This window comes from Drosophila arizonae, chromosome 3, assembly GCF_054131065.1.
Source record: "Drosophila arizonae isolate 15081-1271.41 chromosome 3, UAZ_ARI_1.0, whole genome shotgun sequence".
Taxonomy (NCBI): domain Eukaryota; kingdom Metazoa; phylum Arthropoda; class Insecta; order Diptera; family Drosophilidae; genus Drosophila; species Drosophila arizonae.
This window is the reverse complement of record NC_142923.1, coordinates 32604821-32845573: the sequence shown is the minus strand read 5'-3', so window position 1 is coordinate 32845573 and position 240753 is coordinate 32604821. Positions and strand designations below refer to the sequence as shown.

General features: G+C 41.9%; 3 protein-coding genes and 3 long non-coding RNA genes across 11 annotated transcripts; 2 read left to right on the top strand and 4 right to left on the bottom strand.

Annotated features, from left to right (window-relative positions):
* Positions 1-29641: 29641 nt before the first annotated feature.
* On the bottom strand, positions 29642-30637 carry LOC149270114 (uncharacterized). The gene is made up of 3 exons (XR_016269379.1): positions 30496-30637; positions 30244-30416; positions 29642-29916 (listed from the first exon to the last, which is right to left on the bottom strand). It is a non-coding gene; the product is annotated as an uncharacterized LOC149270114 (long non-coding RNA).
* Positions 29748-63942, top strand: Cdk5alpha (Cdk5 activator-like protein). Of its 3 annotated transcripts, none has more exons than XM_089465325.1 (5): positions 29748-30590; positions 30648-30785; positions 37219-37424; positions 63371-63575; positions 63633-63773. In XM_089465325.1, the coding sequence occupies exons 1-4, from the start codon at positions 29748-29750 to the stop codon at positions 63510-63512; spliced, it is 1329 nt and encodes a 442-aa protein (XP_089321451.1). In that variant the 3' UTR covers positions 63513-63575; positions 63633-63773. The 3 variants fall into 3 exon arrangements, with proteins under 3 accessions (XP_089321451.1, XP_089321452.1, XP_089321450.1); XM_089465326.1 differs by lacking the exon at positions 63371-63575 and adding an exon at positions 62627-62704 and having other exon boundaries at positions 63633-63759; XM_089465324.1 differs by lacking the exon at positions 63371-63575 and having other exon boundaries at positions 63633-63942.
* A 1711-nt stretch (positions 63943-65653) lies between these two features.
* On the bottom strand, positions 65654-69514 carry LOC149270113 (uncharacterized). 3 transcript variants are annotated; one of them, XR_016269376.1, is made up of 5 exons: positions 69048-69514; positions 68932-68985; positions 68594-68715; positions 65968-68508; positions 65654-65903 (listed from the first exon to the last, which is right to left on the bottom strand). It is a non-coding gene; the product is annotated as an uncharacterized LOC149270113 (long non-coding RNA). The 3 variants fall into 3 exon arrangements; XR_016269378.1 differs by lacking the exon at positions 68932-68985 and having other exon boundaries at positions 68594-68747; XR_016269377.1 differs by lacking the exon at positions 68932-68985 and having other exon boundaries at positions 69048-69513.
* Positions 69515-97076: 27562 nt separating this feature from the next.
* Positions 97077-139316, bottom strand: Cth (Cystathionine gamma-lyase). The gene is made up of 6 exons (XM_089465327.1): positions 139077-139316; positions 118694-118890; positions 118547-118637; positions 97873-98140; positions 97480-97807; positions 97077-97339 (listed from the first exon to the last, which is right to left on the bottom strand). Exons 1-6 carry the CDS (start codon positions 139275-139277, stop codon positions 97168-97170), a joined length of 1257 nt encoding a protein of 418 aa, XP_089321453.1. The 5' UTR covers positions 139278-139316; the 3' UTR covers positions 97077-97167.
* Positions 139317-151791: 12475 nt separating this feature from the next.
* Positions 151792-162893, top strand: RnrL (Ribonucleoside diphosphate reductase large subunit). The gene is made up of 4 exons (XM_089463597.1): positions 151792-151952; positions 152020-152108; positions 159723-159900; positions 160614-162893. Exons 1-4 carry the CDS (start codon positions 151901-151903, stop codon positions 162749-162751), a joined length of 2457 nt encoding a protein of 818 aa, XP_089319723.1. The 5' UTR covers positions 151792-151900; the 3' UTR covers positions 162752-162893.
* Positions 162894-170803: 7910 nt separating this feature from the next.
* LOC149270112 (uncharacterized) lies at positions 170804-181384 on the bottom strand. 2 transcript variants are annotated; one of them, XR_016269009.1, is made up of 2 exons: positions 179344-181384; positions 170804-179275 (listed from the first exon to the last, which is right to left on the bottom strand). It is a non-coding gene; the product is annotated as an uncharacterized LOC149270112 (long non-coding RNA). The 2 variants fall into 2 exon arrangements; XR_016269008.1 differs by having other exon boundaries at positions 170804-179257.
* Between the last annotated feature and the right edge of the window lie 59369 nt (positions 181385-240753).

Here is a 240753-nt window from a genome sequence, read left to right as displayed (position 1 = left end):
CACTAGGGATTATTCCTTGCACAGTGCGTTTCATGTTCTTTGTGTTAATTTTAATAAATATTATCACGTTTTTTCCTTAGAGCTCTCTCTTCCTAATATAAAAAGTTTACTTCTAGCTTATCTTAGGGAAATCATTCACAATGCCCAGGCATAAGCATTGGTATACATTTTCGTTGCTAATGTTGTGTAGTGATTTCTCAATTCTATCCTATATTCTATTTTGGTTCTTCCCTTACTCTTTTCTTTTTAGACTCATTCACGAAAGTGAAATGAGTATATTGGTTTTGTGCAATGTCCGTCTTGCTGTCCGTCGGTCTATCCGTATGAACGCAATCTATTTCGGCGCTATTGAAGCTAGAGACTTGAAATTTGGAACACATACTCGTGTATATTTCCGATTTATAAAGTGTTAAAATTTTCCCGATTCGCCCACTAGGGGCGTGGCAAATCGGAAAATGCATTTTCCGATATACCAGAAATCATGTTTGTTGAAGAGCTAGAAAGCTGAAATTTGGTATGTAGGTCCGCGCCGATCACTTAAGATCACAAGCTATGGCGGATATATCTCCGCCCATTAGGCGCGTGGCAAATCGGATAAAACTGTATCTCCTAAAGTTATAAACCTAGAATGCTGAAATTTTGCATGTAAGCTGATGTTTTAATTCTATGAAGATAGGTGAAAAAAATTTATATCTATTATCGGACCTGAAGATATAGTGAATTTTCGAGTTCTGCTATATTTTAGGCACTATTGATGCTAGAGACCTGAAATTTTATATATATACGCGGGTTGACCACCCACGTCCAACGAGCTATGGTAGATATATGTCCGCCTATAGGGGGCGTGGCAAACCGCAAAAGTTTATATCTCCTACAGTTTAAGAGCTAGAAGCTTCAAATTTGGATAGTTAAGTTACTGGTGGCCTCTATCGATGCCCCAAAAATAATTTCTACGCCTCTTTAGGGGCGTGGCATATAGAAAATACCCTGTAATTTTCACATTTTTTGAGCATTTTTGCATTTAGGAAACAGGTTGCTCGTTCTAAAAACTGGGTAAAATTGAGGAGTCTACGGCCACTAGGGGCGTGGCAATCGGCATTTATAGTGCCCGAATTGCGATATTTATATGCGTAAGCCATCTATTTATGTATATGTACACATAAGTAGGTTTAATAGGCATTGATAGCACGGAAGGAAACATTTTTATAAAATTAATAAAATATAAAAAAGCTAAAATAACAAAAATTTGAAATTTACAAAAAAGTGTTTTCAGCGGGATTTGAACTCGCACCCAACCCAAACAGCATGTTTGTCAAAATAGCTAAAATAAAGATCGTCGGCGCTTCAGCCTACAGCACCACCGCGTCGTTTCGATCAAGAGTAGTTAAAACGAAATCACATTATTGTTATGACGCCGCATAGCAAAGAAAAGCCAGTGTAGCGGCTGGAAATTCAAAAACAATGCAAAGACAAATCAATCGCAACGGGATTCTTAGAATATGCTAGAGCACGCATTTATGTGTACATACATACACACATACAAATGAGCGCGTGTATAAGGCTGGAATGCTTGATGCAGGCTTACATATATAATTATATATATGTCGCATCGATATTTTATTTTTCTTTATTAATTTGCATTTCCGATATTTTGTTATTTAATTCATGTGTCATCACTGATCTACATATGTATCATCTCTAATAAGCAAAGTAAAGAGAACGAAAGAGAACCAAATTGTTGTTTTACCGTTATGGGATTCTATCCCTTTTCCTTTATGTGTATCTGTCTCGCAAATCATGTAATTTTCGCGAGCCCAACAGATCAGCTGTTCTGCGTAGTCTCGGTCTGACAATGCGACAGAGTGAGATGACTATAACATCTAGCAAAAACGTATTTGTATTGAGCGTGGTATGTATCCACTTGAGTATATTGAAGAAGAAGAGAAAAGTGACGCGCATTAATGTTGAAAACTTGAAGAAGAAAGGTCGCGTCATGTCAGATCCGAGAAAACGCAAGGCACGCGCTGCTGAAAAAGTAAATGTGGAACCGGAAGATAATGAATCTACGACATCAGAAGTGGGATCTCCTCCACACCAATCAACAGGAGAAGACCGTTTTGGTACACTGCTAGAAATTCAACATCGATATTTCATGGAAGCTATAAATGCGTTCAAAGAAGCGCAATCAACGTCGGGCAAACAAAATACAGTTATATTGCCAAAGTTTAAACCCGATTCCACTGATGCAAATGCCGCCGCTTGGTGTTCTACAGTAGACCTCATCCTAACAGAGAATGCCTTGGATGGAAGCGCTTTACTCATTGCGCTCAGTAAAGCACTCGAAGGTGACGCTTCGAGCTGGCTCGCATGGAATGACATGGGTCGACTTCAAGGGATTGTTCTTACAACAGTTTGAGGGAAACGAAACTCCAGCAGCTACAGTTTTCAATGTTTTAAGTGGCAAACCAAATGAAGGCGAATTCATCTCCCTGTATGCAAGCCGACTAATAACAAAGCTCATGGCAAAATGGAAATCACTAACACATGAACAAATTGCCATGTCGGTCGTGCTGGCGCATGCTGCTCATGTCGATAGCAGACTACAACGCACTGTTTATACGGCCAATATTAACACACGCAACGAATTACAAAACGAGCTAAGATCTTTTGATTTTCTTAAAAAAAGAGATCGTTCAGCTGAGGAAAACTCAACATCTAAGAGACAGCGATTGCACATACCCGTAAAATGTCACTTCTGTGGAAAGGTGGGCCACAAATTTGCGGACTGTCGATCAAGGAAGAGCAACGCCAAACCTCTACAAGGATCCAATTCAAATTATGGCCATTCATCGGATGCGAAGACTAAAGTCGTTATATGCTACAAGTGTGGGACTGTGGGACTGCTGGACATATTGCATCGGCTTGTACTGGACGACCGGAGTCAACTCATTCAAATAAAGCAGGCGAGAAAAGGGTAAACTTGTGTCAACTGGCCGATCCAATTGGTAATCTGGTGTCATCTGGTGAGTCATACCCATTCTTTTTCGATTCCGGATCTGAGTGCTCACTGGTAAAGGAATCTGTGGCTCAGCGTCTTTCTGGCACACGAATCAATAATGTTGTCGCTTTAAAGGGAATCGGAGATAGTGCAATAACCAGCACATTACAAATTTTGTCAAATGTTATTATAAATGAATACTCTCTTGAGGTTCTGTTTCACGTTGTTCTTAATAGCTATATTAATTACGACATAATAATTGGCCGAGAAATTCTAACCCAGAACTTTGGTATTAAGGTAACTACCAATACGTTAGAATTATATAAGACAAAAACTGTATACACTCTATCTGCTTCGAAAAGTCGTGACAGCTGGGCCGATATTGATACAGAGTTGTGTGGTTCAGATAAGGCGCACTTGTTAGAAATTTTAAGCGAGTTCTCAGAAGCATTCATAGATGGCTTCCCCAGAAAACAGGTTAGTACAGGTGAGCTGGAAATTCGTCTGATTGATCCTAATAAGACTGTGCATCGGAGACCATATCGTCTAAGTATTGAGGAGAAAGAAATAGTTAGAGGAAAGATTAATGAACTATTAGAATCAAATATTATCCGTCCTAGCACTTCTCCTTTTGCCAGCCCAATTCTACTCGTTAAAAAAAAGAATGGCTCTGATAGACTTTGTGTGGATTACAGAGAATTAAATGCAAACACTGTTTCCGAAAAATTTCCATTACCACTTATTAGTGACCAGATATCTAGATTGCGTGGCGCAAAGTACTTTTCATGTTTGGATATGGCCAGTGGTTTTCACCAAATCCCTATAAAGCCCGATTCGATTGAACGTACGGCTTCTGTTACTCCAGAGGGCCAATACGAATTTATGACTATGCCCTTTGGATTGAAAAATGCACCGTCTGTGTTCCAGCGTGCGTTAATGAAAGCATTGGGGGATCTCGCCCATTCGTATGTCGTGGTATACATGGACGACATCATGGTTGTATCAGAAACACAAGAGGAGGCAATTGTGAGGCTGAATACAGTATTGCGAATTTTATCTCAAGCTGGTTTTTCTTTTAATGTGACAAAATGTTCCTTTGTAAAGTCAAGTGTTGAGTATCTTGGGTTTTTAGTTAAGGATGGCGAAATCCGACCCAACCCACGGAAGGTGCATGCGTTGAATAGCTTACCTCCTCCACAGTCGGTTACACAAGTGAGGCAATTCATAGGTCTAGCGTCGTATTTTCGACAATTTGTACCTAGGTTCTCTGAAATAATGAAACCCCTATATGGTCTTACCTGTAAAAATAAAACATTCCTATGGAAGTCAGAGCACGAACAACTTCGCCAAAAGGTTTTAAAAATTCTTACAGGCGATCCTATACTTGTCATATTTGATCCTCAATACCCCATAGAACTACATACTGACGCCAGTATGGCTATGGAGCTATCCTCCTCCATAAAATTGACAATAAGCCTCGCGTCATAGAGTATTTTAGTAAGCAAACATCGCCTGCAGAATCTCGCTATCACTCATATGAGCTTGAAACTTTAGCCGTGTTCAACTCAATGAAGCATTTCCGACACTATCTGCACGGCAGACATTTCACTGTTTATACCGACTGTAACTCTCTGAAAACCACAAGAAAAATCGAACTCACTCCTAGAGTCCATAGATGGTGGGCATACATGCAGTCTTTTGATTTCGATATTCAGTATAGACCGGGTGTCAAAATGGCTCATGTTGATTTCCTTTCACGTAATCCGGTTGCAAATGAAGTAATGACTCAATCTCATACAAGTTTAGAAAACAAACATGTTTTGTTAGCTGAAATAACTGACAATTGGCTTATAGCGGAACAACAGAAAGACTCAGAAACGGCATTAATTATTCAAAACATTCAAAATAATGAATTAGAAGAGAGCGTATCAAAAACATATGAAATACGTTCAAAAGTACTTTCCCGTAAAATTCAAAGAAATAGTAAAACTAGGTGTCTTCCAGTCGTTCCTAGTTCCTTTAGGTGGTCCGTAGTAAATCATGTTCACGAAGCAATCGTACACCTTGGTTGGAAAAAACTCTAGATAAGATGTACGAGTTTTACTGGTTCGAGCATATGGCCAAATACGTAAGAAAGTTTGTAGATAATTGTATTACTTGCAAATTGACCAAAGCTCCATCAGGAAAGTTGCCGATTGAACTTCACCCCATACCAAAGATAGATATCCCATGGCATACGGTTCATATTGATATCACTGGTAAATTGAGCGGAAAAAAGGATCAAAAGGAATATATCATAGTACAAATAGATGCGTTCACAAAGTTTGTTTACTTGTACCACACCGTAAATATTAACAGTGAAAGTTGTATAGATGCTGTAAAGTCGGCAATATCAATATTTGGCGTGCCAACACGTATTATTGCTGACCAGAGTAGATCTTTTACTGGGTCAGGTTCGATACAAAAAATAAATTTACACCTGATAGCAACGGGCGCCAGTCGTGCCAATGGTCAGGTAGAACGCGTTATGAGTTTGTTAAAGCAAATGCTTACCGCAATCGAAAGTAGTCAACGATCTTGGCAAGATGCCCTAGGCGAAATACAACTAGCCATAAATTGTACAATAAATCGAATTACCAAATCTAGTCCTTTAGAATTACTTATTGGAAAAGAAGCAAGGCAATATGTTGCCAATAATTGAAGAAAATAATAAAGTTGATGTTAAATCTGTAAGAAAAATGGCCACAGAAAACAGGGCCAAGAATGCGATATATGATAAGAAACGGTTCGACAAGAATAAATCTAAAGTTAACAAATTCAAAATTGGCGATTATGTCTTGCTTAGAAATGAGGAAAGGCATCAAACAAAATTGGATCAAAAGTTTAAAGGCCCATTCCTGGTGACAGAAGTATTAGATGGAGATCGATATACCTTGAAATCCTTAGTAAACAAGCGAATCTATAAATATTCGCATTAAGCCTTGAGACGTATGCCAGAAGAAGAGATTCCTGGAGAGTTGAACGTATATAGTGAAAATGAAAGTGAAGACGTTGAAAGAGACGTCATGTTAAGTTGGTGGATTCCAACTGGGACGTTGAAAGAGACGTCATAAGATAGTTGGTGGATTCCAACTGGGACGTTGAAAGAGGCGTCATAGATGAATTGTAGTAACATTGATGGACTTCACTGTGGTGATCCATACATTCACCTTCGGTAGCGCCGTAGTGTAGGGTTGCCAGTGCTCGCAGGTACACGAGTTAAAGTGTTGACCTGTGAGATGTCTGGTGACTATCACTGTGGTAGAGTCCGTCAGGTTGAATGTACTGGATATAATGCTAGCTTAGGAATCTTCTGTCTGATGGATGCTGAAAGGTTGTTGATTATTTTTTGTCACCAGTGAGATCAGATTAAAAAAAAAAAATAATAATAATAATATATAAAGTTTGTAATTGAATTGGGCTATGAATTTTGATCTACTTATTGACCCTACTCTTTTCAGAATTAAGCTTGACATGATCTGCTGATAAAAAAAAAAAAAAAAAAGATGCAAAATTTTGTAACACACGAGGACGTGTGAGGGTCAGGAAGGCCGTGTCGCATCGATATTTTATTTTTCTTTATTAATTTGCATTTCCGATATTTTGTTATTTAATTCATGTGTCATCACTGATCTACATATGTATCATCTCTAATAAGCAAAGTAAAGAGAACGAAAGAGAACCAAATTGTTGTTTTACCGTTATGGGATTCTATCCCTTTTCCTTTATGTGTATCTGTCTCACAAATCATGTAATTTTCGCGAGCCCAACAGATCAGCTGTTCTGCGTAGTCTCGGTCTGACAATGCGACAGAGTGAGATGACTATAACATCTAGCAAAAACGTATTTGTATTGAGCGTGGTATGTATCCACTTGAGTATATTGAAGAAGAAGAGAAAAGTGACGCGCATTAATGTTGAAAACTTGAAGAAGAAAGGTTGCGTCATGTCAGATCCGAGAAAACGCAAGGCACGCGCTGCTGAAAAAGTAAATGTGGAACCGGAAGATAATGAATCTACGACATATACATATGTATGTATTTGCGTATATGTATTTGAGGGCTATTTAAGAAGAAACAAATTTAAACTTATAAAATTATTCGACTAAGAAAATGAAAAGTATTAAGTGCCATTCAGTCAAGCTCGCACCTTCCCAATAAAATATCTATTTTATAAAAAACGAAATATGTATGAAACAAGTAAGAAAGCTCTAGTCGAGACTGCTCGACTACGAGATCCCCTGAACCCTTGGAGCAATAGATATTTCAATAATTTTTCGCGTCTTTCAGCTTACACAAGAAACACGCACACACACACACACACGCGCACGTACGCACACACAGGCATACATACACGCACACGCATACAAACACAAACGCATACACACACTCACATACACAAACACATACACTTTTGTTACTTTAGGCGTCACACTTGCGCAATAATAAAAATCAGGTGCATTCACTCTAACAGCTGTTAGTAGTGCTGGAAATTGCATCGGGCAATCAGCTGCTCACTAGCGTTGGTGAGTTGCTAAGCCTTAGCAAAGACAGCAACCTAGCTGCTGGAGTGAAGTAGCAGTTATTAAAAGTAGTGCATACTTTCGGGCTCTCGCTGTAGTCAAGTTGAGTTTAAGTTACTGCGGGTTGTAAACTCAGATGATATTAGTAGCCATTGCCCACTACAGGCTTCACGCCGTGGTAGTCGGAGCAGAAATGGATGCCATGATGGAGGACGAGCTGCAAGCTTTTGCGCGTCGTTCCTCGTTGCAGCGATCGCCGCAGCAACAACAGAGGGCGTTGGCGCAGCCGTCGACTTCTAATCAGGCTCCAGTGGCTGAGTTCCAGGCACCCAAGTCACTAAAAGAAGCGTTAGCTCAAATAGAAGCTACACTAGAGGGTTTGTCTGCCTTATTTGGGGGTCAGCGGCATATAAATGCCTTAATGAGAGAGGAGCTGGCTAGGCTGGTTAGCTTTCACAAGACGGCCGAAGCGTTCTGCAACCGTTCGTTTAAAAACTGTGAGGTGCAGACCACGCCACCCAAAAAAGTAGGCGAAAATGTTAAGGCAGCGAGCATTAGTGCTACAGTAGGTAGCAATACTCCCAAGCGGTCGAGGGAAGTTGCCTCCGAACAGAGGAAAACTCCCTCAAAAAAGCCGAGGCCCAATAGAAGTGCAGCGAACCCAAAAGAACCAATGGCTCTACGGGCTACAGCTGAAACTTCAAACCAGGCCGCTCGACAGACAAACCAGAGCAGCTGGACAGTCGTTAAAGGGCGAACGCCTATGCAAAAACGTCCCAGGACTGACGCGATTGCGATTTCAGGCGTAGCGGGTTGCAGCTATGCGGACATGCTTCGTGTAGTTAAAAGCGACCCAAATTTGAAGCATCTGAGCAGCGACGTTCAAGGCATTATGAAGACAGCTAAGGGGGACCTTTTATTGCAACTGAGTAGGAAGCCGGAGCATAGCGCTGAGGCTCTGCACGAAGCTGTAGGCAAGGCCTTGGGAGACCGAGCGGTAGTTAAAACACTTACCGAATCGGCTCAAGTTGAGATTCGCGATCTAGATGAGTTAGCGACCAAAGAGGAGATCTTGGAGGCAATTAGGGTGGAGTTGAAGGATAGCTCACTCCCCATTGAGGCTATCAAATCGCTTCGGCCAGCTTTTGATGGACAGCAAAGAGCTACGGTTGCTCTTCCAATTGGGAAAGCTAAAACTCTGCTCGAGCTGTCCAAAATTAGAATAGGATGGGTAGTTTGCCGTATCCGAGCCGTGGAGCAGCCTAAACGCTGTTTCAAGTGCCTCAATTACGGTCATATGGCAGCCAACTGCGGCAGCGACTGTGACTTAAAGCGCGCCTGTTTCAGGTGTGGAGAGATGGGTCACAGTGCCACAGCATGCACCAAGCCACCAAAATGTAGCCTCTGCATACGAAAAGGTGAAAAGCAGACGGACCATTCAGCAGGCAGCTTCAAGTGCCCATCTTACCGTGAAGCTGCTCGTAAAATGAAATGTTAAGGTTTTTGCAGCTTAACTTGAATCATTGTGTTGCTGCCCAAGATCTTCTAGAGCAGACCATTAGGGAAAAATGTATAGATGTAGCTTTTCTCAGTAAGCCTCACCACTGTATAACCAGCTGCCCTAGTACATGGTCAACAGACGTTAATGGCGTTGTGGGTATGCGGCAACTCAACGAACGTACTTTCGAATGTTAAGTCATTCAATGGGTTCGTACGTGGCTGATATGGTAGCTTATGGCTTTACAGTTGCTATCTGGCCCCCAGCATGCAGCTCAGTGAATTCACGACGGTGCTCGACGAGCTTGCCGAGGATGCTAGGGGTCGGAAGGCCATTATAGCTGGAGATTTTAACTCCTGGGCGCTAGAATGGGGTAGCCTCACAACAAATACCAGAAGCCGTATCTTACTGGAGATTTTCGCGACGATGTTGCACTGCTCAACACTGGCCACGAGTACACCTTCAGTCGGGCGGGATACGGATCTATTATCGACATTACTTTTGTCACTTCATCCCTCTTTCGGGGAGCAACATGGAGCCATTGCGATAGCTATACGGGCAGCGATCATACGGCACTTCTATTCACAATAGGTGCGCCATCTGCCAGGGCGTCATCCTTGTGGAGGGAATCGTATCGGCTGGATACTTTTGATCCCGCGGCTTTTTGAGGCCATTCAGTCTCTGGGCACAATTGGTAATGCTGAGGTCAGAGCATGCCAAATGGTAGCCCAAATACAGAGTGCCGGCTATAGCAGCATGTTACGCCGCAAGCAGTTCACGCGACAACATGAGCCTACGTATTGGCGGAATACGCAAATAGGTGACATTCGTCACAAATGCATCCAGGCGAGAAGAAGCTACCAACGGGCTCGCGGTAGGTCAACGTTTTTTGAGAAACAGTTAGCTTACCAGGCAGCTAGAAGACAACTGAAGAAGGCCATTCGGGCAAGAAAAAGAGAATGTTTTTTACAGTTGTGCGACTCAGCCGAATATGACCCTTGGGGCAGGGCATATAAGATAGTAGTTAAAAGACTATACGCAGGTAGACAGGTGCAGCCTACGGATCGTCTGGAGCTTAAATCGATTGTGGAAACGCTCTTTCCAGAAAGTTTAAGCTCCATTCACGCCCCTGAGTCCGAGTCTGCTGATCAGGGCTCAACGAGCACTGAAGTTGTTTTAGTTACAGAGGAAGAAATATCAGTAGTTCTCCGAGGTCTTAGAACCAACACAGCTCCAGGGCCGGACGGGATCCCAAATCGTGCGCTAAAGCTAGCCCTCGCCTTGCACCCAAGTACGCGCTTAACAAAGTCTGGCCACTTCCGCTATTCAAGGCACCAGATGGAGGCACGGGACGAAGGAATACTGCATCATCGCGACCCTGGATGTAAGGAATGCCTTCAACACAGCTAGTTGGGATATGATACTGAATGCGCTGTCACAATATAATATCCCTAAATATCTAAGAGAGATAATAAAGAGCTACTTCAGAGGAAGAACACTGGTATACAACACGAGTGAGGGTCTCCAAACTCATACAGTGTCAGCTGGAGTACCCCAAGGCTCAGTGCTGGGGCCTCTCCTATGGAACATCATGTACGACGGCGTACTGCGCTTGGAACTACCAGCAGGCGCGCACACCATTGGCTTTGCTGATGATGTAGCTGTCGTAGCCATAGGAAAGGAGCTCAAAGATACAGAGGATATGTGCAGCGAAAGTATCAATCGCATACGAAGCTGGTTGACAGGAGCTGGGCTCGAGCTAGCGGCACACAAGACCGAAGTTGTACTAGTCAGCAGTCGCAAAAGAGTGGAAACTGCCAATATAAAGATCGGCAGCGTCACCATTGCGTCAAAGAGGGCGATAAGATATCTTGGTGTCATGATAGACACAAGATTAACTTTCCGCGAGCACTTAGAATATGTGCATAAAAAGGCAGCTGATTCTTGTAGAGCTCTCTCAAGAATTATGCTTAACACGCGGGGACCTAAACAGCAACGACGTCTCCTCCTAATGAGCGTCATTAGGTCTGTCATCCTCTATGCTGCGCCAATATGGGCAAGAGCGATGGCAACGCCGAACTACAGCCGGGGCATTTGCGCGATCTACAGGCTGAGCGCAATCAGAGTCAGCTGCGCTTTCAGGACTATCTCCGATGACGCGGCGCTCGTCATAGCCGGTATGGTGCCACTGGAGTATTTGGTCGCCGAAGCCGTGGAGCGGAATTCGCACGGGCCTACGCGACTCAACGCTGTCAGGGTGAACAGCATCGCACGATGGCAAAGAAAGTGGAATAGCTCAGCTAAAGGGCGGTGGACGCACAAGCTCATCCCGAAGTTTGAACCATGGGTTAACCGCAAACATGGCGAGGTAAACTTCTACCTTACGCAGATCCTCTCGGGTCATGGATGCTTTCGGAGCTATTTGAAGCGCTTTGGCCACGAGGAATCTGACGAGTGCCCCTGGTGCGAGCGAGGGCATGTGGAAGACGCCAACCACATTCCTTTCGAATGTGGACGGTTCCTGGAGGAGAGGCGTCGTCTGGAAGAGGCAGTGGGCCGCTCCATCAGAGCGGACAACTTAGTCAACGCCATGCTGGAATCGGAGGAAGCTTGGGAACTAACAAGCACCTTCGCGGCCACGGTGATGATGGAGCTCCGCAGAGTCGAGCGACTGAGAAGACGAGCTGTCCCAGGCTAAGGTAGCGCATAGTGCTTGCGAAGCAATGCTTTACGGCCGTCCCGCAAGCACCGCGCGCTATCCTAGCCACCACGCAACTTGCGATTTGTTATATAATTTGGTCAATAAATGAATATAAAACAAGTAAGAAAGCTCTAGTCGAGACTACTCGACTACGAGATCCCCTGAACCCTTGGAGTAATAGCTATTTCAATAATTTTCCGAGTCTTTCAGCTTACACAAGAAACACGCACACACACACACACACACACACACACGCACGCACACACAGGCATACATACACACACATACACACACCCACATACACAAACAATTACATACATATACACACACAAGCATAAACACGCATGGGCTGCAGTGTGCGCTTACTATGAGAACTTAATTGTTTAATAACTTTTGTTGTGGACGTACGATCTTCATGAAACTTTCAGATTATGATTATAACATGGATATGCATGTAATTGCCAAAGCACAAGTCTCTAGTATTTGAAATACGCTTTTTACAAAAGTGAGGGTGAGGGGGTGAATTTAAGGGTGGGGGTAAATTTTAACAAAAACCGAAATTGTATAAATTGCATATAAGCATACATTAAAAATTTGGAGACTCTAGCAATAAAGGTGTAGAAGATATAGTTTTATAACTGGGTTTCGGTATGGTTTTTTATCGATAAAAAAAGATCGGGATGAGTTATCGATTTTTAATGATAAACTTGATATGCGCGCTGTAATTACGGACATTTTTAAAAAAAATTTGAAGTCTCTAGCTCTTATATCTTCTGAAATCGACGCGTTCATACATACAGACAGACGGACAGATGGACAGACGGACGGACGCACAGACGGACAGACGGACAGACAGACGGACAGGGCCAAATCAACTCAGCTCGTCGCACTGATCAAGAATATATATACTTTGTGGGGTCTGCCACGCCTCCTTCTGCCTGTTACATACATTTCAACAAAACCATTATACCCTGATTTCCCATTGAAAATGGGTTCAGGGTATAAAAAAAACATACATACACATGCACAAACACATACACACATATACACAAACACATACACACACAAGCACCCACGCATAAACACGCATGGGCTGCAGTGTGCGCTTACTATGAGAACTTAATTGTTTAATAACTTTTTTTATGGATGTACGATCTTCATGAAACTTTCAGATTATGATTATAACATGAATATGCATGTAATGCATGTCTCTAGTATTTGAAATACGCTTTTTACAAAAGTGATGGTAAGGTGGTGAATTTAGAGCTGGGGGTACATTTTAAATAAAACCGAAATTGTATAAATTGCATATAGGCATACATTAAAAATTTGGAGACTCTAGCAATAAAGGTGTAGAAGATATAATTTTATAACTGGTTTTCGATAAGGTTTTTTATCGATAAAAAAGATCGGGATGAGTTATCGATTTTTAATGATAAACTTGATATGCGCGCTGTAATTACGGACATTTAAAAAAAAATTTTGAAGTCTCTAGCTTTTATATCTTCTGAAATCGACGCGTTCATACATACGGACAGACGGACGGACGTGTTTTTTGCTGCGCCATAGACTTGAAAATTGCACTATATACTCTGGTTGACAGCGTTTGGGCTGTGAATGAGTCTTCTGCTATCGGTATCGCCCGATTGCAACGTTCTTACTTGTTATTATTTCTTATTCTTTGTATTAACTTTTCTTGCAACTTCTTTTAATACCTTCCTGTTTCTTTTTATACCCTGAACCCATTTTCAATGGGAAATCAGGGTATAATGGTTTCTTTAAATGTATGTAACAGGCAGAAGGAGGCGTGGCAAATCCCACAAAGTATATATATTCTTGATCAGGGCGACGAGCTGAATTGATTTGGCCCTGTCCGTCTGTCCGTCCGTTCGTCTGTCCGTATGTTTGAACACGTCGATCTCAGAAGATATAAGAGCTAGAGACTTACATCCGTAATTACAGCGCGCATATCAAGTTTATCATTAAAAATCGATAACTCATCCCGATCTTTTTTATCGATAAAAACTTTTATCGAAAACCAGTAATAAAATTATATCTTCTACACCTTTATTGCTAGAGTCTCCAAATTTTTAATGTATGCTTATATGCAACTTATACAATTTCGGTTTTTGTTAAAATTTACCCCCCACACTTAAATTCACCCCCTCACCATCATTTTTGTAAAAAGCGTATTTCAAATACTAGAGACTTGTGCTTTAGCAATTACATGCATATCCATGTTATAATCATAATCTCACGCTCACTGCCGCCCATGCGTGTTTATGCTTGTGCGTGTATATGTATGTAATTTTTGTGTAATTTTTGTGTATGTATGTGTGTGTATGTATGCCTGTGTGTGCGTGCGTGTGTGTGTGTATGTGTGTGTGTGCGTGTTTCTTGTGTAAGCTGAAAGACGCGAAAAATTATTGAAATAGCTATTACTCCAAGGGTTCAGGGGATCTCGTAGTCGAGTAGTCTCGACTTGAGCTTTCTTACTTGTTATACAATGGGAAATCAGGGTATAATGGTTTTGTTGAAATGTATGTAACAGGCAGAAGGAGGCGTGGCAGACCCCACAAAGTATATATATTCTTGATCAGGGCGACGAGCTGAGTTGATTTGGCCCTGTCCGTCTGTCTGTCCGTCTGTCCGTCCGTCCGTCTGTCCGTATGTATGAACGCGTCGATTTCAGAAGATATAAGAGCTAGAGACTTCAAATTTTTTTAAAAATGTCCGTAATTACAGCGCGCATATCAAGTTTATCATTAAAAATCGATAACTCATCCCGATCTTTTTTTATCGATAAAAAACCTTATCGAAAACCAGTTATAAAATTATATCTTCTACACCTTTATTGCTAGAGTCTCCAAATTTTTAATGTATGCCTATATGCAATTTATACAATTTCGGTTTTATTTAAAATGTACCCCCAGCTCTAAATTCACCACCTTACCATCACTTTTGTAAAAAGCGTATTTCAAATACTAGAGACATGCATTACATGCATATTCATGTTATAATCATAATCTGAAAGTTTCATGAAGATCGTACGTCCATAAAAAAAGTTATTAAACAATTAAGTTCTCATAGCAAGCGCACACTGCAGCCCATGCGAGTTTATGCGTGGGTGCTTATGTGTGTATGTGTTTGTGTATGTGTGTGTATGTGTTTGTGTATGTGTATGTGTGTGTGTATGTGAGTGTGTGTATGCGTTTGTGTCTGTATGCGTGCGTGTGTATGTATGCCTGTGTGTGCGTACGTGCGTGTGTGTGCGTGTTTCTTGTGTAAGCTGAAAGACGCGAAAAATTATTGAAATATCTATTGCTCCAAGGGTTCAGGGGATCTCGTAGTCGAGCAGTCTCGACTAGAGCTTTCTTACTTGTTTTTCTTATATTCGTGCGCAATCCTTGCGGGACGGCCGTAAAGCATTGCTTCGCAAGCACTGTGCGCTACCTTAGCCTGGGACAGCTCGTCTTCTCATTCTCTTGAATCTGCGGAGCTCCATCATCACTGTGACCGCGAAGGTGCTTGTTAGTTCCCAAGCTTCTTCCGATTCCAGCATGGCGTTGACAATGTTGTCCGCTCTGATGGAGCGGCCCACTGCCTTTTCCAGACGACGCCTCTCCTCCAGGAACCGTCCACATTCGAAAAGAATGTGGTTGGCATCTTCCACATGCCCTCGCTCACACCAGGGGCACTCGTCAGATTCCTCGCGGCCAAAGCGCTTCAAGTAGCTCCAAAAGCATCCATGTCCAGAGAGGATCTACGTAAGGTAGAAGTTTACCTCGCCGTGTTTGCGGTTGACCCATGGTTCAAGCTCCGGGATGAGCTTGTGCGTCCACCGCCCTTTATCTGGGCTATTCCACTTTCTTTGCCATCGTGCAATGCTGTTCGCCCTGATAGCGTTGTGTCGCGCAGGCGCGGTCGAATTTCGCTCCACGGCTTCGGTGATTAAGTACTCCAGAGGTACCATACCATCTATGACGAGCGCCGCGTCATCGGAGATAGTCCTGAAAGCGCAGCTGACTCTGATTGCGCTCAGTCTGTAGATCGCGCAAATGCCCCGGCTGTAGTTCGGCGTTGCCATCGCTCTTGCCCATATTGGCGCAGCATAGAGGATGACAGACCTAATGACGCTCATTAGGAGGAGACGTCGTTGCTGTTTAGGTCCCCGCGTGTTAAGCATAATTCTTGAGAGAGCTCTACAAGAATCAGCTGCCTTTTTATGCACATACTCTAATTGCTCGCGGAAAGTTAATCTTATGTCTATCATGACACCAAGATACTTTATTGCCCTCTTTGACGCAATGGTGACGCTGCCGATCTTTATATTGGCAGTTTCCACTCTTTTGCGACTGCTGACTAGGACAACTTCAGTTTTGTGTGCCCCTAGCTCGAGCCCAGCTCCAGTCAACCAGCTTCTTATGCGATTGATACTTTCGCTGCACATATCCTCTGTATCTTTGAGCTCCTTTCCTATGGCTACGACAGCTACATCATCAGCAAAGCTAATGGTGTGCGCACCTGCTGGTAGTTCCAAGCGCAGTACGCCGTCGTACATGATATTCTATAGGAGAGGCCCCAGCACTGAGCCTTGGGGGACTCCAGCTGTATGGCTATGAGTTTGGGGACCCTCACTCGTATTGTATACCAGTGTTCTTCCTCTGAAGTAGCTCTTTATTGTTTCTTTAAGATATTTAGGGATATTATATTGTGACAGCGCATTCAGTATCATATCCCAACTAGCTGTGTTGAAGGCAGTCTTTACGTCCAGGGTCGCAATAATGCAGTATTGCTTCGTCCGATGCTTCCATCTTGTGCCATGGATGGCGGAAGTAGCCAGACCAACAACTTTGTTGACCGGGCCTTCCGGAATCCAAATTGATTTGGTGACAGGCCTCCGGCGCTAGTAATCGCAGTCTCCAGTCTAGAGCAGATCAATTTCTCAAATACCTTTCCCATGGTGTCTAAGAGACAGATCGGTCTGTATGAAGATGGCTCATCTGGTGGTTTGCCAGCCTTGGGTAGCAACACCAGGTTCTGGGCTTTCCATTTTGCCGGGAACGTCTCTGGAATTAGACATTCGTTGACGTACTAGAGTGCAAGGCGAGGGCTAGCTTTAGCGCACGATTTGGGATCCCGTCCGGCCCTGGAGCAGTGTTGGTTATAAGACGCCGGAGAGTTACTATGATTTCTTCCTCTGTGACTATAATAATTTCAGTGCTCATTGAGCCCTGATCAGCAGACTTGGTCCCGGGGGGTGAATGAAGCTTACACTTTCTGGAAAGAGCGTTTCCACAATCGATTTAAGCTCCAGACGATCCGTAGGCTGCACCTGTCGACCTGCGTATAGTCTTTTAACTACTATCTTATATGCCCTGCCCCAAGGGTCATATTCGGCTGAGTCGCACAGCTCTAAAAAGCATTCTCTTTTGCTTGCCCGAATGACCCTCTTCAGCTGTCTTCTAGCTGCCTGGTAAGCTAATTGTTTCTCAAAAAACGTAGACCGCCGCGAGCCCGTTGGTAGCTTCTTCTCGCCTGGATGCATTTGTGACGAATGTCACCTATTTGTGCATTCCACCAATACGTAGGCTCTTGTTGTCGTGTGTGTGTGTCGTGGCCAGTGTTGAACAGTGCAACATCTAGTGTCGCGAAGATCTTCAGTAGGATACGACCTCTGGCATTTGTTGTGAGGCTACCCCATTCTAACGCCCAGGAGTTAAAATCTCCAGCTATAATGGCCTTCCGACCCCTAGCATCCTCGGCAAGCTCGTCGAGCACCGTCGTGAATTCACTGAGCTGCATGCTGGGGGCCAGATAGCAACTGTAAAGCCATAAGCTACCACATCAGCCACGTACGAACCCATTGAATGATTTAACATTCGACAGTACGTTCGTTGAGTTGTCGCATACCCACAACGCAGCTTTGCCATTAACGTAAAAGGCGTATTTCAAGTACTAGAGACGTGTGCTTTGGAATGTACATACATTTTCACCATGTGATTACGCTCGGAAAGTTTCATTAAGATTGTACGTCTAGAAAGTAAATTATTCAACAAATAAATTCTTATAATGTTACCCACACTACAGCGCAGCCCAAGCGCAGTCGCTGCTTACTGCGCAGTTAGCAGAGCGCGTTCTAATACGTGCGTGTGTATGTATGTGTGTTGAAAAGAATTGCAGTCTGATTAGAATATCAGATTAGAGGGTTCAGGGTATCTCCTAGTATTACTCCAAGGGTTCAGGGGATATCGTAGTCGAGCAGTCTCGACTATAGCTTTCTTACTTGTTTTGTTTTTGTTTGCACTGCTTGCAAGTGACACTCATTTGGTAGTTCAGTTGAATTGAAAAATTCAAGGAATAACGACGTGTTTATATTATGTCGGCACAACAATCGAGAGTTGCTGCTGTTATATTAGCAATCTTGATAAAACGTAAAAAAGTGAGATCAAAGTCTGCTAAAACAAGTAAGAAAGCTCTAGTCGAAAGTGCCCGACTACGAGATCCCCTGAACCCTTTGAGCAATAGCTTTTTCAATAATTTTTCGCGTCTTTCTGCTTACACAAGTAACACACACACAAAAACGCATACAAACACAAAAGCATACACACAGGCATATATACACACATCATACATACACACACACACACACACGCACACACACAGAGATACACACGCACGCATAAATACGCATTGGCTTACTAAGGGAAATTAATTGTTCAATAACTTTTCTTGTGGATGTAGTTTCTTCATGAAACTTTCAGATTGTAATTATATCATGGATATGTATGTATTTGCCAAAGCACAAGTCTCTAGTATTTGAAATACGCCTTTTTCAAATGTGTTGGTGAGGGGGTGAATTAGCGGTGGGGGGTAAATTTTGACAAAAACCGAAATTGTATAAAATTCATATAAGTATACATAACAAATTTGGACTCTAGCTTTAAAGATGTATGAGATATAAATTTATTACTGGTTTTCGATAAGGTTTTTAATCGATAACAAAATAACGGGGCAAGTTATCGATAATTAAAACAAAACTCGATATGCGCGTACTATACACGGACCTAGGAAAATTCAAGTCTCTAGCTCTTATATCTTCTGAGATCGACGCTTTTAAGCATACGGACAGACGGACAGACGGACGGACGGACAGACGGACAGGGCTAAATGAACTCAGCTCGTCACCCTGATCAAGAATATATATACTTTGTGGGGTCTGCCACGCCTCCTTCTGCCTGTTACATACATTTCAACAAAACCATTATACCCTGATTTCCCATTGAAAATGGGTTCAGGGTATAAAAACGAAATATGTATGAAAAATTTTTATTTATTTATTTTATTTTATAAAGTTAGATATAATTAAAAATTAAGATCTAACTTAATTTTAACAGCACTGGCTACTATGGCCTTCGGCTCTAACTTATCCTATGCATTTACATTTATATACATATTTACATTGTTTTGTTGGTTGGGAACTAAATGAGGTGGTATAAATCTGTTATTTTTAGAAACTTGATTATTGAGCATATGTTTTCAGGGGTTGGGTTTGAGAGTAAGGATATGGGGCAGCTGTTGTGGAAGATTTGGGTTTTCAGGTGGGAAGTTGCGGGACAGTTAAAGAAAATATGTTGGATGGTGAGGTCTGTTGTGGTGTTGCAGTTGGGGCATGGGATTATGTTGTCAGGGTTGATGTATTGTTGTTTTGTAAATCTTGTGTGTCCTAGTCGGAGTCTTAGTATTTTTACTTGGTCGCTGCGTGTAATAATTTCTTGTTTTATGTTTTTTAAGTAATAGGTTGTGTGTGTTAGGTTGTTGAGTTGCTGATACCAACTGTTGCAGACTTCTATATTTTGATGGAGTTTTTTGGATGATTCGTTGGCAAGGAATTTGTGTATATCTTTGGAATTGAAGTTTGGGGTGTAGTGGAGGGGCATTTTGGCTGTGGATTTGGCTGTGATATCGGCAAGCTCATTCCCATCGATGCCACAGTGGCTGGGTACCCAGAACAGTTTTATTTTGGGGGCAGATTTTGTAAGGAGTGTTCTTATGGTTGCGGGATATAAGTTGTTGTTGTTGGTATTGGAGATGGATTTTAGGGACGAGAGGGAGTCGGAGCAGATGATGTATTTTCCTGTTCTTTTTTTTTGGATCAGTTCTATGGCATGGAGAATAGCTATGGTTTCGGCGGATAGGATGGATGAGTAATGGGGTAGGATACATCTTTTTAGGACTTCATTTTCTGTAGTAATGGCAAAAGTGGCTGTGTCATTTTGCAGTGAGCCGTCGGTGTAAATGAATGTATGATCTTTGTATATGTGTTTGAGATTGGCGAATTGTTGTCTATATGAGCTGGGAGGTGTGTGGGGTTTGCTGAATTGGTGTAGTGTGGTGTTGATGAGGGGAGCGGGAAATAACCATGAGGGGGTGATTGTTTTGTTTGGAGGTGGAAGGTAGGGGATATTGTGTTCTTTGCATGAATTTATTATTTTTTGCACTGTTGATGTTAGTTTGCTGTTTCTATGGTTGCAGTTCCGTTTTATGTATTTATGGAGTGGGGAGTCTGAGCTATTTAGGAGTGTTTTATAGGATTTGGCTGTGATGAGGTCTCTTTTTTGTTCTATTGTGGGTATATTTGCTTCGAAAAGCAAGTTGGGGATAGGGGTCGAGCGTAGTGCTCCAAGGGATATGCGGATTGCGGCGTTAAATAAGGTTTTAAGTCTATTGAGGGTTGATTTGGGGGCATGGCCGTATATGAAAATCCCATATTCTATTTTTGATAGAAGCGTAGCTTTTGTAATGTTTATGAGGGTATGGGTGCTGCAATTTTGTTTGGGATTGGCAAGGAATTTTATTATATTTAGTTTTTTTGTTAGCGCCGGTTGTATTGCTTTTATATGGGAGTCCCATCTATATTTATTATTTAGTGTTAGGCCTAAGATTTTTAGGCTGGAAACGGAGGGAATGGGGGTGTTGTTGGACGATATGGTGCAAATGCAATTATGCCTTCGGCAAATGTGGAGGTGTTTTGATTTGTTTAGTGCGAGTGATGCTCCTGAATATGAGCACCATTCGTGGATTTGGGCAAAGAGGCTGTCAAGGTTATGGGATAGGTTTTTTTCTTTATTGAGGGGTATAAATAGGAAAAAATCATCGGCATAGGCGCAGAATTGCAGCTCCCTATGTAAGCCGATGATGTTGGAGAGGTTGTTGTAGGCAATTAGGAAAAGGATGACGGATATTGGGGATCCCTGGGGGATGCCGTTGAAGAGTGGATAGGGGCGGGTTATTATGTTTTTAATTTTTATTTTTATTTTCCTATTGTTCATGAAGTTTTTTATGTAGTTTATTATTTTTGGGCCGACTTTCCACCTGATGAGTTGGTCCAAAACCGTATGCACCCCAACTCTGTCGAATGCTCTTGAAAAGTCAAGGGCAATGACGGAGGTGTGCTTCTTGGCTTGCAGCGACTTAGTTATCAGGTGGTCTGCGAGGAGCAGACCGTCTGCAACTGACTTGCCGTGCTTAAAACCTGTCTGGTTTGGGTGTATCAGTCTGTTTTGGGTGACAAGCCACCATAGGCGTTTGGCTATTATTTTTTCAAGTGTTTTTGATAGGCAGCAGTTGAGGGAGATTGGTCTATAGTTATTGATTATTGTTTTATTTGAATTGGGTTTAAGGATAGGGATGACTAGGCTGGTTTTAAAGGTTTGAGGGATGTGGTTGTTGAAAATATTATTGAAAAGGTTTTTTATTCTGATCTTTAGGGCGTAGGAGGTGTTTTTTATTATGGGATAGGATATTCTATTTAGGCCGGGAGTTGTTCCTTTGAGGGTCTGTAATGAGGATAGTAATTCAATCATTGTAATTTCAGATTCTATTGTTTGTGCTCTCGAGTTGGGTATGTAGTTAATTGGTTTATTTGAGTATTTGTTCGTAGTAAAGATTTGGTGGAAATTTTCGTCTTTGGATTGGTCAGACCAGTGTTTAGCAAAGAGATGGGCTATATGGGTTGTGTCTGTTGTGAGTAAGTTGTTAGTTGTGTCTGTTATACAGTGTATAATTTTGGTTGGGTTAAGTCCGCAGAGGCGTCGGATGTTAGCCCAAATTTTTTCAGAGGGGGTATTGGGTTGGATTGTCGACGTGAAGGTTGTCATAGCTTTTGTTTTTGTCATTTTAAGTTCTCTTCGAAACATTGCATTAGCTTTCTTATATTTTATAAGATTGTCATTGCTATTATTCCGCTTAAAATTTTGCCACGTTTTAAATTTATTTTTCCTTAGTTGGGTCAGGGTCTTATTCCACCAGGGGGTGTTCTTACTGTAGTGGTGTGGAGTTGTTTGGGGTATGCTGTGATGGGCAGCTTGCAGTATTATCTTGTTTATGGTTGCGGCCTCTTTATTAATGTTAGTAGATGTGGGTATGATTTCATTTATATTTTCTGTTAGTTTCGCGAAGAGTGGCCAGTCGGCTTCTTTTATTTTGAAAAAGGGGCGGGAAAAGTTTGTGGTTTGTGTTTGAGGGAACAATGAGATTAGGATTGGAAAGTGATCGCTTCCGTGTAGGTCGTCGAAAATTTTCCAGGTAGTGAATGGTGTGATTTGGGGGGAGCATAGAGAGAGGTCTAGGTGCGTGAATGTATTATGAGTGGAGAAGTGGGTTGGGGAGCCGTCGTTAAGTATGGTGAGGTTAGCGTTATGGACAAATTTTGCTAAAATTCTGCCTCTCTTGTTGTCCTGAGGTGAGCCCCAGCTATGGTGTCTACAGTTAAAGTCGCCTAGGATAATTTGGTTGGTGTTGCTGTTATTTGTCTCAAAATGGTCGCTTAGGTTTTTAGGTGTGAAGGCTTTGCTGGGTGGGATATATGCTGAAAAAATGTTGATTTTTGTTTTTGACAAGATTTCTATTGCAAGGGTTTCTAATTGTGTAGGTTGGCTTAATTGTTTGTGTTGTATGGACTTGTGGACTAATATCGATACGCCACCAAAACGATTGGAGGCTGTATTTGTGTAAATTTGGAAGTTTATTGGGATGGGGATGGGGGCGTTTTTGTTGTAATAGTGTGTCTCTTGGAGACATATGATTTGTGGTGAGCATTGTTTTATAATAGTTAAGAGTTCGTTATAGTTGTTTGTGTATCCTTTTATGTTCCATTGTATTATTTTTAACATTGCTATAGTTTAAGGTATTAGTTTATGCTATTGGGTATTGGTTTTTTTTTTTTTTTTTTTTTATATGGATTCGCTGTCACTGTTGGTTGTGTATTGGTTTTTGTTTGGGGGTTTAGTTTTTGTTTTTGTTTTGGAGGGCTTAAAGTTAGTAGTTAGAGTGCTAGACTTATCTTTAGTAAATATTCTAAGTTTGAGGTCTTCAGTGGATTGTGTTGTGTAAGATTTGTTTTCCACGTTGGGGAGGTTGGCTTCAGTTTCCATGTCTTCTGTTATGGTTTGATGTTGATGGTGTTGTTGTTGTTGTTGATGTGCTTTTTGATGTGGTTTGGGTGTTGTTTCTGTTGAGCGGGCTGTGGTTGATTGTGTTGTCGCTGCGCTAGGTGGAGAGTTTCCTAGCTGTTGCATCGTGTTGGTTGGTGTGTGCGTGTATCGGGTCTTGGGTAGTGTGGTGGTTGGTGTGTGTGTTGTTGTTGTGTGTGGTGCTGAATGTGACAGTGTTTTGGCGTAGGTAATTTGTTGGTTGTGCCTTTTGTGATATATATCAACTGCAGTTTTATGATCCACTTTTTCCGTTATTTTTATTGCTGTCAACTCCTGTTGTTTTAGAAAAGTAGGGCATTTGCGATCGAGTGTACTGTGTTGATGGTCGACTTCTGCGTTGTTTTTGCAATTCAGGCATCTTTGTGGATTATTACATAGTTCTCCTTCGGTGGTGTGCTTGTTTTCTGAGCACTTTTTGCAGGTCTCAGCACTTTTGCAGGTGGTTGCAGGGTGTCCGAAGCGGAGACAGTTTTTGCATCGCAGTGGGAGGGGGATGTAGGGTCGCACGCGGACAGATTCATAGCCAATTTTAATTGTCTCAGGCAGTTTATGTGTTGCGAAAGTGATCGTGATGAGTCCGGTTTCTATGAGTATGTTGTCTTCTTGGTTTGTGTTGTTTGGTTGTCTTTTTAAAATTTTGCGAACTTCGGTTACTTTTTGTGTTTTTAGTTCTTCTTGTATTATGCTTTCACTTATGTTCCGTAGATCGTTGCAGTATATTACACCTTTGGAAAAATTTAGTGTTTTGTGTTCTGTTGCCGTAATGTCGATGTTTGTCATTTTGGTAAGTCTGAGTAGTTTTGTAGCTTGCAAATTGTTTTTTGTTTTAATAAGTAGGGAGCCGTCTCTTGTTTTTTTGCATGTTTCTACTTCTCCTCCACAGGCATAGTCTATAGTTTTTTTTATTACGAACGGTGACACTTTTTCAAACGATTCATTATCATTTCGTTTTAAGACAACGTATTTGGGTTCGCTTAGATGTGTGTATTTATATTTGCTTATGTCCGGCGGTTCGTGCATGGTTGTTGTTGTTGGGCTAAGCCCGGTGTAACTGTTGTAGCGTGGGTTTGTTTTTGGTTTTTTTGTTTTGATTTTTACTTTTCGGTTTGATATTCGTTTGTCGCGCGTTTGCTGATAAGTTTTTGCTAATGCGTTTGCGAAGCGGGGTTTTAATGCAGCACGTCTTATCTCCTGAGAGGTTGAAGTGATACTGATGTATGAAAAATAAATAAATAAATAACTTAGTAGAGGTTCGAACCTCCCCTACTCTAACATTACTTGCGTCGCCTTTAGCACCCGCACCACTGCTTTGCTTGACCAGCTAGTTGCTAAAATAAAATAGCTTAATAAGAGAGCGTCATCAGACAAAACTACAGTAACGGCTAGAAAGTCCAGAAATCAATCGAAATTCTAAGAATGTGAGAAAAGGCGCGCTTCTGTCTGTACGCACAGAATAGACGATGAGTGTGTGCACATGCATAGGAAGATCGCGCTGATCTGCTGTTAGTTTGAAGCCGGTATCCAATATATGGATATAAATATATATCAAAATTGTATAAATTATATATGTATTTAATTCACTGAGCTGCATGCTGGGGGCCAGATAGCAACTGTAAAGCCATAAGTAACCATATCGACCGCGTACGAACCCATTGAATTAACATTCGAAAGTACGTTCGCTGAGCTGCCGCATACCCACAACGCAGCTTTGCCATTAACATCTGTTGACTATGTCCTAGGGCAGCTGGTTATACAGTGGTGGGGCTCACTGAGAAAAGCTACGTCTATACATTTTTCCCTAATGGTCTGCTCTAGAAGATCTTGGGCAGCAATACAATGATTTAAGTTAAGCTGCAAAAACCTAAACATTTCATTTTACGAGCAGCTTCACGGTAAGATGGGCACTTGAAGCTACCTGCTGAATGGTCCGTCTGCTTTTCATCTTTCCGGATGCAGAGGCTACATTTTGGTGGCTTGGTGCATGCTTTTGCACTGTGACCCATCTCTCCACACCTGAAACAGGCGCCTTTTAGGTCACAGTCGCTGCGACAGTTTGCTGCCATATGACCGTAATCGAGGCACTTGAAACAGCGTTTAGGCTGTTCCACGGCTCGGATACGGCATACTACCCATCCTATTCTAATTTTGGACAGCTCGAGCAGAGTTTTAGCTTTCCCAATTGGAAGAGCAACCGTAGCTCTTTGCTGCCCACCAAAAGCTGGCTGAAGCGATTTAATAGTCTCAATGGGGAGTGAGCTATCCTTCAACTCCACCCTAATTGCCTCCAAGATCTCCTCTTTGGTCGTTAACTCATCTAGGTCGCGAATCTCAATTTGAGCCGATTCGGGAAGTCTCTTAACTACCGGTCGGTCACCCAAGGCTTTGCCTACAGCTTCGTGCAGAGCCTCAGCGCTATGCTCCGGGTTCCTATTCAGTTGCAACAAAAGGTCCCTTTAGCTGTCTTTCTAATACCTTGGACGTCGCCGCTCAGATGCTTTAAATTTGGGTCGCTCTTGACTACGCGAAGCATGTCCGCATAGCTGAAACCGCGATGGCGTCACTTCTGGAAAGTTTTTGCAGCGGCCTGCGTCCCTTAACAACCGTCCAGCTGTTCAAAACTCGTCTGTCGACCTACCTGGTTGGTTTTATCGGCTGCAGCTCTATTGGATTTGCTGCGCTTTTATTGTGCCTCGGCTTTTTCGAGGGAGTTTTTCTCTGCTCAGTGGCAACTTCCCTTGACCGCTTGGGCGTATTACTACCTGCTGTAGCACTAACACTCACTGTTTTGGCCTTCTCAGCTACTTCCTTGAACAGCGTGGTCTGCCCCTCGCAGTCTTTGACCGGTCGGTTGCAGAACGCTTCGGCCGTCTTGTGGAGACTGACCAGCCTAGCCAGCTGGCATTTATATGCCGCTGCCCCCCAAATAGGGCAGACAAACCCTCTAGCGTAACTCCCATTTGAGCTAACGCATCTTTTAAAGACTTAGGTGCCTGGCACTCAGCCACTGGAGACTGATTAGAAGTCGACGGCTGCGGCAACGCCCTTTGTTGTTGCTGCGGCGATTTCTGCAACGAGGAACGGCGCGCGAAAGCTTGAAGCTCCTCCTCCATCATTGCCTCCATATTGCTCCGACTACCAAATCGTGAAGCCTGTAGTGGGCACTGCCTACTAATATAATTTGAGTTTAGAGACCGCAGTAACTTAAACTCAACTTAACTACAGCGAGAGCCCGAAAGTATGCACTACTTTTAATACCTGCTACCTCACACCAGCAGCTAGGTTGCTGTCTTTTCTGAGACTTAGCAACTCACCAAAGTTAGTGAGCAGCTGATTGTCCGCTGTAATTTCCAGCACTACTAACAGCTGTTAGAGTGAATGCACCTGACTTTTTATTATTTGCACAAATGTGACGCCTAATGTGACAAATCTTTTCGCGCTTAAAAAAAATAAAGGGAAAAAGGAAAGCCCTGACGCCAAAAACAGTGACGCTATTGCCCCCTCTCTTGCACCACCGGATTGTACCACTGGGGTACTCCGCGAGACCGCCGAGAAGTAAGTCTTTGATAGTTTTTGCCGTCGCTGGGTGCGTCGCGCCCACAGCAACCACGTTGTCTACAGTTCTTTTCACTTTCACAGGGAAAAACACAGATCAAGCTATTGTCCACGATGGATCACGATGACGTCGACCGTACTCCACGAAAACGTAACTCGAACTGACGCGTCTGTGTGTGTATGCGTGTGTGTGTATTTATGCCTGTGTGTGCGTGCGTGTGTGTGTGTTACTTGTGTAAGCTGAAAGAAATAGCTATTGCTCCAAGGGTTCAGGAAATCTCGTAGTCGAGCAGTCTCGACTATAGCTTTCTTACTTGTTCATTTGTGTAGTTCTTTTTACACACACGACCCCCGCCATAACAAGTCCTTCTTTTATAGAGCGGTCTTCAACTTCTCATTTGTGTAGTTCTTTTTACACACACGATCCCCGCCATAACAAGTCCTTCTGTTATGGTGCGGTCTTCTACCTCTATGTTGACTATCAGACTCAACTTCAATTGAACTGTCTCTTTCTTTACTTAACTCATCAATTTGGTTATTTAGTATTGCCCTTAAATATTTCTGAGAATATTTTTACATTCGATTGCATTTTAAGGATCTTAATAAATATCTATCTCCCGGCAACGCCTCAACTTTATTCTAGTTGTGAGAAATGAACATTTGGTGACATTAAAAGAAGTAGTCTAACTAACGCATCTTCCTTGCTTTCAGCTTTTAGGAGAACATCATCAATATACACAATTGCATAATTATAGGCTAAAGTCCCTAATGCCTTAATTATTGCCCGCTGAAACACAGATGATGCATTTTTCAAGCCAAATGGCATTGTCAAGAACTCGTATTGACCTTCAGAAGTTACGAATGGAATTTGGTAAAGCCCGCTTGCCATATCTAAGAAGGCAACGGGTAATTATTAGCAACTGTATTTTCGATTAACACGTGATAGTCCACACAAAATCGATCAAAATCGATGACAAACATCATGGGGCTAGCAAAGGGTGGACAACTTGCACGAATAATCTTAGCTTTAAGCTATTCTTCAATTTTACAACGCACTCTGCTTTTTTCGTCCTCACTAAGTCGCTGTACTGTCTTTTGCTGATCTATTAGTCTGATTTCCAACTGCCCTGTGGTGACCCTAGTGTTTGGTATTCCATCAATAAACCGATCAGAATAACATTTTAAAATATTTCTCAAGGCTACCTTATCTGAATCATAGAATTTACTATTCAATGCAATAACTTCTTCATAATTGGTTATTATAAGCGAATCTACTCTTTTGGTTTCGTAAATCTTGAATTCGTCAGCGTCCATAGTTACGCCAAAACCTTGGCTAAAAATTTCACGTCCAATTAATACATCATATTTCAACTTCAACTTATCCATAATAACATGAAATAAAATCTCTAAATAATATTGGTTAATATTTATATTACATAATATTTTTGAGTGCTACATATTGAATCATTACTTACGCCGTTTAATTTACCAATATTATGAATTCGTTTACCACTAAAATTATGGGAGCACTCAGCTCCTGAGTCAAAGCAAAATAGAACAGAATCACCGGTTGCACTAGTTATGGTTCCTGATGGTGCATCTACAGAACATATGTCTACACGTTTGTCGATTACACGGTCGTTCCCTCGGGATCGTCCTTTGGGCAAGCAGATGGGTATAATTGTTTTGTTAAAATTAGGTAACAGGCAGAAGGAGGCGTGGCAGACCCCACAAAGTATATATTTATATTCTTGATCAGGGCGACGAGCTGAACCCGTTGTCCGACTGTCCGTCCGTATGTATAAACGCGTCGATCTCAGAAGATATAAGAGATAGAGACTTAAATTTTTTCCCTAGGTCCGTGTATATCACGCACATATCGAGTTTTTTTCTATATATCGATAACTATTCCCGATATTTTTATCGATAAAAACCTTATCGAAAGCTAGTTATTTAATTATATCTCCTACACCTTTAAAGCTAGAGCTTGAAAATTTTAAATGTAGACTTCTATGTAATTACTAAAATTTTCGCTTTTGAGTGTACATACATTTGATCATTCCGATTATGTTCTGAAAATTTCATTTTGATTGTACGTCTAGAAATTAAATTATTCAACAGATAAATTCGTATAATATTGCCCACACTGCAGCGCAGCCCAAGCGCAGTCGCTGCTTACTGCGCAGTTAGCAGAGCGCGCTCTAATACGTGCGTGTGTATGTACATATATGTGCCGAAAATAAGTGCAGAGTGATTAGAATATCAGATTAGAGTGTTCAGGGTATCTCCTAGTCGAGCAGTATAACTAGAGTCTTCTTACTTGTTTGAAATCTATTTATATTAAAGATCACCTCAGCTACTTCCAATTTATTAATTTGTTGTAGTTATATTATTTTCATAAGATAAATATAACTATACATAATATAATATATGAGATAATAATAATATTGTATAAAAAAAAAATTTTTTTTTGGTTGGTTTGTAACTGTAACAAAAATAAGGGTGATAAAAATTTTCCGAGCATGCTCAGTTGTTTTAACTAAGGGGGTTGATTGTATGTAATACGCGTATAAATCGATTTAGGAAATATTTCGGACTATTTTCAGTCAAAAGTTTTTCCATAGACATATAAAAAACGATTTTGTATTATATATTGAGTGCAAAGACAAAATATTATTAAATTATCAACGATTTCGCTTTACTTTTTTAATTACAATCTTTATAAGTTTAATTATTTTATTGCTTTTCACTTAAGAGATAATCAATAAACTGAGTGTATTTTAACTAAAATTCAGGTAAGATTTACTTTTTTTTCATAGTCATAAAAAATTAATTACTTGTTTTTATACGCCATGTTAAGCATTTTCAACTTAATATATTTTCGAGAACTCTAAGATAATTTTCTAGCAATTCTTATAGAGAAGTACTTATATTTTAGCTATAATGGGCACCGTTTTAAGTTTCAATCCACGTGATAGGCATCCAGTATACTCATCACAGCCAAATTTTCCATATAACCAATCTACGGACATTCCAAATCAAAAATCGAACGAAAATTCTGGATCAGTGGACTCTCAACTGAATAATTTTTCCTATGAGCAGTTAAATAACGCTAAAAATAGAGAAAATAGAAAAGTTCATTCACATCAAATATCAAGGAATGGCTCTGGACATCAAAATACTTGTGGGAGCCTACAATTTAATATGCACACACAGATGAACTCGCACAATTTTAACAACTTGGCATATTCATCAAAGGATACAATTAACAATGATTTGGATGCTCATAACGAGAATTCAACTATTATATTAGAAAAAAGTTCTATTGAAAAAAACTTGAAAAAACATTCACTCTTTATAAATGCTCTATCTTGGAAAAAACTATCTACATCTCACAATAAAAAAAAAGTAGAAAATAAGAATAAGTGTGCGAACTTACCCTCTACATGCTTTAAGGCTCAGCTTTTGGAAACTTCTTATTCGTCTTCATCGGATAAAAACAAAAACATTCAGCTACATTGTAATCATATTGAAGAGCATCAACAAACCCACTGTAATCAAAGTCAGATCATTCAGGAGCTTCCATTTTTTCCATCTACTAAAACGCAAAAACTAACGGCAGCAAAAGATCAGGGAAGCGTTAATAATACAAACTCAATAACAAATCATAATAAATTAATTCAAAAGCAACCTCTAGCTTTGACTCGGCCTCAGCAGTTGCAAATATCATCAATTCAAATTAAAAACACCAATCAGAATTATATTCCACGTAAAACTGTTATTCAGGTGATTAGTAAATATAGATTTTACTTTCCATTTTTTATATTGAGATTAAATTTTTAGGCATCGACTTCAGAGCTGTTAAAATGTCTAGGTCTTTTTCTACATTACCGGTGCCATAGATTAAACAATTTTGATCCTGGGGATGCTGTTATGTGGCTAAGAGCGGTAGACCGAAGTTTATTGCTGCAAGGCTGGCAGGTAAATAAATGCTCTCTTTACAACTGTTAATAATTTTTTAGTTGAGAAGTATAATAATTTGTAAGAGGAAGTATAACACTAGTGTGACTATATATAATATTTTCTTGTACAATATATGTATGTATGTACTCAATTTTAATGCAAAGTTCAAAGTTCTGTATTATTTGTTGACAAACAATTATTTACATGGAAAGTGTCACATTTGATTAAAAAATAGGATTCCGGCAACAACAACTTGGAAAGTACCAACCTACACTTTAGTATTAATGATCAAACTCCGCGTTTAGTTTCTGATAGAAATCAAAGTTGCTCTATTGGTATTATTAGGATTATTATTTCCTGAACCCATTTTCAATGGGAAATCAGGGTATAATTGTTTTGTTGAAATGTATGTAACAGGCAGAAGGAGGCGTGGCAGATCCCACAAAGTATATATATTCTTGATCAGGGTGACGAGCTGAGTCACTTTGGCCCTGTACATCTGTCTGTCCGCCCGTCTGTCCGTCCGTCCGTCTGTCCACCTGTCCGTATGTATGAGCGCGTCGATTTCAGAAGATTTTTTTTTTAAATGTCCGTAATTACAGCGCGGATATCGAGTTTATCATTATCGTTTATCATCGATAGCTCATTCCGATCTTTTTGTTATGGATAAAAAACCTTATCGAAAACCAGTTATAAAATTATATCTTCTTCACCTTTATTGCAGAGTCTCCAAACTTTATATGTATGCTTATATGTAATTTATACAATTTCGGTTTTTGTTAAAATTTACCCCACCCCTATATTCACCCCATCACCTTCATGTTTGTTAAAAGCGTATTTCAAATAATAGAAACTTGTGTTTGGGAAATACATGCATATCCATGTTATAATCATAATGTGAAAATTTCATGAAGATCGTATGTCCACAAAAAAGTTATTAAACAATTGAGTTCTCATAGTAAGCGCACACTACCGCCCATGCGTCTTTATGCCTGTGTATATATGTGTGTGTAAATGTTTGTGTATGTGTGTGTGTGTGCGTGCGTGTGTGTGCGTGTGTTTGTATTTCTTGTGTAAGCTTAAAGACGCGAAAAGTTATTGAAATAGCTATTGCTCCAAGGGCTCATGGGATTTCGTAGTCGAGCAGTCTCGACTAAGCTTTCTTGCCAAAGCACAAGTCTCTAGTATTTGAAATACGCTTTTTACAAAAGTGAGGGTGAGGGGGTGAATTTAAGGGTGGGGGGTAAATTTTAACAAAAAACCGAAATTGTATAAATTGCATATAAGCATACATTAAAAATTTGGAGACTCTAGCAATAAAGGTGTAGGAGATATAATTTTATAACTGGTTTTCGATAAGGTTGTTTATCGATAAAAAAAGATCGGGATGAGCTATCGATTTTTAATGATGAACTTGATATGCGCGCTGTAATTACGGACATTTTAAAAAAAGTTTGAAGTCTCTCTATCTTCTGAAATCGACGCGTTCATACATACGGACAGACGGACAGTCGGACAGACAGACGGACAGGGCCAAATCAACTCAGCTCGTCGCCCTGATCAAGAATATATATACTTTGTGGGGTCTGCCACGCCTCCTTCTGCCTGTTACATACATTTCAACAAAACCATTATACCCTGATTTCCCATTGAAAATGGGTTCAGGGTATAAAAAAAAAGTGTTGGGTGAAAGAGTGGGTTTCTAAAAGAGATGAAAAAGGAGTGCATCAGAACCTTTTAAAAGAGCTACAATATGACGATGTACCTTGGCCACTCTTCTTTTGCTTCACTCTACGCACTTCTTGCAAAAATTGAGTGCGCAAATGATGAATTTTTGTTTTTATTTCATCATTACTTTTGCCTAATTTTTCTGCAATTTGGTGATAAGCATTTTGCTTTTCGTACGTCCACAAAAAAGTTATTAAGCAATTAAGTTCTCATAGTAAGCGCTCACTGCCGCCCATGCGTGTTTATGCTTGTGTGTGTATATGTATGTAAATGTTTGTGTATGTGTGTGTATGGGTTTGTGTATGTGTGTGTGTATGTATGTGTGTATGCGTTTGTGTGTGTATGCGTGTGTGTATGTGTGTCTGTATGCGTGTGTGTGTATGTATGCCTGTGTGTGAGTACGTGCGTGTGTGTGTGCGTGTTTCTTGTGTAAGCTGAAAGACGCGAAAAATTATTGAAATATCTATTACTCCAAGGGTTCAGGGGATCTCGTAGTCGAGCAGTCTCGACTAGAGCTTTCTGACTTGTTTTTAAATGTATGTAACAGGCAGAAGGAGGCGTGGCAGACCTCACAAAGTATATATATTCTTGATCAGGACGACGAGCTGAGTTTATTTAGTCCTTTCCGTCTGTCTTTCTGCACGCATAAACACGCATTGGCTGCAGTGTTGGCTAACTATGGGAACTTAATTGTTTAATAACTTTTCTTCTGGATGAATCTGAAACTTTCAGATTATGAATATAACATAGATATGCATGTATTTTCCAAAGCACAAGTCGCTAGTTTTTGACACAAATCGAAATTATATAAAATGCATATAAGTATATATATAAATTTGGAGACTCTAGCTTTAAAGATGTAGGAGATATACATTTATTACTGGTTTTCGATAATGTTTTTAATCCATAACAAAATACCGGGGCAAGTTATCGTGCTATACACGAAAAAAGTTGTTGGCCTGGCAACTTCCGCCATCCAAGGCACCAGATGGAGGCACGGGACGAAGCAATACTGCATCATCGCGACCCTGGGCGTTAAGAACGCCTTCAACACTGCTAGTTGGGATATGATACTGAATGCGCTGTCACAATGTAATATCCCTAAATATCTAAAAGAGATAATAAAGAGCTACTTCAGAGGAAGAACACTGGTATACAACACGAGTGGGGTCCCCAAACTCATACAGTGTCAGCTGGAGTACCCCAAGGCTCAGTGCTGGGGCCTATGGAATATCAGGAAAGTATCAATCGCATACGAAGCTGGTTGACAGGAGCTGGGCTCGGCGCACAAGACGGAAGTCGTCCATGTAAGCAGTCGCAAAAAAGTGGAGACTGCCAATATAAGGATAGGCAGCGTCAGCATCGCGTCAAAGAGGGCGATTAAGTATCTTGGCGTCATGTTAGACATAAGATTAACTTTCCGCGAGCACTTAGAATATGTGCATAAAAAGGCAGCTGATTCTTGTAGAGCTCTCTCAAGAATTATGCTTAACACGAGGGGACCTAAACAGCAACGACGTCTCCTCCTAATGAGCGTCATTAGGTCTGTCATCCTCTATGCTGCGCCAATATGGGCAAGAGCGATGGCAACGCCGAGCTACAGCCGAGGCATTTGCGCGATCTACAGGCTGAGCGCAATCAGAGTCAGCTGCGCTTTCAGGACTATCTCCGATGACGCGGCGCTTGTCATAGCCGGCATGGTGCTACTGGAGTACCTGGTCTCCGAAGCCGTGGAGCGGAATTCGCACGCGCCTGTGCGACACAACGCTGTCAGGGCGAACAGCATCGCACGATGGCAAAGGAAGTGGAATAGCTCAGCTAAAGGGCGGGGGACGCACAAGCTCATCCCGGAGCTCGAACCATGGGTTAACCGCAAACACGGCGAGGTTAACTTCTATCTTACGCAGATCGTCTCGGGCCATGGATGCTTTCGGAGCTATTTGAAGCGCTTTGGTCACGAGGAAACTGACGAGTGCCCCTGGTGCGGGCGAGGGCATGTGGAAGATGCCAATCACATCCTTTTCGTATGTGCACGGTTCCTGGAGGAGAGGCGTCGTCTAGAAGAGGCAGTGGGCCGCTCCATCAGAGCGGACAACATAGTCAACGCCATTCTGGAATCGGAGGAAGCTTGGGAACTAACAAGCACCTTCGCGGCCAGTGATAATGGAGCTCCGCAGAGTCGAGCGAATAAGAAGACGAGCTGTACCAGGCTTGCGAAGCAATGCTTTACGGCCGTCCCGCAAGCATCGCGCGCTATCCGAGCCACCACTCAACATGCACCTTGTAGTATAATAAGATTGTCAATAAATGAATATAAAAAAAAAAAAATAAAAAAACCGATCACACAAGGAGCCCCAAGCTGATGCAAAGCCGTCGTTTGTGAGAGGATACTCTGCGACTAAGGCATTTGCATCGTCTGCTGATTTGAATCGAGGTGGAATAACTTTTCCACCGGAGTCAAGCGCGAATTCTGAATATAAATCGCAGTAAAAAGGTCGCGGAATGCTGGCCAGCGCAAGTAGTCGCCGTGGAACACTTCCGTATCAAAGGGTGGAAGGCGACAGCCTCCAGACGAAGCGAAAGTAGCGGACAGAGGAGCGGGCGGTGTACTCGATGCGAAAAGTGCGTCGATTTGCACCCCCAGGTGCGTCGTACACCGCTCATACACAGTTTAGCAGTTGTCGAATTTGGCGTCTATGGCTTCAACTTCGCCACTGCTCGCCGCTTGGTTCAACGCTCTGTCACAGACCTTATATTGCTGCTGACCCGATGGTTGTCTGCGGTTTCCCGGACGGAACGGGTGAGGCAGAGACGCTGCGTTTAATCAAACGCGAGGTTGGTACGCTAAGACATGAACGATCAGACATGATAGCTGACTAGAAGTAAGCTGGCGGAAATTTCTGATACAGAGGCAGAAAATCACTCAAAGAACAAAGTAATGCAGCTGACAAGAACAAGGAACTTGTCAACTGAACGTAGAACAAATTGAAAAAGAAATTGTCTTGTTAAGCAAATAAACGAAAAATTGAAAAAATTTAATAAATTTAATAAGGATAATTTAAACAATTAAATTAATTAAGTTCGGGAGATTTACTTTCAAAAATATAAGAAAAAAAACAAGACTAAAAATCTAGTTTCTATTTATTTAAACTACGATGAATTCTGAACAAAGCTATCGTCACGAAATTGTGGCGGCCGGTGATAATTATCGAAAAAGTTATTGATACTAGCACTAACCAGAGAACACATAGACCCGACACGTAGTGTAAAGCGTTTTGCACACTTTTTTTTCGAGCGTTAACACCCCAGACAACTTCGTATTCGCTCGGCTCCTCACTTTTAGCTTCGCTTCATGCGCTCGACTGAGATGGTCAAATGTTGAACAAAAGATCGCTCTAAATGTTTCCTTTGCTCTTGCATTTGGTCGATCTTGTGAAGTCCCCACATACATATGTACATAGTTCTCATAGCATCGAGGGAGAGAGAGAGAGAGAGCAAGGGAAACATTCAGCGAAGAGGGATCTTTTGTTTAAAAGTCGATTATTTCGGTCGAGCGCATGAAGCAAAATGATTGTGCTTTCGTATATTTTAGTAACCCAAACCTAAAAAGTGAAGAGCCGAGCAAATACGAAATTGATAACCCCTAGGAGACAGATTTTTCGGTGTTGAAAAACTTTGTACTACATGTCTAGTCTATGTGTTCTCTGGTCAGTGGTTTAAACAAGTAAGAAAGCTCTAGTCGATACTGCTCGACTACGAGATCCCCTGAACTCTTGGAGTAATAGCTATTTCAATAATTTTTCGCGTCTTTCAGCTTACACAAGAAACACGCACACACGCACACACCTACACATACACACACACACACACACGCACACACAGGCATACATACACACACACACATATACACACACACATACACAAACATTCACACACATACACACACAAGCATTAACACGCATGGGCGCAGTGTGCGCTTACTATGAGAACTTAATTGTTTAATAACTTTTCTTGTGGACATACAATCTTCATTAAACTTTCAGATTATGATTATAGCATGGATATACATATATTTGCCAAAGCACAAGTCTTTAGTATTTGAAATACGCCTATTACAAAAGTGATGGTGAGGGGGTGAATTTAAGGGTGGGGGGTAAATTTTAACAAAAACCGAAATTGTATAAATTGCAATAGCAATAAAGGTAAAGTAGATATAATTTTATAACTTGTTTTCGATAAGGTTTTTTATCGATAAAAAATCGGGATGAGTTATCGATTTTTAATGATAACCTCGATATCCGCGCTGTAATTACGGACATTTATAAACAAATTTCTAAAATCGACGCATTCATACATACGGACAGATGGACAGACGGACGGACAGACAGACGGGCAGGGCCAAATCAACTCAGCTCGTCGCCCTGATCAAGAATATATATACTTTGTGGGGTCTGCCACGCCTCCTTCTGCCTGTTACATACGTTCAACAAAACCATTATAACCTGATTTCCCGTTGAAAATGGGTTCAGGTTATGAAAATACCGATCCGACTGAATTCAACGTTGGTTGGGACCAACAAGACACATTTTCGGCGTGGAAAAATTTGTTCTACATGGGTATGTGTTGACTGGTTAGTGGTAATATTAAATACACCAACTTGTTCTCTAGAAATACTAACGCTTATTTCATAATACGTACACTAACAAAATATATTTTTTTCAAGGACGTGGCATTTATCAATCCAGCAAATGTTGTATTTGTTTACATGTTAGTACGTGAACTTGTAAATGGAGAAGAAACGAAGGAATCTGATCTTCAAGCTTCTGTGCTTACCTGTTTGTATTTATCCTATTCATACATGGGTAACGAAATAAGCTATCCCCTTAAACCATTTCTCGTTGAGGATTCAAAAGAAACTTTTTGGGACAGGTAAGTTTAATAATACTTGAAATACGCTTAATTCTGTCAAATATTATACCACTAACCAGAGAACACATAGACCGGACAAGTAGTGTAAAGCGTTTTGCACACTTTTTTTCGGGAGTTATCTCCCAGACACTTCGTATTTGCTCGGCTCCTCACTTTTTGGGTTCGGGCTACGAAAAAATACGAAATCACAATCATTTCGCTTAATGCGCTCGACCGGGATGGTCTACTGTTGAAGAAAAGATCTATCTACGCTGAATGTTTCCCTTGCTCTCTCTCTCTCTCATGATGCTCTCTTCTCTCTCAAATATGTATATGTATGTATGCATGTGAGCATAAGCAGCAGCTCACAAAAATTGAAATTTCTTCGCAGCGAGAACCCATGCCTTCCCTTCTGTGTGAATAATATACCGAACTTTTCAAACCGATTGCCATGCGTTTTCGTTATCATTTGTGGGAAGAGTATGAAAGCGTTGGTGCGCATAATGAAAATGTTTTCGTGTCGAGCATGCACACACACTGTCCCTTGCTACATGAACTATGAGAATTTGTATGTCTGTTAGTGAAGCTCTGGCTGCCTGAAGCAATTTTGAAGCTCAGCATTTGCATTTGGTCGATCTTGTGAAGTCCCCACATACATATGCGCATCCCATGCGTACACACAATCAAATGTATATACATACATACATACATATGTATGTGAGCACTTCACAAGATCGACAAAGGCAAATGCTGGGATTTTAAATTGCTATAGGCAAAAAGAGCTTCGCACACAGCCATATAAATGCTCATAGTACATGTAGCATACTCTAAGTGTGTGTGTGCATGCTCGACACGAAAACATTTTCATTATGCGCACCAACGCTTTCATACCCTTCCCACAAATAATAACGAAAACGCATGGCAAACGGTTTGAAAAGTTCGGTATACTATTCACACAGAAGGGAAGGCATGGGTTCTCGCTGCGAAGAAATTTCAATTTTCGTGAGCTGCTGCTTGTGCTCACATGCATACATACATATACATATTTGAGAGAGAAGAGAGCATCATGAGAGAGAGAGAGCAAGGGAAACATTCAGCGCAGATAGATTTTTTGTTCAACAGTCGACCATCTCGGTCGAGCACATGAAGCGAAATGATTGTGTTTTCGTATTTTTTCGTAGCCCGAGCCCAAAAAGTGAGGCGCCGAGCAAATACGAAGTGTCTGGGAGATAACTCCCGAAAAAAAGTGTGCAAAACGCTTTACACTACTTGTCCGGTCTATGTGTTCTCTGGTTAGTGCCTGAACCCATTGAAAATGGGAAATCAGGGTATAATGGTTTTGTTCAACTGTATGTAACAGGCAGAAGGAGGAAGTATATATATTCTTGATCAGGGCGACGAGCCCTGTTCGTCTGTCTGTCTGTCCGTCCGTCAGTATGTTTGAACGCGTCCATTTCAGAAGATACAAGAGCTAGATACCTCAATTTTTTTGTATAATGTCCGTGTATACCACGCGGATATCGAGTTTTGCTTTAAAAACCGATAACTGCTCCCGATATTTTTGATCGATAAAAACCTTATCGAAAATCAGTTATAAAATTATATTTCCTACAACTTTAAATTTAAAGTCTCCAGAAGGAGGAAGTATATATATTCTTGATCAGGGCGACGAGCCCTGTTCGTCTGTCTGTCTGTCCGTCCGTCAGTATGTTTGAACGCGTCCATTTCAGAAGATACAAGAGCTAGATACCTCAATTTTTTTGTATAATGTCCGTGTATACCACGCGGATATCGAGTTTTGCTTTAAAAACCGATAACTGCTCCCGATATTTTTGATCGATAAAAACCTTATCGAAAATCAGTTATAAAATTATATTTCCTACAACTTTAAATTTAAAGTCTCCAAATTTTTAATGTATACTCATATGCAATTTATAAAAATTCGGTTTTTGTTAAAATTTATATTTGAACAAGTAAGAAAGCTCTAGTCGAGACTGCTCGACTACGAGATCCCCTGAACCCTTGGAGCAATAGATATTTTAATAATTTTTCGCGTCTTTCAGCTTACACAAGAGTCACGCACACACACACGCACGTACGCACAGACACACACACATGCATACCCACACACACATACACACACACAAACACATACACACACATACACCAATATTTACATACATATACACACACAAGCATAAACACGCATGGGCTGCAGTGTGCGCTTACTATGAGAACTTAATTGTTTAATAACTTTTGTTGTGGATCTTCATGGAACTTTCAGATTATGATTATAACATGGATATGCATGTAATTGCCAAAGCACAAGTCTTTAGTATTTGAAATACGCTTTTTAAAAAAGTGATGGTGAGGGGGTGAATTTAAGTGTGGGGGGTAAATTTTAACAAAAACCGAAATTGTATAAATTGCATATAAGCATACATTAAAAATTTGGAGACTCTAGCAATAAAGGTGTAGAAGATATAATTTTATAACTGGTTTCCGCTAAGGTTTTTTATCGATAAAAAAAGATCGAGATGAGTTATCGATTTTTAATGATAAACTTGATATGCGCGCTGTAATTACGAACATTTTAAAAAAAATTTGAAGTCTCTAGCTCTTATATCTTCTGAAATCGACGCGTTCATACATGCGGACAGACGGACCGACAGACGGACAGGGCCAAATCAACTCAGCTCGTCGCCCTGATCAAGAATATATATACTTTCTGGGGTCTGCCACGCCTCCTTCTGCCTGTTACATACATTTCAACAAAACCATTATACCCTGATTTCCCATTGAAAATGGCAATTACACTCACCAAATTTTTTGTGAAGCTCAAAGTATTCAATATATTTATAGTATGGGTAAAGAAACAGTTTCATCTTTGGTTGAAAATCAAAGATTGAGGCATACTTTGAATCTAGACTATGCAACCATAAAATTGCTGAAAAAACAGGAAAAAACAGAAAACTAAGTGGCAATTTTCTTACAAATGGGGAAAACTATGAACAAAACTATATAAGCGGCAATAATCAAGCGATTTCAGAAGGAAATAGAAGAGCATTAGTTCGGGAAGCTTCGAATTCCCATGAATCGACCACCAAGATTAGGGATAAAATCGGTGTTAAGATGAGCTTATCAACGGTCCAAAGAGCAATAAGGAAAGTTAATTACCTAAAGAAACAGAATGTAAAAAAAAAGACACCAGTCGATATGCTGAGAAAAGAAATACACATTAATTTTGGCCGGGCGAACATGAAGTGGTCTATCCAATGGCAGCATGTTGTCTTTTCTGATGAGAAAAATTGAATTTGGAAGGAACTGATGGCTAAATTTATTGTATCCATGACCTACGCATAGAAGAACATAATTTGGAATTTCCAAGCATTGATGTAGTGTGCAATATCTTACTACAGCGCTTGTAAGCTTCAATTTTTGACATCGCGCATGAACGCATAGGACTATAACACCGTGTTTAAAACTGCTGTTCCGCATTTCTATAACCTGTCTGAAAACCGGCATTAGATTTCCCAGCATGATAATGCTCCAAATCCAAATACCCGAAGTCCTGGATTCAGGGCCAAAAAATTGATCTCATGGAGTGGCCACCATACTCACTAGACCTTAATATCATTGGAAACGTCTGGGGATGGTTGGTCAGGAAGTATATGAGTCCAAAAAGCATTATAGTGCAAAGACAGAGTTAATCGAAGGTACTGAACACGCTTGGCCAACCATATCCTTGAATAATATTGAACAACTTTATAATTCCACTCCTAATCGAATTTTTGAAGTAATTTCAAACAAAAAACGGCAATACGCACTACTAATATTACTTAAAAATAATAATAGCTTAAAATACAGGTGTTATTTTTGGTCATTAACTTAAATAAATTGAATTTAGCGCAGGGGGCGCTAATCTGATGACCAAATTTTTGTTACATGTTTTTTGTACATTTTACAAAAAAAATTTTTAAAAATAATCCTTACGTTACAGTAGCCATTCTTTTTGTATTTTAAGGAGAAATAAATGGAGTATAATGTAAAAAAATTTCAAAGATGGAGCTCTGATGGTTTAGATTTTATTTAGCTTTGAGGTTGAGTGTAAAGGGGGGCGCTAACCTGATGACGCACAGTGTATATCAAATATATCCGTGTTATGATCATAATCTGAAAGTCAAATTATGATCATACGTGGACATACGACTTTCATGAAACTTTCAGATTATGATTATAACATGTATTGGGTAGTCTAAAAAGTTTATTCGTATTTGTAATGAAACTTCAAATCATATTTTTTAATATTTATAATAAACTTTATTAAATCAAATATGCACCATTTTGGTCGACCACCTTTTGCCATTTTTCCACTAGAGACATAATTCCATTCGTGTAAAACATTCGTGGTTTCTCTTTGAAAAACTGCTCCAAGTAATTTTCACCATGATCTTTTTCGCACATTATTGTCGTATTTGATCCATTTTTCGTCGTCCTGTTACCATTCTCTTCAGAAATGGTTCGATTTCATTTCGTTTCAGCAAAGAATCGCAAATGTTAATTCTGTCCAATAAATTTTTCACAGAAAATTCATGTGGTATCCATACATCGAGCTAATTTTTGTAGCCAGCCTTTTCTAAATGGTTCAGAACCGTTTGATGATGAATGTTTAGTTCCTTTGCGATGTCATGGCTGCTTATGTGAGGGTCCTGGTCAATCCTTTCCATAATTTCATCGACTTTTTCAAAGATTGGTCGACCAGAGCGAGGTGCATCTTTCACATCGAAATTTCCAGAACGGAAGCGAGCGAACCATTGTTGTGCTACACGAACTGATAGAGCATCGTCACCGTAAACATCACAAATTTCAATAGTGGCTTGCGTGGCATTCTTTCCTTTTTATACCCTGAACCCATTTTCAATGGGAAATCAGGGTATAATGGTTTTGTTAAAAGTATGTAACAGGCAGAAGGAGGCGTGGCAGACCACACAAAGTATATATATTCTTGATCAGGGCGACGAGCTGAGTCGATTTGGCCCTGTCAGTCTGTCTGTCCGTCCGTCCGTCCGTATGTATGAACGCGTCGATTTCAGAAGATATAAGAGCTAGAGACTTCAAATTTTTATTAAAATGTCCGTAATTACAGCGCGCATATCAAGTTTATCATTAAAAATCGATAACTCATCCCGATCTTTTTTTCTCGATAAAAAACCTTATCGAAAACCAGTTATAAAATTATATCTTCTACACCTTTATTGCTAGAGTCTCCAAATTTTTAATGTATGCTTACATGCAATTTATACAATTTCGGTTTTTGTTAAAATTAACCCCCCACCCTTAAATTCACCCCCTCACCCTCACTTTTGTAAAAAGCGTATTTCAAATACTAGAGACTTGTGCTTTGGCAATTACATGCATATCTGCATATGCATGCATATGCATATATGTTATAATCATAATCTGAAAGTTTCATGAAGATCGTACGTCCGGCTCACTGCCGCCCATGCGTGCTTATGCTTGTGTGTATATGTATGTAATTGTTTGTTTTTTTTTTTTTTTTATATTCATGTATTGACAAAATTATATAACAAATTACAAGTTGCGTGGTGGCTAGGATAGCGCGCGGTGCTTGCGGGACGGCCGTAAAGCATTGCTTCGCAAGCACTATGCGCTACCTTAGCCTGGGACAGCTCGTCTTCTCGATCGCTCGACTCTGCGGAGCTCCATCATCACCGTGGCCGCGAAGGTGCTTGTTAGTTCCCAAGCTTCCTCCGATTCCAGCATGGCGTTGACTAAGTTGTCCGCTCTGATGGAGCGGCCCCCTGCCTCTTCCAGACGACGCCTCTCCTCCAGGAACCGTCCACATTCGAAAAGAATGTGGTTGGCGTCTTCCACATGTCCTCGCTCGCACCAGGGGCACTCGTCAGATTCCTCGTGGCCAAATAGCTCCGAAAGCATCCATGACCCGAGAGGATCTGCGTAAGGTAGAAGTGAACCTCGCCATGTTTGCAGTTAACCCATGGTTCAAGCTCCGGGATGAGCTTGTGCGTCCACCGCCCTTTAGCTGAGCTATTCCACCTTCTTTGCCATCGTGCGATGCTGTTCGCCCTGACAGCGTTGAGTCGCGTAGGCCCGTGCGAATTCCGCTCCACGGCTTCAGCGACCAAATACTCCAGTGGCACCATACCGGCTATGACGAGCGCCCATATCGCTCTTGCCCATATTGGCGCAGCATAGAGGATGACAGACCTAATGACGCTCATTAGGAGGAGACGTCGTTGCTGTTTAGGTCCCCGCGTGTTAAGCATGATTCTCGAGAGAGCTCTACAAGAATCAGCTGCCTTTTTATGCACATATTCTAAGTGCTCGCGGAAAGTTAATCTTGTGTCTATCATGACACCAAGATATCTTATCGCCCTCTTTGACGCAATGGTGACGCTGCCGATCTTTATATTGGCAGTTTCCACTCTTTTGCGACTGCTGACTAGTACAACTTCGGTCTTGTGTGCCACAAGCTCGAGCCCAACTCCTGTCAACCAGCTTCGTATGCGATTGATACTTTCGCTGCACATATCCTCTGTATCTTTGAGCTCCTTTCCTATGGCTACGACAGCTACATCATCAGCAAAGCCAATGGTGTGCGCGCCTGCTGGTAGTTCCAAGCGCAGTATGCCGTCATACATGATGTTCCATAGGAGAGGCCCCAGCACTGAGCCTTGGGGTACTCCAGCTGACACTGTATGAGTTTGGAGACCCTCACTCGTGTTGTATACCAGTGTTCTTCCTCTGAAGTAGCTCTTTATTATCTCTTTTAGATATTTAGGGATATTATATTGTGACAGCGCATTCAGTATCATATCCCAACTAGCTGTGTTGAAGGCATTACTTACATCCAGGGTCGCGATGATGCAGTATTCCTTCGTCCCGTGCCTCCATCTGGTGCCTTGAATAGCGGAAGTGGCCAGGCCGACAACTTTGTTAAGCGCGTCCGTTGTTGACCGGGCCTTCCAGAATCCAAATTGGTTTGGTGACAGGCCTCCGGCGCTTGCAATCGCAGTCTCCAGCCTAGAGCAGATCAGTTTCTCAAACACCTTTCCCATGGTGTCTAAGAGACAGATCGGTCTGTACGAAGATGGCTCATCTAGTGGTTTGCCAGCCTTGTGTAGCAATATCAGATTTTGGGCTTTCCATTTTGCCGGGAACGTCTCTTGGATCAGGCATTCATTAAATAATTCGGCGAACGTACTTGGGTGCAAGGCGAGGGCTAGCTTTAGCGCACGATTTGGGATCCCGTCCGGCCCTGGTGCTGTGTTGGTTCTAAGACCTCGGAGAACTACTGATATTTCTTCCTCTGTAACTAAAACAATTTCAGTGCTCGTTGAGCCCTGATCAGAGGACTGATCGGACTCAGGGGCGTGAATGGAGCTTAAACTTTCTGGAAAGAGTGTTTCCACAATCGATTTAAGCTCCAGACGATCCGTAGGCTGCACCTGTCTACCTGCGTATAGTCTTTTAACTATTATCTTATATGCCCTGCCCCAAGGGTCATATTCGGCTGAGTCGCACAACTGTAAAAAACATTCTCTTTTTCTTGCCCGAATGGCCTTCTTCAGCTGTCTTTTAGCTGCCTGGTAAGCTAACTGTTTCTCAAAAAACGTTGACCTACCGCGAGCCCGTTGGTAGCTTCTTCTCGCCTGGATGCATTTGTGGCGAATGTCACCTATTTGCGTATTCCGCCAATACGTAGGCTCATGTTGTCGCGTGAACTGCTTGCGGCGTAACATGCTGCTATAGCCGGCACACTATATTTGGGCTACCATTTGGCATGCTCTGGTCTCAGCATTACCAATTGTCCCCAGAGACTGAATGGCCTCTGAAAAGACCGCGGGATCAAAAGTATCTAGCCGATACGACTCCCTCCACAATGTTGACGCCCTGGCAGGTGGCTCACCTATTGTGAACAGAAGTGGCGTATGATCGCTGCCTGCATAGCTATCGCAATGGCTCCATGTTGCTCCCCGAAAGAGGGATGAAGTGACAAAAGTAATGTCGATAACAGACCCGTATCCCGCCCGACTGAAGGTGTACTCATGGCCAGTGTTGAGCAGTGCAACATCTAGTGTCGCGAAGATCTCCAGTAGGATACGACCTCTGGCATTTGTTGTGGGGCTACCCCATTCTAGCGCCCAGGAGTTAAAATCTCCAGCTATAATGGCCTTCCGACCCCTAGCATCCTCGGCAAGCTCGTCGAGCACCGTCGTGAATTCACTGAGCTGCATGCTGGGGGCCAGATAGCAACTGTAAAGCCATAAGCTACCATATCGGCCACGTACGAACCCATTGAATGACTTAACATTCGAAAGTACGTTCGTTGAGTTGCCGCATACCCACAACGCAGCTTTGCCATTAACGTCTGTTGACCATGTCCTAGGGCAGCTGGTTCTACAGTGGTGAGGCTCACTGAGAAAAGCTACATCTATACATTTTTCCCTAATGGTCTGCTCTAGAAGATCTTGGGCAGCAACACAATAAGTTAAGCTGCAAAAACGTTAACATTTCATTTTACGAGCAGCTTCACGGTAAGATGGGCACTTGAAGCTGCCTGCTGAATGGTCCGTCTGCTTTTCACCTTTCCGTATGCAGAGGCTACATTTTGGTGGCTTGGTGCATGCTGTGGCACTGTGACCCATCTCTCCACACCTGAAACAGGCGCTCTTTAAGTCACAGTCGCTGCCGCAGTTTGCTGCCATATGACCGTAATCGAGGCACTTGACACAGCGTTTAGGCTGCTCCACTGCTCGGATACGGCAAACTACACATCTTATTCTAATTTTGGACAGCTCGAGCAGAGTTTTAGCTTTCCCAATTGGAAGAGCAACCGTAGCTCTTTGCTGTCCACCAAAAGCTGGCCGAAGCGATTTGATAGCCTCAATGGGGAGTGAGCTATCCTTCAACTCCACCCTAATTGCCTCCAAGATCTCCTCTTTGGTCGCTAACTCATCTAGATCGCGAATCTCAACTTGAGCCGATTCGGTAAGTGTTTTAACTACCGCTCGGTCTCCCAAGGCCTTGCCTACAGCTTCGTGCAGAGCCTCAGCGCTATGCTCCGGCTTCCTACTCAGTTGCAATAAAAGGTCCCCCTAAGCTGTTTTCCTAATGCCTTGAACGTCGCTGCTCAGATGCTTCAAATTTGGGTCGCTTTTAACTACACGAAGCATGTCCACATAGCTGCAACCCCCTACGCCTGAAACCGCAATCGCGTTAGTCCTGGGACGTTTTTGCATAGGCTTTCGCCCTTTGACGACTGTCCAGCTGCTCTGGTTTGTCTGTCGAGCGGCCTGGTTTGAAGTTTCAGCTGTAGCCCGTAGAGCCATTGGTTCTTTTGGGTTCGCTGCACTTCTATTGGGCCTCGGCTTTTTTGAGGGAGTTTTCCTCTGTTCGGAGGCAACTTCCCTCGACCGCTTGGGAGTATTGCTACCTACTGTAGCACTAATGCTCGCTGCCTTAACATTTTCGCCTACTTTTTTGGGTGGCGTGGTCTGCACCTCACAGTTTTTAAACGAACGGTTGCAGAACGCTTCGGCCGTCTTGTGAAAGCTAACCAGCCTAGCCAGCTCCTCTCTCATTAAGGCATTTATATGCCGCTGACCCCCAAAAAGGGCAGACAAACCCTCTAGTGTAGCTCCTATTTGAGCTAACGCTTCTTTTAGTGACTTGGGTGCCTGGCACTCAGCCACTGGAGCCTGGTTAGAAGTCGACGGCTGCGCCAACGCCAATCGCTGCAACGAGCAACGACGCGCAAAAGCTTGCAGCTCGTCCTCCATCATGGCATCCATTTCTGCTCCGACTACCACGGCGTGAAGCCTGTAGTGGGCAATGGCTACTAATATAATCTGAGTTTACAACCCGCAGTAACTTTTTTTTTTTTTTTTTTTTTTAATTCATTTATTGCAGCTCATTGTCTGAGACTATTTAGCGCATTATTGACTTAAACCTTAACTTAGATTATGGGCTAGAAGCCAGTATTTACATATTTACAAATTTTAACAACATTTAAGGTCTGTGGTCTAAGGGATGAGATCTTTTAAGCCTTCGCCTTCTGTTGTTTACTGCCAGGTCAGTAGCCAGAGGATTTGGGTGTGCTAAGAGCCTGTCCGCATACCTGGAGGAGTGACGTCCAATCAGTTCAGCGATTGTTGGTACGCTTAGTTCGCAGTGCAGCACAGAGTTGCGGACGTACCAGCTAGCGCCTGTGAGTCGCCGAAGCGCCTTGTTTTGCAGGGTTTGCACTTTATTTATGTTAGTCCTCGCTGCGGTACCCCAAATGGGGATAGCGTATGTTAGAGTTGGAACAACGATGGCATTATAGATTTTTATTTTGCTCTGTAGCGACAGCTTGCTAGAGGGCCTCAGCATCCAATCCAGTTTTTTTATTCTCATCTTGGCTGTGTTAACTGCCTGCGTGATGTGCGCACTATAGGTCAGCTTTTTATCTAGTGTTACACCGAGATATTTAACTTTGTTGACCTTCGGTATTTGCACTCCCAGAGTTACGCCAGGGCAGTCTCCTCTTCGCGTTGTGAAGCTTACGTGGGCTGACTTCTGTGCATTGATGGTTATGCACCACTGTTTTGCCCAGCACCCAAATGCGTCCAGGTACCTCTGGAGGCTTTCGCTAGCTCCTTGCGCAGAGTGAGATCTCGACAGGATGGCAGTGTCATCTGCATACGTTGCTATCAGCACTTCCGAGTCTGCAGCGCCGTCGTTGTCCAGTGGAAGTGGCATATCAGCTGTGAATAGTGTGTACAGTGTTGGCAGTACACTGCCCTGAGGGACTCCAGCCTTGATAGGTCTTTCTGTTGATATAGCCTGATCCTTAGCCACTTGGAAGCTTCTGTTAGTGATGTATGATGACAGCAGCATGAAGATAGATACCGGGAGGGCTGCCCTTGCTTTTTGCAACAGACCTAAGTGCCATACACGATCGAAGGCTTGCTTGACATCTAGGAATGCTGCAGAGCAATACATCTTCTGCTCGAAGGCGCCAAGGATATGGTGTACAACTCTGTGTACCTGTTCCGGTGTTCCGTGCTGCCTCCGGAAGCCAAATTGATGATTTGGTACAATCCCCCTGCATTCCAGATGCGGCTGTACTCTAGCTAAGAATATTCTTTCGAATATTTTAGCAAGTACAGGCAACAGACTAATTGGCCTGTACGAGCCAATTTCGCCTACTGGTTTGCCTGGTTTCGCAGTAACTTAAACTCAACTTGACTGCAGCGAGAGCCCGAAAGTATGCACTACTTTTAATAACTGCTACTTCACTCCAGCAGCTAGGTTGCAGTCTTTGCTAAGGCTTAGCAACTCACCAACGTTAGTGAGCAGCTGATTGCCCGATGCAATTTCCAGCACTACTAACAGCTGTTAGAGTGAATGCACCTGATTTTTATTATTGCGCAAGTGTGACGCCTAAAGTAACAAAATTTACGCGCCCACAAAAGACAAGGAAAGGAAAGAAGCCCTGACGCCAAAACACTGACGCTATCGCCCCCCCCCTCTCTTGCACCACCGAATTATACCGCTTGGGAATTCCACGAACCGCCGCGCAGTAAGTCTCTGGTAGTTTTTTTGAGGTCGCTGGGTACGCCGCGCCCACAGCAAACACGTTGACTTCAGTTCTTTCCACTTTCACAGGGGAAAACACAGTTCAAGCTATTGTCTACGATGGATCACGATGACATCGACCGCACTCCGTGAAATGTGCGTGTGTGTGTGTGTGTGTGTGTGTGTGTGTGTGTGTGTGTGTGTGTGTGTGTGTGTTTCTTGTGTAAGCTGAAAGACTCAAAAATTATTGAAATAGCTATTACTCCAAGTGTTCAGGGGATCTCGTAGTCGAGTAGTCTCGGCTAGAGCTTTCTTACTTGTTTATACAAAAATTTCAAAATATAGCGTATTTCTTCTTTATTTTCACTCATTTTTGAACAGCTGTAACTTTTTCAAATTCTTTGAATTACATTTTTTTTTTTTGGCAATCGAAGCTTAAAGTGCTACCAATTGAACACCACAATGTGTACACAATGTGATTCGTAGCACTGGAGATATACGACGCCAACGACAAATATTGGCAAAATACGAAAAAACTTTTTAGACTACCCAATATTTGCCAAAGCACAAGTCTCCAGTATTTGAAATACGCCATTTGGTTTTGTTAAATGTATGTAACAGGCAGAAGGAGGCGTGGCAGACCCCACAAAGTATATATATTCTTGATCAGGGCGACGAGCTGAGTCGATTTAGCTCTGTCCGTCTGTCCGTATGCTTGAACGCGTCGATCTCAGAAGATATAAGAGCTAGAGACTTGAAATTTGTTTCCTAGGTTCGTGTGCACGCATATCAAGTTTTGCTGTAAATATCGGTAACTTGCCCCGTTATTTTGTTATCGATTAAAAACATTATCGAAAACCAGTATTAAATTTATATCCCCTACATCTTTAAAGCTAGAGTCTCCAAATTTTATATGTATACTTATATGCATTTTATACAATTTCGGTTTTTGTTAAAATGTAGCCCCACCCCTAATTCACCCACTCATTTGTAAAAGGTGTATTTCAAATACTGGAGATTCGTGCTTTGAAAAATGCATGCTTATTTCTGTTATAATCATAATCTAAAAGTTTCATGAAGAACGTACATCTACAAGAAAAATTATTGAACAATTAAGATCCCATAGTAATCCCCACTGCAGCCAATGCGTGTTTATGCGTGCGTGCGTGTGTGTGTGTATGTGTATGATGTGTGTCTATATGTGTGTGCGTGTGTGTGGATGAATGTGTGTTTGTGCGTGTATGGGTGTGTGTCTTGTGTAAGCAGAGAGACGGGAAAAATGATTGAAACAGCTATTGCTCGCAGGGTTCAGGGGATCTCGTAGTCGAGCAGTCTCGACTAGAACTTTCTTCTTACTTGTTTTTACACACAGAACCCATTTTCAATGGGAAATCAGGGTATAATGGTTTTGTTGAAATGTATGAACCAGGCAGAAGGAGGTGTGGCAGACCTCACAAAGTATATATATTCTTGATCAGGGTGACGAGCTGAGTCGATTTGGCCCTGTCCGTCCGTCTGTCCGTATGCATGAATGCGTCGATTTCAGAACATATAAGAGACTTCAATTTTTTTAAATGTCCGTATTCACTGCGCGGATGTCAGGTTTAAAAATCGATAACTCATCCCGATATTTTTTTATTGATGAAAAAACATTATCGAAAATCAGTTATAAAATTATATCTCCTACATCATAGGAGCTACAGTCTCCAATCTATAGTGATTTGCATTTTATACAATTTCGGGTTTTGTCAAAATTTACCCCCACCCCTAATTCATCCCCTCACCCACTCATTTGTAAAAGGCGTATTTCAAATACCAGGGACTTGTGCGTTGGCAAATACACGCATATCTGTCTATGTTTATGTTATATAAATAATCTGAAAGTTTCATGTTACATGAAGAAATTACATCCACAATAAAAGTTATTGAACAATTAAGTTCCCATTGTAAGCAACCACTGCACCCAATGCGTGTTTATGCGTGCGTACGTATATCTGTGTATGTGCGTGTATATGTGCATATGCGAATAATTATTAAAATATCAGTTGCTCGACTAGAGCTTTCTTACTTGTTATACCCTGAACCCATTTTCAATGGGAAATCAGGGTATAATGGTTTTGTTAAATGTATGTAACAGGCAGAAGGATCTACCACGCCTCCTCATAAAGTATATATATTCTTGATCAGGGCGACGAGCTGAGTTGATTTAGCCCTGTCTGTCTGTCCGTATGTTTGAACGCGTCGATCTCAGTCCGTGTATAGCACGCGCATATCGAGTTTTGCTTTAAATATCGATAAATTGCCCCGTTATTTTGTTATCGATTAAAACAATATCGAAAGCCAGTCATAAATTTATATCTCATACATCTTTAAAGCTACATCATACATCTAAAGCTGTCAAAATTCACCCCCACCCCTAATTCACCCCCTCACCAACACATTTATAAAAGGCGTATTTCAAATACGAGAGACTTGTGCTTTGGCAAATACATACATATCCATGATATAATCACAATCTGAAATTTTCATGAAGAAACTACGTCCACAAGAAAAGTTATTGAACAATTAAGATCTCTTAGTAAGCCACCACTGCAGCCAATGCGTATTTATGCGTGCGTGTGTGTGTGTGTATGTATATGCCTGTGTGTGTATGCGTTTATTTTTATACCCTGAACCCATTGAAAATGGGAAATCAGGGTATAATGGTTTTGTTAAAAGTATGTAACAGGCAGAAGGAGGCGTGGCAGACCCCACAAAGTATATATATTCATGATCAGGGCGACGAGCTGAGTCGATTTGGCCCTGTCCGTCTGTCTGTCCGTCCGTCCGTCCGTCCGTATGTATGAACGCGTCGATTTCAGAAGATATGTCCGTAATTACAGCGCGCATATCAAGTTTATCATTAAAAATCGATAACTCATCCCGATCTTTTTTTATCGATAAAAAACCTTATCGAAAACCAGTTATAAAATTATATCTTCTACACCCTTATTGCTAGAGTCTCCAAATTTTTAATGTATGCTTATATGCAATTTATACAATTTCGGTTTTTGTTAAAATTTACCCCCCACCCTTAAATTCACCCCCTCACCATCACTTTTGTAAAAAGCGTATTTCAAATACTAGAGACTTTAGCTTTGGAATATACACACATATTCACCATATGATTACGCTCTAAAAGTTTCATTAAGATCGTATGTCTACAAAAGAAATTATTTAACAAATAAATTCTCATAATATTGCCCACACTGCAGCGCAGCACAAGCGCAGTCGCTGCTTACTGCGCAGTTAGCAGAGCGCAGGCTTATGCGTGCGTGTGGATGCATCTGTATGTATGTGTGCATAAAAGAAGTGCAGAATGATTAGAATATCAGATTAGAGGGTTCAGGGTATCTCCTAGTCGAGCAGTCTCGACTAGAGCTTTCTTACTTGTTTTTTTTTATATTCATTTATTGACAAAATTATATAACAAATTGAAAGTTGCGTGGTGGCTAGGATATCGCGCGGAGCTTGCGGGACGGCCGTAAAGCATTGCTTCGCAAGCAGTATTCAGGAAGAGAATAAGGATATGAGTTGCTGTAGAGATCAGCGGAAGAATAAGTGGATTGAAAAAAATCAGCAAATAGATCAGAGGAATCCTTATCATTGCATGTTTTTTCACCTCCAAGGACAAATGAGGACGGCAAACCAGAGGATTTACGCTTCGAGTTTACAAATGAGAAAAATTGTTTGGGATCTCGAGTACAGCTGTTCGTGATTGGGTATGTGTTGATTGTTGATAGCACGGCAGTTTGGAGGTTGGCTTTTTAATAGTGGCAGAGTACAAGTATCATTTCTTAAGTCGACTAACTTATTTTTATTAGAAATTGTTTTTTCATTATGCGACTCACATGAGTCTCTTATAGCATAGATTGAATTTTCGCATTTTACAATATTTTCAAATTTTATTTCATTGATACAATTTTTATACCCTGAACCCATTGAAAATGGGAAATCAGGGTATAATGGTTTTGTTAAAAGTATGTAACAGGCAGAAGGAGGCGTGGCAGACCCCACAAAGTATATATATTCATGATCAGGGCGACGAGCTGAGTCGATTTGGCCCTGTCCGTCTGTCTGTCCGTCCGTCCGTCCGTCCGTCCGCCCGTCCGTCCGTCCGTCCGTCCGTATGTATGAACGCGTCGATTTCAGAAGATATAAGAGCTAGAGACTTCAAATTTTTTTTTAAAATGTCCGTAATTACAGCGCGCATATCAAGTTTATCATTAAAAATCGATAACTCATCCCGATCTTTTTTTATCGATAAAAAACCTTATCGAAAACCAGTTATAAAATTATATCTTCTACACCTTTATTGCTAGAGTCTCCAAATTTGTAATGTATGCTTATATGCAATTTATACAATTTCGGTTTTTGTTAAAATTTACCCCCCACCCTTAAATTCACCCCCTCCCCCTCACTTTTGTAAAAAGCGTATTTCAAATACTAGAGACTTGGGCTTTGGAATATACACACATATTCACCATATGATTACGCTCTTAAAGTTTCATTAAGATCGTATGTCTACAAAAGAAATTATTTAACAAATAAATTCTCATAATATTGCCCACACTGCAGCGCAGCCCAAGCGCAGTCGCTGCTTACTGCGCAGTTAGCAGAGCGCAGGCTTATGCGTGCGTGTGGATGCATGTGTATGTATGTGTGCATAAAAGAAGTGCAGAATGATTAGAATATCAGCTTTGAGGGTTCAGGGTATCTCCTAGTCGAGCAGTCTCGACTGGAGCTTTCTTACTTGTTTCTTTTAATTGGCTTAATTAACATTGTTGTACAAACTTCATTTGAGATTAAAGGTATGTTGATTATATAGAGTATATTTTTTCCATTACTTGCGATTTTTATTTGCCTAAATTCTAACAATTCTTCTGCATTTAAGAACATGATTTTTTCTCTTTCTAGTATCTGCTCTATTATTTTGACTTCGGATTCTGACAATATTATTGAGTTTATTATATTTGTTTTTGCCCAGTCTATGGCATGAATTAAATTAAATCGTCTTTAAAGATTTGGAGCTTGTATTTAAAAAACGTGATTTTTTCTTCTTGAATATTAGAATTTTCTTTTACCATTTTCATTATGTTATTTGAGGTTTGTGTGAGTTCATTGATTCTATCTTGCAATGACTACTTGTTTATTATTATTTTCTAATTGCTCATTTATTTTTGTAATTAAAACCTCATGGTCAATGTGGTCCGGTGTACCGGCCAGCCATTTCCATGCTGTTCCCAATGCATTAATTGCTCTTGCCACTCTTATGGAGGGTTTGAGTCTACGCAAGTCATTTCTGACGGTATTTAGTTCATAATTTAGCAGTGGGTACATCTGGTGTGAGGTGCTTATATTGTTAAGGGTTTCTTCGAAAGTTCCGAAGATTTTTTCATATTCTGAAATGTCAAATACGTGAATAATTTTGAAAGTTCCGTTCTGCATTGCCGAAGTTCCTGTCTTTATCGGAATTAACTGAGAGTGTTAGTAGTCGAGGATTGTGGTTATACCCAGACATAGCGGTGCGAATATCCTGTAAGTTACGTTCGAATGTTATTTTTATGGATAATTTTCCCTGAAGCTGTTCTAATGGTTGAATTTCTGTTTTCTGCGTCAGTTTCTTTTTTGTATTTGGGTGTGAGTTTTGAAACTAGGCGCTTGTTTATTTTTACATAGACTATCTCCCCTGGTTCGTAAGTTTTGGTTTCCTGTCTCTCTTTATTGTGGTAATTTAAGTCATATTTTTGTTTGTCTAGTAGTTTGTTGGATATTATTTTCCTATTCTCTTCTGTTTTTTCGGGGTTATCCTGAACTGTTGTGCAGAAAAATATCTCTATTGGTTTTCTTTTAGTAACTGGTAGGAGGCGGTATATTCTTGTACTGCTTTAAAGAGTGTATCTGTAAAACTCATATCTTTATTGTCTTTTCTTAGGCAAGTCATTATTTCTGACAGGGTGGAGTGAAATCTCTCTATTTGTCCGTTACTTGTTGAGTTATAGGGAGGGGTAGCATAAACTTCGATACCTAGTTGGTCTTGTAGCAAAAACTTAATAGAGGCTGAATTTAAAGCTCGCTCATTGTCGATTACTACAGTTCGGGGCATACCGAATGCAATTAGGATTTCTCTTAATGGGATTTTTATATCCTCTGAAGCTCTTAAAATCTTAACTTGAACGTATTTCGAGAATTAATCGATGCTAGTTAAAATGGTCTTATTTTCTGTTATATAAATATCTATATGAATGATTTCGCCTGGAAATTTTGGAATTGGTGTTGCTTGAATTGCAGGATGTGGAGGGTGTCTATCATATTTTGACTCTCTGCATTTTAAGCATGATTTTGTAATTTCTTTAACTTTTTTGTGTAGTTGTGGGAAAAAAAATTTCTCTAGAATTTGGGCTTTATTTTCTGATGCATTTCTATGTGCTGGTCTATGCTCTTGTGTTATAATTTTATACTGTTCATCGACGCTCGTAATGTCTTCTACCTTTCTTTGAGTGTATCGTATTTTATGATTGGAAAAGTGAAGTGGGTAGAATTCCTGTATTTTGCCCATTATATGTTCTGGGGTAAATAAGCCGTTAATAAGTCTTGGGTCAAGTCGTTTCTTAAAAATGTCAATTAATTCGTCTTCGGTAAAGTGGGGCTGTGTTACTGTATGTCTATGGTATGTAGGGAAGGGAATTTCGAATTTATAATCGTGCTTTTCGCCGATTACTATGAATAGCTGATTCTTGAAAACATTAATAGGTGTTTCTATTGTGGGGATGAGATTGTGTGACGAACTTTCATCACTCATAACTGTGGTTTCTGTACTATTGACTTCGTTTATTGGGTTCCTTGATAAAGCGACTGCTACTACGTTAGTGGTTCCTGGCTTATACTTTAACTCGTAATTGAACTCTTCTAAGTAACTCTTCCAACGTTTTAATTTCCCGTTGTGATTTTTATTACTTAGAGCGAAGGTTATTGGTTGGTGGTCTGTGAATATAATAACTTTGTCAGTTCCATACAAGTAAATTCGAAGGTTTTGCAATGCCCAAACTATGGCATTTCCTTTTCGTCTGTTGCATACTTCTCCTCTGTTTTTGGCAATGTTCGTGATATAAAAGTAATGGGTCTGCCTTCTTGTTCAAGGACTGCACCGATTGCGTAATTCGAAGCATCGGTTGTTACGTGGAATTTTTTAGAGAAGTTTGGGTATTTTAAAATTACGTCATTAGAAAAAAGAGTTTGCTTTATTTTGTTGAATGCTTCTATTGCCTTGTTATCTAACTTGATCTGTACTTTATCTGATGCTTTTGCTGATATACGACCATCTTCACCTCTGAGATGAGTGGTAAGGGGTTTAGCTAGTTTTGCATAATCTTTTATGAATCTACGGTAGTAGCCGAAGAGGCCTAAGAACGATCGTAGTTCTTTAAGAGTTTTGGGTATGGGGAATCTGGAAATCGCTTCAACCATTTCTGGATTTGTCTTAACGCCACTGTCTGAAATGGTGAATCCTAGGAAATTTACTTCTTTTTTGAAAAATTCACACTTGTCCATTTGGATTTTCATATTAGCGTTAAGTAAAGTCTTGAAGACTTTTTTTAGGTGATGAGCATGTTCGCTTTCAGTTTTGCTGAAAACAATGATGTCATCAATGTAGACATAGCAGATTTTTCCAACATGATCCCTTAGAATATCATCTAAGGATCTTTGGAATATTGAAGGGGAATTCTTGAGAACAAAAGCTAGTCTTGTAAATTCGTACTTCCCTTCGTTAACAAAAAATGCTGTCTTTTCTATGTCTGTCTCCTTCAAAGGAATTTGGTGGAAACCACTTTTGAGGTCGAGGACCGTGAAGAATTTAATGTCCCCTAAGTGGGCTATAATGTCCCCTATTTCTGGCATTAGGTATCGGTCGGAGATTGTGACCAAATTTAGCTTGCGATAATCAATTACTAGTCGGGATTTCTTTTTTCCTGAGGCATCAGATTTCTTTGGAGGGTCTAATGCCTCCGTCGTCAAGCATTTCTGATATCTGCTTTTCGACTTCTTGCTTTAGAGCAATAGGATATGGGTAATGCCTGCTGTAAACCGGAGTGCCGGTATTGGTTCGGATCTCTCCTACTACTTTAGTCGTGTAAGTTAATTTTTGCTCTGAGTCTGGAAATAACGGTTAAGTTTCTTGAATTAGTCGATCTATTATTTTTTCCTGGCTATCGGACATATGATTTGTTCGGACCTTTATATTGTTAACTGCTTGTGCAGGTAATTGCTTAATACGGAATTTATTACTGCCATTTACTATTAGGATATCATTCCTGACATCAATAACAACATTGAGTTGTTTCATTGCCTAGAAAAAAAAGTTTTTAGAGTGGACAATACGAAAAATCTGATTGGAGTGTTGAGGTTAAAAAGATTCAGAAATATATCATCTACGTTCTGCACTTGGGTTTCCCCAGTATTTATGTGAAATTGTCGCTGTTGTTTGGATGGGTTTTCTGCCCTAGAAGATAAGGGTCTTTTCCCAGCGAATTGGTTATAATTTGGCCTCTTCATATAATTCACATTCCTGGTTCTGATGGACGAGTCGACTTCCATTGGTTGTGGAGCCGGTTGTGGCTTTGGAGCTATTGGTCTTGGTGGTGCGTTAAAGAACTGTAGTGGTTGTTGGTGTATGGGTCTTGGTATGAATCCTGAATTCTGGGGGTTAAACTTAGGCTTTGGTCGATAGTACAAGTCCGGTTTGAAGTTGGTTTGATTTAGGACATGTGGGTTATTATATCGAAATGAAGATTGAGTAATTTTATTTTGATGATTGTTCTTCGGAGGAAGCGAAGGGGCTCTTATGGGATTAACGGAATTTCTAATCGACTAGTTTTCAATCAGTCGGCACAAGTGAAGGGCATGTTTAAGGTCGGTTGGCTCTTTGATGGCTAATAACCTTGGTAAGTCTCCATTGAGACCTCTGATAAACATATCTAACGCTTTGTCCCATTAACCTTGGTAATAGCTCTTACTGTTTCTGCAGATTAATAGAGACAGATGATAATAAACGGCCTGGTAAAATTCGTCTATTGATCGCCCATTCTGCCTAAGAGTATAGAGTTGGTATTCCAGTGTCTTAAGATCTCTGCGATCTGCAAAATGAGCAGTGAGACATTGGGATATGGCTTTCCAATTTAGTGGGGTATTATACGCTTCTAATACAGCATCGGCTTCGCCAACTACTTTACTTCTTACTACCATTAAGATACCATAGTGCTTTGGTGTTCCCTGTACAGTAGAGTATGCCTCAAATATCCTGTCTATACTTTTGCGCCATGAAGTGAATTCTGCTCCCGGAAAAGACTTTTAAAAATCTTACAACGTCTGGTAACTTGTCTAACTCGTTGATTCGTCCCATATGTTCTGGGAGAATCGTCTGATCTTGCTCGACTGAAACGGTTGTACCTGGGTTAAGTAACTCGTCACCTTTCTCAGACAATATCTTCCTAAGGTATCTCTCTATCGTACTCTCAATTGGTTCGGTCAAGTAAGTTGGTTTTGTGGCACCTGTACTGGTGGATAGGAGTGTATTTTCTGGTGGTGGCATGTTTATTTTAGAGAATGCGGTCGTTAGTTCGTCAATGGTCACGGAAAGATTTAAAGAATTTTTATCGAATCGGAAAATGATGGTAGTTTGTTTTCAGAAAATGTTCTTGAAATCTTGATTTATGTTAGTAAATTCCTACGCGATCAACGCAGGGATCTTCCTGACTATTATTGTATGGCTTCACGGGCCATACGCTATACCGGGCAACTAGACGTCGCTCAGTAACACAATTTTAGCGTTTTCTTAAATACTAAGTGTTAAAGCTCAACATTTATTGTTTATTTCTTGTTTTTCTTAATTGTTCGATATTTCTTGTTTTTTTTTTTCTCTGTTTTAAATCTTATTCACTATGCTTACAATATAATTTTTAGCATCGTTGACTCCCGTGATGATGATCCGGATTGCTCTCTTTCGTCAGATTCCAGTATTAGTGGTGTATCTGTTACTAAAGATCCTGCGACGCACACTGATTACGCGGTACCCTACGGGCGGACACTTATAGGGTGGCAACAATGTTTTTGACCCACGACCGTACCTCGTTTACGTAATTAAAGTCACTCTTTCACGAACGCGGTGTAGCTGCGGACTAGGCACTATCACGGATCGTTCGAATGCTCCCGTTAGCTACGGTACTAGGTACTAACGTTTCGATAGCTGCGGATTAGGCACTAAGGATTTTCGTCGCGTTCACTAGCATCTATATTTCGTTATAGGTGCTCTCGCGAACAATAGTTGGTACTATGTTATTCGACGCGTAAACTTTCTAAGATAACGATCGCGGGTCCCTGCTCGGGCGCCAATTAAATATTCGAAAGCGGTTTTTGAATTAAAAAAACATTTATTCACTTTCGGAGTTGGATTAGAACTAACTTAAGAATAATTATACAAGTACTATTTATATGAAAGCTGCTGCTGCTGCTATTGGCGTCGCTGCCGCCGTGGTCACTGCTGTTGCTGCTGATAGGTGTCTTGTGACACGATGGCTCTCACGGTGGTGCTGATCGGTGCGCTGACTCGGCGTTCGTGGCGGAAATGCACACGTTAACCAGAATGTGTTTTGGCCAAGTGCATTGATCTTATTATTATTGCTGACGATAGGCTCCCACGGTTGCGGTTGCAATGCTGTTGTATTTTGCTGACAAAGCGCACGTGTCAAAAGTGCATGCACTGGAGCCGTGATATAATTGGGCCGGTGCAATGCCCTTTTGTAGGGTCTGTCGTAACTTATACATATACATATTTGAGAGAGCAGAGAGCATCGAGAGAGAGAGAGAGAGAAAACATTCAGTGTTCTTTTGTTTAATAGTCGATTATCTCGGTCGAGCGCATGAAGCGAAATGATTGTGCTTTCGTATATTTTCGTATTGCTGTTACACACTAAAAACGATCATGTGCTCTGATATAACTTCCAATACCAACATGCGTTAAATAGAACAAGTAAGAAAGCTCCAGTCGAGACTGCTCGACTAGGAGATACCCTGAACCCTCCAAGCTGATATTCTTATCATTCTGCACTTCTTTTATGCACACATACGTACACATGCATCCACACGCACGCATAAGCCTGCGCTCTGCTAACTGCGCAGTAAGCAGCGACTGCGCTTGGACTGCGCTGCAGTGTGGGCAATATTATGAGAATTTATTTGTTGAATAACTTCTTTTGTAGACATACGATCTTAATGAAACTTTAAGAGCGTAATCATATGGTGAATATGTACATTCCAAAGCCCAAGTCTCTAGTACTTGAAATGAGTCTTTTACAAATTGGGGGAGAAGGGGGCGTGGTATCCAAAATCTGTAAATTACAAAATCGTTTTATCGATTAACTTTATATACAACGCAAATTTGACGACCCCAGGTCTAAAAATGTTCAAATTGGGCTAAAAAAAAAAAAAAAAAAAAAAAAAAAAAACAGTTTTTAGATTTCTCGATAAAAACGTTATCGGACGATTTATCGAAAAAATAAAACAAACTCGTACTTCGTATGGTACCACTGACCAAAGAACACATAGATGAGACATGTAGAGCAAACTTTTTCACCACCGAAAAAATGTGCATTAGGGACTACTCACCTTCGTAGTTGCTCGGCTCCGTCTCTTACGGCTCGAGCAGTGAAAATACCACACTACAAAGTCAGTTCGTTGCGAGCGCTGAAACGAAATGGTCCCATTCTTATATGAAGCAAGGCTATGCGCTATTTGTCCTACTCTCTCTCTCTCACTCTATCTCTCTCTTTGTTCTCTTAAATCACCGAACTCAGCAGCGCACAAAAATTGAATATTGTTCGCGACGATCCCAGCTCTTTCCTCTTGAGTGAAGGGTATACCGAAATCATAAAAGCATTTGTCACGCTCATGCAAACAAAATGTAAGCGTTTCGATGGTTATTCGTGGGAAGGGTATGAAAGCGTTAATACGCATAAACAATATTATTTCGCGACGGGCAAGTACACGCACACTTGTAGTCCCTTGCTACATATATGAGCATTTGTGACCTGCGTGCGTTACTCTTACTGCTTATAGCAATTTTAAAGCCCAGCATTTGCATTTGGTCGGTCTTACGGACTGTCATAACCACTTTACACAGATGTACTATGTATGAACATACATAGTTATGTACATAAGTACATTTATATATTATTATTGCTAATCATGTTTATAAATGTGTTTATATCCGTAAATAATTATATATAATTAAAATTATTTTATACACATTTTTAACCAAAAAAATTATCGTAAAACACTACTAACATTATTAAACGCTTTGCAATATATGAAATACACATGTCATATTATACTCAAGCTTTACTCATTATTGTCAAAAATTTCTAATTAAGTCATAATGGCCCATTTGATAGTCACCCTACGATTCAAATCATACAAAATTTACAAACTACTAAATCCAGAGACAATTAGCTTGTCATCCCATACAAGCATACACATACACAAATGTATGTATGCCTTCACAAGGCAGACCAACGGCAAATTTTGGGCTTTACAATTTTCACAGCCTGTTCTGCACAGAAAGAATACATATTCGCGACGAGCATGCACACACACATTTACATCCTTGCTACGTGTATGTGCTTTTGTGTGCGTGCGTCGCGAAACTCAATTCTTTCTCAGTATTTTCGTCAATTATCAGCCCTAAATTTGCCGTTGGTCTGCCTTGTGAAGTGAGCACATGCATACATACATTTGTGTATGTGTATGCTTGTATGGGATGGCAAGCTAATTGTCTCTGGATTTAGTAGTTTGTAAATTTTGTATGATTTGAATCGTAGGGTGACTATCAAATGGGCTATTATGACTTAATTAGAAATTTTTGACAATAATGAGTAAAGCTTGAGTATAATAAGACATGTGTATTTCATATATTGCAAAGCATTTAATAAAGTTAGTAGTGTTTTACGATAATTTTTTGGGTTGAAAATGTGTATAAAATAATTTTATTTATATATAATTATTTACGGATATAAACACATTTATAAAAATGATTAGCAATAATAAAATATAAATGTACTTATGTACATATGTATGTTCATACATAGTACATCTGTGTAAAGTGGTTATGACAGTCCGTAAGACCGACCAAATGCAAATGCTGGGCTTTAAAATTGCTATAAGCAGTAAGAGTAACGCACGCAGGTCACAAATGCTCATATATGTAGCAAGGGACTACAAGTGTGCGTGTACTTGCCCGTCGCGAAATAATATTGTTTATGCGTATTAACGCACTTATACCCTTCCCACGAATAACCATCGAAACGCTTACATTTTGTTTGCATGAGCGTGACAAATGCTTTTATGATTTCGGTATACCCTTCACTCAAGAGGAAAGAGCTGGGATCGTCGCGAACAATATTCAATTTTTGTGCGCTGCTGAGTTCGGTGATTTAAGAGAACAAAGAGAGAGATAGAGTGAGAGAGAGAGAGTAGGACAAATAGCGCATAGCCTTGCTTCATATAAGAATGGGACCATTTCGTTTCAGCGCTCGCAACGAACTGACTTTGTAGTGTGGTATTTTCACTGCTCGAGCCGTAAGAGACGGAGCCGAGCAACTACGAAGGTGAGTAGTCCCTAATGCACATTTTTTCGGTGGTGAAAAAGTTTGTTCTACATGTCTCATCTATGTGTTCTTTGGTCAGTGATGGTACTCACGAGTATGCATGACAAATTTCAGCTCTCTAGCTCTTATAACTTCTGAGATCGACGCACTCATACGGACGGACGGACGGACAGACGGACAGGGCTATATCGACTCAGCTCGTTGCGCTGATCAAGAATATATATACTTTGTGGGGTCTGCCACGCCTCCTTCTGCCCGTTACACACTTTTTCACAAAACCATTATACCCTGATTTCCCATTGAAAATGGGTTCAGGGTATAAAAATGCAGTATCATAATACGTATAATAGGGTGACCATCCGTCCAGGAATTCCGGGACATGTCCCGATTTTGGAGGTAATGTCTCGGTGTCCCGACCTGACACGAAATTGTCCTGGTTTTCTGTTGTTTTGATAAAAAAAAATTAGTAAGAAAGTTCTATTCGAGACTGCTCGACTACGAGATCCCTTGAACCCTTCGAGCAACTGATATTTCAATAATTATTCGCACATGCAACCACACACGCACACGAACACACACAGAAATACGCACGCACGAAATAAACACGCATTGACTGCAGTGGTGGCATACTATACGAATTTAATTGTTTAATAACTTTTCTTGTAGATGGACTATCTTCATTAAACGTCCAGATTATGATCAACATGAATATGCATGCATTTGTCAAAGCACAAGTCTAGTATTTGAAATACGCCTTTTGCAAAAGTGTGGGTCGGGGGGTGAATATAGGAGTGGGGGTAAATTTTAACAATTTTGTGTTGGTGTTGGTAGTTGTTGACGGTGCAGATGGTCACCCTGCGTATAAGAAACGGTATAATAAAATGAATATATATGTATTTAATTTATAAATCTGTGTATGGTTTTTCAGATGTTTATTCATAGTAAACAGGCTAAGTAATAAGATGCTAAAAATAAATGCAGAGCCAGCATTCTTCACGGAAGTATTTACTGAGCTGAAGTCTTGTGGACAATTTCAATCTAATTCGATACAAAGTTTACCTTGCGGAGGAACCTGACGGAATCATGAGCAATACAATTTAAACCAACTTTCATTATCTACTTACTAGCTTAATTTTCGAGGAAAGCAGTGGTAAAAAAAAAAAAAAATCATTACCAAATTTCTTTGTCACACCATCACACTTGTTCAAATAAAAAATGTAATAATATTGCTTGCAAAACTTAGTTTCAATCGTTTCTGATCCAGGTTGATTTGGTAAGTCATAATTATGGTTATTGTAGTAGTGATGGCGCCGCCCTGCTTGTAAGTTCCTCATCTTTACTAGGAAGATGGCTGCGTCTTTCGTATTAATTGTATGATATAGAGTGTCAATACCAGTAAAGACAAGTGACAATTGACCAAAGAATTGACCAAGGAAAAGACGAAGTACTCAGCTGGATTCTAGGTACCAATAACCAGTAGGAGAACTGGCTGGAATCATGCTATAATTTATATAATTTTATAATTTTATTAATATTATTTTATTAATAGCGTTAATAGTTGTACTACCACTAAACAGGTAACACATAGACTGGACATATAGAACAAATTTTTTTTACGAAGAAAATGTTAAATTGGTGGACCACTAAACTTCGTATATGCTCGGTCGCTGGAGGCTCGGGAAGTGAAAATACTGCACGACAAAGTCAGAACGCTGCAAGTGCTCAAACGAAATGGTTTCATTCTTATATGAAGCACAGCTATGCGCTATTTGTCCTACTCTCTCACTCTATCTCTCTCTATGGTCTCTCAAATCACCGAACTCAGCAGCGCACAAAAATTGAAAATCGCTCGCGACGATCCTAGCTCTTTCCTTTTGAGTGAAGTGCATATCTAAATCTTAAAATCGTTTGCAATGCTCATGCAAACAAGCATATCGATGGATATTCGTGGGAAGGGAATGAAAACTTTGATGAGCATAAACAATATGATTTCGCGACGGGCAAGCACACACACACTAACAATCTATGAAAACATATGTATGTACATATGTGACCATTTGTGGCCTATGTTAATTAGAATGCAAAAAATGTAATGCTGATCGGCCTTGTGATGTGTCTGTACATGTACATATGTACATAGTTTATTTCCAATTTGTTCCCGTGAAAAATGATATTTAATATCAATGTGTTTCGTGCGTTTGTGGCATGTTGGGTTATTCGCAATGTTAATGCAACCTTGGTTGTCTTCATAGATTTGAATTGGCTTGTATATTTTAAACTTTATTCCTTACATTAATTGCAAACCAAAAAGCTTCCCTGACTGCTTCAAATAAAGCCTTGTATCACTGACCAGAGAACACATAGACTAGACATGTAGTACAAAGTTTTTCAACCCCGAAAAATCTGACTCCTAGGGCCTATCAATTTCGTATTTGCTCGGCTCTTCACTTTTTAGGTTCGGGCTACGAAAATATGCGAAAGTACTATCATTCCGCTTCATGCGCTCGACCGAGATGGTCAAATGTTGAATAAAAGATGCCTCTACCCAGTGGCGGAAATGCCCATTATTTTGTCCATTACTCATGGATTACTTGTCGCCTATGTGCATGAAATGATCGATTACAAGCTGCCTTACTTTTTTCCCGGGTGCATGAAATAATTGAATTTTGTAATGCAGAAAGTAATGAGGTGACGAAGTTTCCTTCGGCTCTCCATTACCCATGCGTATACTTTTTAAATATTGTAATGTAGAAATTCCGCAACCTGAAGAAAACGCCCTATATACATATTTTCAAAATCGCTTATGGGTTAGTAATGTGCGTACATTAAAACACAATATACCTGCAACCCATTTTCCCACTATATAAAATGGCTTACTTCTTAATGCAATGTAATTAGAGAAATAATTGATTACTAATTGAAAGATAGAAACGCTTGAGTACTGTAGTATTTTTTGTTTTAATTTTTAAAAATTATTATTTATTATTTCTTAATATCTATAAATAAATGTATAGTCTATGTCTTATTACTATTTTATTATATCTATCTACATCTAAATCTTAAGCTATGTCTTATTATCTAGTTTGTCCTTATTATCGAACTTCTGCTTTGCCAGTCGACCATTCTGGACCCGAAAGCAGTTTCTTATTGTACTTATATATGTAGGTCTTCTTAGTGGACCCTTTGGTTTTTATAGCATCTGTAAATTAAACATTATTAATTTTTTTGTCATTAAAAATACATGTAAGATGATTTATACATACCAGATACTTCCCTTTAAATTTACGTCCGCACGGCTCAACAATATCAGAAAAGTGAGGCGCCGCGGCGGGTAAAACGAAAACAGAAATTATCACACATATGCATTTTTGCACTTGTATTTACACTCATTAACACTATACACACAAAAGGAATAGGCATAGACAAAGAAACCAAATATAAGAAGGCACTCCTTTCATACAAAAAACGGTAAAGTCCAAAACGAAATTCGGCGATTTCGTCACGACGCGTCGCGACGCAACGAAAGACGAAAATCGTTTGTTGGTTAGCGGGGAAGGGGCATACAAAAACGAAGTTGACAAGAGCTCGATTCTGTCGTATGAGTAGCACTTTTTATTTTGTACATTACAAATGCGCTGAAAAAAATGTTCTCGTATGTAATGCATTATATCAACAGACCTCATTCAGGTCGTCGCCACTGGGTATGCTCAATTTTTGTTCTTGCTCTCTCGCTCTCTCTGCTCTCTGCTCTCTCAATATGTATATGTTTGTATGCATGTGAGCACAAGCAGCCACTGCTGCCAATTTAGCTTTTTTCCCGTCAAATCTGGCTGTTTCCGAAGACCAATTGCGGGATATATATGGAAATTGCGGGAAGCGGGAATTCTTGCTTTTTTAAAAAATGAATTAGGCTTTTTTTCGCTTTTTTTTTAATACTGCCACAAAAAAAAAAATGTAGCAGCGCGGTTGCCACTTGTAAAAAAAAGTTTGGTATTAAAATCTTCCATTTTCGATAAACCTATGAAGAAGTTTGGTAAAAATATACCAAATGTGTCAAAGAGTAGCAGCTTTATCATACGTTTATATCGATATTCGCCAATATCACCACCACTACTTTACACAAACTGTGATCACAATAAGTGGGATTTTTTCGGCATGTAGAATCCGATATGTACAAAGGGTATGATTTTGAAAAGAAATTCAAATCTTTGAATATCGATGCAAGCCTCGAACAAGAAATTCGTGCTCGCTGCTTGAACTCGCTTGAACTTATCAAGCAGCTAAAGCAGAGGTAACCAATTTGTCTGATTCTTCTACCGACCATTAAATAATTTTGATTTTATCTGCAGGCTCCCCGACAATTTAAAAATTTTAAAAAACATTGACGCTTTTTCCGTTGACAAAATTCTGTCAACTAAAAAAAAGGAATCACAGAATTGTTAGAACACCTCCAAGTAGACAGAATAGCCGACATTGAGCGACAGTACTATGATATTAATCTAGTTAAGTGGGAGAACGTCAATGACAGCTCCAAATTTTGGAATGAAGTCTCTAATTACAAGGATTCTGGCGGCAACCTCAGATTCCTTGACTTGGCAGCTGTTGCCCTGTTTTCATTACCATGGTCCAACGCGGAGGTAGAACGCGTATTTAGCCAGCTTAACTCGGTAAAGTCCAAGTTAAGGAACTCAATGAGCCTAAACACAATAAACAATATTTTTTAGCATAAGGTAATATTTTATTAAGAGTGAAAAGATGATACCGATTTATATATTACTTTTTTATTTAATATAACACACAGATATGGTTTGCGAAGACTGGGCAAATGCTGCTATGAATACAAATACATTTGGAGGAACCAAATTATCTTCGCATGATAGGTAGTAATAGGTCGTACGATTCTGAAAGCGATGCTAGTCGCAACGAATTAGATAGCATGCTGAAAATCTTGTAAATTAAAAAAAAAAAAAAAAACATGAAAATGATCAAACCATAAAAACCGCTTTTTTAAAGGCTTTTTTGTAAAAATTTTCAGCTTTTTTTCCGTTTCTTCCATCTAAAAAAAGCTTTTTTTTCTGGTAAAAAGTTGGCAGATTGAAATTTCTTCGCGTTAGACTGACGTTTCTTCCCTTACGTGAAGTGTATTCCGAACTCTTCAAGCCGTTCGCCATGCGTTTTCGTTATTATTTGTGGGAAGGGAATGACAGCGTTGGTGCGCATAATGAAAATGTTTTCTTGACGAGCATGCACACACACATTTACAGTATGCTACATGTACTATGAGCATTTGTATGCCTGTGTGCGAAGCTCTTTCTGCCTACAGCAATTTTAAATCCCAGCATTTGCATTTGGTCGATCTTGTGAAGTCCTCATATACATATGTATGTATATACATTTGATTGTGTGTGGGACATGAACATTGGCGTGTGCCTACCTCAACTTGGAATTGGTTGAACGATTTAGGGTTTTAATTGAAGATGCGCGCTTGTATTTATTTTCTATTAACAATTCATAAAAACCATTGTTTCAAATGGGGATCTGTTTAATATTATTTCATTAATTAATTAAATATAAAAATAGAAAACATTAAATTTAATATAAAAAATCAATAAAAACATGGATAATTTAATAAAATTAAAAAGATAATTCAATAAATTTATAATTCAATAACATTAACAAGATAAATTAATAACAAATTTAGAAATATAAATCTCTATGTGTGTTTGCACGCACAAGCCAGTTGCGTTCAAAAATTATGACTTCTTGGCGACGATGCGTTCGTCGTCATTTCCTTCATTGCCAGACTGTTGAGAGTTTACAATGATAATGTCAGATTTTAAGATTATTGTTATTATTTGTACTGTGCATAATGAGTATGTTTTTACTTACATGCATACACATCCAATTACATATGTATGTACATATGTGCGAATCTCTAGTCATACCTCCTGCGAAAATTTTAAGTACGTATGTATGTATCAGTGGTGCCAGATTTTCAGAGTCACCATAAGCTAGATTGAAGAAAAAAATAAGCTAGAATAAGCTAAAATTAAAAAAATAAATCTTTAAAATAAGCTAACTAAAAAAAAAAAAAACAATTGATGTATACTTTTTAATAGATATTTGAATTTTATTAATATATTTAAATTTATATTAACGAAATTATATCATCAATTTCATTATTTGCTTCTTCATATTTCTCAGATGTTTTAATTAATGATAAGTACCTTGCAGGTACTTTATAATTAAAGCAACATTTGCCATGACGGCGTAATTCATATCTGTAAGGTTAAAAAGAATATACTAAGTATACACTAAATTACTAATCATTTCATAAACAAACCTTATACGTAATATTGCGTTTAAACCTTTAACACTCAATTGATTTCGCAATTTAGTGTTAACTATATACATATATAACTATATAAAAGGTATTTTGTTGGTTTGTGCCATGCCTTCACTGCTGCCGTAATTTGCACAACTTGGCCCCAATAGTCGCTTTACAAAACCAGCAGTACGCTTTTGTAGGGTCAGTTGGCACTTTGCGTAGCCACTCCTTAAAGTCAGGGCACTTTGTCCACGAATCGCGAAAATTTTGTTTGTAGGTAACTTTCGGCATTTTTTCAAATGTGAGCAAACGTTTGAGAATTTGCAACAAGTGTGACCGAAAGTTATCAGCGAAAATTACCATACATGTATACTCAAAATGGCACTATCAAAAAAGTTATCGATTTCTCGATCAAAATGACCGAAAGCTACAAAACAATCAAAAAACAAAAATTGTTTTGTACTACATTTTTGCAAGCCAAACTAAGCCAAATTAAATATAAAATAAGCTAGATCTCAAGCTATAAGCTTTTCATTAATTTTCCAAGCTTTTTGATTTCAAAAGCTTAAAATAAGCTAAAATGGCAACACTGGTATGTATGCTCATAATACGTGAACATTGGCGAATGCCTGCCAAGGGCTTTTAATTGTGCGAGCGATTTCGAATTAAATCTGCAAAGGGGAGTGCTAACCGACCTTTTATTATCACTTCACTGTTTTCTACTGTTGAGAATTGTGCCAAAATTAATATAAAGTCAAATTCCCTATTGATGTATTATTTTTAATTTTCTTTTACTTATGCTGGTTTTACCAACAATTTCCTCAGTTTGCCATTTACAATTCTTTCTAATTAGAATTAAGACAAACTGATTAAGAATACATTTTCAATGCTCAAAAGAAGGGTGGGTGGGAGAAAACCATTCATTATCTAAAGATGATTTTGCTGTAGCGTGCATGCAGTACAGAACAATTTTCTCTTTAATGCGTGCGATGTGTGGTTTCTTTTCGAAAATTTTTCTAAATGATTCGAAATGCAGCTTTATCAAATTGTAACAAGTAAGAAGGCTCTAGTCGAGACTGCTCGACTAGGAGATAACCTGAACCCTCTAAGCTGATACTCTAATCATTCTGCATTTTTATGCACACATACATACACATGCATCCACACGCACGCATAAGCCTGCGCTCTGCTAACTGCGCAGTAAGCAGCGACTGCGCTTGGGCTGCGCTGTAGTGTGGGCAATATTATGAGAATTTATTTGTTGAATAATTTCTTTTGTAGACATACGATCTTAATGAAACTTCAGAGCGTAATCATATATATATTCCAAAGCCCAAGTCTCTAGTACTTGAAATTAAATGAAATTTTTTTACAAATTGGGGGAAAAGGGGGCGTGGTATCCAAAATCTGTAAATTACAAAATCTTTGTATCGATTAACATTATATACAACACAAATTTGACGACCCCAGGTCTAAAAATGTTCAAATTAGGCTAAAAAAAAACAAAATCAATTTTTCTATTATTTTCGATAAAAAAAAGTTATCGAACGATTTATCGAAAAAATAAAGCAAACTCGTACTGCGTATGGTACTCACGAGTATGCATGCCAAATTTCAGCTCTCTAGCTCTTATAACTTCTGAGATCGACGCACTCATACGGACGGACGGACGGAAAATTTTTATTGAGTATCAAATACTCAGAAGAACACTGCATTTCTTCTGATGATTTTAGAAGATTTGTACATACTTCACAATCTGTTTTTTGCAACAGCTTGTGTATAAGCACTAACCAGAGAACACATAGACTAGACATCTAGAACAAATTTTTTCACCGACGAAAAAATGCGCTGAGGAGACTACACAACTTCGTATTTGCTCGGCTCAGTCTCTTGAGGCTCAAGCAGTGAAAATATTGCACGACAAAATCAGTTTGCTGCAACCGCTCAAACGAAATGGTGCCATTCTTATATGAAGCACGGCTATGCGCTATTTGTCCTACTCTCTCTCTCTCTCCCTCCATGGCCTCTCAAATAGCAGCAGCGCACAGAAATTGAAAATTGTTCGCGACGATCCCAGCTCTTTCCTTTTGAGTGAAGGCTATACCGAAATCATAAAAGCGTTTGTCACGCTCATGCAAGCAACATGTAAGCGTTTCGATGGTTATTCGTGGGAAGGGTATGAAAGCGTTGATACGCATAAAGAATATGATTTCGCGACGGGCATGCACACACACACTTGTAGTCCCTTGCCACATGTATGAGCATTTGTGACCTGCGTTCGTTACTCTTGCTGCTTGTAGCCATTTTAAAGCCCAGCATTTGCATTTGGTCGGTCTTACGGACTGTCATAACCACTTTACACAGATGTACTATGTATGAACATACACATGTATGTACATAAGTACATTTATATATTATTATTGCTAATCATGTTTATAAATGTGTTTATATCCGTAAATAATTATATATAAATAAAATTATTTTATACACATTTTCAACCGAAAAAATTATCGTAAAACACTACTAACTTTATTAAATGCTTTGCAATATATGAAATACATACATATGTCATATTGCACTCAAGCTTTACTCATTATTGTCAAAAATTTCGAATTAAGTCATAATAGCCCATTTGATAGTCACCCTACGATTCAAATCATACAAAATTTACAAACTACTAAATCCAGAGACAATTAGCTTGCCATCCCAAACAAGCATACACATACACAAATGTATGTATGCATGTGCTCACTTCACAAGGCAGTCCAACGGCAAATTTTGGGCTGATGATAGACGAAAATACTGAGAAAGAATTGAGTTTCGCGACGCACGCACACAAAAGCACATACACGTAGCAAGGATGTAAGTGTGTGTGTGCATGCTCGTCGCGAAAATGTATTCTTTCTGTGCACAACAGCCTGTGCAAATTGTAAAGCCCAAAATTTACCATTGGATGTGGCAACAAAGAAAAGATCATTGTTCTCACTCCAAATATTTTCTGCAAAAGCAATTACCGATGAGATTGTAATTATCATCCCATCAATGCAATACACTTTGTGTGGATAGTGCAGATTTTGGAAATAATCACGCATTTCCAGAAGGTATTCGTGAATATTATTTTTTTCCTTAAGAGCACATCTATAAGGATTGCTATTGTGAGGAGCAATATAGGTATGCACGTATTTGGCGGGAAAGTGGCGTCACCCAGATCACGCCACTTTACCGTTTTTATGGGCACGAGCAGCAGAAAGGCCCCGCTCCAGAGCCGAACAGGCCCCGTTACCACACGAAGCAGGGCCTGTAGCTCGCGTATAAAAGGCCACCAGCAGCTCCATACGAGGCGGTCGAAACTGTAGTGAAGTGCGTGAAGAAAGTGACAAAGTCAAGTGAAAGTCAACGCGAGTGGTAAATCAGGACTCCCAGGACATCGTGGGAACAGCAAGGACATCGTGGGAACAGCAAGGACATCGTGGGAACAGCAAGGACATCCAGAGGGAATCCTTGCGGATCATCAGCGGCACCGATCAGGTGTAAGGATCCAATTTTCCAGCTGGGGCAGCGTCAGTTTACCCAGGGTGGATACCACAAGAAAATTTGTGATTCGCTGTGACCGGAATTCGGAGAGGGGGGGACATAGGGAACAACGGGGGCAATGCTGAGGGTCTGGCCTCTCAGCGAACGGGCATAGCCGCGTTCTCTACTTTAACTACTCAATGCCGGGATGCGCCTCGGCCAAATGACGAAATATGCAACGAGGAGGGAAGGGGGGAAATGGGATCTACTAGCACCATTAGTTAGTTATTAGTTGCCTGATAGAAATAAAACACACACAGATTCACTTCTTCACAATCTCTTTATTTCACAACTCTCTTAATTTCTTAATCTCGCTATTAACTATGGTCGCGCTCACCCACTAGCCTTCAGTCTCGCTGTCGCTCACTAACTTTCAGTCTCGCTGTCACTCACTCATTAAAACTTCTATCGCTCTCCAGCCACCTCCACACCTCGGCCGCGCGCTCCGCTTCGGCGTCGGCAATGCAACTCACCACAGCTTCGGGCCCTTTGAACTTTTCGCCGCGAAAGTCGAAACCATGGTTGCATTGCGGATCGCTGCGACTTGCGCGGGCATTTGAAAACGACTTATGTGAGGTGGCTCATCGAGCAGCCTTGGTCGGTGTTGGCTTGAAAGGGATGGAGCCCTCCCCCATGAGGATTTCGAACAAGTTCGTCTCCCACCCACCCAGAATGTCGGCCATGTCGGCCAGCAGTCTGGCCTTATCCTCCTCCAGCTCTGGCACCACGCACGGCTCTTCTTGTGGCTCGTGTCTGCCTTGTTCCGGGCCCCGGGCTCGTTCTCCTTCTTCAGGGATACCCTGATCTGGCTCAAAGGGGGTTGTTTGGTGATTCCCTCCCGTTTGGCGCAACTTCGCCGCCACACCCGCCAAATCGACCCTCGGGATCTTTCTGGCCGGGCTCTTCGACGGACTCCGCCAGTAACGGCGTCGGAGTGGGGGGCTCGATTCGCTCTCCTCGTCGCTGGATTCCGATTCGAGAGATGCGGCTCGCGCCTTCCTCCTCTCGCCTCGCCGCGTCCACCATGATGGGGACCGTCGCCCTTCGTCCCGCGCCGCGGTCTCCGGGTCAAGTGGTGCGGCGAAAGGACTGCGCTCCCGGCCGTCACCCTGTCCCCGCGACGGGGATTGGTCTTCAGAGGACTCCGCTCCCCACTGTCTCCTTTCTCCCTCCGGCGACTGGACCTCTCGCGTCTCCTTTTCTTCGTCCGGTGACTGGACCTCTCGCGTCTCCTCTTCTTCGTCCGGCGACTGGACCTCTCGCGTCTCCTCTTCCTCGTCCGGCGTCTGGAGGGCGGCGCATTCCTTCGGCACTGGCATCGCTGGCGGCGTCGAGGGGGTTTGTGGCTCCTCCACGTATGGCTGCGCCCCTCGAGACTGGGGTATCTGCACGTAGATGGTGGTGAACTCTACCTTCATTAACATCACGCACTCATCGAGCCTCTCGGCGATGTTGATTGAGGATCGATGGACCGTGTGTTTAAATTTTGGTGGTGGTCGCTCCTCACGAGGCCTGTAATAATCCCGGCCCATCCTCGGGTCGCCTCGTCTTTGGTACCCCGTGCCCGGGAATGGCTCGGTGTCAGCGTCGCTGACATCTTCCACGCGAGCCGCCTCTTCTTCCTCCCTCTCGTCCTCACTGCTGATTATGATAGTCTCGTTCTGCATCGTCGTTATATCTGAAAACTCAAGCATAAATGATCCACTTCTAGGATACTGCCCCCCAAACTACTAGTTAGTAAATCAACTTTCACGAGATACTATGGAGGGGGTTGGGTAACAGGTTTGAGGTGGGGAAGGGTGTGACTGAGGTGTGTTGCCGCCAGTGTTCAGGGATGGTCCCTCGGCCTTCGTCTCGCTCCTCCTTGCTCTCGTCGCCGTCGTGATGGAAAGACTTGAGCTGGGAGATGTTAGCTACCCTTCTTTTGCGTTCGCCGCCCCTGGCGAGGCGCACGATGTTGGGAGAGACAAAGCTAACGATCCGGAACGGGCCGTCATACTTCGGTGCCAGTTTCGCTGCGAAGCCATCTGCCGCGTTGGACAACTGGTGCTGCCTTAACAGGACTGACGAACCTAGCTTCGGTCTCCATTCGCATCTACGCAGGTTATAGTAGCGGCTTTGATCGCTCGAGGCACTCTGCAGGTTATTGCGGGCGATCGCGAACACTTCCCTCATCCTGTCTCTTTTGGCGTCTGGGTGAAGCCCCTCCGTCGCCGATCCGGGTGTAACTTCGTCGTACAGGGCAGCCGGCAGGCGTGGCTCTCGCCCTAACATCAGAAACGCCGGGCTGAACCCCGTAGAGTCCGACACGCTGGTATTGACAGCCAGCGTTATTTCCGGCAGTAACTCATCCCATGAGCTCTGATGACCCTGGACGTATTGTGCTATCATCGTTTTTATCGTACGATTAGCCCTCTCCGTCGGATTCTCCTGTGGCGAGTACGGCGCTGTATGTTGGAGTGTCACCCCCAGGGACTCCATGAACGCCTTGAAGCTCCTGCTCGTAAATTGAACGCCGTTATCGCAGACGAATGTCCTGGGTACTCCAAATCTGCTGAGTATCCGTTCCCGGAATGCCAACTGCAGATGCGCGGTAGTAGCCTTCCTCAACGGCACCAGCTCCACCCACTTAGCGAAAGGGCTCTCTATCGAGTTCAGCCATTTCAACGCCAGGTGGTCTGTTACCACGTCGAACCTGTAACCTTCCAGATAGCAACGCATCTTCCTGATTGCCCAAACGATCGCGAGGCACTCTTTCTCCGTGGCCGAATAGTTCGCCTCCGTTTTCGTCAGTCTTCGGCTGGCGTAGGCTATGACTCGTTCTCGACCCTCGATTTCCTGAGTTAGCACCGCGCCCAGCCCACAGTCGCTGGCGTCGGTTTGCAGCACAAATTTTTCTGAGAAGTCGGGGAATGCCAAGACTGGTGCTGTCGTCAGGCTCTCTTTCAACTTCTGCAGCGCATCTTCTTGCTCCTCGGTCCAGATCCATTTCTGCCCTTTCTTGAGCAGCTTGGTCATTGGTTGGACCAATGAAGCGAAGCTCGGCACAAATCGCCTGTACCAAGAGGCCATTCCCAGGCATTGTCGTAGCTTTTTCAGGTTCTTCGGCGTTGGGAATTCTCGAATTGCTTCGACTTTCGCGGGGTCGGTACAGATTCCTTCCCCACTAATGACGTGGCCTATTTACGCCAACTTTTCTCGGAAAAAGCTGCATTTTTTCCTATTAACCTTGAGGTTAGCCGCTCTTAGTCGCCGGAAGACCTCCCTCAAATTGGCCGTATGTTCTTCCTTCGAGGCTCCGATCACCACTATATCGTCCAGGTACGCGAACGCGTGGGGCTCCATCTCGGGTCCGATCACCGTATCCAGTGCTCTCTGGAATGTTGCCCCAGCCGAATGCAGTCCGAAGGGCATTACCCGCCACTGGAACAAACCTCTCCCCGGGACGGTGAAAGCCGTGTACTCCCTGCTCTCCGCAGCCATCGGGATCTGCCAATACCCGCTCTTGAGGTCCAGCGTAGATATGAACCGGGCTTGCCGCAGTCTTTCCAGGATGTGGTTAATCCTGGGAACAGGATAAGCGTCCGGAATCGAGTGGGCGTTGAGCTGCCGGTAATCCACGCACATGCGCCATTCTCCGGTCTTCTTCTTCACCAGGACTATGGGCGCGCTGTGCGGGCTCCTCGACGGCTCGATAGCTCCAACCCTGAGCAGTTCGTCAACCTGCTCGTTGATTATCTTCTGCATCGCTGGGTTCTTCGGGTAGTATCTCTGTTTGAGGGGTTTATCGTCCCGCATCCTGATGCTGTGATCCGCTATGTGGGACACTCCTTCGAGCTTCTCGAAGAGTGCTAGCTCGGTCTCCAGGAACTCCTTTAGGCTAGGATCCAGATCTTCCGGCCACGCCACGGCTCCGAGGGCCGACTTGCGTCGCGTTCTTCTTCCGGATCTGTTGCGTCTCGCATCGTGGGGTGCTCTCCCAGCTTCCGTTCGAGCTGCTCGTCTCCCTTCCTGTCGGCCCTTGCGCAAATGTCCGGTGCCCTCTGCGATGCTGCATCCGCCCGAGCTCTCCGTTTCTTCGACGGTGGAGTCCGCTTGGCGCCTCGGGGTTCAAACACCTCACATTAGCGTAGCTCGAGCGTCGAGCGAGTGACCCCTCGTTTTCAACGCGACTGCTCTCTTTTGACGTTTCTTCCATTCTCAACGTCAGTTCCGTGTCGCCACAGCGCAGCGTCGCCCCCACCGCGCACAGGAAATCCATCCCTAAAATAACGTGATCCAACATAGTCGGCATGATGAGCACCGTCATCTGCACTACCTTCTCCGCGAGGGCCACGACTACCTTCATTGTTCGGTTTCGCCTGCGCCTTGCTGTTCGTTTCGCGGCTCCGACGTTTGCGCGCGGAACGGATTTCCAGGCCGACGGACAGTCGGCATCGCCCAAGGCGCCATCGAATGGCTCGCCACGGATTTCCTCTACCAAATCCTTTTTTGGCCCTGGACATTTTCGTACTCCGTCGCCATCTGGGTTAGTTGCGTCAACGTTGTGAAGTCGTGGCGTCTTACGTACAACCGATACTCAGGCGCGGCATTCTCGTACACCCTGTGTAGTTCTTGGGCCGCGCTGTATCTGGCCTGACGTATCAGCAACCTGAGCTCGAGGAAGCTTTCTCCCTGTTGCTGATGACGCGGCCGGATCTGGTCCTCCAGGCGCTCGAAGTATTGCGGCAGCAGGAAGAAGTCCAGAAACTCTCTTTTAAACTCGGTCCAGGTCGCGTCTCTCAGCCCGCTGGTTAAAAGCCACTTCGCCGCCTTGTCGCTGAATATCTCGCTCATCGCTCTCGGCATCCGGCTCTATGCCATACGTTATGGCCCGCTCTTCTACCACCTCTACGAATCCTAACGGGTCCGCCTGGCCGTCATACCTCATGCCCCACTTCCTCACCTGTTCATCCACGCACCAAGGTGTGTGTCTCTCCGGTGGTGATGAGGGCATGGGGTTGCGTAAAGGGGTTCTTGGCGTAGGTGGCGCCGCTCTCGCCTCGTCGACGCCAGGCACTTTTAGCCTCAAGTTTGCCATCGGGGCCGATTCTGGCTCTTGCAATTTACGGAGGTCAGGTTCCGACTTCTGATAGGCGCGCCCCCCCATACTTTCCGCTGCCGGTCCTGGAAGTGTATCTGTCCCTTTAGAGAAACGGGCCTCTATCTCGCCCAGGCGCATCCTCATCCCCGCAGAGTGTTTACCATTTTGTATGTATGCCGACAACCTCTTTCATAGGTCGTCCACCCGACCGTCGCATTCCAGTCCGAGCTCTCGGGTTATTGCCACCAACTCTTCTTTATTGCGGTAGTACACCCAACGCACGCTGAGCCCCGAGGTTTGGCCGTCGCCTCCTTCCATCTTTATCTGAGTTGTACTTTTTTCTTTTCTTTTCTCTGCTTTTCTCTTCTCTTCTCTTCTTATATCGTTTTTATTTTATTTTATTTTATTTTAATTTAATTTAATTTACTTTAGTTTACTTTGATTTAATTTTAATTCAATTTAGTTTAATTTGATTTAATTTTTTTTTTTAATTTAATTCAATTTGGTTTTATTTTATTTTAATTTAATTTAATTTAATTTTAATTTTATTTCTCTTCTCTTCTCTTCTAATATCGTTTTTATTTTATTTTAATTTAATTTAATTTAATTTAGTTTAATTTGATTTAATTTTAATTCAATTTAGTTTAATTTGATTCAAAAAATTTTTTTTAATTTAATTCAATTTGGTTTTATTTTATCTTATTTAAGTTAAATTTTATTGTATTTTAATTTAATTTTATTTTATTTTATCTTATTTTATTTTCTTTTATTTCATTTTGTTTTATTTTATTCTATTTTATCTCCCCTTCGGCCCACTGTGCGCTCCACTTTTATGACCCAGTGACCGTTAATCTATTCCGTCGTGTTGAACCGTGGGGTATATCCGCTCACGAGTCCGCGCGCACCAAGAATAAAATAAACCAAATTCCCCCAATGTATATATATATATATATATATATATATTTTTTTTTTATTATAATTATTATTTTATTTTATTTTATTTTTATTATATTTTATTTTATTGTATTTTAATTTATTTTATTTTATTTATTTAATTTTTTTTCCTTTTTTTTTTTTTTTTAATTTTTATTTCATTCTATTTTATTTCGCCCTTGGCCCACTGTGCGCTCAGTTTTTATGGCCCAGTGACCGCTAATCTATCCTGTCGTGTTGAGCCGTGGGGTATATCCGCTCACGAGGCCGCACACTTAATTAACATTTGTAAATTTTTTTTTTCCCTTTTACATTAATTGTCATATCTGTATATATATACATATATATGCGTATGCGTACATGTATATATATACACCTACGCGTATATATATGCGCATATCCGCTTATATGCACACATACACACAAACCTCCGCTTTCTTGCTCCACTTCCTTGCTCTCTTTTTATACACTAATTGTTATATATATACATATATATGTATATGTACTTATATGTGCATGTATATACATATATACACTCACGCGTATATATATATGCTCCTATCCGCTTATATGCATACATATGCACAAACCTTCACTTTCTTGCTCTCACTTTCGCACAACGTTTTCGGCGCGCTGCACTGCAACGCCGTTACGCTTACACCGTTGTTCGCCACCACTACTGCTATGTTCTTTGCTCTCTCGTTGCGTCGATCGGGTACCCGTTGGTATGCTCGACTACGCGCTTCCACGCACTTTTTCCTATGCGAACGCTTCTGCCGTCCAGCTCCCTATATTCGGGCAAGTTTGCGGGTCTTTACGCCGCTAGCTTGCCACACTCTCCTCAGTCAGGTCCCTGCTCGGGCGCCACTTGTAAGGATCCAATTTTCCAGCTGGGGCAGCGTCAGTTTACCCAGGGTGGATACCACAAGAAAATTTGTGATTCGCTGTGACCGGAATTCGGAGAGGGGGGGACATAGGGAACAACGGGGGCAATGCTGAGGGTTTGGCCTCTCAGCGAACGGGCATAGCCGCGTTCTCTACTTTAACTACTCAATGCCGGGATGCGCCTCGGCCAAATGACGAAATATGCAACGAGGAGGGAAGGGGGGAAATGGGATCTACTAGCACCATTAGTTAGTTATTAGTTGCCTGATAGAAATAAAACACACACAGATTCACTTCTTCACAATCTCTTTATTTCACAACTCTCTTAATTTCTTAATCTCGCTATTAACTATGGTCGCGCTCACCCACTAGCCTTCAGTCTCGCTGTCGCTCACTAACTTTCAGTCTCGCTGTCACTCACTCATTAAAACTTCTATCGCTCTCCAGCCACCTCCACACCTCGGCCGCGCGCTCCGCTTCGGCGTCGGCAATGCAACTCACCACAGCTTCGGGCCCTTTGAACTTTTCGCCGCGAATGTCGAAACCATGGTTGCATTGCCGATCGCTGCGACTTGCGCGGGCATTTGAAAACGACTTATGTGAGGTGGCTCATCGAGCCGCCTTACACAGGACATCGGTGCATATCAGCGGCTTAAGCGACTCCTGCACATCTGAGTAAGTTCACGTAGCCGTGCGCAACGCTGTGAACGAGTCGGATAGTAGGAGAGGCCTGTATATCTGAGCGAACCGCCTAGTTTACAGAGCGAGGTCCTGGCGTTTCCCGAATCGTCCCGGTGAACTAGCGTGTTTTAGCACAAAACTCACCCAGCCGGAGTGCGTTAAACCAGCGCTCAGTAGGTTTGCTTCGCTAAAGCCAACCAGCGAACCAGCATAAATTTAAGTGACGTGTACATTTCAAACTTATTAAGAGAATATACATTTGCGCTATAAAACCTAAATTCACAAGTGACTAATTAATATCGCAGGGGCTTCAACAAATAAATTTGTTGGCACGAATCCACAGTCAGCTGAAACTAGCCCAGCTTAGACTCGGGATAAACCAAAGGTTCGTTACACTATCAAATAGCACATGACTATTTAAGCAATCAAAGAGGTTATTCATTTTTTCAATATTGCCGTTGCAACTGCACTGTCTTTGCAATCAGCAAACCCACCTGAATCGATAACAGTGCGTATCATAGAAGCTACACTGTGGCTACAGATTTGTGTGGCAAATTTAACCTTCATTTTTTCAAAACAATTCGGACTGACATGTTTTAAGGTTAATTTCGGACATAAACGAGTTAAATTTGTGGTTTCAGTTTCATATAATTTTGCAAAAAAGTGTCTTTCACTGACACAGTCAAAAAAACTCAGACAGAAACTGTTTTTATCGCGTCTGGCTTAGCTCGCTCGCGCTCTGAGGGAGACAGTTATTTCTGTTTTCGTTTCCTCAAGTCAAACACTGATCATTTGCTTGAGTTAAATGAAGCAATCGGTAAGTTGCGTTTGTATGGGTAATCACGCGCGATTGTTGCGTTCTTTTTGTATGTATGTATGCGTGTATTTACATGCACACGAAGGCAAAAACAATTTCTGCTGAGTTTTTTAGTCAAGAGGGAAAATCGTGTAAGTTTTACGCGACACTCATGTGAGAGCGTCACACGTCTGAGCGAAACAGATGCTAAAGAAAACAGAGAGTGACGCTCAGAGCGAGACGTGTCTGCACAATTTTTTTGGTTATGATGCGAAGAAGAGCATAAACGAAAAAACGATCAACTCTCAATTGCAAGCTCTGATTTTATTATAATTGCTTTTGCCTTACTGTCCTTTCTTTAAAATCTTTCGCTATCCTCTTGAGGAGCATCACTATCCACGACACTAAGTAAACCTTGTTCCGATAACCAAAAACGTATTCTAAATTTCCAAATAGAATATTTTTCGCCGTCAAACGGCTTGATATTACTGCGGCGCCACTGATCTAGCTATGTATATGTGTAAACTACGCTTCTAATATACAACATGCACTCACATATACACAAATGTATACATATGTATATACATATATATGTATTGTCTAAACACACACAACTTTCGACTGCTCGCCGCTGAATTGCGACGCAATTTCTTTTGCGTATATGTAGTACCACTAACCAGAGAACACATAGACTAGACAACTAGTGGAAAGCTTTTTGCACGCTTTTTTTGAGGCTTTAGCACCCCAGACAGCTTTGGACTCGCTCGGCTCCTTACTTTTAGGTTCGAGCTACGAAAAAATACGAACGCACAATCATTTCGCTTCATGCGCTCGACCGAGATAGTCAACTTTTGAACAAAAGATCCCTCTATGCTCAATGTTTCCCTTGCTCTCTCTCTCTCTCTCTCTCTCGATGCTCTCTGCTCTCTCGAATGTGTATATGTATGTATACATGTGAGGCTCACATTGTGAGCACAAGTAGCGCTCACAAGAATTGAAATTTCTTCGCAACAAGAACCCATGTCTTCCCTTCTGAGTGAAGAGTATACCGAACTTTTCAAACCGTTTGCCATGTGTTTTCGTTATTATTTGTGGGAAGGGTATAAAAGGGTTGGTGCGCATAATGAAAATGTTTTCGCGACGAGCATGCACACATACACTGTCCCTTGCTACATGTACTATGAGCATTTGTATGCCTGTGTGCAAAGCCCTTGCTGGCTATAGCAATTTGAAATCCTAGCATTTGCATTTGGTTGATCTTGTGAAGTGCTCACACTTACATAAATATGTTTGATTGTGTGTACGCAGGGGCCTCGATGCTCACAAATGATGGGGTAATCATTGTAGAAGCAATTCAGTGCCTTTATATGTATGTGCGTGTGTGTATGTTTATAAGTGTATGCATGCGACATGAGCATTGACGTGTGCCTACGACAACTTAGAACACCGACGAGCATGCACACACACACTGTCCCTTGCTACATGTACTATGTACTGCATGTGAGCACAAGTAGCGCTCACAAGAATTGAAATTTCTTGTCGGTCGTCGGTTTTGGTCGGTGTTGGCTTGAAAGGGATGGAGCCCTCCCCCATGAGGATTTCGAACAAGTTCGTCTCCCACCCACCCAGAATGTCGGCCATGTCGGCCAGCAGTCTGGCCTTATCCTCCTCCAGCTCTGGCACCACGCACGGCTCTTCTTGTGGCTCGTGTCTGCCTTGTTCCGGGCCCCGGGCTCGTTCTCCTTCTTCAGGGATACCCTGATCTGGCTCAAAGGGGGTTGTTTGGTGATTCCCTCCCGTTTGGCGCAACTTCGCCGCCACACCCGCCAAATCGACCCTCGGGATCTTTCTGGCCGGGCTCTTCGACGGACTCCGCCAGTAACGGCGTCGGAGTGGGGGGCTCGATTCGCTCTCCTCGTCGCTGGATTCCGATTCGAGAGATGCGGCTCGCGCCTTCCTCCTCTCGCCTCGCCGCGTCCACCATGATGGGGACCGTCGCCCTTCGTCCCGCGCCGCGGTCTCCGGGTCAAGTGGTGCGGCGAAAGGACTGCGCTCCCGGCCGTCACCCTGTCCCCGCGACGGGGATTGGTCTTCAGAGGACTCCGCTCCCCACTGTCTCCTTTCTCCCTCCGGCGACTGGACCTCTCGCGTCTCCTTTTCTTCGTCCGGTGACTGGACCTCTCGCGTCTCCTCTTCTTCGTCCGGCGACTGGACCTCTCGCGTCTCCTCTTCCTCGTCCGGCGTCTGGAGGGCGGCGCATTCCTTCGGCACTGGCATCGCTGGCGGCGTCGAGGGGGTTTGTGGCTCCTCCACGTATGGCTGCGCCCCTCGAGACTGGGGTATCTGCACGTAGATGGTGGTGAACTCTACCTTCATTAACATCACGCACTCATCGAGCCTCTCGGCGATGTTGATTGAGGATCGATGGACCGTGTGTTTAAATTTTGGTGGTGGTCGCTCCTCACGAGGCCTGTAATAATCCCGGCCCATCCTCGGGTCGCCTCGTCTTTGGTACCCCGTGCCCGGGAATGGCTCGGTGTCAGCGTCGCTGACATCTTCCACGCGAGCCGCCTCTTCTTCCTCCCTCTCGTCCTCACTGCTGATTATGATAGTCTCGTTCTGCATCGTCGTTATATCTGAAAACTCAAGCATAAATGATCCACTTCTAGGATACTGCCCCCCAAACTACTAGTTAGTAAATCAACTTTCACGAGATACTATGGAGGGGGTTGGGTAACAGGTTTGAGGTGGGGAAGGGTGTGACTGAGGTGTGTTGCCGCCAGTGTTCAGGGATGGTCCCTCGGCCTTCGTCTCGCTCCTCCTTGCTCTCGTCGCCGTCGTGATGGAAAGACTTGAGCTGGGAGATGTTAGCTACCCTTCTTTTGCGTTCGCCGCCCCTGGCGAGGCGCACGATGTTGGGAGAGACAAAGCTAACGATCCGGAACGGGCCGTCATACTTCGGTGCCAGTTTCGCTGCGAAGCCATCTGCCGCGTTGGACAACTGGTGCTGCCTTAACAGGACTGACGAACCTAGCTTCGGTCTCCATTCGCATCTACGCAGGTTATAGTAGCGGCTTTGATCGCTCGAGGCACTCTGCAGGTTATTGCGGGCGATCGCGAACACTTCCCTCATCCTGTCTCTTTTGGCGTCTGGGTGAAGCCCCTCCGTCGCCGATCCGGGTGTAACTTCGTCGTACAGGGCAGCCGGCAGGCGTGGCTCTCGCCCTAACATCAGAAACGCCGGGCTGAACCCCGTAGAGTCCGACACGCTGGTATTGACAGCCAGCGTTATTTCCGGCAGTAACTCATCCCATGAGCTCTGATGACCCTGGACGTATTGTGCTATCATCGTTTTTATCGTACGATTAGCCCTCTCCGTCGGATTCTCCTGTGGCGAGTACGGCGCTGTATGTTGGAGTGTCACCCCCAGGGACTCCATGAACGCCTTGAAGCTCCTGCTCGTAAATTGAACGCCGTTATCGCAGACGAATGTCCTGGGTACTCCAAATCTGCTGAGTATCCGTTCCCGGAATGCCAACTGCAGATGCGCGGTAGTAGCCTTCCTCAACGGCACCAGCTCCACCCACTTAGCGAAAGGGCTCTCTATCGAGTTCAGCCATTTCAACGCCAGGTGGTCTGTTACCACGTCGAACCTGTAACCTTCCAGATAGCAACGCATCTTCCTGATTGCCCAAACGATCGCGAGGCACTCTTTCTCCGTGGCCGAATAGTTCGCCTCCGTTTTCGTCAGTCTTCGGCTGGCGTAGGCTATGACTCGTTCTCGACCCTCGATTTCCTGAGTTAGCACCGCGCCCAGCCCACAGTCGCTGGCGTCGGTTTGCAGCACAAATTTTTCTGAGAAGTCGGGGAATGCCAAGACTGGTGCTGTCGTCAGGCTCTCTTTCAACTTCTGCAGCGCATCTTCTTGCTCCTCGGTCCAGATCCATTTCTGCCCTTTCTTGAGCAGCTTGGTCATTGGTTGGACCAATGAAGCGAAGCTCGGCACAAATCGCCTGTACCAAGAGGCCATTCCCAGGCATTGTCGTAGCTTTTTCAGGTTCTTCGGCGTTGGGAATTCTCGAATTGCTTCGACTTTCGCGGGGTCGGTACAGATTCCTTCCCCACTAATGACGTGGCCTATTTACGCCAACTTTTCTCGGAAAAAGCTGCATTTTTTCCTATTAACCTTGAGGTTAGCCGCTCTTAGTCGCCGGAAGACCTCCCTCAAATTGGCCGTATGTTCTTCCTTCGAGGCTCCGATCACCACTATATCGTCCAGGTACGCGAACGCGTGGGGCTCCATCTCGGGTCCGATCACCGTATCCAGTGCTCTCTGGAATGTTGCCCCAGCCGAATGCAGTCCGAAGGGCATTACCCGCCACTGGAACAAACCTCTCCCCGGGACGGTGAAAGCCGTGTACTCCCTGCTCTCCGCAGCCATCGGGATCTGCCAATACCCGCTCTTGAGGTCCAGCGTAGATATGAACCGGGCTTGCCGCAGTCTTTCCAGGATGTGGTTAATCCTGGGAACAGGATAAGCGTCCGGAATCGAGTGGGCGTTGAGCTGCCGGTAATCCACGCACATGCGCCATTCTCCGGTCTTCTTCTTCACCAGGACTATGGGCGCGCTGTGCGGGCTCCTCGACGGCTCGATAGCTCCAACCCTGAGCAGTTCGTCAACCTGCTCGTTGATTATCTTCTGCATCGCTGGGTTCTTCGGGTAGTATCTCTGTTTGAGGGGTTTATCGTCCCGCATCCTGATGCTGTGATCCGCTATGTGGGACACTCCTTCGAGCTTCTCGAAGAGTGCTAGCTCGGTCTCCAGGAACTCCTTTAGGCTAGGATCCAGATCTTCCGGCCACGCCACGGCTCCGAGGGCCGACTTGCGTCGCGTTCTTCTTCCGGATCTGTTGCGTCTCGCATCGTGGGGTGCTCTCCCAGCTTCCGTTCGAGCTGCTCGTCTCCCTTCCTGTCGGCCCTTGCGCAAATGTCCGGTGCCCTCTGCGATGCTGCATCCGCCCGAGCTCTCCGTTTCTTCGACGGTGGAGTCCGCTTGGCGCCTCGGGGTTCAAACACCTCACATTAGCGTAGCTCGAGCGTCGAGCGAGTGACCCCTCGTTTTCAACGCGACTGCTCTCTTTTGACGTTTCTTCCATTCTCATCGTCAGTTCCGTGTCGCCACAGCGCAGCGTCGCCCCCACCGCGCACAGGAAATCCATCCCTAAAATAACGTGATCCAACATAGTCGGCATGATGAGCACCGTCATCTGCACTACCTTCTCCGCGAGGGCCACGACTACCTTCATTGTTCGGTTTCGCCTGCGCCTTGCTGTTCGTTTCGCGGCTCCGACGTTTGCGCGCGGAACGGATTTCCAGGCCGACGGACAGTCGGCATCGCCCAAGGCGCCATCGAATGGCTCGCCACGGATTTCCTCTACCAAATCCTTTTTTGGCCCTGGACATTTTCGTACTCCGTCGCCATCTGGGTTAGTTGCGTCAACGTTGTGAAGTCGTGGCGTCTTACGTACAACCGATACTCAGGCGCGGCATTCTCGTACACCCTGTGTAGTTCTTGGGCCGCGCTGTATCTGGCCTGACGTATCAGCAACCTGAGCTCGAGGAAGCTTTCTCCCTGTTGCTGATGACGCGGCCGGATCTGGTCCTCCAGGCGCTCGAAGTATTGCGGCAGCAGGAAGAAGTCCAGAAACTCTCTTTTAAACTCGGTCCAGGTCGCGTCTCTCAGCCCGCTGGTTAAAAGCCACTTCGCCGCCTTGTCGCTGAATATCTCGCTCATCGCTCTCGGCATCCGGCTCTATGCCATACGTTATGGCCCGCTCTTCTACCACCTCTACGAATCCTAACGGGTCCGCCTGGCCGTCATACCTCATGCCCCACTTCCTCACCTGTTCATCCACGCACCAAGGTGTGTGTCTCTCCGGTGGTGATGAGGGCATGGGGTTGCGTAAAGGGGTTCTTGGCGTAGGTGGCGCCGCTCTCGCCTCGTCGACGCCAGGCACTTTTAGCCTCAAGTTTGCCATCGGGGCCGATTCTGGCTCTTGCAATTTACGGAGGTCAGGTTCCGACTTCTGATAGGCGCGCCCCCCCATACTTTCCGCTGCCGGTCCTGGAAGTGTATCTGTCCCTTTAGGGAAACGGGCCTCTATCTCGCCCAGGCGCATCCTCATCCCCGCAGAGTGTTTACCATTTTGTATGTATGCCGACAACCTCTTTCATAGGTCGTCCACCCGACCGTCGCATTCCAGTCCGAGCTCTCGGGTTATTGCCACCAACTCTTCTTTATTGCGGTAGTACACCCAACGCACGCTGAGCCCCGAGGTTTGGCCGTCGCCTCCTTCCATCTTTATCTGAGTTGTACTTTTTTCTTTTCTTTTCTCTGCTTTTCTCTTCTCTTCTCTTCTTATATCGTTTTTATTTTATTTTATTTTATTTTAATTTAATTTAATTTACTTTAGTTTACTTTGATTTAATTTTAATTCAATTTAGTTTAATTTGATTTAATTTTTTTTTTTAATTTAATTCAATTTGGTTTTATTTTATTTTAATTTAATTTAATTTAATTTTAATTTTATTTCTCTTCTCTTCTCTTCTAATATCGTTTTTATTTTATTTTAATTTAATTTAATTTAATTTAGTTTAATTTGATTTAATTTTAATTCAATTTAGTTTAATTTGATTCAAAAAATTTTTTTTAATTTAATTCAATTTGGTTTTATTTTATCTTATTTAAGTTAAATTTTATTGTATTTTAATTTAATTTAATTTTATTTTATCTTATTTTATTTTCTTTTATTTCATTTTGTTTTATTTTATTCTATTTTATCTCCCCTTCGGCCCACTGTGCGCTCCACTTTTATGACCCAGTGACCGTTAATCTATTCCGTCGTGTTGAACCGTGGGGTATATCCGCTCACGAGTCCGCGCGCACCAAGAATAAAATAAACCAAATTCCCCCAATGTATATATATATATATATATATATATTTTTTTTTTTATTATAATTATTATTTTATTTTATTTTATTTTTATTATATTTTATTTTATTGTATTTTAATTTATTTTATTTTATTTATTTAATTTTTTTTCCTTTTTTTTTTTTTTTTAATTTTTATTTCATTCTATTTTATTTCGCCCTTGGCCCACTGTGCGCTCAGTTTTTATGGCCCAGTGACCGCTAATCTATCCTGTCGTGTTGAGCCGTGGGGTATATCCGCTCACGAGGCCGCACACTTAATTAACATTTGTAAATTTTTTTTTTCCCTTTTACATTAATTGTCATATCTGTATATATATACATATATATGCGTATGCGTACATGTATATATATATACACCTACGCGTATATATATATGCGCATATCCGCTTATATGCACACATACACACAAACCTCCGCTTTCTTGCTCCACTTCCTTGCTCTCTTTTTATACACTAATTGTTATATATATACATATATATGTATATGTACTTATATGTGCATGTATATACATATATACACTCACGCGTATATATATATGCTCCTATCCGCTTATATGCATACATATGCACAAACCTTCACTTTCTTGCTCTCACTTTCGCACAACGTTTTCGGCGCGCTGCACTGCAACGCCGTTACGCTTACACCGTTGTTCGCCACCACTACTGCTATGTTCTTTGCTCTCTCGTTGCGTCGATCGGGTACCCGTTGGTATGCTCGACTACGCGCTTCCACGCACTTTTTCCTATGCGAACGCTTCTGCCGTCCAGCTCCCTATATTCGGGCAAGTTTGCGGGTCTTTACGCCGCTAGCTTGCCACACTCTCCTCAGTCAGGTCCCTGCTCGGGCGCCACTTGTAAGGATCCAATTTTCCAGCTGGGGCAGCGTCAGTTTACCCAGGGTGGATACCACAAGAAAATTTGTGATTCGCTGTGACCGGAATTCGGAGAGGGGGGGACATAGGGAACAACGGGGGCAATGCTGAGGGTTTGGCCTCTCAGCGAACGGGCATAGCCGCGTTCTCTACTTTAACTACTCAATGCCGGGATGCGCCTCGGCCAAATGACGAAATATGCAACGAGGAGGGAAGGGGGGAAATGGGATCTACTAGCACCATTAGTTAGTTATTAGTTGCCTGATAGAAATAAAACACACACAGATTCACTTCTTCACAATCTCTTTATTTCACAACTCTCTTAATTTCTTAATCTCGCTATTAACTATGGTCGCGCTCACCCACTAGCCTTCAGTCTCGCTGTCGCTCACTAACTTTCAGTCTCGCTGTCACTCACTCATTAAAACTTCTATCGCTCTCCAGCCACCTCCACACCTCGGCCGCGCGCTCCGCTTCGGCGTCGGCAATGCAACTCACCACAGCTTCGGGCCCTTTGAACTTTTCGCCGCGAATGTCGAAACCATGGTTGCATTGCCGATCGCTGCGACTTGCGCGGGCATTTGAAAACGACTTATGTGAGGTGGCTCATCGAGCCGCCTTACACAGGACATCGGTGCATATCAGCGGCTTAAGCGACTCCTGCACATCTGAGTAAGTTCACGTAGCCGTGCGCAACGCTGTGAACGAGTCGGATAGTAGGAGAGGCCTGTATATCTGAGCGAACCGCCTAGTTTACAGAGCGAGGTCCTGGCGTTTCCCGAATCGTCCCGGTGAACTAGCGTGTTTTAGCACAAAACTCACCCAGCCGGAGTGCGTTAAACCAGCGCTCAGTAGGTTTGCTTCGCTAAAGCCAACCAGCGAACCAGCATAAATTTAAGTGACGTGTACATTTCAAACTTATTAAGAGAATATACATTTGCGCTATAAAACCTAAATTCACAAGTGACTAATTAATATCGCAGGGGCTTCAACAAATAAATTTGTTGGCACGAATCCACAGTCAGCTGAAACTAGCCCAGCTTAGACTCGGGATAAACCAAAGGTTCGTTACACTATCAAATAGCACATGACTATTTAAGCAATCAAAGAGGTTATTCATTTTTTCAATATTGCCGTTGCAACTGCACTGTCTTTGCAATCAGCAAACCCACCTGAATCGATAACAGTGCGTATCATAGAAGCTACACTGTGGCTACAGATTTGTGTGGCAAATTTAACCTTCATTTTTTCAAAACAATTCGGACTGACATGTTTTAAGGTTAATTTCGGACATAAACGAGTTAAATTTGTGGTTTCAGTTTCATATAATTTTGCAAAAAAGTGTCTTTCACTGACACAGTCAAAAAAACTCAGACAGAAACTGTTTTTATCGCGTCTGGCTTAGCTCGCTCGCGCTCTGAGGGAGACAGTTATTTCTGTTTTCGTTTCCTCAAGTCAAACACTGATCATTTGCTTGAGTTAAATGAAGCAATCGGTAAGTTGCGTTTGTATGGGTAATCACGCGCGATTGTTGCGTTCTTTTTGTATGTATGTATGCGTGTATTTACATGCACACGAAGGCAAAAACAATTTCTGCTGAGTTTTTTAGTCAAGAGGGAAAATCGTGTAAGTTTTACGCGACACTCATGTGAGAGCGTCACACGTCTGAGCGAAACAGATGCTAAAGAAAACAGAGAGTGACGCTCAGAGCGAGACGTGTCTGCACAATTTTTTTGGTTATGATGCGAAGAAGAGCATAAACGAAAAAACGATCAACTCTCAATTGCAAGCTCTGATTTTATTATAATTGCTTTTGCCTTACTGTCCTTTCTTTAAAATCTTTCGCTATCCTCTTGAGGAGCATCACTATCCACGACACTAAGTAAACCTTGTTCCGATAACCAAAAACGTATTCTAAATTTCCAAATAGAATATTTTTCGCCGTCAAACGGCTTGATATTACTGCGGCGCCACTGATCTAGCTATGTATATGTGTAAACTACGCTTCTAATATACAACATGCACTCACATATACACAAATGTATACATATGTATATACATATATATGTATTGTCTAAACACACACAACTTTCGACTGCTCGCCGCTGAATTGCGACGCAATTTCTTTTGCGTATATGTAGTACCACTAACCAGAGAACACATAGACTAGACAACTAGTGGAAAGCTTTTTGCACGCTTTTTTTGAGGCTTTAGCACCCCAGACAGCTTTGGACTCGCTCGGCTCCTTACTTTTAGGTTCGAGCTACGAAAAAATACGAACGCACAATCATTTCGCTTCATGCGCTCGACCGAGATAGTCAACTTTTGAACAAAAGATCCCTCTATGCTCAATGTTTCCCTTGCTCTCTCTCTCTCTCTCTCTCTCGATGCTCTCTGCTCTCTCGAATGTGTATATGTATGTATACATGTGAGGCTCACATTGTGAGCACAAGTAGCGCTCACAAGAATTGAAATTTCTTCGCAACAAGAACCCATGTCTTCCCTTCTGAGTGAAGAGTATACCGAACTTTTCAAACCGTTTGCCATGTGTTTTCGTTATTATTTGTGGGAAGGGTATAAAAGGGTTGGTGCGCATAATGAGAATGTTTTCGCGACGAGCATGCACACATACACTGTCCCTTGCTACATGTACTATGAGCATTTGTATGCCTGTGTGCAAAGCCCTTGCTGGCTATAGCAATTTGAAATCCTAGCATTTGCATTTGGTTGATCTTGTGAAGTGCTCACACTTACATAAATATGTTTGATTGTGTGTACGCAGGGGCCTCGATGCTCACAAATGATGGGGTAATCATTGTAGAAGCAATTCAGTGCCTTTATATGTATGTGCGTGTGTGTATGTTTATAAGTGTATGCATGCGACATGAGCATTGACGTGTGCCTACGACAACTTAGAATTGTGTGACCGATTTTGGGTTTTAATTGAAGAGGCGCGCTTACATTTAAGTAGATGATTAACTAAAGTAACAAGTGCACTTCCTATTACTTTTAAAGGTATTTTTTAATTGCATGATTTTTATGACATCTAACAGATGCACTCTTTAAAATGGGTCCGTTTAGCCAGTATATGTATGTATGTACATACATATACTTTTTATTAAAAAGGTAAATTTCACCTGTATATGTGCAGGTACAAAGGGATCGAAAATCGCATTCCAATTTGGCCACTGGGATTGATCAGGTACTACATTTCTAGCAAAAATCATTCTGATAGGCAAACCCACGATCATTGAAATAAAATCATCTACTTAAATATAAGCGCGCCTCTTCCGGTCAAACCCAAAATCGTTCACACAATTCTAAGTTGTCGTAGGCACACGTCAATGCTCATGTCGCATGCATACACTTATAAACATACACACACGCACATACATATAAAGGCACTGAATTGCTTCTACAATGATTACCCCATCATTTGTGAGCATCGCGGCCCCTGCGTACACACAATCAAACATATTTATGTAAGTGTGAGCACTTCACAAGATCGAGCAAATGCAAATGCTAGGATTTCAAATTGCTATAGCCAGCAAGGGCATTGCACACAGGCATACAAATGCTCATAGTACATGTAGCAAGGGACAGTGTATGTGTGCATGCTCGTCGCGAAAACATTTTCATTATGCGCACCAACCCTTTTATACCCTTCCCACAAATAATAACGAAAACACATGGCAAACGGTTTGAAAAGTTCGGTATACTCTTCACTCAGAAGGGAAGACATGGGTTCTTGTTGCGAAGAAATTTCAATTCTTGTGAGCGCTACTTGTGCTCACATGCAGTACATAGTACATGTAGCAAGGGACAGTGTGTGTGTGCATGCTCGTCGCGAAAACATTTTCATTATGCGCACCAACCCTTTTATACCCTTCCCACAAATAATAACGAAAACACATGGCAAACGGTTTGAAAAGTTCGGTATACTCTCCACACATAAGGGAAGGCATGGGTTATTGCTGCGAAGAAATTTCAATTTTCGTGAGCTGCTGCTTGTGCTCACAATGTGAGCCTCACATGTATACATACATATACACATTCGAGAGAGCAGTGAGCATCGAGAGAGAGAGAGAGAGAGCAAGGGAAACATTGAGCATAGAGGGATCTTTTGTTCAAAAGTTGACCATCTCAGTCGAGCGCATGAAGCGAAATGATTGTGCGTTCGTATTTTTTCGTAGCTCGAACCTAAAAGTAAGGAGCCGAGCGAGTCCAAAGCTGTCTGGGGTGCTAAAGCCTCAAAAAAAGCGTGCAAAAAGCTTTCCACTAGTTGTCTAGTCTATGTGTTCTCTGGTTAGTGATACTATTGATGCTAGAGACCTGAAATTTTGTATATATACGCGGGTTGATCACCCACGTCTAACGAGCTATGGTAGATATATGTCAGCCCACAGGGGGCGTGGCAAACCTCAAAAGTTTATATCTCCTACAGTTTAAGAGCTAGAAGCTTCAAATTTGGATAATTTAGTTACTGGTAGCCTCCTCTATCGATGCCCCAAAAATAATTTTTAAGCCTCTTTAGGGGCGTGGCATATCGAAAAATACCCTGTAATTTTCTCATTTTTTGGGCGTAAGAATTCAAATTTTGCATATAGGTAACCAGTTGCTTGTTCTAAGAATTGGCTAAAAATGAGGAGTCTGCGGCCACTAGGGACGTGGCAATCGGCATTTATAGTGCCCGACTTGCGACATTTATATGCGTCAGCCATATATTTATGCATTTGTACATATAAATAAGCTTAATAGATATTCATAATACAAAAAGAAATATTTTTATGAATTAAAAAAATATATATAAAAGAAGCTAAAATAACAAAAATTTTCAATTTACAAAAAGTGTTTTTCGCGGGATTTGAACTCGCACCCAAGCCGAATAGCATGTTCATTTCAAAATATCTAAAATAAAGATCGTCGGCGCTTCAGCCTACAGCACCACCGCGTCGTTTCGATTAACAGTAGTTGGTATGACGTCACATAGCAAAGAAAAGCCAGTGTAGCGGCAGGAAATTAAAAAACAATGCAAAGACAAATCAATCGCAGCGCGATTCTTAGAATATGCTAGAGTACGCAATTATGTGTACATACATACACACATACAAATGAGCGCGTGTATAAGGCTGGAATGCTTGATGCTATGCGTGCAGACTTATAAATATACATATATAAATATGTATGCATTTGCGTATATGTATTTGAGGGCTATTAAAGAAGAAACAAATTTAAACTTATAAAATTATTTGACTAAGAAAAGTATTAAGTGCCATTCAGTCAAGCTCGCACCTTCCCAATAAAATATCTATTTTATAAAAAACGAAATATGTATGAAACAAGTAAGAAAGCTCTAGTCGAGACTGCTCGACTACGGGATCCCCTGAACCCTTGGAGCAATAGATATTTCAATAATTTTTCGCGTCTTTCAGTTTACACAAGAAACACGCACACACACACACACACGTACGCATACACAGGCATACATACACACACACGCATACAGACACAAACGCATACACACACTCACATACACACACAAGTATAAACACGCATGGGCGGCAGTGTGCACTTATTATGGGAACTTAATTGTTTAATAACTTTTTTTATGGAAACTTTTAGATTATGATTATAACATGAATATGCATGTAATTGCCAAAGCACAAGTCTCTAGTATTTGAAATACGCTTTTTACAAAAGTGAGGGTGAGGGGGTGAATTTAAGGGGGGGGGGTAAATTTTAACAAAAACCCATTTTCAATGGGAAATCAGGGTATAATGGTTTTGTTGAAATGTATGTAACAGGGAGAAGGAGGCGTGGCAGACCCCTCAAAGTATATATATTCTTGATCAGGGCGACGAGCTGAGTTGATTTGGCCCTGTCCGTCTGTCCGTCTGTCTGTCTGTTCGTCTGTCCGTATGTATGAACGCGTCGATTTCCGAAGATATAAGAGCTAGAGACTTCAAATTTTTTTTTTTAAATGTCCGTGATTACAGCGCGGATATCAAGTTTATCATTAAAAATCGATAGGTCATCCCGATCTTTTTATCGATAAAAAACCCTTATCGAAAACCAGTTATAAAATTATATCTCCTACACCTTTATTGCTAGTCTCCAAATTTTTAATGTATGCTTATATGCAATTTATACAATTTCGGTTTTTGATAAAATTTACCCCCACCCCCATATCCACTCCTCACCCTCATGTTTGTAAAAAACGTATTTCAAATACTAGAGACGTGCTTTGGCAAGTACATGCATAGCCATGTTATAATCATAATCTGAAAGTTTCATGAAGATCGTATGTCCATAAAAAAAGTTATTAGACAATTAAATTCTCATATTAAGCGCACACTGCAGCCCATGCATGTTTATGCGTGGGTGATTGTGTGTGTATGTGTTTGTGTATGTGTGTATGTATGCGTGTGTGTGTATGTATGCCTGTGTGTGCGTGTGTGTGTGTGTGTGTGTGCGTGTTTCTTGTGTAAGCTGAAAGACGCGAAAATTTATCGAAATATCTATTGCTCGAAGGGTTCAGGGGATCTAGTAGTCGAGCAGTCTCGACTATAACTTTCTTACTTGTTTTGAAATTAAATTCAATTCTTTCTCAGTATTTTCGTCTATCATCAGCCCAAAATTTGCCGTTGGTCTGCCTTGTGAAGTGAGCACATGCATACATACATTTGTGTATGTGTATGCTTGTATGGGATGGCAAGCTAATTGTCTCTGGATTTAGTAGTTTGTAAATTTTGTGTGATTTGAATCGTAGGGTGACTATCAAATGGGCCATTATGACTTAATTAGAAATTTTTGAAAATAATGAGTAAAGCTTGAGTGCAATATGACATATGTATGTATTTCATATATTGCATAGCATTTAATAAAGTTAGTAGTGAAAATGTGTATAAAATAATTTTAATGATATATAATTATTTACGGATATAAACACATTTATAAACATGATTAGCAATAATAATATATAAATGTACTTATGTACATAACTATGTATGTTCATACATAGTACATCTGTGTAAAGTGGTTATGACAGTCCGTAAGACCGACCAAATGCAAATGCTCTTACTCAAAAGGAAAGAGCTGGGACCGTCGCGAAGAAATTTAAATTTTTGTGCGCTGCTGAGCTTCATGATTTGAGAGCCCACAGAGAGAGAGAGAGAGAGAGAGAGAGAGAGAGAGAGAGAGAGAGAGAGAGAGAGAGAGAGAGAGAGAGAGAGAGAGAGAGAGGAGAGAGAGAGAGAGAGAGAGAGAGAGAGAGAGAGAGAGAGAGCGCGAGAGAGAGAGAGAGAGAGACAGAGGGAGAGTAAGACAAAAAACGCAAAGCGCATGCATGACCATCTCGTTTGCGTGCTTAGAGCGCACTGATTTCGTCGTGCTATCTTTCATTACCCGAGCCAGCCAATACCAAGCCGAGCGAATACGAAGTTGGCCGGGACCTGCTACACAGATTTTGCGGCGTGGAAAAACGTTGCTCTACATGTCTAGTCTATGTGTTGTTTGGTCAGTGGTTGTAGTTAGTGTGTTCACTTTTATAGATTAATTTGTTATTTCGGAACGTTTTTGTTCGATATCGGATGCGCCAATTAGGGATTTAAAATACCAGATTTTTATATTTTAAACACTTTATTTTAATTCGAATTTATTTGGAGAACTGTAGTTCTCTTACAGTTGAATCTTAAGACGACCCATAAAAAATTGTCCCAGTGCATATAAATGACTGGTATGGTTTTATTATTTTGTTAATTTTTTATTTGAAGCGGAAGCGGTAGTGACACAAATGCCACTTTTGCTATGGCAAGCAGTTCTTTTGAAAGTGCTTTGGCACGATTATACTGATCTCATACTTTTTTTCTAATACTGTGTTTTTGACCCAAGTACTTACGTTCGATCATGCTGACTTCTTCTTTATCAGCATTATCGTATAAAAGTGTTTTGTTTCAGAACAATCGTTGGTTTTATAGCTCGTGCGTATGCCTGTGTATATCCGTGTGTGGCATGTGTGAATAAATATTGGAATATCAGTTGCTCGAAAGGTTCAGCGGATCCCGCAGTTGAACAGACTCGACTAGAGCATCTGACTTGTTTATGTAACAGTCAAGCGTGACTGATCCCATAAAGTATGAATCGATATAGCCATGTCCGTGTGTCCGTCCGTCCATCCAATCAGTAATAAAATAAATGTTTACTTTAATATCATGGAAAAATGCCCCGAATGTTAAAAAAAAAGGTTTAATTACATCATATACTACAAATTTATATATATCAATTTTTTTCACATTTTACCATTTTACACAAAATTTTAGCCTAATTTGATTTATCTTGAGTTTCAACTTGGGCTGCAATATCCAAAGCACAACCTAGATCGTTTATTAAATCATCAGAGTCCTCTAGCCCGACTGACAAACGAATAAGAGCATCAGTAATACCCAACGCTTTTCGGTCTTCAAAAGGAACAGAGGCGTGTGTCATGATTGATCTAAAAAATAAGTTGAAAAAGTCTCAGTGCATTATGTAGAATATAGCATATAATATTATAAATTAAGTGCGTTGTCTCAATTTGAGTCAACAATTAAATGATGTGTTCTTCTACATTATCTAATATTTACGAATACTTACGGTAACTCAGCCAAACTTTCGTATCCTCCAAGACTCTCGGCTAATGTAAACACCTTTAGGGCTTTTAAAAATGCTGTAGAATGCTTTAGGGATCCTTTGATATAAAAGGAAAATACTCCACTATAGCCATATGTTTGTTTAAGAGCAATAGAATGATGTGGATGGGATTCCAGCGCTGGATGGAGAACTTTTTCAACAAAATTATGCGATTCAAGAAATTTTGCAATCTCGAGTGCATTTTGCTGATGTTTTTGCATGCGCAATGATAATGTTTTCAGACTGCGGTTAACTTGATAACAATCAAACGGAGATGGAACAATACCAACCGCTGAAATAATAAATAATATAAAATAATAAATAAATACTAATTTTGAATAATAGGTTTAGTTTTACCGTTTTGTAAAAATTTTAATCTAGTATATAGATCGCCACAGTTCATTGTTATTCCTCCCATAACAACATCCGTATGCCCATTCATATATTTTGATAATGAATAGCAAACTAGATCTGCCCCCAAATCGAGAGGTCTTTGAAAGTATGAGGTAAGAAATGTATTGTCTACTGCTACTATTATATCTCCAACCTGATGGCATATTTTTGCAATCGCTTCGATGTCCGCTACTTTTATAAGTGGATTTGTAGGTGATTCAATCCAAACCAGCTAAAAAAGAAATTGAATACAAATATAGTTTTAAATATATAGATTTTTTTTAATTTTATTTAAGGATATTGACAATACTAGAGTCAACTAAAACTGTTGAAAAACCAGGCCCGAAATAAGATTACACAGTAGTTGTTATACTTTGTATTACGACTTATATTTTGATTTAAGCACGGCACAGCACATCGATCTACACAGCTCAAGAATCGCAACAAGACAAATCGCGACGCAGCAACATTCAATGCGTGCTAGTCAAATTCGTCAGACAAATTCTAGACTAGCGTCGCGACTCGCGACATTCAACATTACGATCGATGTTGCTTTTGCATGAAAATGAATTTCACAATGTTGCAAACTATTGTTATATGCTGCAACATGAGTGTTTCAAAACATAGTGATGAAATTTAATATTCAACACACCTCCTCAAAAGAAACATCGATATAACAAAAATTTAATTTAAAAAAAAATTATGATACATTAATTTAATTGTACATGATTTCTTAACTCACTGTGCTGTACCTTTCTGGGGAGTAATTACAATAACATGGTCCAACATTCGTTGCGACGGATTGGGGAAACCCAGACAAAACCCAACCAGACCATTTTAAATAATACTAATATTATTTAAATTTCAATTGAAAATTAAAGAAAAATTAAACTAAGATAAGAATTTAACATTCAATATGAATTCAAGAAACAAAAATAGATTCCATACAAAAAGCTTCATAGAGCATTTTGTTAGTTAATCTTCAGTCAGACAAATCTGATCACGCAGACTTAGGAATCTCATTGCTGGTAGAGGCTTTGTCATCATATACGCCAGCTGAACATTTGTAGAAATAAACTCAACAATAATTAGTTTATTTGCAATTTGTTCCCGTGAAAAATGATATTTAATATCAATGTGTTTCGTGCGTTTGTGGCATGTTGGGTTATTCGCAATGTTAATGCAACCTTGGTTGTCTTCATAGATTTTAATTGGCTTGTATATTTTAAACTTTATTCCTTGCATTAATGACTTAAGCCATAAAGCTTCCCTGACTGCTTCAAATAAAGCCATGTATTCTGCTTCTGCAGAAGAAGCCGCTACTGAATTTTGTTTCCCACAATTCCAGCAAATCAGATTTAAGTCAAACATTTTAAATATGTACCCAGTCGTACTTTTCCTGTCACTTTCAAAACCTGCCCAATCCGAGTCAGCATATCCAACAATAACATTCTCAAAGTTTGAACTGTTAACATACGTTAATTTCAAATCAATTGTACCTTTCAGGTATCTAAGAACTCTTTTCAGGCATTGCCATAGTTCTTTGTTATTTTTGCTGGCATATCTGCTCAAAATGCTTACTGATGTACATAAATCAGGGCGCGTACATTATCATTATGTACATAAGGCAACCAATAAAGTTTCGACAAGGAGCATCGCATTCCTCCTCTGAGTTTAATGCTTCATAATTAAGTTTATTTGCAAGTGGGGTACTAACTGGCTTAGACTCATGCATATTAAATCTTTCTAAAGCGTTTTTAATATAAGTTGACTGACAAAGACTTAACCTATCTCCACTCCTGCCTATTTTAGTTCCAATAAAAATTTATTTTCCATTAAATCAATCATCCTAAATTTGCCCTTTAAAAATGATTTAAAATTAGACATAGTTTCGAGGTTTTCGTTGCTATAATTATGTCGTCTACATATAAAAGTACATAAATATTTTTTAAAATGTCTCCATTATCAATTATATAACTGTCAACTTCAGAGCTTACAAATCCAATTTCTTTCAGTGCTTTTTCAAACACCTATAACAAACATGAGAGAGTTCTCAGTGAGAGTTAACAGACGTGTTTACTATTGTGCTCTTCAATTATTCTTGTTTTCTTAGTTAATTATTCTTATTAAATTTCACATAATTGCGGTTCGGTTGTATATAGCAAATATCTATATTTTCCTGTGCAAGGTTTGATCCGTTGTTCACTGTGTTTTTAATAATTTGCTTTTTATACCCTGAACCCATTGAAAATGGGAAATCAGGGTATAATGGTTTTGTGAAAAAGTATGTAACGGGCAGAAGGAGGCGTGGCAGACCCCACAAAGTATATATATTCTTGATCAGCGTGACGAGCTGAGTCGATATAGCCCTGTCCGTCTGTCCGTCCGTCCGTCCGTCCGTATGAGTGCGTCGATCTCAGAAGTTATAAGAGCTAGAGAGCTGAAATTTGGCATGCATACTCGTGTGTACCATACGCAGTACGAGTTTGCTTTATTTTTTCGATAATTCGTCCGATAACTTTTTTATCGAGAATAATCGAAAAATTGATTTTGTTTTTTCAGTCTAATTTGAACATTTTTAGACCTGGAGTCTTTAAATTTGTGTTGTATATAAAGTTAATCGATACAAAGATTTTGTGATTTACAGATTTTGGATACCACGCCCCCTTCTCCCCCAATTTTTAAAAAACGCATTTCAAGTACTAGAGACTTGTGCTTTGGAATGTACACACATTTTAACCATATGATTACACTCTGAAAGTTTCATTAAGATCATATGTTTACAAAAGAAATTATTCGACAAATAAATTCTCATAATATTGCCCACACTGCAGCGCAGCCCAAGCGCAGTCGCTGCTTACTACGCAGTTAGCAGAGCGCAGGCTTATGCGTGCGTGTGGATGCATCTGTATGTATGTGTGCATAAAAGAAGTGCAGAATGATTAGAATATCAGATTAGAGGGTTCAGGGTATCTCCTAGTCGAGCAGTCTCGACTAGAGCTTTCTTACTTGTTTAATTTGTGAAGCTTTGTGTGCAGTGTCGGTTCATTAGTTTCATTATTTGCATTTCTGCTTTAGTGTTTCTATTTGTTGGCGCTCTCCCCAGTTCACTCTTTCTAAGTTTGTGTGAGTGTGTGCATAAGTTGCTCTCACTATCTACGGTTGTTGTATTTGCCTCTCTTGAATCTTTGATTTTTGTGGTGTGCAAGTATACTCTCTCGCTGAGGACTTTTGATCTGCTCTGTTGTTGACTCGCTCTCTCAACATATATTTTCGTTGCGCTCTGTAACGGCTGTTTGTTGTTGGACTCGCTCTCAACACATTTATACCTCTCTTGGTGCTTACATTTCTGTTTACATTCAGTAATTTTGTGATCTATCCCAATTGCCAATATGAGTTGCTGCAAAAAAGCTTGCACTTTCAGGCAAACAGTTGATTCTGCACAAGCGCAATTTATAAGTTGCTGGCTGTGTGATAACATGATGCATACTAAGTGTGCAGGTCTTACTGGGCGTGAATATGACAAGATTATGTCTACTTCTAAAGCTGGTAGTGGAGGCATACGCTGGTCTTGTCCGATTTGCTTGGAAAAACAAATAAACTTTTCTAAAATGTATAGTGCTGTGAGGGCTCAATTTTTAAAACTGAGGAAGATTTCTATGCAGTTGACCAGTGACATGGCTGCTGCTGAGGAAATCTTAAATCAGTACGGCTTTGAAAGTCCTCTCTCTCAATTGGATACTCCTTTGTCGTCGGTAACTCCTTCTGTAATAGTACCGTCACCTAATTCGCTTGCTCCTCCCTCACCTTGCGCTTCTGTTTTGTCGTCGGCTCCCAATTCTCTAGATCCTCCTTCACCTTGTCCCATATCTGTTTCTCCTATTGAGGCTTCTATTGAAACTCAAGCCCCTGTCCCAAATTTGGATGTTACTTCTATTGTTGCTCAAACAAAGAGTGACAATAAGTCAGCCTCTCAGAGCATTACCTTATCTGTTGTCTCTCCTAGAAAGCAAGTTTTCTTATCTAGGCTTTCATCTGACACTACCATTGAGGCAGTATCGGCTTTTATCTCAAATAAGATTCCGGCTAATGTTTTTATATCGAAGTTTAGTTTTGCGACACCGCGTGAAATTGCTTCGTTCAAAATCAATGTGCCTGTAGAATACTTTAAAACCCTTTGTGATCCTAATTTCTGGCCACCTCATGTAGTTGTTCATGAATTTAAACCCAAAAATCGTAACAGATCGATGCCCATTTCAGTAAATTTACCTTCGGTGCAGTCTTCATCAAACGTTGTACCAAAAAACTAAATTACTTACAAACCTCTTCTCAGCTGTCCCTGATTTATCAAAATGTACGTGGCTTAAACTCAAAACTTAAAAGTCTTTTCTTGCATAGTTTCAGTGTACAATATGATATTATCGCTTTCACTGAAAAATGGCTAAGTAGTAATATTCATAATAGTGAAATTCTTTCAAGTAATTTCACTATTTATCGACTCGACCGTTCGTCGCGCAGAGGTGGTGGGGTGTTAATTGCGGGTAAGTCCATTATCCACTCTGAATTGTTTACCTTTTCGTCCCTTCATGATGTGGAGATTATAGCGGTTAAATTAACTCTCCCATCGTGCTCATTATACATCACATGTTCTTATATCCCTCCCTCTTCTGATGTACAAGTTTATGCTCACCACATAAATTGTATTAAACAAGTTAATGAACATGTAAATGATAGAGATTGTCTTCTTGTGTTGGGTGATTTTAATATTCCGAACACTTTTTGGTCTTCAACTTGTAATGCAAATTACTTTATTCCGACAATTGATCACTATCTTTTTGATGAATTGTTTAACCTGTCTATGTTTCAGATGAACTCTATTTCAAACCATCTTAATCGCACTCTTGATCTTGTGTTTGTTAATCATGATTCGCTCATTAATGTCGCGAGATCAACTCCTTTCTCCTTACCTGAGGATATATATCACCCCACTTTAGAGGTTTTATTAACTATCGATAATCCTCCCTCTACTACACCAATGCCTTCTAAACTTAGTCGCTGTTATTAGATATTATTTTATATGAATCGGTTGATATTAATTTAGCAGCATCGTTTTTTTATTCTACCTTAAACTCTATTCTGGATGTTTGTGTATTTATGTGTATCTCCGCCGTATTTCGCCAGTTTCAAATAAGCCACCTTGGTTCACCAAAACTCTGTCGAACTTGAGAAACATTAAAACTAAATGTTTTAAAAATTACAAAAAGTCTGGTTCAAGTATTGACTGGTCCAAATATTCCATTGCCAAGTCAAACTTCAATCTTTTAAATTCTAGCTGTTATGAGAATTATCTTACACGTTGCAAACGTCAGTTTACTCGAGATCCCAAACAATTTTTCTCATTTGTAAACTCGAAGCGTAAATCCTCTGGTTTGCCGTCCTCATTTGTCCTTGGAGGTGAAAAAACATGCAATGATCAGGATTCCTCTGATCTATTTGCTGATTTTTTTCAATCCACTTATTCTTCTCCTGATCTCTACAGCAACTCATATCCTTATTCTCTTCCTGAATATGGATCTATAAATACTCCCAAAGTTACTGCATCCTCTCTGGCTGCAGCCATTAGGACATTGAAATCATCTTTCTCTCCTGGTGCTGATAATATTCCTAGTTGTGTGATTAAAGAGTGCAGTGTTTCTCTTCAGTCACAATTACTAAAATTGTTTAACTTGTCCTTGGATACTTCTGTGTTCCCTTCAATTTGGAAAGAATCTTTTATCATTCCCTTATATAAAAAAGGTGGAAGATCTGATATTTCCAATTATAGAGGCATCGCGAAATTATCTGCTATTCCGAAGTTATTTGAGAAAATCATAACATCGGCCTTGCAGCATTTTTGCAAATCGATTATTCAACCATCTCAACATGGTTTTGTTCAAAATCGATCTACGTCCTCTAATTTACTTGAGTTCACTTCGCTTTTCCAAAAAAATGCAAACCGATGTTATTTATACGGACTTCAGTAAAGCATTTGACTCAGTACATCATCACATACTAATTCTTAAGCTTGAACGCTTAGGATTTTCACCCAGTCTTGTCTCTTGGATTTCATCCTATTTAACGGGTAGAACCCAAAGAGTCTTGCTGAGAACAGCTATGTCTAAACTTATCTTTGTTTCGTCTGGTGTACCTCAGGGTAGCCATTTGGGCCCATTGCTCTTTTCCCTTTTTATAAACGACCTTCCTAGTTGTATCTCGTACTCCACTATATTTATGTATGCTGATGATGTAAAACTTTGCCTTCCATACTCCAGGGCAAATGGACATCTTCACCTTCAAGATGACCTAAATGCATTTCAACTTTGGTGTGTGGCAAACCAGCTTGACCTAAATTGCTCAAAGTGTATGACAATGACCTTCAGTCGTACCGTTCTTCTAATTGTTGATTATAAAATTAGCAATATTTCCTTACGACGCATCTTTACAGTCAAAGATCTTGGTGTGTTCTTTGACTGTAAACTTAACTTTAATCTTCATATTTTTACCATCATTAATGAAGCCAAAAGTGTGCTTGGCTTTATTAAACGTTGGTCTAAGGAATTTAAAGATCCTTTTATTACCAAGCGCTTATTTACTTCGCTTGTGCGTCCTATTCTAGAGTATTGCTCTGTCGTATGGTCTCCGCAACATAAACTGTATCAGGATCGTATCGAATCGGTCCAAAAACAGTTTCTTCTCTTTGCCTTAAGAGAGCTTAGATGGGACAGTAATTTACGATTACCGTCTTATCATAGTAGGCTCCAGCTAATTGATCTTCCATCGCTAACCAATCGCAGAACAATTTTAGGAATTGTTTTTCTGCATAAATTGATTAGTGGTGATATTGATTCGTCCTCTTTGTTGGGTCGTCTAAATTTTTTGGTTCCGTCCCGAGCAACTAGACACTATCGTCCGCTTCATTTACCTGTGTGCACTAGGGATTATTCTTTGCACAGTGCGTTTCATGTTCTTTGTGTTAATTTTAATAAATATTATCACGTTTTTTCCTTAGAGCTCTCTCCTAAAATAAAAAGTGTACTATCAGCTTATCTTAGGGAAATCACTCACAATGCCCAGGCATAAGCATTGGCATACGTTTTTGCTGCTAATGTTGTGTTAGTGATTTCTCAATTCTATTCTTATACTCTATTTTTGGCTCTTCCCTTTCTCTTTTCTTTTTATTATTTCTTATTCTTTTTATTAACTTTTCTTGCAACTTCTTTTATTACCGTCCTTTTTCTTTTTCTATACTTTATCTCTTCTTATTTTCTTTTTTTTATTATTGTTTTTTTAACTTTTATTTATTTATTTTTTTTTTTTTTTATATTATTATTATTATTTTTATTATTATTTTAAGAATTATTTTAATTGTGCTAGATATTGTTAATAACCAACATTTTAATATTTTATTTTTTTAAGTTTCTTACTAACACTTTCTTTTCATAGCTTCAATAGTATCACTGACCATATTTGGCTGTGAGACGTGGGCATAGCCGGCCGGACTGGCAAATAAAATACCCCCATCGGGTTGGTGTTACTATTTGAAATTATATCGTGTACTTTGTATAGGCTTTTTTAAATTAAAATTGACTCTCGTTTTTGTCAATAGCTTTAAGAAATAAATAAATAAATAAATCTAGCTGCTTGCTTTAGTCCATAAAGAGCTTTATTTAATTTACAAACTTTATCATTTCCATATGATAGGCCTTGAGGAACAAGCATATAAATTTCCTCTTTAAGTTCTCCATTTAAAAATGCGGTCTTAAGGTCCATGTGGTGACCTTTCAAATCAAATTGATTTGACAGAGATAGTATAAGACGCAAGCTAGAGCTAGTATAAGACGCAAGCTAGATGCTAGAGCAAATGTTTCCTCATAATCAAGCATGTATTCCTGTGTAAAACCTCGAGCTACAAGTCTCGCCTTATATTTGGTTGGACTTCCAAATTTATCATGCTTTATCGAGAAAACCCACTTACTATCGACTAAATTCTTATTTTCTGGTCTATCTACAATAGTCCATGTTTCAATTTGATAATGAGACTCCAGCTCTTCTTTTATAGCTTTCCTCTAGTTTGCCTTATCAGCCCTATTCGTGATTTCATCAAATGACTTGGGAACATTATTGGGTAAATTCTGTGCATTCATTAAACAGCTGTTTAAAAGTTTGTAAGACGTCGCTGGTTTGTTCATTAACCTTTCACTTCGTCTAACATCACATTGCTTACCAATGGATTCCACACCAACACATGGTGTTTCAAGAGAATTAGACTGATCATCTGATACACATATATCAGCATTTTTTCCGTACTCTCATTACGGATGCCCTTCTGGCCTTTATGCTCCTTATTAGGAATGGCAATGAGGTCCACATTCAGCAAATCTGAATTTTTGCAATCCTTACTCTCATTAAGGATATTATCTTAAGGATATTATGCTCCTTATCTTCATTAAGGACGTTAATGAGGTCTGCATTCAGCAAATCTGAAATTTCACAATCCTTACTCTTATTAAGGATATCATCATGACCATTAGGGCTTCATGTTTCTTATTCTCATTCAGGAACCCAAAATCTGCAACAGAATCTTCATCAGCTCTAGAATTCATTGTAGCTTCATCTACAATAACATCTCTTGCAACCACAAACTTTCTTGCGCTCAAATCCCAAAGTCGAAAACCATTTGGCTCAAAACCAACAAGAATGGCTTTAGATGATTTATCATCGAACTTTCTTTTTCTCACCTTTTGATGAACATACACAATAGAGCCAAACACCTTTAAATATTTTAAATTTGGATTCTTGTTGTGCTACATTTCATATGGAGTTTTATTGTGGCCCCTTAGTGCACTACTTGGGAGTCTATTTATTAAATAAGTAGCTGTTAAAATACCTTCACCCCAGAACATTTTATTCATTTGTGCGCCATTTACCATGGTGCGAGCCTTTTCAGTTAATGTTCTTATCATGCGTTCTGCAACACCATTTTGCTGAGGGGTATGAGGTACTGTTAAATGGTAGCTTATTCCCTTATCTACACAAAATTGTCGCATTTCGTTGGATAAATACTCCCTTCCATTATCTATATATAGCTTGGCAACTTTCAAACTGAAATGAGCCTCGCTTTCTGCTATAAAGTCTTTAAACATTGCAAAAATATCTGATTTATGGGTCAAAAGATATGTTACGCAATAGTGTGTATATTGATCAATAAATACAGCGTAATAACTTTTGCCATCTACAGTAGAAGGTGTTATCGGACCACATACATCGGAATGGATAATAAACAAAAGTCTTCTAATATATTCCCTATTTTTATACCCTGAACCCATTGAAAATGGGAAATCAGGGTATAATGGTTGAAAAAGTATGTAACGGGCAGAAGGAGGCGTGGCAGACCCCACAATATATATATATATTCTTGATCAGCGCGACGATCTGAGTCGATATAGCCCTGTCCGTCTGTCCGTCCGTCCGTCCGTCCGTCCGTATGAGTGCGTCGATCTCAGAAGTTATAAGAGCTAGAGAGCTGAAATTTGGCATGCATACTCTTGAGTACCATACGCAGTACGAGTTTGCTTTATTTTTTCGATAAATCGTTCGATAACTTTTTATCGAGAATAATCGAAAAATTGATTTTGTTTTTTTAGCCTAATTTGAACATATTTAGACCTGGAGTCTTCAAATTTGCGTTGTATATAAAATTAATCGATACAAAGATTCTGTAATTTACAGATTTTGGATACCACGCCCCCTTCTCCCCCAATTTGTAAAAAAACATTTGAACTACTACACACATATTCACCATATGATTACGCTCTGAAAGTTTCATTAAGATCGTTATTATTCAACAAATAAACTCTCATAATATTGCCCACACTGCAGCGCAGCCCAAGCGCAGTCGCTGCTTACTGCGCAGTTAGTGTGCATGTATGTGTGCATAAAATAAGTGCAGAATGATTAGAATATCAGCTTGGAGGGTTCAGGGTATCTCCTACTCGAGCAGTCTCGACTGGAGCTTTCTTACTTGTTAGATTATTAATTTGTACATTTTTCAAGAGATGAGTATCTTCAAACATATTATGTCTCTTGATTTCTAAAAATTTACCTTTACTTAAATGCCCCAACCTTTCATGCCACAAACGATATTCTTTATTTGTATTATTTTTATGCATTACATATGCTCTATGGCATAGCTCAAAGTCTATAATGGGAACGTTATCTTCCAGAATCACTTGCCCATCTTTTCTGGCCTTCACACCTCCTGGATGAAACTCGATTGTTACTCCAAAATCTTGCATTCTTTTCTTTCTTTACAAAACAAAACATCCTCCAGAGTGACATCGACTTGGCTACTGCTGCGTAGCTTAACTATGCCTTTTGATGTGGCATATATGTACATATTCGCCACACTTTGCCACTGCAATACCAATAGGGAGTTCCACATCAATATGATCAGCATACAGACTTTTGCTGTTGCTCTTGCTGTCGCTCCTGAGTCCAAAATAAATGACACACCGCCTCATGAAGGCGATTGCTTGCTGTGGTACAACCGATGCTGCTTGTATCTGCTTTTCGTTTTCTTTATTATTACTTGGCTTTAGCTTTTTAAATTTAAAGCAATCTTTCTGGAAGTGTCCCTTCTTTCCACAAAAATAGCAATTCATATTTGATTTTGATTTAGGTTTGTTTGAACAAAATGTTTTTCGGTTTTTATTTGAACTTATATTTCTTTTATTTTTAGGAGAAACTTTACTACTTATAGCCTGTAAAACTTTGGTACTTGTGTCTTTCGCATCATCTCTCAATTTAACTTCATGGTCAAGCAACCGATTTTTCGCAAAAGACAAAGTTATATTTTCTTCAGACAACGTTTCAATAGCAGTTATGACTCCATTATAGCAAGGCGACAATGCCAACAATAAATGGCTCACTTTGTCCACCTCCTCAACCTTTGCACCCGATGCAATTAATTCGGTGATTAAATCGTCAAAAATATTGAAATCCCTAATCAGAGATGTGCCACTTTTTAACTTTAAAGACAATAATTGCTTTCGGACAGACAATTGCGACGCTATGCTTTTACGCTCATAAAGAGTGTCGAGATCAGAAAAAATTTTCTTCGCAGAATTTTCATTTGCCGCAAAGCCTAAAAATGCATCAGTTAGATATTCTATTATAATTGCTCTGGCCTTACTGTTCTATCTTAAAAATCTTTCTCTGTCCTCTAGAGGAGCATCACTATCCACGACACTAAGTAAACCTTGTTCCAATAACAAAGAACGTATTCTAAATTTCCAAATAGAATATTTTTCGCCGTCAAACGGCTTGATATTGCGCTTCACTTTTTCCATGCTGTTTCTTTTCCAAGAACTGCGGCGTCACTGATCTAGCTATGTTTTGTCTGTACACACAAAACTGTCTACTGCTCGCCGCGGAATTGCGACTCAATTTCTCTTGCGTAAATGTATGTATATTTGTATGTGTATACCTATATGCACTGCCACTAAATTTTATACATATGTATATTTATTTCGAACAACTAACAAAACTAATTATCTATTTATTTAACTTTTAACATCCGCCATCCATGGCACAAGATAGAAGCATGGGACGAAGCAATACTGCATTATTGCGACCCTGGACGTAAAGAATGCCTTCATTACAGCTAGTTGGGATATGATACTGAATGCGCTGTCACAACATAATATCCCAAAATATCTTAAAGAAACAATAAAGAGTTACTTCAGAGGAAGGACACTGGTATACAATACGTGTGGTGGTCCCCAAACTCATACAGTGTCAGCTGGAGTACCCCAAGGCTCAGTGCTGGGGCCTCTCCTATGGAATATCATGTACGACGGCGTACTGCGCTTGGAACTACCAGCAGGTGCGCACACCATTGGCTTTGCTGATGATGTAGCTGTCGTAGCCATAGGAAAGGAGCTCAAAGATACAGAGGATATGTGCAGCGAAAGTATCAATCAAGCGACATTGTGGACGAGAACGTAACAATGCTTACAGATGGTTGCAGATCCCACGCTGCAGGCCAGTCTATACATAAGTGACAGATCATATTACGGCACTTATGTATAGCTGTTGTAATATAAAAGAAGCAACAAAGTGTTACTATGTTGTGAGCGTGATACTCTTACTTATGTTGGGCATATGTCTACATTGATATATTGTATACACTACAATATTGTGAGCATATGCTTATACGACATGCAACATACGACAATTAAAATAACCCAACACAAGAAGCAAGTCTCTATCATTTATATTTTCATAAATTTCTTTAATACAATCAATATGTTTAGCATAAACTTATACACCAGATGATGGAGGGACATAAGAGCATGTAATAAATAATAAGCACGATGAAAGAGTTTATTTAACCCCTATAGCCTCTGCATCATGACGAAGAGGTAAACAATTCGGAGAGGACAGCAACTAACACCCCACCCCTCCCTCAACACATCGAACGTCTATAACAAGTCTATAAATAGTGAAATTACTTGAAAGGATCTCATTATGAATATTATATCTTAACTATGTTTCAGTGAAAATGAAGAAGGTAAGTTCACTGAAATAGGAGTCGATCTACTATGATTTTTATACACTGAACCCATTGAAAATAGGAAATCAGGGTATAATGGTTTTGTTGGGCTCAGCAATCATCGCTTCATTGTAATTAAGAGTAGTGACACTGACCAAACAACACATAGACTAGACAACGTTTTTCCACGCCACAAAATCTGTCTAGCAGGTCCCGGCCAACTTCGTATTCAGTCGGCTTGGTATTGGATAGCTCGGGTAATGAAAGATAGCATGACGAAATCAGTGCGCTTTAAGCACGCAAACGAAATGGTCATGTGTTCGCTTTGCGTTTTTTGTCTTACTCTCCCTCTCTCTCTCTCTCTCTCTCTCTCTCTCGCTCTCTCTCTCTCTCTCTCTCTCTCGCTCTCTCTCTCTCTTACTCTCTCTCTCTCTTTCTCTCTCTCTCTTTCTCTCTCTCCCTTTTTCTTTCTCTCTCTCTTGCTCTCTCTCTTTCTCTCTCTCTCTCTTTCTCTCTCTCTCTCTCTCTCTCTCGCTCTCTCTCTTTCTCTATCTCTCGCTTTCGCTCTCGCTCTCTCTCTCTCTTTCTCTCTCTCTCTGTCTCTCTCTCTCTGTGGGCTCTCAAATCATGAAGCTCAGCAGCGCACAAAAATTTAAATTTCTTCGCGACGGTCCCAGCTCTTTCCTTTTGAGTAAAGAGTATACCGAAATCTTAAAATCGTTTGCGACATTCATGCAAACAAAATGTTAGCGTTTTGATATATATTTATGGGAAGGGTATGAATGCGTTGAGGCGCATAAAGAATATGATCTCGCGACGGGCATGCACACCCACAATTGTAGTCCCTTGCTACATGTATGAGCATTTGTGACCTGCGTGCGTTACTCTAGCTGCTTGTAGCAATTTTAAGGCCCAGCATTTGCATACTTACAATATTCCATGCATGTCAAACGGGACTGTAACTGATGATTGACGAAAATACTGAGAAAGAATTGAGTTTCGCGACGCACGCGCACTAAAGCACATACACGACTGCGGAATACTCATTCAAACATAATTTAGTAGGTTAGTTTAGCTCTAATACTGAAGAAAATGGTTCCTAAAATGAGCTAACGGTACCCTAACTGCAAAACTTGAATTGTTATGCTCAAAAAATGTTAAAATTACAGGGTATTATTCGATATGCACCGTCCATAAAGAGACGTAAAAATTATTTTAGGGCCATCGATAGAGGTACTTATTAGTAACTTAACTATCCAAGTTTGAAGCTTCTATCTATTATACTTTCTTTTTCTATACTAAATCTTTTTTATTCTATTTTTTTCTTTTTTATATTCATTCACGAAAGTGAATTAGTATATTGATTTTGTACAATGTCCGTCTTGCTGTCCGTCCGCCCGTCTGTCCGTATGAACGCAATCTATATCGGCGCTATTGAAGTATAATAAATCACTTTCGTGATCACTTTCGTGAATGAGTATAATAATTATATAATATTTTGGTCAGTTCGAGCACCTGAATCCATTAAATTTTGCAAAAAATAGGACATATCCCTTATCAAGGGAAAGTGTACTCAGAAATTGCCTCTTCTTTGATTTTCTTTAACTAAATTGTTATTTTGCGTTTCAATAGAGTCTAGAAGTGGTCTTTGGTATCTAATCTTTGGATATCATGGATGTATAGGGAGCCAGTTTAAAGAAGGAATACTAATATCCTTAACAAAGCTAAATATCACCCGAGCTATCATGGTAAATAGCATTATCCTGCTACTAAAACAAGTAAGAAAGCTCTAGTCGAGACTACTCGACTACGAGATCCCCTGAACCCTTGGACTAATAGCTATTTCAATCATTTTTCGCGTCTTTCAGCTTACACAAGAAACAGGCACACACACACACACACACACACACACACACACACACACGCACGCACGCACGCACGCACGCACGCACACAAAGGCATACATACACACACATACACACACACACACACACACACACACACATACAAGCATAAACACGCATGGGCGGCAGTGAGCGCTTACTATGAGAACTTAATTGCTTAATAACTTTTTTTGTGGACGTACGATCTTCATGAAACTTTCAGATTATGATTATAACATGGATAAGCATGTAATTGCTAAAGCACAAGTCTTTAATATTTGAAATACGCTTTTTACAAAAGTGTGGGTGAGGGGGTGAATTTAGAGGTGGCGGGTAAATTTTAACAAAAACCGAAATTGCATATAAGCATATATTAAAAATTTGGAGACTAATTTTTAACTGGTTTTCGATAAGGTTTTTATCGATAAAAAATGATCGGGATGAGTTATCGATTTTTAATGATAAACTTGATATCCGCGCTGTAATTACGGACATTTAAAAAAAAATTGGAAGCTGTTATATCTTCTGAAATCGACGCGTTCATACATACGGACAGACGGACAGGGTCAAATAAACTCATCGAAATTGTATAAAATGCATATAAGTATACATAAAACATTTGGAGATTATAGCTTTAAAGATGTAGGAGATATAAATTTATTACTGGTTTTCAATAATGTTTTTAAATGATAACAAAATAACGGGGCACGTTGTCGATAATTAAAAGAGAGATCGACGCTGATCAAGAATATATATACTTTATGGGGTCTGCCACGCCTCCTTCTGCCTGTTACATACATTTCAACAAAACCATTATACCCTGATTTCCCATTGAAAATGGGTTCAGGGTATAAAAAGCTTCGCCCATCTGCAATAAACAAACTCTTAGACCTCTATAATGTACTACCTGACACTAGCAATATCCCCAACAATGTATATAAATTTTTACAAATATGAATACGTAAACAGGTCTAATTGACCCTTTTTACAAAAATTGCATACCAAAATTACCCGAATTGGCCCTTCTTAAAAGGAGGCATCCATTAGATGTCATAAAGCTTCAAAATTGCTATAAAAAGTAGTGTATAGTGTAAAAGTAAAAGGAAGTGCACTTGTCACTATAGTTGACACTCAACTTCCAAAACGAACGGTGCTATCGAAACGAGCCAAAATTTATAAGACTGTGGCTGAAACAAGTGCTACAATGAATGTATCTTCTGAGATCGATGCATTTAAACATAAGGACAGACGAACGGACAGGGTCAAATCGACTCAGCTCGTCGCCCTGATCAAGAATATATATACTTTATGGGGTATGCCACGCCTCCTTCTGCCTGTTACATACATTTAACAAAACCATTATACCCTGATTTCCCATTGAAAATGGGTTCAGGGTATAAAAACATAGATAACAAGTAAAAAAGCTCTAGTCGAGAGCTCCCGGCTACGAGATCCCCTGAACCCTTCGAGCAATAGCTGTTTCAATCATTTTTCGCGTCTTTCTGCTTATACAAGACACACACACACACACACACACACACACACACACACACACACACACACACACACACACACACACACACACACACACACACACACACACACACACACACACACACACACACACACACACACAACACACACACACACACATCATGGATATGTATGTATTTGCCAAAGCACAAGTCTCTAGTATTTGAAATACACCTTTTACAAATGTGATGGTGAGGGGGTGAATTAGGGGTGGGGAGTAAATTTTGACAAAAACCGAAATTGTATAAAATGCATATAAGCATACATTAAAAACTTGGAGACTCTAGCGTTAAAGGTGTAGAAGATATATATTTATTACCAGTTTTCGATGCTTTCAATCGATAATAAAATAAAGGGACAAGTTATCGATATTTAAAGCAAAACTCGATATGCGCGAGCTATACACGGACCTAGGAAAAAAATTCGAGTCTCTAGCACTTATATCTTCTGAGATCGACGCGTTCAAGCATACGGACAGACGGACAGAGCTAAATCGAATCAGCTCGTCACCCTGATCAAGAATATATATACTGTTACATACAATGGGTTCAGGGTATAAAAATTAAAATATAGTGATACACAGAATTTTTTAAAAAGTTCCATACCAAATATCCTATTGATATTTTTTTCAAAACTTAAAATATGTATCATCGATACGATATTTTAGCAATATTCGACAACCCGATTTCATAGTCTGACAAGTAAGAAAGCTCGACTACGAGATCCCCTGAACCCTTCGAGAAATAGCTGTTTCAATCATTTTTCGCGTCTTTCTGCTTACACAAGACAAACACACACACAAAAACACAAACAAACACACACACACAAACACACACACACGCATACACACATAGGTACGCATATACATACACTCACACAAGCACCCACGCCTAAACACGCATGGGCTGCAGTGTGCGCTCACTATGAGAACTTAATTGTTTAATAACTTTTCTTGTGGATGTACTTTCTTCATAAAACTTTGAGATTATGACTATAAAATGGATATGCATGCATTTGTCTCTAGTAGAGGCCTGCATGGGTATGCTTGCTTGTGGTCGTCTTACAAATATACTGATACTTGCAAGTGTTTGAGCATACCAAGCATTGCTTCAAAACGAAACGAATGGTACTCGAAGTCGCCAAGTATTCTGTTTTACTTTACTTCTTACGCTTTAAGCATAGTAAAACAAAAACCTTGACAAACGAAATGAATCAAAACGAAAAGCGAGTAACGTCAAAAAAAAATCGTACGGTACTTTTACTGCACTTTGAGCGCCGTTGCTGAGCAAAAATCAGGCTAGAATTGGCTAAAAATTGAAAATAAATGCTAGGATAGCAACCTAGATTATAAAAACTACCTGATATGTTTAGAAACTAACATTTTTTTCTTTTTTGCTGAAATGCAAAATGTTTTTTAGTTTACTCAGTAATATGCTGCAATATTAAGTATTATACGAACTTGAAAAGATTTATGATTGCTAGATTTATGGCTATAGGCTATAACGAATTTTTTAGTAAATAGCATAAACTGGCATCACTAGCTGATAGCTAAAACGAAAACAATACTTGAATTATGCTTTATCGTTTCTATCGTTCGTTGCTTCCTTTCTGTACAAGCATCTTCATTCCGAACTGTTCGGTATGTGAGCAATGCTCGTTTTGTTTCGTTCGTCCACGATGCTTGGGCTTACACTATTTGAACAAAACGAAACAGTGTGAAACCAAGCACTACCAAGACCCGGGTGTCTCGCTTAGCGTTTGAGACGTATTTATGCAGGCCTCTAGTCTCTACTATTTGAAATACGACTTTTACAAAGGTGATGGTGATGGGTTGAACAAAGGGATGGGGGGTAAATTTTAACAAAAATCTAAATTGTATAAAGTACATATTAGTCTACATTTAAAATTTTGAAGCTCTAGCTCTAAAGGTGTAGGAGATATAATCACTAACCAGAGAACACATAGACTAGACATGTAGAACAAACTTTTTCAACACCGAAAAAATGCGCTGAAGAGACCGGACAACTTCGTATTTGGTCGGCTCGGTCTTCTGAGGCTCAAGCAGTGAAAATAAGGCAGGACAAAATCAATGTGCTGCGACTGCTGCCACGAAATGCACGCATTACCAAATGAAGCACGGCTATGCGCTCTTTTTCCCTTACTCACTCTCTCCCTCTCTTTATGCTCTCCCTCTCTATGATCTCTCAAATAGCAGCAGCGCACAAAAATTGAAAATTGAAAATTGTTCGCGACGATCCCAGCTATTTCCTCTTGAGTGAAGGGTATACCGAATCATAAAAGCATTTGTCACGCTCATGCAAACAAAATGTTAGCGTTTCGATGGTTATTCGTGGGAAGGGTAGGAAAGCGTTGATACGCATAAAGAATATGATTTCGCGACGGGCAAGTACACACACACTTGTAGTCCCTTGCTACATGTATGAGCATTTGTGACCTGCGTGCGTTACTCTTGCTGCTTGTAGCAATTTTAAAGCCCAGCATTTGCATTTGGTCGGTCTTACGGACTATCATAATCACTTTACACAGATATACTATGTATGAACATACATATGTACATAAGTACATTTATATATTATTATTGCTAATCATGTTTATAAATGTTTTTATATCCGTAAATAATTATATATAATTAAAATTATTTTATACACAATTTCAACCGAAAAAATTATTGTAAAACACTACTAACTTTATTAAATGCTTTGCAATATATGAAATACACATGTCATATTATACTCAAGCTTTACTCATTATTGTCAAACATTTCTAATTAAGTCATAATGGCCTATTTGATAGTCACCCTACGATTCAAATCATACAAAATTTGCAAACTACTAAATCCAGAGACAATTAGCTTGCCATCCCATACAAGCATACACATACACAAATGTATGTATGCATGTGCTCACTTCACAAGGCAGACCAACGGCAAATTTTGGGCTGATGATAGACGAGAAAGAATTGAGAATTGAGAAAGAATTGAGTTTCGCGACGCACGCACACAAAAGCACATACACGTAGCAAGGATGTAAATGTGTGTGTGCATGCTCGTCGCGAAAATGTATTCTTTCTGTGCACAACAGCCTGTGCAATTGTAAAGCCAAAAATTTGTTTTTGGCGCTTTTATTTAAATAGCTGACTATCTAAAGCTGACTAAGTTATTTTACTTGCATATACCTTTATATGTATGTACATATACATATGAATGGGTGCTAGGGATCGAAAATCGCATCCCATTTTGCCCACATAGGCAAACCCACAATCATTGAAATGAAATCAGGTGCTTAAAGATAAGCGTGAGTTACCCGCCAGTCCCTATACCACACACATACATATGTGTATGTGGATGAGTTACTCGCCGGCCACAGTGCCACAGAGTTTTGGGAAGTGCACTTGTCATTTTAGATAGTCAGCTATGTATTTAAATAAAAGCGCCTCTTCCATTAAAACCCAAATTCGTTCACACCATTAAAAGTTGAGATAGGTCCACGCCAATGTTCATCTCCGAAACATACAAACAAAGACATACACACACGCACATAGGCATACAAATGCTTCTACAAGTGATATCCCATAATTGTGAGCAGCACATCCCATGCGTACACACAATCAAATATATACATACATATGTATGTGAGCACTTCACAAGATCGACCAAATGCAAATGCTGAACTGTAAAATTGCTACAGGCGTCAAGAGCTTCGCACACAGGCATACAAATGCTCCTAGTACATTTAGCAAGGGAGAGTGTGTGTGTGCATGCCCGTCGCAAAATCATATTTGTATGGTCACCAACGATTTCATACCCTTCTTAGAAATAATCATGAAAACGCTAACATTTTGTATGAACGTGGCGAACGCTTTACAAAATTCGGTATACCCTTCACTCATAAGGAACGAGCTGAGATCGTCGCGAGCAATTTTCAATTTTTGTGCGCTGCTGCTATTCAAAAGACCATAGAGAGAGACCATAAAGAGAGGGAGAGAGTGAGTAAGGGAAAAAGAGCGCATAGCCGTGCTTCATTTAGTAATGCGTGCATTTCGTGGCAGCAGTCGCAGCACACTGATTTCGTCTTGCCTTATTTTCACTGCTTGACCCTCAGAAGACCGAGCAGACCAAATACGAAGTTGTCCGGTGTTGAAAAAGTTTGTTCTACATGTCTAGTCTATGTGTTCTCTGGTTAGTGATATAATTCAATAACTAGCTTTCGATAAGGTTTTTCATCGATAATAAAATAACGGGAGTAATTATCGATATTTAGAGAAAAACTCGAAATGCGCTTGATATACCCGGACCTAGGAAAAAAATTTCAAGTCTCTCGCTCTTATATCATACACACGGACGGACGAACGGAGGGACGGACAGGGCCAAATCGACTCAGCTTGTCGCCCTGATCAAGAATATATATACTTTGTGGGGTCTGCCATGTCTCCTTCTGCCTGTTACATACTTTTAACAAAACCATTATACCCTTATTTTCCATTTTCAATGGGTTCAGGGTATAAAAATGATATGTGAATTTTTATATGGAGTAATTAATTTTGGCAGCGGCTTACTTAGAAATAGTTAATTATTATGCTAATAAAAATATAATATTTAAGTGTAACATACCTTAGTTTCAGGCTTAATGGCAGACTTAAGTACATTTAAATTAGTAGCATCGACAAAAGTTGCCGAAATTCCTAGCCTGGATGCCACTTGTCTAAAATTTTTACAAAAAACTTTTAGATAAATATTTTGATACAAAATATAACTCACCTTATCAGTCGATTTGTTCCCCCATACACATCATCTCCTATTACAATGTGATCACCACTGTTGAGCATAGTAAGGACAGCAGTAGTAGCACCAAGACCAGATGAAAAAGTTAAGCCATACTTTGCATTGTCCAGAGCTGCTAAGCAATTTTCTAATACATTTCTTGTGGGATTCCCACTTCTCGAATATTCATACCCCTATAAAAAAAAAAAAAACAATTTTTATAAATATGAGCGTTTTAGATGTGTATTAAGTAAGCACTAGTCGAGACTCTTCGACTAGGAGATACCCCGAACCCTTCGAGCAACTGATAGTTATTCGCTTCTTTTCTGCTTATACAAGAAACAGCATAAGCACATGCATACGCACACACAGGCATACGCACGCATAAACACGCCAGTGTGGGCTTACTACACGTTCTTAATTGTTGAACAACTAACTTGATGGACTATCTTCATGAAAATTTCAGATCGTAATAATAAACAGTGTTGCCAAATCAGCTTTTTTCCCGTTAAATCTCGCTTTTTTGAAAAGCCGATTGCGGGAAAAATTCCAAAACAGCGGGCAGCGGAGATTCTGGATTTTTTATAGAATAATTTGCTTTATTTCCGTTTTTTTATTCGAACAAATTTTCATATTTTGTGTGGATAATTCGTATCAAGAATGAAGTTTTCTTTATTGTAGTTAAATTAAAACCAAATAGTTCAGTAATTCAATTTTCAATGAAGGAACTATGCAGTAATAATATGATAGCGTGTAGTGCAAGAATTTATGGGTTTAAGGTTGCCGACCACACTAGAGAAAAATGTTGATTCCTTTTCATGCATATATATTTTTGGAGAACATTGATAGTATTGAACCCCAATATAAGAACATCTACCCAATTCAGTAGGAAGCTACTCAAGACGTTACAAACTTTTGAGTTGAGAAGCGTGTTCTAACGGTTTGATAGGATATAAGAAATTTAGGAACTTGGACACTTTTGCATTGCTTTTTTTGCCAATGCCCAAGTAGGTAACATTTTTCGTCAGATCAATACTGTGATGCTTAACTCAATTTCAAGCATCAGGTAAAACATATATATTATAAAACTTCACAGATACGGCTTGCGGTGGTTGAAGAAATGATGCCATAATTATAAGCTGCTAAAAATATATTAAAATATCAATCAAATCAAAGCAAAAAACATCAGCTTTTTTCCGATTTTTTTTGACAAAATTTCGGCTTTTTTTAAGTATCTTCCAGAGAACTGCAAGTGTGTAAATTTTTGCCACCTTACACTCAATAAAATGTGTGTGCCGGTGCCACTCAATACTGGTTCAGCAATTCATAAACACACACTTATAAATAATTGTATGAGTGCCGCTCATGTAGGCAATATCTTGCTGTCACTCACAACAATGTGTCGTTTTCTTTTTGCTTGTCACCCAAGTATTTTTCGTCAACGCTTGCCGGTCCCACTTACACTTACAGCGAACGTAGAAAAAAAGCGAGGGTGTGAAAAGAGCAATGAGTAACAAACAGAAGTAGACAAAACACATGTATGACACCCAAGTGTTTTACAGGCACCATGGTGTGTGTGTCAAAGTAACGGTTGTTTTGATTTTGCACTAGCTCCTTTCTTAGCTTCCTAGTTTACTCCGTGTTTCATTTTGTTAATTAAATGAATGCACTGCAGCATTATAATGTTTATTTAATATATTAAATGAATGTAAAAAAGTTATTTTTGATTACAATATTGTTTTTATACCCTGAACCCATTTTCAATGAGAAATCAGGGTAAAATGGTTTTGTTGAAATGTATGTAACAGGCAGAAGAAGGCGTGGCAGACCCCACAAACTATATATATTCTTGATCAGGGCGACGAGCTGAGTGGATTTGGCCCATGCGTGTTTATGCGTGGGTGCTTGTGTGTGTATGTGTTTATGTATATGTGTGAGCATGTGTGTGTGTGTGTATGCGTTTGTGTGTGTGTTTTTATTTTATTATTTTTTTTATATTCATTTATTGACAAAATTATATAACAAATTGCAAGTTGCGTGGTGGCTAGGATAGCGCGCGGTGCTTGCGGGACGGCCGTAAAGCATTGCTTCGCAAGCACTATGCGCCTTAGCCTGGGACAGCTCGTCTTCTCAGTCGCTCGACTCTGCGGAGCTCCATCATCACCGTGGCCGCGAAGGTGCTTGTTAGTTCCTCCGATTCCAGCATGGCGTTGACTAAGTTATCCGCTCTGATGGAGCGGCCCACTGCCTCTTCCAGACGACGCCTCTCCTCCAGGAACCGTCCACATTCGAAAAGAATGTGGTTGGCGTCTTCCACATGCCCTCGCTCGCACCAGGGGCACTCGTCAGATTCCTCGTGGCCAAAACGCTTCAAATAGCTCAGAAAGCATCCATGACCCGAGAGGATCTGCGTAAGGTAGAAGTTAACCTCACCATGTTTGCGGTTAACCCATGGTTCAAGCTCCGGGATGAGCTTGTGCGTCCACCGCCCTTTAGCTGAGCTATTCCACCTTCTTTGCCATCGTGCGATGCTGTTCGCCCTGACAGCGTTGAGTCGCGTAGGCCCGTGCGAATTCCGCTCCACGGCTTCGGCGACCAAATACTCCAGTGGCACCATACCGGCTATGACGAGCGCCGCGTCATCGGATATAGTCCTGAAAGCGCAGCTGACTCTGATTGCGCTCAGCCTGTAGATCGCGCAAATGCCTCGGCTGTAGCTCGGCGTTGCCATCGCTCTTGCCCATATTGGCGCAGCATAGAGGATGACAGACCTAATGACGCTCATTGGGAGGAGTCGTCGTTGCTGTTTAGGTCCCCGCGTGTTAAGCATGATTCTCGAGAGAGCTCTACAAGAATCAGCTGCCTTTTTATGCACATATTCTAAGTGCTCGCGGAAAGTTAATCTTGTGTCTATCATGACACCAAGATATCTTATCGCCCTCTTTGACGCAATGGTGACGCTGCCGATCTTTATATTGGCAGTTTCCACTCTTTTACGACTGCTGACTAGTACAACTTCGGTCTTGTGTGCCGCTAGCTCGAGCCCAGCTCCTGTCAACCAGCTTCGTATGCGATTGATACTTTCGCTGCACATATCCTCTGTATCTTTGAGCTCCTTTTCTATGGCTACAACAGCTACATCATCAGCAAAGCCAATGGTGTGCGCGCCAGCTGGTAGTTCCAAGCGCAGTACGCCGTCGTACATGATATTCCATAGGAGAGGCCCCAGCACTGAGCCTTGGGGTACTCCAGCTGACACTGTATGAGTTTGGGGACCCTCACTCGTGTTATATACCAGTGTTCTTCCTCTGAAGTAGCTCTTTATTATCTCTCTTAGATATTTAGGGATATTATATTGTGACAGCGCATTCAGTATCATATCCCAACTAGCTGTGTTGAAGGCATTCCTTACATCCAGGTTCGCGATGATGCAGTATTCCTTCGTCCCGTGCCTCCATCTGGTGCCTTGAATAGCGGAAGTGGCCAGACCGACAACTTTGTTAAGCGCGTCCGTTGTTGACCGGGCCTTCCGGAATCCAAATTGGTTTGGTGACAGGCCTCCGGCGCTTGCAATCGCAGTCTCCAGAGCAGATGAATTTCTCAAACACCTTTCCCATGGTGTCTAAGAGACAGATCGGTCTGTACGAAGATGGCTCATCTGGTGGTTTGCCAGCCTTGGGTAGCAATACCAGATTCTGGGCTTTCCATTTTGCCGGGAACGTCTCTTGGATCAGGCATTCGTTAAATAATTCGGCGAACGTACTTGGGTGCAGGGCGAGGGCTAGCTTTAGCGCACGATTTGGGATCCCGTCCGGACCTGGAGCTGTGTTGGTTCTAAAACCTCGGAGAACTACTGATATTTCTTCCTCTGTAACTAAAACAATTTCAGTGCTCGTTGAGCCCTGATCAGCAGACTCGGACTCAGGGGCGTGAATGGAGCTTAAACTTTCTGGAAAGAGTGTTTCCACAATCGATTTAAGCTCCAGACTATCCGTAGGCTGCACCTGTCTACCTGCGTATAGTCTTTTAACTACTATCTTATACGCCCTGCCCCAAGGTTCATATTCGGCTGAGTCGCACAACTGTAAAACACATTCTCTTTTGCTTGCCCGAATGGCCTTCTTCAGCTGTCTTTTAGCTGCCTGGTAAGCTAACTGTTTCTCAACAAACGTTGACCTACCGCGAGCCCGTTGGTAGCTTCTTCTCGCCTGGATGCGTTTGCGATGAATGTCACCTATTTGCGTATTCCACCAATACGTAGGCTCATGTTGTCGCGTGAACTGCTTGCGGCGTAACATGCTGCTATTGCAGGCACTCTGTATTTGGGCTACCATTTGGCATGCTCTGGCCTCAGCATTACCAATTGTACCCAGAGACTGAATGGCCTCTGAAAAGACCGCGGGATCAAAAGTATCTAGCCGATACGACTCCCTCCACAATGTTGACGCCCTGGCAGGTGGCTCACCTATTGTGAATAGCTATCGCATGTGTATAGCTATCGCTATGTGTATAGCTATCGCAATGGCTCCATGTTGCTCCCCGAATTTGTGTGTGTGTGTGTGCGTACGTGCCTGTGTGTGTGTGCGTGTTTCTTGTATAAGCTGAAAGACGCGAAAAATTATTGAAATATATATTGCTCCAAAGGTTCAGGGGATCTCGTAGTCGAGCAGTCTCGACTAGAGCTTTCTTACTTGTTTGTTTTCTATTTGTTTCTATTGTGCACGCATTTCCATCAGCACGTACGTAAACAAGTACGTGAAAAACAACTCAACCGAAGCTGTGCATAAAAAAAACCTCAACATCGGCCACACACACACACATTGTATGCCTCAATTTTTGTGTATCTCTTTTCACCCAACTTTCTTGCGACGCTCAAGCGTCGGCATATGTCACACACACATATGCAAAAGAAATACCAACTCACTTTTGCAGCTAGTGTGCACAAACACTCAAATATTTTTGTGAGGCGATTTTTTTTTGCGGTGTTTGAAATCACCCGGGTGTCAAAATCACCCAACATTTACCCGGTGCACCTTCAGTACCGGTGGCTTGTTGCAGTTCTCTGGTATCTTCCCACTAAAAACAGTTTTTTTTTGCTCAACCAAAATTGGCAACACTGATAATAAATTTAAATGAATGCATTTGCCAAAGCACAAGCACTAACCAGAGAACACATAGACTAGTCATGTAGAACAAACTTTTTCAACACCGAAAAAATGCGCTGAAGAGACCGGACAACTTCGTATTTGGTCGGCTCGGTCGCTTGAGGCTCAAGCAGTGAAAATAAGGCAAGTCAAAATCATTGCGCTGCGACACACTTGTAGTCCCTTGCTACATGTATGAGCATTTTTGACCTGCGTGCCTTACTCTTGCTGCTTGTAGCAATTTTAAAGCCCAGCATTTGCATTTGGTCGGTCTTACGGTCTGTCATAACCACTTTACACAGATGTACTATGTATGAACATACATACATACTAAATCCAGAGACAATTAGCTTACCATCCCATACAAGCATACACATACACAAATGTATGTATGCATGTGCTCACTTCACAAGGCAGACCAACGGCAAATTTCGGGCTGATCAATTTGCACAGGCTGTTGTGCACAGAAAGAATAGATTTTCGCGACGAGCATGCACACACACACTTACATCCTTGCTACGTGTATGTGCTTTTGTGTGCATGTGTCGCGAAACTCAATTCTTTCTCAGTATTTTCGTCTATTATCAGCCCAAAATTTGCAGTTGGCACAATATGGCATGTGTATTTACGTTTTACGATAATTTTTTCGGTTAAAAATGTGTATAAAATAATTTTAATTATATATAATTATTTACGGATATAAACACATTTATAAACATGATTAGCAATAATAATAAATGTACTTATGTACATATGTACACAAGTGTGTGTGTACTTGCCCGTCGCGAAATCATATTCTTTATGCGTATCAACGCTTTCCTACCCTTCCCACGAATAACCATCGAAACGCTAATATTTTGTTTGCATGAGCGTGACAAATGCTTTTATGATTCGGTATACCCTTCACTCAAGAGGAAATAGCTGGGATCGTCGCGAACAATTTTCAATTTTCAATTTTTGTGCGCTGCTGCTATTTGAGAGACCATAGAGAGAGAGAGAGAGCATAAAGAGAGGGAGAGAGTGAGTAAGGGAAAAAGAGCGCATAGCCGTGCTTCATTTGGTAATGCGTGCATTTCGTGGCAGCAGTCGCAGCACATTGATTTTGACTTGCCTTATTTTCACTGCTTGAACCTCAAGCGACCGAGCCGACCAAATACGAAGTTGTCCGGTCTCTTCAGCGCATTTTTTCGGTGTTGAAAAAGTTTGTTCTACATGTCTAGTCTATGTGTTCTCTGGTTAGTGGCACAAGTCTCCAACACCGTTTACAACCTTATGTTGATGAGGTGGATATAGGGGTGGAGGACAAATTACAAGAATTAATTAATCGATGAGTTATCGATGAAGAAGAACTCGATATTCGCATCATATAGAAAATTTATCTACTGAGATTGACGCGTTCATACATACGGACGGACTCAGCTCGTCGCCCTGATCATGAATATACATATGTATATACTTAGAGGAGTCTGCCACGCCTCCTTCTGCCTGTTTTACATGCTTTTAAGAAAACCATTATATCCTGCTTTCTCACTGAAACTGGGTTCAGGGTATCAGAATAAACTATAGAATCGGATTGAGAAGGCATAGCACTACATTAGTAATAAAATATATACCAGTGCTTATGCCTGGGCACTGCAAGTGATTTCTCTAAGATAAGTTCATAGAAACGATTTTATCATATAGAGAGAGAGGTAACTCATCTAGGTCACGAATCTCAACTTGAGCCGATTCGGTAAGTGTTTTAACTACCGCTCGGTCACTCAAGGCCTTGCCTACAGCTTCGTGAAGGGCCTCAGCGCTATGCTCCGGCTTTCTGCTCAGTTGCAACAAAAGGTCCCCCTTAGCTGTCTTTCTAATGCCTTGAACGTCGCCGCTCAGATGCTTTAAATTTGGGTCGGTCTTGACTACACGAAGCATGTCCTCATAGCTGCAACCACCCACGCCTGAAATCGCGATTGCGTCGCTTCTGGGTCGTTTTTGCATGGGCTTGCGTCTTTTTACGACTTTCCAACTGTTCGGGTTTGTCTGTTGACCTGCCTGATTTGAATTTTCAGTTGTAGCCCGTAGAGCCATTGGTTCTTTTGGGTTCGCTGCGCTTTTATTGGGCCTCGGTTTTTTTGAGGGTATTTTTCTCTGTGTGTGTGTATGTGTGTGTGATGCGTGTGTGTGTGCGTGTTTCTTGTGTAAGCAGAAAGACGCGAAAAATTACTGAAATAGCTATTGCTCGAAGGGTTCAGGGGATCTCGTAGTCGAGCAGTCTCGACTAGAGCTTTCTTACTTGTTTAAAGAATAATTTGCTTTATTTCCGCTTTTTTTATTTATTGAGCGAATTTTCGTATTTTTCGTATTTTAAGGATAATTCGTATGAAGAATAAAGTTTTCTTCATTGTAGATGAATTAAAACCAAATAGTTCAGTAATTTAATTTTCAATGAAGAAACCAAGCGGTAATAATATGGAACTAACTAAACTAGGATATGACTTTTATTTAATTCAGAACAACTGATTGTGAAAAACAATATTGAACTTTTTCATTCTATGTAAATGAAAGGAAAAGATTTTTTAACAGAGCTTATAAAGCAATTAAAAAATGTATGCAACTCTTTTGATAGCGTGTAGTACAAGAAGGTTGCCGACAAATTTTCAATTAGTGCAAAATGTTGATTCAATATAAGAACATTCACCAAATTCAGTAGAAAACTACGCTACAAAGTTTTGGGTTGAGAGGCGTGTTTCTAAGAATTCGATAGGAAATAAGAAATTTAGAAACTTGGCCCCTTTTGCATTGCTTTCTTTGCCAATGCATCATCAGATCAATACTGTGATGCTTAACTCAATTTCAAGCGTCAGGTAAAACATATATAATATTATAAAACCTCACAGATAGGGCTTGCGGTGGTTGAAGAAATGATGCCATGATTCTAAGTTATTAAAAATATATTTAGATATCAATCAAATGAAAGCAAAAAACATCAGCTTTTTCCGATTTTTTTTGTTTTTAAGTATCTTTGCTCAACAAAATTTGGCAACACTGAATCGAACACACACACGCACAAGTACAATTACGGCATGCAAAATGGGAAATAGGCAAGTAGGTAGAAAGCACAATTACAGTGCGCGCCAATATATTGATTCTACTTGCACTTCGATAAATGCGCTTCCTAATCAATGTCTTTTATTGTTATTCTGAACTGATCAGCCATGTAAATTAATAAAAATCAAAAAATGATAATTAACAAAACTGAGTGAGTGATAAGCAAAAAACGTCTGGAGTGAGTTAAATTGGATTGCGCCCAAGGCTTATTAGCCTTTAGTAAAATGAGCGAAAATAAATGATGCCTCAAAGCGGGGTAGAAAAGATGCCAACGAGTAAATGCACCGATTTACTCGAGTTCTTAAATGCATTTTCTAACACACCACAAAATCAGTGCGCTGTTTCTCTCTCTCCCTCTCTCTTTTACGTTACTCTCATACTCTTTATGTCTCCCTATTCTCTCTCTCAACGTCCATATAAAAGTCGAAATCTTTTCGCGACAAGCATGCATCCACACTTAAAGTCCTGTGCTACATGCATGATAATTTTTTATCGTAATCGCACTCTCACTTCTTCAATACTTTCTGCTCGGCTAAATATTCTAACCTTGACTCATACACCTTTCATTCAAACCGTCGAACTAATGCTCGAAAAATAAGTGTGCAAAACGCTTTACACTACTTGTCCGGTCTATGTGTTTTGTGGTTAGTGTCAATATCGGGCGATATCGATTCCAGAATACTCATTCACAGGCCGAACGCTGTCAGTCTGATTATATGTACATATAGTGCAATTTTAAAGTCCCTAGTGCGCAACATAAAGCACGGCCTGATTCCCTTTTATATATATCTAGAACATGATACATATCTAATACATGATTCCAGCTAGGATCTTAAAATTACATGTCTAATTTATACAATTTCGATTTTTGTTATATTTTGGTTAGCGCCTCTAAGTTAGCAGCAGATTAGCGCGATTTTCCTATACATGTGCACACACTTATCGTGTATTCTATGCGTACAGACAAAGTCGCATCATTTAGCATATATTAAGAATTTCGATTGATTTCTGGACTTTCTAGCCGTTATTTTAGTTTTTCAGATCATGCATGCTCTGTTAAGTTATTCTATTTTAGCTACCAGCTGATAAAGCAAGCAGTGTTTTTTTTTTATACCCTGAACCCATTTTCAATAGGAAATCAGGGTATAATGGTTTTGTTAAATTTATGTAACAGGCAGAAGGAGGCTTGGCAGACCCCACAAAGTATATATATTCTTGGTCAGGGCGACGAGCTGAGTCGATTTAGCTCTGTCCGTCTGTCCGTATGTTTGAACGTGTCGATCTCAGAAGATATAAAAGCTAGAGACTTGAAATTTTTTCCTAGGTCCGTGTATGGCACACGCATGTCGAGGGTTGCTTTAAATATCGATAAATTATCCCGTTATTTTCTTATCGATTAAAACATTATCGAAAGCCAGTAATAAATTTATATATCCTACATCTTTAAAGCTAGAGTCTCCAAATTTGTTATGTATACTTACACTTGCTCGCAGAACTCTGCGTACACTGGCAAACAATCCCCTATTTCTAAGTTTACATGTATATAGTATTTAATATAGAAGACTTACGGCAATACTTCTTTTTGTATAACAATTTTCATGTATTTATTAACATAATTATTTTTTCATTTTATTAATAAAACTAAACCTAATATTAAAGAAAATTATAAACAAAACACATTACCAAAAAATGACACCTCAAAAGTCTGCGTACATTTTAAGTTTGCTGCGAACAGCGCTGGAATTTGTTAGTTGTTAGTATCTTGTAGGATACCCTTTTTGTATATATATTCTTGATCAGGGCGACGAGCTGAGTTGATTTGGCCCTGTCCGTCTGTCTGTCCGTCTGTCCGTATGTATGAACGCGTCGATTTCAGAAGATATGAGAGCTGGAGACTTCAAATTTTTGTAATGTCCGTAATTACAGCGCGCATATCAAGTTTATCATTAAAAATCGATAACTCATCCCGATCTTTTTTTATCGATAAAAAACTTTATCGAAAACCAGTTATAAAATTATATCTTCTACACCTTTATTGCTAGAGTCTCCAAATTTTTAATGTATGCTTATATGCATTTTATACAATTTCGGTTTTTGTCAAAATTCCCCCACCTCGATATCCACCCCCTCACCATCACATTTGTAAAAGGCGTATTTCAAATACTAGAGACTTGTGCTCTGACAAATACATACATATCCATGATATAATCATAATCTGAAAGTTTCGTGAAGAAACTACATCCACAAGAAAAGTTATTGCGTGCGTATCTCTGTGTGCGTGTGTGTATGCCTGTGTGTATATGCCTGTGTGTATATGCCTGTGTGTATATGCCTGTGTGTGTATGCGTGTGTGTGTCTTGTGTAAGCAGAAAGACGCGAAAAATGATTGAAACAGCTATTGCTCGAAGTCAATATCAAGTTTATCATTAAAAATCGATAACTCATCCCGATCTTTTTTTATCGATAAAAAAACCTTATCGAAAACCAGTTATAAAATTATATCTTCTACACCTTTATTGCTAGAGTCTACAAATTTGTAATGTATGCTTATATGCAATTTATACAATTTCGGTTTTTGTTAAAATTTACCCCCCACCTCTAAATTCACCCCCTCACCCTCACTTTTGTAAAAAGCCTATTTCAAATACTAGAGACTTGTGCTTTGGCAATTACATGCACATTTATGTTATAATCATAATCTAAAAGTTTCATGAAGATCGTACGTCCATAAACAAAGTTATTAAACAATTAAGTTCTCATAGTAAGCGCACGCTGCAGCCCATGCGTGTTTATGCTTGGGTGCTTGTGTGTGTATGTGTGTATGTGTATGTGTATGTGTATGTGTGTGTGTATGTGTGTGTGTGTGTATGCGTTTGTGTGTGTGTGTGTGTATGTGTGTCGGTATGCGTGTGTGTGTATGTGTGCCTGTGTGTGCGTTTGTGTGTGTATGCATGTGTGAGTGTATGTGTGTCGCAGTTCGCAGTTCGTGTCGTGTTTCTTATGTAAGCTGAAAGACGCGAAAAATTATTGAAATATCTATTGCTCCAAGGGTTCAGGGGATCTCGTAGCGAGCAGTCTCGACTAGAGCTTTTTTACTTGTTTATTCTTTTTTTTTTTTTTTTAAACAGCTATAAATAAATGAACAACTGTTTTTATTAAAGCCATATACATATGTACATACATATTCTAAAAATATTTAACGAAAAAAAAATTAATAATTTCTGCTTTCGCTCTTTTGCATAGAACTAAAATATAAACATTGGCACAAATTGTCGTCAGGAAAGTATTGGCACAAAAAGCGTTGTCAGTCATTTCCATCGGTAGTCAATCACCCCAACACTTTGTAGGTCCTCCTTTAATCTGAATAACCGCCTGCAAACGTCTCTTCATGCTAATTATTAGTCTTGACGTTTCATAAGTAGTGATTTTGGCCCATACAAAGCGTAGGGCCTCTTTTAGAGAATCCTTTGAGGTTTTTCGATGATATCGGATCTTTCTTTCTAATAGGTGCCATACATGCCCGATGCGATTCAAATCCGGTGATTGGGGCGGTGTTTAGAACTGCTTGCAATGGTATATAAGCCACTCCTGCACAAGATAAGACGAATGTTTTGGGCTATTATCTTGCTGAAACTGCTAATGAGTGCCACTGAGACGCAGTTTTTGAATATCTGAACTAGAGGCCTGCATGGGTATGCTCTCTTGTGGTCGTCTTCCAAATATACTGATACTTGCAAGTGTTTGAGCATACCAAGCATTGCTGCAAAACGAAACGAATGGTACTCGAAGTCGCCAAGCATTCTGTTTTACTTTACTTTTTACGCTTTAAGCAGAGTAAAATAGAAACCTTGACATACGAAACGAAACAAAACGAAAAGCGAGTAACGTCAAAAAAAATCGTACGGTACTTTTACTGCGCTTTGAGCGCCGTTGCTGAGCAAAAATCAGGCTAGAATTGGCTAAAAATTGAAAATATATGCTAGAATAGCAACCTAGATTATAACAAGTAAGAAAGCTCTAGTCGAGACTGCTCGACTACGAGATCCCCTGAACCCTTGCAGCAATAGATATTTCAATAATTTTTCGCGTCTTTCAGCTTACACATGAAACACGCACACACACACGCACGTACGCACACACAGGCATACATACACACACACGTATACAGACACAAACGCATACACACACTCACATACAAAAACACATACATACACATACACAAACACATACACACACAAGCACCCACGCATAAACACGCATGGGCTGCAGTGTGCGCTTACTATGAGAACTTAATTATTTAATAACTTTTTTTATGGACGTACAATCTACATGAAACTTTCAGATTATGATAATAACATGGATATGCATGTAATTGCCAAAGCACAAGTCCCTAGTATTTGAAATACGCTTTTTACAAAAGTGAGGGTGAGGGGGTGAATTTAGAGGTGGGGTTACATTTTAACAAAAACCGAAACTGTATAAATTGCATATGAGCATACATTAAAAATTTGGAGACTCTAGCAATAAAGGTGTAGAAGATATAATTTTATAACTGGTTTTCGATAAGGTTTTTTATCGATAAAAAAGATCGGAATGAGTTATCGATTTTTAATGATAAACTTGATATGCGCGCTGTAATTACGGACATTAAAAAAAATTTAAGTCTCTAGCTCTTATATCTTCTGTTGGGCCAAATTCACTTATCTTATTGTTAACTTGAATTTTATAGAGAATTTAGAGTTATAATTTGGCTTATGTACAGACATATTCTGCATACATACTTCTGTGCATAAGTGGGATATATCAGCATACAAGCTATTAGTTGTGCATACACTCGCTTGCCTTGCTATTCGTACCGGTCATTCACTTTGGTTGACTTCGCTGTCTTATATACATACGCATCAATTGCACTGAAAGTCGTCGCTGGAATTACTCTTCTTCTTGCTTAATATTGTATGCGCTCAGTTGAGTGAAATAAAATCCTAAAGTTGTTGATCAAATCATGTCTCTAGAAAGCCTTAAAACACAGCGCGCGAATACTCGCCGGAATATTAGCCGACTTCATCACAGCTTACTACATCGAGAGGCAGCTGTGAGTAGATCGACAACTATGTTGCCCAGCGGCTCGAATTCAAATGATGTGGTGACACATACACACACCAATCGAACAGACCAAGTCATTCTAGCAACGGCCATCGTTGAGGTCATGGATGCATCTGGAAACTACAGGATCGGTCGTGCTCTATTGGATTCTTGCTCACAGGTGAACTTCATCTCAGAACAGTTCGCACAAGCACTACGCTTGCCAAAGGTCAAACGGCACATGCGAATCTGTAGCGTTGGTGAGTCACACACATACATCAAGTTTGGCACTTCGGCCACAATCAAATCACGCTTGGAGGATTTTAAGATGCCCATTGATTTCTGCGTAACGTCACACATTGCCTATCAGCCGGAATCGGACATCGACACTTCATCATGGAACATACCGAAGAACACACCTTTAGCTGATGAGAAGTTTCACAAAACTCGTCATATCGATTTACTTATTGGCACTGAAACATTTTTTGAAATTCTTGCAGTGGGACAAATCAAATTGGGTCCCAACCTTCCTATGCTTCAGAAAACGTTACTTGGATGGATTGTGTCTGGACGCTATAAGGGAGGACAGCAACAGACGCACTGCTACTCGCTCTCACAGGAGGAGTCAATAAACAACAATTTGGAACGACTCTGGCGTATCGAAGATTTGAGTAAACCAATCGACAAGTTCATACCTGAGCAACTGCAGTGCGAACAAATGTTTACTCGCTCTGTACGCCAACAAGCAGATGGAAGAATTATTGTTCGGCTACCATTCAAGGATGACCCACGACATCTAGGATCTTCATACGAGTCTGCTAAGCTGAGATTCGAGTCACTGGAACGGCGCTTAAATGGCAATCCCGAGTTAAAGGCAGCATACATAGCATTTCTGCGCGAATATGAAGATTTAAATCATATGAGTTTGGTACACTCACCAAGGCTTGACGAGCCACATAATTACATACCACATCACTGCGTCTTCGAGCCAAATAGCACTTCAACGAAGCTCAGAGTTGTCTTCGATGCCTCAAATCGAACTTCATCGCAACAATCACTCAATGATTTGCTAATGGTTGGACCGACTATTCAGACTGATCTATATACGCTTCTGCTACGCTATCGAACGTATAAATATGCACTGACTGCAGATGTTGTGAAAATGTTCAGGCAAGTATTGGTGGACTATCGTGACCGCAAGTTCCAATACATTCTTTGGAGAGATTCAACAGACAAACCACTACGGACATATTCACTAAACACAGTCACATATGGTACGGCCTCAGCACCATATCTCGCCATACGCAGTATGAAATATTTGGCTGATCTACATATGCAAACTCACAAATTGGGATCACAAGCTATAAATTCATCATTCTACGTGGATGACTTTCTTTGTGGGCATGACACAGCAGAAGGCCTGCAACAACTCAAGACAGAGGTCATCGAAGTACTTGGCAAGGGCAAATTTGAATTAGCAAAATGGCATTCGAATCATCCGGACTTTGTCGACGACAGCACCATCAAAGATTTGAATCTAGAAGATGGCTCAGTTACTAGCACATTGGGCTTAGCATGGAACCAACGTCTGGATGTGTTGCTATTTGCCTTTCGACCCAAATGCTCCGTTGATGCAATCACCAAGCGGACAATTTTATCTGTGGCATCTTCACTTTTTGATCCATTGGGATTGGTAGCGCCAATCATTGTGACAGCAAAGATCATTCTACAGGAACTGTGGATAGTCAAATTACAATGGGATGAGTCTGTGCCGCAAAACCTTTTTAGCTTGGAAATACCTCGATTCTGTATGCAGCCGAACACCAAGGAGTTGCAGTTGCATGGATTCTGTGACGCTTCCATACGTGCATATGGATGCTGCACGCACAGTTGCAGCGGACGGCGAGGTTCAAGTTCACCTGATCACGTCAAAGTGCAGAGTGGCACCAACTCGTAAGTTATCGCTACCAAAACTGGAACTCGCTGCTTCTCACCTACTGGCCCAACTCTACGTGAAAATCAAGGGGATTTTCACATCGAAACAAACCTATCTGTGGAGCGACTCGTCGATAGTTCTTCATTGGATACAGCAACATTCGTCGACACTATCAACCTTTGTTGGAAACCGCGTTTCTGACATACAAGAAGCTACACCGGATTGTCATTGGAGACATGTCCCAACTAAATTGAACCCCGCCGTACACCCATCGAATTGAACGAATCAATCTGGTTTATGGGGCCGGCGTATCTAAAGCAGAGCTCAAACACTTGGCTAAGAGACAAACATCATGAACCAGATCCTGAGATTGTAGCACTTGAGATGCGCAAGTCAGCTTTCAAGGCTACGACGGATATCAACTATCTACTCGACACACTCAGAAACATAAGTTCGCATCGTCGTTGTTTGCGAATTGTTGCTTGGATGCTGCGCTTTATACACGCGCTTCGGAAACCCGTTGAGCTGTCTACGCCCTCGCCATCACCTCAAGAGCTACAGCGTGCATTTAATTGCATTATTTGGAATCTGCAGCAGCAACACTTACAAATTACAGACGGATATCAACTATTGAAGGTTGGCGGCCGTCTCGAATTGGCAAATGCACCGGAGGTTCAGAAACATCCAATCATACTTCCCAGCAAAGATGATTTTGTTCGTCACTACGTGCAGTTTCTTCATGTGCAACACTATCATACTGGCTCAAAGGCACTTGTCGCACTAATTCGTCTGCAATTCTGGATCGTAAATGCTCGAGACCTGGCTCGCTCTATTGTCAGAAGGTGCGTGCACTGTGTGCGCTACAAGCCAAAGTTGCAACAGCAACTCATGGGAAATCTGCCTGTAGAGCGATTGACGCCATCGCTCACTGTGGAGTTGACTTTTGTGGACCAGTCAACGTCTATCTCCGCATTCAGGGCAAGGCTCCTCGCAAGGCCTACATTGCCATATTTGTATGCTTCGCCACCAAGGCTGTGCATATCGAAGTGGTATCTGACCTTTCAACGGATGCTTTCTTAGCCGCGTTGAGGCGCATGATTGCACGACGAGGATTGCCTGTGGATATATTTTGCGACAATGCCACGAATTTCACTGGAGCAAGCAATCAATTAAAGGAACTGCGAACCTACTTCTTCAAGCAAGAAAATCAACAGTCAATTATTAGTTTTTGCACAAATGAATTCATAAACTTTCGTTTCATCCCACCCAGAGCACCACACTTTGGCGGCCTCTGGGAAGCCGCAGTTAAAAGCGCCAAGGAGCTTATGACGCGCAGCCTTATGAACGCCCGCTGCACGTTTGAGGAATTGGCCACAATCACAGCAGAAGTAGAAGCCATCCTCAACTCACGCCCACTCACACCACTATCATCAGATCCAAGCGACTTGGGTGCTCTGACACCTGGTCACTTTCTAGTTGGAGACTCCCTGCGAGCATTGCCTGAACACAATATAGAAGATGAACAGTTGAAATCTTTGGATCGCTGGCGTTTGATAACTGGTATCAAACAATATTTTTGACGACGCTGGTTGACAGACTACTTCAATGAGCTGAACGTGCGCCACAAGTGGACCAAACCATCACCCAGTATCTCTATCGGGGACATGGTTCTCATACATGAAGACAACGTACCTTCTCAGAAGTGGATAATGGGTCGCATTACAGCTACAATTCCTGGACGAGATCAACGAGTACGAGTGGTAGATGTCCGCACTACCAAAGGCATAATCCGGAGACCAGTTCACAAAATAGCGATTCTTCCTGTTTCTTGAAAGACTGCGTCATTCAATGGGGCCGGGATGTTGGGCCAAATTCACTTATCTTATTGTTAACTTGAATTTTATACCTATATTTTTACATTTGGGTTCACCCTAATTACTCTATCTCTCTTGCGTGGTGAACATTAATTCGCCTAGCTCTAAGCAAGCTGCGCTTGCTCATACGTTTGTACTTTTAGTGTATATCAAGAACTCTACGAATAAACGTTGCACCTACGATGCGCTGAATTTCATATACGGCTCATTTGTTTAGTTAGAACAGCATCCCCATACTCTGAACTCATGCTAGACAGAAAAACGCTTCTGATCTTACATCTTCTGAAATCGACGCGTTCATACAGACGGACAGACGGACGGACAGACGGACAGGGCAAAATCAACTCAGTCGTCGCCCTGATCAAGAATATATATACTTTGTGGGGTCTGCCACGCCTCCTTCTGCCTGTTACATACATTTAGAAAAAAAAAAAAAAAACAATAATACCCTGATTTCCCATTGAAAATGGGTTCCGGGTATAAAAAATACGTATAAAAGCAATGGGAAGTGCACTTGTTACTTTAGTTAGTCAGCTACTTAAATGTAAGCGCCCACTGGGATTAATCAAGTACTTCATTTAAAAAAAAAAATCATTCTGATAGGCAAGCCCACGATCATTGAAATAAAATCAGCTACTTAAATGTAAGCGCGCCTCTTCAAATAAAACCCAAAATCGTTCACACCATTCTAAGTTGAGGGAGGCACACGCCAATATTCATCTCCCATGCATACACACACGCACATGTAAAGGCACACAGGCATACAAGTGCTTCTACAAGTTATATCCCATAATTGTGAGCAGCGCCTCCCATGCGTACACACAATCAAATGTATATACATACATACATACATATGTATTTGAGCACTTCACAAGATCGACAAATGCAAATGCTGGGCTTCAAAATTGCTACAGGCAGCCAGAGCTTCACACACAGGCATACAAATGCTCATAGTACATGTAGCAAGGGACAGTGTATGTGTGCATGCTCGTCGCGAAAACATTTTCATTATGCGCACCAACGCTTTCATACTCTTCCGACAAATAATAACGAAAACGCATGGCAAACGGCTTAAAGAGTTCGGAATACCCTTCACACAGAAGGGAAGGCATGGGTTCTTGCTGCGAAGAAATTTCAATTTTCGTGAGCTGCTGCTTGTGCTCACAATGTGAGCCTCACATGTATACATACATATACACATTCGAGAGAGCAGAGAGCATCGAAAAAGAGAGAGAGAGAGAGAGAGAGAGAGCAAGGGAAACATTGAGCACAGAGGGATCTTTTGTTCAAAAGTTGACCATCTCGGTCGAGCGCATAAAGCGAAATGATTGTGCGTTCGTATTTTTTCGTAGCTCGAACCTAAAAGCGAGCGAGTCCCAAGCTGTCTGGGGTGTTAAAGCCTCAAAAAAAGCGTGCAAAAAGCTTTCCACTAGTTGTCCAGTCTATGTGTTCTCTGGTTAGTGCTAAAACGAAGACAATACTTGAATTATGCTTTATCGTTTCTTTCGTTCGTTGCTTCCTTTCTGTACAAGCGTCTGCATACCGAACTGTCCGGTATGTGAGCAATGCTCGTTTTGTTTCGTTCGTCCACGATGCTTGGGCTTCCACTATTTGAACAAAACGAAACAGTGTGAAACCAAGCACCACCAAGACTCGTTTAGCGTTTGAGGCGTATTCGTGCAGGCCTCTAATCTGGACTTCAATTCTCTTTGAAAATGTCTCCCTAAACATGCTTGAAGAAGCAGCAAAAAAAACCCCAAATCATTACATTAATTCCACCGTGCTTAATCGTTTTGAGCAAGTTATTTTTCTGAAGCTCCTTCTTAGGTTTCCGCCAAAGTATTGGGGTGATTGACTATCGATGGAAATGACTGATTACGCTTTTTGTGCAAATACTTTCTTGACTTTCTTGAATTTGTGCTAATACTTATATTTTAGTTCTATGCAAGTGAACCAAAGCAGAAATTTATTTTCTTTTTTCGTTAAATATTAGTAGAATATATGGTTTTAATAAATACAATTGTTTATTTCTTTATAGCTGGGTTTAAAAAAAAGTTACAGCTCTTAGAAGTTTGATATTTTAAGTGTGCCTATACTTTTTTGGTTCACTGTACATACATACAGTCTGTCAAGAATGAGTTGGCACACTGAAAAAAAATTGAATTTTTTGACTTTGGATGCAAATATCTAAGTCAATAATGCATAAAAATTATTTTTTTCAAATAGGAATATGTTTAATATTATTTCATTAATTTAAATATAAAAATAGAAAGCATAACATTCAATATGTAAAAAAAAAAACAACAAAAACAAAGAATACTCATAAATAACAGTGTCAATAATGTGTTGGCACTGAGCGCTTTGCACATCTGCTTTGCTCTAATTCTTAGAAGTAACGGTATTTTACTGTTATCTGTTGATATTTTATGCATCTATGAACGTTTTCTTTTACATTTCTTGCCATTTGATTGTCAATTTTCGCTAGTTACGCATTTAAGCACAAATTTAATATTTTTTTAAAATGCCTGGAAAGCGATTAAGCTTTGAGATGGTGCAGCTCATCTATTACAACCACGAGATGGGCAAATCCGTTCCAGAATTGATGGACATGTTTTCTGTGCCCAGGAGAACGGTTTATAACGTTATAAACCGGGCCGAAAAAGAAAATAGGCTGCTTTTAAAGACGGGAGGAGGGCCGAAAAAAAAGATCACTGGACGAGTAGAGCGTCTTCAACATGTTTTAAATGCCCAGGGAGGCCACACAAAATATTAAAATTATGTTAATTAATCATATTTTAGCTTTAATTTTAAGTTAAGATTCATAGATTGTAAGTGTGCCAACACATTATTGACACTGTTATTTATGAGTATTCTTTGTTTTTGTTGATTTTTTTTTTACATATTGAATGTTATGCTTTCTATTTTTATATTTAAATTAATGAAATAATATTAAACATATTCCTATTTGAAAAAAATAATTTTTATGCATTATTGACTTAGATATTTGCATCCAAAGTCAAAAAATTCAATTTTTTTTCAGTGTGCCAACTCATTCTTGACAGACTGTATCAGCAGCTGGCGAAATAATCTAAATATTCATAGATGTATATACATATGTATATATACAAATGAATGTACATACATATGTACATATATACATACATAAGTACCTATTACTATAATTTGCGTAAATATTTAGATTGTGCCGAAAGATGCCGATTAGCCTTTGCAGTTTTGTAAATGTAACTTACACGATGCTCTCCCGGGGCATCTTGTTTAAAAGTTGTGCTCAATGATATAGGTGGTATAACACAAGCACTCTTCCATTGTTCCGGATCCTGACCAGCGTGAATGGACTTGGTGGCAAAGCCCTTTGGCTGAACTTTAAAACTCATTATTAATAATTTCTCTGCACGCGACAAACACTTGATGGTTACTGCTTCAAAGCACATGGTTTCTCTGTTTTTATTAGTAATGATTATACACCATTTACACTTTAATTTTTATAGGGGACGAACGAAATACGGTATGAACTGAATTTTGTATGTACAAACTTTTCATCTATTTGCAAACTTGAAGAAGTTTTTTGCGAGTCAAAAAAAAACTTTTTTCTTTTTTTTATGAAAAGCTGAGCAGATTAGGCTGCCAACATAGTGCGCGCTGACGCGATAACCATGACGAGAATGAAACTGTTTTGTCGCGTATGGTTATCCTTTTTATACTCATCCAGGAATGTGAATTATTATACACATTCACGAAAGTGAATTAGTATATTGGTTGTGTGCAATGTCCGCCTTGCTGTCCGTATGTCCGCTTTTGAAGCTAGAGACTTGAAATTTGGAACACAAACTCGTGTATATCTCCCATTTATAAAGTGTTAACCTTTTCCCGGTCCGCCTACTAGGGGCGTGGCAAATTGGACAATGAATTTTCCGATACGCCAGAAATCATTAGTTGAAGAGCTGCAAAGTGAAATGTCGGATCTACATACATATCTACATACCGTCGTTAACCCAAGAGCTATGGTGGATATATCTACGCCAGTTGGGGGCGTGGCAAATCGGATTTAACTGTATCTCAAAGAGTTTTACAGCTAGAACGCTGAAATTTTGCACGTAGGCTAATGGTATGATTGACAAAATTGTATCTCTACGTCCATTAGGGGCGTGGCAAATCGGACCTGAAGATAGAGTGATTTTTTCAATTCTGCTATATTTCGGAAATTATTGATGCTAGAGACCTCAAATTTTGTATATACACTCGGGCTGACCACCCAAGACCAAAAGCTTCGTCGAATATGTATCCGCCCACAGGAGGATAGTTAAGTTTCTAGTAACCTCCTCTATCGATGACCCCATAATAATTTTTATGCCTCTTTAGGGGCGTGGCATATCGAAAAATACCCTGTAATTTTCTAATTTTTTGACCGTAAGCATTCGAATTTTGCAATTAGGGTACCGTTAGCTTGCTCTAAGAACTGACCTAAAATAAGGTGTCTAGTGGGGGCCAATCTAGAAAAACTGAATTTTCTACATTAGAGCGAAACTTAGCTACTAAATTGCTGTGAATAAGTATTCTGTAGCCGGTAACGCCCGACTGCAAGTTCTAACTTGTTTTGTTGCGAACCGCTTGACAGAAACCGATTTAAAACAAAACAAAGAGAGTCGCTCACAGCGAGATCGTGTCGGCATAATCTTTTCGGTTTTGTTACGAAGCAGAGCATATAAGAAACAAGTAAGAAACCTGTAGTCGAGACGGCTCGACTACGAGATCCCCTGAACCCTTGGAGTAATAGCTATTTCAATAATTTTTCGCATCTTTCAGCTTACACAAGAAACACACACACACACACACACACACACACACACACACACACGCACGCACACACGCACACACAGGCATACATACACACACACATACACAAACATTTACGCACACATACACAAACAGATACACACACAAGCATAAACACGCATGGGCGCAATGTGCGCTTACTATGAGAACTTAATTGCTTAATAACTTTTTTATGGACATACGATCTTCATGAAACTCAGATTATGATTATAACATAGATATGCATGTTTTTGCCAAAGCACAAGTCTCTAGTATTTGAAATAGGCTTTTTACAAAAGTGAGGGTGAGGGGGTGAATATAGAGGTGGGTTGTGTAAATTGCATATAAGCATACATTAAAAATTTGGAGACTCTAGCAATAAAGATGTAGAAGATATAATTTTATAACTGGAAGTTATATAGCTCTTGTATCTTCCGAAATCGACGCGTTCATACATTCGGACAGACGGACAGACAGACGGACAGGGCTAAATCGACTCTGCTCGTCACCCTGATCAAGAATATATATACATTGTGGGGTCTGCCACGCCTCCTTCTGCCTGTTACATACATTTCAACAAAACCATTATACCCTGATTTCCCATTGAAAATGAGTTCAGGGTATAAAAACGATAATCACTCATTTGCGAGCTATGGTATCAGTGCTTAGCACGGTTCAGGGTATCTCTTAGTGACTCTGCTCGACAATACAACTGTACATGTGAGTGTCAGAGGTGAACATATTACTTATTTAAAGATTACATTTTGCATATGTATACATATGTACATGTATTTATTTCATTTGTAATCATCTTTCTTGGTATTAGAAGCACCGTATTTGTAGACAAAAATGTCTAATTACAGTGGAATCCGTTTATAACGGCGTTCAAGAGACCGACGTTTATATTGTACGTCACTCCTCGAAGGTAGCTTAAGCCAGAAAGAGCGAAAAAATACATTTCTTATTTTTTTTACGGTTGCCATGTTTGCCATGAATAGTTTCTCATGTAGATGATCATATGGTTAAAATGTGTGTACATTCCAAACTACAACTCCCTAGTACTAGAAATGCGTTTTTTACAAATTGTGGGCGAAGGGAGCATGATATCCAAAATCTTCGTATCGACACTAACCAAACACACATAGACTAGACATGTAGAACAATCTTTTTTACATAGCTCGAAAATAACTGTTGACATTTTTTCGTTGTCTGCAAAAAAGTGTCTTTCACTGACACAGTCAAAAAAAACTCAGACAGAAACTGTTTTTGTCGCGTCTGGCTTAGCTCGCTCGCGCTCTGAGGGAGACAGTTATTTCTGTTTTCGTTTCCTCAAGTCAAACACTGATCATTTGCTTGAGTTAAATGAAGCAATCGGTAAGTTGCGTTTGTATGGGTAATCACGCGCGATTGTTGCGTTCTTTTTGTATGTATGTATCCGTGTATTTACATGCACACGAAGGCAAAAACAATTTCTGCTGAGTTTTTTAGTCAAAGTGTTTTTTGCTGAGAGGCTTTGTGTGAGGGAAAATCGTGTAAGTTTTACGCGACACTCATGTGAGAGCGTCACACGAATGAGTCATTACATTGCGTCTGAGCGAAACAGATTCTAAAGAAAACAAGTAAGAAAGCTCTAGTCGAGACTGCTCGACTACGAGATCCCCTGAACCCTTGGAGCAATAGATATTTCAATAATTTTTCGCGTCTTTCAGCTTACAGAAGAAACACGCACACACACACACACACACACAGGCACGTACGCACACACAAGCATACATACACACACACGCATACAGACACACATACACACACACGCATACACACACAAACGCATACACACACACACATACACACACACATACACACACACATACACAAACACATACACACACAAGCACCCACGCATAAACACGCATGGGCTGCAGTGTGCGCTTACTATGAGAACTTAATTGCTTAATAACTTTTTTGTGGACGTACGATCTTCATGAAACTTTCAGATTATGATTATAACATTTATTTGAAATAGGCTTTTTACAAAAGTGAGGGTGAGGAGGTGAATTTAAAGGTGGGGGGTAAATTTTAACAAAAACCGAAATTGTATAAATTGCATATAAGCATACATTAAAAATTTTGAGACTCTAGCAATAAAGGTGTAGAAGATATAATTTTATAACTGGTTTTCGATAAGGTTTTTTATTGATAAAAAAATATTGGGATGAGTTATCGATTTTTAATGATCAACTTGATATGCGCGCTGTAATTACGGACATTTAAAAAAAAAAGTGAAGTCTCTAGCTCTTATATCTTCTGAAATCGACGCGTTCATACAGACGGACAGACAGACGGACAGGGCCAAATCAACTCAGTTCGTCGCCCTGATCAAGAATATATATACTTTGTGGGGGTCTGCCACGCCTCCTTCTGCCTGTTACATACATTTCAACAAAACCATTATACCCTGATTTCCCATTGAAAATGGGTTCAGGGTATAACAAAGAGAGACGCTCAGAGCGAGTCGTGTCTGCACAATTTTTTTGGTTATGATGCGAAGCAGAGCATAAACGAAAAAACGATCAACTCCATCTGCTTTTTTAACTCCGAAAAATCTGTCTAGTATGTACCAATCAACTTTGTATTCGCTGGGCTCGGTAACCCATAGCACGACGAAATCAATGCGCTGCATGCAAGCATGCAAACGAAATGGTCCCGTTGTATGCGCTCAGCGTTTATTGTCCTACTGTCTTTTACACTCTATCTCTCTCTCTCTTTCTCTCTCTCTCTCTCTCTATGGGCTCTTAAATATTAAGCTCAGCAACTCACAAAAACTGAAATGTGTTCGCGACGATCCCAGCTTTTTCCTTTTGAGCGAAGAGTATACCGAAATCTTAAAAGCGTTTGCCACCCTCATGCAAATAAACTGTAAGCGTTTCGATGATTATTTGCAGGAAGGGTATGAAAGTGTTGATGCGCATAAATACGATTTCACGACGGTTTTGCGCACACACACTTGCACACTTAGTACATGAGCATTTGTATAACAGTGTGCGAAGCTCTTGCTGCCTGTAGACATTTGAATGCAGCCCAGCATTTGCATTTGGTCGGTCTTACGGAGTATCATAACCACTTCACACAGATGTACAATGTATGAACATATCCATAAAATATTACTAATTATATATGATTATAATTTATACACATTTTCAACCGAAACAAGTAAGAAAGCTCTAGTCGAGACTGCTCGACTACGAGATCCCCAGAACCCTTCGAGCAATAGCTATATCAATTATTTTTCGCGTCTTTCAGCTTACACAAGAAACAAGTACTACATTAAAAGAAAAAATCATTTTGATAGGCAAGCCCACGATCATTGAAATAAAATCAGCTACTTAAATTTAAGCAATTTACAAGTTATATCCCATAATTGTGAGCAGCGCCTCCCATGCGTACACACAATCAAATGTATATACATACATACATACATATGTATTTGAGCACTTCACAAGATCGACAAATGCAAATGCTGGGCTTCAAAATTGCTACAGGCAGCCAGAGCTTCACACACAGGCATACAAATGCTCATAGTACATGTAGCATACTGTAAGTGTGTGTGTGCATGCTCGTCGCGAAAACATTTTCATTATGCGCACCAACGCTTTCATACCCTTCCCACAAATAATAAGGAAAATGCATGACAAACGGTTTGAAAAGTTCGGTATACTCTTCACACAGAAGGGAAGGCATGGGTTCTCGCAGCGAAGAAATTTCAATTTTCGTGAGCTGCTGCTTGTGCTCACAATGTGAGGCTCACATGCATACATACATATACATATTTGAGAGAGCAGAGAGCATCGTGAGAGAGAGAGAGAGCAAGGGAAACATTCAGCGCATAGAGATCTTTTGTTCAATATTTGACCATCTCGGTCGAGCCACTAACCAGAGAGCACATAGATGAGACAACTAGTGTAAAGCGTTTTACACACTTATTTTCGAGCGTAATCTCCCAGACACTTCGTATTTGCTCGGCTCTTCGCTTTTAGGGTTCAGGCTACGAAAATATGGGAGGTCAAAATCATTCGTCTTCATGCGCTCGACCGAGATGGTCGACTATTGAACAAAAGATCTCTATGCGCTGAATGTTTCCCTTGCTCTCTCTCTCTCACGATGCTCTCTGCTCTCTCAAATATGTATATGTATGTATGCATGTGAGCCTCACATTGTGAGCACAAGCAGCAGCTCACGAAAATTGAAATTTCTTCGCTGCGAGAACCCATGCCTTCCCTTCTGTGTGAAGAGTATACCGAACTTTTCAAACCGTTTGTCATGCGTTTTCCTTATTATTTGTGGGAAGGGTATGAAAGCGTTGGTGCGCATAATGAAAATGTTTTCGCGACGAGCATGCACACACACACTTACAGTATGCTACATGTACTATGAGCATTTGTATGCCTGTGTGTGAAGCTCTGGCTGCCTGTAGCAATTTTGAAGCCCAGCATTTGCATTTGTCGATCTTGTGAAGTGCTCACATACATATGTATGTATGTATATACATTTGATTGTGTGTACGCATGGGAGGTGCTGCTCACAATTATGGGATATAACTTGTAGAAGCACTTGTATGCCTGTGTGCCTTTACATGTGCGTGTGTGTATGCATGGGAGATGAATATTGGCGTGTGCCTCCCTCAACTTAGAATGGTGTGAACGATTTTGGGTTTCATTTGAAGAGGCGCGCTTACATTTAAGTAGCTGATTTTATTTCAATGATCGTGGGCTTGCCTATCAGAATTATTTTTTCTTTTAATGTAGTACTTGATTAATCCCAGTGGGCTAATTGGAATGCGATTTTCGATCCCTTGCACCTGACCATATACAGGTGAAATTTATCTTTTTAATAAGAAGCATATGTATGTACATACATACATATAGTGGCCAAATGGACACATTTTAAAGGGTGCATCTGTTGGATGTCATAAAAATCATGCAATTAAAAAATACGTATAAAAGCAATGGGAAGTGCACTTGTTACTTTAGTTAGTCAGCTACTTAAATGTAAGCACCCACTGGGATTAATCAAGTACTACATTAAAAGAAAAAATAATTCTGATAGGCAAGCCCACGATCATTGAAATAAAATCAGCTACTTAAATGTAAGCGCGCCTCTTCAAATGAAACCCAAAATCGTTCACACCATTCTAAGTTGAGGGAGGCACACGCCAATATTCATCTCCCATGCATACACACACGCACATGTAAAGGCACACAGGCATACAAGTGCTTCTACAAGTTATATCCCATAATTGTGAGCAGCACCTCCCATGCGTACACACAATCAAATGTATATACATACATACATATGTATGTGAGCACTTCACAAGATCGACAAATGCAAATGCTGGGCTTCAAAATTGCTACAGGCAGCCAGAGCTTCACACACAGGCATACAAATGCTCATAGTACATGTAGCATACTGTAAGTGTGTGTGTGCATGCTCGTCGCGAAAACATTTTCATTATGCGCACCAACGCTTTCATACCCTTCCCACAAATAATAAGGAAAACGCATGACAAACGGTTTGAAAAGTTCGGTATACTCTTCACACAGAAGGGAAGGCATGGGTTCTCGCAGCGAAGAAATTTCAATTTTCGTGAGCTGCTGCTTGTGCTCACAATGTGAGGCTCACATGCATACATACATATACATATTTGAGAGAGCAGAGAGCATCGTGAGAGAGAGAGAGCAAGGGAAACATTCAGCGCATAGAGATCTTTTGTTCAATAGTCGACCATCTCGGTCGAGCGCATGAAGACGAATGATTTTGACCTCCCATATTTTCGTAGCCTGAACCCTAAAAGCGAAGAGCCGAGCAAATACGAAGTGTCTGGGAGATTACGCTCGAAAATAAGTGTGCAAAACGCTTTACACTAGTTGTCTCATCTATGTGCTCTCTGGTTAGTGGTCGAGCGCATGAAGACGAATGATTTTGACCTCCTATATTTTCGTAGCCTGAACCCTAAAAGCGAAGAGCCGAGCAAATACGAAGTGTTTGGGAGATTACGCTCGAAAATAAGTGTGCAAAACGCTTTACACTAGTTGTCTCATCTATGTGCTCTCTGGTTAGTGTTAGTGCTCTAGCGTTAAGTGTGTAGTAGATATAAATTTATTACTGGTTTTCGATAATAATAATAACAAAAGAACGGGACAAGTAATCGATACTTAAAGCAAAACTCGATATGCGCGTGCTATACACGGACCTAGCAAAATTTCAAGTCTCTAGCTCTTATATCTTCTGATCTCGACGCGTTCAAACATACGAACACACGGACGGACAGACGGGCGGGTAGACGGACAGAACTAAATCGACTCAGCTCGTCACCCTGTTCAAGAATAATTGCTTTGTCGGAAGATATTTGGAATAACAACCCTGATATATTTTTTTTTTTTTGCTTTATTCAAATTAAATCAGGACCCGTTGGAGAATTTATTTTATTTGATTAGATGTCGGGGAGGAACAAATAGTAATCCAACAGTATTCGAATTCGATACAATAATATCTAAAATGCTTTCCATGAAAATGTTGACATCAACTTCGGTATCTGGAAATTTTATTTCAGAGGAAGATTTGACGTTGGCCAATATCATAAAAGAAAGCGGGTCCCAATTATCTGTTTTTCATGAACAATGTAATTCATGTCACACTCCAACAGATATTGAACCTTTAGATGATGATTAGGAATATTCAAAATGATTTTAATGAAAATGCATTGCGATATTTTGCTGGGTATCTTCTACACAAACTGTTGCAAAACACTGTTTGCAAAATTTGTTCAAATCTTTTAAAGTCATCGGATAAAATGCAGTGTTCATTTTTACAATTTGATAAAGCTGCAATTCGAAATATTTACATTTTCGAAAAGAAACCATACATCGCTCTCTTTAAAGACAAAATTATTCTGTACTGCATGCGAGCTACAGCAAAATCATCTTTAGTTAAGGAATGGAACCCATCCTTGCTGCCAGCATCGAAAATTTATTATTAATCGGTTTGTTTTAATTTTAATTAGAAAAACTCTAAGTGGCAAACTGAAAACATTGTTGGTACAAATCAACATTTTAAATAAACGTAAATTGAAAATAATTAAAGAATAGGTAGTTGAACTATGTATGTATAGATATTGGCATGATTAATGATAGCAATAATAAATCATTGAAGAGATAATACAAGATTACATACATACATATGTATGCATATGTACATGCCTTCATATATGCAATTTAATAAATAATCTTTGTTTTTTTTTTTTTGATTTGTTGTTACATATTGAATTTTATGTTTTTTATTATACCCTGAACCCATTGAAAATGGGAAATCAGGGTATAATGGTTTTGTGAAAAAGTATGTAACGGGCAGAAGGAGGCGTGGCAGACCCCACAAAGTATATATATTCTTGATCAGCGTGACGAGCTGAGTCGATATAGCCCTGTCCGTCCGTCCGTCCGTCCGTCCGTATGAGTGCGTCGATCTCAGAAGTTATAAGAGCTAGAGAGCTGAAATTTGACATGCATACTCGTGTGTACCATACGCAGTACGAGTTTGCTTTATTTTTTCGATAAATCGTCCGATAACTTTTTTATCGAGAATAATCGAAAAATTGATTTTGTTTTTTTAGCCTAACTTGAACATTTTTAGACCTGGAGTCTTCAAATTTGTGTTGTATATAAAGTTAATCGATACAAAGATTTTGTAATTTACAGATTTTGGATACCACGCCCCCTTCTCCCCCAATTTGTAAAAAACGCATTTCAAGTACTAGAGACTTGTGCTTTACCATATGATTACACTCTGAAAGTTTCATTAAGATCATATGTTTACAAAAGAAATTATTCGACAAATAAATTAGCGCAGCCCAAGCGCAGTCGCTGCTTACTGCGCAGTTAGCAGAGCGCAGGCTTATGCGTGCGTGTGGATGCATCTGTATGTATGTGTGCATAAAAGAAGTGCAGAATGATTAGAATATCAGATTAGAGGGTTCAGGGTATCTCCTAGTCGAGCAGTCTCGACTAGAGCTTTCTTACTTGTTATACCCTGAACCCATTTTCAATGGGAAATCAGGGTATAATGGTTTTGTTGAAATGTATGTAACAGGCAGAAGGAGGCGTGGCAGACCCCACAAAGTATATATATTCTTGATCAGGGCGACGAACTGAGTTGATTTGGCCCTGTCCGTCTGTCTGTCCGTCTGTCCGTATGTATGAACGCGTCGATTTCCGAAGATATAAGAGCTAGAGACTTCCAATTTTTTTAAAATGTCCGTAATTACAGCGCGCATGTCAAGTTTATCATTAAAAATCGATAACTCAACCCGATCTTTTTTTATCGATAAAAAACCTTATCGAAACCCAGTTATAAAATTATATCTTCTACACCTTTATTGCTAGAGTCTCCAAATTTTTAATGTATGCTTATATGCAATTTATACAATTTCGGTTTTTGTTAAAATTTACCCCCACCCTTAAATTCACCCCCTCACCCTCACTTGTGTAAAAAGCGTATTTCAAATACTTGTGCTTTGGCAATTACATGCATATCCATGTTATAATCATAATCTAAAAGTTTCATGAAGATCGTACGTCTACAACAAAAGTTATTAAACAATTAAGTTCTCATAGTAAGCGCACACTCAGCCCATGCGTGTTTATGCTTGTGTGTGTATATGTATGTAATTGTTTGTGTATGTGTGTGTATGTATGCCTGTGTGTGCGTGCGTGCGTGCGTGTGTGTGTGTGGGTGTGTGTGTGTGCGTGTTTCTTGTGTAAGCTGAAAGACTCGGAAAATTATTGAAATAGCTATTACTCCAAGGGTTCAGGGGATCTCGTAGTCGAGTAGTCTCGACTAGAGCTTTCTTACTTGTTATACCCTGAACCCATTTTCAATGGGAAATCAGGGTATAATGGTTTTGTTGAAATGTATGTAACAGGCAGAAGGAGGCGTGGCAGACCCCACAAAGTATATATATTCTTGATCAGGGTGACGAGCTGAGTTGATTTGGCCCTGTCCGTCTGTCTGTCTGTCCGTCTGTCCGTCTGTCCGTATATATATAAGAGCTAGAGACTTCAAATTTTTTGTAAAATGTTCGTAATTACAGCGCGGATATCGAGTTTATCATTAAAAATCGATAACTCATCCCGATCTTTTTTTTTATCGATAAAACCCCTTATCGAAAACCAGTTATAAAATTATATCTTCTACACCTTTACAGCTAGAGTCTTCAAATTTTTTATATATGCTTATATGCAGTTTATACAATTTCAGATCGTACGTCTACAACAAAAGTTATTAAACAATTAAGTTCTCATAGTAAGCGCACACTGCAGCCCATGCGTGTTTATGCGTGTGTGTATGTATGTTATGCTTGTGGGTGTATGTGTTTGTGTATGTGTGTGTATGTGTTTGTGTATGTGTTTGTGTATGTGAGTGTGTGTATGCGTTTGTGTCTGTATGCGTGTGTGTGTATGTATGCCTGTGTGTGAGTACGTGCGTGTGTGTGTGTGTGCGTGTTTCTTGTGTAAGCTGAAAGACGCGAAAAATGATTGAAATAGCTAACACTCCAAGGGTTCAGGGGATCTCGTAGTCGAGCAGTCTCGACTAGAGCTTTCTTACTTGTTTTTAAATTAATTTTTTTTTAATTATATTAAATTTACGAAATAATATTAAACAGGTTCCTATCTAAAAACAAGTAAGAACGTTGCAGTCGGGCGTTACCGACTGCGGAATACTCATTCACATCCCATCAACAATTTAGTAGTTAAGTTTTGCTCTAATACTGTAGAATATACAGGGTTTTCCGATTTTCCACGCCTCTACTGGGCGTAGACACCACATTTTTGGTCAGTTCTTAGAAAGTGATAACGGTACCCTAACTGCAAAGTTTCAATGGTTACACTCAAAAAATGTGAAAATTACAGGTTATTTTTCGATATGCCACGTCTCTAAAGAGGCTAAAAATTATTTTTGAGTCATCGATTGAAGCTGCCGAGCTTTTTGGACAACTCTGGCTCCAAACATTTACAAAGGCAAAAAATAAAAACCAAAACGATATAATTTAGCTTATTATTTATTAATTTAATGCCGAGTCTGTGGTAGCTGTTTAGGTAAAGTTATTTCGATGCGAGAGTGACAAATTTGTAGGTGTTGCGCGAATGAAGACTATTTTTGTACAGAGTTTAATAGAAGTAAGTAGGAGTGTGCAATTAACAGAGCAGTCGAAATTTACATATGTATGTGTGTTATGCTTTGTTATGTGCATGAGTGCACTAACAGAGAATGAGAATGACAAAGGCAGGAGATTAACTTAAGAGAAACTTATTAACTATTAAGAGCAATTATTAGCTGCTGCGCCGAACACCTTCACTCAAAAGGAAACAACAAATTTCAATTTTTGTGCGCTGCTGAGTTCGGTGATTTGAGCGACCATAGAGAGAGATAGAGAGAGAGTAGGACAAAAAGCTCATAGTGTTTCATGTGTTTCATATAAGAATGGGACCATTTCGTTTGAGCGCTTCCAGCGCACTGACTTCGTCGTGCAATATTTTCACTGCTCGAACCTCCAGTAACCGATCCGAGAAAATACGAAGTAATACGACCAACTTAACATTTTCTGCTGTAGAAAAATTTGTTCTACATGTCTAGTCTATGTGTTCTCTGGTCAGTGGTATGCCTCAATCTTTGATTTTCAGCCAAAGATAGAACTGTTCCTTTGCACTGACTATAAATATATTGAATACTTTGAGCTTCACAAAAAATCTGGTAAGTGTAATTGTCAAAATAAGCAAGATAATTACAATTGCAGTTGGGGGCGCTAGTCTGACGCAAAATAAGTGCACGCATTCTTTGCGAAAATAAAGAAGAATCGAAAATAAAACATAGCGGGTTTTCACTCGCCCTTTTTTTTTTTTTTTTGATATGTGAGACATCTCATATGATGATAATGAAATCAATGCAACAGGCAAAGAGAAAAACGTAAAAGAAAATGAGTGTAAGTGGGCGCTAATCTAATGACGCGCAGTGTATTCTTTTCGTCTGAAATCGTGTATTTTCAACTGCTATCTTGACGTTAATTTCTAAAATTCCAAAATAGTTGCAGAAGTGCATTTCCTTTTTTATTAGACTGGTATTTATCGAAAACTGTCCATTTATAAGCATTTTGGCGCCTTTTTTTTTGCGTATTTTTACGGTGTCCACAGCTACGATGATCAAGACCAACTCTTTAAAATCGGCGAAATTATATGTTATAAAGAGAGGTACATTAACTGCATATGTGTATAATTATAAATATACAAGAAGAGCCTGTTATCAAACTTTTTGTAGATGGCCGAAAGGAAGAAATCCATTTTGACAAAATTACCTCAAGAATCCAAAAGTTATGTTATAATTTGAATATGGACTTCGTTGATCCTGTAAGTATAATGTGTCTTATATGAATATTGTAGTAATTACTATGACGGATAAAAACACTTCAACGTAGTAAATTAACCAATGAAATGTATTCAAGGAAATTCAAGGGACTCTTAAAATATTTCGAATTGTCGAGTGTTTAACCATATGAGTACGAATTACCGCGTCTTAGCAATAATTTTTAGTTCGAATTACTGAGTGATAACTTTGAATTAATGAGTGGTTCGAAATAACGCAGGTTTGAAATAACAAGAGTAGACTGTATGTACATTCATTTCATTGGATCAACAGGTGGGCAAACATTCCAATCTGTTTCTTATAATTTAGTGAAATGCCTTAACATACAGTTACAGCAAAATACTAATACAACAAATGTTTTTTTTTTTTTTTTTACATAGGGGAAAAAATTATATACAGTGTGCCACTAAAGTCACCGTACTCTTATTCTACTTGCGCGAATCACCCTGAAACTTGGCCAACTTTTTGTTAAATTAAAAAATTTTAATGCAGGATTATAAACTAATATATTTTCTTCTAAACTAAAAGAGAAAAACTGTGAAATTTCAAGCTTAACATAATAATATTAATTAAAAAGAAAAGAAACTCCAATGTCTTCGTCAACAAAAGTCTACGTACTCTTACAAACTAATATAAACTTACTAACTATAAGGAAAAATCTTTTTAACTAAACTTCAAATTTAATATCTTGCGGAATAACCCTTCATCTTAATCACCTCTCTGAGGCGATTTGGCATTGAAAGCACCAGTTTTTCTATATATTTGGGATCCAGCGCGCACCACTCTTGGTTTAATGCCTCTCGCAGGAGGTTTTTGTTGCTAATTTGGTGCTTCCTTATTTTTTTCGAGCATATTCCAAACATTGTCGATTGGATTGATATCCGGGTTCTGTGGTGGCGTCTCTAAAAGGTGTGGAGTGTTGTACGCGAGATACAACCTATTATTCATTGCTTTCTGTTTTGGGTCATTGTCCTGTTGAAACCAGAAATCAGATCCAATTCAAAGTTTCTCGGCGCTGCTCTTTAAATTTTTTTAAAAAATATCAATGTACACATATTGGTCCATCACTCCGTCGATGAATTCCAAACTTCCGACTCCTGCTGCAGCTATGCAACTCCAAACCATAATACCTCCGCCGCAGTGTTTTACGATTTTTATTGTATTTTTGGGGTTCATTGTATTTTGGGGCTTCTCCTGGTCTCCTCCAGACGCGGAGACGCCCATCTGAGCCAAAAATATTATATTTGGACTCATGTGAGAAGATGACCTTCCGCCAGAAGTCCATTGGCTTGTCCACGTAGGCTTTGGCAAACTCTAAGTGCTTTCTCCTGTTTGTTAAATTTACAAGAGGCTTCATGCGAGGCGTGTTGGACCTAAAGGGTGAATTTCCTTGTAAATTGTTCGACCCAGCTCTGACGCAATCAGCACTGCGCTACACAAAGGATCCTTGTCCACCAGATGCTTTATTGTGCGCTTGTCACGATCGGATAGTACAGGTGGCCGACCAGATCTCTTGTTGTTTTTGACGCGCCTTTCATATTTGAATCTACCAATGACAGTCTGTATATTGCTTCTGGACATGATTTCTGCTATCTCTGCATACGACTTTTGCTCCTTTGTGTAGAGATGCAAAATCTTTCCACGATCTTCAAGCGATAACTCTTTTCGTGGCATTTTTACTCAAATATTACTCAAATATTTTGTCCAGCTCAAGCAAAACACGCCAACTATTAAGAATTTACTCATTATTGCATACATTTTTCGAAAAACTCCCGTTATTTCTAAGAAGAACCCTGACGCCAGACAGCGTAAGAAAATAAGAGTACATAGAGTTTTGTTGACGCAAATATTTGGGTATGTTTACATTCGCTGTAATATTATGGAACTAAAATTAAAAGTAAATGTTTTTCTTTTATAATTTAGAAGAAAATATATTAGCTTACAATAATGCATTAAAATTTATTTAATTTGACAAAAATTTTGCCAAGTTTCAGGATGATTCGCGCAAATATAACAAGAGTACGGTGACTTTAGTGGCACACTGTATATACTTTATGGGGTTTGCGAAAAGAGCAATGGGCAATAAATACAAGTAGACAAATCACATTTATGTCACCCAAGTGTTCTACAGGCACCATGGTGTGTGTCTTAAAGTAACGGTTGTTTTGATTTTGCACTAGCTCCTTTTTCAGCTTCCTAGTTTATTTCGTATTTCAATTTGTTAAATAAATGAATGCACTGAAGCATTATAATGTTTATTTAATATATTAAATGAATGTTAAAAACGTTATTTTTGATTTCAATATTGTTTTTGTTTTCTATTTGTTCCGTTGTTGTACACAACATTTCCATCAGCAAGTACGTAAACAAGTACGTAAATAACAACTCAACCGAAGCCGTGCATAAAAGAAACCTCAACATAGGCGACACACTCACACATTGTATTTTTCAATTTTTGCGTATCTCTTTTCACACAACCTTCTTTCGACGCTTAACACATATGCAAAAAAAAAAAACAAACTCACTTTTACAGCTTGTGTGCACAAACGCTTAAATATATTTTGTGAGGCGAGTGATTGTACGCATTTGTGCGGTGGTAAAAAAAAAACACCCGGGTGTCAAAATCACCCAACATTTACCCGGTGCACCTTAAGTGCCGGTGGCTTGTTGCAGTTCTCTGGCTCAGGGTATAACAAGAACATTGCAGTCGGGCGTTACCGACTGCGGAATACTCATTCACATCCCATCAGCAATTTAGTAGCTAATACTGTAGAAAATTCAGTTTTTCCCGAATGGCCACGTCCCTACTGGGCGTAGACACCTAATTTTTCGTCAGTTCTTAGAACGAAAATTTGAACGCTTAATGCGCTCAAAAAATGTGTAAAGAGGCGTAAAAATTATTTTTAAATCATCGATAGAAGAGGTAACTAGTAACTTAACTACAGTCGACTCTAGTTATTTCGAAATTCAAGGGACTCCTAAAATATTTCGAATTGTCGAGTGTTTAACCATATGAGTACGAATTCCTTTCGAATTCGAAGACTAGAAATTTCTATGCAATCACATGGCTTTTTGGTTGGCCAATGAATTACGCCCACATTCACTTTCTTAGTTTTGTGTGAAAAACGGCAGCGTTTTTGGTTGGGTAAAAGCTAAAAATTAACAAATCAATCATTTTGAAGTGATATTAAAAGAAAAAATGGGAAAAGCTACTATATTAAGCCTATTGGAACGTCAAAAAGTAGACTTCTTCCACTCACAAGGACTGTCTAACAGAAAAAACGCAGCTCCAGAACTGTTGACAGATACTTTAAAGATCCAGAGGCATATGGAACACACTTTAAAGGGCGAAAACGAGCACTTACTTCCGGAGATGAGCGTAAAATTGTTCAACTTGCTTCAAATTCGACTAAGTCTGCAGCTAAAATTAAGGAATCAGCCGGTGTAAACGCCAGCCTTTCAACTGTTCAGCGTACAATTAGAAATGCAAAACATCTAAAGCGTCTGGAAACTAACAAAAACCACTTCTAAATGCTATACATAAAGAAAAGCGGCTCTAGTATGCGAGAGAATACATGTCATGGACAGTTCAATCCGACATTCGACTTAATGATTGGCGTTCAGTTTTTTTTTTACTGATGAAAAACGTTTTAATTTGGATGGCCCTGATGATTTTCAATATTACTACCATGATTTACGAAAATATGACATGTATTTAAGTTGCCATCACAGCCGTGAAGGTGGAGTCTTGGTGTGGGGTTACATTTATGGAACAATAGATATAATTTTCATAGATCAGAAGATGATCGGTGAGCGCTTCAAAACTTTTTTGCAGTCCGTATTTCCTAAGATTAGGGATCTTTTCGGACCATTGCTATGGGTTTTCCAACAAGATAATGCTCCGATCCATAACGCTGGTGTTGTGAAGTCATTTATTACGAGTGAAAATGTTCAAGTCATGACATGGCCTCCGTATTCCCCAGATCTTAACATAATTGAAAATGTTTGGTGATGGCTTTCAAGGAAAGTATTTGAAGGGGGTAAACAATACGAAAACAAAGAAACACCAACCGCTGCAATTAAATTCGCTTGGAGCGAGATTTCACTTATATTAATACTTAAAATAAAGTTCCTTTCTTTGAAAAATGAAATGAAATGAATTTGTTTAAGTGCGTCTATTTCAGTGACCAAGAGAAAAGGGACTTTTTTTTTAACAATTTTCATAAAATGAATAAAAAACTGCTATTTTGTCAAATTAAAATTTTTATGTTTTTTATACTTGAAGACTCATCGAATATCGAACATTTTTGTATATCCACTTTTTTAGAGTTGCTTTCCAAATAAAAGTTAAAAAGCATATATTAACGAAAATACGAGTGCGTCTAACCCAAGACCAGCAGTGTATATCCGCCATAGCTCGTGATCTTGGCTGATCGACGCAGATCTACATTCCAAATTTCAGCTCTCTAGCTCTTGATTTCTGGCATATTGGTAAATGCACTTTCCGATTTGCCACGCCCCTTGTGTGCGGATCGAGAAATTTTAACACTTAATAAATGGGAGATAAGCACGAGTATGTGTTCCAAATTTCATGTCTGTAGCTTCAATACCGCCGAAATAAACTGCGTTAATACGGACAGCAAGACGGACATTGAACAAAACCAATATACTAATTCACTTTCGTGAGTGAGTATAAAAACTTGATGACAATCGCAATATTAGTAATTCAGAAAAACTCTATTAAATTTTAATATGTGTATTGCAAGACAAGTGGAGTAGTGTCACCAACCAAAAATCGAAAAAAAACTCACATTTCTGCTTAAAAAAAAAATATTCCCATTCCTTATGCCCATTGCGAAATAACTCCATTTAAACGGTTTGTTGAAGATACAATGGAGGACAAAAGTATTTTGACAACGCATTGCAAACACTCTAACCGCTTATTTATGCGTGCTGAGAGAGGTAACGGTACCCATTATATTTTTCAGAGAGAGCAAACATAAAAAGCTATAAATGACCAAAATATTGCAGTGATAACATAACTCATTATTTTTCTATAATTATATGCATGGCAGATTGTCATTATTTGGGTGGACAAAATTATTTTGACATTAATATTTATTAAATAAAGTGAGACAGAAACTTAACAATGGTAATAGTAACTAAAATATTAATTAGAATTAAACCCTCCTTTACTATCTGCAAGCATCTAGGGATCGATCTAACCAAATTTTGTAATGTTTCTATTGAAAAATCCTGCTAAGGTCCTCAAACCTCAGCAATCCGTCTCCTTGGGCGTTCTTGATAAGTCTAAGCTACGTTTTACTTTTGCGTAAGCCTACACATTCTCTATAATATTGAGATCAGAGCGCTGAGGTGGCCAATCATATGTATTGACTTCAATATTCCCAGAAAATTCAGTTAAAATATGGACCTTGTGGCATGGAGCATTGTCCTGCTGCAGTATACATGATTTTCCAATGAGCCGGTAACCGGAATTCTATTGAAGCTAGAGACTTGAAATTTGGAACACATACTCGTGTATATCTCCGATTTATAAAGTGTTAAAATTTTCCCGATCCGCCCACTAGGGGCGTGGCTAATCGGAATATGCATTTTCCGATATACCAGAAATCATGTTTGTTGAAGAGCTAGAAAGCTGAAATTTGGTATGTAGGTCCGCGCCGATCACCCAAGATCACAAGCTATGGCGGATAAATCTCCGCCCATTAGGGGCGTGGCAAATCGGATAAAACTGTATCTCCTAAAGTTATAAACCTAGAATGCTGAAATTTTGCATGTAAGCTGATATTTTAATTCTATGAAGATTGGTGAAAAAATTATATATCTACGCCCACTAGGGGCGTGGCAAACCGGACCTGAAGCTATAGTGATTTTTCGAATTCTGCTATATTTTAAGCACTATTGATGCTAGAGACCTGAAATTTAGAATATATACGCGGGTTGACCACCCACGTCCAACGAGCTATGGTAGATATATGTCCGCCTATAGGGGGCGTGGCAAACCGCAAAAGTTTATATCTCCTACATTTTAAATTAAATTTGGATAGTTAAGTTACTGGTGGCCTCCTCTATCGATGCCCCAAAAATAATTTTTAAGCCTCTTTAGGGGCGTGGCATATCGAAAAATACCCTGTAATTTTCACATTTTTTGAGCGTAAGAATTCAAATTTTGCATTTAGGTAACCGGTTGCTCGTTCTAAAAACTGGCTAAAATTGAGGAGTCTACGGCGTGGCAATCGGCATTTACAGTGCCCGAGTTGCGACATTTATATGCGTCAGCCATCTATTTATGTATATGTACACATAAGTAGGTTTAATAGGCATTGATAGCACGGAAGCAAACATTTTTATAAAATTAATAAAATATAAAAAAGCTAAAATAACAAAAATGTGCAATTTACAATAAAGTGTTTTCAACGGGATTTGAACTCGCACCCAACCCAAACAGCATTTTTGTCAAAATGGCTAAAATAAAGATCGTCGGCGCTTCAGCCTACAGCACCACCGCGTCGTTTCGATCAAGAGTAGTTAAAACGAAATCAATTTATTGTTATGACGCCGCATAGCAAAGAAAAGCCAGTGTAGCGGCTGGAAATTAAAAAACAATGCAAAGGCAAATCAATCGCAACGGGATTCTTAGAATATGCTAGAGCACGCATTTATGTGTACATACATACACACATACAAATGAGCGCGTGTATAAGGCTGGAATGCTTGATGCTATGCGTGCAGGCTTACATACATATATAATTATATATACATATGTATGTATTTGCGTATATGTATTTGAGGGCTATTTAAGAAAAAACAAATTTAAACTTATAAAATTATTCGACTAAGAAAATAAAAAGTATTAAGTGCCATTCAGTCAAAAATATCTATTTTATAAAAAACGAAATATATATGAAAAAATAAAAAAAATAACACTTTACTGTGGTTTGAGCCTCCGCTACTCTAACATTACTTGCGTCGCCCTTAGCACCCGCGCCACTGCTTTGCTCGAGCAATCAGTTGCTAAAATAGAATAGGTTAATAAGAGAGCGTCATCAGACAAAACTACAGTAACGGCTAGAAAGTCCAGAAATCAATCGAAATTCTAAGAATGTGAGAAAAAGCGCGCTTCTGTTTGTACGCATAGAATAGACTATGAGTGTGTGCACAAGCATAGGAAAATCGCGCTGATCTGCTGTTAGCTTGAACCTGATCCAATGTATGGATATAAATATATAATAAAAATCAGAGTTGTATAAATTATATATGTATGTAATTTGAATGCAATAGCTATCGATGATTTTCCAATTTTAATGGCATCATGCCGTGTCTTTTGCTGCGCTCTAGACTTGAAAATTGCACTATATACTCTGGTTGACAGCGTTTGGGCTGTGAATGAGTCTTCTGCTTTCGGTATCGCCCGATTGCAACGTTCTTACTTGTTTTGTATTATATATTTAATAAAATTAATACACGTGAAAATAAAAGTAAATAAAAATCTATGAATATTTCTTTAATTATAATAATCTACATAATTTAGGTCAGTTTGTATTAAGTGTAATTAAAAAATGTAAATTTTTAAGGTTTCAATAACCCTGAAAGTTATTAATGGACTCTACTGCGGTGTGTCTACACAAGAATTGGATAACTTGGCCGCGGAAATTGCAGCCAGTTTAACAACCCATCATGCGGACTATGCTCTTCTGGCGGCAAGAATCGCAGTTTCCAATCTTCATAAAGAAACTAAAAAAGTATTTTCAGGTAATTATATATATATATATATATATATCACATTACCGATTACAGCTGAGAACGGAACAAATTACCATTTTAGACAACCAAAGTATTTTATATAATATTTTGGCAAATAAATACAAGAGGTTAACAGTAAAGTAGTTTTAATATTTCTAACTATAAATCTCTAGACGATAAAGTTATTCGAGTTGTCTCCTGTCTCCAGATTAAAAACCTATAAATGCATATACCAAGCCAATTCAATAAGGGCCTCCAAATCAGGTAGCCGTAGTTTCTTAGATAGCAATTTATGGACGCATCCGGATTCCGATTCCGTTGCCCATTTCAATTCGCGAATGAGCATAAACACGAGCATAACTGAAGATTGTTTTTTGTTAAAAGTATGTAATAGACAGAAAGAGGCGTGGCAGAGCCCATAAAGTATATATTCTTGATCAGGTCTTTATAGCCATGTCCGTCCGGAATACCATCAATATCTCGATAACGTGACATAATCGATATTGTGACTTTGTTTTTACGCGTAATTTGAATATACACAAATGATTCATGTAATGAAATCAAAGATAATTTATTTTATATACATTTGTAAGTATTCGCTCTTGTATGTATAGATATTATTCAACTGAAAGTGATGTCAGACCCTTTAATTTAATTTTAAAGAATCCAAAAAATTTAATTAAAACTCATACAAATATTCCACATTTTTATCTTTATTTCAGATGTTTTTGAAGATCTTTTTAAGCACGTGAATAAAGAAACAAATTTGCCTTCCCCTTTGGTTTCTGAATATCACTACAATATTGTTAAAAATAATTCAGATCGCTTAAACTCTGCTATTATATATGATCGCGATTTCGGATATAACTACTTTGGATTCAAGACACTTGAGCGGTCGTATTTGCTAAAAATAAATGGAAAAATAGCAGAAAGACCACAGCATTTGCTAATGCGTGTCGCCATAGGTATACATGGCGAAGATATTGATTCTGCAGTTGAAACCTACAATTTGCTATCTGAGCGTTTTTTTACTCATGCATCACCAACTCTTTTTGCTGCAGCCACAAATCGTCCACAATTGTCTTCATGTTTTCTTTTAACTATAGTGTCTGATTCAATTGAAGGGATTTTTAAATCAGTTGAACAATGCGCAATGATATCAAAGTCGGCAGGTGGCATTGGACTTAATGTTCACTGTATTCGAGCTAAAGGCACCTCAATTTGTGGAACGAACGGCACTTCAAATGGATTAGTACCAATGTTAAGAGTATTTAATAATGTCGCGCGTTATGTTGATCAGGGCGGTGGTAAAAGACCTGGAGCATTTGCTATATATTTGGAGCCTTGGCACTCAGATGTCTTCGAATTTTTGGACCTTAAAAAAAATACTGGAAAGGAGGAGCATCGTGCACGCGATCTTTTTTTTGCATTGTGGATACCTGATCTTTTTATGAAACGTGTTGAAGCTAATGAAGACTGGTCATTAATGTGTCCACATAAATGCCCTGGCCTCCCAGATGTTTGGGGTGAAGATTTTGAAAACCTCTATATCAAATATGAACGAGAGGGACGAGCGAATCGAGTTATTAAGGCTCAATCTCTTTGGTTTGCCATCATTGAATCTCAAGTAGAGACTGGTACTCCTTACATGTTATTTAAGGACTCTTGTAACAGAAAAAGCAACCAACAAAATGTTGGAACTATAAAATGCAGTAATCTGTGCACAGAAATAGTTGAATATTCGGCACCAGATGAAATAGCTGTGTGTAATTTGGCGTCTATCGCACTTAATATGTTTGTGACGCAGGAGAAATCTTATGACTTTAAAAAGCTTAAAGAAGTAACTAAAATCGTTACGAAAAACTTAAATAAAATAATTGATATAAATTACTACCCTTTGCCAGAAGCTAAAAAATCAAATTTACGTCACCGTCCTATTGGTATTGGAGTCCAAGGGTTTGCGGACGCATTAATATTAATGCGGTATTCCTACGAAAGTCGTGAAGCATTTTTATTAAATCAGCAGATTTTCGAAACTATATACTATGGAGCTTTGGAAGCCAGCTGTGAATTAGCTCAGAGAGATGGACCATATGAGACTTATGTTGGCAGTCCAGTAAGCAAAGGAATTTTGCAGTATGATATGTGGAAAAAATCACCAACAGATCTTTGGGATTGGAATGCTCTTAAAAAATCTATAGCGCAACACGGTGTCAGAAATTCTTTACTCATCGCTCCCATGCCTACAGCATCCACTGCGCAAATATTGGGCAATAATGAGTCGTTCGAGCCTTATACTTCAAACATTTACACAAGACGAGTTTTGTCTGGCGAATTTCAGGTAGTGAACCACCACTTACTACGTGATTTAACTGAACTTGATTTGTGGGATGACGAGATGAAAAATCAAATAATATCAAGTCGTGGTTCAATACAAAATATTGAATCTATTCCTAAAGAAATTCGTGATTTGTATAAAACTGTGTGGGAAATTTCAGTCAAATCAACTATAAAAATGGCGGCTGATAGAGGAGCGTTTATTGATCAAAGTCAGTCTTTCAATATTCATGTAGCTGAACCCAATTATGGAAAATTAACGTCAATCCATTTTTATTCATGGAAAGCGGGTCTTAAGACCGGCATGTATTATCTTCGCACAAAACCAGCGGCTAATGCTATACAATTCACTGTAAATAAAAATATATCTGTCCTGGAATCTAATGGTCATAGCTCATTTGAAAAAAATACTTTATTAAAAGTAGATAATCCAAGCGAGTCTGATATAGAAAGAGAACGTAGAATGGCAGATATGATTTGTTCCCTTGAAAACAAAGATGCCTGTTTATCTTGCGGATCATGAATTCTTTTATAAGTAAAACATCTATTAATAATAAATATATCGTATCACTTAACTATACGGTTTCTTTTTGTATATTGAAATAGAAAAACTTTATAGTTTATAGTTTTTGAAAATAAAATTATGTCAGTGCGCATTAACTTAATTTTATGAATCCTCTATAAATGGGGTGATATACAAATTAGCCAAATTATTATATAGGGCTTTTCATTAAGGGCGGGTAGATGTTGAAATGGAATAAAACAAGCTATGCGTGAGGTATTGACAAACTTATTTATTAATTTGAAAGGCGCATATATGTCATTAACTGTGGAATATGACATCATTCAAATGCCCACTTCGGCTTTTTACCACCAATGTTGTTTTAAAAAAATTACAGACCAATGAAGGCGCCGATTCAAAATCCACACCAACCAGTAACTTTTTGAGGATGCATTATCACCTGGTAAACGTCGAACAGTAGAGCCTCTGCCTCTACCTGGCAAAAATAAGTAAAGTCATGACACCGATTTCGGATTTTTTGAAGCAATTCGATTGGAAATTAACCATAGGGATAGATTCTAAAATTTTTTGAAATTAGACGAATTTTAAGGGTGGTTATGATCCCTCAAAGTTGGGTAAATTTGCAAACTGAAAGATTGGTTTATTCCAAACCAAACAAGTAAGAACGTTGCAGTCGGGCGTTACCGACTGCGGAATACTCATCAACAATTTAGTAGTTAAGTTTCGCTCTCATACTGTAGAAAATGCAGTTTTTCCCGATTTGCCAAGCCTCTGTTGGGCGTAGATTTTTGGTCTCATATAGACACACACGTACACAAACATTAACACACACACAAACACATACACACACAAGCATAAACACGCATGGGCTGCATTGTGCGATTACTATGAGAACTTAATTGTTTAATAACTTTTTTTGTGGACGTGGATTATAGCATGGATATGCATGAATTTGCCAAAGCACAAGTCTAGTATTTGAAATACGCTTTTTACAAAAGTGTGGGTGAGGGGGTGAATTTGGAGGTGGGGGTAAATTTTAACAAAAACCGAAATTGTATAAATTGCATATAAGCAAACATTAAAAATATGGAGACTCTAGCAATAAAGGTGTAGAAGATATAATTTTATTACTGGTTTTCGATAAGGGGTTTATCGATAAAAAAGATCGGGATGAGTTATCGATTTTTAATGATAAACTCGATATCAGCGAACTCGACTTTATAGAATCATAAGCTGTAAAACTCTTTGAGATACAGTTTTATCCGATTTGCCACGCCCCCAATGGGCGGAGATATATCCGCCATATCTCGTGATCTAGGGTGGTCGACGCGGACCTACATACCAAATTTCAGCTCTTGAACTAACATGATTTCTGGCATATCGGAAAATGCATTTTCCGATTTGCCACGCCCCTAGTGGGCGGATCAGGAAAATTTTGACACTTTATAAATCGGAGACATACACAAGGATGTGCGCAGCAAATCCAATAGAGCCAATGGGTCTACGGGCTGCAGCCGATAAAAGCAACCAGGCAGGTCGACAGTTCGAACAGCTGGACGGTTGTTAAGCGACGCAAGCCGCTGCAAAAACGTTCCAGAAGTGACGCCATCGCGGTTTCAGGTGTAGGTGGTTGCAGCTATGAGGACATGCTTCGTGTAGTCAAGACCGACCCAAATTTAAAGCATCTGAGCGGCGACGTTCAAGGCATTAGGAAGACAGCTAAGGGGGACCTTGTGTTGCAACTGAGCAGAAAGCCGGAGCATAGCGCTGAGGCCCTTCACGAAGCTGTAGGCAAGGTCTTGGGTGACCGAGCGGTAGTTAAAACACTTAACGAATCGGCTTAAATTGAGATTCGTGACCTAGATGAGTTAGCGAGCAAAGAGGAGATCTTGGAGTCAATTAGGGCGGAGTTGAAGGATAGCTCACTCCCCATTAAGGCTATCAAGTCGCTTCGACCGGATTTGGTGGACAGCAAAGAGCTACGGTTGCTCTTCCAATTGGAAAAGCTAAAACTCTGCTCGAGCTGTCCAAAATTAGAATAGGATGGGTAGTATGCCGTATCCGAGCCGTGGAACAGCCTAAACGCTGTTTCAAGTGCCTCGATTACGGTCATATGCCAGCAAACTGTCGCAGCGACTGTGAACTAAAGGGCGCCTGTTTCAGGTGTGGAGAGATGGGTCACAGTGCAAAAGCATGCACTAAGCCACCAAAATGTAGCCTCTGCATCCGGAAAGGTGAAAAGCAGACGGACCATTCAGCAAGCAGCTTCAAGTGCCCATCCTACCGTGAAGTAGCTCGTAAAATGAAATGTTAAGGTTCTTGCAACTTAACTTAAATCATTGTATTGCTGCCCAAGATCTTCTAGAGCAGACCATTAGGGAAAAATGTATAGACGTAGCTTTTCTCAGTGAGCCCCACCACTGTATAACCAGCTGCCCTAGGACATGGTCAACAGACGCTAATGACAAAGCTGCGTTGTGGGTATGCGGCAACTCAACGAACGTACTTTCGAATGTTAAGTCATTCAATGGGTTCGTCCTTTTTCAAGTTATATACCCACGCTCGCACAAAAGTCACAATTTCTAATTAAACTCTTATTGCAGGGCCCCACGTTGGCCTCCAGTTGTAACGAACCTTCGGTTTATCCTGAGTCTAAGCTGGGCTAGTTTCAGCTGACTGTGGATTCATGCCAACAGATTTATTTGTTGAAGCCCCTGCGATATTAATTAGTCAGTTGTGATTTAGTTTATAGCGTAAAGTATATTTTCTTGAATATAAGTTGTTAAATTTACACGTCACTTATTTTATGCTGGTTCGCTTTAGCAAGGCACAACGGCTGAGTGCTGATTCAACGCACTCCGGCCGGGAGAGTGTTGTGCTAAAACACGCTAGTTTCAGTGGAACGATTCGGAAAACACCAGGATTTGGGTCTGTGAACTCCGGCGGTTCGCTCGACTATACAGATCGCTCCTACTATTCCACTCGCTCACAGCACAACACTAGCTTCGTTTCACTCACAACACTTCTCTTTTTACGCATTTCTACGTGAACTTACTCGGATATGCTGGTCTTGCTTAACCCTCTAAGACTACTTTCTAAAATAAAGGCAGAAATTAATTCGAATAATTTTTTTTTTAAGTAAATAGGGGCTCACCTGGAAGGTGAGAAAATATAAATAAGTGCCTCAAGGCACTCTTGGGGCTTAGAGGGTAAAAAAATAGTTTACAAATTATTTTTTTTTTTATTTATTTTGTTTATTCCTTTTTATTTGTACCGATGATGCTCTGCAAAACAATTTTTGCTCTCCGAGCAGCATAAATGCAGTTTACATTTTGTAATGAACTGTGTTTGTGAAGTTTTGCAGTCCTTGCACCATCTTTTTTCCGTATTGCGATCCAACCACTCTGGAAAATGATTCAGAGGGTCACACCTCAAGTCCATTATTGGGTGATTTGATTTTTGACCTTGTTTGAGCTGTGGCTGCAAGAATCGCTGAGAAATTGGCGACTGCATAGTATGTGATGGCGACCGCAGACAAAGCTGAAGATTGTGAAGCTAAATTGTTGTTCTTGAGTGGACGACCTGGCAAGTCTTTTGACTGATATCCCACTAGACCCGCTGCAATAGACTCAAAAATACGGAAGCTCGATCAATTTCTCGCTGCTCATGGTTTCCTTTTGTATATGTCTGTATAGGATGTAGGCGTTTGTTAAGGCCATACCTACCAAATGGTAGAAAATTCGGGTTACAGCATCTTGAGTTTTACTTCGTATATGGTATCAGCCCATAAGCCCATCCATCAGATCCACACCCCCCATAAGAGCAATATGCTCTCTAATAACTTGTGGACAGTCAACTTCTACATGGCACTTCGACTTTCTATCGTAACGAGCTGTCTTTGCTGTTCCTTCTTGTGCATGTGACCTCTTAAACGGCTTAACGCCCACATAGGTCGACAACATCCGAACGGCCTTGTTGTCTTTCCACAGTACGTTACTAATTTCTACTCCATATGAGGAACTCACGTACAAACTGAAAAACGAACAACTCCAGCAGTTGTTCATCCGTCAAATCAGACCATTTATAGCGAACTCCCAAAGCCATTATACAATTTTTATTAACAAAAATCAACAATAAATAAAAATCACACACAAATCACACAAGAAATGCAAGCAGTTGTGAAAGAGCTACTGACAACATATTTTGCCATGAAGCCCCAAGTGTGCCTCAAGGCTCTTATCACTTTTATGATACTACAAAGCACAATTTCAAAATATTCGCACATTTTAAACTTCATTTATATAGTAAATTACCTTACCTATCACGAAAAAAATATTGAGTTTAATAGGTTTTATAAGTTCGCTTTTATCAACCCCTCAAAAGACAATATGCAGCAGCTGAAATTTTTGGCGCCAAATAACATATGATTCGATCAAACGTTTATTAAAAGTACCGATTATTGTGTCCGAAAGCTTTGAAACTTTTTCAGGCTATTTTGGCAAGTATTTTTAACAGTCCTACCATTTTTAAATTAACTAAAAGCTCTTAGTTATTTTTTTAAAATTAAAAATAAAATAAGTGCCTAGAGGCACTCTTGGGTCTTAGAGGGTTAAGCTGCTAGGTTGCACCAATGTCCTTGTTGGTGCCGCTCACGATCCTTTTTGCCTCTTTAATCGTCGCAAGGATTCCCACTGGATGTCCTTGCTGTCCCACGACGTCGTTTCTGTTCCCACGATATCCTGGGAGTCCTGATCTGCCACTCGCCTTGACTCTCACTTTACTGTTTTACTTCGGCACTTTAGTCACTATGACTTTCACTCTTCTTTTCACCTTTTAACTCTCTCTGACTCACTGACCGACCACGTATGGAGCTGCCGGTGGCCTTTTATACCCCAGCCACAGGGCCTGCTTCGTATGGTAACGGGGCCTGCTCGGCTCTGGAGCGGGGACTTTCTGCCGTTTGTGCCCATTGTGTAATCCCATTGTGCGTGATCTGGGTGACGCCACTTTCCCGCCAAATTGCGTGTCAGCCTCCCATTGGCCTCCCATTACGCACTTAACAGCTAGCATACATAAAATAGATAATATATGTGGAAGTGTGAGCTGTCTAGACTAGAATAAATATGACTCTGACCCTTAGCGACAAGAATATGTAAGAGAAGAACGCTGAGCCTTACAACCTCAGCGATAGGATAAGAATAGCTAATAGACCTGCGATAAGATAAGAATATGTAATAGACCAATGCTGAGCCTTACACACTCAGCAATAGACGCACTAGATTTAAGGGTTGAAATTATGTACGAGTCTGGGTATATAAACCCAGGCTCAGAAGAATAAAGATCAATACGCAACTAAACACCATCATAATCAAGTGTATTCGTTCAAAATAGTTAACTTCTTTTAATATCTAATTTTCAGTTTTTCATTTTAACACTGTCTTTTCATAGTTTCAATAATATCACTGACCACATTTGGCTGTGAAGTGGGCATAGATGGCCGGACTGGCAAATAAAATACCCCCATCGGGTTGGCGATACTATTGTTATAATGTATTGTACTTTTTATAGGCTATTTTAATTTTAGTTAACTCTAGTTTTGTCAATATCTTTAAATAAACAAGTAAGAAAGCTCTAGTCGAGACTATTCGACTACGAGATCCCCTGAACCCTTGGAGTAATAGCTGTTTCAATAATTTTTCGCGTCTTTCAGCTTACACAAGAAACACGCACACACACACACACACACACACACACACACACACACATGCATGGAGTTCGAGTTGCGTTTTCACGGAGTGCGGTCGATGTCATCGTGATCCATCGTAGACAATAGCTTGAACTGTGTTTTCCCCTGCGAAAGTGGAAAGAACTGAAGTCAACGTGTTTGCTGTGGGCGCGGCGTACCCAGCGACCTCAAAAAAACTACCAGAGACTTACTGCGCGGCGGTTCGTGGAATTCCCAAGCGGTATAATTCGGTGGTGCAAGAGAGGGGGGGCGATAGCGTCATTGTTTTGGCGTCAGGGCTTCTTTCCTTTCCTTGTCTTTTGTGGGCGCGTAAATTTTGTCACTTTAGGCGTCACACTTGCGCAATAATAAAAAGCAGGTGCATTCACTCTAACAGCTGTTAGTAGTGCTGGAAATTGCATCGGGCAATCAGCTGCTCACTAACGTTGGTGAGTTGCTAAGCCTTAGCAAAGACAGCAACCTAGCTGCTGGAGTGAAGTAGTAGTTATTAAAAGTAGTGCATACTTTCGGGCTCTCGCTGTAGTCAAGTTGAGTTTAAGTTACTGCGGGTTGTAAACTCAGATTACATTAGTAGCCATTGCCCACTACAGGCTTCACGCCGTGGTAGTCGGAGCAGAAATGGATGCCATGATGGAGGACGAGCTGCAAGCGTTTGCGCGTCGTTCCTCGTTGCAGCGATCGCCGCAGCAACCAGGCTCCAGTGGCTGAGTGCCAGGCACCCAAGTCACTAAAAGAAGCGTTAGCTCAAATAGGAGCTACACTAGAGGGTTTGTCTGCCTTATTTGGGGGTCAGCGGCATATAAATGCCTTAATGAGAGAGGAGCTGGCTAGGCTGGTCAGCCTTCACAAGACGGCCGAAGCGTTCTGCAACCGTTCGGTTAAAAACTGTGAGATGCAGACCACGTCACTCAAAAAAGTAGGCGAAAACGTTAAGGCAGCGAGCATTAGTGCTACAGTAGGTAGCAATACTCCTAAGCGGTCGAGGGAAGTTGCCTCCGAACAGAGGAAAACTCCCTCAAAAAAGCCGAGGCCCAATAGAAGTACAGCGAACCCAAAAGAACCAATGGCTCTACGGGCTACAGCTGAAACTGAAACTTCAAACCAGGCCGCTCGACAGACAAACCAGAGCAGCTGGACAGTCGTCAAAGGGCGAAAGCCTATGCAAAAACGTCCCAGGACTGACACGATTGCGATTTCAGGCGTAGGGGGTTGCAGCTATGCGGACATGCTTCGTGTAGTTAAAAGCGACCCAAATTTGAAGCATCTGAGCAGCGACGTTCAAGGCATTAGGAAGACAGCTAAGGGGGACCTTCTATTGCAACTGAGTAGGAAGCCGGAGCATAGCGCTGAGGCTCTGCAAGGCCTTGGGAGACCGAGCGGTAGTTAAAACACTTACCGAATCGGCTCAAGTTGAGATTCGCGATCTAGATGAGTTAGCGACCAAAGAGGAGATCTTGGAGGCAATTAGGGTGGAGTTAAAGGATAGCTCACTCCCCATTGAGGCTATCAAATCGCTTCGGCCAGCTTTTGGTGGACAGCAAAGAGCTACGGTTGCTCTTCCAATTGGGAAAGCTATATTTCTGCTCGAGCTGTCCAAAATTAGAATAGGATGGGTAGTTTGCCGTATCCGAGCCGTGGAGCAGCCTAAACGCTGTTTCAAGTGCCTCGATTACGGTCATATGGCAGCAAACTGCGGCAGCGACTGTGACTTAAAGGGCGCCTGTTTCAGGTGTGGAGGGATGGGTCACAGTGCCAAAGCATGCACCAAGCCACCAAAATGTAGCCTCTGCATCCGGAAAGGTGAAAAGCAGACGGACCATTCAGCAGGCAGCTTCAAGTGCCCATCCTACCGTGAAGTAGCTCGTAAAATGAAATGTTAAGGTTCTTGCAGCTTAACTTAAATCATTGTATTGCTGCCCAAGATCTTCTAGAGCAGACCATTAGGGAAAAATGTATAGACGTAGCTTTTCTCAGTGAGCCCCACCACTGTATAACCAGCTGCCCTAGGACATGGTCAACAGACGCTAATGACAAAGCTGCGTTGTGGGTATGCGGCAACTCAACGAACGTACTTTCGAATGTTAAGTCATTCAATGGGTTCGTCCTTTTTCAAGTTATATACCCACGCTCGCACAAAAGTCACAATTTCTAATTAAACTCTTATTGCAGGGCCCCACGTTGGCCTCCAGTTGTAACGAACCTTCGGTTTATCCTGAGTCTAAGCTGGGCTAGTTTCAGCTGACTGTGGATTCATGCCAACAGATTTATTTGTTGAAGCCCCTGCGATATTAATTAGTCAGTTGTGATTTAGTTTATAGCGTAAAGTATATTTTCTTGAATATAAGTTGTTAAATTTACACGTCACTTATTTTATGCTGGTTCGCTTTAGCAAGGCACAACGGCTGAGTGCTGATTCAACGCACTCCGGCCGGGAGAGTGTTGTGCTAAAACACGCTAGTTTCAGTGGAACGATTCGGAAAACACCAGGATTTGGGTCTGTGAACTCCGGCGGTTCGCTCGACTATACAGATCGCTCCTACTATTCCACTCGCTCACAGCACAACACTAGCTTCGTTTCACTCACAACACTTCTCTTTTTACGCACTTCTACGTGAACTTACTCGGATATGCTGGTCTTGCTTAACCCTCTAAGACTACTTTCTAAAATAAAGGCAGAAATTAATTCGAATAATTTTTTTTTAAGTAAATAGGGGCTCACCTGGAAGGTGAGAAAATATAAATAAGTGCCTCAAGGCACTCTTGGGGCTTAGAGGGTAAAAAAATAGTTTACAAATTATTTTTTTTTTTTTTATTTATTTTTTTTATTCCTTTTTATTTGTACCGATGATGCTCTGCAAAACAATTTTTGCTCTCCGAGCAGCATAAATGCAGTTTACATTTTGTAATAAACTGTGTTTGTGAAGTTTTGCAGTCCTTGCACCATCTTTTTTCCGTATTGCGATCCAACCACTCTGGAAAATGATTCAGAGGGTCACACCTCAAGTCCATTATTGGGTGATTTGATTTTTGACCTTGTTTGAGCTGTGGCTGCAAGAATCGCTGAGAAATTGGCGACTGCATAGTATGTGATGGCGACCGCAGACAAAGCTGAAGATTGTAAAGCTAAATTGTTGTTCTTGAGTGGACGACCTGGCAAGTCTTTTGACTGATATCCCACTAGACCCGCTGCAATAGACTCAAAAATACGGAAGCTCGATCAATTTCTCGCTGCTCATGGTTTCCTTTTGTATATGTCTGTATAGGATGTAGGCGTTTGTTAAGGCCATACCTACCAAATGGTAGAAAATTCGGGTTACAGCATCTTGAGTTTTACTTCGTATATGGTATCAGCCCATAAGCCCATCCATCAGATCCACACCCCCCATAAGAGCAATATGCTCTCTAATAACTTGTGGACAGTCAACTTCTACATGGCACTTCGACTTTCTATCGTAACGAGCTGTCTTTGCTGTTCCCTCTTGTGCATGTGACCTCTTAAACGGCTTAACGCCCACATAGGTCGACAACATCCGAACGGCCTTGTTGTCTTTCCACAGTACGTTACTAATTTCTACTCCATATGAGGAACTCACGTACAAACTGAAAAACGAACAACTCCAGCAGTTGTTCATCCGTCAAATCAGACCATTTATAGCGAACTCCCAAAGCCATTATACAATTTTTATTAACAAAAATCAACAATAAATAAAAATCACACACAAATCACACAAGAAATGCAAGCAGTTGTGAAAGAGCTACTGACAACATATTTTGCCATGAAGCCCCAAGTGTGCCTCAAGGCTCTTATCACTTTTATGATACTACAAAGCACAATTTCAAAATATTCGCACATTTTAAACTTTATTTATATAGTAAATTACCTTACCTATCACGAAAAAAATATTGAGTTTAATAGGTTTTATAAGTTCGCTTTTATCAACCTCTCAAAAGACAATATGCAGCAGCTGAAATTTTTGGCGCCAAATAACATATGATTCGATCAAACGTTTATTAAAAGTACCGATTATTGTGTCCGAAAGCTTTGAAACTTTTTCAGGCTATTTTGGCAAGTATTTTTAACAGTCCTACCATTTTTAAATTAACTAAAAGCTCTTAGTTATTTTTTTAAAATTAAAAATAAAATAAGTGCCTAGAGGCACTCTTGGGTCTTAGAGGGTTAAGCTGCTAGGTTGCACCAATGTCCTTGTTGGTGCCGCTCACGATCCTTTTTGCCTCTTTAATCGTCGCAAGGATTCCCACTGGATGTCCTTGCTGTCCCACGACGTCGTTTCTGTTCCCACGATATCCTGGGAGTCCTGATCTGCCACTCGCCTTGACTCTCACTTTACTGTTTTACTTCGGCACTTTAGTCACTATGACTTTCACTCTTCTTTTCACCTTTTAACTCTCTCTGACTCACTGACCGACCACGTATGGAGCTGCCGGTGGCCTTTTATACCCCAGCCACAGGGCCTGCTTCGTATGGTAACGGGGCCTGCTCGGCTCTGGAGCGGGGACTTTCTGCCGTTTGTGCCCATTGTGTAATCCCATTGTGCGTGATCTGGGTGACGCCACTTTCCCGCCAAATTGCGTGTCAGCCTCCCATTGGCCTCCCATTACGCACTTAACAGCTAGCATACATAAAATAGATAATATATGTGGAAGTGTGAGCTGTCTAGACTAGAATAAATATGACTCTGACCCTTAGCGACAAGAATATGTAAGAGAAGAACGCTGAGCCTTACAACCTCAGCGATAGGATAAGAATAGCTAATAGACCTGCGATAAGATAAGAATATGTAATAGACCAATGCTGAGCCTTACACACTCAGCAATAGACGCACTAGATTTAAGGGTTGAGATTATGTACGAGTCTGGGTATATAAACCCAGGCTCAGAAGAATAAAGATCAATACGCAACTAAACACCATCATAATCAAGTGTATTCGTTCAAAATAGTTAACTTCTTTTAATATCTAATTTTCAGTTTTTCATTTTAACACTGTCTTTTCATAGTTTCAATAATATCACTGACCACATTTGGCTGTGAAGTGGGCATAGATGGCCGGACTGGCAAATAAAATACCCCCATCGGGTTGGCGATACTATTGTTATAATGTATTGTACTTTTTATAGGCTATTTTAATTTTAGTTAACTCTAGTTTTGTCAATATCTTTAAATAAACAAGTAAGAAAGCTCTAGTCGAGACTATTCGACTACGAGATCCCCTGAACCCTTGGAGTAATAGCTGTTTCAATAATTTTTCGCGTCTTTCAGCTTACACAAGAAACACGCACACACACACACACACACACACACACACACACATGCATGGAGTTCGAGTTGCGTTTTCACGGAGTGCGGTCGATGTCATCGTGATCCATCGTAGACAATAGCTTGAACTGTGTTTTCCCCTGCGAAAGTGGAAAGAACTGAAGTCAACGTGTTTGCTGTGGGCGCGGCGTACCCAGCGACCTCAAAAAAACTACCAGAGACTTACTGCGCGGCGGTTCGTGGAATTCCCAAGCGGTATAATTCGGTGGTGCAAGAGAGGGGGGGCGATAGCGTCATTGTTTTGGCGTCAGGGCTTCTTTCCTTTCCTTGTCTTTTGTGGGCGCGTAAATTTTGTCACTTTAGGCGTCACACTTGCGCAATAATAAAAAGCAGGTGCATTCACTCTAACAGCTGTTAGTAGTGCTGGAAATTGCATCGGGCAATCAGCTGCTCACTAACGTTGGTGAGTTGCTAAGCCTTAGCAAAGACAGCAACCTAGCTGCTGGAGTGAAGTAGTAGTTATTAAAAGTAGTGCATACTTTCGGGCTCTCGCTGTAGTCAAGTTGAGTTTAAGTTACTGCGGGTTGTAAACTCAGATTACATTAGTAGCCATTGCCTACTACAGGCTTCACGCCGTGGTAGTCGGAGCAGAAATGGATGCCATGATGGAGGACGAGCTGCAAGCGTTTGCGCGTCGTTCCTCGTTGCAGCGATCGCCGCAGCAACAACAGAGGGCGTTGGCGCAGCCGTCGACTTCTAACCAGGCTCCAGTGGCTGAGTGCCAGGCACCCAAGTCACTAAAAGAAGCGTTAGCTCAAATAGGAGCTACACTAGAGGGTTTGTCTGCCTTATTTGGGGGTCAGCGGCATATAAATGCCTTAATGAGAGAGGAGCTGGCTAGGCTGGTCAGCCTTCACAAGACGGCCGAAGCGTTCTGCAACCGTTCGGTTAAAAACTGTGAGGTGCAGACCACGTCACTCAAAAAAGTAGGCGAAAACGTTAAGGCAGCGAGCATTAGTGCTACAGTAGGTAGCAATACTCCTAAGCGGTCGAGGGAAGTTGCCTCCGAACAGAGGAAAACTCCCTCAAAAAAGCCGAGGCCCAATAGAAGTACAGCGAACCCAAAAGAACCAATGGCTCTACGGGCTACAGCTGAAACTGAAACTTCAAACCAGGCCGCTCGACAGACAAACCAGAGCAGCTGGACAGTCGTCAAAGGGCGAAAGCCTATGCAAAAACGTCCCAGGACTGACGCGATTGCGATTTCAGGCGTAGGGGGTTGCAGCTATGCGGACATGCTTCGTGTAGTTAAAAGCGACCCAAATTTGAAGCATCTGAGCAGCGACGTTCAAGGCATTAGGAAGACAGCTAAGGGGGACCTTCTATTGCAACTGAGTAGGAAGCCGGAGCATAGCGCTGAGGCTCTGCAAGGCCTTGGGAGACCGAGCGGTAGTTAAAACACTTACCGAATCGGCTCAAGTTGAGATTCGCGATCTAGATGAGTTAGCGACCAAAGAGGAGATCTTGGAGGCAATTAGGGTGGAGTTGAAGGATAGCTCACTCCCCATTGAGGCTATCAAATCGCTTCGGCCAGCTTTTGGTGGACAGCAAAGAGCTACGGTTGCTCTTCCAATTGGGAAAGCTAAAACTCTGCTCGAGCTGTCCAAAATTAGAATAGGATGGGTAGTTTGCCGTATCCGAGCCGTGGAGCAGCCTAAACGCTGTTTCAAGTGCCTCGATTACGGTCATATGGCAGCAAACTGCGGCAGCGACTGTGACTTAAAGGGCGCCTGTTTCAGGTGTGGAGAGATGGGTCACAGTGCCAAAGCATGCACCAAGCCACCAAAATGTAGCCTCTGCATCCGGAAAGGTGAAAAGCAGACGGACCATTCAGCAGGCAGCTTCAAGTGCCCATCCTACCGTGAAGTAGCTCGTAAAATGAAATGTTAAGGTTCTTGCAGCTTAACTTAAATCATTGTATTGCTGCCCAAGATCTTCTAGAGCAGACCATTAGGGAAAAATGTATAGACGTAGCTTTTCTCAGTGAGCCCCACCACTGTATAACCAGCTGCCCTAGGACATGGTCAACAGACGCTAATGACAAAGCTGCGTTGTGGGTATGCGGCAACTCAACGAACGTACTTTCGAATGTTAAGTCATTCAATGGGTTCGTCCTTTTTCAAGTTATATACCCACGCTCGCACAAAAGTCACAATTTCTAATTAAACTCTTATTGCAGGGCCCCACGTTGGCCTCCAGTTGTAACGAACCTTCGGTTTATCCTGAGTCTAAGCTGGGCTAGTTTCAGCTGACTGTGGATTCATGCCAACAGATTTATTTGTTGAAGCCCCTGCGATATTAATTAGTCAGTTGTGATTTAGTTTATAGCGTAAAGTATATTTTCTTGAATATAAGTTGTTAAATTTACACGTCACTTATTTTATGCTGGTTCGCTTTAGCAAGGCACAACGGCTGAGTGCTGATTCAACGCACTCCGGCCGGGAGAGTGTTGTGCTAAAACACGCTAGTTTCAGTGGAACGATTCGGAAAACACCAGGATTTGGGTCTGTGAACTCCGGCGGTTCGCTCGACTATACAGATCGCTCCTACTATTCCACTCGCTCACAGCACAACACTAGCTTCGTTTCACTCACAACACTTCTCTTTTTACGCACTTCTACGTGAACTTACTCGGATATGCTGGTCTTGCTTAACCCTCTAAGACTACTTTCTAAAATAAAGGCAGAAATTAATTCGAATAATTTTTTTTTAAGTAAATAGGGGCTCACCTGGAAGGTGAGAAAATATAAATAAGTGCCTCAAGGCACTCTTGGGGCTTAGAGGGTAAAAAAATAGTTTACAAATTATTTTTTTTTTTTTTATTTATTTTTTTTATTCCTTTTTATTTGTACCGATGATGCTCTGCAAAACAATTTTTGCTCTCCGAGCAGCATAAATGCAGTTTACATTTTGTAATAAACTGTGTTTGTGAAGTTTTGCAGTCCTTGCACCATCTTTTTTCCGTATTGCGATCCAACCACTCTGGAAAATGATTCAGAGGGTCACACCTCAAGTCCATTATTGGGTGATTTGATTTTTGACCTTGTTTGAGCTGTGGCTGCAAGAATCGCTGAGAAATTGGCGACTGCATAGTATGTGATGGCGACCGCAGACAAAGCTGAAGATTGTAAAGCTAAATTGTTGTTCTTGAGTGGACGACCTGGCAAGTCTTTTGACTGATATCCCACTAGACCCGCTGCAATAGACTCAAAAATACGGAAGCTCGATCAATTTCTCGCTGCTCATGGTTTCCTTTTGTATATGTCTGTATAGGATGTAGGCGTTTGTTAAGGCCATACCTACCAAATGGTAGAAAATTCGGGTTACAGCATCTTGAGTTTTACTTCGTATATGGTATCAGCCCATAAGCCCATCCATCAGATCCACACCCCCCATAAGAGCAATATGCTCTCTAATAACTTGTGGACAGTCAACTTCTACATGGCACTTCGACTTTCTATCGTAACGAGCTGTCTTTGCTGTTCCCTCTTGTGCATGTGACCTCTTAAACGGCTTAACGCCCACATAGGTCGACAACATCCGAACGGCCTTGTTGTCTTTCCACAGTACGTTACTAATTTCTACTCCATATGAGGAACTCACGTACAAACTGAAAAACGAACAACTCCAGCAGTTGTTCATCCGTCAAATCAGACCATTTATAGCGAACTCCCAAAGCCATTATACAATTTTTATTAACAAAAATCAACAATAAATAAAAATCACACACAAATCACACAAGAAATGCAAGCAGTTGTGAAAGAGCTACTGACAACATATTTTGCCATGAAGCCCCAAGTGTGCCTCAAGGCTCTTATCACTTTTATGATACTACAAAGCACAATTTCAAAATATTCGCACATTTTAAACTTTATTTATATAGTAAATTACCTTACCTATCACGAAAAAAATATTGAGTTTAATAGGTTTTATAAGTTCGCTTTTATCAACCTCTCAAAAGACAATATGCAGCAGCTGAAATTTTTGGCGCCAAATAACATATGATTCGATCAAACGTTTATTAAAAGTACCGATTATTGTGTCCGAAAGCTTTGAAACTTTTTCAGGCTATTTTGGCAAGTATTTTTAACAGTCCTACCATTTTTAAATTAACTAAAAGCTCTTAGTTATTTTTTTAAAATTAAAAATAAAATAAGTGCCTAGAGGCACTCTTGGGTCTTAGAGGGTTAAGCTGCTAGGTTGCACCAATGTCCTTGTTGGTGCCGCTCACGATCCTTTTTGCCTCTTTAATCGTCGCAAGGATTCCCACTGGATGTCCTTGCTGTCCCACGACGTCGTTTCTGTTCCCACGATATCCTGGGAGTCCTGATCTGCCACTCGCCTTGACTCTCACTTTACTGTTTTACTTCGGCACTTTAGTCACTATGACTTTCACTCTTCTTTTCACCTTTTAACTCTCTCTGACTCACTGACCGACCACGTATGGAGCTGCCGGTGGCCTTTTATACCCCAGCCACAGGGCCTGCTTCGTATGGTAACGGGGCCTGCTCGGCTCTGGAGCGGGGACTTTCTGCCGTTTGTGCCCATTGTGTAATCCCATTGTGCGTGATCTGGGTGACGCCACTTTCCCGCCAAATTGCGTGTCAGCCTCCCATTGGCCTCCCATTACGCACTTAACAGCTAGCATACATAAAATAGATAATATATGTGGAAGTGTGAGCTGTCTAGACTAGAATAAATATGACTCTGACCCTTAGCGACAAGAATATGTAAGAGAAGAACGCTGAGCCTTACAACCTCAGCGATAGGATAAGAATAGCTAATAGACCTGCGATAAGATAAGAATATGTAATAGACCAATGCTGAGCCTTACACACTCAGCAATAGACGCACTAGATTTAAGGGTTGAGATTATGTACGAGTCTGGGTATATAAACCCAGGCTCAGAAGAATAAAGATCAATACGCAACTAAACACCATCATAATCAAGTGTATTCGTTCAAAATAGTTAACTTCTTTTAATATCTAATTTTCAGTTTTTCATTTTAACACTGTCTTTTCATAGTTTCAATAATATCACTGACCACATTTGGCTGTGAAGTGGGCATAGATGGCCGGACTGGCAAATAAAATACCCCCATCGGGTTGGCGATACTATTGTTATAATGTATTGTACTTTTTATAGGCTATTTTAATTTTAGTTAACTCTAGTTTTGTCAATATCTTTAAATAAACAAGTAAGAAAGCTCTAGTCGAGACTATTCGACTACGAGATCCCCTGAACCCTTGGAGTAATAGCTGTTTCAATAATTTTTCGCGTCTTTCAGCTTACACAAGAAACACGCACACACACACACACACACACACACACACACACATGCATGGAGTTCGAGTTGCGTTTTCACGGAGTGCGGTCGATGTCATCGTGATCCATCGTAGACAATAGCTTGAACTGTGTTTTCCCCTGCGAAAGTGGAAAGAACTGAAGTCAACGTGTTTGCTGTGGGCGCGGCGTACCCAGCGACCTCAAAAAAACTACCAGAGACTTACTGCGCGGCGGTTCGTGGAATTCCCAAGCGGTATAATTCGGTGGTGCAAGAGAGGGGGGGCGATAGCGTCATTGTTTTGGCGTCAGGGCTTCTTTCCTTTCCTTGTCTTTTGTGGGCGCGTAAATTTTGTCACTTTAGGCGTCACACTTGCGCAATAATAAAAAGCAGGTGCATTCACTCTAACAGCTGTTAGTAGTGCTGGAAATTGCATCGGGCAATCAGCTGCTCACTAACGTTGGTGAGTTGCTAAGCCTTAGCAAAGACAGCAACCTAGCTGCTGGAGTGAAGTAGTAGTTATTAAAAGTAGTGCATACTTTCGGGCTCTCGCTGTAGTCAAGTTGAGTTTAAGTTACTGCGGGTTGTAAACTCAGATTACATTAGTAGCCATTGCCTACTACAGGCTTCACGCCGTGGTAGTCGGAGCAGAAATGGATGCCATGATGGAGGACGAGCTGCAAGCGTTTGCGCGTCGTTCCTCGTTGCAGCGATCGCCGCAGCAACAACAGAGGGCGTTGGCGCAGCCGTCGACTTCTAACCAGGCTCCAGTGGCTGAGTGCCAGGCACCCAAGTCACTAAAAGAAGCGTTAGCTCAAATAGGAGCTACACTAGAGGGTTTGTCTGCCTTATTTGGGGGTCAGCGGCATATAAATGCCTTAATGAGAGAGGAGCTGGCTAGGCTGGTCAGCCTTCACAAGACGGCCGAAGCGTTCTGCAACCGTTCGGTTAAAAACTGTGAGGTGCAGACCACGTCACTCAAAAAAGTAGGCGAAAACGTTAAGGCAGCGAGCATTAGTGCTACAGTAGGTAGCAATACTCCTAAGCGGTCGAGGGAAGTTGCCTCCGAACAGAGGAAAACTCCCTCAAAAAAGCCGAGGCCCAATAGAAGTACAGCGAACCCAAAAGAACCAATGGCTCTACGGGCTACAGCTGAAACTGAAACTTCAAACCAGGCCGCTCGACAGACAAACCAGAGCAGCTGGACAGTCGTCAAAGGGCGAAAGCCTATGCAAAAACGTCCCAGGACTGACGCGATTGCGATTTCAGGCGTAGGGGGTTGCAGCTATGCGGACATGCTTCGTGTAGTTAAAAGCGACCCAAATTTGAAGCATCTGAGCAGCGACGTTCAAGGCATTAGGAAGACAGCTAAGGGGGACCTTCTATTGCAACTGAGTAGGAAGCCGGAGCATAGCGCTGAGGCTCTGCAAGGCCTTGGGAGACCGAGCGGTAGTTAAAACACTTACCGAATCGGCTCAAGTTGAGATTCGCGATCTAGATGAGTTAGCGACCAAAGAGGAGATCTTGGAGGCAATTAGGGTGGAGTTGAAGGATAGCTCACTCCCCATTGAGGCTATCAAATCGCTTCGGCCAGCTTTTGGTGGACAGCAAAGAGCTACGGTTGCTCTTCCAATTGGGAAAGCTAAAACTCTGCTCGAGCTGTCCAAAATTAGAATAGGATGGGTAGTTTGCCGTATCCGAGCCGTGGAGCAGCCTAAACGCTGTTTCAAGTGCCTCGATTACGGTCATATGGCAGCAAACTGCGGCAGCGACTGTGACTTAAAGGGCGCCTGTTTCAGGTGTGGAGAGATGGGTCACAGTGCCAAAGCATGCACCAAGCCACCAAAATGTAGCCTCTGCATCCGGAAAGGTGAAAAGCAGACGGACCATTCAGCAGGCAGCTTCAAGTGCCCATCTTACCGTGAAGCTGCTCGTAAAATGAAATGTTAAGGTTCTTGCAGCTTAACTTAAATCATTGTGTTGCTGCCCAAGATCTTCTAGAGCAGACCATTAGGGAAAAATGTATAGATGTAGCTTTTCTCAGTGAGCCTCACCACTGTAGAACCAGCTGCCCTAGGACATGGTCAACAGACGTTAATGGCAAAGCTGCGTTGTGGGTATGCGGCAACTCAACGAACGTACTTTCGAATGTTAAGTCATTCAATGGGTTCGTACGTGGCCGATATGGTAGCTTATGGCTTTACAGTTGCTATCTGGCCCCCAGCATGCAGCTCAGTGAATTCACGACGGTGCTCGACGAGCTTGCCGAGGATGCTAGGGGTCGGAAGGCCATTATAGCTGGAGATTTTAACTCCTGGGCGCTAGAATGGGGTAGCCCAACAACAAATGCCAGAGGTCGTATCCTACTGGAGATCTTCGCGACACTAGATGTTGCACTGCTCAACACTGGCCATGAGTACACCTTCAGTCGGGCGGGATACGGGTCTGTTATCGACATTACTTTTGTCACTTCATCCCTCTTTCGGGGAGCAACATGGAGCCATTGCGATAGCTATACAGGCAGCGATCATACGGCACTTCTGTTCACAATAGGTGAGCCACCTGCCAGGGTCTCAACATTGTGGAGGGAGTCGTATCGGCTAGATACTTTTGATCCCGCGGTCTTTTCAGAGGCCATTCAGTCTCTGGGTACAATTGGTAATGCTGAGGCCTGAGCATGCCAAATGGTAGCCCAAATACAGTGTGCCTGCAATAGCAGCATGTTACGTCGCAAGCAGTTCACGCGACAACATGAGCCTACGTATTGGTGGAATACGCAAATAGGTGACATTCGTCGCAAATGCATCCAGGCGAGAAGAAGATACCAACGGGCTCGCGGTAGGTCAACGTTTTTTGAGATACAGTTAGCTTACCAGGCAGCTAGAAGACAGCTGAAGAAGGCCATTCGGGCAAGCAAAAGAGAATGTTTTTTACAGTTGTGCGACTCAGCCGAATATGACCCTTGGGGCAGGGCATATAAGATAGTAGTTAAAAGACTATACGCAGGTAGACAGGTGCAGCCTACGGATCGTCTGGAGCTTAAATCGATTGTGGAAACACTCTTTCCAGAAAGTCTAAGCTCCATTCACGCCCCTGAGTCCGAGTCTGCTGATCAGGGCTCAACGAGCACTGAAATTGTTTTAGTTACAGAGGAAGAAATATCAGTAGTTCTCCGAGGTCTTAGAACCAACACAGCTCCAGGGCCGGACGGGATCCCAAATCGTGCGCTAAAGCTAGCCCTCGCCTTGCACCCAAGTACGTTCGCCGAATTATTTAACGAATGCCTGATCCAAGAGACGTTCCCGGCAAAATGGAAAGCCCAGAATCTGGTATTGCTACCCAAGGCTGGCAAACCACCAGATGAGCCATCTTCGTACAGACCGATCTGTCTCTTAGACACCATGGGAAAGGTGTTTGAGAAACTGATCTGCTCTAGGCTGGAGACTGCGATTGCAGGCGCCGGAGGCCTGTCACCAAACCAATTTGGATTCCGGAAGGCCCGGTCAACAACGGACGCGCTTAACAAAGTTGTCGGTCTGGCCACTTCCGCTATTCAAGGCACCAGATGGAGGCACGGGACGAAGGAATACTGTATCATCGCGACCCTGGATGTAAGGAATGCCTTCAACACAGCTAGTTGGGATATGATACTGAATGCGCTGTCACAATATAATATCCCTAAATATCTAAGAGAGATAATAAAGAGCTACTTCAGAGGAAGAACACTGGTATACAACACGAGTGAGGGTCCCCAAACTCATACAGTGTCAGCTGGAGTACGCCAAGGCTCAGTGCTGGGGCCTCTCCTATGGAACATCATGTACGACGGCGTACTGCGCTTGGAACTACCAGCAGGCGCGCACACCATTGGCTTTGCTGATGATGTAGCTGTCGTAGCCATAGGAAAGGAGCTCAAAGATACAGAGGATATGTGCAGCGAAAGTATCAATCGCATACGAAGCTGGTTGACAGGAGCTGGGCTCGAGCTAGCGGCACACAAGACCGAAGTTGTACTAGTCAGCAGTCGCAAAAGAGTGGAAACTGCCAATATAAAGATCGGCAGCGTCACCATTGCGTCAAAGAGGGCGATAAGATATCTTGGTGTCATGATAGACACAAGATTAACTTTCCGCGAGCACTTAGAATATGTGCATAAAAAGGCAGCTGATTCTTGTAGAGCTCTCTCGAGAATCATGCTTAACACGCGGGGACCTAAACAGCAACGACGTCTCCTCCTAACGAGCGTCATTAGGTCTGTCATCCTCTATGCTGCGCCAATATGGGCAAGAGCGATGGCAACGCCGAGCTACAGCCGAGGCATTTGCGCGATCTACAGGCTGAGCGCAATCAGAGTCAGCTGCGCTTTCAGGACTATCTCCGATGACGCGGCGCTCGTCATAGCCGGTATGGTGCCACTGGAGTATTTGGTCGCCGAAGCCGTGGAGCGGAATTCGCACGGGCCTACGCGACTCAACGCTGTCAGGGCGAACAGCATCGCACGATGGCAAAGAAGGTGGAATAGCTCAGCTAAAGGGCGGTGGACGCACAAGCTCATCCCGGAGCTTGAACCATGGGTTAACCGCAAACATGGTGAGGTTAACTTCTACCTTACGCAGATCCTCTCGGGTCATGGATGCTTTCGGAGCTATTTGAAGCGCTTTGGCCACGAGGAATCTGACGAGTGCCCCTGGTGCGAGCGAGGGCATGTGGAAGACGCCAACCACATTCTTTTCGAATGTGGACGGTTCCTGGAGGAGAGGCGTCGTCTGGAAGAGGCAGTGGGCCGCTCCATCAGAGCGGACAACTTAGTCAACGCCATGCTGGAATCGGAGGAAGCTTGGGAACTAACAAGCACCTTCGCGGCCACGGTGATGATGGAGCTCCGCAGAGTCGAGCGATCGAGAAGACGAGCTGTCCCAGGCTAAGGTAGCGCATAGTGCTTGCGAAGCAATGCTTTACGGCCGTCCCGCAAGCACCGCGCGCTATCCTAGCCACCACGCAACTTGTAATTTGCTATATAATTTTGTCAATAAATGAATATAAAAAAAAACAAGTAAGAAAACTCTAGTCGAGAGTGCTTGACTAGATACTACCCTGAACCCAACAATTAAAAATGCCCATTTAGTATGGCTGAAATTTCAATTTCGATGTATTTAAAAATATAAATAAAATACCAAACTCATTTAATAAAATATAAAAATATTTTGAAACAATTAAAAAAGTTATCATCAGTTGCACCCCGATCGGGATTCGAACCGCGACTTCTCGATCGAGCGTCATGCAGCTAACACACTAGGCCATCTCACTCCTGCTAGTGGCGCTGGCAAAACTCAAATAGATTCACTGCTGCAGCGCCATCTACCAAAACTAAACGAAACTAACTGCTGGTGTGATTCTAAGAATCTGCTAGAATAACCAAACTATTAAAAACGCACATAAAGTATAGTTAAAATTTCAATTTCGGTGTATTTAAAAATATAAATTAAATAGAAAACTCATTTATGAAAATATAAAAACATTTTGAAACAATTAAAAAAAAATTAACATCAGCTGCATCGACCGGGATTCGAACCGCGACTTCTCGATCGGGCGTCGTGCAGCTAACACACTAGGCCACCCCAATCCCGCTAGTGGCGCTGGCAAAACTCAAATAGATTCACTGCTGTTGCGCCATCTACCAAAACTAAACGAAACTAACAGCTGATGTGATTCAACGAATGTTTCTGTTGTAGCTGCTGCACGTGCGTTTGTTAATTGGCCAAATATTTGATTATTTTTTATTAATTTTTTTTTTATAGTGACATCTGATTTGAGCTTGAATGTTTTTACTCGATAAAAACATAACGGGATGATTTATCGAATTTTAAAAGCAAACTCGACGTCCGCGCTGTATATACGGTCATTTAAAAAAAAAATTCAAGTCTCTAGCTCTTATATCTTCGGAAATCGACGCGTTCAAACATACGGACAGACGGACAGACGGACGGACGGACAGACGGACAGACAGACAGACGGACAGGGCCAAATCGACTCAGCTCGTCGCCCTGATCAAGAATATATATACTTTGTGGGGTCTGCCACGCCTCCTTCTGCCTGTTACATACATTTCAACAAAACCATTATACCCTGATTTCCCATTTTCAATGGGTTCAGGGCATAAAAACACACACACATGCACAAACAATTACATACATATACACACACAAGCACAAACACGCATGGGCGGCAGTGAGCGCTTACTATGAGAACTTAATTGCTTAATAACTTTTTTTGTGGACGTACGATCTTTTTCAGATTATGATTATAACATGGATATGCATGTAATTGCTAAAGCACAAGTCTCTAGTATTTGAAATACGCTTTTTACAAAAGTGAGGGTGAAAGGTGAATTTAGAGGTGGGGGTATATTTTAACAAAAACCGAAATTGTATAAATTGCATATAAGCATATATTAAAAATTTGGAGACTCTAGCAATAAAGGTGTAGAAGATATAATTTTATAACTGGTTTTCGATTAGGTTTTTTATCGATAAAAAAAGATCGGGATGAGTTATCGATTTTTAATGATAAACTTGATATGCGCGCTGTAATTACGGACATTTAAAAAAAATTTGAAGTCTCTAGCTCTTATATCTTCTGAAATCGACGCGTTCATACATACGGACAGACGGACAGACAGACGGACAGGGCCAAATCAACTCAGCTCGTCACCCTGATCAAGAATATATATACTTTGTGGGGTCTGCCACGTCTCCTTCTGCCTGTTACATACATTTCAACAAAACCATTATACCCTGATTTCCATAGCTCGCAAATAACTGTTAACACTTTTTCGTTGTCTGCAAAAAAGTGTCTTTCAGTGACACAGTCAAAAAAACTCAGACAGAAACTGTTTTTGTCGCGTCTGGCTTAGCTCTCTCGCGCTCTGAGGGAGATAGTTGTTTCTGTTTTCGTTTCCTCAAGTCAAACACTGATCGTTTGCTTGAGTTAAATGAAGTAACGGTAAGTTGCGTTTGTATGGGTAATCACGCGCGATTGCTGCGTTCTTTTTGTATGTATGTATGCGTGTATTTACATGCACACGAAGGCAAAAACATTTTCTGCTGAGTTTGTTAGTCAAAGTGTTTTTTGCTGAGAGGCTTTGTGTGAGGGAAAATCGTGTTAGTTTTACGCGACACTCATGTGAGAGCGTCACACGAATGAGTCATCGCATTGCGTCTGAGCGAAACAGATGCTAAAGAAAACAGAGAGTGACGCTCAGAGAGAGACGTGTCTGCACAATTTTTTTTTGGTTATGATGCGAGAAAGAGAATAAACGAAAAAACGCTCAACTCTCATTTGCAAGCTCTGCTGATTTCCCATTGAAAATGGGTTCAGGGTATATCCGTGTGTCTGTCCGTCTGTCCGTCCGTCCGTCTGTCCGTCTGTATGTATGAACGCGTCGATTTCAGAAGATATAAGAGCTAGAGACTTCACTTTTTTTTTTAAATGTCCGTAATTACAGCGCGCATATCAATTTTATGATTAAAAATCGATAACTCATCCCGATCTTTTTTTATCGATAAAAACCTAATCGAAAACCAGTTATAAAATTATATCTTCTACACCTTTATTGCTAGAGTCTCCAAATTTTTAATGTATGCTTATATGCAATTTATACAATTTCGGTTTTTGTTAAAATTTACCCCCCACCCTTAAATTCACCTCCTCACCCTCACTTTTGTAAAAAGCGTATTTCAAATACTAGAGACTTGTGCTTTGGCAATTATATGCATATTCATGATATAATCATAATCTGAAAGTTTCATGAAGATCGTACGTCCACAAAAAAATTATTAAACAATTGAGTTCTCATAGTAAGCGCTCACTGCCGCCCATGCGTGTTTATGCTTGTGTGTGTATATGTATGTAATTGTTTGTGTATGTGTGTGTGTGTGTGTCTGTGTGTGTATGTGTGTGTGTATGTATACTTTTTACAAAAGTGTGGGTTCAGGGCATAAAAACACACACACATGCACAAACAATTACATACATATACACACACAAGCACAAACACGCATGGGCGGCAGTGAGCGCTTACTATGAGAACTTAATTGCTTAATAACTTTTTTTGTGGACGTACGATCTTTTTCAGATTATGATTATAACATGGATATGCATGTAATTGCTAAAGCACAAGTCTCTAGTATTTGAAATACGCTTTTTACAAAAGTGAGGGTGAAAGGTGAATTTAGAGGTGGGGGTATATTTTAACAAAAACCGAAATTGTATAAATTGCATATAAGCATATATTAAAAATTTGGAGACTCTAGCAATAAAGGTGTAGAAGATATAATTTTATAACTGGTTTTCGATTAGGTTTTTTATCGATAAAAAAAGATCGGGATGAGTTATCGATTTTTAATGATAAACTTGATATGCGCGCTGTAATTACGGACATTTAAAAAAAATTTGAAGTCTCTAGCTCTTATATCTTCTGAAATCGACGCGTTCATACATACGGACAGACGGACAGACAGACGGACAGGGCCAAATCAACTCAGCTCGTCACCCTGATCAAGAATATATATACTTTGTGGGGTCTGCCACGTCTCCTTCTGCCTGTTACATACATTTCAACAAAACCATTATACCCTGATTTCCATAGCTCGCAAATAACTGTTAACACTTTTTCGTTGTCTGCAAAAAAGTGTCTTTCAGTGACACAGTCAAAAAAACTCAGACAGAAACTGTTTTTGTCGCATCTGGCTTAGCTCTCTCGCGCTCTGAGGGAGATAGTTGTTTCTGTTTTCGTTTCCTCAAGTCAAACACTGATCGTTTGCTTGAGTTAAATGAAGTAACGGTAAGTTGCGTTTGTATGGGTAATCACGCGCGATTGCTGCGTTCTTTTTGTATGTATGTATGCGTGTATTTACATGCACACGAAGGCAAAAACATTTTCTGCTGAGTTTGTTAGTCAAAGTGTTTTTTGCTGAGAGGCTTTGTGTGAGGGAAAATCGTGTTAGTTTTACGCGACACTCATGTGAGAGCGTCACACGAATGAGTCATCGCATTGCGTCTGAGCGAAACAGATGCTAAAGAAAACAGAGAGTGACGCTCAGAGAGAGACGTGTCTGCACAATTTTTTTTTGGTTATGATGCGAGAAAGAGAATAAACGAAAAAACGCTCAACTCTCATTTGCAAGCTCTGCTGATTTCCCATTGAAAATGGGTTCAGGGTATATCCGTGTGTCTGTCCGTCTGTCCGTCCGTCCGTCTGTCCGTCTGTATGTATGAACGCGTCGATTTCAGAAGATATAAGAGCTAGAGACTTCACTTTTTTTTTTTAATGTCCGTAATTACAGCGCGCATATCAATTTTATGATTAAAAATCGATAACTCATCCCGATCTTTTTTTATCGATAAAAACCTAATCGAAAACCAGTTATAAAATTATATCTTCTACACCTTTATTGCTAGAGTCTCCAAATTTTTAATGTATGCTTATATGCAATTTATACAATTTCGGTTTTTGTTAAAATTTACCCCCCACCCTTAAATTCACCCCCTCACCCTCACTTTTGTAAAAAGCGTATTTCAAATACTAGAGACTTGTGCTTTGGCAATTATATGCATATTCATGATATAATCATAATCTGAAAGTTTCATGAAGATCGTACGTCCACAAAAAAAATTATTAAACAATTGAGTTCTCATAGTAAGCGCTCACTGCCGCCCATGCGTGTTTATGCTTGTGTGTGTATATGTATGTAATTGTTTGTGTATGTGTGTGTGTGTGTGTCTGTGTGTGTATGTGTGTGTGTATGTATACTTTTTACAAAAGTGTGGGTGAGGGGGTGAATTTAAGGGTGGGGGGTAAATTTTAACGAAAATCGAAATTGTATAAATTGCATATAAGCATACATAACAAATTTGGAGACTCTAGCAATAAAGGTGTAGAAGATATAATTTTATAACTGTAAGGTAGTAAATTTACATGCTGGGGTAGACTCAGTCTACCCAGGGTGTACTCACAAGAAATTTATTTGTATGAAATAGTGAGACACCAGGGGGGGGGGGGGGGGGGAATATCTAACGTTATTGGCCGGGAAATGGGGGAGGGGGGGGGAAATCTAATATGGGGACCGCCACTCACGTGTACCCTTTTCTTCTCCAGCGTCTTCTCACCCAAATTCTTGACTCCTCGTCGCCGTCGAATTTTGCTCCAGTCGCCGTTTATGCCAATGAAAGTCGTCGATCTCTTTCCGTGTTTCTTTCTTCTTTTATTCAAAATGTCGCTTAACCTAGCCGCGTTTCGCAAGATTCCACTACGCGCTTAAATTTAAAAAGAACTCTATCACTTTTCTTCGCTCCTCCTCGCTATTCAATCTCCACTCTACTCTTCTCGATTCGACTCCCAAAACTCGACTAAACTCGATTCGACTCCCAAAACTCGACTCCTCTCGATTCGACTCCCAAAACTCGACTAAACTCGATTCGACTCCCAAAACTCGACTCCTCTCGATTCGACTCCCAAAACTCGACTCCCGACTGTCTCTTTTCTTGCGCTCGCCCAAAGCGCTCGGCGTCGGCGACGCAACTCTCCGCTCACAACTCTCCACGCAGGGTTGCGCCGCCGATCACCGCTAAATCGTCAGCGCTTTGGGCGGCATTTTCAAATATCAATTCAAATGACAAATTTATATCAAATACTAATTTTTACTTAATTATCACTAACTTAATTCCTAACCGCTACAGCTAAATCTTACCGACTACAAAACTAACCCTAATTAAACCTACTTAATTTACTAACTTAACTCTAAATCTTAATGACTACAAAATAAACTAACTATTTCATAAATTCCGATAACAATTCAATAACAACAAACGTTTCTTCGATTCCAATAAAAATAAACATTTCTTCATTTCAAATAATCGTGAGGCGGTAACTGGGGCGCCGCCTCACACCCCCCCCTTACTTAATCAAGGAGACGACCACGGCTCCTGTGGCCGCCACCGTGACGTTGTAGACTCCGGCGTCCGACGTCACTTTGAAGCGCGTGCGGCGATGTCGGCGACTGGAAAACTCCGCTTCCCTCCTCACCAGCTCCCGAGGAGGGAAGCGGCGTGCCAATGCTCGATATAGGCCGATCGAATCTTCCTTCCTCTCCCGTTTCCTCTCTCAGCATCGTCTCGCCGGTCTCCTCCTCCTCAGTGTAGAAAGGCTTAAGCTGGGAAAGGTTGGCCACCCTCTTCCTTCGTTCGCCCGCTCGAGCGAGCCGCACCACGTTGGGGGAGATAAAGTGGACGACCCTGTAGGGGCCCTCGAACTTGGGCGCCAATTTCGCCGCGAAGCCCTCCGCTGCGCTGGACAGCTGGTGCTGCCGCAGTAGAACCATCGACCCTAGCGCGGGTCTCCACTCTCGTCGGCGCAGGTTGTAATACCTGCCTTGGTCCTTCGACGCCTTTTGCAAATTATTACGGGCCACTTCGAAGATTTCTTTCATCGTCTCTTTCCTTGTCTCTAAGTCGACTTCCCTCGTTGCCGACCCGGGAGTGACCTCGTCGTAAAGGGTAGACGGGAGGCGAGGCTCTCTACCCATCATCAGGAACGCAGGCGTGAATCCAGTAGAATCCGCGACACTAGAGTTGATCGCTAACGATATCTCTGGTAGCAGCACATCCCACGAACTCTGATGTCCCTCGATGTACTGGGCTATCATCGTTTTTACGGTGCGATTGGTCCTCTCGGTCGGATTTTCTTGCGGTGAGTACGGGGCAGTGAACTGTATCCGCACCCCTAAGGACTCCATGTATGACCGAAATCCCTTACTCGCAAACTGCGCGCCGTTGTCACAGACGAACATCTTGGGGACTCCAAAACGAGCCAAAATACGCTCCCTGAAAGCCGCTTGCAGCAACGCCGCGGTTGCCCTCTTCAATGGCACCAGCTCCACCCATTTGGCGAACGCATCATGGAACACAAGCAACATTGTGTTCCCGCGCTTCGATCGAGGCATGGGACCTACGAAATCCGCGCACAGAATCGACATGGGCTCCGCTACTTGCCTGGTCAGCATCTGACCCGCTGGTTTGCGTTGCTCGCTCTTAAACTTTTGGCACTCCTCGCATCGCTTCACATATAGAGCCGCTTCCCGGAACATCCCCGGCCAGTAGTACCTTTGCGCCAGCCTCATAACCGTCTTCCTCACGCCTTGATGCCCCGCTGTGGGAGCGTCATGGCATTCTTGCAGCACTCTTTTCCGCTGGTGGGTTGGGACGCACAATTTCCAGGGAATGTAGTCTTCGTCGTCCACCCGGTGGCCAAGATTACGGTACAGCTGCCCGTTCTCCTCAACGTAATCTTTGAACTTCTCTGGATCCTCCTTGATCCTCCCACGCATCCTCGCTGTCCACTTGCAAGGGGGATGGGTCTCCATCATTCGCTGGCAGCTTTCCACAGGTTGGCGAGAGAGTGCGTCGGCCACCACATTTAGTTTCCCTCGTCGATAGCGGATGTCGAATTGGTACTGCTGCAGCTCCAATGCCCACCTCGCGATTCTCCCTGTGGGGCTCTCTATTGAATTAAGCCACTTCAATGCCAAGTGATCTGTAACTACCTCAAATCGATAGCCTTCGAGGTAGCAACGCATTTTCCTGATAGCCCAGACAATTGCTAGGCACTCCTTTTCTGTAGCTGAATAATTGAGCTCCGCTTTCAACATCTTCCGACTAGCGTACGCAATCACCCTTTCCTCGCCTTCGACCTCTTGTGTGAGCACTGCGCCCAAGCCGTAGTCGCTGGCATCCGTCTGTAGTACGAACCTCGCTGAAAAATCGGGACACGCCAGCACTGGCGCGGTCGTGAGGCTCTCTTTGAGTTGCTTCAAGGACTCCTCTTGCTCGTCGCCCCATTCCCATTTGTGGCCTTTCTTAAGGAGTCTCGTCATTGGTTCCACCATTGACGCAAAGTTTGGCACGAATCGCCTGTACCATGATGCCATTCCCAAACACCGCCGCAGTTCTTTGAGAGTCGATGGTGTCGGGAAGCGGCGGATCGCCTCGACCTTTGCGGGGTCTGTGCGTATCCCTTCTTCGCTGATGACATGCCCGAGATAGACCAACCTTTTCCTGAAGAAGCTGCATTTCTTCCGGTTCACTCGAAGGTTGGCTTTCCTCAATCGGCGGAAAACTTCCCTCAAGTTCTCCACATGCTGCGCTTTCGTGGCGCCGATCACCACAATGTCGTCTAAGTATGCAAAAGCATGCGGCTCCATGTCCGGTCCTATTATTGTGTCCAACGCCCTTTGGAACGTAGCGCCTGCTGAATGTAAACCAAATGGCATCACCCGCCATTGGAATAACCCTCTCCCCGGGACCGTGAACGCCGTGCATTCTCTACTATCTGCTGCCATGGGGATTTGCCAATATCCACTCTTCAAATCCAGGGTGGATATGTATCGTGCGTGTCTCAGCCTCTCGAGAATGTGATTGATACGTGGAACGGGATAGGCGTCTGGGATTGAGTGTGCATTCAGCTGCCTGTAGTCCACACACATGCGCCAATCTCCGGTCTTCTTCTTTACCAGAACAATAGGTGCGCTATGCGGACTCCGCGACGGCTCGATGGCTCCAGCTCTAATCAATTCGTCTACCTGTTCGTCAATTACCTTCCTCATAGCCGGATTCTTGGGATAATATCTTTGCTTAAGAGGCTTATCATCCCGCATCCTTATGCTATGCTCGGCGATATTTGAAACTCCGTCGAGCCCCTCGAAAAGCGCCAGCTCCGCTTCCAGGAACTCCTTCAGCTCGTCCTCCAGGTCCTCTGGCCACCCCGCGTCGTCGGGGGAAGGCTCTGTATTCTCCTCATCCTCTTCTTGGTATATTGGACGCTGCGGTGACTGACTACTCCGAATTTCGTCGACATCCTCCGCCTCCAATCCCACCAACCTAACTTCTGGGGGACGCTCCTCTAGTCCTTCCTCCAGATCCTTTGCCCTCGCTAGCTGGGGACACCTCCCGAGCTCCCTTTCCGGGATCTCGCGCCATCTCTTGATCGGCCGGGCCGGTGGTCCGCCGCCCTGCGACGTGCCCTGCCCATCGATCGGCAATCCTCCGCCCGTTGACGCCGCGCCCCCTTTCTGCGTCGGGGACCAACACGGTGCTTCGGGGCCTCTCTTCCGTTCCTTTTCGCGAATCCTTGATCGAGCAAGCGACTGTGGCCCTCCAGACTGGTCGCTCTCTTTCGATTCATGCGGTCCGCTTCTCAGGGACGTCTCTTCGTTCGGCTCCTCCTTCATCCTCATGGTAAGCGCTGCGTTGCCACAACACAATGTGGTGTCCATAGCGCACAAGAAATCCATCCCCAGGATAAGGTGGTCCAGCATCGCCGGCATGACGAGCAATGTCATCTTTGCAACCTTTCCTGCGAGACTCACCTCCACACTTATCCTCTTCGTTATCTCCAGCGTGGATCCATCAGCCAATCTAATCCGGGACTGCATCTCCTGGATCTCGCCTCGGATCGCCTGCCTGCGCACACAGTCTTCGCTTATGCAACTGCGTGTGGCCCCGGTGTCGATTGTGGCCGTCATCGCTCGACCCCCAATCACCACCGCCGCGACGATCCTCCCCTCCTCCACCGAAAGTGGATTCTTCACCTCCTCTTTGCTATCTAAGCGGCGCCGCCCCGCTCCAGCGGGGGGCGCCCCATTCCGTTTCCCGCGTCGTCGCGCTCGCAGCATTCCCGCGTGCTTTTACCTTTCTTTCCACATCGCTGGCAGGATGGTGCTTGCCCGCTTTGGCATTCGCGTGCGAAATGACCTACTTGCCCGCAGCGATAGCAAGTTCGTCGCGTCGCCGTTCCCGACTCGCCCTCCTGCACCATCATCCGGTGGACAGCCTTTTGGGATACCGCCGTGGGCGCCATCGCTGCTCCTGCTGCTTGACCTCTGACTTGGGATCCCGGCGTCTGTGTGCGGAAAGGGTTGTTTGGTCGATTTTCCGCCGGCTTCGACCATGCTGTCTTCGTCCTATCTGCCACAGCCTCTCTGCCTTGTTCCCTCCTTTGACCTTGGACATTCTCAAACTCGGCTGCCATCTGCGTGAGTTGTGTCAGCGTGACAAAGTCATGACGCCTCACGTACAACCGATAGTCCGGGGCCGCGTTCTCATAGGCTCGATACAGTTCCTGCGCCGCACTATATCGTGCCTGCCGCATCAACAACCTAAGCTCGATTAGGTAGTCCTTGAAACTTTCTCCTTCTCTCTGATGACGCGACCTTATTTGGTCCTCCAGGCGTTCGAAGTACTGCGGGGGGAGGAAGAAATCCAAGAATTCCCTCCTGAAATCGGCCCACGAAGCATCCCTCAACCCGCTGGTCAAGAACCACTTCGCCGCCTTATCCGCGAATACCTCGCTCATCGCTCGTGGCATCTGATCTAACTCGATGCCGTAGGTGATCGCCCTCTCTTCCACGATTTCCACGAAGCCCAGCGGGTCCGTTCGGCCATCATAGCGCATGCCCCACTTACGAACCTGTTCGGCGACCCCCCAGGGTGGGGACCTCTCTGACGGGATCGTAGACGCGGGGGCTTGTCGGCCAGCCTTCGGAATTGTCGCTACCGCCTCGTCTTCTCCAGTGTTGCCAAACTCCTTCCGCTCTTCACGACGTCGCACCGCCGCGCTGTTCGCCATGGGCACTCTCAGTCTCAAGGACTCTGCTTGAACGGGACCTTGGTCTTGAACCTTTCGCAAATCCGGCTCCGATTTTTGATAAGCCCGGCTGCCCATGCTTGGCGCATTGCCTCCCAGAGTGAACTCGGACCCTTTCGCGAAACGCTTCTCGATCTCGGCCAATCTCGCTTTGGCCTCCGCCGAATAGTTGTTGCTCTGTATGAACGTAGAGAGCCTTTTCCTTAGATCCTCTACTCGGCCCTCAGCATCCAGGCCGAACTCTCGCGCTATCGTGATCAGCTCCTCCTTGCACCGCTGGTAGATCCACCCGACGCTCAATCCTGGGTTATGATATTCGGCGTCCTCCATCTCGAATGCTTATTTATTCCTCTCGGTTTGTTCAGCTCTTACCACTCTACTGTTGGGTTTTTTTTTTTTTTTTTTTTTTTTTTTTTTTTCTTACAATTTCGCTTGCGTTTATCGCCTTATTATTATCTTGTTTCCTCTTAACCTACCCTTTGATCACTTATTCTAATTTTACTGTATTCTATTTATTTCCTCTTATTTCATTTCGCTTTTTTTTTTTTTTTTTTTTTTTTTTTTTTTTTTTTTACTTTATTGTTATTTACTTTATTATTATTACCATTCTCTTTATTATTATAATTTCTATTTCCCTTTTTTTTTTTTTTTTTTTTTTTTTTTTTTTTTTAATTTTCAAATGCCTTTACTCCATCTCCTCTTCTCATCCCCGTATTTACTTTCAGTTAGATCTTCCTCGTTCATTCGTTGCGTTCCTTTTCGCTTCCTTTTATACGCCTTTAGTCTCTTTTCCTTTCGTTTACCTTGCTGTATTTCATCTTCATTCCCACACTTTCATTTTCCTTGATCGTTTTCTTTCGATACCTCTGTTTAATTTCTTCGTTGCTTCCCTCCATCTCCATTATCGAATCTTACCCCCTTTCATTTTCTCCTCGTTTCTTCTTCACGTTCACCTGCACATCTGCTTTATCGATCGCCGCCTGCTACATTTGTTTTATTATATTTATTCATTATCGCTTTTTTTATTTTTTTATTTTATTTTATTTATTTTATTTATTTTTTATTGATTTTATTTTATTTATTTTATTGTATTTTAGTATTTTTATTTATTTTATTTGATTTATTTTTATTTTATTTTATTTTATTTTATTTTATTTATTTTATTTTATTTTATTTTATTTATTTATTTTATTTTATTTATTTTATTTTATTTATTATTTTATTTTATTTGTATTTTAATTTTATTTTATTTCTTTTCTTTTCTTTTCTTTTCTTTTACTTTTCTTTTCTTTTCTTTTCTTTTCTTTTCTTTTCTTTTCTTTTCTTTTCTTTTCTTTTCTTTTCTTTTCTTTTCTTTTATTTTCTTTTCTTTTCTTTTCTTTTCTTTCTTTTCATTTTCTTTTCTTTTCTTTGCTTTTCTTTCTTTTCTTTCTTCTCTTTTCTTTTCTTTTCTTTTCTTTCTTTTCTTTTCTTTTCTTTTCTTTTCTTTCTTTTCTTTTCCTTTCTTTCTTCGGCTATGCCCTGGGTAAGGTATCACGAAATAACGCACGGGTAAGCGAACTATAATAGACGAGCTGCATAGTGGGCCCCAGGCCACCACAAACCGGACGAATCTCGACGCAACGCGTTTTCATAACCACATGTCGCATATGCCCTACGTAGGGTACAGCGGACCCACGTAACGGACAAACGGCCAAAAGTTGACCCTCACCTCTTTCTCTTTCCCTCGCCTATGCGCTCACATATGCATATGTGTATGCATACAGCGAATAGTGAGAGTAAAAAAAAACGGACAAAGCGCGCATATATGTATGTACGCTATAACCTGCATACATACATATGTAACTGACAAGTGGCCAAAATTTACCCTCGCTCTTTCTCTTTCTCTCGCCTATGCGCTCTCACCTACATACATATATAGCGAGTAGCGGGAGTAACAAACGGACAAAATGCGTATATATGTATATGCACTCTAGTCTGCATGCATATATATATGTTTGCATAGAACTACAGGCATGCACACAAACATACATACATATATGCAAACGCGTATACTCATATATTGGCGAATAAATATGCACAAAATCGGCGCGCCGAAATTCGAATTAGACGCGCAATTCGTCTCTTTACCGTTACCAGTATACCCTACTTTTTCTTTTCTCACTCGCAAGATCCACTCGACTTGCCACTCAGAGAAGATATTCACATGTCAAAATCAACCACTACTTGCACATATAACAATATTCTCGGGTATTTACTCGCACATACATACCCATGTACCATTATACTCCTTCATGCATATACGCTTATATGCACCACATATATATATTTACTTCAATATACCATATATATTAATTCCGACTTATAATATATTTAATCAACTACCACCAAAACCAGACATATAAGCAATGAGTAAATACGTGATGAAATGTAAGCAGCCGAACGGATATCCCTCACAGCGATCGCGCTGTCCAGGGTATAAAGATTCAAAAGCGACGAGAGAAGAAAACCAACGGTAAAACGATTATGGTGCCGAAAAGTACAGCTTGCGCCAAAATCGTTAAACACCCACGCACATATATATATATACGCATAAATTTTCTACTCTTCTCGATCAAGATTTTTAAGGTTTTATATATCACAATATAGCGCTTTTATATATTTGTTATAATTTCCGCCGTTTCCCCTCGGCCATGCGATACACCGCGCACCTCCCTGTGTCCCTGCTCGGGCGCCACTTGTAAGGTAGTAAATTTACATGCTGGGGTAGACTCAGTCTACCCAGGGTGTACTCACAAGAAATTTATTTGTATGAAATAGTGAGACACCAGGGGGGGGAATATCTAACGTTATTGGCCGGGAAATGGGGGAGGGGGGGGAAATCTAATATGGGGACCGCCACTCACGTGTACCCTTTTCTTCTCCAGCGTCTTCTCACCCAAATTCTTGACTCCTCGTCGCCGTCGAATTTTGCTCCAGTCGCCGTTTATGCCAATGAAAGTCGTCGATCTCTTTCCGTGTTTCTTTCTTCTTTTATTCAAAATGTCGCTTAACCTAGCCGCGTTTCGCAAGATTCCACTACGCGCTTAAATTTAAAAAGAACTCTATCACTTTTCTTCGCTCCTCCTCGCTATTCAATCTCCACTCTACTCTTCTCGATTCGACTCCCAAAACTCGACTAAACTCGATTCGACTCCCAAAACTCGACTCCTCTCGATTCGACTCCCAAAACTCGACTAAACTCGATTCGACTCCCAAAACTCGACTCCCGACTGTCTCTTTTCTTGCGCTCGCCCAAAGCGCTCGGCGTCGGCGACGCAACTCTCCGCTCACAACTCTCCACGCAGGGTTGCGCCGCCGATCACCGCTAAATCGTCAGCGCTTTGGGCGGCATTTTCAAATATCAATTCAAATGACAAATTTATATCAAATACTAATTTTTACTTAATTATCACTAACTTAATTCCTAACCGCTACAGCTAAATCTTACCGACTACAAAACTAACCCTAATTAAACCTACTTAATTTACTAACTTAACTCTAAATCTTAATGACTACAAAATAAACTAACTATTTCATAAATTCCGATAACAATTCAATAACAACAAACGTTTCTTCGATTCCAATAAAAAATAAACATTTCTTCATTTCAAATAATCGTGAGGCGGTAACTGGGGCGCCGCCTCACATAACTGGTTTTCGATAAGGTTTCTTATCGATAAAAAAGATCGGGATGAGTTATCGATTTTTAATGATAAACTTGATATGCGCGCTGTAATTACAGACATTTTAAAAAAAAATTTGAAGTCTCTAGCTCTTATATCTTCTGAAATCGACGCGTTCATACATACGGACAGACGGACGGACATACATTTCAACAAAACCATTATACCCTGATTTCCTATTGAAAATGGGTTCAGGGTATAAAAAACTAATTTTTTATGTTATTTTATATTACCGAATTTTAAAGTTTTAACATGAACATGGAGTAGGAAAAGTTTTTAAATACTTAACAACAGTTGTTTCATATTGGGGGCTATCGGGGTACTATCGACAACTGTCGATGGATCCGAACTTACAGTCTCCCACTATCGATAGTTTGGCAGCTCTACTCCTTAGCACTGTCACTGACCAGAGAACACGTAGACTAGACATGCAGAACAAATTTTTCTATAGCAGAAAATTCTAAGTTGGTCGACCACTATGCTTCATATTTGCTCGGCTCGGCCGCTGGAGGTTCAAGAGGTGAAAAATATTGCACGACAAAGTCAGTGCGCTGCAAGCGCTTTATCGAAATGGTCCCATTCTTATATGAAGCATAGCTATTCGCTATTTGTCCTACTCTCTTTCTCTCTCTCTATCTCTCTCTATGGTCGCTCAAATCACCGAACTCAGCAGCGGACAAAATTTGAAATTTGTTGGCGACGATCTCAGCTCTTTCCTTTTGAGTGAAGGGTATACCTAAATCATAAAAGCGTTTGTCAGGATCATGCAAGCAAAATGTAGGGTTTCGATGGATATTCGTGGGAAGGGTATGAAAACGTTGATACGCATAAGGAATATGACTTCGCGACGGGCAAGCACACACACACTTGCAGTCTCTGGAAACATGTGTGAGTATTTGTGGCCTGTGTGCGTAACTTAACCAACTTAACATTTTCTGCTGTAGAATAATTTGTTTTACATGTCTAGTCTATGTGTTCTCTAGTCAATGGGCATACTTTGAATCTGGACTATGCTACCATAAAATTGCTGAAAAAGCAGGAAAACTAATTGGCAGTTTTCTTACAAATAGGGAAACCCTAAAAAAAATATATATATACGCGGCAATAATCAACTGATTTCACAAGCAAATAGAAGAGCATTAGTTCGGGAAGCTTCGATTTCCCACGAATCGACCCCCAAGATTAGGGGTAAAATCGGTGTTAAGAGAAATTAAGAAACTTAATTACCTAAAGACAGAATTAAGAAAAAAACAAAATAAATCAGACGATCTGCGTCAAGGATTTTTTCTATTATGTCGTCTTGTTCAAAGAGCTCAGTTGCAACCGAATGGAAAGAATATACACTCGTCAAGCGCCATTCTTTCGCTTTTTCCGTTTATGGATGATTTCAGATTACTAAGAGTTGGTGGTCGTTTAGGACACTCTACTCTCGGCTTCGATGCGCGCCACCCAATCATGTTACCCAAAAGCCATCCCCTAACTTTCGCTAAAATCTTCCATCTTCATCAAAGGCATCATCCTGCTGGACCGCAGGCTTTGCTTGGAGCAATTCGACTGCAGTTTTGGCCCATAGGCGGCATGAAAACTGTTGCTCGAGCATTGCGAAAATGTATAATTTGTTGCAAATCCCGACCTCGCCTAGTTGAGCATATAATGGCGGATTTGCCTAAGGAGCGTGCACAGTGCTCACCAGCATTTACAATCACTGGAGTGGATTATTGTGGTCCTCTTTACTACAAGCCCGATGGACGAAATAGAGCATCATTCAAATGCTACATCTGCGTGTTAATTTGCTTCTCAACCAAAGCCGTAGGGCTGGAGCTCGCTAAGGATCTGTCGACAGCTGCTTTCTTAGGCACCCTCAAGCGTTTCATTAGTACGCGTGGGATTCCAAAATGCATTTGGTCAGACAACGCAACCAACTTTGTGGGTGCACGGAACGAGCGGATCTGAGGCGTTTATTGTTGAGTCAGGAACATCGCAATGAAGTTCACAAGTACTGCACCAACAACAGCTTCGATTGGAAGTTCATACCTCCTCGTCCGCCACATTTTGGCGGCCTTTGGAAGGCAGCTGTTAAGACCGCTAAAAAGCACTTATATCGCTCTATGGATCGGCACTTCTTGGCGTGACGAACTGCGCACATTGGTGTGCCAAATTCAGGCTATAATAAATTCTCGTCCTCTTGCTCCAATTTCAGAAAGTCCTGATGATCTTGGCGTTCTCACTACAGGATATTTCATGATTGGCCGACCACTCATCGGCTTCCCCGAACCTAACATATCTTGCATCGACTGCAGTCGTCTTGATGGGTGGCAACGCATGACATACATACAGCAGTTTTGTTGAAAGCGCTGGAGTGAGGAATACCTCACCATTCTACAGCAGCGTGGAAAATGGCGCACCCCACTGCCTTCTGTCAACGATGTGGTCTGCGTGAAAGACGAAAACCTGCCACCTTTGAAGTGGCCACTAGCCCGGATTGTTGAAGTTATTGCTGGAGCTGATGGAGCCGTGAGAGTTGCTGTTCTGCGTACATCCACTGGAACTAAACGTCGAGCTGTCAATAAGCTGTGCGTCCTTCCGGTTGATGATCCTGTTAAAAGTCACGGTCTTTTAACGGGGGGGAGGATGTTCGGCGCAGCAGCTAATAATTGCTCTTAATAGTTAATAAGTTTCTCTTAAGTTAATCTCTTGCCTTTGTCATTCTCATTCTCTGTTAGTGCACTCATGCACATAACAAAGTATAACACACATACATATGTGCAAGATAGTTCATATAACAATTTCATTGTGACACGTCTAGTAAAACATTTAACATTTCGTTCGGACTGCATATAGCAGTGTATGCAATTGTGCGTGCCTCAAGATAATGAGTTTTTTGCATCCTCTTTTAATTGCCGTTTCGTTCGTCGCGGTTGGCGCCTTCTTAGCTGCATCTGCATAGAAAGCGCGCAAACCTAAAAAGCTGTGTCAATCGTAGATGACACACATACACACACATCATCGCGTTTGGCGACTTTTGTGTAGCGTCTGCACAGCTATTCCGAAAATAGTTGTCTCGATCACACAGGTACATACATATGTATATACGTACAGTGGGCTTGCATATAAGATGTTGTGAGGCGGCTCGCCGATCACCGCCTCACAATGATTAACAAGTTGGAGTTGTAGTTGTTAATGCCAGATCCCATTAACAGGATTGCTCCTCCCCCACATAGCCCGGCTGTGTTATTAACAGCACTCTGTTGATGTAAATTAACAGCGTTCTGTTAATGGTACAACCGTTGGCTCTCGTCACTTGCCTCTCCTGGCTTTTATCTCTGACTTTTCAACGCCCTTTTGACATGTGTACAAGTACAAATTACATCGCCATCTTTCAAGGCACAAAATAAATAATTTTTAAAATCAAACCCACGTGTCCTCACTTATCACGACTCCACATTACAACATTTGGTCCTTCGAGCCGGATTATTCATCCACATCCATCAAATCAGCATTCCAACGGCCGTCGAGATAAGTATCCCATACTTCCGTAAAATAGTACATTAATATCTCACTGGCACTTCTGATCCGCCATATTCCCTTGTATATACATACATATATATGTATGTACTAATTTTGCGACTTATTCACCGATTACATGCCTATACATATATATATATATCCTTATATATTTAGACACTTAATAAGCTGTTCAATTACTTTCCTTGCACGAGCAACTCTTTTACGTTTTACTAAAATATAATACACAATATCCTTTGTGTTTTGTAGTAAACTCCGCTTTTATTGTAATCCGATTATGCAAATTTAATTGCTATTCCACTGCAATTTCTACTCACATACATACAGACCACCTTCACATAAAGTCAACACTTGGTATATTTAAATAAAGAACAATAAAATAACCAACAATATCCTTTAGAGTTTTTTATTATATATATTTACACTATCACCTTCGTGTTTAAATCCATATGTACGCACATTCATACATACATACATATAGTCCACTATTGGTCCCACATGTACCATTACTTAAAGCTTATTAAATTTCAAGTTCCCTGTGGCGACACATTTCCTTCATTCATTTGCAAGTCACTAAAATATAACACAATATTCTTTGTGTTCTTAACTACATATGTACATAACATCCGTACAATATCCTTTGTATTCATAATTACATATGTACGTTACTTCCCCGGTGATTTACTTGCATTTGCATGTATGTATGTACATAAAAAAGATCTTCGTTCGTCCGACTTCACCTTCACATAAAGACAACACTTGGCAGATTTCAATAAAGAACAATAAAATAACCAACAATATCCTTTGGGTTTTTTATTATGCACATTTATTGCTATAATTTTTTTTGTATGTACATCTACATTTACGCACATACATACATAAAAATATCTGTGACATACATACATATGTGCACATATGCAATATGATAAAATTTATAAAATAAAATAAAAAAAAAAATAATATAAAAAAAAACACTTGTTGTTTTTCTTGTTCACAAATTTATTGTTTTCATTCCGCAATCACAAAAATTTTATATTTTATAAACAAAATATGTGCACTTCTTCCGCGTGGAATTCAAACAGCTGTGGTTGTCACCGATAACAATCACAGCCTCCCCGATCACTATCGCCGACCGCCACACTTTCGAGCCGATAGTTCTTGATCAATATATTGCACGAATATTCGGTGACCTACTTTGTGACGTCATTATTACTACTGTTTTCGTTTGCTTTCCTTTCTTTGGGTATTTATTTAAAATAAACAAATTTAATTTAAACTTAATTTATCCTAATTAAGTTAATTAAATTATTCCTTTACTGTGTCTGCTTATCCAAGCAAATTTAATTCAAACTTAATTTATCCTAATTAAGTTAATTAAATTATTCCTTTACTGTGTCTGCTTATCCAAGCAAATTTAATTCAAACTTAATTTATCCTAATTAAGTTAATTAAATTATTCCTTTACTGTGTCTGCTTATCCAAGCAAATTTAATTCAAACTTAATTTATCCTAATTAGGTTAATTAAATTTTTGTTTAGTTTGTTCATTCATTCACCGCCCTGCACATCTCTCTTTTCCAGCCACCGACGCTGTCCGCTCAATCTGTGAAACCAGCCGGCACCAATTCTTTCGGGTGCCGCGCGTGCAGAATAATCCACGCTTCATTGGCAAGGACCATGGGTCTATCCGTCACCAGCGTGGGTCCGGGAAAAGTGTGCACGGCAATCTTCCGCTCCAAAACATCGGAGCTCTCTCACGATGCCCTCCTCCAGATGGACCCTCAGGTCAATTGCCGGACCCCAATTCAGCCGATCGAGCACGCAGCCAATCCGGCTGGGATCACGTTCGCCGACAGCAATTGGGCTCGACCCAGTCTGGTGTTCGTTGTGTTGGGGGCTGACGTGTATCCTCACGTCATCTTTCCGGGAGTCGTCCTCAGCACTGACGGTCATCCAATGGCCAAGAATACTGGCGGGTCCTTTCGGGTTCCTACTCGTGAGGTCCACCAGCCATGTAGAGTTTTGAGCGGAGAGTTGCGTCGCCGATGCCGAGCGCTTTGGGCAAGGCAGAAAGAAAAGCGAGAGTTAGTCGGGATCGGGCAGTGGAAGCCGTCGGATGGAGGAAAAGCTAAGACTAAATTGTGAAAGTTACATTTTCTTTAAGTGCGGTTAAGTTAGGCAAAAAGTGAAAAATAAAGTGACTTAGTGGAAAACGAATAAAACAAAGAAGAGTTTTCATTAAGAGAAGCGACGGCGGAGCTAGCAGAGGATCGGACGGCGGTAAGGCGTCGGCGAGTGTAAGGCTGGACTACAAAGCAATCGGTGCACGTAAGTGGCGGTTCCCATATTGAATTTTCCCCCCCTCTTTCCCTGTTCACGGTCATATTACTAAACATCCCCCCCCCCCCCCCCACCTGGTGTCACACGATTCAAATAAATTTCTTGTGAGTACACCCTGGGCAGACTGAGTCTGTCCCCGGCTAAAATTTACTACCTTACAATGTGCAGCTAAATTATATGTGCATAAGTGGAACTATTAGCTTGTACATTAGCATTACAATTGCAAGTGCTTTTGCAAAAGTGAACATAATTGACTACATTTCTGACTAAAATAAATAAAACAAGTAAGAAAGCTCTAGTCGAGACTGCTCGACTACGAGATCCCCTGAACCCTTGGAGCAATAGATATTTCAACAAGTAAGAAAGCTCTAGTCGAGACTGCTCGACTACGAGATCCCATGAACCCTTGGAGCAATAGATATTTCAATCGTTTTTCGCGTCTTTCAGCTTACACAAGAAACACGCACACACACACGCACGTACGCACACACAGGCATACATACACACACACGCATACAGACACACATACACACACTCGCATACACACACAAACGCATACACACACAAACGCATACAGAGAGTTCGAGTTGCGTTTTCACGGCGTGCGGTCGATGTCATCGTGATCCATCGTAGACAATAGCTTGAACTGTGTTTTCCCCTGTGAAAGTGGAAAGAACTGAAGAACTGCTGTGGGCGCGGCGTACCCAGCGACCTCAAAAAAAAAACTACCAGAGACTTACTGCGCGGCGGTTCGTGGAATTCCCAAGCGGTATAATTCGGTGGTGCTAGAGAGGGGGGGCGATAGCGTCAGTGTTTTGGCGTCAGGGCTTCTTTCCTTTCCTTGTCTTTTGTGGGCGCGTACATTTTGTTACTTTAGGCGTCACACTCTAACAGCTGTTAGTAGTGCTGGAAATTGCATCGGGCAATCAGCTGCTCACTAACGTTAGTGAGTTGCTAAGCCTTAGCAAAGACAACAACCTAGCTGCTGGAGTGAAGTAGCAGTTATTAAAAGTAGTGCATACTTTCGGGCTCTCGCTGTAGTCAAGTTGAGTTTAAGTTACTGCGGGTTGTAAACTCAGATTATATTAGTAGCCATTGCCCACTACAGGCTTCACGCCGTGGTAGTCGGAGTAGAAATGGATGCCATGATGGAGGACGAGCTGCAAGCTTTTGCGCGTCGTTCCTCGTTGCAGCGATCGCCGCAGCAACAACAGAGGGCGTTGGCCCAGCCGTCGACCTCTAATCAGGCTCCAGTGGCTGAGTGCCAGGCACCCAAGTCACTAAAAGAAGCGTTAGCTCAAATAGGAGCTACACTAGAGGGTTTGTCTGCCTTATTTCTGCAACCGTTCGGTTAAAAACTGTGAGGTGCAGACCACGTCACTCAAAAAAGTAGGCGAAAACGTTAAGGCAGCGAGCATTAGTGCTACAGTAGGTAGCAATACTCCTAAGCGGTCGAGGGAAGTTGCCTCCGAACAGAGGAAAACTCCCTCAAAAAAGCCGAGGCCCAATAGAAGTACAGCGAACCCAAAAGAACCAATGGCTCTACGGGCTACAGCTGAAACTGAAACTTCAAACCAGGCCGCTCGACAGACAAACCAGAGCAGCTGGACAGTCGTTAAAGGGCGAAAGCCTATGCAAAAACGTCCCAGGACTGACGCGATTGCGATTTCAGGCTTAGGGGGTTGCAGCTATGCGGACATGCTTCGTGTAGTTAAAAGCGACCCAAATTTGAAGCATCTGAGCAGCGACGTTCAAGGCATTAGGAAGACAGCTAAGGGGGACCTTTTATTGCAACTGAGTAGAAAGCCGGAGCATAGCGCTGAGGCTCTGCACGAAGCTGTAGGCAAGGCCTTGGGAGACCGAGCGGTAGTTGAAACACTTACCGAATCGGCTCAAGTCGAGATTCGCGATCTAGATGAGTTAGCGACCAAAGAGAATAGGATGGGTAGTTTGCCGTATCCGAGCCGTGGAGCAGCCTAAACGCTGTTTCAAGTGCCTCGATTACGGTCATATGGCAGCAAACTGCGGCAGCGACTGTGACTTAAAGGGCGCCTGTTTCAGGTGTGGAGGGATGGGTCACAGTGCCAAAGCATGCACCAAGCCACCAAAATGTAGCCTCTGCATCCGGAAAGGTGAAAAGCAGACGGACCATTCAGCAAGCAGCTTCAAGTGCCCATCTTACCGTGAAGCTGCTCGTAAAATGAAATGTTAAGGTTTTTGCAGCTTAACTTAAATCATTGTGTTGCTGCCCAAGATCTTCTAGAGCAGACCATTAGGGAAAAATGTATAGATGTAGCTTTTCTCAGTGAGCCTCATGGTCAACAGACGTTAATGGCAAAGCTGCGTTGTGGGTATGCGGCAACTCAACGAACGTACTTTCGAATGTTAAGTCATTCAATGGGTTCGTACGTGGCCGATATGGTAGCTTATGGCTTTACAGTTGCTATCTGGCCCCCAGCATGCAGCTCAGTGAATTCACGACGGTGCTCGACGAGCTTGCCGAGGATGCTAGGGGTCGGAAGGCCATTATAGCTGGAGATTTTAACTCCTGGGCGCTAGAATGGGGTAGCCCCACAACAAATGCCAGAGGTCGTATCCTACTGGAGATCTTCGCGACACTAGATGTTGCACTGCTCAACACTGGCCATGAGTACACCTTCAGTCGGGCGGGATACGGGTCTGTTATCGACATTACTTTTGTCACTTCTTCCATCTTTCGGGGAGCAACATGGAGCCATTGCGGTAGCTATACAGGCAGAGAGGGTCCCCAAACTCATACAGTGTCAGCTGGAGTACCCCAAGGCTCAGTGCTGGGGCCTCTCCTATGGAACATCATGTACGACGGCGTACTGCGCTTGGAATTACCAGCAGGCGCGCACACCATTGGCTTTGCTGATGATGTAGCTGTCGTAGCCATAGGAAAGGAGCTCAAAGATACAGAGGATATGTGCAGCGAAAGTATCAATCGCATACGAAGCTGGTTGACAGGAGCTGGGCTCGAGCTAGCGGCACACAAGACCGAAGTTGTACTAGTCAAAAGAGTGGAAACTGCCAATATAAAGATCGGCAGCGTCACCATTGCGTCAAAGAGGGCGATAAGATATCTTGGTGTCATGATAGACACAAGATTAACTTTCCGCGAGCACTTAGAATATGTGCATAAAAAGGCAGCTGATTCTTGTAGAGCTCTCTCGAGAATCATGCTTAACACGCGGGGACCTAAACAGCAACGACGTCTCCTCCTAATGAGCGTCATTAGGTCTGTCATCCTCTATGCTGCGCCAATATGGGCAAGAGCGATGGCAACGCCGAGCTACAGCCGAGGCATTTGCGCGATCTACAGGCTGAGCGCAATCAGAGTCAGCTGCGCTTTCATGACTATCTCCGATGACGCGGCGCTCGTCATAGCCGGTATGGTGCCACTAGAGTATTTGGTCGCCGAAGCCGTGGAGCGGAATTCGCACGGGCCTACGCGACTCAACGCTGTCAGGGCGAACAGCATCGCACGATGGCAAAGAAGGTGGAATAGCTCAGCTAAAGGGCGGTGGACACACAAGCTCATCCCGGAGCTTGAACCATGGGTTAACCGCAAACATGGCGAGGTTAACTTCTACCTTACGCAGATCCTCTCGGGTCATGGATGCTTTCGGAGCTATTTGAAGCGCTTTGGCCACGAGGAATCTGACGAGTGCCCCTGGTGCGAGCGAGGGCATGTGGAAGACGCCAACCACATTCTTTTCGAATGTGGACGGTTCCTGGAGGAGAGGCGTCGTCTGGGAGAGGCAGTGGGCCGCTCCATCAGAGCGGACAACTTAGTCAACGCCATGCTGGAATCGGAGGAAGCTTGGGAACTAACAAGCACCTTCGCGGCCACGGTGATGATGGAGCTCCGCAGAGTCGAGCGACTGAAAAGACGAGCTGTCCCAGGCTAAGGTAGCGCATAGTGCTTGCGAAGCAATGCTTTACGGCTGTCCCGCAAGCACCGCGCGCTATCCTAGCCACCACGCAACTTGCAATTTGTTATAGAATTTTGTCAATAAATGAATATAAAAAAAAAAAACATACACAAACACATACACAAACATTTACATACATATACACACACAAGCATAAAAACGCATGGGCGGCAGTGAGCGCTTACTATGAGAACTAAATTGCTTAATAACTTTCAGATTATGATTATAACATGGATATGCATGTAATTGACAAAGCACAAGTCTCTAGTATTTGAAATACGCTTTTTACCAAAGTGAAAGTGAGGGAGTGAATTTAAGGGTGGAGGGGGGGGGGTAAATTTTAACAAAAACCGAAATTGTATAAATTGCATATAAGCATACATTAAAAATTTGGAGACTCTAGCAATAAAGGTGTAGAAGATATAATTTTATAACTGGTTTTCGATAAAGTTTTTTATCGATAAAAAATATCGGGATGAGTTATCGATTTTTAATGATAAACTTGATATGCGCGCTGTAATTACGGACATTTTACAAAAATTTGAAGTCTCTAGCTCTCATATCTTTTGAAATCGACGCGTTCATACATACGGACAGACGGACAGGGCCAAATCCACTCAGCTCGTCGCCCTGATCAAAAATATATATAGTTTGTGGGGTCTGCCACGCCTTCTTCTGCCTGTTACATACATTTCAACAAAACCATTATACCCTGATTTCCCATTGAAAATGGGTTCAGGGTATAAAAATCGATAACTCATCCCGATCTTTTCTTATCGATAAAAAACCTAATCGAAAACCAGTTATAAAATTATATCTTCTACACCTTTATTGCTAGAGTCTCCAAATTTTTAATGTATGCTTATATGCAATTTATACAATTTCGGGTTTTGTTAAAATTTACCCCCACCCTTAAATTCACTCCCTCACCCTCACTTTTGTAAAGAGCGTATTTCATATACTAGAGACTTTTGCTTTGGCAATTACATGCATATCCATGTTATAATCATAATCTGAAAGTTTCATGAAGATCGTACGTCCATAAACAAAGTTATTAAACAATTAAGTTCTCATAGTAAGCGCACACTGCAGCCCATGTGTGTTTATGCGTGGGTGCTTGTGTCTGTATGTGTTTGTGTATGTGTGTGTGTATGTGTGTGTGTATGTGTGTGTGTGTATGCGTTTGTGTGTGTATGCGTGTGTGTGTGTGTATGTGTGTCTGTATGCGTGTGTGTGTATGTGTGCCTGTGTGTGCGTACGTGCCTGTGTGTGTGTGTGTGCGTGTTTCTTGTGTAAGCTGAAATACGCGAAAAATTATTGAAATATCTATTGCTCCAAGGGTTCAGGGGATCTCGTAGTCGAGCAGTCTCGACTAGAGCTTTCTTGCTTGTTTTATAACTGGTTTTCGATAAGGTTTTTTATCGATAAAAAAAGATCGGGATGAGTTATCGATTTTTAATGTTAAACTCGATATCCGCGCTGTAATTACGGACATTTTACAAAAATTTGAAGTCTCTAGCTCTCATATCTTCTGAAATCGACGCGTTCATACATACGGACAGACGGACAGACAGACGGACAGGGCCAAATCAACTCAGCTCGTCGCCCTGATCAAGAATATATATACTTTGTGGGGTCTGCCATGCCTCCTTCTCCCTGTTACATACATTTCAACAAAACCATTATACCCTGATTTCCCATTGAAAATGGGTTCAGGGTATAAAAATGAATAGCTTAGAATCGATTGCTAATCAAGTGCCTGCATCTCAGGCCACTTATTTAAAGCTTAAAACGAAAGCGCTTTTTCATAGACTTGAAAATCTATATGCCGAATTGGACGTGGATAAATTAAGTCATAAGGATTCGTGTGAATTACGCGTGCTCTTGAACTCCATCACCAAACTAGAGTCGAATTTCTATGCGGCTCACACTAACTTAGAGGAATCGGATTTTGAGTCCATATCTAGTGATTTGCCTGCTAGATTTGAGGCAGTTTTGCTAAAATTTAAGGCTTTGCTTCAGCGCGAACTGGGAAGTCGGCCAAATCAATACCTTTCTTCGACGCTTAATACAAGTATTACAAATGCTCATCCAGCGCTCATTATGGCAAATCGATCCCGTTTGCCGCATTTGGAACTGCCAAAATTTAGTGGAACATATACTGAGTGGGAAAACTTTTTCTCTATGTTCAAAAAAAAAAAAAAAATCATAGATGCAGACTCTGATCTCAGCTCTATTGAGAAGTTCCAGCATCTTCGATCCTGCTTAAGTAGTGCTGCTTTGGATACCCTCAGCCCATTGGAAATAAATAAGGCTAACTATATCGTCGCTCTGGATATTCTTCAACGTCGATTTGATAATAAACGTTTTATTTTACACACATCAGAGCGATATTTGGGCTTGAGAAGGCAGATGCATCTGTGGGCAGGCTGAGGCAGCTGGCGGATAAAGCCACATCTCACATTCGTGCTATGGATTCTCTTGCATCGCGGGAAGAAGTTGCTGATTGTATGTTCGTGCAAACAGTGTTGCAGAAATTGGATACATACACTCAGGCCAAATGAGAGGAACGCTTATCGGTTAATGAGTTACCATCGTGGGCCAAGTTGTCATCGTTCTTGCAAGAGCGGTATCGAATGCCTGAAAATGTGGATCAAGTTTGGCAGGATGGTCAGATTGGCAAGTCAGGGATGATAGTGAGTACGCATTTAAGAAAATCATTTGTTGCTACCAAGACTCCCATTCGTTGTGTCTTTTGTGAAGACACGAGCCACATGATATTTCAATGTAAGCGCGTTATGCAATTGTCACCCATTGCACGACATAAGGAGGCCAAGAGACGCGCTTTGTACCTAAATTGCTTAAGAAAAGGACATCAGGTGAAAGATTGCAAATCTAGTACCTGTCGCACTTGTCAATCGAAGCATCATACCTTATTGCATTACAATCAGTCTTCAGTAGTTACATCCAACACTGTCCAACAAACTAATGCTGTACATCCTTCTGCCATGGTTGCAATGTCACCTTCTTTGCCTAAAGCTCATACATCTCATTATTCATCTGATGTTGTGCTTCTAGCCATTGCTATAATCCTTGTTAAGAACCGAGTTTTAACATTCGTTCCGTGTCGTGTACTCTTAGAGGATCTCAACTTCACTTTGTAACCACTCACTTCGCAAATCAGCTTCAGCTTCAAAAATCAAAATAACTTACTGCAGTTTCTGGCATTGGAGATGCCAGTTTCTCAACTGAAGGATACTCTGTCGATCTCGTTCTGAAATCGTGGATTTCAGACTATTCAACTGTCATCACCGCAATCATCGCTCAGACGATTACTGACAATCAGCCTGGAATTTCAATTTCTACGAATAGTTGGAACATACCGTCAAATATACATCCATTATTCTATAAGTCACAACGGATTGATCTTCTCATCGGAGCTGGTCTCTTCTTTTAGCTGTTGTGTATTGGGCAAATTATGTTGGCACCTGGGTTGCCAGTTTTGCAGAAAACTCAACTCGGCTGGATCATATCAGGTGGCGGGTTGATGATTTGGTTCGTCAATTTTGGGAAGTGGAGCACGTTTTCGAGCCTATAGCCAAGGTAACAACAGAGGAGCTCCATTGTCAGCAGCATTTCATCACAACTCATCGTCGAATGTCTTCTGGCGAATATTTAGTCTGCTTACCAAAAAAGCAAGGCATCGAATCTTTGGGTGACTCTTATTTGCAGGCCAAACGTCGGCTCTTTAATTTGGAGCGCAAGTTTGCTCGAAATCATGTTCTAAAGGAGAAATATTCTGCATTTATGAAAGATTATTGATCTCAAACATATGACACTGGTGCCTAGCGCAGAGATCTCCAAATGCAAATACTTCATGCCTCATCATTGTGTATACAAAGAAGAAAGTTCGACAACAAAGCTGAGAGTTGTATTCGACGGCTCGGCTGTTACCACATCTGGACTTTCATTAAATGATCTTCTTATGTCAGGACCGACTATTCAAGCGACATTGTTTCACACACTCGTTCGTTTTCGCACATTTGCCATTGCACTTACAGGTGACATTGGTAAAATGTACAGGTGTGTGAAGGTTTCAGAGTCTGATTCCATGCTTCAGTGCATCTTATGGCGAAACTCATCAGACGACGATATTCAAGTCTTCAAATTAAATACCGTCACTTATGGGACCAAGGCCGCTTCTTTTTTGGCTATTCGTGCAATACACCAACTAGCAATGGATGAGTCGTCAGCATACCCACTAGGATCTAAAACTGTTTTGCGAGATTTTGATGTTGATGATCTGATCTCAGGAGATAATTTAGTTGAAGAGGTTCGCGACATAATGGAACAAACCACAAATCTTCTTGAGCGAGGCAACTTCAAATTGAGAAAATGGTGCTCAAACTCAATCAACGTTCTTCGCGGAGTTCCAGAAACTGAGCAAGAGAGTTTTCTCAAACTCGGCGATTGCACCGATGTGACAAAAGCTCTCAGACTCATCTGGGAGCCTCGAAAGGATAGCTTTATATTCACTTTTAAGCCCAATATTAGTATTGGCAAACACACAAAACGATCTGTTCTATCAACCATTGCGCGATGCTACGATCCCTTAGGTTTGATCGGACCAACATTAACTAGGGCGAAAATCATCTTGCAACGCATGTGGAGAGACAAGCTGCAATGGGTTGAGAGTCTACCACAATCATTGGAAACGATTTGGAGTGAATTTTGTAAGGACTTTCATCAAGTGAGAAATGCTACATTTCCTCTTTATGTACTCCAACTTGAAGCAAGAGCCTTCTGCGATGCTAGCCTTCAGGCCTATGGCTCTTGTGTTTATGTGCGGTCATCGAAGAATAATGCTGTTAAAGTGCAGCTACTCTGTTCTAAGGCTAGAGTCGCCCCACTAAAGACCCTCACTGTGCCTAAGCTTGAGTTAAGCGCTGCATTTCTACTTGCGAACTTGATAAACGAAATAAAAAAACAACCTGCTCGAATGTGAGATGCATTGTTGGTCAGACTCAGCGGTGGTCTTGTCTTGGCTAAAGGAAGAGCCATCCAAATTCAATGTTTTTGTTGCTAACAAGGTTTGTGCCATATAGCAGCTCACGATCGGTATGGAGTGGCATTACGTGCCAACTGAAATGAATCCTGCGGATATGTTATCGAAAGGAGCGGCACCGTTAGAGATCTTGCACTCAAAATTATGGATGCATGGACCTTCTTTCTTGCAAAAGGAAAAACGTTATTGGTCCAGGCACTGCTTGTCTGAAGCATGCCTGCCTGAAATTTGTCAAAGAGTTTTGTTGTCGGCAGAGCATGTAGATATCTCGTTGTCTTTTAAATAAATAAATTCATTCGTAATAATGAAGCGCTTTTTTGGCTATGTTCATAAATTCATCCGGAAAATAAAACAACCTGAGTTATCATCAGACGATCTGCGTCTATTATGTCGTCGAAAGAATATACACTCGTCAAGCGCCATTCTTTCGCTTTTTCCGTTTATGGATGATTTCAGATTACTAAGAGTTGGTGGTCGTTTAGGACACTCTACTCTCGGCTTCGATGCGCGCCACCCAATCATGTTACCCAAAAGCCATCCCCTAACCTTCGCTAAAATCTCCCATCTTCATCAAAGGCATCATCCTGCTGGACCGCAGGCTTTGCTTGGAGCAATTCGACTGCAGTTTTGGCCCATAGGCGGCATGAAAACTGTTGCTCGAGCATTGCGAAAATGTATAATTTGTTGCAAATCCCGACCTCGCCTAGTTGAGCATATAATGGCGGATTTGCCTAAGGAGCGTGCACAGTGCTCACCAGCATTCACAATCACTGGAGTGGACTATTGTGGTCCTCTTTACTACAAGCCCGATGGACGAAATAGAGCATTATTCAAATGCTACATCTGCGTGTTAATTTGCTTCACAACCAAGGCCGTAGGGCTGGAGAACGCAACCAACTTTGTGGGTGCACGGAACGAGCGGATCTGAGGCGTTTATTGTTGGGTCAGGAACATCGCAATGAAGTTCACAAGTACTGCATCAATAACAGCTTCGATTGGAAGTTTATACCTCCTCGTCCGCCACATTTAGCCGGCCTTTGGGAGGCAGCTGTTAAGACCGTTAACAAGCACTTACATCGCTCTATGAGATCGGCACTTCTTGGCTTCGACGAAATGCGCACATTGGTGTGTCAAATTCAGGCTATAATCAATTCTCGTCCTCTTGCTCCAATTTCAGAAAGTCCTGATGATCTTGGCGTTCTCACTACAGGATATTTCATGATTGGCCGACCACTCATCGGCTTCCCCGAACCTAACATATCTTGCATCGACTGCAGTCGTCTTGATGGGTGGCAACGCATGACATACATACAGCAGTTTTGTTGGAAGCGCTGGAGTGAGGAATACCTCACCATTCTACAGCAGCGTGGAAAATGGCGCACCCCACTGCCTTCTGTCAACGATGTGGTCTGCGTGAAAGACGAAAACCTGCCACCTTTGAAGTGGCCACTAGCCCGGATTGTTGAAGTTATTGCTGGAGCTGATGGAGCCGTGAGAGTTGCTGTTCTGCGTACACCCACTGGAACTACACATCGAGCTGTCAATAAGCTGTGCGTCGATCCGGTTGATGATCATGTTAAAAGTCATGGTTTTTTAACGGGTGGGGGATGGGGGGAGGATTTTCGGCGCAGCAGCTAATAATTGCTCTTAATAGTTAATAAGTTTCTCTTAAGTTAATCTCTTGCCTTTGTCATTCTCATTCTCTGTTAGTGCACTCACGTACATAACAAAGCATAACACACATTCATATGTATGTAAATTTCGGCTGCTCTTTTAATTGCATACTCCTACTTATTTCTATTCTTTAAACTCTGTACAAAAATAGGCTTCATTGGCACAACACCGACAAATTTGTCACCCTCGCATCGAAATAACTTTACCTAAACAGCTACCACGGAAATATTCATCGAAACGCTACATTTAATTTGCATAAGTCTGACAAACGCTTTTATGATTTATACCCTTCACTCAAAAGGAAAGAGCTGAGATCGTCGCCAACAAATTTCAATTTTTGTGCGCTGCTGAGTTCGGTGATTTGAGCGACCATAAAGAGAGAGAGAAACAGAGTAGGACAAATAGCAAATAGCTATGCTTCATATAAGAATGGGACCATTTCGTTTGAGCGCTTGCAGCGCACTGACTTTGTCGTGCAATATTTTCACTGCTCGAACCTCCAGCGACCTAGCCGAGCGAAGTATAGTGGTCGACCAACTTAACATTTTCATCTGTAGAAAAATTTGTTCTACTTGTCTAGTCTATGTGTTCTCTGGTCAGTGTCCTTAGGTAGCCGTGCGCAAGAGAAGTGTTTGTGAGTGAAACGAAGCTAGTGTTGTGATGTGAACGAGTGGAATAGTAGGAGAGGACTGTATATCTGAGCGAACCGCCAGAGTTTACAGTGCGAGGTCCTGGCGTTTCCCGAATCGTCCCGGTGAACTAGCGTGTTTTAACACAACACTCTGTGTGCCCTCCACAAGTGCAGCAGCGCGACTGCAGGACACGCGACAGGGTGAGATGAGAGCCACATCCACCCCGCAACCTGATTTAAAAGCCACGAGGACTCGGCAGCACAGCCCAAGAATATCCAAAGATGGCCAAACAAGTGCGAGAGTGGACCTTCCGCTTTGATGGAACCACAAAGCCTTTGGAGTTCTTGGAGCAGATGGAGTGGTCGGCGGACACATATGGCCTGGATCTGGATATGATCCCGCGGGCGATGCCAGAGCTACTGAAGGGCATGGCATTAAAATGGTATGTGGCCAACAACCGGCACTGGACGGCATGGGCGAGATTCGTGCGCAGCTTCCAGGAGTTTTTCCTGCGCAGAGGCTATCTGGAGAAGCAGGAGGATGACGTCAAACGCCGGAGGCAGATGGTAGATGAGTGCTTCAAGGTCTACATGGTGGTGAAGCTCATCTACAACAACAGCCTGTCCAATCTGCGTGCCAACGCCCGCCCATATCAATTCCATAGTCTAGTGGAATTGATGCACCTAGCAGATGATTTCGAGGAGCTGGAGAGGGACCGCGAGAGGTTGCGGCAACAGCCACGGCCTGGCCGGTCACGACTGATGGCCATGGACGACGCTGGAGACGACGTGGAGTATCGTCGCATGGATGATGAGGCAAAGCCTTCTCCTGCGCCAAGGACAGGCGCAACCGGAACAAGGACACACATCCCGAATCCAGTCAGGGCTTGCTGAATGTGTGGCCGAGAAGGGCACCGCGCTTTTACGTGCCGCAACAAGGCACTGGATTTCTGCTGGCAGTGCGGGCGCATTGGAGTGAGAACGTTTGCCTGTTTCCAGTCGGGAAACGAACAGCAGCACCCGCCAGCCAGGGGCAAGCGGGAGCAGCAGCCAGGAGTCCCCAATAGAACTGTTTCGTTTCGTTTTTTTTTTTTCGAAAAAAAAGGGAGTGAATACACAGCGAAGTGTATTGCTTCTCATCTAAGCGAAGAAAAAGAAAAAAAAAAAAAAACAGCAAAAATTTTGCTCAAAATGCATAATTTTGTCGTCGAACGCATCTGTGGCTGGAAAACCACAGTTACCACCGGGAAATTAACTGTATAATTGCGCAACAACAAATGTTCAAATTGCGCACGCATGGCAACAGGCAGTGTACAGTTCGGTACCTAAAACTTAACTGCCAGTGCATGCGCAATGCAATACAATAACAAGCAGTGCAGGTGCAAGCAGCATCCGTGAGAAAAACGGTATCTGGGCGATACCGTAGCCTGCCTGGAATTCAGCCATAAGGCAGGGAAAGCTAGAGTAGGCTGAACAGAGGACACAAGACCCGTTATATGCTGCCGCCTACGCAGCCGGCGACGCGGCAGCAGAGGGTATAAATGGGCATGTTGGCATCGAGCCGGTCTTCCTATGGATGAGTTACCAGAGTGGACCGACGGCGCTCGAGTGCAGTGAGTCGAGTGAAGTGTTCCAAGTGAAGACGAGGAGCATGCAGGCATATTTTTGGGTTGCGCATTGGGAGATTGGTTCACCATCGATGCCTGCCACGCGACTGTTCTTCCGGTTGCCGTACTGAGGCGTAGACGCGTTTTGCTGGCCGAATCCTCGCGCACTGGCCAGCGATTTTGCTGTGAGCTGTGCGCGAATGAGGAGTGTGCCGCAAAATGCCAGTCGGCGTCAAAGTTCGGCACCGGTGGCAGTTGCGAACGACATCGATGTGGCCGGCTCTCAACAAACAATCCATAACTTGAATGCGTCCACCACGGAGACATAGCAGCAACGAAGAGGATAACTGCTATCACATGTAGAACGGATTCATCGGCAACGGAGACATAGCAGCATCCAGGAGGGCAGCTGCTAACATGGACGACGAAGGAGATGGTGGCCGCCGCACGGGTGCCAAAGCCACCGGGGACTGCAGAACCAACAGGTGAGTTTTGCAGGAGCGTCCGGCGTGGGCTGAGGCAGCGGCGGCCCATCGTGTACGCGGGGCATGCAGCCGGACATGTGGCTGTTTGCTGTAAGAGTGTGGCTACAGACGCCTGCCACGCGAATGGCTCCACCGGCTATGGATTTTCAGGTGTCGGAAAAGGTTGGCAACCGAATCCTCGCGCACTGGCCAGCGATTTCGCTGTGAGCTGTGCGCGAATGAGGAGTGGCCTACAAGCGTACCGACACCAAAGATCTGACACCGGTGGCTGTTGAAGGTTTTTCTTAAATGAAACACGGTATATGTAGGCGCAACGCAAAAAGTTTATTTAACACAATATTCAGTAACAAGTACACTTCTTCACGTACCGCGACGATTTGAACTTAACTAACCGAGCCGACACACTGACATTGATCTTACACAATGAACTTACTGAATGAACTTTGGCTCGACTTACAGCACACTTATATACCTACTTCTACTGCATATCGAATGTTCTGGATGTCTCCTTATGCTTCTATGTTTGCGTCTATTTCATAATCCAGAACATTCGGTTTCTTATTCTAGAGACAAATGTGCGATCAGCCGACGACTGTGTTTACCGTTAGCTCAAATGCCCACTTGATGATGAGTTTTTCGAGATCTATCCTCAACACCCTCCCTAAAACTCAACATCTCTATAACAAATTTGTCCCTTATTCCTCATTCCCAATTTCTCTCTTAGATACAAAAATCTGGGCTTTGGCAAAGCTTTAGTAAAAATGTCAGCGATCTGCTCTTCACTCTTTACATACCTTACATCTATCTCACCTTTCTCAAATAAATCGCGTACAAAATGATATTTAACATCTATATGTTTGCTTCGTTGATGAAATTCAGGATTTTTGATTAGCTTAATCGCACTTATATTATCTATAAACAAGATGTAGTTACTTAAATTAATGTTACAATCAAAAACAATTTCTTTAGCCATATCATTTCCTTACTTGCTAGAGCTGCACTTACATATTCGGCTTCTGTTGTTGATAAAGATACACATTGTTGTTTTTTACTTTGCCACGTTATTGCAGCATTCGCATATTTACACAAAATTCCAGATGTAGATTTCCGAGTTTTCTTATCACCTGCATAATCAGCATCACTATATGTCTCAAAAATATTATTATTTTTACTGCATAAAATTCCCAAATCCATCGTTCCTTTCAAATAACGAAATATTCTCTTAACTAACGTCCAGTGATACTGCTTCGGGTTTTCTAGCTCTTGGGAAACTACATTAACAGAAAAACTTATATCTGGCCTTGAAACAACTTGTAAAAACATTAAATTTCCTATTGCTTCGCGGTAAGGTGCATTACAATTATTTTGTTTAGATACATTTTCATCATAATTACATTCAACTGGCGTGGAGACAATGTTCGCATTTATCATATTAAATTTTTCTAAAATTTTCTTTATATAATTTTCTTGATATATGAAGATAGAACCATTTGGCTGCTTCAGTATTTCTATTCCTAAGAAGCATGTTACATTTTTTGTACTTGTTATTTTAAATTCCTTGCTCAAATTCTCAAATAGATTATCAATTAAAAATTCATTGGATGCAGCAATTAACCCGTCATCTACATAAATCGTTAACAAAATTCTGTCATTATTTTTAGAGTATATATAAAAACATGGATCTGCAATACTTTGTGTAAATCCCAGATTTTTAATAACATTTGCAAAATGCTCTGTCCAGCACCTCGGAGCTTGTTTTAACCCATACAAACTCTTCAACAATTTGCAAACAGAAGAGGTACCATCTTCGAAACCTTCTGGCTGATGCATATAAATATTTTCCTTAAGAGTACCATATAAAAAGGCTGTTTTTACATCAAACTGACCAAGAAATAGATTTTATTGAGCAGCTACACTTAACAGGAATCTCACGGTATCAAATCTAACTACAGGGCTAAAAGTCTCTTTATAATCGATCCCTTCCTTTTGTGAATAACCCTTAATAACTAAACGCGCTTTATACCTTTCCGAGCCGTCTGGATTGAGCTTCTTTGTATAAACCCATCTACTATTGATAACCTTTTTATTTTCAGGTTTTGGAACAAGAACCCAAGTTCTATTTTCATGTAAAGAATTAATTTCTTCTTGCATCGCAGTTTGCCAGTACTCTTTATCATCAGACTTCAACGCTTCATTATAATTTAAAGGCAAGCTTTGTGTAATAAATGTAACAGGGCAACCATAAAAATCTGGCATACGAATCTGTGATCTATCTCGCAATCGCCGACCCATTTCACTATTATTATGTTCAGTTGATTCATCTTCAATTTTATTATTTTCGTATTCACTTTCATTAGTCTCACTTTCAGAATTGTCAACTAAAATTTCAGGTTTTTTAAACTGAGCTGTAAAGTTTTCTGGTTTAAAACATACATCTCTACTTATAATTACATCTCTCATATTTGGAACATATACACGATATCCTTTGCAATTTTCAACGTATCCTACTATAAATCCTTTAATAGACTTTTTATCTAATTTTCTCCTTTTTTCTTTTGGTACATGTACAAAACATTCAGTCCCGAAAATTTTAAGATTTCCGATATCTGGCTCTTTCTTGAACCACAACTCATATGGAGTTTTATTCCCATGTTTTGTTGGACCTGTGCGGTTAATTACATAAACTGCAGTGTTTACTGCTTCTGCCCATAGAAATAATGGTAACTCAGAATTAGAATGCAACATTGATCGTGCAGCTTCAATAATAGTTCTATTCTCACGTTCCGCAACTCCATTCTGTTCAGGTGTATAAGGAGCATTAACAATATGTTTTATTCCCTTCTTATTAAAGAACAATTTAACTTCTTTATTAATATATTCTCTACCCCCATCGCTGTGAATTTCTTTAATGTTTTCATGAAATTGATTCTGAATTGCCTGAATAAAAATTTGGAGTTTTTCAAATACTTCCGACTTATGACGTATAAAATAAACTTCCCGATAACTTGAATAATCATCTTTAAAGCTAACAAAATACAACTTTTTACCAATAGACTCTACCTCTATCGGACCGCAAACATCAGTATGAATTATCTCTCGTGTCTTTGTTGCACGGTCAATATTTTTGTGAAATGTTAGCCGATGCTGCTTCCCATAAGCACATCCTTCACAAAAGAAATCATTTTCTAGAAAAACAATATTCTTATTTTTCAAATAATCGCGAACATGTCGAACGTTTTGATGACAAAACCTCTCGTGCCATACTTGTAAAGAATCACTTTCTTTCGATTCTATTTTTCTTGTTAAATTACACAATTTTGGCATCAAAACATTCGCATCTAATTTTAATAAGTTTCCGAACCTAGAACCCGTTGCAATTATTTTATTATCACGTCTCAACAAACACTGTGTTCCTTTATTTTTAATAAGACAATCAACACCCCTTTTTGCAGCTGACATAATAGAAAATAAATTGTAAACTATTTCCGGAACATACAAAACATCAAACATTGTCGTCGCCCTTTTATTATTATTGACATAAGTTTCAATATAAATATTACCTTTTCCGTGCGCCGTGATATATTTACCGTTACCTACGCCTATCCTCAGGGGCTCCAAAAATTCTTCATAAGTAGAATACCAATCTCGACGCCTTGACATGTGATCAGAAGCTCCTGAGTCGATCACCCACACGTCATCTTCTCTGCCGTCCCTGCTCGCAATCAATCCTTTCCTCGATGATTCACCCGATTCTCCTTGATTATTTTCCGCTTGACTTCCTGCATTTCTCCTTTGATGACAGGTGTTGCTCTTGTGGCCTTTCTTCTTGCATATATAACACCTGTAGCAGTCCTTCTTCAGATGTCCCATCACGCCGCAGTTATAGCACTTCATAATTTTCTTCTTATTTTCATGTTCTCTTTTATTTTTTCCGTTGTCGGCAACTAACGCTGTTGACTCTTCAGGTACCACTTCTTGTTCTTTTGACCGCATTTCTTCTGTCATTAAACGAGTCGTCAAATTGTTCAATGTTCTTTTGCTGTCTTCGACCGAATCCCACGCACTATGAAAATAGTTAAACTTTTGAGGCAAAGATGACAGGATTCGCGACATTAACATTGTTTCAGGCACAGCACTTCCAAGATTTTTCATCTTGCTCCACAAAACTTCCAACTTTGAAATATTGTAGTCCACACTCTCACTTTCAATCCATTTGAAATCAAAAAATTGTTTCTGAATAGCCGATAAATTTTCTTCTGATTTCATATCATACACTGAGTTCAATTTTATCCACATTTCTCTTGCTGTTTTGCAGCTCACAATCAATTCCATCGGTCTTCTCTCGATAGAATGAATAATTATTTTCCTTGCAGTCTTATCAGCTTTCAAGAACCTTTTCGAGTCTCTCTCGTATGTTGCAGACTCCTGTGTCGGACACGTCAAACTACCTTCACAAACGGCAAGAACATCGTCGTCTTCTTCCAATAGCGTACGAATCATAAAACACCACAAATGCCAATTGTCTTTGTCGCGTAATCGTTCAATTCTCATATTTAATGGCTCCATTTTCATTGTCTTTATTTAGTTACAAATTTGCCACTAATTCACTTTTGTACTTGCACTCGATTTCACACTACATTACACGTTTAGCACTGTCTGGGCCCATAACCTGTTGAAGGTTTTTCTTAAATGAAACACGGTATATGTAGGCGCAACGCAAAAAGTTTATTTAACACAATATTCAGTAACAAGTACACTTCTTCACGTACCACGACGATTTGAACTTAACTAACCGAGCCGACACACTGACATTGATCTTACACAATGAACTTACTGAATGAACTTTGGCTCGACTTACAGCACGCTTATATACCTACTTCTACTGCATATCGAATGTTCTGGATGTCTCCTTATGCTTCTATGTTTGCGTCTATTTCATAATCCAGAACATTCGGTTTCTTATTCTAGAGACAAATGTGCGATCAGCCGACGACTGTGTTTACCGTTAGCTCAAATGCCCACTTGATGATGAGTTTTTCGAGATCAATCCTCAACAGTGGCCATTTGCGAACGACGTCTGTGGGCCGATCTCATCGCAGCAGTACATGGAATGACTGCAGAGCCCCATCGGAGCATCCCCAGGGGTCCAAAGAGCAGAAGAAACCAGCAGAGAGACGTCTCCAGCGGCGAGGGACAACATGCGCCAAATGCCTGAAATGGCCATTGCCGTGCGCGCGTGCGCCAATGACACCGGGGGTTGCAAAACCGAAAGGCGAGTTTTGCAGCAGCGCCCGGTGTGGGCATTGGCAGCGGCAGGCCATCAGGTCAAGGGGCATGGTGGAAAAGATGCCCAGCCTGGAAAACAATATTTTTATTAAAATTTTATTGAGACGGATAAAAATATTAACCCCATTCACTTACCGGCAGAATATAGCATTGCCAGCGGTAAGCGAAAAATGCAGCTGATAACATTAACAGAGCGTTAACAGCGATCAGCGCAGAATGGAGCATCGAAGATGGAGCGACGCAAAACGGAGCAGCGCAGCGGAGACGGGCGCCAAATTCAAACACGATGGTCTCGTGTTTTCCCGAAGGAAGAGGGGAGTGTGAGGAGCAATATAGGTATTCACGTATTTATGTATATGAACGTACGTATTTGCTGTGCGTTTATATGCATATACGTGCATATACATGTTGCTCCACACAGCGACGCTAATACTGTAGGAGCGACCCTCGCACTGGAAAGGGGGTCAAAGTCTCTTTCGCTCCTACAGATTCAGCAATGGGTTCGCGTCGCACGCACGACGATTATCGGTGACCGTTAGCCGAGGTGCCGTTCGGGCCGGGTGATAGCAGTGGACGTTTTCACTCGCATGGCAACAACGGTACTTCGGCAAATGGGAGGCTGCCACGAGCACGAGCAGCAGAAAGGCCCCGCTCCAGAGCCGAACAGGCTCCGTTACCACACGAAGCAGGGCCTGTGGCTGGGGTATAAAAGGCCACCAGCAGCTCCATACAGGGGTGGAAAATATACCGGTGAGAAGATATATAGTGAAAGTCAAGTGAAAGTCAACGCGAGTGGTAAATCAGGACTCCCAGGACATCGTGGGAACAGCAAGGACATCCAGAGGGAATTCTTGCGAATCATCAGCGGCACCGATCAGGACATCGGTGCATATCAGCGGCTTAAGCGAGGCCTGCACTTCTGAGTGAGTTCACGTAGCCGTGCGCAAGAGAAGTGGTTGTGAGTGAACGAAGCTAGTGTTGTGCTGTGAGCGAGTGAGATAGTGGGAGAGGCCTGTATATCTGAGCGAACCGCCAGAGTTTACAGATCCAGATCCTGGCGTTTCTCGTATCCTTACGGTGAACTAGCGTGTTTAGCACAACACTCTCCCAGCCGTAGTGCGTTGAGCAAGCGTTCAGTAGGTGTACTTCGCTAAAGCAAACCAGCAAACCAGTGTAAATTTAAGTGACGTGTACATTTCAAACTTACTTAAGAGAATATACATTTACGCTATAGAACCGAAGTCACAAGTGACTAATTATTATCGCAGGGGCTTCAACAAATAAATTTGTTGGCACGAATCCACAGTCCGCTGAAACTAGCCCAGCTTAGACTCGGGATAAACCGAAGGTTCGTTACAGTGCATACCTATATTGCTCCTCACACTCCCCTCTTCCTTCGGGAAAACACGAGACCATCGTGTTTGAATTTGGCGCCCGTCGCCGCTGCGCTGTTCCGTTTAGCGTCGCTCCATCCTTCGATGCTCCATTATGCGCTCATCGCTGCTGTTAACGCTCTGTTAATGTTATCAGCTGCATTTACCCTTACCGCTGGCAGTGCTGTATTCTGCCGGTAAGTGAATGGGGTTAATATTTTTATAAGTCTCAATAAAATTTTAATAAAAATATTGTTTTCCAGGCTGGGCATCTTTTCCTCCATGCCCCTTGACCTGATGGCCTGCCGCTGCCAATGCCCACGCCGGGCGCTGCTGCAAAACTCGCCTTTCGGTTTTGCAACCCCCGGTGTCATTGACGCACGCGCGCACGGCAATGGCCATTTCATGCATTTGGCGCATGTTGTCCCTCGCCGCTGGAGACGTCTCTCTGCTGGCTTCTTCTGCTCTTTGGACCCCTGGGGATGCTCCGATGGGGCTCTGCAGTCATTCCATGTACTGCTGCGATGAGATCGGGCCACAGACGTCGTTCGCAAATGGCCACCGGTGTCAGATCTTTGGTGTCGGTACGCTTGTAGGCCACTCCTCATCCGCGCACAGCTCACAGCGAAATCGCTGGCCAGTGCGCGAGGATTCGGTTGCCAACCTTTTCCGACACCTGAAAATCCATAGTCGGTGGAGCCATTCGCGTGGCAGGCGTCTGTAGCCACACTCTTACAGCAAACAGCCACATGTCCGGCTGCATGCCCCGCGTACACGATGGGCCGCCGCTGCCTCAGCCCACGCCGGACGCTCCTGCAAAACTCACCTGTTGGTTCTGCAGTCCCCGGTGGATTTGGCACCCGTGCGGCGGCCACCATCTCCTTCGTCGTCCATGTTAGCAGCTGCCCTCCTGGATGCTGCTATGTCTCCGTTGCCGATGAATCCGTTCTACATGTGATAGCAGTTATCCTCTTCGTTGCTGCTATGTCTCCGTGGTGGACGCATTCAAGTTATGGATTGTTTGTTGAGAGCCGGCCACATCGATGTCGTTCGCAACTGCCACCGGTGCCGAACTTTGACGCCGACTGGCATTTTGCGGCACACTCCTCATTCGCGCACAGCTCACAGCAAAATCGCTGGCCAGTGCGCGAGGATTCGGCCAGCAAAACGCGTCTACGCCTCAGTACGGCAACCGGAAGAGCAGTCGCGTGGCAGGCATCAATGGTGAACCAACCTCAACCCAAAGCTGTAAATATGTGGTTTTATTTTGTTTTTTTTTTTTTTTTTTTCATTATTCTGAAATATCATATACATATTGCAAGTTTTCAGATAAATTGGAATGCTCGGCATCCGGTACGTGCCCGTCGCACCCTGTATTTTATGTCCCTTGCCCAGACGATGCTGGCGGTGCGCCCGCTGCCCTGGGCCTCTATCCGGGCGGCGTGTTGCTCTACTTCTAATGGCCACTCCTCACGCCGCAACTCCAGCCACTGTGCTGTTCCGGCGTCGGGCCAAGATGCCTGCCGCTGCAATGTAGGCCTCTGAGGTGGTGGCGGCGCTGGCTCCGACACCTGGCGCTGTAACGTTGGCCGGGCGGGCAGTCGTATTGGTCGCCACTCCTCGTCGGCGTCCATCGACGTCTCCGGTGGTGTGGGCGGCGGCGGTGTCGCCTGTGGTGGCGTCTCCTGTTGCGGCATCGCCTGTGGGGGCGCCGCCTGTTGCGGCGTCGCCTGTGGTGGCGACTCGGGAGGAGAAATTTCCTCCAGAGTAAACCCCGTGGTCTTCGGGGTGAGGGGTTCGCTCCAAGTTATGACAAACTCGGCTCGGTGCTCCAGACGACCCCCCACTACCTTTCCAGCGTAGCTGTCACTTGCCCGCGGCGGCTCTGGCGTTTCTTCCTCCTCTGAATCGGAAATCACGATTGTTTCGGTCTGCTCGTCCACCTCGTCCTCGTCGCTGTCCATTATAATGATGGGCTGCTCTTCTTCTTCTTCTTCGCTGCTCTGCAGCGCTCGGTGAGGCGTGGGCGGACGCGGTGGGCGCCATAACGGCCGCGTTGGCGAATATCGCCCGTTACGCACATATTCGCTCACCAGCGTCTCGTCCCAGCGCTCTTGCTCCAGCCTCTCCCAAGCTGTCGTCGGCATGGGTGCCGTCGCGACACCGGGCGAGCTCGCTGGTGACTAGAGCCTCCCTTCGTCCTCCGCGTCGCTGGTCAGGCTGTCCGGTGACCATGATCCAGACGTGGCCGCGCTTGCCTCTTCGCTGGATGACGGCTCCAGCTCCAAGTAAGGCCGATGGCGCCGTAATCGTCTCTTCGGCAGTCGGCGCGGGTGAAACGGCAGCCTCACCGGCGGCAGCCGCGCTCTGCCTCGACGTGCGCGTCGACTGGACACCGGTGTGTCCACCCTGGATAGGCCGAGCCAAAGCTCGCCTGCCCATTTTATACCCTTATGCTGCCGCGTCGCCGCTGCGTGGGCGGCAGCATAACGGATCCTCGGATCGGCCTACTCTAGCCTGCTCGATCTTATCGCTGAATTCCAGGCTACGGTATCACCCTGATACCGTTTTCCCTACTCTCACATGCACACACAACAAACACAGCATCCACAGCACACACCGCCCTTCGGTGGCCGAACATTCTGATGCAGCATTCAGCTGTGATACATTGTTGTTGGCCGTTTTATGTATCTAACTCTTAGTGGTGGTTGTTTTATATGTCGCCATGTGTTTTGTTGTTGGATGTTTTGCATGTCGCTGTGTGCTTTATTGTTGGCTGTTTTGCATGTCGCTGTGTGCTTTATTGTTGGCTGTTTTGCATGTCGCTGTGTGTTTTGTTGTTGGCTGTTTTGCATGTCGCTGTGTGTTTTGTTGTTGGCTGTTTTATATATCGCACACACAGCATCTTCGTGCGTTAGCGATCGCTAAGCAGCCGACGAAGGCCTTTGCCCTTGCCTATGCATGTTTGCTCTCGCTTCGATGTATGTGTTTGTGCAGATATTCTTGCCTGAAACGTATGCGGTTTTGTTTTTGTTTTTCCGCTTTTCGTTTTCGTGCGATTAAACAGATAGATAATACATAATCGCGGCTGCGCGCATTGTTGTTGCGCATATACCGTATATGCATGCTGCTTTTATGCACTGCTTTGTTGTTGTATCTATGCATTGCGCATGCACCGACAGCTAAGTTTTTCGGTGCAGTACTGTACATTCTTGATCAGGGCGACGAGCTGAGTTGATTTGGCCCTGTCCGTCTGTCCGTCCGTCCGTCTGTCCATCTGTCCGTATGTTTGAACGCGTCGATTTCAGATGATATAAGAGCTAGAGACTTCAAATTTTTTGTAAAATGTTCGTAATTACAGCGCGCATATCAAGTTTATCATTAAAAATCGATAACTCATCCCGATCTTTTTTTTATCGATAAAAAACCTTATCGAAAACCAGTTATAAAATTATATCTTCTACACCTTTATTGCTAGAGTCTCCAAATTTTTAATGTATGCTTACATGCAATTTATACAATTTCAGTTTTTGCTAAAATTTACCCCCCACCTCTATATTCACCCCCTCACCCTCACTTTTGTAAAAAGCGTATTTCAAATACTAGAGACTTGTGCTTTGGCATGCAACATGCATATCCCTGTTGTAATTATATTCTAAAAGTTTCATGAAGATCGTATGTCCACAACAAAAGTTATTAAGCAATTAAGTTCTCATAGTAAGCACTCACTGCCGCCCATGCGTGTTTATGCTTGTGTGTGTGTATTTTTTTTTTTTTTTTTTTATTCATTTATTGACAAAATTTTATAAAACAAATTGCAAGTTGCGTGGTGGCTAGGATAGCGCGCGGAGCTTGCGGGACGGCCGTAAAGCATTGCTTCGCAAGCACTATGCGCTACCTTAACCTGGGACAGCTCGTCTTCTCAGTCGCTCGACTCTGCGGAGCTCCATCATCACCGTGGCCGCGAAGGTGCTTGTTAGTTCCCAAGCTTCCTCCGATTCCAGCATGGCGTTGACTAAGTTGTCCGCTCTGATGGAGCGGCCCACTGCCTCTTCCAGACGACACCTCTCCTCCAGGAACCGTCCACATTCGAAAAGAATGTGTCTTCCAGATGCCTTCGCTCGCACCAGGGGCACTCGACAGATTCCTCGTGGTCAAAGCGCTTCAAATAGCTCCGAAAGCATCCATGACCCGAGAGGATCTGCGTAAGGTAGAAGTTAACCTCGCCATGTTTGCGGTTAACCCCTGGTTTAAGCTCCGGGATGAGCTTGTGCGTCCACCGCCCTTTATCTGAGCTATTCCACTTTCTTTGCCATCGTGCGATGCTGTTCGCCCTGACAGCGTTGAGTCGCGTAGGCCCGTGCGAATTCCGCTCCACGGCTTCGGCGACCAAATACTCCAGTGGCACCATACCGGCTATGACGAGCGCCGCGTCATCAGAGATAGTCCTGAAAGCGCAGCTGACTCTGATTGCGCTCAGCCTATAGATCGTGCAAATGCCTCGGCTGTAGCTCGGCGTTGCCATCGCTCTTGCCCATATTGGCGCAGCATAGAGGATGACAGACCTAATGACGCTCATTAGGAGGAGACGTCGTTGCTGTTTAGGTCCCCGCGTGTTAAGCATATTTCTCGAGAGAGCTCTACAAGAATCAGCTGCCTTTTTATGCACATATTCTAAGTGCTCGCGGAAAGCTAATCTTGTGTCTATCATGACACCAAGATATCTTATCGCCCTCTTTGACGCAATGGTGACGCTGCCGATCTTTATATTGGCAGTTTCCACTCTTTTGCGGCTGCTGACTAGTACAACTTCGGTCTTATGTGCCGCTAGCTCGAGCCCAGCTCCTATCAACCAGCTTCGTATGCGATTGATTCTTTCGCTGCACATATCCTCTGTATCTTTGAGCTCCTTTCCTATGGCTACGACAGCTACATCATCAGCAAAGCCAATGGTGTGCGCGCCTGCTGGTAGTTCCAAGCGCAGTACGCCGTCGTACATGATGTTCCATAGGAGAGGCCCCAGCACTGAGCCTTGGGGTACTCCAGCTGACACTGTATGAGTTTGGTGACCCTCACTCGTGTTGTATACCAGTGTTCTTCCTCTGAAGTAGCTCTTTATTATCTCTCTTAGATATTTAGGGATATTATATTGTGACAGCGCATTCAGTATCATATCCCAACTAGCTGTGTTGAAGGCATTCTTTACGTCCAGGGTCGCAATAATGCAGTATTCCTTCGTCCCGCGCCTCCATCTAATGCCTTGAATAGCGGAAGTGGCCAGACCAACAACTTTGTTAAGCGCATCCGTTGTTGACCGGGCCTTCCGGAATCCAAATTGGTTTGGTGACAGGCCTCCGGCGCTTGCAATCGCAGTCTCCAGCCTAGAGCAGATCAGTTTCTCAAACACCTTTCCCATGGTGTCTAAGAGACAGATCGGTCTGTACGAAGATGGCTCATCTGGTGGTTTGCCAGCCTTGGGTAGCAATACCAGATTCTGGGCTTTCCATTTTGCCGGGAACGGCTCTTGGATCAGGCATTCGTTAAATAATTCGGCGAACGTACTTGGGTGCAAGGCGAGGGCTAGCTTTAGCGCACGATTTGGGATCCCGTCCGGCCCTGGAGCTGTGTTGGTTCTAAGACCCCGGAGAACAACTGATATTTCTTCCTCTGTAACTAAAACAATTTCAGTGCTCGTTGAGCCCTGATCAGCAGACTCGGACCCAGGGGCGTGAATGGAGCTTAAACTTTCTGGAAAGAGTGTTTCCACAATCGATTTAAGCTCCAGACGATCCGTAGGCTGCACCTGTCTACCTGCGTATAGTCTTTTAACTACTATCTTATATGCCCTGCCCCAAGGGTCATATTCGGCTGAGTCGCACAACTGTAAAAAACATTCTCTTGGCCTGGCAGGTGGCTCACCTATTGTAAACAGAAGTGCCGTATGATCGCTGCCTGTATAGCTATCGCAATGGCTCCATGTTGCTCCCCGAAAGAGGGATGAAGTGACAAAAGTAATGTCGATAACAGACCCGTATCCCGCCCGACTGAAGGTGTACTCATGGCCAGTGTTGAGCAGTGCAACATCTAGTGTCGCGAAGATCTCCAGTAGGATACGACCTCTGGCATTTGTTGTGGGGCTACTCCATTCTAGCGCCCAGGAGTTAAAATCTCCAGCTATAATGGCCTTCCGACCCCTAGCATCCTCGGCAAGCTCGTCGAGCACCGTCGTGAATTCACTGAGCTGCATGCTGGGGGCCAGATAGCAACTGTAAAGCCATAAGCTACCATATCGGCCACGTACGAACCCATTGAATGACTTAACATTCGAAAGTACGTTCGTTGAGTTGCCGCATACTCACAACGCAGCTTTGCCATTCACGTCTGTTGACCATGTCCTAGGGCAGCTGGCTCTACAGTGGTGAGGCTCACTGAGAAAAGCTACATCTATACATTTTTCCCTAATGGTCTGCTCTAGAAGATCTTGGGCAGCAACACAATGATTTAAGTTAAGCTGCAAAAACCTTAACATTTCATTTTACGAGCAGCTTCACGGTAAGATGGGCACTTGAAGCTGCCTGCTGAATGGTCCGTCTGCATTTCACCTTTCCGGATGCAGAGGCTAAATTTTGGTGGCTTGGTGCATGCTTTGGCACTGTGACCCATCTCTCCACACCTGAAACAGGCGCCCTTTAAGTCACAGTCGCTGCCGCAGTTTGCTGCCATATGACCGTAATCGAGGCACTTGAAACAGCGTTTAGGCTGCTCCACGGCACGGATACGGCAAACTACCCATCCTATTCTAATTTTGGACAGCTCGAGCAGAAATATAGCTTTCCCAATTGGAAGAGCAACCGTAGATCTTTGCTGTCCACCAAAAGCTGGCCGAAGCGATTTGATAGCCTCAATGGGGAGTGAGCTATCCTTCAACTCCACCCTAATTGCCTCTAAGATCTCCTCTTTGGTCGCTAACTCATCTAGGTCGCGAATCTCAACTTGAGCCGATTCGGTAAGTGTTTTAACTACCGCTCGGTCTCCCAAGGCCTTGCCTACAGCTTCGTGCAGAGCCTCAGCGCTATGCTCCGGCTTCCTACTCAGTTGCAATAAAAGGTCCCTCTTAGCTGTCTTCCTAATGCCTTGAACGTCGCTGCTCAGATGCTTCAAATTTGGGTCGCTTTTAACTACACGAAGCATGTCCGCATAGCTGCAACCCCTACGCCTGAAATCGCAATCGCGTTAGTCCTGGGACGTTTTTGCATAGGCTTTCGCCCTATAACGACTGTCCAGCTGCTCTGGTTTGTCTGTCGAGCTGCCTGGTTTGAAGTTTCAGTTTCAGCTGTAGCCCGTAGAGCCATTGGTTCTTTTGGGTTCGCTGCACTTCTATTGGGCCTCGGCTTTTTTGAGGGAGTTTTCCTCTGTTCGGAGGCAACTTCCCTCGACCGCTTGGGAGTATTGCTACCTACTGTAGCACTAATGCTCGCTGCCTTAACATTTTCGTCTACTTTTTTGAGTGGCGTGGTCTGCACCTCACAGTTTTTAACCGAACGGTTGCAGAACGCTTCGGCCGTCTTGTGAAGGCTGACCAGCCTAACCAGCTCCTCTCTCATTAAGGCATTTATATGCCGCTGACCCCCAAATAAGGCAGACAAACCCTCTAGTGTAGCTCCTATTTGAGCTAACGCTTCTTTTAGTGACAGCCACTGGAGCCTGATTAGAAGTCGACGGCTGCGCCAACGCTCTCTGTTGTTGCTGCGGCGATCGACGCGCAAAAGCTTGCAGCTCGTCCTCCATCACCTGATTTTTATTATTGCGCAAGTGTGACGCCTAAAGTAACAAAATTTACGCACCCACAAAAGACAAGGAAAGGAAAGAAGCCCTGACGCCAAAACACTGACGCTATCGCCTCCCCCTCTCTTGCACCACCGAATTATACCGCTTGGGAATTCCACGAACCGCCGCGCAGTAAGTCTCTGGTAGTTTTTTTGAGGTCGCTGGGTACGCCGCGCCCACAGCAAACACGTTGACTTCAGTTCTTTCCACTTTCACAGGGGAAAACACAGTTCAAGCTATTGTCTACGATGGATCACGATGACATCGACCGCACTCCGTGAAAACGTAACTCGAACCTCCGTGTGTGTGTGTGTGTGTGTATATATATGTGTGTGTATGTGTGTGTGTGTATATGTGTGTGTATGTGTGTGTATGTATGCCTGTGTGTGCGTGCGTGCGTGCCTGTGTGTGTGTGTGTGTGTGCGTGTTTCTTGTGTAATCTGAAAGACGCGAAAAATTATTGAAATAGCTAACACTCCAAAGGTTCAGAGGATCTCGTAGTCGAGCAGTCTCGACTAGAGCTTTCTTACTTGTTATACCCTGAACCCATTTTCAATGGGAAATCAGGGTATAATGGTTTTGTTGAAATGTATGTAACAGGCAGAAGGAGGCGTGGCAGACCCCACAAAGTATATAAATTTGATATCTGATTTGGCCCTGTCCGTCTGTCTGTCCGTCTGTCCGTCCGTCCGTCCGTCCGTCCGTCCGTCCGTCCGTCTGACCGTCTGTCCGTATGTATGAACGCGTCGAGTTCAGAAGAGATAAGAGCTAGAGACTTCCAATTTTTTTTAAAAATGTCCGTAATTACAGCGCGCATATCAAGTTTATCATTAACAAGTAAGAAAATTCTAGTCGAGAGTGCTCGACTAGATACTACCCTGAACCCAACAAATAAAAATGCTCATTTAGTATGGCTGAAATTTCAATTTCGATGTATTTAAAAATATAAATAAAATACCAAACTCATTTAATAAAATATAAAAATATTTTGAAACAATTAAAAAAAATTAACATCAGTTGCATCGATCGGGATTCGGAACCGCGACTCTTCGATCGAGCGTCATGCATCTAACACACTAGGCCACCTCACTCCTGCTAATGGCGCTGGCAAAACTCAAATAGATTCACTGCTGCAGCGCCATCTACCAAAACTAAACGAAACTAACTGCTGATGTGATTCTAAGAATCTGCTAGAATAACCAAACTATTAAAAACGCACATAAAGTATAGTTAAAATTTCAATTTCGGTGTATATAAAAATATAAATTAAATAGAAAACGCATTTATGAAAATATAAAAATATTTTGAAACAATTAAAAAAAATTAACATCAGTGTTGCACCGATCGGGATTCAAACCGCGACTTCTTGATCGAGCGTCATGCAGTTAAAACGCTAGGCCACCCCACTCCTACTGGTGACGCTGGCAAAACTCAAATAGATTCACTGCTGCTGCGCCATCTACCAAAACTAAACGAAACTAACAGCTGATGTGATTCAACGAATGTTTTTGTTGTAGCTGCTGCACGTGCGTTTGTTAATTGGCCAAATATTTGATTATTTTTTATTAATTTTTGACTGAACGGAATTTAATGAAACTTTCAGCATATGATCTACATATTATGTATATTGAATATTTGAGAAATTTAAAAAAAAAGAAAAATCATTCACAATTAGCTATAGAGGCATCTGATTTGAACTTGAATGATTTTACTCGATAAAAACATAATGGGATGATTTATCGAATTTTAAAAGCAAACTCGACGTCCGCGCTGTATATACGGTCATTTAAAAAAAAAATTCAAGTCTCTTCGGAAATCGACGCGTTCAAACCTACGGACAGATGGACGGACGGACAGACGGACAGACGGACAGACGGACAGACAGACAGACGGACAGGGCCAAATCGACTCAGCTCGTCGCCCTGATCAAGAATATATATACTTTGTGGGGTCTAACACGCCTCCTTCTGCCTGTTACATACATTTCAACAAAACCATTATACCCTGATTTCCCATTGAAAATGGGTTCAGGGTATAAAAATCGATAACTCATCCCGATCTTTTCTTATCGATAAAAAACCTTATCGAAAACCAGTTATAAAATTATATCTTCTACACCTTTATTGCTAGAGTCTCCAAATTTTTAATGTATGCTTATATGCAATTTATACAATTTCGGTTTTTGTTAAAATTTACCCCCACCCTTAAATTCACTCCCTCACCCTCACTTTTGTAAAAAGCGTATTTCATATACTAGAGACTTTTGCTTTGGCAATTACATGCATATCCATGTTATAATCATAATCTGAAAGTTTAATGAAGATCGTACGTCCACAACAAAAGTTATTAAACAATTTAGTTCTCATAGTAAGCGCACACTGCAGCCCATGCGTGTTTATGCTTGTGTGTGTATATGTATGTAATTATTTGTGTATGTGTGTGTATGTATGTGTGTTTGTATGCCTGTGTGTGCGTGCGTGCGTGCGTGTGTGTGTGTGTGTGTGTGTGTGCGTGTTTCTTGTGTAAGCTGAAAGACGCGAAAAATTATTGAAATATCTATTGCTCCAAGGGTTCAGGGGATCTCCTAGTCGAGTAGTCTCGACTAAAGCTTTCTTACTTGTTTTCTTCTTCTTCTTTTTTTTTTTTAAGAAGCAATACACTTCGCTGTGTATTCACTCCCTTTTTTTTTTGGAAAAAAAAAAACAAAACAGCTCTATTGCTCACCCGTGTCTCCTCTCCACGGCTTGAGATCCGCCACATGCGCCGTCCTGGTCCGCTTCTCTGCCTCCGACCCGATACGGCAGATGGCTGGTGACACAAACTGACCACTATATATGGGCCTCCATAGCGTGGCGCCAGTTTTGCTGCGAATCCCTCTGCGGCATTAGACAAGTGGCGTTCCTTTGCCCACATCTTGTCACCTACGGCCGGCTTCCACTGCCGCCTCCGTAAATTGTAATGCCGCGCCTTATCCTGTCCAGCTCTCTCCAGGTTCCGACGCACGATCTCAAACACTTCGCGCATCTTGCTGGCTCTCTCGACTGGGCTCTGTGCCTCCTGGCCTGTGCCAATTGTTTGCGCGTCGAACAGCGATTTGGGCAGCCTTGGCTCTCGCCCTTGCGTGATGAAGGCGGCCGAATATCCTGTGGATGCTGACACGCTGCTGTTGACCGCCAACGTCAACTCCGGCAATGCGTCGTCCCAGCATCTCTGGTAACCTCCAGCGAACTGCGCAATCATAGTTTTCACTGTCCTGTTGGCCCTCTCAGTGGGATTCTCTTGCGGCGTGTATGGTGCTGTCAGTTGATGACGCACCCCAAGCTCTTCCAGAAACACCTTGAATGCCCGACTGGTGAATTGGGTGCCATTGTCAGTAATGAGCACCTTTGGCGTGCCGAACCGCGCCAAGATCCGCTCTCGAAATGCTTTTTGGAGGGCCGCGCTATTCGCACTCCGCAGCGGCACCATCTCCGTCCATTTCGAAAAGCGATCTATGAAAACCAAAAGCATAGTGTTGCCATGCTTTGATCTCGGCAGTGGGCCAACAAAATCAGCACAAACTGTTGCCCATGGCTCCTCGGGCACCTGCGTCAGCATTTGCCCAGCAGCTTGCAGCTGACTGGGCTTATACCGCTGACACACTTCGCAGCGCTGTATGTATCTTCTCACATCCCGGTACATACCTGGCCAGTAATACCGCGCTGCCACCCGAGCGATTGTTTTTCGGCTCCCAAGGTGGCCAGCGGTGGCTGCGTCGTGATTCTCCTCCAGCACTTGTGTGCGCCGGTCCGCCGGCACGCACAACTACCATGCAGCCACATCCTCGTGGCCGGCTTGATGAGGGATGTGCCGATATAAGTTTTCAGACTCTTCCATATAGTCTGGAAACTTATGTGGCGCCTTTTTTAGGTCCTGACGAAACTTGGTGAGCCAGCGACATCCTGTCCCAGCTGGCATCTCCTTGCTCTTGAACAACGGCACACCTCCTCGCCCAGCCGTACTGCTGCAGCTCCAGTACCCATCTGGCAGTCCTTCCCGTTGGGCTCTCGATCGAATTGAGCCACTTCAGCCTTCCAGGTATGGCCTGAGCTACCGTATTATCCAGATTATAGTCAGACACTCTTTTTCAGTAGCTGAATAATTCTTTTCAGCACTGTTCAGTGTCCGGCTGGCATACGAAATGACGCGTTCTCCGTCCTCCGAGGTCTGCGTCAGGATTGCCCCAAGCCCATAATTGCTTGCGTCCGTTTGCAAGCAAAACGGCTTCGAGAAATCAGGGCATGCCAGCACCGGTGACTCCGTCAATTTGGCCTTTACCGTCTCGAACGCTCTTTGCCGCTCCTCCGTCCACTCCCACTTCGTGCCCTTTTTGAGCAGTGCATTTAGCGGATGCACTGTGGCTGCAAAATCTGGCAAAAAGCGGCGGTACCATGAAGCCACGCCCACATATTGGCGTAACTCTTTTACATTTGTGGGCGGCTTCAGCTCGGCGATAGCGGCCACTTTCTCTGGATCCGTGCAAATGCCATCCTCCGTGACTTTGTGACCCAGATACTTTAGCTCTTTATTGAATAAATCGCACTTGTCGATGTTGATCCTCAAGTTGGCTGCCCGCAGTCGCCGGAACACCTCTCGTAGGTTGTTCATATGCTCCTGTCGCGTCCGGCCGATGACGATGATGTCGTCCAGGTAGGCAAAGGCATGGGGCATCATTTCTGGGCCGATCACTTGGTCCAGAGCTCGCTGAAACGTTGCCGGTGCAGAATGGAGTCCAAATGGCATCACTCTCCACTGAAAGAGCCCCTTTCCTAGCACCGTGAATGCCGTCAGTGGTCTGCTGGCCTTCTCCATAGGTATCTGCCAATACCCATCCTTCAAATCCAGGCTGCTGATGTAGCGCGCCTCTCGCAGATGATCCAAAATGTGATGCACACGCGGCAAAGGGTATGCATCTTTAATGGATCTGCTGTTTAGCTGTCGAAAATCCACACATAGCCGCCACTTCCCATTCTTCTTGCGAGCCATGACAATCGGCGCGCTATGTGGGCTCTTCGAGGGCTCGATGCAACCTTTGGCCAGCAGCTCATCCACCTGTAGGTTGATCTCCGCCTGCATTTTTGGATTTTTAGGGAAGTAACGCTGCTTTATGGGCCTTTTGTCCTGCATCCTGATCCGTGATCCTGGTGGTGCCTTTCACATGCTGGAACTTCTCCAGCTCATGCCTCGCAAAGCGTCCACCTCTGGGTCTCTGTGCATAGGCGTAGGCTGCTCCATGTTTGGCGTCTCTGGGTTCGCCTCCACGCTGGCCACAGCCACGGATAGCTTCTCCTCCGGCTGTCCGCTCGACTGTGAAATTCTTGGCTTGATCTTTAGGGTCAAGCCACCGCACTCCAGTGTGGTGCTCATGCTGGCCAAGAAATCCCAGCACAGCACTAGATCGTCGATCACTTCCGGCAGAATCAGCAACGGGATTTGGATCTGCTGATTCCCCAGGCTGATTGTCGTCTCCAATTGCGAGTCCACATGACTGCAACTGCCGTCCGCTAAGCGTATGCGCCGCCGTGTAGCACGCACCACGCCCACTCCTCTGAGCCTGTCAGCAAGCTTTTCGCTGCTAAAGCTGCTTGTGGCTCCCGTGTCGATCGTAGCTCTTTGTTGAGTGGCTCCAATAGCCACGATCGCCGACATCTGGCTGCCTTCTTCTCGAAGACGGCCCACTAGCGCCTGGGGGCTCCTGACCGCTGCTCCCGCTCGCCCTTGGATGGCGGGTGCCGCTGATCGTTTCTCGATTGGCAACAGCAAACGTTCTCACTCCAATGCGCCCGCACTGCCAGCAGAAATCCAGTGCCTTGTTGCGGCACGTAAAAGCGCGGTGCCCCTCCTGACCACACACTCGACATGCCCTGGCTGGATTCGGGATGTGTGATCGTGCTCCGGCTGTGCCCCTCGAACTCATCTGCCAGGTGCATCAATTCCACTAGATTGTGCGCAGATCGGCCAGGCTGTTGTTGTATATGAGTTTCATTTCGCGGTCTGCTCCATAGCGCAGAGGTCGCATGAGAGTCTGCATCTCCACCATGTAGACCTTGAAGTTCTCACCTACCATTTGTCTCCGGCGTTTGACGTCATCCTCCAGCTTCTCCAGATAGCCTCTGGGCAGGAAAAACTCCTGGAAGCTGCGCACGAATGTCGCCCACGCCGTCCAGTGCCGGTTGTTGGCCACATACCATTTTCAGGCCATGCCTTTCAGCAGCTCTGGCATCGCTCTCAGGATCATATCCAGATCCAGGCCATATGTGTCAGCTGACCACTCCACCTGCTCCAAGAACTCCAGAGGCTTCGTGGTACCATCAAAGCGAAAGCTCCTCTCTCGCACTCGTTTGGCCAACTTTGGATATTCTTGGGCTGTGCTGCCGAGCCCTCGCGGCCTTATTTCAGGCTGCGGTGTGGATGTGGCTCTCATCTCACCCTGTCGTGTGTCTTGCAGTCGCGCTGCTGCGCTTGTGGAGGGCACACAGACCCGCGCCACATGCGCAAGCTCTGCCTCCAGATCGTCCTCCGTGACGGCGGTGGTTGCCTCATCCCTGAGTGAGGCACGGCGTCCATGCAGTCGCCCAGCTCGGCGATCCTCAGTGAGTAAGGAATGCTTTCATGCCTCCGCATAACGCTCAGTGTTCCGGACAAACTCACTCCGAACTCGTCACCATAACGCAGCACTTTGACATTTTTCATGTTATATACCCACGCTCGCACCATATTCACAAGTATTCACTAATCACACTCTTATCGCAGGGCCCCACGTTGGGCGCCAGCTGTAACGAACCTTCGGTTTATCCCGAGTCTTTTGCTGGGCTAGTTTCAGCTGACTGTGGATTCGTGCCAACAAATTTATTTGTTGAAGCCCCTGCGATAATAATTAGTCACTTGTGAATTCGGTTTTATAGCGTAAATGTATATTCTCTTAAATAAGTTTGAAATGTACACGTCACTTAAATTTACACTGGTTTGCTGGTTTGCTTTAGCGAAGCACACCTACTGAACGCTTGCTCAACGCACTACGGCTGGGAGAGTGTTGTGCTAAACACGCTAGTTCTCCGTAAGGATACGAGAAACGCTAGGATCTGGATCTGTAAACTCTGGCGGTTCGCTCAGATATACAGGCCTCTCCTACTATCTCACTCGCTCACAGCACAACACTAGCTTCGTTCACTCACAACCACTTCTCTTGCGCACGGCTACGTGAACTCACTCAGATGTGCAGGCCTCGCTTAAGCCGCTGATATGCACCGATGTCCTGATCGGTGCCGCTGATGATTCGCAAGAATTCCCTCTGGATGTCCTTGATGTCCTGATTTACCACTCGCGTTTACTTTCACTTGACTTTCTTCACGCACTTTCACTACATATCTTCTCACCGGTATATTTTCCACCCCCGTATGGAGCTGCTGGTGGCCTTTTATACCCCAGCACAGGCCCTGCTCCGTGTGGTAACGGAGCCTGTTCGGCTTTGGAGCGGGGCCTTTCTGCTGCTCGTGCCCATAAAAACGGTAAAGTGTCGTGATCTGGGTGACGCCACTTTCCCGCCAAATTGCGTGGCAGCCTCCCATTTGCCGAAGTACCGTTGTTGTCATGCGAGTGAAAACGTCCACTGCTATCACCCGGCCCGAACGGCACCTCGGCTAACGGTCATCGATAATCGTCGTGCGTGCGACGCGAACCCATTGCTGAATCTGTAGGAGCAAAAGAGACCGCCTCTAACAGGACTTTAACACCCTTTCCAGTGCGAGGGTCGCTCCTACAGTATTCGCGTCGCTGTGTGGAGCAACATGTATATGCACGTATATGCATATAAACGCACAGCAAATACGTACGTTCATATACATAAATACGTGCATACCTATATTGCCCCTCACAGCACGTCGGCTAGATACTTTTGACCCGGTTTTTTTCAGAGGCCATTCAGTCTCAAATGGTAGCCCAAATACAGAGTGTCTGCAATAGCAGCAAGCAGTTCACGCGAAAACAAGAGCCTACGTATTGGTGGAATGCACAAATAAGTGACATTCGTCGCAAATGCAACCAGGCGAGAAGAAGCTACCAACGGGCTCGCGGTAGGTCTACATTTTTTGAGAAACAATTAGCTTACCAGGCAGCTAGAAGACAGCTGAAGAGGGCCATTCGGGCAAGCAAAAGAGAATGTTTTTTACAGTTGTGCGACTCAGCCGAATATGACCCTTGGGGCAGGGCATATAAGATAGTAGTTAAAAGACTATACACAGGTAGACAGGTGCAGCCTACGGATCGTCTGGAGCTTAAATCGATTGTGGAAACGCTCTTTCCAGAACATTTAAGCTCCATTCACACCTGGGTCCGAGTCTGCTGACCAGGGCTCAACGAACACTGAAATTGTTTTAGTCACAGAGGAAGAAATCATAGTAACTCTCCG

Coding starts and splice junctions, on each gene's coding strand:
- Cdk5alpha (XM_089465324.1), top strand. CDS start 29,748: ATGGGCACCGTTTTAAGTTTCAATCCACGTGATAGGCATCCAGTATAC. Junction 30,591..30,647: donor CACGTAAAACTGTTATTCAG/GTGATTAGTAAA, acceptor TTAAATTTTTAG/GCATCGACTTCAGAGCTGTT. Junction 30,786..37,218: donor TATTGCTGCAAGGCTGGCAG/GTAAATAAATGC, acceptor ATTTTTTTCAAG/GACGTGGCATTTATCAATCC.
- Cth (XM_089465327.1), bottom strand. CDS start 139,277: ATGTGCTTTGAAGCAGTAACCATCAAGTGTTTGTCGCGTGCAGAGAAA. Junction 118,638..118,693: donor GGAACAAATCGACTGATAAG/GTGAGTTATATT, acceptor TAAAAATTTTAG/ACAAGTGGCATCCAGGCTAG. Junction 98,141..118,546: donor CCATTAAGCCTGAAACTAAG/GTATGTTACACT, acceptor TTTCTTTTTTAG/CTGGTTTGGATTGAATCACC.
- RnrL (XM_089463597.1), top strand. CDS start 151,901: ATGATCAAGACCAACTCTTTAAAATCGGCGAAATTATATGTTATAAAG. Junction 152,109..159,722: donor ATATGGACTTCGTTGATCCT/GTAAGTATAATG, acceptor TAAATTTTTAAG/GTTTCAATAACCCTGAAAGT. Junction 159,901..160,613: donor AACTAAAAAAGTATTTTCAG/GTAATTATATAT, acceptor TCTTTATTTCAG/ATGTTTTTGAAGATCTTTTT.